The sequence below is a fragment of the Neolamprologus brichardi genome, chromosome 15, assembly GCF_056152115.1.
Source record: "Neolamprologus brichardi isolate AB-2024 chromosome 15, ASM5615211v1, whole genome shotgun sequence".
NCBI classification, from domain to species: Eukaryota; Metazoa; Chordata; class Actinopteri; order Cichliformes; family Cichlidae; genus Neolamprologus; species Neolamprologus brichardi.
Window position 1 is genome coordinate 3,402,759 of NC_142118.1, and position 279,821 is coordinate 3,682,579.

Here is a 279,821-nt window from a genome sequence, read left to right on the forward strand (position 1 = left end):
TACAAGTAATGCGTTACTGCCCATCTCTGGATGCGACACACAGAACAATTAAAAAAAAAGAAAACTCACCAATACACAAGTGCAGCACACTATCATACACTCACACTAATACAACTGAAAAACACAGGTGTGTCATACTCAAAGGATCCCACCACCAAAGCACCTCAGTCTCCTCCACATCAGGCTCTCTGCATCTGAGTAAAAGAAACAAACAAAGTTATAACGTGTTCAAAAAAACTAATATGCACACGCTGGGGTCAGCCCAACTGCAGAAACACACTGATGATCCGCAGCTAGAAAAAGGGCCTCCTACCAGTGGTGTGACAAAAACCAAATTACAAATCAAAACAACAGAGAGGCAGGCATACAAACTAAATTAAACCTTAAATCTAGAATAGCCGAGTCACTGTGTTATTCCAAATTGTCCCCGCCCCACTACTCCAATCTAATAATTAAGACAGTCACATGTACACCAGCCGGCTCCCGTGGCCAGCATGTATGTAGCCACTGTCCACACAGACGTCCACTCGAGGCTGGCAGCAGCAGGGAAAAAGAAACCTTGCAAACTGAAACTAAAGGAGAAAGACAAAGGAGCAGCACCTCTGTCAGGAAAAGACGCCCACGCTTCCTGCAAGGTGTCACACCATACATATTTACTAAAAGAAAAAAACAACATCAAGCATGGATTGTTACAAATCAAAATTACACACCGATCAACGGCGGCACTCAATTTACTAACGAGGTGGCTCGTAGGAGGCTCCGGCAGCTACAACCTATGAATGGCATTAGTTTACCACCGAGCAACATATACACATGTGCCAAATACACACCTACCAGCCACAATGGAGGCTTCAAGAAGGTGATATCTGTAACATGAGTAACACCAGTCAACACACGCACTACCAAGTCAGGCTGAGACAGCAGCGACATGCACGCAGCTCCTACCTGCAACACCGGGGGAAGTCAGGTGACCGAAAGGAGACAACAGGTACGCGGATTCGGGGATGTTCAGATGGCCGCTACTATTTATGCTAGCGCCCCTAATGCGCCTGACTCAAAGTGGGATCAACAACCTGTTCATCTGATAGATATTACTTTCATCAGTAGCTGAACTTGGTCACTAAACCCAGTTATTTTTGTGATATTACTCAAGATTTTCATCTTGTGAAAGTGCAGGTCTGGTCACTACAGGCCAAAGTTCAGCCACCATCTTTTTTCCCTACTTAAGTAATGGCTCAGTCACACTAGATGAGTAAAAACAGTTTGGAAAATTAGAGACAGGTTGCACAGGTTTCCTGGTGGGAGGCAATGTGTCTCTAAACAACCGCAGTCCAACTCTGAATGACTTCAATCACTGTCAGGCTACGTCCACACGTACCCGGGTATTTTTGAAAGAGTGTTTTAGATTTTTCTATGCATTTGCACCTTTCGTCCACACGTAAACGGCGTTTTCGGTCACTGAAAACGGAGATTTCTAAAAACTCCGGCCAGGGCGGATATTTTCTAAAACTCCCTTTTTGCATTTACGTGGACGAGAAAAACAGAAAAAGCAGCGTCAAAGATGTGCGCCTTTTTTGACGTCACACTGTGCGCCACGTTATTGTTTCGGTGAAATGAATTTCTACAATACTGTTAATTTTACTCTCTGCAGTGTTTAAATGCTTACATATACACACACAGTTACTGTCCCTCCACTCATACCACTCGTTCTGCTTTGATGCCCCAGCTTTGTTTACTTTTTCCCACCGAGGCTTCTAGACTTCTGGTTGGCCAACATTTCTACACGGTTAGGAATATAGCGCCACCTGCTGCTTTGGCATGTTCCTAGCAGCGTTTTCCTTCATTTCTGCCTTTACGTGTGGACGGGATTATTTTTTTAAACGAAAACGAAAAATCTCCGTTTTCAAAAATACCCGTGTACGTGTGGACGTAGCCTCAGACAGACAGGCGATGGTTTACAAGTACTTGCTGTCCAATTTATGGAGGCAAACAGATCGCCAACAGGTTGCAATCAATCTGAGTAAGTCATGATGGACAACTTTACACTATTCAAATGGAAACTGATCTACTGACTCTTTTTCTGTTTTCTTCAAAACCTTCTTGTGGTAACTTTTCTTTTAGGCCTTTGAAAGCAAAGGATACATTTTCAAGTTACAACCACGCAGGCTTTCATCCCTCCAATTTAATAATGGTCTTAAGTTGGTCACATCTATAAAAATAACCAGTTTCAGCCACTAAGGAGTCTTCTTGCTGTGAAGTCTTCCTTTTAGCGACTACAGAGGAATGAACATCTATATAACAGGAGATTTTTAGTCAAAAATAGTAAAGGAAATCATTTTAAAGGCAGACACGTAGGCTCTTTAAAGCATGAGTTGATGGTGAAATGACGCACAGCTTCCAACTAAACATTTAGTGTCTCAGGGTTTAATTATTTTTTCTACACGACCTCTATTTGAATGTTTCTCATTTAATATCCTTTTTTTAAAGCCACACGTGCTGAGGCCCAGAGAAGAAGAAGACAGCATTAATCAAAAGCCCCATTCACCTGTTTGAGGGTTTAGAGTTTCTGTGTTTAAAATAACCTAAAACAGAAAGATGAAGGAAGGCCACCGATGTGCGTATGTGCAAAGAGGCTTTGAGGTTAAGGGAAATTCTCACCATTTTACAGCAAGTGCCAAAAATCTGCATCCTGCCTGATGAATAGAGCTGGAGAATCACACAAAAACGTCCACACACAGACACCGGTACCCCCTGTCTGGCAGCCTCTTTGTAGCCTTGTTGTGATTGTATCAGATGTGGAGCGATAGAGGTTTGAAGTATGGGGGTGTTGGTAGGGGCATGTGTGAATTTGTAATGTGCTTATACTGGAACCGCAAAGACAGGAGATAGGGGCTCCAAAGCGGTGCTATACTCCCACGCGCTCACTCAAAGACACACACACTAATACACTGTGGGGAGTGGAACTCTAGCTCCCTGAACTCCTTTCATCTGAAGGTGGAAGTGAGTGCCAGGTTTCCTGGAGTCACACCGAGATACAGCACTCTATATCCTCTGCAAATCTACTGCCTGCTGCCCGTGTGTGTGTTTTTGTGCGTTTTGGTTCAAAGACTTAAAGTGTACATTGCTGAGGTGAGCTGCGTCTGATCTCTCGAGCTGCAGCGTATGTATAGCACCTCACAGTTTGAATTGTTGGACTAAACCATATAGCTTTTGTAAGAGGGCTCTGCAGATGTCAAAGTTAACAGAGAGGATTTCTTAAAACTTTGCTTTACTGTACCTGTGCTGCTGTGATGTGAAGGCTCAACATGCATAAGAGATCAGATGGCCTCCATGTGTGGTGGTGACTGAGGTCCTTGAAGGTCACCAGAAGCTAAAGGACAAGTAGCAAATGGTGTCACTTAGCTTAACGGCAGGTTAGGGGTCAAAGGAGAAATGCACGGGACTGTTGAACTGGACAGCAACAAAATACCTACAGCACGCTGCACTGTGACGTGAAAGAAAACATCCAGTGTGGTCCATAAGGGATTTTAAATCAAACAATCAATGTTTAACTGAAGTGCAGACTTTTAACTTTAATTCAAATTACTGCAAAAGGTATTTATGAATGGAGTTTTTTGTTTTTTTCTTTTTGTTCTCCATTTCCAGAGGCTCAAAAGTAATTGGACAAAAAAACTATTTTAAATGTAAGAATTGTTTTAACATTTGGATGAAAATTCTTTGAAGTCAGTGACTGCATATACATATAAATATGAGTGTGATGGGTCCTAACAAAGGGTCGATATCTAACAAGTAAGGTGTGAGAATATGTTTCAATAATGTAACTGTGCACAGAGAGTGTAACATACTGAATTCTTCAGGCAGATAGAGACAAGAACAACAAGCTCTCAGTCCCAGGATGTCGAATACTGACGTCTTATGCTACTCAAAGCTGTCAGCAATTATCTTACCTCTGTGCAACGGATCATTTCCTGTCTGCTACCCTTAATAAATCCCTGAGACAACAAGAGGTCGTTATATTAACTGTGGTAGTGTGGTTAGGCTCTTCTTGCTGTGTGTTTTTGCCTTGTCGTTTGGATCAGTGTTAGTGATTGGACTCACCTCCTCCTATGTGCAGGTGCTTCCAGTCTCAGAAGACTGTGAGACGGAGAGAAAGCTGTCTCCCTGTGCCGCGTTCCCAAACACTCCAAAACAGCTTCATCAACCTGTTTTCCTTCAGTTTCCACAATAAACATGTTGAACTTTTAATCTGTGGCCAGTGTTTGTCTCAGCTCGAACCGGACCACTATTATTCATTGATGATGTGGCTGCTGTGCACAGGGCTAAAGTCTCAGCTCACGTTCAGCCCAACGCTGAAGAAACTGATCACAGTGCAAATGGATGAGGCCTTTCAGTTTTTTGAGTGGTTCAACAAAGCATTTTAATCACAATTTCATTATCGTCACACAACAGCCAGCCTGTCCTGGGAGAAGGACGCTATGTAAATACGAGATGCTGACACAAACGCATACATGCACATAAACACACAGAAGACTTCCTCTTGCTCACTGTGGTCGTGGTATTGTGAGGGTAGCTGGTCTAGCTCCTGTTTCTGTTTCTTCATATAATATTATCAAAGCATCTCTCTGTGTCTGTGGATCTCAGAAAATCCGCCCTCACTTCCTGAGCTGACGTTCTCTCTTTATCTCTCTCTCAGGCTCTCGCTATCTCACCTTCTCTTTCACTCTTACACACATGCACACACCACGCATGGTGATGAAGGATGGTAACCCTCCTTTCCCCGGTCTCCTGCTGATTTACACACACCCTCTTTGACAAAGCACCTGGAATAACACCTCAACACACACTGGCACACATACCAGAAAGACAGAGCCGCTCTACTGTTGCTGTGCCAAGATAACCATGAAGCAAAAATCACACAACACGACTGTTGCATTAGACATGACTGTGGGATCATTATGCAAACAAAAGGGGGTAAAAACTGTTTCCTTGTTTCTCCTCATTAAGCCATTACCACATAAACTCTCAACATACTGCAGCTGCGGGTTTAAACTGCATATCTTTGACCAATACACCACATCAGCAACATTACTGTCATGGAACATTTCATGAGCTTACATGATTCATTTGACCTTTGTTTCACTTGCTCCTTAACTTCTTCCTCCGCCAAATGGCAGACGCAAGGCCCCACTGGGCAAGTCTGAGCTGGAGGACACAGTGGAACAAATGGAGCAAAGAGAACGAGAGAGAAGGCGAGAAACGGCGAGAAAGTGAAAGTGTTTTATCTAATGTGGAAGAAGGACATTGGCATGATGGAGAAAAGTGCTTAACTGCATCTAAATGTGCACTCTCTGGGTGTTTTTGCTATGTGGGCAGGAGAGTGAGTAAAGACACCAATCTATGAAGATAAAGCCCATCCTGGTCAGGAGGAGGAGGAGGAGGAGGAAGGGGAACTGGAGGAATAAAAAGATAAGAGAAAAAAAACAGTGAAGCCATTCATAGAGCTTCGGGGAACGTGTAGCTTTGTACTGGGAGGAACTGAGTGAAAGAGAAGGAATTAAAGTGATTTTTAGGAGCTACAAAAATAATAGGATAGCTACAAAAATCAAAGATATTAGCAAAGCAACGGGGCTGTTTGATCTATATGGAGATACATATACAGTGTACAGTGTGCCATGCGTGTGGTCTCATGCTCTCATCCTGTTTAGGAAAGAGAGACCCCTGCTTCCTTTGGCTCTGAACCCACTGTTGTGACTACATTACAGCTCCTCCACTGCCTCCCCAACTCCATATGTCTACCATACTAAAACCCAACAGCAGCCCATGCACACACGGCTACACCCTTTTCAACAGCACCCTTTCTAGCTTTTAATTAAACACAATTAAGGTAACAGTTAAGGTTTAAGAGAACACATGAGAAACGCTGTGCTCTTTGTTGTCATTTTAAAAGCAGATTATACTATATCTGCTTTTAAAATGATTATACTATAGCAGGTCACTGGAGGAACAAGTTCTGGATGCAGCGAGTCAGAAGAAGCTCTGACCACAGAAGCAGGAGAAGTGACAGTAAGTCCACAAATTTGCTAAACACTGCTCGGTAATTTGGATATTTCCCTGTTACCAGATTTAAATATGAATCCATTAAACTTTAGCAGCGTGTAATCAATTAGAGATACATAAGACTGCTTATGGTGTATGAAATAGTTCAATGCTTTGCAAATATTTGGGTTAACAGTCATATACCCTGTTTACAGCAGTGATATGCAACTACTTTCGGTCATTCCTGGTGTTTCTTTTTGACAGTACAGCAACTCATAACACAAACAAAGAGTCTATTATTTTCTTTCGCTTACTAGCTTGGATGAGAAGTACAATCTTCCTAAAAAGCACATTGCTATATTATGAAGGTTGTGTTTCTAATGTTGCTTAGAGCCTAAATTATGGCCAATGGGGACACATGTCTTATAGCAGGTCACGGGAGGAACAAGTTCTGGATGCAGCGAGTCAGAAGAAGCAGGAGAAGTGAACGCAGGTAACAAACTTTGCTTTTTGTGGTCAAATTTTACTCAGTAAGTTCCACCTGATCCTACCACCCAGTTAAACAAAGCAACAAAAGGAGCGGAGGAACCATTGTGCAATTTTTTGATTGAAACTAGGCTTAAGAGCAACTTGGCTCTTCCCAGCATTAACCGTGCATCACTGAAAAATGGTGCTAAAGAGTACCCAAGTTTCTTTAACCTGACATCAAGTGTTCCTCAACCATTGAAATATGTGACAAGTTGACGGTGAAACTCTTCTCACTAGTGTTATGTACAAACAGAAAGACAGCACATCACAGAAAATGTGCCAAAAGCCATCTTAGTCATATCTCTGGGATACTAGCTGCTTTGATTCCCAGGAATGTGAATGGATTGTTTTAGCTGATACTTAGACATCTTGATGGAAAGAAAAATCCTCTGCTTTACCATGACACTGGCTTCTTTCTACAAATAAACTGTGTTTCTCCCTTTCATTTTATTTTAAACCCATCATTCAGTTTCCCAAAGTAGGCGGATGAATTGTACAAAGGCACCGTCCCAGATGAAAATGAGCAAGAGATGGGGAAGAGCCATGAAAGAGACTTATAAAAGATTCATGGTCACATCCACACCTTCAGCCAATCTGGGATCACTAATTAACCTAAAGACTTACTAATAAACCACTCCAACCGTTGTTAAAATGTTGCACCAAACCAATTAACAGAAACTTAAACATGTTTTTGTTTACAAAATGCACAGCTGATTAGTAACGTTTCAAAATCTTTGTGGATGCATGACCGAATAGTAGATGAAGCCAGGGAAACAGTTTCCCTGTGGTTTCGGTCGTTATCCTAAGCTAACAGCATTAACAGAGTGGAGTCGCATTGATCTTTTCATTTTGTGCTCTCTTAGAAAGACAGCGAACTCGGGAATTCCCCCAAAATTTGGAAACATTGTTTTAAAGGACAAAGAAAAGCTTTTAGATACATAGTAACATCTTTGTCTTAGCAGACGAATAGGACATATACACTGGCAGTGAGGGAAAAAGAGGAAACCTGGAGCGAATTTCTTCATGTTTACCCAAAATATACAAAGCCCAATTCCCTCCTTCCCAGCTGAGCCCTCACAAATCCGCCAACCGCTTATCAAATTAAACCCCCATTAGCAGCATAAACATACAGGCTCACACACACTCGCACAAACAAGCCATTACCAATACAAACATGCTTGTGCCTCACACATGTTTAACTACCCTTCCTGCTCAGAGTGTGTTACAGGCTCTCCAAATAATCTTTCGCAGCAAACTTGACTCGTCTTCACATACAGGTAAACGGCTCCGTGCGTCACACACAGCACGGCTTCTTGACCTGCGTCTTAATTGCCAGCACTTGTCGCTCCGTGCGTCCTCAAGCATTTCAGATTTAGCCCCATATCGTCACACCTGATGAGACCCGGCACCCAGCATGGAGTCGGCAGTCTTAATTCTTTCCATGTGCACTTGTTAACATGTAGGATTTTCTTTGCAGCCACCATAAAGCAGAGTGCAGGTAACACAATCTCATGAAACTCGGCTCTGTCTGCCAGCTGCTAAAGGGATTTACCTCGTGATGTGGTAATGTAAGCCCCCAAAGTAAGACACCGACGTAAAAAGGACAATTTCATTTGTCCTTCTTCTTCTTCCTGTGTGGCCCCGAGGGGATGGCTGGCCAGCAGTCGAGGGTGAGAGATTGGGGAAAGCAGAGAGTAAATGGAACGCTTATATGCACTCCATCAGCATAAACCAATCAACAGATGATTTTCAGGTGGACGCCAGTGTTTGCGTGCGTTTATGGGGCACGTCCAGGGTACGGATATAGCGGGGGGTATTGGAAAACCCGGGGGCAGAGCTTTTGGTAAAAGGTAGCCAAGAATCCAAACTCTGTAAAGATTGTTTATGCATTAACTCAAGCAGCAGAAGCCGAAGCTCCCTCGGTATGTTTCAAACTATCTTATCTCGTCCATAAAGTTCGTCTCAATAACACCAACTTGAAATGAATCCCTCAAACGTAATAGAAAGTTCATCAGGAGTATCTTCCATTCTTCCCTCTTATTCAACTGATACGAGCAGGAAGGACCGTGTCTCAAGGTCTTTGTAAATGTATTAACAGTTTGCCAGAACTTCTTTCACACATCATCAGTAGCATGAGTTATTCTGGAGGCCTGCGGAAACAGAGGGAACTCGTGCTTCGCTCTTTTACTCTGCATTTGGTTTTGTTTGTGAGACGTTTATGGTCATTTGCTGAAACGTGCTGAAAGAGCCGTTTTGCTGCTGGCAATTTTTATTTTTCTGAAAGCAGACCCACATTTTAAGTGAAATTACATTACTGACGTTGCTTTATAGTCTGGAGACTTTCCATGATCATCCAATCACCTCTACTTAACTATGCACCCTCATAAAAGGTGGATTAGGAAGCCATTTTTATTGTTTATTTGCATGCTCCATAGAGATACACTCTGTGGCTCTTAAATGCTCGGAAAAGGCTCTAAACAAAAACCCTGTAGTCCTGCCTGCTTTCGTCCTCCTCTTCCCTCTTCTTCGTCTTTCTTCCTCCTCTCTGGAATTCTACTCTTTCTCTATTCTAATAAATCTGAAGGGGCCTCTTCCACTTTTACAGGAACAGCAACTCATTAAATGGTTGATTTCAGATGGCAGAGTGTGAATGTTTTGAGTTAACTTTATTGATCTGCGAGTGGGTCTGTGGGCCAGAGAGTAACGGACGTCCCCTCCAGCACATGGGCAGTAGATTTACACCTCTGCATTTAAAGACACCGCTAAACCCAGATGGCTGCAGGCCTGCTCTCGCCTGTGCCGTGCTGGCAGGGACACTGTGGTTGTCTCTGCTATACGCATACATAAACACGGCAAAATGGGGAAAAAACTATTTTACTCACTTACCTGCATGAATGCATCCTCCAAGAGCTGAAGTGACGTGTAACAGCCTGTGAGGCAACACCTGGTTTGCTTCTGCCACCTTGGAAATTCAGCTGCGGCTGTCTGCGGCACACAAAGAGGTCGTGTGGCAGTCATGCAAAACATTTAAATTACAGAATAATTTATTTTAGCTGATTTTCATTCACAGTGAGAATGAAGGAGAAGCTGCAGAGCCCGGGGTAAGTGGAAGAAACAGAAAACAGATGACATGAAATCCAACTGAATCAAGCCAAATTATTTTACTCTTCTGTGACATGTTTTTGAAATATGGCGGTTGCTCTTTGAGCGTGACCTAACAGTGACACTTAAGGGGGAAAAGGACCTGAAAGTGAAGTTTAATTAAGGATACAGAGGGATACAATTTGAGGGGGGAATTAAATTTAAAACATCCTCGTATCTGTACAACATTAAAAAGTTTTTGCATCTCTGTGTGTGGAGTGAAGCTGTGGAACAGACTAAGTAAAGATATAAAGCAATGTCCGAGCATGGCACAGTTTAAAAAGCGGTTTAAGGAGATGGTTTTTACAGGGTACAGGGAAGAGGTAGAGATTTGATAGGGTGTTCTTGTCTAATATTTTCATGTGTGTGCGGGTGCACGGGTATGTTGGTATGGGTATATATATATTTGTAGGTTGTGTATCCTTTGAGGTGTTAATGGGGTTATTGAAAATGTGTATATGTGCGTATGTGTATATACGTATGTATGGATAGATAGAAACATATATGTATATATATATAAAAAAAAAAGAATAATAATTAAAAAAAATAAAAAATACACATGACATATAATGTAATTGCAAGGAGGTATTTCTGTAGTCTATTGATTTCTTGATAGTGGAAAAGGGGTGGGATTAACTAAGCTTATGCTTCTTCCTGCTCCTTTTTGAACATGAAAGTTTTTTGTAGTTGTGGTTGCTCGTTTTCTTTTTGTTTTGCTTTGTTTATTTGTCTCTTTTAATTCTATGTTGTTGTACTTTTTTAACATGTTCAAAATAAAGTTTCAATCAAAAGGAGTGTTTTTTAGATCCTGCAACTTGTATTCGTCCTCCCTTCACTGTATCAGCCAGAGAGATTTTGGTCTGTCTCCTATATATATTACATCACTCGCTGAGCATGAGCCATTTCCCATAAACCTCTGTGGTCCCCAGGGTTTCCCACCCATGAGATCAGGGAAACGGGCAGGGTGATTACGAAGAACCAAGACTGCCTTTTACCAGTAGTGAGTTCAGTTTTTATCTTCTCTGTTTCTGTTCAGCCATCCAACAGGTTCCTGTGAGAGCCAACCACGCAGCACATTTGTTTTGCATCCGTTTCATGCTCATTTAGTCATGGAGTCTCCATCTCTGTGTGCCGGATTAATCTGTTTAGGCTGTCTCTTCCCTTTCTCTCTCCGTATCGCTGCCTCTCTCGCTTCCCCTCAGGGCGGAAAGCTGTGAGGCTGTAAGGTCCTTCTCTTCCCACAACTGCTCACAATCACCCCTGTGACTGTTCGCCTGTCAATCACTTCATCACATCAGACCCACACTGTGCAGATCGAGCCTGCTGGCATACAAACACATATAATACACCGGGACAAAAAAAAAAAAAAGAGACGGGGTTTACGGGGGGAGTGGAGAGATGAAGGGGGTCCTGTCAGCACCTGCTGCGCCTCACCGGAAAATGTGCACAGATGCACACACATATGCACACACCGCAGAGCACGACTCTGTGAAGGTACCTCTTTAATATTGGTCGTATTTACTCAACCTCCCTCTACGTTGCCTCCAACCATGCTGACCTACAGTGTCAGCGAAGCTACTCTGCTGAGAACCACGCTGCAAAGCGCATACATGCAGAAATGACACGGAGGCGCACAGAAGCATGTATGTGCAACGAGAAACAGGAAGGTCAAACAGCTTGAAAGACACACAAACATCTAAGCCACCCTAAAATCAGGTACTCTCTATGAGCTGCGCAATCACACCGAAATATAGACTTTACTGTTTCTCAGATTGCTTCTTATGAATGCTCAACCTCCCAATTAATTTCATCTGTTTCTGTCCAAACCACACACACACACACACTCAGATGAAACGCACACACACAAACACACACACCGAGTCCATTAGGCTCATGTGTTGGGCCCAAACCACGGCCCAGAGTGCTCTTTCATGGCTCCATCATTACATCAATAAGTCTTCACATTAATCTCAGCACAGCACACAGGCTATTACCAGACCAGCCCTGCACCACAGAGGCTCGCTCCGAAGCAGACACAGAAAAATAGTAGACAAATATATTCTGGATACTTGAAAAACACACTAAGGCGTGCTCGGTTTGTCTCGGTTTGTGTGTCCACTTCTGAAGCTGCTTAAACAGCAGAGGGTGAATTACGTATGCCTTAAGCAGTTCAAATGCATGAAACCGTATCTAGATATATTCATCTCCATCTGCTGTGAAAAGACCTCAAAAAGACTTAAAGAGTTGTGTTTTTTTAATGTAAATGCTGATTTAATACACAGCCCGAAATTATTTTTGAGGAGCTGGTTTCAATAGCGACTAATAAGAAGCTTTCGCCAGAGCCTTTTCGATTCTGTGTAACATAAGATCATGCCCTTTTAATAAAGCTCTCGAGAGTAGTGTGGGGAAAAAAAAGCATGGTAACTCTTGAGAGATTACCTTACATTGCTTATTATTAAATCAGTCTTCGGTCTGCAGTAAAGAGCACCTGTAAGAAAAAGCGGTTGCTTAATAATCAGTGGGATGAGCTGCTGAGGCAGCTAAGGCGAGGCGGCCGTCACAAACACGTCATCAATCGCATTTAAAATGAAAAGAAAATGACTCGAGACATTCAGAGAAAGGAAGAATGAAAGAAAGGGTAGAAGGAGAAAACATGGAAGAAAGGAACCGAGTGGGCTTGAGAGGAGGCCACTTCTGTCTGGACAGGAAAGGGGGTTTTTAACCCCTGACCCAGGTCACTTTTCGTCTGTGTGTGTCTGTGTGTGTGTGTTTCTCCCCTTAGAACAGGTTCTTTCTGACACTGGTACAGGGACAGATGGTGCTTGTTGTCATGGCAGTCCACGCAGGTGCGTATGTGTGGGGTTTCCTGTCCCAAGGTTCAGGAAGGCAGTGTGGAGGGGTGTTTATTATTCGCAGTGCCAACGGGTAGCAGATTCCTGTCGTTCCCAAGAGTCAGGAGGAACGATAGAGGATGGAGGGAAAGGAAAAAAGTGTGTGTGTGTTGGGGGGGTGATGGATAAATGAAGAAAGTCAAGGAGAGAGTGGTAAGCTGTAAAACTCTGGAAGAGCGTCCGCTTTTATCGCTCTGGATCCGTTCTTGGATGAGAAAAGCTGTGAAGTATGTTTTTCACTCGTCTCTCATTCTCCGCCGTAATAAAAGAATAAAAGAATATTGCCTCAGAAACCTCCACTCTTCCCCCGAATGGCGGCCTCAGCGCCGATGACCTCAGATATTGTTCCGCTGTATTCTTTTATTCTCTTTCAGCGTTTTGGGCCGCAAATGCGAGACGGGAGAACGAAGAGGGGGGAGGCGTGGCGGGAGCGGAGAAGCTGGGGCCAAGGGTCACTGCTGCAGAGTCTCCCCTGAAGGCAAGTCCGCTACAAACGGGGTAATAATAAACGTTTGTCGTTTTGAGTTTCCAAACCCCACCGCCCCATTACTCTGTCATGTTAGTCTGCAGGCTTCGACTCCTTCACCAAACACACTCGCCTCGACCCATCGAATTCAAAAACGCAATCTTAAACGCACGTTCTACAAACTGTAAATCAATAGTTGGGGTTTTGGTTAACTGGACAAATATGTTGTAATCGTTGTCCTCTGAACTCTCGCAGAAAAAATCTAACATTACTAACGCCGCTTATTTTATTTTTTTTGCAAGGATTAATTCAAAAATACTAAAAATCTGAAGTTACAAGAGCAAATTATTATTTTTAAATGACAATCATATCTACTAAAAACTCCCAAACCTACTAAAAAATAATAAGAAACCTATTTTCTTTTGTAAGAGTTAACCCCAAGCTCAATAAAAATTAAAACTGAAGCATAAAATTAAATAACCCGAACTGATTTGTCCCAACACACGTAAGAAACACATCGACATTTAAGAAATATGTCAGTGCTGTCCGTCTGATCCCAGCTTTGCTGTTTGACTTGTTTGTTTTAGTGTTTACTCAGGAATGTCAGACATCCGAGGACGCAGCAGAGAGGAAGGTCAAAACCGCAAACCTCCAAAGGCTCAACAAACATTATTAAATTCTAATTTGTTATAAAATGTTTGCGGAAAGTGGCGCAGTAAAACTATTAACGATTTCACTGGTTTATGCTCTGTGGGAGCGTGTTTCCTTTAAATCCAAACTACACAAGCCTGACGATTAAATCGGGCAGGTTTGTATATCGAGCTACAGTGCATCATGTAAAGAAACATCACCGCAAGAACTGAGTGCCATCAAAACATAAAACGTAACTGAGGAAAAATTTAAAGGTATAAAGGAACCTAGCAAGAAAAGCCACAGGGTGCAAAGTTTGAGCGGACAAAGACTAAAAACCATCTCCTCAGAGCACATGACCTAAGATGATTTCATTGATCGTAACTTTTTTCTTTGGATTCATTTTTCTCAGTAGAAGCGTGTGAGTCAATACCCTGATGAACGCAAACATTAATGACACATTCACCGAGCTTTAGAAACAAAAAGTTGATAATTAGAAAAAAGCTCCCGAGGAGCAGAGCTCTGGTTATTTGAGTGCATCATTTAGCAAGAATTCTGAGATCAGGCTTTCCACTTTTATCTGCAAAAAACAACCAAAAAAACGAGCCTGATCTATTGTGTGGAAGAGAGGAGAGGAACAGTGCTGAAAGGGCTGTTAAGTCAGATAGATCTTTTGGCACCCTAACAGACATAATTACTCTAATAATGACGGACTATACAATAGCCAATATCGCTGCAGCCTGCATGAGGGGAACATGTGTTGCTGCTATGTGTCCATTTGTGTGTACGCTGTGTACTCATTAGCGAAAAGCCTCAGTGCAGACTAGCTCCAGTTACAGTAGTAAACGCTGCCTTTGAACTTTTAATGGAGCCCTGAAACCCAACCAGGCCTTAAAAACACACAGATCTGCAGCAGAAGACAAAATGCAGAGAAAAAGGGGAGAAATGGTAACAATAAATAAATTCACATAAAATGCAAGCAATGTATGAACTAAGACAGCGAGCTAAAAACCCGCCGTGAGATTTAGATCCACAACACCGTGATAACATCCAGGCACAAATGCTATGGTTTGGTCCATGTTAACAAAGCAGCTGTTAATTAGCCAACTAATGAAGCACAACATGTTAAATAATCGCACAGCTGTTCACCTGCTGATGGACACGTATTGTAGCTTCATACTGGTATATCAGGTATCTTAAAATTCTCATTTACACACATCATTATCATCATTAGGGCCCCTGCTCTGTGCGGCACCTGTACCTGTGCCTGCATGCAGTGATTAAATCGCCAACCGGTGTGTGTGTGTGTGTGTGTGTGTGTGTGTGTGTGTGTGTGTGTGTGTGTCAGTCAGTGGGTATTTATCAGGGTGGGTGTTTGTGCTGCACAATCTCCTGGTATGCATTGCAATAAACAGATGTTGAGTCTTTATGAGGTCTTTACAACAGGTTCAGTGTGTGTGTGTGTGTGTGTGTGTGTGTGTGTGTGTGTGTGTGTGTGTGTGTGTGTGTGTGTGTGTGTGTGTGTGTGAGAGAGAGAGAAAGCCTACATGGGCCTAACATGGAAACCTCTCATCAGTGAGCCAAAAAAAGACAGACCACAAATGGAAATAAGCAGGAAATGTAAATGTTAAGAGAAATACTGCTCATTAAAACATGAGCAGCTGTGAGAAAACCGTCTACGTTAGCAAACAACAATGACAGCAATGCCACCTCTAATTGTTTTATATGTTGATTTGTCAGAGAAAAACCGGATTTCACTACAAAATCTGAATTTTAACTGCCTCAGTGCGTCTTCCCGGTGGGCAAGCATGCAGATTGCATTATCAGCATTAAACAATAAATTACACGTGTGCTTGCTCTGCTATCGCGTCTCCAAATCTCTACTGAAGGCTCGCTCGGCGATGAGAGCGGGGAAGGCTTGTGAACAGAACTGTTTATTTGACTATGAGCTGTTTACAGAGATGGACGCTGTGGGGCTGAGTGACAGCATGAGAAAATACCTCTGATAATATACTGACATGCAGAGAACTCGGCAGTGAACCTGACTCCTCGCTCAGCTCTCAGGACCTATGGGCATCCCTCCACAGCTAATCGGAAAAAAACATTTTTAATCACGTTCCTAATTCTATTAACTCTTAAAATACCACGATCTCGACTTATCCCAGCAGGAAAAGGCCAGGTGTTTAAATAATACTAGCCATGGCTTTGCAAGTGTAATGGCTATCTAATATTTGCTTTTATTATTAGCGTTAGTATTGCAGTATTTAAAGCCTTCGTCACACAGGCCTAGAGATCGGTCAGTGAACATCTGGCAACCACTGGAGGAAAATGTATATTCCACAACTGGTTGGCAAGTGGTTGCAGGAGTTGCTGGATGTCTGTTAAATCAGCTGCTAAAGTCCAATTCACACAAGCCTAGAGACAAGTCAGTGACCCCCTGGCAACCACTGGTCGCTAGGGAAAAGTGCGTACTCCACATCCGCTTGGCGAGCAGCTGCTGGAGATTCCTGGCAGTCAGTAGCATAAAACCAGTCACAAAGAGCTGAACGGTGCTCCACTAAAAACCTCTTAGTTGACTTCTACAGTCGCCAGTAGTTTCTTCCTTGATCTCTCGGCCTGTGTGACTGAGGCCTTATGCAGATGTTTGGAAAGGTAAAGAACCACCTACTGCTTTTCAGGTCTGACTGAAGGATTTATAGAATATCGTCAGTACTGAATATTTCCATAAAAGCAACTCGTTTGCATTTTACATTGTTAGATGAGTGCTAGAGAAACAAATTCATCTTCTAGATCTTCGTGGTCGTATGTAAGTCTTATAGCGTCGTACTAAAAATATCATATTACATGAGACCACTTTGTTTTCTGAGAATGAAAATGTTCCACATGGAAATGTTTACTTACTCACACTCTTGGACAAGCACGTGTAGCTAAGACTTCACCATCCTTTTTGCCGCTTGTTTTTCTCTCTGCCCTTCCTGTCGCACAACAACATAAAGATGATGATTTAGAAATGTTTCAATCCCAGTTATAATGACAGTGAAACATTGTAACAAGTCCATCTCATTTTAACAGCTGGGCCTTCAGGTACAGAGTACCTCCTGCTGACAAAACAATGATCACCACCTGAACCTATTGTTAAACAGAGCTGAATACTGCTGCTTTTATAACCAATAAAAGTGTTCATCGGAAGAGTCTGGAAACATAAACATTGAAAAATCTCCATTTATTGTGTTTTCTCATTCTATCAGCATCTGTTTTTAACAGGGAGAGAGATTTGTGCAGGGAAATAAAAAAGTGAAACTTTACTTCTTTTTTTTTCTCTCCCCACTTTCACAATAAAGTTCTAGACAGATGACAGCTGTGGACACACAGAGTGCAAGCTGCATGTTTTATCGCCTTCACCCATAAATAAAAAACGCAGAGTGGAAGAAATACAGTCAAAACATACGATTTATGGCAACGGGCACAGAAGGGAGTCTGGAGATTTCTTGGACAATATGAAAATAAAACTGCAATAAAACTGCACGGGCCTTGATTGTGGTCTATGGAGAGACATGGAGGGACTCCAGCGCAGCTAACTTTATTACTTCATCTAAGAGAGAGCAAGAGAAAAGGAGGCACACATCAACAGATTCAGACACTATTACAGTCAAATCCTTTACCCAAAGTGGCCACAGTCTCCATCCAAGGACCCCAGCCCCCTTTTCACCCAGCAAAAAGGGGCACAGTAGAGGACAAAACCTTCCCAATTGAGTTTACCCAGCTCTGTATTTACATAAACCTTTTACAACTTAACTTCATGGCAGACATCATCAAGTCTTAAACTGATGGTAGTTGTATAAACATTGTGGGGAAAGAAGAATTAATGTTTTAAATAGTAAAACGGACTGCTGTTTATGTAAGTGGTTGGTAACCTTACGGTGATTGCCAACTTAACAAATAATTTACCACCATTTTCATTTCCCACAACATCACACCACCCAACTCTGCTGCTCTAAGCATTTAAATTCGCTTTGAGGGAGCCATCTTTCTCATCTGGGAGGCGGAGAGGTGAAAGGGAGACGGGAAAGCGTGCATTTTTTAAGCGATTAGAGCAACAGATAACTGGGCGCTAGGCGAAAACAGCCTGATAGTCTGCAGGCCGCTGAAAGAAAATGCTCCAGACTTCCATGGAGATTTAGCAGTAAGAATCTTCTCCTTTTCCCTCTTCTCTGAAAATAGGCTATTATATGGTGTTGCATCTTTCTTGGCTGGAGCTTCGCAAAAGATGTAGGGTTTCAGGGAGCATACCGGGGGACCGGTGAAACTGGAGACAATATCAACAAATACGGCCTTGTATTTTTAGGTTGTGATTATAAAGCTCATTTCACAGTTTAATACTCCGGGGAAGCCAAACAAACATGGTTGTATAAAGAAACCAGCATCCAGTATTGGATCAAATCTCTACTTCTCCCAAATGTCCTGGACATACAAAAAAATATGCACATGCACTATATATACTTAGCACTGAGCCTATGATTTCAATACCACACACTGACGTACAACAGGTTCTCCTTTAGCAGAGGAGTGATTCCTGTTATTTACTTAATGCATGCTATTCTGAGGAAAACGAAGACACATAATTAATTACAGATAAACTAGATCCGTGAATTTTTTAATGGATAATTTTCTTTTCATATTTATACTTTTATTTGGTTTATTAAAAAGTCCTTTCAAATATCATGAAATACTCCTTTGAAAAAATCTAAATAAATACGAGAAAAATAAGTGTTGTACATATCCAGTTCCTTATTTAATACTGCCAGAAAACAATTATTAATACTTTTTTTACTCTTTTTATTGGGCTCTTCATTCATCTAATAGAAGCAATTCAGTTTGAAATTATAGTTTTACATCAACAAAAAACAAATAAACAAAAAAAAAAAAAAACTAGGCTATTTCTTTAAAACAAAAATGTTTTTTTTAGATCGGAAAACCGTGTATGGTGCGTTAAAAAGGCATGACCATTTGATGCATTTTTGTCTGTCTGATTATCGGTACTTTGCTGGCCCCTGCTGACCAAACAGAACAGAACATTTCCACTACTGATACCTTCAGTTAAAAAAACAAAAATGTGGAAGCAGCATAGCAGATATCATGTAAAATAGGCTGTCAAGTAATAAACTGTACTTTATTAGGCTATGATACACCTAAAGGAAAACTTCGCATGCCCTCTAATTTGTTTAAATTCATTTTGTTGTATATACTCTTGTCTGGCACATCTGGTGTGGAGCATGCACAGTTTTGTTATACATGTTCAAGATCAATAAAAAGCTATTTTATTTTTATTTAACATTTGCACATTTACCTTAGTTGGTTAATATTTTATTGACTAATTATTTCATTTTGCTTTTCAAAACTGTTACAAATAGCTAAAACACACATAAGAACATGAATTTTATGTTGTTTATGTTTTAACATGAATTAAGTTTTTTTGTGCTTTGACCAATGGCAGCTAGTAGCTTAGAATTAAAGTTAAAAAAAATTAAGTATTAAGACATTTAAATTGATTAAATTAATATTTTTAAAAAGTCTTAAATTACTTGAGATGTTGTATCCAGAATTGGAGAGCATTTGTTTCACTAATAGCAGTGCCCTTTTCAAACAAGCTAATTGGCTAACTTTTTGTCTTATCAGCTAGCAGTGCTAAACCAAGGTGTAAACACAATAATATTAGAGCAGTGCAATTCAAATGTTTTTATTTAAAAAATAAAAATAAGACTGTGCCACAAAGCAAAATTGAGCTATTTATGGTTTGCAGGTTTTTTTTCTTCTGCAGATATATCAAGAGGCCTGATTTATCAGCTAGCTTAATTAGAAGAACAAACAAAAGCCTGTTAACAAGAATTGAAAGCATATCATTGCAGGTTTAAATAAATTAGCACTTTATTGTTATTAAAGGAGATAGTGTTTCTTACCATGGCCTGGCCATCTACACATGGAGTGTAAATGTAGGTGTAATTGTAGTGTTGAGTTTGGTCAAAAGTTTCTGTTACCACTGTAAATTACTGCTGCCTTATACATACGGAGCTTGATTGTTGATTTGTATCCATTGTTGACATCAATGCATTCTCAAGCCTTTTATTTATAGGTTTAACAATCCCACCTAGATGCCAAACACCTGAAGCTAATACTAAGTTCAGTACAAAGTACAGTACAAAGTACAGTACAAAATCCAACTCTTCAGCCTCAAACAGCTCTTTGAAGGGCTAACAACAACAACAACAACAACAATAATAATAATTGATTATTGTCATTATAATAATAATAATAATAATAATAATAATAATAATAATAATAATAATAATAATAATAATAATTATTATTATTATTATTATTATAAAAGTGAAAATGATCGAATGCAATGCAGGTAACTATACTTACCTTTAACCTGTGTAGTTTAAGCAACCTAACAACTAAATTAGGTGGCTTAATAACTGCATCTGCCCCTAGTAGGGAAGCCTTTTATTTCCCTGACATGTGCATTTCACATCATCTTAAATTCTTTTTAATCCGTTGACAACTACCTTCTCTCCATGTACAAATGGGCTGGATTAAGCTCTCGCCGCACTATAACAGGTAGCCTACAAATCCCAAAGACCATTGCGGATATTGCTATAGCAGCGGGAAGCACAACGGCTGTCGTTTGTGCTTAACCCTCCATCATGGAAAGTCAGAGTCGCGTCTTCGCGGCGATAGTACCGGCCGGGCGGGAGCTCTCCGGTAACGAAAAAGAGCAGGGGCTGGAAGTAAGAGCGGTTAGTCGGCAGAGTCCCGGTAAGTGTCTACGGGAGGTCCAGGTGACAGGGACAGCGGAGGTTCGCTGCCAGGCGGACCGAGCATCGGTGCGGGTCAGCGTGGGCAACAGCAAGGAGTCCGTCAGCGAAGCAACCCACAGCGTTTCACGGCGACTTGGATACATTTTACAGGCTCTCAGGTGAGAAAAGAAGTTGGAGCGAAGCAGGAGCAAACTGTAAAGTTAGCTAGCTACTGTTAGCATTATGCTATTACCGGTTAAAGAGGCAGCAGTGAGAGTAGTGCGTCCGCAGATACAGCCAACTCGATGGAAAGTTTATTAATGGTATATTTAAAAACGAGAATACAACTAGAAGAGTTTCATTTCGAATTTTAAAATAACCCCTTAAGAGGACGAAAAATAACCGTACTTATCTGTGTATTTATTGGTCCTACTGCTGTTACAGCTGCATGCAGGGGCGGAACCTGAGGGTGGCCATCACAGACTAAACCCCTGCTACCCTCCATCCTTGTATATTTGAAGTCAGTGATTTTGGCAAACTAACTAACTTGGATTTCAGTGCTTGTAAAAACGTAAACTGCACAATTACTTCAAATTTGCAGAAGTAGCACATTAAATATGCTTGCAAAGCAATTGGTGTCCAGTAAAGCAGTGTTTTAAGTTGATACAGTTTTGATTTGTTTATATTTCTTTTAAGGGACAGTAGCTAATTTTTCAAAGTACACTGTAATTTTTGTGACCATGTGTTTATTTTTAATCCATTCTGCTTAGACAACATGACATCAGAGAAGAAGACACTTCAGTGAGGAGGTTTCTCCACCGAGACGCAGACATGTATCGGATGGATGCAGAGGTCGAGTATTTGGACAAACACCGATGAACGTGCAGCACAGACGTGTTGAGCATCATGTGACCGTGCTGTAATATATCTTATAGGTCATAGTGACTTTCTCAGACTTTGAGAAGATGGAGCGAATATGTTGCATCCTGCTGGAAAAGCTAGACAAGAGCGTTTCTGTGGGGACACCAGAGTTCTACCACAGTGCTGAATGCCTGAGTCAAATGAGGTATGAAGAAAAACAAAAACACACAATCGTACCTCTTTATTATTTTCATTAAATGGTGTGATTGTAACCAGCCTGTGTGTGCTGCAGGCTGCGTGCCTGTGTGTCTGCAGTCGAGAATGCTCAGATGAAGGCCAGCAAAGTCAGTCAGCTCCTGGGACAAAGTCTGGGACCCCCTCTGCTGGTTAGAGAGGACGAAACCAAAGAATGGAGGAACAACGAGGACAACGGTGGTGGGGGGCAGGGGTCTGCAGCCCCTTCTCACTTTCCCAGCTTACCTGCAGTCACTGCTTCCTCGCAGGTGTCCGTCTCCTTCAGCCTCAGAGACACGAGCAGGAAAATGAGATGACAGATGTAATGCTTAAAAAAAGTAGTTTTAATTCAGCCAACACGTTCTTGAAATAAAAAAATAATTTTATTTTGACTTTAAAAGCAATTTAAAGAATCTCAGTCTGTCAACGTTGTTTTTTTACATATTTGGTAGACACTTTAAATTATTTTGTATTTGTAAACTTCAGAGAAATAAATGTAGTAATTCAGAAGCGTAATTACATTTCTTCATCTTTGATCATTTATCTTCAACTCCGTTAAAGGCAGGGTTCGATGATCACTCTTAACTCTTATTTTTACTTGAGCGGGTCGATGACTCTTAAAGACGGCATTTTGTGTCCACTCGTTGGACTCCAGAAGACAAACAAAAAGAAGAACCAGGCTGAAGAAAACCACAGAAGCCAAAGGATGAAACTGTCTCTTGGCTAAGGCTTTCATACTCCAGAGTCAAAAGTCCTCGCCCTGATCATCCTCCTCGTCTTCTGGGTAGAGCTCTCTGAGCCAGGGCTGCATAACAAAGCGTTTCCCATTAAAGTGCGTGAAGTAGTTCTCCAGGGTGGGAATGTCCGGCTGGAAACATCCAACAGTAAGCCCAAGACCTATTTTAATATATATGATTGTATGCGCTGTGATTTTCAGGACTTACCCTCATCCCTGTGATGCGCTCCAGCTGTGTCTGGGGCAAGTATGCAACTATGACAGAGGAGGGTCCAGGTCCTCCAAAGATCACCTTGTAATGAGGAGTCTTTTCTGCTCTTGTGTCCTATATGAACACACGCTTCCGTTACTAACACTTAAATGATATATTACCAGTAAATGATCAGAGGAAGTGAAGGAGGCTACTGACGTCAGAGCCGGAGTACATTCTGTCAACCCATTCTGGAGGAGCTCGCAGTTCAGGGTCCCAGCTCACCACTACTCCAACCATGTGGCCTTTTGTCTCCAACACCACCTCTCCGACCCGCAGAAACACATACGGGGGACGAGGGCTGCGCGCCGTCTTGGATGCTGATGTGACAAAGACAGAGAAGAGATTACAGAACTGACATGACATGAATAAGATCTGTTTTTAATGAAAAACCACGATCAGATTTCCTTCTGTGTCTTTCTAGAAAGCTCTGATGTTGCCAGGCAATAAAACTAAAATCTAGAGGTGGGAATCACCATACATCCCACGATACGATATTATCACAATACTTAACGCACGATACGATATTATTGCAATTTTTTAAAATATTTTGCGATATTCAGATTCTGTACATAAAGGTAAACTTTATTAATATTCATTTTATCTAATATCAAAGTCTCACACTCAGTCTTTCTCTCATTTCAGTTTTATTGTTGACAAACTGAACGGTTTGTATTACAGTCTAGTCCAACTTAACTGAATCAACCATCTGGTACAATTATAGCTATTCTGAACTATGCAGTTTATGAAAACTATGCAGCCCCTTCAGCAACTGAAGAATCTGAAAGTAAATTAAAACAAAATATAATTTTACATTAAATAAAAAAGTTTTAAACTTAATTAAAATAAAACATGTCTTAAATTAAAATAAATAAACTGTCATGTTTATTGCTGCCAAAAACAAGTTAAACACATTTGGACAGTGAAGGAATGTCAGGATTCTTGCTCAGAAAAAGGATCAACATGCTCTGAAGTCAGAGCACAAAAACCTTTTTTGTAACAAAATATCGATTTCTGCTGTCCCTGTATCCATACATTATTAGCAAACAAAATATCACGATACTACACAGTATCGATTTTTCCCCCCACCCCTACTAAAATCCCATGATAATTTCAAATATGACCTCAGTAGGTTTTCTGAGTGCACAGGCTGTGATCAGCTGACCTGCTGCTCTTTGTGGATTTACACAACTGAATTCACCAAGACGTCAGCAGATGTTTCACAGCTATCCTGGCCGATATACATTCCCTACACTGTTTATAGTATCTTTGCATTAGACGGTTGGAATTCAGTGAATGAATCTAAGCATCATAGTCTTAAATGCAAATTCTCTGCTACACTTCATTCTTTTTTCTCTCCTTGCAAATACAGAAGCTGGACCCATAGATAGCAACACATCGTGAGACAAACTGCACACAAACAGTTTGTGTGTTTGCTGATGTTTGTCGAGCAAACAACATACGGATACGAGCACTCCTTCCAGCCGACTTTAAATCCTGAGCATAAATGCTATAAACGATACTGTTGAACCAAATGTAAGGAATAAAAAGTACAGATTTTTGGAGGTAAACGTTGTCAGAAAAACAAATACTAATAAGGTGATTGCCAAAGTGCTTAGCTAAAAACCTGTTATATCCCAACATGGTGTGGAGTGATTCTTAGGGCAAAAGAAACGACAGGCCTTAAAAAAATACCTACAGCAATCCAACGTCAAGAAACGGAAGAAAATGCTGCAAAAACCTGACACTGGGCCTGAGAGCTGCATCTTCAGCTGATCCATCTAACGCCATGGTTTGGGGCTGCATTTCATACAGTGATGATGGGGATCTTGTCAAAACCAATGGACTTACAAACAGCAATGTACCATCATCATCATTATATTCTGATCCACCACAGAGTAGCATCTGGAAAATGTGTGACTGGCAACATCTTTAATTCATCAGAATGACCCCAAACACACAGCCAATGCAGTGGATGGTGATGGTGGAACACCATCAGTCATGGATCGGCCTCCCCAGAGCCTGAACCTCAACATTACTGTGGGATCATCTTGACAGAGAATAGAACAAAAGGGCAGCCAACATCCAAAGAAGAGCTTTGAATGTCCTTCAAGAAGCCTGGAGAACTATTCCTGAAGACTACTTAAAGAAATAACAAGAAAGCTTGGCTGAAAGAGTTCAGGCTGTGTGTTGAAGAATAAAAGTATGCACACCAAATATTGATTTTCAAGCTTTTTAGGATCATACAAACTCTGCTCTCTGAAATGCTGTATTTCCATGTATGTTTCACTGCATCTATTTCCTATTTTCCTTGCAAAATATAAAGATATCAAGGATGGTTTGAGACTTTTGCACATTACTATAAATGTAGTGCTTTTCAAAGTGCAATAATTCAGGAGGACATGTAAAATTAGAATTAAATATCCATTAGTTTTTGGTAATTCATTGCACTCGATGGGGATGGTGAAATTTAACCTATGAGAATGAGGATATGGACAGACTGTATCACATGTGGCTGGTTAAAAATGCTTCAGTATAGCAGAGCTATAGACACAAACCTCCAAAGAATCCCAGGTCATTGTCAAAAAGCATGGTCTCCAGGGGAGGTGACCCTTGTCCCGCTTGATCTTCCTGTCCCAATCCAACCAGAGACCTTCAGGAAACAAATACATCACCAGTCTCTAAATACAACTCATGTGTTTCCATAAAAACACCAGAAATCACTTTTTGAATTTGGATTTGAATATGAAACAAGATTATGCAAATAACTGTAGCCTCAGATCCCGAGTGAGCGAGCGATGATTCAGGTTAAATTCAGTCCTCATTTGAATGCCATTCATCTCAAACACTCACATGGCTTTGGACATCTGCTGGCTTGTCCAGTCTGACCATGCAGTAACATTCATGTATGATTTTCTCCATTCTCTCCATATTCGAAGCAATCTGAAACCAAAAATGTTCTTTTTATTAGTAAAACAGAAAGAAAACGGCCACAACAGTCCTTAGTCTGCTAAGTCCCACTTTATCTAATAGTTCACATAAAAGGTTACTGTGGGTCATTCACATCCAGCCAACTAAAGGTGTTTTCCCCCTTTTTGCAAACTTCGATGCGGTAAATAAAAGCCGGTTTTTGGCGCACTGATCTCACCGCGTGGTCGCATGGTAGCGCTGCGCCGCCGAGGAGCCGCTCCACCGGGAGATGAAGTACTGCGCGGGCACGGCGGAGAGCAGCAGCGCGATCTGCAGCACCGCAGAGGCCCTGAGCACAGGCATGACCGCACAGCTGGCACCTGCCCGGAAACCAAAAGTACATGCACGAAAGTGAGCGCCAAAATTAACCTAGGCGATAGCTATATATGTATATTAAATAAAATAAATATAGGTTTAAGTTTGTTGAGCGTAGGCAACTACTTTCAGCTCAAACATATGTTTATGGCGGCTGTTAGATTATTATAAAGTTGTAGCAGGTAAAACTTTAAAGGACACGTGACCCCGCAGGTAGGTCGAACCAGGTAACCGCGAAAGCTCTTTACTAACTCTAATTGTGACACTTACCTCTTGTTAAGCTCTAAAGTCTTCCCTCCGACTGCGTGTCGAACATTGCGTTTGAGTGAGTCTGCTGCGCGTGGAAACCAGAACACAGCGGCGCGGTTTCACTTCTGTTTTATTTACATAAACCACACTCCGGCCCATGTCGCCTCCAGCCACCTGTGTATTTACATTTTGGGAAAAATTGCCAAACAGGTATTCTAACCAATAGCCGCAGCCCACGGAGTACCCAAGGACCTTTAGCGGCTCGCCACGTCAGGAAGAGCCGGAGGTGTGGGCTCCGAGGAGCGGGAGGTGATTTTTGTGCACTTACCGTTTCCAACGCTAGGTGGGAGTGTTGTTCATTCTTCTGCACCTCATTTCCCACCTACAGCTCGAGTGTTTGTTCATTATCATTATTATTTTATCTTCATACAACAAAGAAGCAACAAGCATTAAAAGTGAATATGGAAACACAACTTTTTATTCACTTAAAATATTGGTATGAACTAACAGGACAGCAGTACTCCCCTACACATACATTCTAGCCTTATGCTTCTTTTTTTGCATTAATTCCTTTATATATATATTTATATTTAAAAAAAAGTATCCAAACTAACAAAGACGACCTCATCAATTCACATGAAAAAGACCCCTTCCCCTCCTCTTCTGAAAACATACCCAAAATTCTTCCTGGTGGCTAACATGAAGCCCCTTCTCTCTCTCTCACTCACACACACACACACACACACAGTGACCATTAACCAAAGACTGTGATGCCAAACAGCACAGCTCTGCCACAGATTAGCACAGGCCAGTGTGAATGTTTACATGTAGCGTCAAGCTAGAGGTGCTGCTCTGAACCAGTAACACCACCATCCTACATTAGAATCTGAAAACCTAACAGCATATATACCTCCACCGTATAAAGAGCTGGATACAGATGTGTGTGATGTCTGTTTGAATGGCTTAACACCCAAAGTCTTGCTTATACACCAGTGAGTTCTTTTTAAGGCCCCTTTAAAATGATTAGGTTGCACACATTGATCTGCCACGGTTAAGGTAATATGACCAGCTACGCTATATCAGCGCATCTACTTTGACCCGCGATGAGTACAGGTAGTGTGAAGATCTGATGAACAGGGTGTCACAGCAGAAATAACCACATCTGATACCCACTGCATTCCCACTTTGACTGTATTTCAGTGAAGAAAAACAAATAGATGGAAAAAATATACAGTATCCTTACCATCACCTTATTGCATGGGGATTAAATGGCTATGTAGCACACCAGTAGTTCCTAATTTAATATGGCCGTGTAACCGATATCTCACAGTCCCATGTAGTTCTGGAGGACTGTTTATTTTTCAGCTGGCTCATGTAAACACATTAACGGGGATCTATTAAACTTCTTATTTTCTGATATATTTATATACTGTTATATTAATGACATCAGGATATGTTATGGTGGCCCATCTGAGCCACTAAACACTTTGTTTCCAAAAGTTTTTTTCATTTCTTGGCTCTGTATGATGTCAGTGAAAGCCGACACCTCCTTATACGGTCATTTGAGCACAGAAGCTCCGCCCACAGATTGTTTGTTTGCAGGAGACACACAATAAAAGGAAAGCTGGCATAACAGCAGAGGGAGAGCTTGTTTAAGACACTGGATCAACTAGAACTACACCAAGGTCCAGTAGAAGGTAAAAAGGATCATTCTGAACTGTGAATTAGGCAAAACTATTGTAATGGAGTACATTACAACAGATTACATGGACGTCAGAGTAAAAGGTCCCCTTTAAAAGTAAAGTCATACCTCAAATTTGAGAATCCTGGGTCAAAGCAAGCCCATCTCTGCTTTCATCACATGATAAAAATCTTTAAATCTTTGTGTTTCTGAAGAGTTTTTAGAGTGTTTTTTTTTTTATTAAAGCCATGAATTATTACAATAAAGTTTCTCCACAACATAAATATTATCATAGGCAAATATAACCTTGAAACCTCAAGAATAAAATTCATTTTCATGTCATTTGTGGAGGATAGTGTCAGTGTTTTTAGGCAATTTTTGAATGAAACTCTTCACAAACACAGCATAAACAAAGCAATTATGAACCACCAGAACATCTGAAATAGGTGTGGCAGAGGATAAAAAACCCATCTTCACATATGCGGCCACTTGTATATCGTCCTTTATGGCAGGGACACAAACAGAAAACAGCCAACGCGTCATATGTAAAACAGCTCAACACACTCACGATGGAGACAATAAAATCTCTTTAGAAAATAAAACACATTCAAAAGCCGTGTTCTACAACTTCAGTGCCCAAAGACAGAATTTGGCATTGACAAATCCATAACAACAACAAAAAAGACATCGACAATAAAGATGAACAGATGAGATATATGTTTAGTAATATGTGACGAGACCTATGAAAAGAACCAGGTGTATATTGATGCTACCATCCAGTTCCGTCCAGTCAGTCCTGCAACACGAGTGGAAACTCATGGATTCTGGCATTCACTCACTCCGTGCTGTGGGGAAAAAAACCCCAAACAAAACAGAAAACCCCCCACAAAAAAACAAAACCCATCTTTATAAACTCTCACCTGTGTGTACAAAGAGTGACATAATATGTTTGTCCCGTCAAAATGTTAATGTTTCGGTCTTTTCATTATTTTCCTCACGAGCCTGTCAGGTCTAATCCGCTCCCAGAAGTCCAGTTTCTCTGAACCCAGTGACGAGCGGGACCGGGAGATCCGAAACGATAACAAACACTAAAAAAATAAAGGCCCCGAAGAGGAGAAACCAAGGATTCAATATGCCAGAGTAGCAAAGGCACACAATCAGAAAGATGAAGGTAAGACTTTCTCCGGTTTGCTTTCAGTTCAAATTCAGTCCGATCCCAGTTTGATCCGTCTCCTTCCTGTTTGCAGCAGGCGTGAGAAAGTGCTAGAACATGCGAGACAGATTTGCGTGTGTCTATGTGTGCGCGTACAAGTTTGGAGTCACCGTGGAAACATATCGACACTTTAAAACTTTATATGTTTAAAGATTTTAAAATACACATGGTTACTCCCTAAGACTGCATTGATAACCGGTCTCTGGTAAGTGCATCTCAAAGCTAGTCACCCGAAGCTCCGCCCCTCTGTACCTTAGGTATAAACTGACAATAGGTTGGTTATAGGATAATATATCGACATGAGTAATGGTATGCTTACAACAACAGTAAATTTCTTTTCAGCTGCTATAAATACATTTCTTTGAGAGGTTTTCACAACGATCAAACTGTATGCCACTGTTTGCACGCTGAAATGACACGCTCAGTTGTGTTATTAAAAAAACAAACAAACGAAAAAAAACATACACGCATTCCTTCAATTACCCGCATAGTCACAACTAAGTTCGTACACAAACAGGCACATGTACTTTGCAGGGCAGAAGCCAAGCACGCATACACCTACATGCACGCACACACCCATACAAAAGACATAAAGGCACAAGGTATTGCTAATGTTGAGGACGCTTTGAAACATGAACTAGAGAGACATAAATGACCCTTTTCACCCATGCATCCTTTTTCTCCTCCTCGCCACAGTAAAAACAGCATCAGGAAAAGGAAAAAAACGTTGCTTCCTCTTTCTAATAACATGCAAAGAGAAAAGAAAGGAAAAGAAACACCCACACACATCAATAGTAAACAAAACCTACAGATCTACAGTACCTCCGAAAAGGTACACCATTTGGTATTTTAGCGCAGACAGATAGGTCAGCCAACGTGTAAGACTTCCAAAACAGAGAGCAGTGATCACGTACAAATCTTAGAAAAAGCAGAGAGCAGGTTGTATAAAAAAAGACTGGGAACAATGAGGAAGGGAGGGAGAGAGGGGGGAAGCGGGCAAAGGACGTTGTTAGGCCAGCGGTCCCGTCGTCCATTACCGCGATCAGCTCCGTGGGCATCTTCCATCTGTCCGGCGGAGACGCTTGAAAAGTCCTCAAAAATAGTAAAAGTTCGATAAGATACATCTGGCCTCCTCGTGATTTTTTTTTTTCAAGTACTAAAAGTCTCCAACTACCAACAACTTTATCTGACAGCAAACTGTGTACAAGGTCAGAAGGAGACAGAGTGGTTCACAAGAGAGGAGTCACAACACCGTCGACATGATGTGAGTCGCGCTCCTGCGGGATCCAACATGGATCAATAATGTAGGAGGAGCTGGAACACGCGAACATGCCATCGGATGTCGTACAGATGTGCTTACTGGGCAAGAGAGGAAGGTGAAGGGGGGGGCAGCGACAAGGAGTGGGCTGGTAACTCTTTGCTCTCCTCAGCTTCAAATAGCAGCAGCTGAACCAGCGACTCCACAGATGTACGCACACATATGCACACACAAATGCATACACCGCTAAGCGTGACTTCCTCCACTCCGCCCTCGCAGTCCTCCAACGCACGAGCGAACATGTCCCAGCCTGCGTGGCTCCTCTGTTACCAGCCTATCAGGTTGGCTTTGGCTTTCTCTGTCAGTTTGCGGACACGCCCTTTTGAGGAGGTGCCAAAGGTTATTGATGAGTCCTCAAACAGCAGCTGCCTCTGCTCCTCCTCGGAGTCCTCCTCCATGTACCAGGCTGACCGTCGACCTTGGTTACGTGTGCGCATGGACCCTCCTGCCTCGTCGCCTGCCTCCTCCTCCTCCTTAGGAGGTTCTTTCCGGCTGGGTCGTTGGGTCTGGAGCGGAGGCGTGCCCTCTTCGTTGGCCCTTCTGCTGCTCCTCCTCAGTGGCGAGGGCTCCGGTGACTCGGGAGGAGGAGCGGGTTCCTCGATTCTCACCACTCGGGGCCGGCCACGCCGTCTCGGCGTCGACGCCATGCCAGAGTCCGACAACACTTCCTGTGCAGAAGACATGCCGCCTTCGTCGCCTGTAGACGGGTCGACCTCGTCGTCGGGGGTGAAGCTCCTGCGGCTGCCGCTCTGTCTTGTGTCCTCCGCCTCCTGCTTGCTCTTCCTGCCTCTCTTCTTGCCAGGTGGGCGACCTCGCGGTCTTGAAGGGCTGGCCGGGGTTGAGACCTCTGGTGGACTCACTGGCGGCTCTATTCTCGACTTCCTCCCCCTTCTTCCCACACCTAGGGTCACATGACTACCGTGGCCATTCAGGTGGACTGTGCTATGAGATGAAGTGCTGCCAGGAGAGCCTGAGATGGAAAAGAACAGAAACGTAAATGTTTACGTCCTGATCGTAAACCTTTGCTCTACACGGTCACTTCACTGTGACGTGATCTCTTACCTGGTGTGTGTCGAACAGGTGTCCTGAGTTTCCGTCGAGTGCTGCCGCTGCTACTCTCTGTGGGTTGGGAAGGTGTCACCTTCTCAGGAGCTGGTGATGACGAAGCTGGCACAGAGTTATGAGCCCGCAACGAGCGAGTCGACTCTGTTAATGAGAAGGAGATGGAGGAGAAGGAGGTAACAGGCGAGGAGATGTAGTGTGCTTTCTTGTCCAGCATCAGATAAGAAAATCTACATCACTTTGGTTAGCATAGCTTAGCATAAAGGCTGAAAAACAGGCAGCGTATAGTTAGCCTAGCTTTGTCCAAAGGTAACAAAAGGTGACTGTCAGCGACTCGGACTCACAAACTTATGTTGTGTGTGTATAAAAACCAAAGTGTAACAGCAACATGCTGTGGCCGACTGCTCCTTTGCCTGCTGCAGTGACTTCCTGGAGCGTTATCGTATTTATTGAACACCTGTGATGATACCTGTTGTGCTCGGCGTGCTGTTCGTGACGTTATGTGATGAGGATGAGGAGGGTAGCGACTGTGTAGTATGGCGCGCAGCACTACGCGTGCGTCCTGGAGCTGGCGTTTCTGCTTTGCCGTTGACCATCTGAGGCGGCTGCTGCTTGACGGGGATGCTCTGCCTCAGAGAGGAGGGTCGTGAAGGGACGGGCGATGGCTCCTTCTTTGCGTTCACTCTGGACGATACGCGTCTCTTCCTCTCTGGGCTAGAAATGAAATCAAAAAGTAACCGAGTGTGACATCAGGTTAAAAAATATATTTAAAGCTGCAGAGAAAGTTAAATTTCATCTACCTGGACGCGGTGCTGCTTGCAGGAGATTCGCTTCTCCTCCTCCTCCTCTTCATTACGTGCCGTGTCTGTCTGTCTGTAGTGTGTCGCGTCTGTCTGTCGGTGCCTTGTTTGGTCAGTTTATCAGTCAGGCCGTGGATGGCTTTGTAGTCAGCCAGGATGGGGCTGATATGCTCCTCAAACAGGGCAGAAAGCCTTAGGCTCATACTATAAATCTGAAGAAGTTAAAAAAAATTAATTTGAGGATTTAATTTTATGGACCCATAAAATCTATATTATAGGCATAATGAGCTGTAAATGTGTGCGTTTGTGACCCTCACCCGAGACTTCTTACTGGGCGTGTAAGCTTTGGAGTTACTAAAAATGAGCCTGACATCCTTGCAGAGCTCGATGGGAGACTGGTACTTTCCTTCCGTCAGCGTGTTGAGAACAGTGCCGAAGTCCATCGGTGATTCAACTATTTGCAGGTAGTCCTTGAGGAAGCAGAGGGACAGTTGGGATATTTTATCTTTCATTGAATTGTTTTCAAAAGATGACAGAAAGGAGAGAGAGAGAAATGGGAAAGAAGCGAGAGAATAGAGAGGTTTGAGGTTTTTACTGTCAATGAGCTGAAAAGGAAAAAAAAACCTAAACCAGAAATTAAAGAACTGCATCCTCCTTCTTTTGAAAAGAACTCAAGGCCACTGAAGCTGTGAGTCAGATCACATCATCTCCTTCACAACCTGAATGAAGAGGCCTTTGCCTCAAACAGCACTCATCATAATTGAACTGGAGCCACTTGTGCTCCAGACTGTGCGATTCAAGGACCAAACAGGGGAACTGAAAACACAAATCAATGTGATTGTGATGGAAATTTACAAGGAGCTAAAAATTTAGATCAGCTCCAGAGAGTTGAGTTTGAGTCTGAGCTCGCAGGTATGCACCGCACATAACACAAAAAGCGAGAGGTTTGTTGCATAGTTACCGGGTACTCTTGTAGGTCTACAGGTTCTCTGAAGGGCTCAGAGTCTTCACATTGAAAGATGAGATCCAGCAGCTCTTTGCAGCGTCCCTTCCAAGCGTGAGGGTCGTACGAATGAGGTCGAGCTCGCAGCTGGCGCTGCATGGGTCGGCGGGCCTGTGGGAATTAGTAAAAAACCAGTAAACTGCCATTTCTGATACTGAACCTGCATCGACACTGACACTGTATCCGCTAGGGGTGCAACGATACACAAAATTCACGGTTCGGTTCGATACTTTGGTGTCAAGGTTCGATATTTTTTCGATACAAAAAAAATGTTCATGCTTTTTTAATTTGTCGTTTATTAAAATTATAAATATATATTTTAACTCAAAAGTACAGTTTTTAAATTTAATATTGCTGAAACAACAAATTAATAAAAAAATAAATCTATCTGATCACTCATGATCACTCAGAAATCACTCATCTTTGGAAAAGAGAGTTTATTACAGAGAAATGTCTCTTTCCAAAATAAAAGCTATACTATACGCTTCTTCTGGGCTATATTCTCAGCAGCATATTAAACATATCAGGTCCCCATAAGGAGAATCATGTGCTAACGGCTGTCTAAATGACTCGGGTAAAGTTTGTAGCATGCGTGCTTGTTGTTTTTGTCTGCTTCCACTTGTCTTTGCACGAGGATGATGTCGGAGTAAATGTGCAGTCATATTCGTTGTGTTCCCACTAGTGCTGTCAGCGTTAATCTCGTTGAAATGACGTTAACGCCACAACACGGCAAATCTCCGTTAACGAGCTACCACGGATCGCCCCGTGCGTGGGGCTGGACGGCCAACACGTTAACGAGCTAACTGCGCTAACGCAGTAGTTCCCACCCATGTAATTGAGCATTGCGTGGCACATCCGACATACTGTTTTACTTTTGTCCATGACGTGCTTACCTTCAGGGTCATACTTCACATGAAGACCAAAATAGTTCCAAACGCCAGATCTGAATGAGGGTGGGGGAGGTTCAATTTGCCATGTTGCAACGAGCTTAGCTTCTGTCTCGCTAGCTTGCCCAGCGCTCAGTGAATCTGCGTTCGACTACTCCGCCTAGGCTGCACTGTCGAGCGCAGATCCACTGAGCGCTCAACACAGACAGCATCGTCAGAAGGAAAGTTGATAAAATAAATTAAAAATTTTATATTGTTCATACATATGCGTACCCAACCGAAAGCACTGTATCGAACGGTTCAGTATCGATACGAGTATCGTTGCACCCCTAATATCCGCTCGTGTGAATCTGTTACATATGTTACCTTGTGGTTCCGTGTGGATGTTCCAGGAGTATTAGTATCTTCGTCCTCTTCCTCGTCATCCTAAATAGGATAAAAGAAAAATAATCTAACATGTTTCTCTGTCAGCTTAATTAATTATATTTTTTAGCTCAATAATTTAAAAAAAAGAAGGAGAAAAAGCGAGATCTGTGTTCAAAGCTTTACGCTTAACGTGCCCGGATCATCGTGTGAATGAATGCAGCGTAAGCATGCATACGGACAGTCACACACACCTCATCTTCAGAGTCAGAGAAGGTTGCCTTCTTCATAGTTTTATAGAGGGGCATGATGTCTGTCAGACTTTGGTCCCTGTGGAAGAAATCAGGAGTTACTCCTCTGTGATAGGACAGGGTCAATGATCTAAAAAATATTCATGTCAAATTATTAAACCCAAAAAGTCGATGAGTAAGGAAGACATTTCAGATGATTATTTTAACATCACGTAACTGTGATTTAGCAACGCTCGACATTAAATGTGCTCACTTAATGAACTGCAGCATGAGGTCAGAGACAAACTTGGCGGTGGTGACGATGAACGACCCCGGCTCGTTGAACGTCTGGGCGTTGTGTTCTATGTAGCGAACCTCCCACATCAGAGAGGAGAGCCGCCTGAAAGGGAAACGCAGCTGTTACGGTCGGTCTCTTTCACACGCGCTCCGTATCTGATAACCCGAGAGGACGCACCTGTAGAAGCGGTTCACCAGCCTTTGGCGTATAGTGCTGAGGTCAGTGACGTAGGCCACTACTGTGCAGTACGTGGGGTACGCCTGCAGGTCCACTGGGAAGGCAAACGGTGCTGCGACATCTGTGTTTGTTGAAGCAAATACGTGATAAGAGAAATACGCATGAGTTATATTAGTGGTGCACATGAGCCAATGGGATCCACATTTGGTGTTATGAGGAATTAAATCAGTTTAAACATAACAGAAAAACACAAACTGATTTATTTTTTATTTTCTATGGCAGGATGGTGTGCATGTGCTTCTTTAATCCATTTGCTGAAATTGATTTTGATTCGTTTCCAACAAAAGAAGCAACAGCAATGCAAACACTTTCATCCTGTTTTTCTTTCTGCAGCTATTCTGAACATCCCTGTCTTAATTTAAATGTTTCCAATGGAGGAAAATATTTGATAAAAATCCTGTGCTGCAAAAAACAGTCTGCTCTTCATTACGATTACTTATTTCTCTTCATTTCCTTTCGCTATCGGACCATCATGGAGGATGTTTCTGTCCCTCAAATGCACTTTGAAGATGGCTGGCTCCAGACCCACATATCATACCCGGAACCTTTTATCATTTATTACATATAAATACCACGTGTTAGCTCCATTTAACACTGTTAAGGAACAAAATCTCTCTCTTTTGGCATCTTTGCTTCCTGCACCCTTTCATCGCATCCTCATAACTCTGTTTAACTTTGTCACTGGATGGAGCTTTAGCATAACTGGAAAACATTCCTGATAGTGAACCATGGGCTAGATTTAGGACAAAACCCTTCCTTTACCTTAAAAATAGGAAACTTTAAGGGTTTGCTAAATAGGCAGGGTGTCAGTTTTGTGACTGAAAGGGGTGGATTTGGTTCTTTTTGCTTCTAACTTTATTATTCATATATTTGAAGAATTTTTTTTCACACAAAGTCAGTTGGAATTTGAATTATTTTATGTGTCTATGATAGTTTGCAGTAGGAGTGCTAATTTACTTGGGGAAGAGGTTATCAGCACAAACACATAAAAGGTTTGGGTGTGACGGCTCAAAGCTGCGAGGGCAGTGCCAAAGCTCTTCACTCAGTCCTAACACTGAATGTTGATACTGGTGTTTTTGATTAAATAGAGCAGAATTTGGGATAACTTAGTGTGGAGCATTGTAGCTAGGAGCAAAGGCAAAATACAACAGACAAACCTTGGATATATTACAGTCAGCACAGTTCGTTTTTACAGTGACTAGAGTGATGTGCAGTGTTTCAGGTTTTTAGGTACATTTCTACACAGAGATCGGTTCATAAGGAAAACTGCAGAGAGCACCAGAGCACCTGCAGCTTTGCTCATTTCACTCAGCGCGCACACGGAGCTCTGCAACAAGATACGTTATTTTTATGCATTTTACTTTTTTATCGCTCTACAATAGGATCAGTTATAGAAAACTTTGAAATGTCTAGTAGTACAACGATGTTTAGTGTTAGTATGTGTGTAGTAGTGAGGAGTAATGTGTGTATTCTTACAGAAAAAAAGAGCAACGTCACCATTTATAGATGTGGTGCAGCTGCAGCAAGTTCATTAACATGATTGGAACCTGATCCCTGCTGATCCTCATGTTAATGATTTGACTGCACAGGTTTGTATGGTGGAATCATTCTTTATAAAGCAGCCCTGCTCTGGATGAATCCTGAACACAACCCAAGCTCTTTGATTTACTCTGAGAACGACTCCCTCGACTTCCAAGACCCCTCGGAGCCCGCTCGTTTCTAACACAGTCCATTGCCCTCGTATCAAAACCCAGTTGACATGCAAATTTGCGCTGCTTTTGGTAGATTGCATTGGTCATTATTTAAAAGTGCCAAGTCTTTATTTCATATTTAGCAGAGTTGTACGTTGTACATACGTATATTGAATGTGACACGTGACACAAACACAAATGGAGAAGGTAACATAATGTTATATAATTGAAAATCAAAAGAATTGGGACAGCTTTAGATTTTTTTAAACATATAGATGTTAATAATCGTTGCTTGTGAAACGATGTTCGTGCAAAGTTTCGTTTAAATTGGCACACCGATTAACCCTTTAAAGCCGGTCGGAGCGGGCTTACCATCAGGGCCTTATGAGCCTATACTGGTGTTTTTAAAAGTTATGTTTGACTTTATGACTTTCTGTGTCATTTCTGGGATGCTTAGGACTCATATTGCACTGCTGGAAATAGTTTATTTTCATGCATATGCTGTTATTTTTGCAAATTTGCATTATAATATTTATTTTCGTTTTTCCTGCAGTATATAAAAATTGGTGTATTTCAAAAATAAAACTATGAAGACACTCAAAATAAATTTCCTGTGGTGGGAAACTATTTTGTGCAACTTTTTTGTATTTACAGTTTTGACGGATAAGCTTCTTAAATTTCTCTAACTAGAAATATATGTTAAAAAAACAAAAACGATTTTCAATTTTTTTGTAGTTTATTGCACTTTTTTGCAATTTATGTAATTACTATGCACTTAATGCATGCATATTATTAAAATTTAGGCTATAATGGTTGTATTGATGTATAGCAACTTGAAATGCTCCCAAAAATGGCTCCACAGCATGTAAAACTATAATATAAGCTCTGGCGCACTTGGTTCTATGGTAGGTCTTAAAGGGTTAAGGAAGACATGAATACAGACTTATATAGATATGTTATAATCAATATAGCAGGATGGGCTGGCTGACTGTGTGTTCATAAATTAGCCATATAACCTGCCACTCCCACATACTTGCAGCTTCAGCATCACACCAATTTGCCCTGCTAAGTAAATCTGAGGCCAAGCGTGCTGTGCAGTGAGAGCTCGTGTGTGAATCTGTGTCTAATCCCCAAACTGTCACTAGAGGGAGCCATCACACCATCTTTCTTCCACTAGCAGGCCTTCAGTCTGTTCCTAATGTGTCATTACATCACTTAACGGGAATTCATGAAAGCACCTTAACATTTAGCTCACTGTGTTAGCAGCTTACTCCTTTGACTATATGATCCAGGCCCCTGCCTGGTTCATCTGACTCATGGGCTAAGAGTGGTGACTCACACTGGGAAGAGTCATCCAGCTGCTACCTTACAAGAAATGCGCCCTCATGGCGGAACTTCATATCACCGCTTATGTGGCTAATGTTAACGGGCGCTTCGTGACATCATACCGAGCGTGCAGAGCTGGTCGATGGCTTTGATGATGCGTTCGCACTCCTCGGCGCGTGTGCGGCAGCCCCATTCACCGTCCAGGGGAACGTACAGCAGCTCCTTCTGCTCCTCCTCGATGAGCGGAACACTCTGGCCCAGCTCATCTGGAAACGTGGCTGCAAAGACATAAGAAACTGTCACAACTATAAGCTGTTAAAACTGAAGGAATGAGTTCTTTGTTGTTTTTCAGATGAGCACCGCATTTCAGATTCCTACCATCATCGGGGATGGGTTCCATATCCCAAGGACTCATCTTCTCTGTGTCTCCATTATCCCAGCTGGATGGGAAACAGGGTTGGATTATAATCATCATCATCATCACATTGTAATCTTAGTATTTTGTTAGTTCTTTTGTATTTTAAAAAGTCGGCATGTAGAATTGAGCATACCGCTTCATTCTTTAACAAGGTTTCAAATAATGTTTGATGGCGAAGCGCTCAGTAAACATACAATATATGTATCAGTGGTTCGAACTGTAAAGTCGCAGCAATGCAAAAGGTATTTTTAAAGTTTTTCCAAACCACGAGGTGTTTCGTGCAATAGCGAGGGTCCGTGAGATGCAGCATAATCACAAGCAGCTATCTGTCCGAGTTTAATGACAAATATTCTGTTGGTGTTTCAGGATGTAAGAACTTGAAATCGTTAAATAATAGTATTCACTATTATCTTTCTGTACCAGGAGACCAACTGGACAGTAGACAAAGTGGGAACTGATTTGAGGGTTTCACACTTTTGCAACAGCCAACATCAAAGAAAACAAAGAAGACCAAAAAAAAAAAATCCTGGTTGAAATTTCTCTGACTCATAGCGTGCAATTTTTAGGGGAAGTTTCATGGTGTCACTAAGAGGTGGCACTAGCTCTATCAAGTATGCCTCGTCTACGTTATCGTATGCCATTGTTGTACATGACTGTAGTGGAGTCTAGTAGAGAAGCAGAAACCGTCTGGTGGTGATTACGTCATCTATACTTTGGCTTTCTAACCTATTGTTTCAGCGTCTCAGAGATATTTCTGGCATTCAGAGGAAAAACACGTCAAGTATGTAGTGACTGTCATCATCACCTTTGAATCTGATAACAGTCAATGTGATACTTTGCTCCTCTTTACTTCCTCTTCCTCACCATCACCAGCGAGTTCTTTTGAATGTGATTCATGTTGGTCTTGTTTGCGTCATTCCTTTGATCTAATGTCTTTGTTTCTGTATGCATCTCTGCCTGTGCACTTTGTTCTTATATAGACTGTCTTGCAGTCTTGCCGATGCAAGACAGTCCTACCCAGTGTTGGTCAAGTTACTTGAAAAAAGTAATCAATAACTAATTACTGATTACTTCCCTCAAAAAGTAATCCCGTTACTTTACTGATTACTTATTTTCAAAAGTAATTAATTACTTAGTTGCTTATATACTTTTTAAAAACACGATTTACAACCTGAATAGGTGATAAAGTGATAGATCTTTCAGCCCAATTCTACTTTTTCTACATAATCCATCATACAAAATGTAATCAAATGGAAAAGTCTCTTTTTAAAACTTGTTTTATTAGTTTTAATCTTTTAACTTTAATCATCAAGCAAAAATGTAATTATATGCACCATTCTCTGACTTGAAGAAATTTGTTTAACATTTAAACCTATTTTCTGCACATTCCAGCACATAAAATATATATTTTTTGTGTTTACACTCAGTCTTTCAAACAGATGCAAGTAAAACACAGCAGAAAATAAATAAAGTCAAAGACTAGCGGTCCTTTTGCTCTATTTTCACCTGTAAAGCAGGAGTAGGGTAGGCGGAGGTTTACTCTGGTGCAGGTGTGCAGCGGTCAGTGGAAGAATCCGCGAGTTTCTCTGTGAGTTTCCCATTACGTCGTAGCTACTCGGAGCTTGTTTGGAAGTTTAGGGGTTTTTTTCGGTGTAAAAAGAAGTTTTCTTCCCACGCACAGCGGACACTAATGTTTTTGTCACTTTTTATGGAATCAAACTCAAAGTAAGGTCAGTACTTCCACGCTTTAAACGCTGCACGCTCATACTCTCTCCGCACTCGATATATGATCCATTGTTGATCTGCACACAGCTGTTGTCACGAACGTCGCACTCGCTTACGTCACTGTCATGAGACATTCTCGCAAAAAAATCACGGTTTTAGTAACGCAGCGTTCCTACGGGAAAGTAACGGTAATCTAATTACAGTTTTTGCAATAGTAATCCCTTACTTTACTCGTTACTTGAAAAAAGTAATCAGATTACAGCCCATCTCTGGTCCTACCTAATGCGAATGCAACAGATTTGCTGTTATGCCAAAAAGAAGTGCAACCCTGCTGAGAACAGAGCAAATCCAAGCTGTGGTCATACCAGACATTGTAGCACTGGAACAAGCTGTCAGGATACTGGGACTGGTAGGGCTCCTGGCTCTCAATGGTCCCAAACCACCAGGCATCATCGATCACTGACCGAAACCTGTCACCTATGGAGACATCACATTACTACAGAGAACTCTGCAAAAAAGAAAATGAATGTCATATACGATATCATTTATATTTGAGTGAAGTCGCACCGCAAAGGTAAAACTGACCTATGCGCCACTGCCTTTTTCTGGCGTTGTCAAACTGCTGCCGCAACACCAAGAAGTCGATTACATCAGGCATGTCGTGGTACCTGCAAGTAGTCGAGAGATTTGTAGTAGCAGTTCACTTCTGTATGCATAAAGTATATGCTATCTGCTGTCAGGAAATATTACTGGAGTCATTGTTTTTATGAATAACCTCATGTCTTGTGTAAAGATATGAAACCTGCTGAAATGTGAGTTTTATAACTGCCATGTTGCAAAGTTGAAGAGAGACCGTATAACATGATATAAGACACGAGTCCCGTAGTGTTTTAGAAAGATTAATGACGTCGGCTCATCTTAAAAGCTGATAAATGTTTGGCATATATTGCAGTCTTTTTACACCTATGCACAAACTCTTTTACAACAGCAGTTATTCAACAGATGATTTTAGCCACAGCCAAAGAAAAACGATCAGGATTTAAAAAGCAGCACACACATTTTTGTTTCTCAACTCAGAAATGAACTTTTCTACTTCTTAAAACTATCAACCAAATCGGTACTGCCAAGTACTGATTTGCATGCAATCGGTTGGTGCCAAATTCAGGTATTAGAACACATGTGGACGAAAGGAAGATGAAGAGCGAGTGAGGCCATGTGCCGTTAATTCATTTATGTGTCAAAGAGCAACAATCACACAGGCCAATGGCAGCAGCGGTGTGCAAAAAGCAGCCTTGGGTGGGCCTACGCTTTTCAAAACACAAAGCAGGCAACACAAAGCTGGCCGTGACAACACATCTAATCTGGGGAAGCATCTTGTCAGACTCAAGAATACATCTAAAAGCTGTGGAGTGTTTGACATCTTGAAAGCCAAATACAGCAGAGGTCTGTTGCCAACATATGAGCCACTGAACCCACGGATGATGGTCGGGACCCCTACATCTTCTTCAGGTAATTAGGTAGCTGGATAAAAATGTTTTATGTATTATTTTACAAAAAGCTGCACTGGAAAAAGGTATAATTGGGAAACAGTCTCAAATTCCCCAACTCTGGTACCAGCATTGTTTCAAACGTGAAAGGTACCAAACCCTACTGTTAGGGTAACTAAGTAAGGTAACAGAGCTGCATTCTGACTTGCAGTCAGAGGCCAGATATGAGTCAGGAAAAACCCTGTACTCTTATGTGGAGGCAGAGAGAGACACTTACTTCATAGAGAAAGATCCCCCGGTTAATTTTCCAGTGTCTGGGTCCAGAAACGCCAACTTCAGGCAGCACAGCGTGGGCAAACCCACCTCATACTTGATGCCAACTATCTTCATCAACTCCTGCTCCTAAATGCCACAAAAAAGACATAACGAGCATGTTTGAGTTCTCAAGACAAAAAAATAAAGAAAATCATCCTGAAAGTCGAATTCAATTCTCGGGTTTCGATTAATGATTCCTCTTTTAGTTATTTCTTGTTATTTCCTACAGGAAAGCCCCAAGTCAAGTGTTTTTTTTTGTTTGTGTGTAGGGTGTCGGTTTGTTTCCAGCTGAGAAAAAGTGAAACCTAAAGATAGAAATCTGGCTGTACAAAATACTAAGAGAAAATAAAAAGACGTCGTAGAAGAAAATGCTGCATTTCATACACTACGAGCAGCACATTCACAAGGAAGCACACTGTGCCCGCAATGCATTATGTTCTGCTGTCTGCACAGGAATTGCTATTTCAGCTTCCTCGCGCAGAAGGACAGAAAAAAAATGAAATGTATACCAAATATAAAATGCAATCCTATAAACTGTTGCTCTCAAGTGTTAAAGTGTCTGAAGGGGGTGGCTTTCTTTTCATTCTTCCGTAGACAGCTCCATATGCAGTTTCTTAACCTTTTTTTTATGCTCAGTAGACAAAAATAAGATTAAACTAGGAGTGTGAAACCAGACGTGGCGGAGATAAAGAAGCCACACCGGTGAAAGGTTTGCAGCAAAACTCCTGTGGATTTTGCATTGCAACAAAACAGCAGTTAATGATTACACTAACATGTGCGTGAATCCCTGGGTCCTGCTATGTATTCCTGGGAGGACAGTGTCATTTTTTATTTATTTATTTGCCTTATTTTGTTTTAATCGCGTCCCGTCTGGCAGCTTTTGCAATGACAAATAGGAGCTGAGTGACTGTTGTGCCAAACACATTTTGCTTTTCCAAGATCAGCTCTATAAAATCTCTATAGGATCATCTTGTTCAGGGTTTAACTGTTTATTTCTTCATTTCTATTCATGTTATTCCAGTTATTACATTCAATGGGGTATACAGCAGGACACGGGTAACAAATCAACACTCTTCTAGTGGTGTGTGTGTGTGAGAGTGTGAGAGAGAAAGAGAGAGAGTGTCAAGTGTGAGTGTGTTTGTGTGTCTTTGTCACCAAATGTACTTGAAAATGGGGGTGGAAAGCTGCAATGATGGCCCTCAAGAGCCCAGGCAGACAGAGATGGATCCGGGAAAACCGGGTAATCCCCATCCCTGCAGGACAAGGAGGGAGGGCCTAGATGGGGCGCCCAAAGCCAAGGGGCGCGAGTCCCAGATGACCAGAGGCAACGGGCAGCCAACTCCGCTAGAGGCCAGTCATACTGGTGTGAGCCGAGATCAGGGTCTCAGGGCTCCATGCGCCAAAGAACCACCTGTCAGGGTCCCTGTGCCTACCCGGTCGGCTCAGTATGGCTACATATGTTTTTATATTCTTTTTGTTCCTGCTCTCTCCCTTTCCCTCTTTCCCTCCTCCCTCTGCCTGGGCGGAGCTCACCTGTGGGCTCCTGCCCTTGGCCCACGCACCTGTGGCTCATCACGAGTGTTCCAGCTCCTTTATAAGATGGCAGCTCTGTGTTTCTCTTCGCTGGACCGTTGCCGACCCTCATCAGTGTAACCCCAGCTCAGTTACTTCTAGAGTGTTTTCACAGCAATTTGCCTTATAATCCTTTCGTGTCTCTGTGTACAGATTCCCTGGACCAACCCCTGTGTTACCTGAGTGCTTGGAGTGTGAAGAGGAGCGTGAGGAGTGGACGGAGTGTGTGTGTGACTTTCGGCGTCTTTCCCGTTCGTGTGTGGACCCCCGGAGCCCGGCTTTCCCCTCACTTTTGTAAATAATCACCTGGTGTATCATAATAAAGACTCTTGTGCTTTCAAGACCTAGAGCCTGCGCGTGAGTCCGTTCAGTCCCGTTGTGACACCACCCCGTACCCGGCAGATCGCAGACCACCAAGGAAGTGGGTCAACGACCACGCCAGAACATCCAGCCACGCACCTCGGAACCAACAAATAACCCACACGGACCAAAGCTCGGCAAGCCCACAGCGTCTTTTTTAAAATTTCTCATGGGCTCGCCTTTTTCCCTTTGGATGTCTACATTCTTAAAAGAGAAATGTCACTGAAAATATGACGCCTTCAAAATGTCAGTGAAGCCAGGATATAACTGCTGTTCACTGCATATTTAGGAGAGCGGCAGCGCTTTTCAGAGAAACGCTGCTTTGGTTCGGATTGTTTCTTACCCGGAGCTCCATCTTGTGCCACGGCTGCTTCTTAGGATTGATGCTGTAAATTTTTTTCTGTTTGGCCATCTCCACGTAAGCTTCATGGCCCTGTCTGAAGTAGTACACCTGCACACACACACACACACATATGCAAAAGAATTAACGGCATTAACTGAACTTGTAAATTCCTTCAGTGCGTGTTTGCAATGTAATTACAACTACATGGCATAACTGCTCGAGCTGCCCTTTTGTTTCCATGGGTGTAATGACCGTTAATGCCACATGAGGTCTCCGACTTGTGATGCAGACTTTAGTCCTTGTTGCCATGTAAAACATGACCCTGTGTTTTGGTGTGAGCAGACATGTGGTGAAGATGCGGTCGGCGTGTACCTCGTCGCCCATCTGGGGTATGTAAGGACATCTCCGGGGGACCGTGTCCGTGATCCAGGCAGAGGGAAGCCATTCCTCCAGAGTTAGCCCTTGCTCCTGAAACTGCGTCCTCTGCAAGACGCACAGCAGAATAAATATGACACATACAGTGCTTATAATCCGGCGTCAAGCAAAAGACCTGACTGAATTAAGTTCGTTCATTCGTCAGCTTCAAATAACTTAGGAGAAGGAAAACGCTCATTACTGATAACAAACCTTCCTCTTCTCCTTTGGCTTCTTCTTCTTTGGTAATGCGCCATCTTTATCTGCTTTGTCTTTCTTCCTTTCCTTCTTCCCCTCCCTCTTCTTCTCCCCATCCTCCTCTGAGCCGCTGCTTTTCTTCTTCACTTTAACGCTCTTCTTGGGCGGTTCAAGGTTGATCCCGGCGTCGGCTGTCCAGTCCGAATAATCGCTGGAGTAATCGCTGCAAATACATCACAGGGCCGAGATTAAACACACAGATGTGCGGCGTCTGCTCGTGATTTGCATTTAGTGCGCGAACACATCGTCGGGAGATGAGTGACGTGATAAATTGGAGATACGCTCGGTGCTTCTTACCTCGAACTACTATGCTCATCTGGCCAGGGCTCCTTCTCCTCTTCATCCTTCTCCTCCTCTGAGGAGTGCCCGTTGATTTGCCGTACCTCCACCTCTCCCTGAAAACACATAAAAAATTAGATTAGGACACAAAAGCAAACGGACAAAAAAGACAAAGAATGACAAAAATCATTATAATAAAACGTAAAATCCTCAGAACATCAAAACTTAAAACTATTCACTAAATCCGTAACAATGCAGTATGAATATGTACCTCTGAGGTGCTATCATCCTCATCTGCAGCCTCAGCACTCTGCCGGCTTGTCTCTTCCATGGCAGCGCGGGTTTGATAGCCGTGGTTACCTTGGCTCCTCCTCGCTTCGTCTACCACGCACTCTGATGTCGGATGAACCTGGAAAAGCAAAGAACGGCGCTGAGTGTAACCAAAGTCCTGCGTTTGAGACATTTCTGGTTAAGAAATTCAAAATTAAAAGAAAAAATCATCATCGAACAGCTATGCTCATGAACTCACCCTGCTCTCCTTGGGGAGAGAGTGGAGAGTACGTCTTCTCCTTTCTGACTGATAAATATTGATCTCTTCCTCTCCTTTAGCTTCACGCCAGTTCACCTGTCTCCTGCACACACACAGATCACGAGGTTCGTCATATTTAGGAGATCCTGTGCCCCAGAGAATGTGAGAACGTGTTTGTGTACATATCTGTTTCAGCAGTTACCTGACAGAGGCTTCTTCGAGCTCAGGGACCAGCACCCTGCGGCTCCAGGCTACCAGATCTCCCTCTGTGGCCATTTGGCTGCGAGGGGCGTTGCTGTGCATCTGGCGGACTCCCTCGATCTGCCCACTGCGCCGTAGACCCACGTTGGGCGGGGAGTGCACCTCAGTGGGAGATCCCACAGATCCTGAGGGGGTGGGGGAGGAGAGATAGGGTTTCACTTAAACTGTTGCACAGCACTAAATAAATGACGAGATCGCTAGCAAAATCTCAGAATTATTTCCAGTAGACCTTCTGTTAAGGCGTGACATATGGGACACTTCAGTGCATCACGGTAGAAAACTTTGATATAAAATGAAAAAATAATGAGAAATAAATTGGAAAAATCTGTAACTGGAAATTATTTGAATTATCAGTAATAATAATAATTAAATCTGAGCTTCTGAATTTTAAAAAATAAATGAAACTCATTGATTACATAAAACCCACAGAATTATCTGCAGTTTTCTTCCAAAACTGAACAAAAGTTAATGTTTTTCTTATTTAAATTATTTTCAAAAAAAGAACAATTTTCCATTTATTTTATCTCCCGTGATTAATCGACTAATCACCAAGGACTCAAACACAATTGGTTTGCATAGGTAAGAAATAGGAGTTTAAAAAATACTTTTTTAAAACGTGACTTCAAATAGTAGAGAGTCGGTTATTAAGTATTTTAGGAGCCCATCAGCTAATCTGCTGACTCTGGGGACATAACACAGGCTCAGGTGCAGCCAGTACATATACAGGCTGAGACTTCCTGTTTCATCGACCAGTCACTGCTTAAGAATGCAAATAAATTTAATGCAGCTAGTAAAAAGCTTAATTGTCTTCAGCTGATGGTTTTGAGGCTGAACATTGGCCTTTTTTGTCTCCACACTGGCCGTTTACCAGCATGTACCCATGTCTGATGTCACTGGTCAATAAAACCAACGCCACAAATGGAAGCTGGGAAGCTTCCGGTCCAAAAAATGTTTATCTTTGTCTACAGATGTCTTCATATTCACATGCAGATATCAGTTATTAAGCTACCAACTGATGGTCCCTATAAAGGGAGAAAAAGTGTTCTTTCATAATGCAGTTGGCTCACACTCTATTTTCATGTGCTACCACGGAGCACCAGAGCTGAGGACACAAATAGTTCTGATCTTCTGTACTCATCACTCTGAGAATTAATTGACCAAATAAAAAATCATATCCAACAAACACACATTACCTACTCTCAGTGTGCTCTGTGAAAACAGGTTCCCTGCTTTCACTAACTCTTTGAATCGGGGGGGGGTTATTAAATTTCCTGTTTAAAATCCCACTGAGACACTTATTTACATAATTGCAGTTGTTGCAAATTATGCATTATTTCATTGAATAATAATTTAAAAAAAAACTCTCTTCACGATCCACGAATCATGTTGTCAACCTAAAGGCTAGGCTAAACCCGGTTTTATCTCGCTCTGAACTCGAGATTGCTATACATGCTTTTATTTCGTCACGCTTGGATTATTGTAATTCGCTGTTTATGTGTCTAAGCAAAGGTTCTCTGGATCGTCTGCAGGTTGTGCAAAACGCTGCAGCGAGACTTTTGACAAAATCCTCCAAGTACTCACATGTGACACCGTTGTTATCTCAGTTACACTGGCTTCCTGTTAAATTTAGAGTCGATTTTAAGATCCTAGTCTTGACCTACAGAGCTGTGCACGGACTGGCACCTGCCTACATCTCTGATCTGCTACAGCCCGATGTCCCTAGCAGGTCTTTGAGGTCATCTGATCAGGGCTTACTTGCTATAAAAAATACTAAGATGAGAACTAAGGGTGACAGAGCTTTTGCCACTGTGGCCCCGAGACTGTGGAACTCTCTCCCCCAAGCATTAAGAACTGTGGACTCAGTCGCTATTTTTAAAAAACAACTCAAAACTCACCTTTTTAAAACTGCTTTTGGTTCATTTTATGCCTGTTTTATTTTCTCTTTTTAAATCTTTTTATGACTTGTAATCTTATGTGCAGCACTTTGTGATTCTGTCTTGAAAGGTGCCATATAAATAACAATTTATTTATTTATTTATTTATTTAAAGGTCTGAGAAAACTACAAATACATGTGCTGTTAATTCTACGAATTAATCGATCACAGCAAACACGTCTGCTTCAAGTGTAAGATGATGCTCCAACATATTAGTGCTGCTATGGATAGATGTGAATAATGACTGAAATCCAGGAAAATGAGAACAAAAGAAATTTGGGTGGGGAATGAATCAGATTAAACAGTCAGCATCGCTTTAATGTCATGACTCCTACCTCTGCTGGACCTGGTGTTTGAGGCAGCAGCAGAGATGTCATTGGTTCCCAGTCTTTGGTCCTGTTCCTGCTGCAGCCTCTGAATCATGGTGTCCAGAGGACTGGGACCATCCACCGCCTGTTCACTCACCACTTGATTCAGGCCTTCCAGGAATAGCGCAGAAGTGAGACAGAGAATTAAAAAAATGAGCTTAAATCCAACCATTGTTACAGCCATGACGAATACAACTGTGCCTAATAACTTAACTATCTCTGCTGTGCCTTACTAACACATTTCATTAACTGCTGATTGCTTCTGTTTATATCCCAGCCAACAGCCTTCTGAACTCTAATCTTAATTGCCATTGCTACTGTAGTTTCAATAAAAGCCTCACATTGAGCTCATTTAAAGACAGATAAGATTATTGTCAGGCTATGACAGCACAGATAGATGGCCTCTGATAAGACAGAAGACAGCATCACCTCCAGGCAAATATCTAAAGCGCATAAGCAGAACTCCAAAGAAAGAGGTCTTATTTCAGCCTGAATACCTGAGGAAGTGACCCCCATCTGAGGAATCAGCTGCTCATCCCTGCAGTCCTCCCTTCCGGGCACCAGCCGCTGGTATCTTGGTGGATGTGGATTCCCATCCACATCCACCAGGAAGGGAGGGGGCATTAGGTGTGGAGCTTGCTGAGTTTGTTCGTCCAGCACGTAGTTATTGGCATCCCGGATCAGTGGCCGGTAGTCGGTATGGAAGAACATCTGATCTGCTATCTGAAACAGTTTTGAGGTTGAGAGCGTGCGGCGCTGTTGTTATTACTAATAACATGCGATGAGTTGTCGTGTATGTGCATAAATATCGCAGGTCAGTTTACCTTGTCGTACTTGCTGCTGGAGCCGAAACCAAAGATGAGCAGGTGACCGTGGGAATCGGTGGCTGCAAAGTGCTGCCCATCTGGACTGCATTTGCAGTCAAACAGCGCTCCGTGCCCTTGGCCCTCAATCTATCAAGGGTGAGACAGAGTGGAGGGGAAATCTTAAAACTGCACTGTAGCTATTTGCGCTGCATGGGCACAACCCAGTATTAATGTCTTGTCAACAAGCCAGCAGAATTGTCCAGAAAGAAATATGCACACAAAGAACAAACATCAAACAGTTTGTAGCACAACAGTATCCTGTTTATGCAAACCGACATGAACTATTCCCCAAAAGGAGGACACCTGCAGAAAGCAAAATGTCTTCAACAGGAAACCAGCAAGAAACCCCTGACTGCTCTGACCGTCAGCCAGCTGCTGCTTTTGGTTTGATCTGCGGGTTTTCCTTCATTCTCACAAAGGCTCCATTCAACTACAAGATGGAAATATGCCTTTATAGTTTCTCACACTTCTCATTCATGCAAAAGTGCCAAACTCAAACAGCACATAGACTACTCAGTTTTATACAACCTTGCATGTGTTTTTGCCCAACTGGATGACAGAGTTGTTGGAAATTAGCACCATAATTTTGCTACAATAGAAATACCGATTCAAAAGAATTCAAGCTTAAAAGTGAAACCAGGGCATCCTGTAAACAGCCTCTGCCGTCCTGCACTAGTGACATCGTTCAGAGAGTCTGTGCAGCAGGTATGGGCCTCAACAGCAACTTTGAAGCCGTGCGGTTTAGAGAGGACCTTGTTTCTGTGGTCTATGAGTGGGCTGTGTCCTCTGTTGGTGCTGGTAGTGGTCAGTGAAATTTGTTTTATCGAGTCCAAAGTCACCACAGGTGTGCACCAGGAGATTTTAGACCATTTCATGCTTCCACCCACTCACAAGCTTTATGTAGAGGGAGCTCTCCCAAACGACTACCAAATGATTCGCTGACCATGTTATCACAATGTTATTACTGTGTGAAGGCCCCTATAACAGCAACCTGGGATTCAACAACACCTCAGCAGTGCCCGATCTGATCACCTCCATCCCAGCCCACAGTGATGCAGTGATATGCAGTAGGGCATGGCGATATGACCAAAAATATTTATCACGATATACATTTGAAAATTTGCGATAACGATATAACTGACGATATAATTGACACTAGACAAAATACTTTACAACTCCACAACTTTATTAGTGCAAAAAACCCCATCAATGTATTTTCACTTAAACAAGCAGCTGTTTTTTTATGTGCATTAAAGTTACATAAAAATGTAACAGTGCAAATTCCTTGCTGACAGTTTAACCAAAAGGCATTTCCAGTGGAAACCGGTCGACATATCCTCAGCATAACCATGTATAATATCCACAAAACTTAAAGGTTAAACACACACAATACCGTAATATTACGTTGAAGCACAGTACGTATCACTCCGCGAGGTGATACGTACTGTCGGAGCCGTAATGCTCCGACAATCCATCAAGCGGTGCAGCTTCGTAGCTTAGCAAAGTCGTACTAAAACATTTGACAGATTTTCGAGCGCCGTGTACATAAAATCGTTTCGAGGTCAGTAAACACAACCAGAATTCATACATAAGACACACGGGATTATAAGGGGTACTGTCGATTTTCAGAAAAATCAAAGGATTGATTTTAAGTGTGCCGTATTTTCCAAACAACACGGTAATAACGACGGCCCGCTAGCATGCTCTACCAAAAATAGTGCTTTGTTGTGTATCTGACGGACGAAAGCTAAACCAGTTCCACACCACTGAAGTTGCAGCATTTTAACAAACCAGTTCTGGTTCGTCCGGTTCATTTAACGATCCGCTTTCGCTCTTCTCGTTCTGCGTCGCCGCCAGGTGCGTATGTAAACATAGGCAGTGCGCATGCGCGTTTTACCCATATTCTATCGCGATATTTCATTTTCCTATCGTTGCCCAAAATTACACCGGTATTACCGTGAACGGTATGATATAGCCCAGCCCTAATATGCAGGCAGCGAGTTTAAAAATGAACATACTCTCTAGAGGGTGGACCGATCTTCGGGGTTCAGACAGCTTTAAAAGCTACGTTATTTACATCACTGTGTAAAGTCAATGAGAGCCGATCTCTCTAATAGGGTCATCTCAGGCACTCGGCTCTGACAGTAAGCCACACCCACCTGCTGTTCACATTTTCTGCTAAAGAGGGGCAGCCAATTAAGAGCAAGACGTCTTAAAAGAGGGAGGAGGGAGTTAACAGGGCTTGTTGCAGGCAGAGGATGAAGTGAGGGGGTGCACTAAGGCCCAGTGTAAGATAATTAAGGATTATGCAGTTCCCTGCCTGTGTGTCCTTTCTGCTTGTGCTAATCTTCCTCTACATTCACCTTTACTCTTCAACCCTCTTTTGTGTTTTTTCTGTCCACAGGGAGGTTTTCAAAGTTTGATCGGACCCAATGAAAAAACTGCTGTAGTAAAATTATTTTTCAAGGCATTGTTTTTTAGGTTACAGCTGGGCATTTTTGACTTACTACTTTACTTTCCATGCATCTATTGTCCCTATTGTTGTTCCTCCAACCAAAAGACCCATTCAAAGCAAGGAAAAACCCTGACAAGAGGACGCTTTTCAGGAGAAGTCTCACAGCAGGTTTCAGCCTGAAACTTGGGCCTTTTCACATGCACAAAGACTTTGTGTTGTTAAGCAACACTATTCACTGTCTATGACCAACACCAAGATTTGGCCAAATGACCAGCTCACTATGTGAGTCACATGTTCTGGGAATGTGGTTAATGCCGTCCTTGGTTACCATAGAAGCAGGAAGCAGGAAATACTACAATAATTAAAGCACTGGATAAATTTGTAGAGTGGCATATGTGATTCATTTTGATGAGAGAGCCACGAAGGCACCAAGGGAGGTGAGAACAGTAAAGAAAGCAGAGAGAGAAAGTGAAAGTATAGAGTTGGGAGAAGGTCAACAGCGGGTGAAAGTGAAATAAAGGGTGAGACGGGGAGGGGAATGGGAAAAGAATGTGTGTAAGAGAAGCAGAAATATACCTGATAAAACCACATATCTATGCAGATAAACAGAGAAAACACAGTTAATCGAGATCTGGACACTTGTGAATGAAACAGAAGCGAGTGAAAAGCGATGACACGCAGGCGAAGAGACGTTCTGTGGACGAGAAGCTCACCATGTTGAAATAGGAGCGGATCTTCACTCCTCTGGCTAGATCCCACACAATACAATTCCCATCATGCCCCGCTGAGAAAAGGATTCTTGGATCAAAAGGATGTGGCTCCAGAACAAATACTTCATCCTCGTGACCCTGTCGACCAACAACACGAACATCTAGGATTAGATTAAGAAATAAGAAAAGAGAAACAACAGCCAAACCTGACTTTTTATGCTTAAGCCCACACACAGCTGAGCATATTTTGCATTCCTCTCACTGTTAGTGTGCAAACCCACATGCTTTTTAAGTTAACAAGTAAAAAAATCATGTTCATCTGTTTTTTGTTTGCTTTTTTTATATACGCTGTTTTCATCAAATGTTCCAGTTTCATCACTGCGTCACCAAGGAGACTCTGACAGCGTGTTAGCAACTAGATTTCTGATCAAAAGATAAAGTAAAAATGATGAAAACAAGGCCAAGAGCCAAGTAGTGAAACAGCAGCAGCCTAAGATGACCCTAACAGCAACACTGTAATACAGAGAGAGATACATTTCGGTGCTTTTTTTTCCTGAGATGTCACACACTTTGGATTCCAGCCAATCATTTTACCTTTCCAAGGATAGTAGGCGGGCCCAGGTACGTACGTTCTTTTAGAGCAGAGCTACAGACTAAAAATGCCCAAGGCGAAGCGGTGATACTGTGCAAAGGAGGTAACTCCTTGAATCTGATGAAACACCTGGCGACGCATAGCGTTTCTTTAAAAGCTGAGAAATGCGCCGTATTTGAGAGCTTGCTGCGAGACCTCACACCGAGCACATCTACTGCGGGTGGGTTGCCTGTTATCTGACCCGGAGTTAGCAACATCCCCCAAAAACCCGAAGAGGAGAATCCTGGCCCCTAGCCCTGCCAGTGTAGCAGAAATGATGAGGATGATGATGCAGCAGCAGCCGTTCTTCTCTGCGTGAGTAGCTTCATGTTGTTCGTGTGTAAATTACGTTGAGTAGGCTAACCACGTTATTACATTAATGCATGTAAGGTGAACTAGCAAACACCATCATAGCTACATGCGGCTGTCTTCTTGTTTGATGGCAGATGCTCCCTTCACCCTGGCCAAAAAGGCTAAAATGATCAAAGAAAAATCAGAAAACAGCTAAACATGAGAAGTTTTTGGACAAAGTTTGTGTTTTTTGTATTGTTTAAGCTGCTTCCAGCCAAGAGTGATACCATATATGCCCCATAGCTGCAGAAAAGGCTAACATTGTTATCTTTTTACAAAAAAAACAGCTGAACATGAGAGGTTTTTGGACAAAGTTTGTGTTCTCCATTCTTTAAGGACCGGTTCGAGCATCGTTTAAGCACCGGCACCGTTTCAAAAGTACCGGTTTGGCTCCGGTATCAGATAAAACTTAAACGATACCCATACCTACTCATGTGCTAATAGGCTGTAAGTCTGCAGGTTTTTTAAGTCACAGCATCCGAAAAAGTGGAAATCTGTAATAACATCAACATGTGGATAAGTGAATAAGAGGGTTTAACCTCTGAGGGCCATGAATGTGCATACAGTGTGAACTGGCAATGTGTTGTGGTCCAGTCAACAGTGATCTGAGCTGTTACAGAATAACACACAACACTGAACTACGATATTATGATACACATCTTTGTTTGTGTCCGAGTGTCAAGTCACCACATACCATCAGGACATGGACCAGATTTCCAGTGATGGAGTTCCACACTTTCAATGTCAGATTGTTGGCCGCCGTTATCACTGTGCTGTCATGGCGATCCCATGCCACCATGGTAACCTTCAGCTTGGTCACCTTGTCTTCCAGCGGCGGAGGGTTGTACTTCCTGAGGGGGAGAGCAGTGATGCCGTTCAGGACTAAAATGTAAGCCCAACTAAGGTCTTTCTAGTTTAGTTTACACATAAAAATCAGACACAGAGTCGTTGCCAAAGGTATTAGCAGCAGCATCACTCCAAAATTCAATAAAAGTTCATCTTCACTATATCACAGAAACATGGAAGAAATCATCTAAATAAAAACTGAGCAGCATACTGCATGAAAAACAAACTCTGTGCTACTGTCAAATGTTTTGGCCATGACTGTGTATCAAATATGAAAATACTGTAAAAACAAAACAAAAAAAGTAGACGCAACAAAAAATTAAACGCATCTTTTTCTAACTTCATCAGTTATAAGTTTAAAAAACTCAACTGTCCTTTCCCTTTGAGGAATGTATTCTATTTTCCTCAGTCCCTTTTTACACCGTTAATGAGGAGCCAGACCAATCTGACAGTTAGACCTTATCTTTCTGCAGCTTCAGATAACTATTCACAACCCCAGCTGTTCCTGTTTACATAAGAATGATGTGAAAATCAACACATCCAAAACATCCCAATACTTTTTGCTGCAATTCCCAGACTTTCTTTATTTTACAGACCGATTGTAGGAGCAATGGTTATAGATTTAACTCTATTAAATACTTTAAGTAACTTGTATTATCCAAGTTGAGGGCATTTAGGATTTTTGTTTAGGTTTTGTTTTAGTTGACCTCGTTGCTGCATTAGGTTTGTTGCGTTGTTCAGGCAACAAAGACATAAAGAATCTGTCAGTGTACTCTACTCATGCACCGTCTGGGAATAAATCTATACTCTGTCTAGGAGCAGTCAGGTAATCAATCACCATGTCACACTTTATCCCACAGGTGTGAAAGAGATTTTTCTTTAACTTAACGATGCAGCTTCTCTATATTATGCAGTAGGTCATTGTACTTTAAATACATAAAAGCACGTGTAAAACACTTCAAAACTCTGCATTTTTCATGAGAAGAATTCATCACACACTGTAGCGTTCAATGCAGGTGATTGATTATTTGAAAATGTAAACTGACATCATCACCTCCAGGATGATCCCAGCTCACAAGGTTTATTCCAAGCACAAAAGCACTAATGGGAAGGCCAGGCCTTGACAGCAGTGCAGAGACACATACCCGGGTAATTTGGTCTGCATGTCCAGCAGAATGCTCTTCCAGCCCTGAGGGTGAAGCTGCCAGATCCGAGCTGTACCGTCCCTGCTGCCGCTCACAAACCTGCAACACAAGCGCGCGCACACACATTTATGTGACTGAAAATATAACACTTACTTTGAGATCAGCTTCCTGCAGTAAAATGGTTCCCTCCGTCTCCACACATCAACAGTAATTACATGTACCCCCGGATCTCCACCTCTACCACCCTGGCTCTTTGCATACACCGTCTACACCTTCCTCCCTGCTTAGATTACAGCAACCCAGGGGAATTACAGCTGAGCTTGTTTTTCTGCACTCCGTCTAGGTACACGCAGTTTAATATGTCGCGCACAAGCACAAGTGTGTGTCTGAATGTGTGTTTGTGAGAGAGAGACACACACAAAGAGTGTGTGTTAGACATTAAGTAAAGCTGCTGACATCATCAAGTTTTATCACAGCACCGCGAGGTTCACAACGCAACAGTGGTGCAGAAAAATTAACTGCAATAACTATGTACCTCACGCACACACAAGCACACACGTATCTGGTCGTTCAGTCTGACGTCACTAGCCGTGTCTGGGCCTAAACTCCGCTGCAGGTCCATATATCAAACGATCACTATGGCATTACTGAGAGTTGAAAAACTGTCTAAAGTCTTTCATCTTTAATAAAATGATCAGCGTTCTGCTCTACCAGGTGTAACGATTGAGTTTAGCATCCAGGCATCCATGAAAACGGAATTTATGACATTTAACGGAGTTAGAAGTTAGCAGGAAGTTAGCTCGCTAGCTTCTATCTAAATACAATATAGCATGTCCTGACTGCGGCGGTTTGGAAACAAATTCAAACGTACAGCTCTGTTATCACTTCCAACATAAATGAAGACATAAAACTAAACAGCAGTGACATTTGTAGGGTTACTGAAGTTTGGCTAGCTGGTGTATAATGATGTGCTACGTGACCGCTAGCAACACAGCTATGTTAGCATAATACAAACAAGCTAACTTTTTTTCCACTCGATAAAAGTTAACGTGAGTGTTCTCGGTGGTCAGGAACAAATGTAATCGCATGGCAAGATGCTGTAAAAGGACCAAACTTCAGCCAGGAGAACAACTGAGATAATCCATCCACAATACGAGGTTAGTCATTCATATACTGCTGCATGGGCTGGGCTGTAGTTACATGCTAAGGTTTTAAAAACTGAGCTTAAATAAATGATTAGCGGTAATAAAAGCCGAGGGAGGTCAACAGTGATCACTGACTGTTTTAGGAGCTTTTTTGAGATTAAATAGAAGAAAATACAAAACATTAAACATGTTAACAACACAAAAGCCATATTAAACGCAGACTACTTTAGGCCCGGAAGTAGGATTCGTCACGTCATCACGTAACGACCGGATAGAAATGCAATCTGTGTAAACTCACCTGTCACTGCAATGTGAAAACTGGATGCTGTCAACTTTGTCCTAAGTGGGAAAATATGAGAGAGAAACATCAGCGCAAGCCTATTTCTTATTTAGTTAGCGTTAAACTGTATTTTCAGCAAATTTAAAAAAGTCAAATAACGAGTTCATCTCAGACATTTTCAATTACAATTCCACATTTCATTGACAAGAACAATATTTGTGACAAATCATTTCAAATCCACCTTTAAAGTTGACTGCTATAAGAGCAGCTTTGTATTTTTCACATTTCCAAATAGATATTCCTATTTTTTATTTATCCTCTCAATTCCTCCTCTTTGGCTGTCTTCACAAACTGAAGGTCTGAACAGCAGCTGATGCTCATAAACAGAGCAGTATGTCTGGAATAACTATATCCACTCTTGTTGAGATCATACACAGGCAAGAGTGGAAAAAACTGTCTGAAAATGAGCACTGTTTGTGCACATGTTGTATTTGTTATTTGAAGCATCTGTGGTTAGAAGAGTATATACAGGACAGAAAATAAGGAAGATATTATAGGTCTGCTTCAGATGTTCCTGAGGAGGTTAATATATGGTTGAAAACTTCAGAAGCCAGAATGTTTTTTTGCTTTTATTGTTAAAATAAATCAAATGGAAAAATCAAGAGGAGCTTTCACTGAAAAAAATAAAATAAAACTATATCACAAACAGTAAGAAAACTACAGCTACAGATTTGATCATTTTTAGTAATATTATCAGAAAACTAGCTCAAATCTTAAACTTGTTCAATAAGCCAACACAGTGCGCTTGGATTAAAGCTGTTTTTGTAGTAACTAAATAATAAATAAATAAATAAATAAATAAAAAGGGCTCTACGCTGACTCACCGTATGGGACTCAAGCTCAGAGATCTTTTCTGGTTGGCCTGAGCCAAAGTAGTAAACCCTGATGATGTGGTCTGTGCTTCCTGTGGCGAGGAACATACCACCTGGATGCATATGTTTTTAAAAGAAAGAAAGAAAAAAATTAGGGTAATATTTGTTTCACATTCATTGGTTTACCTCGGGGACACTGGTATACATTAACTATTTGCAAATGTGCGTGCTTTTGCAAACCAGTCATTTCTCTAACCCTTAAAATAGAAATACCCACAAAAAACAGACCACAGTCATTCCACGTTTACTGATAAGGAGCAGCAGCCACACAAGCGGTGACGCACAATGTGTGCTGTTCTCCAGTTAGTCTGAGTGAGCATCGTGTTCTGTTTCTCTGTCAGTGCTCTGGAAGCAAGCATAAAAACACCACAGTGAGCTGTGTTCACCTGCGCTGAAGGAGGAGCAGATCATCTGGACGCCGGGTCGAGAGCGCTCTGTGAATTTACTGGGCCTCTGACTGGACACACACACAAACACACACACGAGAACAAAATCGTTTATAACACAATTTAACACAAAGAACTACCACCTTGTGTTTTTAATAGAAAATGTTTTACATTTTGGCGTCTTGGCTGAGTTTGGCGTGCTTTACATACTGCACCTAAACATTTCTAAAACTGCCCAGTTGGCCATTAAATACAGTGACAATTATAAATTCATGTGTACCTAAGATCAATACAATCTTATAGAAATCTACAGCATAGGATCAATCTTTTACACAAATAAGCCTCTTTCAGACATGCACTTCTTTCCATTCATCAAAATGTATCAACTTCATGTCTCTTTTTATAAAACAAAAAGACCGTGTGCGACGAGTAATTATTTCAGTGCAACACATGCCTAAACTGCAAGCAGTCGAATTTACGTAGTAAGATTACACCGCACTGACTTCCAAGGGCGTGCACGGGTTTCTAGCCAGTATATAGAGACCCATTAATGAAGCACAGGCTCTCTGCATCGAGTAGCAGAGACAATATGGGGACAAGGTTCACAGAGAGGTAATATGAGAGTCAGGAACAAGCCAGTGCAAGTAACAATAAGGAAGAAGATGCAGGAGGCTCAGATCAACTTCTAAAAATAAAAATAAGTCTTTTTACTCCACTGAAAACTGCGTGTCATCTCATGCCAAATATCGCATCCAAACCATGGCTTTCTACATCGCAGCTGCGCAATTCACTGAATGAGGCCGTGAGGAGCATGAGCTCAAAAAGTGACCTTTATCTGAATGACAGAACGCTGTCACTTACAGATTGATGAGGACAACTGTGTCATGTATGGCGCGTCTGAAAAGGAGCTGCAATGACGTGCTGACAAAATGCTTGATGCACAAAGTGTGAGAAATGTTTGTGCAGGTGAGACCGTGTGTTTTTCTCACCCGAACTTGAGTGTCCGTGCATCCCACTGCCAGAAGCAGATGGTGCCATCAGCTCCGGTGGAGGACAGGTAGCGCTTGGAGCCGCTACAGAGAGGAGAAAACTGCAAACACAACCAATCAGAGGTTAGCGGAATGAACAGAGGACAAAGACACAGACAAACACAGTCGCTCTCACTGGGCACTTCATTAAGTATACCTGTTTGGCTGCTTCTTAAAGCAAATATGGAATCAGCCAATCGCATTGACGGGCTACAGCAGCAGAAAGACTGAGTGCCACTCCTGTCAGCTACGAACAGCAAACTGAAGCTACAATTCTCATGGGTTCACCAAAACTGGAAGAATATTGTCTGGTCTGATGAGCATCAATTTCTGCTGTAACAACCAGATGCTGGGTCAGAATATGACGTCAACCCATATTCTGATGGCTGCTTTCAGCAGGACGATGACACAAAGCTCCAATCATCTCAAAGTGGTTTCTTTAACATCTCAGTGAGTTCACTGGCCTCAAGTCAGCCTCCACAGTTACCAGATCTCAATCCAGTAGAGCACCTTTAGGATGTGATTTTTAATACAATGCATGTGCAACAAATCTGCAGCAGCTGTGTGATGGTATCACATCAATATGGACCAAAATCTGTGAGGGATGCTTCCAGCATATTGTTGAATCTCTGCCATGAAGATTAAAAGCAGTTCTGAAGGCAAAAGAGCGTCCAACCAGGAGCTGATAAGGGTGACTAACAAAGCGTCCAGTAAACTAAAAGCAGTTGCACAGATAAAACTTGACACAAGTTAAACTGTGTGCTGTAAACACAAAAACATTTATATAGATATATATTGCCTGTTAAGTAAAAACTTAGCTTTCTACAGTAAAATACAATCACAGTTTGTGGTGGCTTCTCCCAGTCTGTAAAGAATATGAAATAAAAACAGCTTTAAAACAATACCTGCAGTGAGGTGATGGAGGCTGCGTGTCCCTCCAGGACAGCCAGAGGAGCGCAGGTTTGTAAGCACCACACTCTAATGGTCTTGTCACAGGAGCCGGCGGCAATCATTGTGTTCTCATAGCTGACGGCCATGTCGGAGATCTCGGCAGCGTGGCCGCGCAGGGTTGCCAGCAGACGCCCGTCATCTGTCCCCCAGATCTTCACGAGACAGTCGTCTGAGCCCTGGGACAGAAAGAAAACACCACCGCACATGAGTGACGATTCACATTTGAGATCAGCGCATCTGCTTCTGGGGAAACGGTTCCGGGAAGACAAATTAAAATGTGAAGTTGAAGAAGATTTCTAAAATCTATCTGGGCACGCTGCAGAGCAGGACTCAGCAGATTGGCAAATTTGGAATACAAACAGAGGAGAGAAGGAGACTCTTGAAATGTAAAAATAGATTAATGATTAATTTGCTTTTTGACAAAAAAGCTACAATGAACATCTCAAGGCACTGACGGTGCATTTGCATGCACTGTAACCAGCTTATTATTAACCGGTAAGGAGAAAAAGAGCGCAGCTGGCATGTAAACACATTCCCTGGCTAATGTTATCAATGCAAAACAACAGTGAGCACTGCCAAATGAACACGCACACTGTTACTGTGGTCTGAGAATATCTTAGGCTGATTACATTTGACTCAGTAGACTGAGACTGGATGTGATGACACAAAGTTGGTTTTATACACATGAGAACTCGACTGTTAGAACGGACGGACAGAAAATAGATCAGGCAGGAACCAACTCATATCCTCTTACTTTGTAACAGTTTTGTAGCAAAGTAGAAGCAAATAATAATTCTATTAATATTTATAAATAATTACCAAAATAAAGCTTTGTTAGTGAAGCATTTACAAGAATTGACACATCCTGAAGTTTGCTGACGACACAGTAATCGTCAGTCTTCTAGTGGGGACGAGTCAGGCCATGGACAGGTTGTAGATGATTTTGTGAATTGGTGTGATGAGTCCTTCCTTTCACTTAATGTGTCAAAAACTAAAGACATGATTATAGATTTTAGGAAGTCCTCTTATAGCTCATCACCTACTATCATTAAAACTGCCGATATTGGGATCGTTGAGAGTTATAAATATCTAGGTGTGGTACTTGACCATAAACTGTGTTTTGAATCTCATGCTGATGCCACTACTAAAAAAGTTCAACAAAGACTGTTCTTTTTAAGGAAAACTAGATCTTTTAATGTCTCATCTGAGATGTTGTCCTTGTTTGATGTCTTTTTGTATCGCTGCGTGGTTTGGTAACCTGATGGTGAAGAATAAGAATCGGTTGGGACTTCTGGTAAAAACTGCTAGCAAAATTTCAGGGCGCTGGCAAAATGGACTTTTGGCCATTTACAATAGAAATGTGCTTAGAAAGGCTCATTCTATTATTAACTGTGTGAACCATCCACTTCACAGTGAGTTTGAGTTGTTGCCTTCCGGCCGCCGTTTTAGAGTACCTGTGAGGAGGACTAAAAGACTCCAGGTCTCTTTTATCCCTACTGCGTCTTGTCTCCTTAATGGCAAATAATTGTCCTTGAACTTTCTATCATTATTATTGTTATTATTATTTTATAGTATTGTTCTGTTTATTTTTATCCTGCTGCTAAACTAATTTCCCCTTGTGGGACAATAAAGAAATTGAATTGAATTGAATTGAATTGTTAGCTCAGATTCTCCTTAAACACTCATAAGTCTGCAATCAAAGTGCACGATCGAGTCTTCAATCGTGAAACCACCTTTGTGGAGAGTGCCTGACTGCGATCCAACTCGCTGACGGTTAAAATGCTCATGATTCAACATGTTGCCAGATCCATCTGTTTTTTAGTTAAGAGCTCAAAATGATTTAAGTAACAGGTAACCGTGATGAAGACGCGAAAGACACACAAACACAAATCCACTTGTTTTAAAAAGCCAGCGATTTCAGGATGTAACGCTTCATAAAATTAAACTTCTTCACTTTAAAATAAATAATTTTGAGGATCAGACGCTGTTAATGACGGTGTTTCATTTTATGTGCTCCAACATGCACCTGAAACCTTTTTTTAAAAAAAATCATAACGCTTTATAAAATAACTAACACAGTGCTGTATGTTAAGTATCAGCTGACGTATTGGTTGCCCCAAAAGTCTTGACCTTTTATAACTACAAAGCATTTTGGGAGACCTGCCACGCCGTCTGCACCACCATAGATTTAAGAGCAAAGTGCAATCCTCCCTGTTTCCTCACAACTACAGATAAGATTTTAACCACAGTCACAAGGACAACCAGCACAAACCAACTGTTCTCGATTTGTCTTTTCAAGCGACCACAAGAATTGGCTGTTTTTAAAATTATGTTATGCAAATCGATATAACTGACTGCAAAGCTGTTGTTGGACCAAACTCGCGTGCACTTGTTCACCGAACACAACGATCCCCGCGAATCTTTAGGGCGCACAAAACAATCAATTAATATGCCTGAAACAGCATAAGAGCCTGAGCAAAAGGACTGACGAGATCTAAAAATAAGAACATATATAAATAAAAATGATCTCGTGATAAAAGGAGGGGAAAAAGTAGCGGAGAGAGAGAGAGGGGGGAAAAAAGAGAGAAAGAGAAAGTGAGGGAGAGCAAGAATGAATTTTAATTCTGGCACTTAGCCAGCGCCTCAGAGGAAACATTTTCTCCAGTTATGATGAGAAATAGCAAGATGAAGAGTGGGGGGGAGGGAGGAAGAGAAAGGAACAAAGGAGGGGCAGCATAGCATGAGGACGGGGGGAGAGAAAGAGAGATAACAGGAAAAAAGACACAGAGAGACTCAATCTAACCCCCTCCTCCTCCTCCTCCTCCTCCTCCTCTCAGCAGCCAGCCATTTTTAGAGATTTAAGAAGTGAAAGCTGAAAATGGTGTAGAACAGCAGGCAGTGTTTGACTCAAGATTCCAAACACAAGGACGGCGACATTAAATCAACATTGTCTCATTGTTCCTTCACCATTTAACACGTTACCAGAAGCTGTACCTCTCTCAAACTAGGTGGAAAAGGCATGCGGCAAATGTATACAACGGGCACCCAGGGGGCAAAGGTCAGCTTACTTCTTTTGAGATAAATGCTTTCACTTCATTACCCGTGACTATTATCATCGCACAGCTGTCTGAGTTTTTCCAACGTATAACCCAACAGGTTATAGCAGTGAGTCACTGAGTAAAAGCGTCCTACCACAGTTAGGTAAACAGTAATTACTGCCTGGCAGAACCGTTACAGCGTGAAACGCAGACGCTTGTGCGTCTTGGTGAGCGAGCGGCACCTTGTAACAATCTAACACAGAGTGCGAGACGTGACTCTAAACAAACACAGCAGCAGCCACGAGAAATTAGACTCGAACGGGCTCTCGTTCACAAGCTAATGTCGACGCAACGTCGAACAAAAACGCGCGTGGGAAAACTTACGGTGAAGATGCGTCGCCCCGTCCTGTCGAAGGTCACGCAGTACACGGACGACAAGTGTCCCAGGATCCTCTTGTGCATCTTCATGTGTGTGTACACGGCCGTGGGCACCAGCTGACGGAGACGGTAGGCGCCATTCAGTCGACGGCAGAAGCTCGTCTCCACTGGATGTCAAGAAAAACATGCACATTAGTACGGAAAGACACGAGTGTACAGAATGTGCAGATGTAAACGTCACTAAATATACATTAAATTGACAAAAGTCTCCAATCGTCTGCTTTCCCATGCACACTCCAATCTTAATGCAAAGAGTTTAATATCCTGTCAGTTTGGTACCATAACAGCTTTCCACAAAGTTTAGGAGTTTGTTTATGGGAATTTTTGAGCGTTCTTCAGGAAGCACCTTTGTGAGGTTAGGCACTGATGTTGGATGAGAAGGCCGGGCTCCCATTCTCTGCTCTGATTCATCCCAACGGTGTTTTATTAGGTTGAGGTCAGGACTCTGTGCAGGCCAGTCAAGTTCTCTTCCATACCACACTCGATCATCTGTGTCTTTATGGACCTTGCTTTGTGCAATGGTGTGCAATCATGTTGGAACAAAAAGAGGCCATCCCAGAAGTGTTCCCCCAAAGTTACGAGCATAAAATTGCCAAAAATGTTTTGATATCCTGAAGCATTAAGAGTTCCTTTCACTGGAACTAAGGGGCTCCCTCAAACCCCTCAAAAACAAACTTTATACTTTATACTTGGCACAAAGTAAACCCAAACACGACTCTGTTCCTCTAGAGTCCAGTGGCGCCGTGCTTTACACAACTGCATCCGACACTTTGCATTGCGCTTGGTGCTGTAAGACTTGGATGCAGCTACTTTCATGATGCATAACTATTTCCATCAAGCTCTCTACACACTGTTCTTCTGCTAATCTGAAGGACACAAGTTTTTACAATAGAGCATAAGAATGCTGAAATATTTTAAAGTAGGGCTGCACGATTTTTTTGTCTTAGAATTGAGATCACGATTCTCTTTTCCAGTATAAATATTTATTGCACTTATTAACTGCACATGAACTTTGTAACAGTTGAGACTGAACATAAAAACAATAAATAAACATAAAAACAACAAATGTCTCACGTTTTGTGGTTGCCGCAAAATGTTGCACTGCTTGAAGTTCCGTCTCCACCGTTGCTCGACACTGCGTGTATAGAGCAGGTAGTGCAACAATAGAAAAGACGGCACTGTGTAGCGTTTGTCTAGGGTGTTGATCATTTTCCTAAATCCCTCGTTTTGCACAGTGTTGATGGAGCCATATCTTTGGTCAGGTGATAAGTAATAGCCTCCATAATTTCTTTGTGCCTGCGGGAGTTCGACGGGTATAGGGAAGCGCTGTATAAGGTTCCCGTTATTGATGTTTGGGTGGTTGACCGGGACGGATTTTCTCCTGTCACTTTCTCGTCATCCGTGACGTGCTCTCCGTTGTTTTTTCCCGGCTAATTTTAGCATCACACGGCACAGCTTCTGTATCACGTGGTATAAGGCTCCGCCCTTGTCATTTGTTGAGCGGGAAGAGTGAGCGCTTGTTTTCATGCAGATTACGTCCCGGATCAAAATGCGGTACAATCGTTGTTGTCTTTTCTTTTCTTTTTTTTAAATCGTTGTAATTTGGAAATGAGATCGCAAATAAGTATGAATTGAGATCGCGATTTTCTAACGATTAATCGTGCAGCCCTATTTTAAAGTGAATTATTAAAAAAAAAAAAAGACCTCCATCTTTTCACTCTTGGACTTATTAAGATTGGCTTTGTATGATTCACCATTCAAAATAATCCTCATTTATCTTATTTATCCTCCGCAGCACAACCCTCTTCTGATTGGGTGTCCCTGACACACAGTAGGTTTGAGCCTTACACAGCCTTACCTGTGTAAGGCTCCTCTGCGCTGTATCTGATGCCGGTGGTCTGCTGCTAGTTTATAGAGGGTCTTTGGGTCCTTCACGTTTCATGAGATGCTCTGTAGAGAAGTGTCAATGTGACCTGCAGTTTTGTGCAACCAGTGTGCCAAAATTGGCATGAATGCTTCAGATGGATTTCAAAAGGACATGAAGGACTACTCATCCATGGTGTCCACAGCTGTCCATGTGCATCTCCACAAGCAAGTATAATCCTGGACTGAGATGGTCGTACTGAGCACATCCGCTCTCACTGACACTGACATCAGATCCAGGAGTTAAAAAAAACACTCCAAACAGAGCTCTTATACACATCTGGAGCCGGAGCTTTTGGATTATTTGTAGATGCATCCCCCTGATTTTTGGAAACTTTTGCCATCTTTATTAAGCGCGAGGTGAAGCACAACAAGTCCACTTTTTAAAAAAAGATCCACAAGTCTGTGTGCAAACATACAGACTTCTTTAGGCAAATCAATACTTGGCCCAGTCATTTTGGCCCAATTTACCAAAATGACTGTTTTCCTTACCAATATTCGGCGGGCTCCCGTAGATAACAGGTGGCTCCGGTGGACGTCCACAGTGCAGCGCAGCCAGCGCTGAGCCTTTCCACACAACATGTTTGCAACCTGGAATTTACACACACAGCACAGATGCATAAGCACAGCTATAGTTAAGTGGGTGTTGTGCATGTTGATCTGGATGTATGCAGTCATATTTGCATAACCACGCAAATGTATACATTCACCCTATGTCTTGGTAAGTCAGCACTTACACGCAGGAAGCCACAGACATTGAGCGAGTGGGTGTTTTTGCGCGTGTGTATATTTAAGTATGCAAATGCAAATGCACTGCACGTGAACTCACTCTTGGCGGTGCGGAGAAGATTCTGTCTGCCAGCTCCTAGAAGGCTGGTGAGTCCAGGCACACTGGCAGGGACCTCCCTCTCCAGCAGCGGACAAACTCTGGTGCAGACCTGCAGCAGGTGGTCTGGCGTGATGTGCCTGTAGAGCTTTACCTGAACACAAGCATACACTTGATTTAAATCCGTCTTCAGGCTGGTAAATGACCACAAAAAACAACTACTGCTAGTGGGGGGAGGGTGGTAGAGTTTAAAAAAAAATTAAAAAGGAAGCTGAGAGAAATGTGCTCAAAGAGCTTTCCTGCCCAAAGCTGCTGTGTCAAGACATCAAACCCCCACCAGCTGGATGATTTCTGCTGCTCGAACCCGACGACGGTGGTGTGAAAAAGAAAGCGTCTCAGTGGAGGTACAAATGGGTTCCACATCACTACGCCAATTTTCACACAAAAATCTACAAATCTATCGGACACATCAGGGGGTGAAAACATGTCAGAAGGCAGCGGCTGCAAAGTAAAGGGAAATTGAAACTTTAATTTCAAATTCAAGTATTTCCAGCAAACAGAAACACTGAAAAATCCAGGCCACTTCCACAAATGAGTGTTGAGAATCTTAAAGTGAAGGCCCCTCTGCTCTCTGAGTGTGTCAGAGGAAACCACACTAAACCGTTAACAGATAAATTAACAGATAAGATCCTCCTTTTTTTTAAAAAAAACTGCAAAAATAAAAATACAACCTGAGACATATTTATACACTAAAATGAAAAAGATGAAGGCTTTTAAATGGTGCGGCTCCCAGCAGCATACGCACTACAACAGCAGAGAATTGAGGGAGGGGGTGTGGCATGCAACATAAGGATGAAGCAGAAACCTACGCTGTTATAAACACACAGCTTCTCTGATTCCACTGACACATGGGGACCCTCCTGCGTGGCCTACTTCTAAAGAAACATGCACGCCTGAATGAGTGGAATGGCACGCACGAGCCGGGATGAAAGCGAGACACGGAGGGGAATAATGCAGCATGCAGCAGTGTGTTTACTTGGAGCGAGCCAGATCGCTTTAAATGTATTCACTCAAATCAGACGTGCAGTCATCGGCTTTGTTTCAGACACGTAAGCCTGAAATTAAACAATTATTCCACTCAGTCACACACACACACACACACACACTTTCTCCATTCCTTTATCTGTCTCTGTGACACACACACACACACACACAATTAATGACCCCTTAATTGCTTTCAACATCCTTGCTGGTTCACAGACGTGATCAGTGTTTCTAAGTACATATCAGCCCCTCTTAGGTACACGCAGACCCACAACTGACACACACACACTAAACTAAGTGATGTGCAATAACAATTTGCTCCATTTTCCTTCCTTCTGAAGGGTAATGGATAACACTCCCCCAGCCACGGCTGCACCATCACAAAGCACATGGCCCCACACCACTACAAGTTACCCTCTATATAATCATTATTAGTATTGCTATTATTATTATTATTATTATTATTATTATTATTACCATCCTGCTTTCCATTCATAGCCCTACAAACATCTTTCACCTCAAGCATCACTGCCTCTGACATAGATTTGCATTCATTAAAATGTATTATTACTGACAATTAATCCATTAATAAATGAGTCTAAACACATTTGTGCTGATAACGATGCAGGCTTCCACTTCCCCTCAAAAACACGGCCGTATTTCATTGCGCTTCGTCTTCCTGATCAGTTTGAAATGCGACACGAAAGCAATCGAACATCTAACGAATCCGCCTTCGTTAATTAGCCGCAATTAATATCGTTAATTATTACAATATCATTGTTGAGTCCTCATTGATGCCCAACCCCCTTCTTTAACAGCGTCCCCCCCATAGACATCTAACTACAAACGCCCACAAAAAAAATAATAAATAATCATAAATAAATAAATAAATCCAGCCGATATCCTGCCCTCCTGCCTCTAACCTCCCTGCTTCCGCTTGGTCTAATAATTAAAACCCCTCCGCAGTATTTTTTTTAATACGGGAAATTATGCACAATAGACTGGAGGCAGGCTGAAAGACTGGGGACGGGAGGAGGAGGAACGGAGAGCCCAGCGAGCCAAGCAGGAAGAGAAGAAAAAAACACACTCATACGAGCGGGCAGAACGACGCTGTCAATAATTTCTTAAACCTATACATTTACACGGCGATCAAGCTGCACTTTACGCCATCTAGTTCCGTGTGTGCTTTGGGACGTGAAGACGGAAATCGTCCCCCACAAACATTATCTCGTAGATTAACCAGGTCGCTGTTTTTTAAAATCAGTATTAAAATAAAACTTTTAAAATAACACAAAAAGGAAAAAAAAAAAGATAACAGGGAGTGCGCGCTTTTAGCAGGTCTGTCTCGGAAACAAATATGTAAGAGGATGGTGAATTCACTCCACGCCCCCATGCGTAAAAACGCCGCTTTCAGGCGAAAGCCCCGTTTGTTTACATGACAATTAAGCGCTCCAATTAATAGCGCGATTATAAGACATCAAGCTGAACGTTACCTCGCATCTTCACACCGACTGATCCTTCCTCTGCTTTTCCGTCCGAGCTCGCACCAAAACAACCCTCTCCCCCAAAAAATAAAAATAACCACTCCACAACAACCTCAAAGAACAGGGGGCGAGCCGTGACTCCGGCTATACTGACTATACTCTTTATATTCCCCACGAATAAAAAAAAAAAGTCCTGTTTTCTAACTCTTGTGCCCCCCTGTGTGTTTTCAACCCATGCACACAAATTATGGTTCTTGCAGGACAAGAGCGCCTCCATCTCTCTCTCTCTCCTAGAGGCTCGTGGCGCAGGGAGTCCCTCCTCCGGATCCTGGCGCTCCTACACCACAACACTCATGACGTATCAACATTTCACACACATTTTTCACCAACAACTCTCGCAACCTTTTGGACATGCATGGCCACCAAACTCGCACACCGTGGCGCACACAAGGTTGGGACCCGAGCCCCTTGTAAGTGCTCCAAAAAGAGCAGCTTCCCTCCCCCTAAAGCCTGCAGCCGACTCGCCCTGCAAAGTCCTTCTTCAGTTTGTGCTCCACCACCTGATTTAAAAATTGCGGGAAATTCAATTTTTATTTTGCTCTCTAAAAACTTTTTCCTCAGTTATACAGCACCCTTACCAAATTTTCGTACGTCCCGGGGTGTTCCTGCCCCGTCCAGTCCAGCCTTTTGGGCAGCAGCTGAGGTGGAAAAACAGTGTGGACCGTGATCATCCAGTTTATAGACGTTACAGGTGATGTTTTAAAACAGTAAATGGTAAATCAGAGTCAAAGCAACATCACAAAGTACAGTGCAGAGAGAAGCATCACTCTCGTGCTGCTGACTGCTTACCTCCTTCTCCTCCACCTCCCTTATCAGGGTCTGAAAATAGCATAAAAATACAGAATTACACCTCGTGACAATTGCCGACATATTATAAATTCTCCTAAAATGCGAAAACACCAACCTCGGCTGCTTTTTGACACGGTCCAGCTTCTAGAAATCGGGCTATTAGGAAGTACAGTTCTGGTATGGTTGGAGGGGGAGAAGAGGACGGGAGCTGCGTTAGAAGAGGGCACCGAGGAAATTGGGGGGATATTACAACGACCGTGACATAGTTTCCGATCTCCTTTACTCACCAGAAGTCAACTGCGCGATGTGTGTACTGTCTGAAGCCATTTTGGTGTTGTTTGCCAGGGCAGCGCCAGAGCCTGTGTGGTGGGTCTAGGTGGCTGCCCTGTAGCTGTCACTGTTTATCCACCAGGAAGAGGCTGCCTCCATTCAGCTTCGCTCGCACGAAGTCCCGGCTGCGGGAGTATACCTCCGCGGAGCGATAATTAGTGCGCGCTGAAGGCTTCACCCCGCCAAACACCGCCTTCCTTTAACAAAGACCGAATGGCTAAATTGTGGCTGTACTGAGCGCCGGCTGGGGCGAATTTCACTTACGACCGGTTTGCCGTGGAGGCATGTTTGTTTTAATCCCCCTCCCCCTCAAAGGAAAAAGCGCAAGCCCTCTGCGGAAGAATACAGGCGCTGTGTCTCACGTACGCCGCCGTCGAGGGGAGGTAGAAATGGCAGCCTGCTAAAGGAGAGGACACATTGCTGCAGAATGGCTGTTATTTTGTAACTAGACGGCATTTATCACATTTTTATTCATTAGAGTCCATTCCTCTGTCATTTAGTGTCTATTGCGGATTACCACAGCCTAATTCTTGCCATATTTTTTTTCTGTATATTCGTAGCTGGCGGGTTCAGAACATGGCTCCCGTGTTTGAGAGGGATTTACAGGCGAGCAAACGTTTCAGCTTAGTTTATCATTATTATTTTTTATTATCAAACACCACAGCTAGCCTGCTCTCTTATCAGCTCTCCGTGTTCTTGCTGCTGGTCTCGCTTGTCGTAACTTTGTCGCTATTGTGTAATAAGATGTCCTAGCTAACACACCCACTCTCTCAGGGAGCCGTTTGGTGGGGAAGTCGTCCATTTCTCTTCCAAATACTACCAGGCAATAAAATGGGGGAAGGGTTGGAGAAGGGGAATGCAGCTTAATGAATGAAACCCCGTGAGTTACAGCAATTTAATGGCAACCGAGACACTGAGACAAGGCACACACATCAAGGGGGATTATCAAGGAAATGCATGACAGGATGCCTCAGTGACAGCTGTGAATGAAAAAAAAGGAACAGCAACTCTTTGGTGTTAATTTTTACTTTTTTTAAAGTAAACTCAATAATATTTGTGCAAGGGACGTACATTATAGTTTTATTAAAAGCCACTTCACCAATGACAAACAACCCCTTCTGGTCTAATCTTACTTCCCACATTTAATGTTTACTGCTGCAAGTAAGACACAAATGAAAGTGAAGGTAAATACACACCACACGTGTTTCAGATCATTTTACAACAGTTTGGAGTTTTCTTTTTTGAAATATTTTGCCACATATCTTCTGGTTTTTTTTTTCTCTTTTCACTCATATCTATAGCCTACATGTGTGAAGATGCCTATGTGGTACAATTGAGCTAAATTGAAATATTCACACCCACTTACAGTTGCATATAATTCAGTCTACCTGCACAACTGATTAACACTAGTACAGAAACATTTCACCTCTACATTTTAATTTCTTCTTTATAAACTATTTCAAATCTAACACATCAACAGTGCATCTGGGAAGATGCTATAAGGCTTCGTGCTTCTAAGAGTCAACTTAATTTTTTTGTCTAATTTAAACAGAGTAATGCTAATTCTATTTGTAAAACTAACAAGGTGTAACTCAAATAAAATCAAGTGTAACGCACACAAATTCGGTCTGTATCGACACTTTCCACAACTTTGTCATTTATGTTGCATCGTTTGGCAATTACGGGTTCATTTTGTCAACGTTAAACACAAATAATACATTTATAGGCTGCCAGATGGACAGGAACTCAACAGAGAGTGTTCTCATCACCAGTGGCTACACCACCTACCATTATTCCATGTCAAAAGCGTTCTGGCAGATAGGTGGGTGGACGATTACTCTGAGAGGAACGAGCAATATTTGAGCTTTTCAGAAATCCACTTTAGTATTCTGACCCTCCACTGACAGTTTTCGATCTTCTCTTCCAAATGTGCGCATCGTATCAGGCCAGATTAAACTCGTCCATCCGTGGACTTCACTGATTGGGTGTAATTTGACCAACAAATTCTGTATATATTTTTTAAAGCACAAAAAAACCCCTCAAAATAATACTTAAAATATTTAGATGATCAGTTATGGGTTTTTCAGCCTAATCATTAACTTGTATTTTACCGGTTGACCTGAACCCTTATGACTAAGTTTATTGTGTGACACCACCACAAGGAGGCAACCTCACCATGTGTCACTTTACAGGCCAAAGAGGAGTCAAAGGTTATGAAAAGATGCAATCAGTTACAGATTTTCTTTTACTATAAATAGCTCACTGATAAATACTGATCACATTAAAAAAAGAGATCTGAAATGGTTTGAGGTTATCTTGACAACAGTCCACACAGAGATACTTGCAGATCCACACCCTTTACTAAACGTTGCCAGATAGCTTAAAAATCCTGTGAGGTGTGGAGAATTACTTGGCTTCAACACTCTTTCCCTGCTAGAGACAATCGTCAGACAATCAGGACTCTGATGTCTTCAGTAGTTAGAAAACAGAAGTTTCAGCTCATACTAAGTACTTTTGCAGCCACGTAACCTTTCTCATATCTTTAGTCTGGATTCAATGGTCTGCTCTGTGGGTTAATACAGTGGCTCTTTTTTAAGTGTCATGATCAAGGTTAAGTAAAACTAGGTGTGGTAAAACATTTTAGTTAACCCCAATGAAAATACTAAAAAATAATCAAAAAAACATGAAAATAAATATTATAGCGGTCAAATCTTTCACTACTTTTGTTGAGACTTGCCATGTTTACAATACTGTGACTCTGCTACGTTCACAGAGGGTTGTGTTTGCATTGCTACACTTATTCTGAATTTCTGAAATTGTCTCACTTTCAAATTCCCTGCATATTTGAGTAAGTAAAGATGCTACAGCTAATAAAAACAAATAAAACCACCTGAAACATGAGTCAAAAAAAGGTAAATAAAAAATTAAAAAGTAATAACAAAATATAAAACTATGTCGCTAACGGTGGTTCAGTGGTTTGCACCATAACCTTGCATCTAGAAGCTCCTGGGCTGATGTGCCCTGTGTTTGGTCCCATGACAGCTGGGATACATTGAAAATACAATTCTGGTCAAAATGCTTTAACTAATTTAATCACATGTAAATTATCCACATAATTTTATATAATGCAAAATGATAAATTTAATCAAATCTGCTCAAAAGAGATTTACTTGATTGGTGTACATTCAGCTTCTATAGCTCAGGGTTCTCTGTCCTGTGTTTGTCTTTTATGTTTGCGATTATTTTAGAGCACTTTGGTCGGCCCTGCTGTTTTTTAAAGCACTTTATAAATAAAGTGGTATGGTTAGGTAAGCATTTGAATAAATCAAACTTTTTATTGTATATATTTCAGTTTCATTTTACTCAAAATGATTGTTTCATGTTTACTGAAGGTGAAAAATCATTTTTTGGGAGTTGGCAGCACAACCCTAAACTGGTTAAGTAGTTAAGAAAATAGATACATTGTTGTTTAACAATGAATTAAATGAACTTGTAAATTAAACGTGACCAAAAAAGGACACTAGAAGGACATATTTGCACAGAGTTGGAACTTTCTGATACATTGTACTCATTGATTCTTTGTCTTAAGTAATTTTATGTATATTTTTTAAATGAACCTTTTGAAAACCCTGGAGGTCCCACAGCAGCACACCAAAGTACCTATAGGGGTGACACTGGATTAAAAGGTGTTTCCCACTTAAACACATTATAGCAATATTAGTGTTTTACAGCATCCAACAGCTGAATGGTGATAAAAAAAAGCATCATGTTGTTGACCGAGGCTCATCTCAGTACAGTTTTGTCTCCTCAGTATGTGGCAGTACCTGCACAGACATCATTTCACCTCTACATGCTAGAGGGGAAAGGAACTGGCTATAGGCCCACAAGTGTGAGTGACAGGTTGTCCTGCAATGGAGAGACCCAACACTTTCACTGGTCCCACCACTCTGGCAAATGCTGACCTTTCACTTCCTGACGCAGCAGTTGTATTTAACACAGCCACGTGCCCCTGGCGACCTCACACACATGCACACAAAAGTGCACACAGACACAGAGTGGCAGCTTTGTGTCGGTTAAAAAAAGTACTTGTAAAACCTGAACACAGAGAGGAAAAGCAGCCTGTGTGCAGGCATACAGTTAAAATACAGCCTACTAGTGTCTGGGGAAAAACAAAACAAAACATGGCACTGCTGTCCAAATGCAGAACCTATTTCACAATGTTTTTATTTACCAATGAGTGAAGAGACACTACAAAAAAAGAGTCCCACGAGACATCAACTTTTTCTTTTATTTCAAAATATTCTCCCAACAGGATGAAACTCAGAGAAGCCCAGAGGGTCCAAAGCCAATAGAGCCGTCTAGAACAGAAGCACCACTCATTATTGCTATGTCACTCTGCTGCAGGACAAGGCGTTCAGGGGAGAGAGAAAAAGAAAGAAACAAAGGAAAGGAAAGGGGGAGGAAACAAAGTCAAGCACAGAGACTCACAAACACATTCACTCCAGTATACACATACAAAAGGAGCTATGTGAAACACAGTGGTGGTGACTAAAAGGTAAGATTTTTAAAAAGCTGCAGATGTTCTCCATGGTGACTGTGGAACTGGTTTCTTGTGGCTCTGCAACCAAACTGTTGATGTGCTCACCTTAGCCGTAAGGGGGTTACATCATGGTGTGATTGCAGGCAAAGTGCCAGTAAGTGATGTATTATAGAGAAGCATAACTACGAACGAAGGTAGAGCCGGTTTATAGATTTAAAAAAAGTCTTGTTTACAGCTCCTCTCGGGCAAAACAAAGAACATCTACAGCTGTGTGATAAAAACCACTTCATTCTGCCTTTCTGCTTCTAAGAGGCATACAGTATAGCAATACAGAATGCTGGGGGGAGAATGGAGCAAAAACAGGAGGTGGGGGAAGGAGTGCGAAGATACGGGAGGTGGGGCTGCTGGTTGTCCATCTCTACTATCACAAGTCTAAAAAAAATTCAGCATGGTACAAAATCGTCAGTAAAAAAAGATGCTTTGCTGCCATGGAGTCAGAGGGGGCGAGTCGATGGACGTGCCCGTGCCTTTACGCCTTCTCCTCGGTCGCCTCTTCTGCTGCTTCAGTTACCTGGAGGTGAAAAACACACATGCAGGTGTAGCCATTATTTACCCCAGGAGACGTAAGAGGGCCAATGAGGTACACGGAGGGGAAAACACAACCAGTAAGTTGTAACCAACAGCGAGAGATTTATTACTTGAACAAGACTGTGGTCAGGGTCGTCCACAAAGCCGAAGGCTGAAACATGTTGGTCGAGTAATAAAGCTTCAGCCTTTTCAGACCCTTGTTTGTCTGCATGCAACTTGGAAAAAGTCAAAGTTGAGGTCTGTTGATGCTTTGCAGGCAACCCTTCAAACAGTAGATCCAATCTTATTTTGCATAAAGATCACTTAATGTTTTGGTTTATTGTCTGTAGAGTAAAAGGCTTTCCAAATGAGTTAAATGGATGGTTTTGCTAACAACTACAGGGAGTTATAGGGATGCTTGTCTGTGTAGAAATTCTGGGCTTATAAATATTGAAAAAGTTGAGCTAATGTGTTTTTTCACACCTTTATTAGATAGTTTTCACTGAAGAGAAGACAGAGAGCAGGTAGGACATGCACCAAAGCGGCTCGGGTCAAAAGCAAACCCGATGCCGCTTTGGCCTGGCAGCATTTGGTTGCCGCCCCAACCACTGAGCTAAATCAGCACCTGATTTATTTCACTTTTGTCGTATCGTTTCCTCGTTTTCTGCTGGGGATGCCAATAACTAGTTGCTATTTTAGTCTTCTTGCATTTTGTCATACTGTCTTTAAACATTGAGTGTAACAAAGGATAAACATCAGGTCACATCTTGGGTGTGAGACTGCGCTAAGTCTGTAAATTAAAAGCTATATAAATGTCATATTTTTAAACTCTTACCTAGAAGTCTTGTTTGATTCTTTACATTCAGGCTAGCGCATGTCTTTTTTAGGTCTTTACCAGTCTATTAGCATAAACATTTATGACAACCAACAAATGAAAATTATTCAAAAGTAAAGAACAGACGGCAGGAACACGGTTTGCCCAGCTATTAGCACTCTGCAACTGCCAAGTTGGCAACAAATGTTTGGAACCCCACAAACACAACAAACGGCAGAGTTGAGCAGAGTGTAAACGAGTAAATAAATAACTACAGATAAGGGGTGGGTGATATTTCCTCAAAATTTCAAGAAAATTTATAATGATGATATTTCTGACGATAGAGAAAAAACAACACTGAACTACATTTTATTGATGCTAGCAGACAGCTGCGTTTCTACATTTTCCATCCTTTGTATCCAATGAGCCGTTGGCACTGATGGCACACTTCCTAGTTTGAAGTATTTAAACAAGGTGCCTAAGTAGTTTCCTCACCGGACATTTTAAGTATAAAATAATTGCATAACGCTTTACTTTAACAATAACTAAAAATAAATTACATAATAAAAATGTTAAATATTTTCTCCATTGTATCTTGAACGAAGCCTTTTATTAGCTCCGTACAGTAATTTCCACCCATCGTTTCCTTTTCCTCTCATACGGAGTGCAGCTAGCACTAGCATGGAGTCATTTATGACAAGATAAGCAAGATATTGTGATATGACATTTTTCTACTACATAATAATAATACTACGGGATTATTGTGGATGTTGCTAAATGCCGCAGCCCTACTACTCATGACAAATTATATATTTCATGTATCCTAAAGAAAAAATATTTTGACTTATTTATCATGATTTTTATCTCAGACTTTTAAATGACCAAATATTGGTATCAGTATCGGTCTTAAAAATACTTTATTGGTCAAGCTGTAATGCTGTACCACTCATTTTTCTTAGACTGCACTTCTTAAATGTAGCCTATTATTGCTTATACTGACAAAAAGTTACAGATGGGAGGAACTAGGGATCAATCTACCAACCTCCCGATCAGTAAACAGCGCTTGAATCAAGGCCATCTATGAGCTCGACACCACTTTTATGACTATATGCTGAATATTAAGCCAGAAGTAGCAGGTGGTTGGCTAGAAATGAACTACAGTCAGGAGATAGCTTAGCTTAGCTTAGCATAAAAGCCACATACAGAAATAAAATTAGATGGCTCCATCCAAAGCTGTCAAGATTCACCTGAACACACCAACAAGCTACTTCTATGGGCATTCAGACTTTAAAGGGGTTTAAACACATCCACTTTGCAGCTTTGAACTTCTCATGACATCTCCCAATAAAGGTGCATACAAACTCACAAACTGCTCTATCCAGGCAGAACATCACCTTAAACCACATGGAGTATTTCTGGTAGGGTAGATGCATCTGAAGCTGACTGTTTCCTGCTGTGGTTTACATGTCAGAAAGAAGAACTGTCAGAAATATCCCAGCCTGATTCTTCCCATTGTTCATGTGTAAGAATGGCTTATGCTAAGCTAACCCTGGCTTAATTTGTATTGTACAGACACACAGAGAAAGTGCTATATTTTTTGTTTCATAAGGTAAAAGCAACCTATTTATCCAAATGTCAGGCTCTTTCTTTAATGGCTCAAATCATTTCCCCAACAAAACACCACATTTACTCACTTACTGCCAGCAGTGGCTGATTTCTATTTATGGTCCTCTCAAACCTCCAGTAAATAAAAGCAGAACTATCAGTACTGCGATTCGACCGAAGTCAACCTTCAATAAGAAATTTACAAAGTCAGGCAGGTCGGTGTTCATGAGTTTCAAGGTAATATATGACCTCATTTGCCAATGAGGAGCTTCAAGCTGTTAGCTGTTAGCTCAACTCATCACTCGTTTTTTTCAAGCTAAAATTTTGCAGCGGCACAATTATTTTATCTTACTTACTTTTTACATTCTCTCCTGACTTAGCAAAAATAAACTTAGCTCTCAGCTCCTCTGAGAGCTAAGTTCAGCACAGCCAGGTTTTCTTTGTGTTAGTTGGTTTGACCAAACCTAACACCCTCAGAGGCAACAGGTACCACAATAGTGGTTAACAACTTTTTTGTCAACTCAGGCACATCAGACAAGTCAGTTGACTGAGCACCGATTATAAAACAGTGCAATGCAACACTGTACCAAACAAGACGACAGTGGTGCTGAGAAAAAGGATCATTTTGGGAATCTGTGATCATCACAAGCGCACAGAGCAGAAACATAATCCTACCTGGCACTCTCGCTGTGCGGTTGTTGGTTAGAAACGTAACAACTGCACATCACAGCTCTGATGTTTTTAAATGAATACTTTTAAACAAAGGTCAGGGTACAGTCTGTGCCATAACCTAATGAAGAAGATATGAAAATCACTTTAGATTAAAATCAAATTTACTGTATTCGTCTAAAACTGTCAATAAACAACCTGCAAATGTACTGATTTGTTATAGTTTTGTATTTTGTATATTACTTTTTATTTTTATTTCATTTTGATGTTTAATTTAGCTGAAGTTTCCAGAGTGCATTCTTTTTTTGTTTCAGTTGAGTTTTTAATGCTTAGTTTTAGTTTAATTTTTGTTAATTAAGTTGGAGTGTCTTAAACTTTTATTATAATTATTTTATGTTTTGACTCACAGTCTTGTGGACATCCAGTAAACATGCTCATCAAAGCCTCGTCAGGTGAGTTTCAATAATATTTCTGCTAAAGAAACAAATACTACATTTAAGAATATTTTCTCTATATTTTTTTGTTAGTTTTCCAACTTTACAAAATTTAGTTTTCATTAGTTTTAATTTTTAAATTTTTTTGGTCAACTAAAATGTTTTTTTAACGTCTACATTAGTTTTAATTAGTTATAATCATTTTGGAAATGCAGTTGATCGGTTTTCTCACCTGGGTTCTAGTTGCAGCACAAAGAAGAATTAGCAGCAGGTTAGAGCCAAGCATAAAAACATTCATACATTTTATGCATCACCAGCTGAATGCATGCAAACTCCAGTGACACCGTGACGCCCAGTTTGGGCTGCTGAAGCTGAGCTTCACGGTGGTGTTAGTAAGATATTGCTCAACATGTTGCATACAAAATATACTCCTCAAGCAGATATTTGTACTGAGAAGTGTACCGAAAATCTGAACGTAAAGGTTATGAGTTTAGAAAAAGCAAACAAGGTAATGTTGCAGAGTAAAAAGAAAGTCACTAGTGACAGAAGTGACACAGAAAACTCTGCCTAAAAGCTAAACATAGCTCGGTAACCCGTTAATCTCACCTCCCACTACACTCCTCTGGTCAATAGTGGAGTCAGCTGTTCGTGAACCAGAGCACATTTCACATTGCAGCTCTGTGAGCAGCAGCTAACCTTCCTGCTAATGGAAAAAGTTGTGTCAGACCCACTTCACTGCACACAGAGAGCAAGCAGGACCTCCTTACTTCTTCATTGTGTTTCCCAAACACTCTAATAAACACAGCACTGCAAAGCACAGCGAGTAAATGTTTTCCCTGTTAGCGCAGACGCGACTATTAGCAGCACGTTAGTGTCCAAGCACACATACCAAAGACCAGTTAGAGACACTCGACCATACCCTTAACTCTGACTGTCTCACTCTGTCCTCTCACTGACATCATGGAGGGAGCCGTGCTTCTGATGGAAGACACACTGACAGACGGACGAGACACATAGATCTGTGTGTGTGTGTTTATGTGTGAGGGTATATCCATGTGAGCAAAAACAGACGTGTGGCGTATTTGTTCGTTTGTACACAAATTGACAGGATAAGGAAATAAAGATTATTATTTTTAGAACTGAATATAATTTTCCTGCATTTTATTTAAAAATTACATCATTTTATTTTCCCCTCCTCATACCTCATTGGCCTTGGTGTCTCCATTCTGGGCAGGACCGTCTTCCTTCTTCCCCTTGGCGCCACCTTTCTTTGCCTTTGCCCCCTTATCATCTACCACCTTCTGCACAGAACAAGTGAGAATAACATAATGTGCATATAATGATAATTATAGTAACATTTTCTAAATAAGCATTGCAAAAGCTTCACAAGGGCAGCAAAGAGTCAATACACAGTGGTTACAGTTAAAAAATCAAACTTGACTAAAACCAGGAAAGGACTTCTCTATTTTATACTGTATCATAAATGGTTCAGATAATGACCTATCCAGAGCTTTGGGGTGTTAATGCTCTATCCCCTTCAGGCTACAGCCAGGCCCCTGGAGCACACAAAGGATCTGCCAAAGGATCTCAAGGCAAGTGCTAAGATGTGAGCTCAGAGCAAGGCCGTGAAGTAACCAATATAATCTTCCAAAATATACTGGGAGTTAATATAAATAAGGTTAAAACTAGAGTGATGTGATTCTGTAAAAACTCAGTAACAGTACAGTAATGTACACAAGTCTTGAGCTACCCCCCATTTCTTTGTTTTCAAGTAAAAAATAGCCTGAGTTATTGCATACATACTCATCACAGTTAAGCCTGCTTTCAGTTTGTGTTTTGTTTGAACATTTCTTTCTTTGAACATTCATATAAACTAATACTAAAAGGCAGCCAATTTCCTCAGATTTTTGCAAATTATTACAAATAATTTCGTGTGTGTTTGTGTGTTCGTGTGTGTTATCTGTTTCACCTTGACGACAGTTTTCTTAGGCTTGGCCTCAGGCTTGGGTGGAGCAGGTCTCTGAAAATTACAATAAATAAATAAATCCTGTCAGACCTGATTCATGGTTCAGAGTTTATGAAGAAATGTTGCTCTTATCTATATTATCTAGAGTTCTCTTTTCTCTTTACACTTTGAAAGCAGTTTCAGCTACTTTGCTGTACAGAGTTATTCACTGAGATTAACCCAAAGCCTGCTGACTGAAATGTCTGCACTTGATCTTACTGTAGCCCAAATATTGATAATGATTAAGTACTTGCACCATATTTCATAACCCATGGGCTTTCATCATATTCCCATGCATTTTAAATATCAGATGTGGGCTGACCTAAGACCACTGTGCAATGATTATATCAGATGGGAGCAAAGATGGCTGCTGTGTGTGGACCATGTTACCCTAAAGCCACAAGCTACAGTAACGCTGCTGTGATGAAATGAAATCATGTGATTTACTCTCACAATATCTCTGTTTTGCTCAAGAAATGTCTGACACAGCACATGTGATCTAAAATAAAAAGGCTTGAATTAAGACAAACTGTGCTGAAGAGGGTCAATCCTGCTAGTAACAAATTGCCTAAAGATACAATTTAAAAAGTAAAGCTACAGCTAAGAAATTGTTTGCTAGGGTGACTTAGAGTTGAAAATAAAAGGATAAGAGGCACTTTAACTGTAGCTAAACCTCAGTCTACTTGGCGTTAGCTTGAATGAGGCACGCACAACTTGTAGTGTAGACAAACCAACCTTGTGGCTACACAGACATGGTCTCACATACCCTTTTTTTAAAAAAAAAAAAAAAAGAACTTACACCATACATTTTTTTGGTGCAAGTAGTTAATTTGTACCTTTGGACAAGCCTAGGTATAGCCTAGCATAAAGACTGGTAGCCAGTCTTTATGCTACCTAAGCTAAGCCAAGCTAAGCCAAGCTAACTGCTAGCATATCTAGCATACAGAAATGAGAGATGAAAGTGATAAAGATTTCCCATGAAACCCTTAGCAAGAATTACATAGGCTCAAAATGTCAAACTAATGTTTAAATCAAGGGTGTCAAACTTACAGAGAAGAACCAGCCCCTCAAAAGCTATTAAATGACTCTGTAAAGTGTGAAAGAGGCAAAGAATGCATTAATAACTCAGGTTTTTTTCTCTATTTTCTTGGTGCTGAGACAATTTTTCAAAGCCAAAAACTATGTCTAGATGTTGACAGGTTGCTTGAATCAGAAAGAATTAAATTGTGGCCTTTAACGAACAACTGCTATCTACAAATTGTGTTGCACATGTAATTAGAGGAGACTGGCTACATATGCCAAAAAGAGATTTTGTTCAAATGAAAGAATTAAAGAGAATTCAGGCTGTTCTTCGCCAGTTTGATACCCATGATTTCAATAGCACATGCAAATAGACGGGGTAAAAAGACCCAGCACCGGTGGATTTAACATGCAAAGTACGCACACACAAACACAATGACTGCACGGCAGGGCTGCTAGACCACATAAAAATAACACTATATTTCAGATGTTTTAAAATGCCATTCACAATCAATAGCTTAATACAAATTAGGCATAACGTCATCAAGGAAAATACTTATTTTCATCCACATAATTACAGAATTTATAACGCCACTGGTGGCAGTCATGCAGCCCTGAACATCAACAAGTTGTGCAACATACAACACTGAGAATGGGCAAAGACAACAGAGAGTAGACATGCATACCAAGCCAGGAGCCAGTCCTCTGGGAGCACATTTATGGAGCTCTTTTAAATGGCGATTGCCTTCTTGAAATCCATAAAGGTCGAGAGGACTTTACTCTGAGCCTTGGTAATGTGACATGTTTTAGCCCGGCGGGATGAGGGGTTGACACTGAGAGGAAAGAGTGGACAGTGACAGAGGTGAAGACAGAGAGAGGGGAGAGTGAAACTTACCGCTGACAATCTCTCTGACCTTCTGGTGGGCTACCGGAGCAACAAATGATCAACAAGAGAGAGAAAGCGAGGGAGAGACAGTGACAGAGAGAGAGAGAAAGAGATATCAGTTGTACCTTTGCCAACTGCTCTCGAGACGATCTACTTGGTGACTGTTACACGTGTCCTAATCATTAACTCCTCATGTGAGTATTCTTTCACTCATACACAGTCCACACAGCACGCGGAAACACCGCCACGCACACACACACGGCACACACACTCACAAAGTGTCTACCTGTTTTGTGACTTTGGGGGCCTCCTTGCCCTCAGGAGCCTCTGGGGACTACAGGAAATAAAATTAACATAGAAAAAAAGTTCAAATTTAATTTTTCTCATGCACAAGTGATTTATCTCTAAACCAAAACAGAGATTCCAGGATGTCTTCATGGAAATATCACTTACTACTCATGGTATAACACATCTGTAACAATAGATGAAACAATTAGCATGTTTTTGATTACTTACAAAAAAAATAATCCTCAGATATTATTTACATCATAATATTTGAGGATTTTATGATGGAGGAGGGCTTTTCTCATTCTGGCCGAATGACAAGAAGAATGTAATCGCAATTAAATTTAATCCTTCTTAAGAAAAGGATTCAAATAATTTCCCCTAGAAATCAATGGTCTTAAAAAAAATAAAACCACTGTTTAATGTTTCACATAATCAAAGCACAATTTCCATCACACGTGACCAAAATCACATTATGTGATGGTGATATATGATGATGCCACAATCTCTCTGGTTAATTCCATTTTTTTAATGGAGGCATCTTGCTTACGTGCAAAAAAAAGAAGAAGAAGAAGAAGAATGGACCATAAACATCGATTCACTCGGGGGAGGGCGCTTATTAACTAACAACACGGGCGTCATTTGTTGCTCCTAATGGACACTGTATTTCCCGGCTCCAGGTAGGCAGGGACGGCGCACGAGAGAAGCGCGCCCACTCCCACCATGAAAAAAAAAACGCGAAAAAAAAATATTGGTTTAGCTCGCAGGTTGACATTCACATTATTTGCATCATTTGCATGTGGGCGACCTCCGCCCCTAGAGGCCCCCCATTCTCTGTCCTCAAAGGCGAATCTGCGAGGACAATAGCCGTTTTTTTAGGTGACAGAAAAGCCAATTTCCATGTATGCGCTGATACAATGCACAGGAGCTTGTCGTGCAGTCCTGTTCAGTAAGAGCCACGGCCTCTTTTCACACAGCGGCGATTGTCCCCGATCCTTCCCCCCCTTTATTCCTTTCTCTTCATGGGGCTAAGGGTTTGTTCATTCTGCGTGGCGCCTGCCATATTCATCACCACCCGGAGAACCAAAATTAGACAGGGAGGTGGAGGGCTTTTATTTTATTTCTTTATTTAATATTACATATATCACGCATTATTAGCAATCTAAAAGTCTTCTATATGAGTGAAATGCGCCCAGAAGAATTATCACAGCGCACGTCTCCAACAGCATTTACGCGTCCATCCATCCAGCGGCTCTAACATTCACCGGTGCGCACTGTGGACAGGGAAGTGGCAGGAGGGAAAACGACCACAAGAACGGCCATTGGGATGAACACGAGGGCATTTATAATGAAAAAAGCCCCAAAATGTCGCATATAAAATATCCGTTATTAATAAGTGGGTGTTTAACGCCTACGCGTGAAAGGCTGCAGTCGAAAAGACGTTTCCTCAAACTTTGGCATCACCTCACCTGCCTCGACGTCGCCACAAAATATTATTCCCATTTTTCCTCGATTGCATGAGCTCGAAAAAACTACAGTGAAGTGTGCTGCACGCAGGGACGACACTCACCTTTCTCTTCGGCATTTTATGCGTCAATAATTCTCCACCGAGCAAAATAAAGGTCAAAGCCAAAGGGCCAAGATAGGTGAATTTGAACTACCTCGAAATACGGGATCAATATCTAAGCACCTTCGATAATATGTTGATTATATGCACTCCCCCAAAACTTACACCTTCCGCAGCCATTGGGCAGAGAAGTCAAAATCCACTCCTGTGCTGACTCCTGATTGGATCGTCTCGTCTCTATGTAAATAAGAGGGTCGCGGGCATTGGCCGAAATTTACCAGAGTCTCCCAACGATTGGCTACGCGCTCTTTGTGCGCAGATCCCTCCCGGTGAATCTGGGTAATGTAGGATGGGATAGAGAGAATGTTGTAAATAAAATACAAAGGACCAGAAAAAATGGGCACAATGGCACAATGTCAGCCACAGGCGAGATCCAGAAAAGCTGGAAGGTACTGTGTCTTGTAGGGGTTCCCCTGCTACAGAGAACTAGAGAAATCATACACAACGATTCTGCAAAAAGGTTGTCACATTCCCTTCAGGAACGTGATCGTCTGTAAAACGATGCAATACGGGGGGTGGGGGGTGTACTGTGTTAGATTTCAGCGTGTCAGACAGGGTTACGAATATTGTGCACAAGTGCTTTTTTTTGCATTTGTATTTGCATCCTAGAAATAAAGTCAGAATTAAATCAAGTTGTAGATCACAAAACAAAATCTGTCATTCGTGTGTACAGTACAATTTTTAACATAACATCATCGACCTTTGAATTTAATTACCTCTTGGGAAGTTTTAGGACCCCTGTAGTCAGGCAAAGGATTCACTTGTAATCCCAGCTTTCCATCTGGTCAGCCTTGGTTGCCCCAAGTGAACTCAGATGACCCAAAACTGCCCTCCCGATAAGCCAAATTGCGCACTCATCATGACCTGAAGGACAAAATGAACCCAAGGTAGATATCTGTGCTTAGGTATAACAGTGTGACAGTGGAGGGACCACCAAGAATACAACTGTGTTCAGAATTTCAATTTCATTTATATATTTATACATTTCTATAGCACCAAATCACAATGACAGTTTCCTTAAAATGCTTTATATTGTAAGATAAAGACAATAATACAGATAAATCCCCATAATAAGACGACCAAGAGCCTTGGTGACAGTGGGAAGGAAAAACCCCTTTTCAACAGGAAGAATCTCTTTTGCTTAATCAGGATGGATTGATGGATGAATGATCCTTATAAAAACTACACATTTTGTGCAACTACATGCAGATGTTTTGAACACAGAGAAAAACATTTGAACAATTCTGTAGAAATGATTTATTAATTGTCATTAGACTTTTTTACTAGCGGTGGCTTATAATAGATTTATTTATTCTAGGAGCCATGACACTTTGTTCTTTTGCCTGCTTTCTTCTTATGGACAAAATAAACCAGAAGAACAAACACCTATCGCCTGGAATGAACTTCTTTTTGATTGCATGCATCACATCCTCTTAGTACATCAGCAAGTACTGGAAAAAATGCCATTCACATTTTCTAAGAGGCCAAGGTGCTACCTTCAAGCAGCTCAAATAAAGAAGAAAAAACATTTCGTTCAGCCATCCAGTCAAAGAAGTCAACCAATACTCAGGATAGAAGGTGTCAATTCATTTATTTTCGCTAACTTTCTGTTTCTACTCTAAATCTGAGCTAAATCTCGTGATGTTCTCCACTACAAGGAGTTTAATTTTCTATTAAAGCTTTAAAACAGGTTTTTAACTGCTTAGTGTTCCCATGAGTAGATATAGTCAATTTTAAAAACAATAAACATCCAGAACTTACAAAGCAACTGTTTTCAGCATATTCTACAATATACAACTGCACATATTGCACTGTTTTGACACACAATCGCCATAAAAACAAACTGCACAGAAATCAACAAAAGGCACATTCTTGTTCAACATAACAACAGACAGAGAAACGCACAGAGAAACCAGTTTTACAATAGGCAGAGCTTTCCTGCCCTAAACAAGCCAACAAACAAAACCCCTGATTTCTACACAGGTATGAACGCACAACCGCTGTAGAAGCCAACCAACCCAGAACCAGCTTGATGGGAGCTGCAGTGTTCCCACATAGATTGACACAGTCAGCTCAACGGAAGAAAAGAAAATCACAATGGGGCGCATCTACAAGCTTATATATACAGACAGAGAGTTTTAAAAAAAATCAAGGAAAAACCTGAACCCACAAGGCCACGAGGTGAAAGATGACACAAGTGTGAATCATCAATATGCTGCACAGGCTTGTACGGGCACCATTTGAACTGTTTCCAATAATCTGCCACTGATGTGAACGCAAAAGATGCAAAGATGCAAAGCAAATACATCATCTAAAAGGTTAAATTAATAGAATTGAACCATATTTGTGTAAGTTAACGTAAAGAGAGAGAGTTATGTTCACAGCAGGCCAGTGAGATTTTGCAAATTTTGTGTTTGGTTGACTTCACCCAATACAAAATAGTTTAGGTTTTAAAGTTCACTGTATTTAATGAGTTTCACTTCTGCTTAAATATCCAGCCAGTGGGGCAAACATGGTTATTTTGTTTCTCTTTTTTATTCATTGAATCACTGATTTCTTATCGCCTTACTTCCTGGTGAATTCTTTCACCTCTGCTGGTCAAAACGAATCCATGTTCCACACCGAACTTTTGAAAATGCCCTATATACACTAAATCATGCGTATCATGGATGTTTTCTCCAGGTACTCCAGCTTCCTCGCAAAGACAGCCTGGAGACCTGTCCATGTTGTATCCTGCCTTTGACACTATGACAGCTGTGATAGGCTCCAGACCCTGAATTGGGTAAATGGAACAAAATGGATAGATAGGCTGTATTAGAAAGAAAGATTAGGCCTTTAGAGCATGCTAACATCTCTATAAGGCTGTTCAAAGAGATGAACAACTTATTAATGTATCAGGCTAAGTGCCTATAGTCTGATAAAATAATGCTCACATGCCGATGTTTAACAAATATAATGTTTATTCATAGTCTGTATCTAAAAGATGGAAATTGAAAACATGGCGTCACCCGTTGGTCTGAAAGTCTTGCTTTGGAAATCTGAAGCTGAGCATTTTGATATCGCCATCCCACCTTTTTTGAAACCAGACATTGTGAGTGAGGCGTTGATCTAACTGACAAACTGAGGACAGCTCACGTTTATAAGTTAGCGACATGCAATAAAAGCCTGACAGCCCCAGTTTGTCAGCCCTTCTTGTAATGATGGAGAGATAGTGTATAAAACCAGTATGATTGTTTTATTTTATAAGACTTTAAGCTTGAAACTGGGAACATAAACTTATTGCAAAATGTTTACCTGAGGTTAAACTATAAGTACAGCGCCTCTGGGTGACATAATGAACACTCAAAAGTTGGTATAAGTGATATTACTATTGCTCTGATAAATTTAAATCAAGCAGAACCAAGCTCATTCCTTTTAAGCTATATTAAGTCATAATAGATGACATGTTCAGCCTGATCTTTAGCTTGTTAGATGGGGGTGGAACAGTGGTTAACATTGTTTTCTCATAGCAAGAAGGCTCGAATGGCTTGAAAGGCTTAGTTACCGGCTGGGGCCTTTCTGTGTGAAGTTTGCATGTTCTTCCTGTGCCTGCGTGGGCTCCCTCCGGGTACTGTAGCTTCCTCACATAGTCCAAACCGGCCATAGGTGTGAATGTGGGCAGAAAAGATTGTATGTTTCTCCATTAGCCCTGTGATGGCTTCATGGGTCTAGATATTAAGACTGTTTGTCATTGTGACCGTAACATCTTTGTCTGCGCTCGCTGATAAAATATCTAAGATCTACAGCTGGATGACAAGTTCAAGTATAAATCAGCACAAATATTTAACCTCATATGGAACCGTTGTCCTTTCTTATAATGCAATTTGTCCCCTGCGTTTCCTCCTGCTTTAGCCCACTTTGAACGAGAACTAGAAAAGAAGGAGAATCCACGCCTGCACAGGGAAAACATGCAAACTCCCCACAGAAAGGCCTCGGCTTTTCCAAGAGCTGTCTTGCTGTGAGGCAGCCGTGTAAACAACTTCCCCACTATACAACCCCTGGGAACATTAGACAACAAAAGCTGAACTTTATGTACCCATGAAGCTTTTAATCATCCCACATGATGATAAAAGAAAAAAAGGAAGTCTTCCACTTTTTCTCAAATTCCAGTTTCTTTGGGCTGTGCTCAGGGCTAAATATCAAATTATGTCATCAGTTAAGAAGGTCAGTGTGTTCCTTTTATACAAATAAAGGCACAGTTTATCAAATTAATACAATATGGGTTAACGTTATCCCCCACACTCCACTGACAGATTAAACACACCGTGTCTGTGTCTGATTAAAATTTGGGTTCATTCATTGTACTATTCCAAATGAGAAGGGAAATCGAATGACTCGCTGAAGCAGTACACATCAGTAAAAGAGCCGAGGCTGCCTCTGCAGACACGGAAGTGCTCGTCAGCAAGTCAGAAATAGTCTCGCTCTCACCACGCAGTGACATTATTGAGATGCCATATTTCGTTGTAGAGAATGTGAAGAAAGCCAGACTCAGGCCCAAATACACCCGCGTGTAGCCAGGACGTGACTGACACCTTGTGGACAATCGTTTGCATGATTATTATAGATGAATACTGAATTACAGAGGATTGAAAGTCATTTTAATATGTGCACCGCATACAAGCCCAATTCCATCCACTGAAACCTTTTTCTAATAATCTCTGTAATAATAGCAAAGAAACGCTTCATATTTATTTTTCCCCACTTTCTTCTTCTGCAAGGAAATTTAATAAGCACATTCTGAAAACATTCACAATTAATTAGCTATCCGCTTTTAAAAATGATGATCAGGAACCTAAGATCTCATATCTGATATGTGTCACGGACTCTAGTGTAAGTCCAAGGACAGCAACACAGACTCCTTAAGCTTGAACTGTAACACATGAAGCCATAAAGAAAACACAATGAAAGCTGAACATGAAGCACTTTCATTAATTCATACAAAATTTGCAGTAAAAATAAAATAAAATAAAATAAAATAAAATAAAACAAAATTAAATTAAATTAAATTAAATTAAATTAAATTAAATTAAATTAAATTAAATTAAATTAAATTAAATTAAAAAAAAAAAAGGTGTTGTATGGCAGTATGGCATGCCAGGGTGCCTGTCAGGTAGAGAGGCTCTAAGATCGATGAAGATTCAGATCTCAGACTCTCAGATGAAAGTAAAACTTCAAGAGGTGACTCGTTTAAAACGACAAAGCTGAAGTGAGCAGTCCAACAGTTATGCCTCATCTCAAAGCCCTCCAGTGGGTCGAATTGGATCCTTTGTTCAGCCAAGTCTGGCTCCCTGGCCTTATGTTTAACATCTCTGCCCTATTACTCGTTTCAGCATTAGTATATTATTCAAGGGAACTGCTGAAGGGTTTAAAGCAGCAATACATTTTAATATAACTATTTCCAACGCAGCGTTTTATTATTTATGTGACACATTTAAACGTTCTCCTTTTTCCTCTTAAAACGAGACAAACTTAACCCGTCTGACACCCAGATGTCTATTTATAAAGCTGGATCCCCCCCCCCCCCCCCCATCACTCTTACCGGTCCGGCATTACGTCATTGGGACACACACAGTTTGTGTGCACACTGGGAAATTTGAGGCGAATCATGCGTCTGCAGGAAACACCGGTCAGACTGCCTTTTGTCTGCATATGATCCGCTTTTGGTTTATAGCCTCTAAACACATAAAAGCAGCAGAGGGGCAAAAACACACAGCAGGCTGATAGGCGGGACTTCCTCCTGGCATAACTCAGCTAGTCGGGCTGTTTATCTCGTCGTGCAGCGCGGGGATCGAGCCAGTGCAGGATCTGATAACAAGGTAAGCCCGTTGACAGCAGCGGGGTTTGGCGTGTTTCTCAGTTTGTGCATGTAGTTCGCCTCGTTGTCGCTCCATCCGCTGCACTCGTGTAAATTGCACTCGTTGCTGTGCGTGGTTATTGTTGCAATCAGAACTGCGCGTTTTTTTTTAGCCGTTAGCAATGCAGCACAAAGGCTAAAACACGGAATCTGTTATAATGTAGCGGACTGTCGGAAGGTTCACTTTAATTCGTCCTGATGTGAGTGTTTCTCTGATGTGTCGCCGTTGTGATATCCTCAGCTCGCCACATTTCCAATGACATCTTTGCTGCCATGAACTGAAATATCTAAATGTCGTTTTTATTATTATTTTATCATTTACGTTATTATTTAAATCAATTTTCTCAATTAATTTCTGCATTGTTTTCATAACCAGCTTAGTGTAATGTATACATATATATTTTTATAATTTGTTTAATTAAGCCATTAGTTTTATTATTATTATTAATTAGTGATGCAAGTTCCGAGGAGGCATTTTCAGCTGTTTGTTTGATTCGGCCAAAAGTTCAAAACCCTGTTATTATGTGGAACAGCCCTCACATGTGCAAATGTGCGTTTCTTTTGCGTGATTGATTTCCTAACTTTATATATTAAAATATTAGTAAAGTAAATGTGGCTAATCAGTAAATGTTGCCTTTGCATTCGTAAACTTTACGGGGCTCAGCCCCTTAAGGGTTAGTGTAATTATCATAATGTCATGCATAGAGTGCCTTGCAGTTAATATTAATGTCGCCGTTCAACCCATGTTCACTGACGTGAATCCTGTTAAATGCTGATATTTGTATCAATTAATATGTTCTATTTAGAATGTGAAATTGTGGACAAAGCAGAAGTTACCTCAGCTTTGTAACTTTTCTTGACTTTCCTTCATGCCCACTAGGGGTGGGGGGAAAAATCGATACTGTGTAGTATCCTGATATTTTGTTTGCTAATAATGTATCAATACAGGGACAGCAGAAATCGATATTTTGTTACAAAAAAGGTTTTTGTGCTCTGACTTCAGAGCATGTTGATCCTTTTTCTGAGCAAGAATCCTGACATTCCTTCACTGTCCAAATGTGTTTAACTTGTTTTTTGGCAGCAATAAACATGACAGTTTACTTATTTTAATTTAAGACATGTTTTATTTTAATTAAGTTTAAAACTTTTTTATTTAATGTAAAATTCTATTTTGTTTTAATTTACCTTCAAATTCTTCAGTTGCTGAAGGGGCTGCATAGTTTTCATAAACTGCATAGTTCAGAATAGCTATAATTGTACCAGATGGTTGATTCAGTTAAGTTGGACTAGACTGTAATACAAACCGTTCAGTTTGTCAACAATAAAACTGAAATGAGAGAAAGACTGAGTGTGAGACTTTGATATTAGATAAAACGAATATTGATAAAGTTTACCTTTATGTACAGAATCTGAATATCGCAAAATATTTTTTTAAAAATCGCAATAATATCGTATCGTGCGTTAAGTATTGTGATAATATTGTATCGTGGGATGTATGTATGTATTCCCACCTCTAATGTCCACTCTAACCTGTTTTATTTTGCTCTCTGTCCTTTTGCTGTCTTCATCCAACTCTTTCTCCTCCTCACCTTCCCCATCCACCTCTCAGTCTTTGTGTTGTCACCAAAAGGTAAATGGAACAGTGAAGCTGAATTTATCATCCAATAAAAAGCTGATTTACGTCACGTTGCAACAATATTCTAATTAAATACTTGCTGCCACTGGCTGTTGACAGTCAACACTCTTCTGACGAGCTCTCTGGAGCTCTGCTGTACTGTAAACAAACAATGAGACTCAATTCAACCAGAACAGGAAACTAATAAAGCAGATCAGCAACGTGGTTGGCAAATAGCGGCTTATTGCTTAGAAAGCTGAAATTAGTTAATAAATCAGGTGGTCTAGCCTCCATTAGCTAATGTTTTTGATGCTGTTTACAGAAGAAATATGCATAGGCAAACAATTTTCACATCACAGCAGTGACCCTTCATTACTGGAACAATTTGAACTTTCCCTTGTTAATGTTTCATTTGCATATGAAATTACATCTTTGGCTTCTTTCAGCTGCAGCAACGCAAAATCTTAATTGTTAACAAAAAGCGACGCTGCAGCACCTCTGTGTGCGAACACTGGACATTTAAACTGTTTTTAATGGTCACCTCTACTGTCTCCAATAGACAAGTTGAGAGGAAAAAATAAAATACATACAGTTATTAAGGAAGGTAAAATGATGCCCTCAATGTTTTTGAACATTTTCACAAACTAGCTCACAGCTTCTTGTAAAAAAACAAATGTCTGTGTAGGCTTGTATCAGAAAACATATAATGGAATATGGATGTGTCTGTGATTGGTTAGTATCCAATCTAATCTGTCAGGCTTTAGTTGAAACCACACGTAGTTCCTCCAAAACTAGATTAGCAGTTTTATATTGATGAGGAAGTGCACTAGATGAATAAAACAGTAAGTGCAGCTGATCAGATAATGTTGGAAGTTGGGTCTGTATTATCATACAGTTTTCTAACTTTGTATGGATTAAATAATTTATCTATGATTTCATTAAAACCATAGATAATCATAGATTAATAACGGGTTATAGACTTAGAGGGAGTAAATGCTAGCTGTAGTCATTAATGTGTTGTTTTTTTGTAGGCTGTTTCGTCACACTGCACACTATGCTCTGCTACTTGTTGCGAAGAGGCCGCAGTCCTCTGCTCTGCCTCTGGGCCCTGCTTCTGCCTCTGGCATCCCTCGATCGCCCAAGCCACCGTGGAAGTAGGGACTACCTCGTAACGGAGCGGCCCAAGCTGCTGCTCGTGTCCTTTGACGGCTTCCGTTGGGACTACATTGACCGCGTTCCGACGCCTAACTTCCGCAGCATCATGGACACAGGGGTGAAAGTGGAGTTTGTGGAGAATGCTTACATCACCAAAACCTTCCCTAATCATTACAGCTTAGTGACGGGGCTGTATGCTGAGACGCATGGCATTGTGGCTAATGAGATGTACGACCCTGTTCTGAACCGGTCCTTCTCCATGGAGACGGACAGCGTTTATGATTCACGGTGGTGGGAGGAGGCCGTGCCCCTCTGGGTGACCATCCAGAAAGCTGGAGGACGGAGCGGGGCGGCGATGTGGCCCGGGTCTGATGTCAAAATCCACAACATGTACCCTACCCAGTACCTCCCCTACAACGCCTCAGTCTCCTTCGAAACCAGAGTGGAACGGATTATTGAGTGGTTCTCTGCACCAGAAGCTGAGGCGGTGGATTTTGGAGTTCTGTACTGGGAGGAGCCTGACGAGAGCGGGCACAACCTAGGACCTCAGAGTTCCTTAATGGATGTAGTCATCGCGTGGATTGATGAGAAGCTCGGCTTCCTTATAAACAAGCTAAAGAAGGCAGGGCTGTATGACAGAGTGAACCTCATAGTGACCAGTGACCATGGGATGGCTCAGCTTTCTCCTGAGAAGATCATAGAACTGGATGAGTACGTGAGCAGAGACCTGTACACCTGGGTGGATAAGAGTCCAGTGGTGGGAATTCTGCCCAACGAAGGTATAAACAGTAATGTTTTTGGAAATTCATTCACTTTCCTCTTCACTACCATCATGCTTGTATATTAAAGGGAAAGTGGATGTGCAGGACTGACCTAAAGATTATCAGTTTAGTTAACAGTTCATACCACAGACAATCCTCCATGATGACCAAGGTTTACATCACAAACTTAATTTTTATTAAATTTGATCCAAAACCAGTGACTGAGCATTTTTCCCCATAGACTTCTACAGGACTGGAAGTGATCGCCATCTGGTGGCCTTCATATAGAATGCAGGCTTAAGGCATTTCTGCACTGGCTCAATTTTTTCTGACCTAGAAACTACAGTCATCTTATATTCATCCTGTCTGTAACTGCAGGCTATGTCCATCTTTTAGAGATTAACTGAAAAGCAGCAACTGTATATAAAGTATTGAACTTTTGTTTCTCATGAGCCGCCGTTCATAAATCAGAATTTGCAACCTCCATAAAGATTTTCTGCTACCGCTCGTTATGTATCCTCCAGGGAAACTCGACGAGGTGTATAATCTGCTGGTGGATGCAAACCCGAACATGGTGGTGTACAAGAAGGAGGAGATTCCCCAGCACTACCATTATCAGCACAACACAAGGATCATGCCCATCGTCATAGAGGCCAAAGAAGGCTGGACCATCATGCAGAACAGGACCGGACCCTTCATGCGTACGTTTTCGCACATCACAAGGCTCTGCTGAGTCGTTACTGTGCACATTAAACAGCTTTTGTCACTTTGTTTTAGCAGCAGCCTTTTTTCTGCTCTAATAATAGCTTCACAGAAGGTTTATTTCAGTCACTGAAGCAGCGCTTGGTTTAGAGCAGCTGTAATTAACAAAGAAAGCTGGATATGCTTTCCCTTAGGACCAACAAGAGTGTGTTTGAGTTACAAAGTGTCTGTGTGTATGTATTGATGTGTTTGGAGGCTTTTATTGCATTAACTCTAAGTGCAATCATTTTTTCCTAATACAAAACCTACTGAGCATCACGTCCTCAGATTAGAGCATTCAGACTCATGTGTCATGGAGGCAGAGTGTCTTTTCACCAGCTAATGTCGCTGCTTAATTCCTCCTCGCTGCTCGAAGGCTTGTTAATGAGTAAAATTTCCAGGTGGAGCCTGCAGCTGGAAAGAAAACTAGCAGACTTTCAGTCTTCAGGGACAAAGCGATGTAAGACTGCTTAGATACACATGTGTGTATTATGATGCTTTCCTGCAATAGCAAAATTTTTGAGAGGGAGCGATATGCATTCATGACTAAAACGTGCCTCTTCCCCTGCAGCAGTCGCCCCTTCTGTTTCTCAGTGCATCATGGAGCGCTGCGGAGTAATGCAATACAAATAACACTGCAGCTCCACAACCCCAGTCATTCTTCTTTGTTTACATCAATTGAAAGAAAATGTGCTCTGCGTTTCTTGGTTTTCCATTATATGCCTGTCTCTATTTATTTGGCATTTGCCTTTATTAGATACTGCAGTGGGAGACGTTTTATACATCCATATTTAGTTGCTAGCAGCATTCCTCTTCCCTGCCTCCGCCGGCTGATTGCCGCACTTCTGTGCTCATTCCTTGCGACATCGATCAGTGGAATGGGATTACAGCACTGGTAGAATTGCTAATGTTCTTGCATGCGCGCGCACGTGTGTGTAGTTGTGCATGTTTACAAAACAAAAATATAGAGGAAAGAAATGTCGACCAGGCAACGTTGGGGTTCGGAAATCTCCGCAGGGTGTCTTTAAGGTAAGATTTATGGCCTGGACCTGCTCGAATGGCCGTTAAACCCACTGAAGCTGCCACCGCAGCAGCGCTGATAGACTGTATTGATTTTTACTCAGAGAATCACGTCAGATCTTCTGGATGTAATGGCGCTGATAAATTTTCGGAGCGGCTGTTAGCCTGTCTAAGCTTTCATGTAAGGTCTTTGTGTTTTGCGATTTCATTTTCAGTTTTTGTTTGGGCTGTGCTGTGATTGATGTAGCCTTATCCCGTCTGCTGAGGCGAGTCGTTTTGGCAGTAAATCATCAGGTAGAGCTGCGGCGCCAGGTCCCATAAATCTGGAAACAAAACGAGCGGTCTGTGATTTATGGGACGTGGAAACCAGATATAGATGTATAAAAGGTCTATTAGCAACAGAATAATAATTTACATCAAAGATTTCCACCTTCTTATGCAAATGTTTTCTGTCTTTTTTTTCATCTCCAGTGGGAAACCATGGCTATAACAACAGCTTGCGTAGCATGCAGCCTGTGTTCGTGGCTCGTGGGCCGGCCTTCCGTGAGAACTACGTCAAATCCTCCATGCGCTCCGTTGACCTTTACCCTCTCATGTGCCACATCCTGTCCATCCGCCCTATGCCGAACAACGGCTCCCTCTCAAATGTTCAGGACCTCCTGTCCATAGAGCCCACTGTGACCACGCCAGTCCCACCTCACCCTCCCGTTCCCCCTCCGGGCACCGGGTACTCCTGCGCCCCCATCGTGGGCTCGTTCCTCGGTGTGGTTTTGGTGCTGGGCTTCCTTGTGGTCTACGTCATACTAGTGACACTCAAACAGCGGCCCTCGAGAAAACACAGGAGCTGGGAGATGTCGCAGCCTTTACTGCAAGAGGATTTGCACCTGTAGCTTGAGAGCGGAAAGAAAGGCGGACGTAAAAGAAGAGGAGGTATTCCTCCTCCCGAGGTACTCCCACATCCAGAAGCATCCCCTGAACGCCTCCCTTACAGCACTAAATGCCGTTGTGCTGCTCTTGTTATTCACTGAAGATCAAGGAAATGTACCCTCCCACTCGTGCGTAGGGGTACGTCTGGTGTAAGGGAAACGTCCTGGGCGTGCTTCTGGTTTGGGTTTATTCAGAATAATGGGTTTCTTAGTGGCTTTGCTTTGATTGTGAATTCTACCTAATAGCGTCTAACATTTTCATTGTCACTTTATGAGTAAAGATACAAAAGTATACGTGACGTTTGAGCCTGTGATTGTAAAAGGGTGAGCTTTTGGTGGCCAAGCCTGTGACACGGATGATATCGAGGTATCAGTAAAGCTGTCCTTTTCCAAGGTGGGGTGTAAAAACCTTGTAATGGTGCGTACCTTCAGACAATCTTACCTTGATGGAATTTATAATGTTACACTCATTAGCTCGTTGGGAAGCTGTGCCATGAGCACAGAAGGTCAAACGAGTAAGTTTTTGGAAAGCCTACTGACACCTTTTCCCATCCTGACAGTGAGTCGTCTTCAGTCCGTTTGCTTTGACATTTTCAAATCTATGCAAAACAGATTTGTATGTCATAAAGTGAAAAAAGTGAGTTTTTTTTCGCCACCACCTGTTCTTCTTGTGGTCTGAGCACTGAATAAGATGTTACTTTGAACTACAAATGCTGTGATTAATCTAAAGTATTCCAAACTGTTCGTTTTAAGCACTCGACTGTGGTCGGTGTTACTTCTGAATGTTAACTGGAACCACTAAAGTCTCACTCTTCGTGCCAAGCTACTGCTCATACGTGTAGGTCATTCCATGAGCTAATCACTTCAGTAGTCAGTTACCATTTGCCTTTGAACTTAACCGAGAACATCTCTCGAACGTGTGCAGTTGTTTGTGCGTCTTTCCTTTTTTTGTGTGTCAGGAGGGCTTTTTTTTTTTTGATTGTGTAGTGCCCTTCCATTCATATGTCCGCTGTCATTACCATGGTCATTTGTTGGTGAAATGTGAAGTGCAATTGCTATTGGTCAGTATTTGTGTTAGGAGTTTTAAGGGTTCTGTTTGGTTGAGAAGACTATTTCGAGCATGACTCGCGAGAGCTGTTCCCGTAATTTGCACTACAGGATTGAAATGAAACTGAATGACGGGGCAGTAGCTGGAAGCGCTTAGGTCATGTATAATTTGCACTTCTAGTTTGTAGTTGCTGTTTGAAATGACGAAAAAAAGATAGGTGCCTCTTGCTTAAAAGCTTTTTAAGTAGCATAATCTGAGAGAGAGGTAGAAGACTAGAATTATAATCTGCAGATTAAATACTATCTTTTTTTTCCAGCGTCTTTTAAGAAAGAATTGGTTCAATTTCAATTTTCTCCTTTTTGCTTTTCGATGCACTGACTTTACCCGTGCCCGAAAATGACAGACATCACTGTGATATATACTTTTTACAAAATTTAAATTCATAAATTGAGAGCATTTATATGAAATTGTTCATTTTCTGAGAATTGTATTGTTTTATGACGGAAAAGTGTTGTCTGATAATTTTCCCCTAACTTGTTGACAGAGAAGTGAAATGTATCCGTGCTATATTCCAAAAAACGATTTATTTGAAGTTTTTAAGAAAAGAAAGAATATTAGATGAAGCTGATCTCAGTTTGTTACTACCTTGGATTAAAATCGTGGATATTTAATATCATTTACAAATTAACTATCTTTGCCATATTGAAGCAAATAATGAGTCTTCTGGAAATAAAGGGACTAATGTGAAAATAACTGTGTTTGTTGATTATTAATATTTTAACCCTTGTGTTCGTACATTTTTTCTCTTCCACAAAAAGTAAAATTTTGTAGTAATCTGTCATTCTTCAGAAATGCAGCTAAATACTGTAAAGTGTGATGCATTTAAGGAACAAAAGAATAAATAAGAACAGCACGGTGGTTAGCACTGTTGCCGCACAGCAAGAGTTCAATTTCACCATCAGGCCGGGGTCTTTCTGTGTGGAGTTGACATGTTCTCCCCGTGGGTTCCCTCCGGGTATTCTGGCTTCCTCCCACCGTCCAAAGACATGCAGCTTGTGGGGATAGGTTAATTGATTAATCCAAATTGCCCATAGGTGTGAATGTGAGCGTGAATGGTTGTTTGTCCCTGCGACGGACTGGTGACCCGTCCAGGGTGTACCCCGCCTCTCACCCTATGACAGCTGGGATCGGCTCCAGCGTCCCCTGCAACCCTGAAAAGGATAAGAGGAAGCGAATGGATTGAAAAAAAAAATCAGTCACTTAGTTGAACCATAAGATTCCTCTTTTTCAGACTGGAGTATAACTGTGCATGCAATCATGCCTAGCTTTTCCATTTCTTTGAAAAAAATAGTGATGGGGACTGTTTTGTAATTTTAATAATTTGGAATTAAAAAAATATTCTCACCCTGCAAAGAACATCCACCAAAGGAAGCTCAGCAGTCTCGTGATACCATCTTTTAACCTTTTAAAGTTGGGTTTTATTGTTCATCAATAACACAGATTCACCTCAGTAAGTAACACAGACTCTTTGCCTTAAAACTTCCTTCCTGTATTTTCCAATGGGTGAAGATAACATCTAATAGATGTCAAGCTCATTTTATATCAAGGGGCACATACAGCACACTTTAATCCTAGGTGGGTGACCGGCAGTGTTGGTCAAGTTACTTGAAAAAAGTAATCAGTAACTAATTACTGATTACTTCCCCAAAAAAGTAATCCAGTTACTTTACTGATTACTTATTTTCAAAAGTAATTACTTAGTTACTTAGTTACTTTTTAAAAACACGATTTACAACCTGAATAGGTGATAAAGTGATAGATCTTTCAGCCCAATTCTACTTTTTCTGCATAATCATCATACAAAATGTAATCAAATGGAAAAGTATCTTTTTAAAACTTGTTTTATTAGTTTTAATCTTTTAACTTTATGCATCAAGCAAAAATTTAATTATGCAACATTCACTGACTGGAAGAAATTATTTTAACATTTAAACTTTTTTCTGCACATTCCAGCACATAAAATAAAATAATTTTTTTTTCTGTGTTTACACTCAGTCTTTCAAATAGATGCAAGTAAAACACAGCAGAAAATAAATAAAGTCAAAGACTAGCGGTCCTGTTGCTCTATTTTCACCTGTAAAGCAGGAGTGGGGTAGGCGGAGGTTTACCCTGGTGCAGGTGTGCAGCGGTCAGTGGAAGAATCCGCGAGTTTCTCTGTGAGTTTCCCATTACGTCGTAGCTACTCGGTGCTTGTTTGGAAGTTTAGGGGTTTTTTCGCTGTAAAAAGAAGTTTTCTTCCCACGCACAACGGACACTAATGTTTTTGTCACTTTTTATGGAATCAAACTCAAAGTAAGGTCAGTACTTCCACGCTTTAAACGCTGCACGCTCATACACTCTCTGCACTCGATATATGATCCATTGTTGATCTGCACACAGCTGTTGTCACGAACGTCGCACTCGCTTACGTCACTGTCATGAGACATTCTCGCAAAAAAATCACGGTTTTAGTAACGCAGCGTTCCTACGGGAAAGTAACGGTAATCTAATTACCGTTTTTGCAATAGTAATCCCTTACTTTACTCGTTACCTGAAAAAGTAATCGGATTACAGTAACACGTTACAAGTAAAGTAGCGTTACCGGTGGAACTCCCCTTTCTGTCAGTATAAAGAAGTTTAATTACACATTTAATCTCTGAATGTAATAAAAAGACGACAGTATGTCTCAGTCATTCCACGTGACAAAGAAATGCTGGTGCTGTAAATGAAAGACGTGTCAGCATCACCGTTTGAGCTGAAACTGAAAGAAATAAATATGTAACATTACAGAAAAACTGGAAAACTCATTAAAATACATTTGAATGTCTGAAATTTTAAGCCCTCTTTTCTGCACCCATCCAGTGGATGTGTGTTTCTAAGTTACTGGCCACAAACAAAGCTTGCACCTCTGTCATCTTATAATCATTACAGTACCCACTATCCCCCTCTTTTCTATCTTACTGCCAGCCGCAGGGTGGAGGAAACCTGGCAAAGTGCATTTACACAGATTTTACGTAAGCAAGCCTAGAAAATGCACAAGGGCTCTACAGCTTATCAACCTTGCAAAGGTCCCAGAAGATTAAGTCATCGTGTTCTGATTTAAAGTTCTGAACGGTTTTCGGTGTTTATGTGCTGCTCTTTGTCCTTGCAAGCCATCACATTTAAAACCGGAATATCCGTGAAGGGGCACAGTCCTCGGCTTTTACGCTATCCACTCGTTAACTTGCAGGATCAAAGGTCTTTTATAAGTTATCACTGGAATTTGCTCAGTGCGCTCAGTGAGTCAGAGGCAGGCACACGGTGTGAAAACACGGACCACTCCAGCACTACTCCTCTACTTTCAACTTCAAGGTCTGCTGCCAGACATGGACAACATCTACGAAACACTAGATCATGAAGATGAGCCCGCAGGACGCGATCGCGTTGAGCCCAAATATGAGAACTCGGGTGAGGCGAGGGAGCAGCTGTACAGCGAGGTGCTGGTCCACAGGGCGTCTCAGGAGGAAGACCGCAGCTCCCCGGATTACATGGAGATCAGGGAAGGCGGCGAACGCAGCGACTCCTCTTCTTCATCCAGCGACAACGAGGACGCTAAAGCGAGAAAGAAAAAAGTGGAGCCCCAGCCTGCGGTGGAAGTGGAGGCACAGGTGCAGGAGGTGAGCGGCGAGGCGCACAACGGATCCAGGCGCTCATCGTCCTCCTCAGATTCATCCGCCTCACCCGGAGATCCTTGCGACGACCCGCCGTTTCAGAGGAAGATCCAGGAAGAGGATAACGCCGAAGATGGGATGATGATGGCCTACAGCCACCCTAAAACTGACCCCGAGCCACAGGAGTCTGTCGACTACACGCTTAAAACTCTGGAAAGTGTCACTTTGGATGAAAGCAGCTCTGCGCCAGCTGATCCCAACCAGCCTAACATCGCCCTGTACATTAAGGTGAGACATATGCTATACTATTTAAAACGAGCTCTGCAGGGTTGATCCAGGCATCAACAATACACAGCCTCGGGGTTCAGCATTTCACTGAGGCCAATTAGCAAGGTTATTATCGTTAACGAAAACTAACGAAATAACGAAAACTAGAAGTGAAAAAACATTTTCGTTAACGGAAATAAAAATAAAAACAAAAAAAGGAAAACTAACTAAAACTGGAATGAGTGTTCACAAAACTAACTAAAATTAACTGAATTTATAGCAAAAATGTGTTTAGTTTTCATTGATGTGTGCGTGTCATACAAGAGTCAAGGGTGAAAATGAAGTTTAGTTTCCAGATTTTTTTCTTGCTGTGTCTCATTATGCCAGCAGGTGGCAGTACGTTAGTCGAGTCGTCTGTGTCGCTGCTCCGTCCACGCGCAGAATCATGTCAGGAAAAGTCGGAAGAAAGCGCCAGAGTCCAATTTTGGATTACTTTGAATATGACTGTGTTTTGGATAAAGCAAGTGTCTTGTAGTGGAAACAGACAAATTATGAGGGACATTTCTAAAGGGAAAAAAATCCCACAAACCTTAAAGTGCACTTGAAAAGCTCACACAAGAAGGCTAACCTAGCTTACCTTGAGAAGATAAGGGAGCACACTCAACCCTCATCCCCAGAAACAGAAGCTAACCCCAGGCAAGGCAGCGTGATGCATCCCGAGACAACAGGACGGGGATATCTACACAACTGTGTGAGTCAATTACCTTCAAAACGTTTATCAATTCACTTGAACCAAAATTACGAACACCCGGTGCTGCAAGAGTTAATAGTCTCATTGGGGCCAAGATATACATTTTATAGTTGCCTGGTATCAATGGTTGTTCATCTGCCTTTATTTATTTATTTAAAGAACCCATAGGTGGGAATGTGAGTTGTCTGTCTCTGCGTGTTAGCCCTGCGACAGACAGGCGACCTGTCCAGGGTGCAGTATGGTAGCTGGAATAGCAACATACCCAAGGATAAGCAGAAGAGAATGACTGATATGATGAAACTGGGATTTTGTTACACTTAATTATTGCAAACACAACTAAAACTATAACTGAAACTAATCAAAACTAAACTGAAACTAAGGATTTTCAAAAAAATAAAAACTAAACTAAACTAGCAAACAATTGGTAAAAACTAATTAAAACTGATATAAAATTGAAAATCTGAAGTCAAAACTAAATAAAAATAAAAACTAATGAAAATTGCAAAACTATTAAAACCCTGCCAATTAGCGCATCCTTTTGAAGAGACATCTTTGTGAAGCCAGTTCTATGGAAATAAACACTCTCATCATTTGCTCCTGTGCATATTATATTATATTATAGAAATGATAATTCACCTCATTAGGCTTCCATGTGGTTACTAGTTAAGTCTAAATAGTTATATTTAAATATAAGTGTTACTAAGCTGCGTATATTTAGAACAGTGGTTCTTAACCTTGTTGGAGGTACCGAACCCCACCAGTTTCATATGCACATTCACTGAACCCCTCTCTAGTGAAAAATAAAATATGATTTTTTTCAAATTCAAGACATAGATATGTTTTTTACTGGTGCACAAAATGAGCCGTGCATGTCACGGCGGAGGCTCTGCCAAACCCCTCAGACCGACATACCGAACCCCTAGGGTTCGATCGAACCCAGGTTAAGAACCACTGATTTAGAAGAACAATGCATGTTTAAAAAAAAATAGTGCATAAGCAGTGATTTCATTGTATCCAAATCTTTGTGTGTGACTTTAATCCAGAGGCACTTTGCTGTAATAATTAACTTGTTTGCTTTAAGGTCACAGGAACCAGGGGTGAACTCTACGCTTGAGCAAATCCGTCTGTGTGTTTTATTTTTGGTGATACCTGCTCTGGTGAGCGTACTATCAGTTAATGCAGGGGTCACTTTGCTGATTAGGCTGCTGGCATCAAGTCAGTGAAAGTCATGAAATGGGTAATGGCAACAGGCTGTTTTGTTTTGTTTTTTTATTTTAAAATTGCCTCGTCTCCCTGTAGCGTGAAGCATTGTTGGGTGAGACGGTGAATGAGTTTGATTCCAGCTGTGTTTGTCATAATCTTCCTCGCCCACACGTTTCCTGTTTCCCTGTTTCCTCCACCATAAAACCAAAAAGGTGATTATGACAAGGAGAATAGAAAACACCAGACAGCTTTTCAAGAATAACAATGTTTTGTCTTTGAAAAAACCCCCCACATATTTCAGAGTGCAGTTTTTGTCTGAGCTGCTCCTTCTTCCTCGGTGAGCTGGAACGACATTGGCAGGATCTGAAAGCTCATCGCAGTCTACACACTTAACACACTCAGCGTACAAAACTACATTATATCACAATTACGATAAATATGCAGCATAGTTCACCCCCGAAGACCGTAGGAGACAACAGACGTGATAACATCCCACCCTCTATCCTTTATGTGTCTTTCCGTCGATGCGTTTCCCAACAGTTTAATCATCAACAATGGCCATAAACTTAACACGAGCTCCACCATAAAAGTAGGAAGGTGAGTTATGAGGTCACGTCTCTGAGGGGAAAATTTAAAATGAAACCTCCACAGTCAGATAAAGTGGGCGGCCCTAGGCTATCAACAGTATCGCTAACGTGCACTTTTACTGGCTCTGTCACTGTTTTTGTGCGATAAGACCTTTTTCACATAACTGCAACTGTCCAAGACTCTTCAGCAGTTCTGGCTCGTGCGTATACGCCGTTCACACACTCCCCGTCACCTCAGTTCCGGAAAGAGACAATTCTCTGTAACCGTTTGATGTTTATGGTGAATGATTAGCCCAGCGAGTCGCTGATTTGAACTTCCCTTTGTTTCAAAGGGATCGAAACGCCAAGGCCATATCTTAGAAACCACTAATGGTCCCATTATTATTGATTTAAATGACTGATTTAGAAATCCATGACAAGAAAAGATACTTTTACTCACTGTTTTAACACGAGTTACAGTTTCTGTGACTGCACACTAAATGTAAGGCTGGAATAAAGGGGAAACCGTTAGTGTGATTCAGCACTAACCTCCTTTGTCCATGTTTAAGTCCATTTGTTGAAAGAATTACAAGCTACAGGTGATAAGAGTCTTGGTGGTGGAAATTTGAAACAATCTTCTCATCTAGACTTTATTATTATTATTATTCTTTTTCTAAATGAATATAAATCCAGTTGTGACATATTTTTGGTATCCTCAGCTCGTTATTATGGATAGTCTTCCCTCATTTTGGTGCTGTTCACTCAGTAACTTTGCAAATAAACTAACTAAGACCTAAAATAACACATTCAGACACTGTTCAAGATTTTCCATCCTGAACTCTGATAATGAGCACCTTCTTCCTCTGCAGCTCCCTTTTAATTGGTTTGTGCTGCAAGTTGGTACACCAGCCAGGAGAGGGAGCTGCTCTATAAATAGAAACAGTTAAAACGTTTCTCTCCAGCCGAGCCATCTGTCTCCTCTTTGCTGTTTTCATCAAACTTTCTTTCTCAGATCTATCTCTCATAAGCCACACACACACACACCTCTTTCCCTTGGCCTCTTTCTGCAAACAAATGCTAATTTTTGCCTTAAAACTGCAGCCGTGCATCAATAATTTATAGAGGAATCTTCTCTAGTCTGCTGCTGGTGATCAAATATAACCTGCCAGAGTCAAACACATGTGAACATGAATTAAATATAAATGCTGCTGCACAACTACTCGGTAACTGATGGACTGACAGCCTCGGAAACTCAAAGTGACGCAAATAGTGTCCCATTTTTGGCAATGTTGTCAGATGGGGAGAATATATTATTGATGGTTTGGGTGTTCAGGAAGTGTTTCATCAGTTTGGCAAAAAAAAAAATAATACAATAAAACATGTAATAGTGGAAAATATTGAAAAATAAGAATGTGTCAGCTGTGGGACAGAGAGATAAGGGAGTAAGTGCTGCCTGTGATGCGATTTTGATGTCAGGTTCGGTTGCAGTGGTGGGAAGAGAGACACGGGGCTCCACCCCCTCTGCTATAGACTGACACCTGTTTTCCACTTTGTGTCAGTGAGATCTAATGCTGCCCTCCATCTGTGTCTAAATCAGAGCACAGGGCTGTGACTATCACCTGGACCGACTTTCAGCCTCACCCAGGAGACACAAACGGAGCAGAAAACTGCCTTTACAGCTGCAAACGGTGGCGAAGGTGAAGGGAACAGAACTTCCTTAGGTGTGAGAGAGGATAACCTCAGAGAAGATAAAAATTTCTCCTCCATTTTTTTTGTCTTTCCAGAAGATGTAGAGCTCCAAGGATAAAAAAGGACACATAGTTTAAAAAAAAGTAAAAGAAAAAGGAATCATGTCTGATGAAGATAGAGACCCTGATATTGAACTTTTTGTAAAGGTAAGATAGACACAAAACTATGACTGCAGTGAGGTTTTGATAACATTTGAGGGACCAAGTATTGCCTGAATTTCTCAAATGAGCATCGCTGCGTGTTATGGAGCAGTTGCGTAACCCAATAGCGGAGGTAGAGTTACAGCAGCACCAGCAAGCACCCCGACCCAGGATGGTTGTGACAGTGATACCGAAGCTGCTTGTTGATGGTGAGAAGCTCACATCAGGCCATGCAGTGGTACTGTTACTTCAGTCCACACTTTTTCAGGCAGGACTGTGCTATGCAGTCAGCGGAGAATCTGTCTAATGTCTCAGATGTAAAACAGACATTGCATTCCTGAGTTGAAATCTGCAGTTTTCAGCAGCAGCAAAGATGTTGGTAGAAACATGACTTCCAGTGGATGAACAACTTTTAAGATCTTTGTTTTTTGGGGGCAAACTTTTAAAGTACCTTTTAAAGACTTGACTTATAATGCTATACCTGAAGTTTCTATGTTCCAGTAACAAATGAAAATGAACGTTAACGCAGACAACTACCCAAATAGATCTCTGGAAGAAATTCAAGATTGCTACCAAGTGGTGAGGCTTGCTTGTTCAAGGGCCTTTCAAAAAGATGTTTTATATAAGATAGCATGTAGGATGGAAACTTTGAAACAGGTAATAATAAAGTGAAAAAAAATTGATAACAGTTTGAAGGTGGTAGAATCAGTGGACACAGCAGTGGTGTTTTGTTCTCTATAAAAATCTTTACTTCAGGTCCCCTGAGGAATCACACAGGCAGATGGATACACCTGAGGCAGGTGGAAAAGCTAACCTGCTGCCTGGATGCACAGTTCTAATTAGCTGGTGAGAAGTCTGACTTTCTGCAGGCACTTCGGAGGTCAACTAATTAACTTTTAGGCCTTTATCTTTGATTTAGTTTGTAAACTGTCATTTTCTTTCAATAAATCTTAATGAAACAAATTGTATTAATATATAGAGAGAGTGACTACGATCCTAATATAATAATTTATTCATCGTGCTACGATCTACATGGATCTGATGGCTAGAGAACTATCATGCTCCACCCCACATGCAGGAATTAGCCTATAAACGGTGACTATCGGGGGTTTTGTGAATTGGTGTGATGAATCCTTCCTTTTACTTAATGTGTCTAAAACTAAAGACATGATTATTGATTTTAGGAAGTCCTCTTATAGCTCATCACCTACTATCATTAAAACTGCAGATATTGGGATGGTTGAGAGTTATAAATATCTAGGTGTGGTACTTGACCATAAACTGTGTTTTGAATCTCATGCTGATGCCACTACTAAAAAAGTTCAACAAAGACTGTTCTTTTTAAGGAAAATTAGATCTTTTAATGTCTCATCTGAGATGTTGTCCTTGTTTTATAGAAGTTTTATCGAATCTGTGATGTCTTTTTATATCGCTGCCTGGTTTGGTAACCTGACGGTGAAGAATAAGAATCGGTTGGGACTTCTGGTAAAAACTGCTAGCAAAATTTCAGGCCGCTGGCAAGATAGACTTTTGGCCATTTACAATAGAGATGTGCTTAGAAAGGCTCATTCTATTATTAATTGTGTGAACCATCCACTTCACAGTGAGTTTGAGTTGTTGCCTTCCGGCCGCCGTTTTAGAGTACCTCCGAGGAGGACTAAAAGACTCCAGGTCTCTTTTATCCCTACTGCGTCTTGTCTCCTTAATGGCAAATAATTGTCCTTGAACTTTCTATCATTATTATTGTTATTATTATTTTATAGTATTGTTCTGTTTATTTTTATCCTCCTGCTGCTAAACTAATTTCCCCTTGTTGGACAATAAAGAAATTGAATTGAATAGGAGTCTTATGTGCACTAGAGGGATCAATCTTAGCAGTTTTAATCTTTGTATGCCTTTAGAAATTACAGTATTATTCTGTGAATGATTGTAGTATCGATGTTTTCAGTTAATATGTCAGAACCCCATTTATGAATTCTTAGTTAAAATGCAGGCTTAGGCAAACTAAGGACACCAAAACCCAGTTATAGTTATAGCATAACACAGCACGTGATGGATCGTATGACGTGAGAGCCCCCAACAGTCATCATCTGATCACTCAGCAGCTCCGTGCTCCCACGTTCCTCGGGCCTAGCGGTCTAGCTGTGTGTGGCAGCTTTTGTGCTCTGTGTTCTAGATGTTGATTGGCGATTATTTGAGGCCAGTGTATTGTGTTACCACCATGCGACTGAGCCTGGCCATAACAATACACAGACAGCACTGAGAGCATCAATGGCTGGCGTCCATACAGTTGGCTCAGCTACTTTGAGCCTGACGGCCCTTTTATTTCTGGTCTTTGCTAGGAGCTGTTTACTGATGATGGACGTCTGTGGTGAATGTCAAAATATTTTTTTGAAGGGATTGTTTGTGTGTCCAATTATTTGTTATACTGGTCATTCAAAGGTTTTAGTGACATAAATAGTGAAATAGCATGCGATGAAGTTCATCTGCTGTTCTAATAACTTTAATGTGGTCAATGGTCAGACTTGTCACACTTGTCATGTAATGACCGGGACGTCATTGCACTCACATATTTGTTATGTGTTGTGTGCGACTGCAGGTCTGCAGGTCGAACGCTGCTCTCCGTGCCCCAGGGGCCAATGAACCAGCTTATCAGAATCACCATGTATAATTCAGACGGTTCACTGGATCAGATGTCACCGTTTGTGCTCCTCTGAGTATCCGTGCATGCCGACACATAATATCAGTGCATGTACACAAGCATATGATAGGAAGGAAGTGATTCTGTGCAGCTTTGTCTTCATCAGAAAATAAATAAATAAATAAAAATACAACGTTTAAAGAGAAAAGCAATGAACAGGTGAATCAAATCAAACCCGTTACCTGATTTAAATGTGGCTCATGTTCGACAGCACATCCTCTCCCATGTCAGGACAATGTGCCCTGCTACTTTTTAGATCTTTCGGTGGAAGTCCTCTTGCATTCGTGTCTCTACTATGCACGCTGGATCCCCCCCAATGGGTCAAAACAGAGACGCTTCCACCTGATTCTCATTTTCAGGATGTGCACGGGAGGCACAGGAAGGCCGATCTTGTGAATCAGGCATTAGGACCACATAAACCTCCTCCCATTTCTCTGTACGGGTAGATGATGGAACCCTGGCACATTATGCCCATTTTAACTTGTTCATTCAGTACCATCTTCTCATACACATCTGTGCTGCTGCAATCTGCATGGCTGCTATTTCTAGATTACTATGCAGAAGTTTTCGTCAGGCTCCACTTGCACTTGTGCCTCAGCACTCAACACATCGAATCTCCTCTAGTGTGTCGAAACATTGATTATTCAGCTTGATCTTTATTTACAGGAAGTGAGCAAAGCGGTAGGTATCTCAGTCTAGTGTGTCGTCCAGGTAGTGAAGAAAATTGTGTTGGAGCAGACAGAAAATTTCCTGTGCTTTCTGTGCACTTTGAGCAGGCACGAGACAACTTGCTGACAAGCACCACAGTTCATCCTCCAAACATGTTTTGTGCCAGTTTGAGACAGAAGTTGATTTGAGGTCTGTGGTGAAACTGCAGAGCACACAGTTTAAGTGGTCAGAAGGGGACTTCCAGGGAGCAAACTATAAATAGCACACGTGGCTGAGAACATGACCTTGAATGTGAGAATGGCCAAGAGTAAATGAGGCCAGGTTTTTAACTTTTAAGGACCTTCTCTCAGAGCTTTTTGATCAAAGCACAAGCGTACTGCCTAAAATCAACAACCTTGGGCACTGTTGATACACTGCTCACAGGCACTCGTATGGTCAGCATCTGCAAAATAACAGCTACTTTAAATTCATCCAGTTCGTGTGAAACAGCAATCCCCTGTGAGCAAACACCCACTGACAGTGGGGAGGAAGAAACCTCTGACTTAACCAGACTCAAGGAGGTGCCTGAAGCCACGCGGCACGAGTGGGTGGGTTACGGTTGGGAACAACAACAACAGACAATCCAGAGAGAAATACTAAGAGCAAAAATGCAGCTTCAGAAAACAGAGACGTGTGCAGAAAGCTACAAGGAGACAAAAACATAGACGACAGCACAGAGAAGACACAGTGTTAATGGCCTGTAATAAACGCATATACAGGAAGAGAGGAAAGGAGATCCAGTAAGTGTATACTGCACTGACTGTGTAAATACTGACGTTATTGAACCTACTGTAAAAGTTTAAGTATTGTTACTTAAACTTAAGTGCACTGGTAATAATTAGCCAGTCATGTCTTACATAATTATTGAAATTATCACTGGTTATTTTTCTTCTAAGTGTTCTAAGTGGTTATATCTGATAGTTTTTATGTACTAATATAATAAAAAAGAAACAGGATGTTTCCTTCACCGTACTGGTCCACTTGGGAAAGTAAATATGTTGGGCATTTTTTTGGCCTTCAGACAATAATTCTGATTGCTACAAGTATGCAGTTCACATCAGATAATAACACGTGCACAGACGGTAGGTTTAGTTTGACTCTGTCACAATGACCTATTTATGTGTGCTTATGTAATGTTATATGTTACTTATTGGAACAACTATATCAGGTAAAGAGTGAGTTAACACTTATCGCTTAAGATAACAGGTGCCTTATCCCTGTTAGTAGCAAGGTTGTTACATTGTTACCAAAGGGTCACGTACTTGCTTCCCACAGCTGAATTAGAGAAACAAGATGTAAGTCTTTTCATCCTTTGTCTGCTTCCAGGCGGGCAGCGATGGAGAAAGCATCGGCAACTGTCCCTTCTCTCAGCGCCTCTTCATGATCCTCTGGCTCAAAGGAGTCATGTTCAACGTCACGACCGTCGACCTCAAGAGGTGAGGTTACAAAAAGCCAAGTTTGCAAACATGAAAACAAAACGTGCTAACGTCGCCCGCTCACGACATTCTGCTTTCTCCGCGTGTGTCTTCTGCAGGAAGCCGGCAGATCTGCACAACCTGGCTCCAGGGACGCACCCTCCTTTCCTGACCTTCGAAGGAGAGGTCAAGACAGACGTCAACAAGATTGAAGAGTTTCTCGAGGAGACACTCTGTCCTCCAAAGTAATTCAACTAGAGGGTTTTCCATAACAGAGTATCAGATTATACCACCAACTACACACATCCTGGTTTGGCTGGATTTATTTCACTTCAGCAGCACTGCTGAAAGAACAGGAAACTCTTTAGTCCAGTAAAAGAGTGCTGGATCTGATGAAGGCTGACGTTAACAGAGATTACTGTTTATAGCTGCTGCAAATCTATTTTGAGTTGATATACAGTATAATGTAAGTGTCCCGGGTATGTTTTTTTGTACTTTTAATTCCTAAATGCAAAACCTTTAACACTCTACATCCAAAGCTTTATTAACAAATTCTGATTTGGGTAATTTTAGTAAAAGAGCCTAAGAGGGTTCTTGTTGTTGTTATTCCAGTAAAAATGACCAGAGTCAGCGTGTGAGCGTTTGCAGAGAAAAATGTCAGATTAACTAAATCTTTATTTTATTGCCTGTAAAGTTTTTTACATTATAAACCGACCTCGGTGTGAGAAGCTTAAGGGGCGAGTAGCCAGCTTGGTGAGAGTATGTAACATGTTTGGAGTGTGAGCTGAGTTTCAGCCCAGGTGTTAATGCTATCCAGATGGTTTGGTCTGACTGGGTCTCTGACTGCCTCTCCTGCCCCTGTCCCCCCATCCACTCAGGTATCCCAGACTGGCTGCCAAGCACAGAGAGTCCAATACAGCTGGAAACGACATCTTTGCCAAGTTCTCAGCCTACATCAAGAACACCAAACCAGAAGCCAACGCTGGTGGGCTGCTTATTTCATGCCATTTACATTCACACATGTACATGCGCAACGGAACAAGATGAAATCATGCGGGAGTGATTCCTAAAACCCTCCACTAGGTGGTAGCAGAGTCCACTTTTTATGCACGAGCTCATGCCGTTTGCTTTGCTGCCACCTAGTGAGGTTAGCGCCACACGTGCTCCGTCACCTTTTAAAGGTGTTGTATCTGTGCGTTTTAGCTCTAGAGAAAGGTTTAACCAAAGCCCTGAAGAAGCTGGATGACTACCTTAACAACCCATTGCCAGAGGAGATCGATGCAAACAGCATGGAGGAGGAGAAGGGCTCCAACCGATGCTTCCTGGATGGGAACGAGTTCACTCTGGCAGACTGCAACCTCCTGCCCAAACTCTACATAGTGAAGGTAAAGAAATATGGCATGAGAGGAAAATTATTGAGGGGCAGTAATTAGCGGTGGTGATTCTACAGCTGCGTTGCCCTTCAACAATCATTCTTTACAGGCCCCTTATTATTCTCAGATGAGATTTTCATATCGGTACCTTGAGCAATCCAGATCCTATTATCTGTTTAAGTTAGACGTGTGTTTTTCCAAGTAACCTTTAAAGCACACACCAGTTTGTCCAAGTTCAAACCACCTTATGAGGTCAGTTTCTGCAATATTGGACTTTGTTAAAAAGTTTCCTACATTTTCACGGGCCAAACAAGTTTTCCAGTCTACAGTAAGGTTCACAGAAGTTGTCATATCAAGCTGTTCCTCTATTAAAGCTGGTGATAAATAAACACTTTGATATATCAAAACCAGATTTAGTACACGGATTTTGAACTTTTTGATAATGAATTCAGTGTTTTGCTGAATTGAGTAATAAAGGCTGTGGTAATAAACCTAATATGTGCTTGATGATGATGATGATGATGTGTTTGCCTTAAATTGGTGTCTGGTAACACCCGGGGAGGTCCCAAGCAGTATTACAGTTAACTAAAACGAAATGTCAACATACGTTATAGTTTAAGTTATAACAGAAACTAGAGACTGTAAATAAATGAAAATTAACTGAAACAATGTGTATTTAAAAAGAAAGAAAGAATTGAAGTCAAATAAAAGTATACAGTCAAAAATCGTCAACAATATGGTCGAATCTGTCAACAGCCTGCCTGAGGAGCCTGCAGTCCAAATGAGACTCGGGGTGTCCACAAATGTTGCATTTGTATTCAATTTTGTGCCACAGGAATACATGAATGATTAAAAAAAAGACTAAAACTAACACTGGAACTAATAAAAACTAAACTAAAATAAGTAAATCTATTCTGGAAACCAGCAGGATCTGAAAAGAAAGTAAAAAGGAAAAAAGGAAAAGATTGAAAATGTCAAGCAACTCTGGCCCCAAGATGTGTTTAAGTTAGTTTTGCTCTTAACTTTGTTTTCCACAGCCACAATTTTTAAAAATCAGATTTTTAGACTTAAAAAAATAGTTTTCTCTTTTCCTAATTAAGGAAAAAAAACTATCTTGAATTTGTTATTTGGGGCATTTAGTGTCCATATGTCAAATTATTAGTAGCTAAAGGTTATACTGATAAATCCCATATTTAGTCCAGGAGGACACAACAAAATGTAAGAACACAAAGTCCCTTTAAAAGTTTTTGTTTTAAACTAAAACTACAATTTTTAACAAGAGCAGGTCCTTTCTACGGTGGGTTAATATATCAGGCAGATAAGCATTCACCACTGGAGGAAAGTATCTAACCAGCATGTCCTGTTCCTGCAGAGCTGACTTACTTAACTCTTTAAGACCAAGAACCAAGTCCGCCAGAGCTTATATTATATTTTTACATGCTGTGGAGCCATTTTTGGGAGCATTTCAAGTTGATATACATCAATACAACCATTATAGCCCAAATTTTAATAATATGTCTGCATTAAGTGCATAGTAATTACATAAATTGCAAAAAAGTGCAATAAACTACAAAAAAATTGAAAATCGTTTTTGTTTTTTTAACATATATTTCTAGTTAGAGAAATTTAAGAGGCTTATCCCTCAAAACTGTAAATACAAAAAAGTTGCACAAACTAGTTTCCCACCACAGGACATTTATTTTGAGTGTCTTCATAGTTTTATTTTTGAAATACACCAATTTTTATACACTGCAGGAAAAACGAAAATAAATATTATAATGCAAATTTGCAAAAAAGCAGCATATGCATCAAAATAAACTATTTCCAGCAGTGCAATATGAGTCCTAAGCATCCCAGAAACGACACAGAAAGTCATAAAGTCAAACATAACTTTTAAAAACACCAGTAAAGGCTCATGAGGCCCTGATGGTAAAAAAGTACATTTTGACGTCACTTCCGGTTTCGGGCAGGACATGGCGGACATGCGATAGTTCGCGCTGATGGACGTAGGAAGTGTTACAAACAGCTGATCGGATCGGCAAAGCGTGTTTCTGGAATATTATGTTTTTGTTGCGGCAAGTGCTTTTTATGCAGTTTTTGCAAAGCTTTATGTGGAAGGAAACTGTGACCGAGGACAAGCTGATGGCATAAGATGTAAGTACAACTCCTCCGGTTTCATATGCAAAAAAAATTATTGCGCTAGCTTATGTGGTTGCAGAGCTACCGGGATTTAAAAATAGTTATGCAAAACAGAGCGTGCCCGCTCTGACCGGCTTTAAAGGGTTAATGTTTCATTGGTTTTGCAGTGGAAGTATTTCTGACTTACCTTTTGGATGCAGAGCACAGACGATACACAGGGTAGTGCTGGAAGGCATTCATTCTTACATTCACGAGCTTAAAAAAAAAGCATAAATGTTATTAGTTTTGTTTCAAAATGGCAAACTGGAACACCTCATCCAAAAAACATACCTCCTGGAGGGTGCTGAAGATATCAGCTCGAGTCTGAATGAACGGGGTAGTTTAATTATCGCCTTGCATTCTCTCCTAGGTTGTTGCTAAGAAATACCGCAACTACGACATCCCAGCGGAAATGTCGGGGGTGTGGCGCTACCTGAACAACGCCTCCACGCGTGACGAGTTCACCAACACCTGTGCTGCCGACACTGAGATCGAGACCGCCTACAAAGACGTGGCGAGGAGACTGGCCAAGTAGCCCGACCTGAGCGCGAGGAAAAATAAACCGGCAACACACATCATAAAGAAAACATCCCCCATGAACGTAACACGCGACTGTCCTTTGTGAGATCCTTGTCTGTCATAATAAACAAGCCCGATGTCTTTGTTTCAGCTCCAGATGTGGATGGACTTGAGCTACTCGGTGCACAGTGTGTATGGTATTTCAATCACCTCAGCAGAGACACGGCAAAGCAGAAGTGGAGCAGAAGATAAATCAAACACATTTAACGTGATTCGCATTTCAAAGCCAGGTTCCAACGTTGCTGCTGTGAGACTTCTGACATAACTCTTTTTGCTCAAATGTGATTGTGTCTGTCTGTATTTATTCCTCATAACACAAAGCTCCCTTTCATACCTACTCTACCGCACGGCCAAACATTTTACTAGCTGCTGATGTCGAGGTCGTTCACTTTATTTATTCCCGAGCCCACATAAGTCTAGTCTGACTCCAGTGTTTATTATCGGGCTCTGGCTCCTGGGGAGACACCTTGATTCATCTATGATTGATGATTGATGCTAATTGTTTGCTGAATATGACTGTTCCACTCTGCAGTTTCATTTTCAGTTCATTACTGTGGGTGTTGCTGTAGTTTCTTTTTCTTTTTCTTTTCTAATGCTTCTGAAAATTTGATGTAAAGGCAAAAAATATATATATTATTCAAATATATGCTCGACAAAAAGAACAAATGTACCTAATAAGGGCATTAAAAGTTTAGAACGAGGCTTGTTTCTGAACTGCTTGCATGCGTGAATGTCTTTCAAACCAATTCGGAGCCTTCGGAAATATGAAAACTCCACAGATACGTGGCTGTATTTGGAAGTATGAGAAATCCATGCCAATGTCACTGATGGATTCATTCTGAAAAATGTATTGCAGCCAGAGCTGGGACGTTTGTTTTGCCTCAAGCTATTAGTGTTCAGTCTCGAGTATTGATTTTGTCTTAAGTTACGCATGATATTATAAATGGAGAGAGTATTTATTTAGCAGCCCCAATCAGGCCTGATTAGCCAGAGCCATTAGTGCTGCGATGAAAAGCGTCTTCCAGGCCAGGTCCGCGATGGTCAGGAGCCCTGCCCTCCAGCCCTTCATCAGAAAGACATTTCCTCCTCTCTGAGGACTTCATCAACATCCGCAGCCTAAAAGTTAAAGTTCAAAAGTTTCATTGTCTAGCAGAGGACAGAGAAATTTGTCTCGGGGCTTATCGTCTTTGGCTTGCTGTCGGGCTTGCAACTATAGCGCGACTTCCTTGAAGAACCATAAGGCTCTTGTGTGGTTTGGACAAACACATGATATGAAACTGGAGCATGATGACTGAAAGGCTTTCTCATTGCAAAGCTCTACAAATAAAATAATATTTTCACAGATCTGCTTCTGCCTTTTCTTTTCTTTTCCAGCTAAGGTAATCAATCAACATCCACGCTTGCAGGTTGTCAGGAAGGGGAAGGCTGAGCAAGTCTCTCTGGGTGATAGTGAAGGTGCTGGAGGGGAGACTGGATCCCGGTTCTGAAAAAGGGTTAAAGTGTGCAGTACTGAGTTGATCAAATCCAGTGGTGCAGGTCTGTTTCTCTATCCATAACAGAGAAAGAAAGAAGGGGGGAGAGAGAGTGATGACCGTTGACAGGCTTAAATAGAGGCTTCCATGCCAGGGATCAAACGCCATCCCTCTTCTCCACTCTCTCATTAAGACGGAAAACCCGAGCGCCGCCATCCGATCTGTCTCCATTTTTCCTCAAAGGAGTCTAACTTGAAAGATCTGCGCCTGTCGGATTTACAATGGTGGGCGAGTGGTGTTTACTGAGACGCGGCCTTGCCAGAAACAACAGTCAAAGAAAATAAATGGAGCCTGCCTAGTGTTTCCACAGGAGTAAGGAAATATGGAGCGAGACTTGTGCCTTGCTGTTTGGTAATTAGTACCTAAACATCCCTGTCCTTGGATCCCATCGCTCACATCCAACATTTCTGCAAGCTGGATAATATACAGTGGAGCATTAGCGTCAAACACGTCTGGTCATGGGGCCTGGCACGCCACATTAATCTGTTATTACATTCCCAGTGGATCTACCAGTCGCTGGCCTTGGCTTGGCCACCATAGCGCAGGGAGTCCATATAGGCTGACAGGGGACTCACACAGTGCACTTTTATAGCCAGGTTTAGTAAACCTTTTCAGCTCAGGCATAAATTTTGTAAATTGAGTCTTGCTTTGAGACCTGAGCTGATTAAAACAAACGGGTGTGCTTGACGTGTGAGGACCTACCAGAAACAGACCTGTGATCCAATTAAGGGCCAGACCCATAGTTTAAGAAATACTGCCATATAGGCCCCTGTGCAAGAACACGTCAAATTTAGCCGCTGCTAAAGACATTGCACCTGGGAGACAGACATATATGTTTCAGGCTGAGGTTTAGTTTAGTTTTTTCTTCTCCTGTCCTGTTTTTGTTGTTAAAGCACAATACATTTGTTGCACTTCATCTGCTGTGTTATCTTCAACAATTTTGCTTCTTCTTCTTATTTTTTTTAAGTTTAATATTTCCAGATTTGGTGGAATTGGTCAACTGCCATGTTATTGTTTGTTTTTTGAGACAAAAGTGGCATAGAGTGCACAATATCTTAAGTAACATTAGCTAGTTTCATTAGCAAGTTGGCTAATTAATGCTAAGTGACATAAAAATAAAATACCAGAATTTCACTCACCAAAACTGGCACGCAGGCTTCTGGAATGGTCTGTTAGAACAATCACACTGCACCGAGTAAAATTCACTGTCAAATAAATGTTTTAAAAAGGCTACAAAAGGGAAAATGCTCCAGCAGAGCTCCAGTTCAGAGACCGGAAATTAGCACAAGTGAAGAGGAAAAGCTAGCTAGCTAGGCTGTATCCGCCACATGCATTACAAAAGATAGACGTCGCCCATTTGTTTCTGAAATTCAGTTTTTAAGCCTCAAGATGAGTTTTGCAGTCATCTTGGCTACCCCCCCCCCCCCCCCCCCCAAAAAAAAACCCAAACAAACCCCAAAACATGATAATGAACATGCTAATAGTAATAGGCAGCTCAATAGCTAATTTCTTACCAGAGACAATACACGACTTTGAAACATGGCATGACCAAGATTTACAAAATAGACGTAGTTTTTAAAATTCAGTTTAACCCAAAACGAGTTACTGAGTCAATAAATTAAGAAGGAAGGTATTTAGATAGGGTAATGATTAAAGCAACCAAACCTGTAACAGCTGAGTCTATTTTTAAGCCTAAACATTTTCATTTTTGTTAAGTTGGGGATTTTAACCTGGGAGCCTGTGAGGATCGACTCATATTTGGAGCCTGCTGTAAGTAACTGTTTGAGGAACTGCTGTTTTTAAAAAAAAATTTTTATATTTGGCTCAAGGCACTATGGTTTGTTATTAAGTTCAAGCCACAGGGCTAAGCGTCCATGTTTCTGAAAAGTAAACTTCTAAAACTTGAAATAAAGCCACAAACCAAAGTTTGTCCAACAAACAAGTTTGCTCACATTTTCATTAAAAAATTGGTCCTTTAAATAAATAAATTAATTAATTAATTATATGAACTGTTTTAAAATTGAACTCTTGACTTGTGGTTGTGCCTTCAGACCAGAGTAGTGCTAAGTTTTGTTAAATGACTTTCGGATATTTATTTTTGAGGGATACGGATGCTGAGGTCTGTGATTGGAGTGATGACACAGAAAGGCATGAATTAAACAGTTTGTTTTTTCATAGCTAATTTTGCGAGGAACAGAATCCATGTTTTTTTGTTTGTTTTTTCCACCTTTGTTTTCTTACATTAAGTCGAATCGTAAAGGTCTGAAGTATGACGTCTGCATAGAAGGTGAGGGCTGAGAAGGAAGTTTCTAATCAGAGTGCAGGAACAAGTCATAACAGGAGACCCTGTTTTAAAAAAGAAAGAAAAAAAAGAGCAACATGGCTGCTGAAAACGACTCATCTCTTCCATCCACTCCGAGACAGGGAGCATCTTAGAGAGTATCAAATTCTCAGCAGGTCCCCCAAACCTCCTCTCCTGGCCTGCCCTCAGAGCTTTGACTGACTTGTGGTGAAGGTTGATGGGGATTATTGATCTGCCTGGCGCGCGCCTGTGGTTACGGCACAAGACTGACGACCTCACCAGAGGGTTTTTTTGGCGTTTACGGGCCCCTGCCTTACATCAGTTGCTGGGACAAGGCTGCCATGGCTTCCACTGTGGACTGTTTGAGCTTGGAGCCAGGTGATCAAGACATTTTTCTATGTATTTAAATAATCAGACCCAAATTTAGGCAGAAGATAACAATAAACATATCTGATTGGCTTTTTGGAGAGGAGCCGTCGAAGTGAGTAACCATGTCTGCAGACAGCAGAGCCTGGGGGTATTTATGATCTTGGTTAAATTCTCTGGTTAGGGTTTCTGTTCCAGTCGCGAACCACATGAAATAATCCTTGGTCACTGGAGAAGGATGTGGACACTGTGCTAATTATGTGAGATGATGATGTCAGGTAGCGATACCTACTACCGAGACACAACTTTTCCCTCTGCGCTGCGTTCCAACGTATATAACCACATTGCGGTGACCACACTCGCTATACGACCACACTCGCATCCACATGTCGGACATGTCTGGATCCTCAGCAGCCCTCACACATCCACACACTGTCAGACGGGCGCTCACTTTATCATTCATACTTATAAATCATCACTTCGCCTGCAGGAAGCGCGGAGCATTTTATTTTCCAGTCATAAACCATAAAACCCGCCTCTAACACGAGTTATGATCCTTGGAGACAGAGAGGATGAATGTCTAAAGCAGAACCAGACACGATGGCGGGCATCCTTCGTCCCCTACTTTTCCCCTGGCACGCCTCACGCGGCCATGGTCGTACGGAAGATTTTCCTTTTAAAAAAAGGCCTCCGCGTGATCTAAATGTCACCAGGGCTGTATGTCATTCAGCAGCGAGCTGGATTACCGTGACTGCTCCGAATTACCAGTCCATTAGCTCTCAATTAACACTTGCCTGATAAAGTTTTAACAACCCTTCATCTGACACAAAGAACGCACAGGGCTCCTTCATGCTTGGTTTCAGGCAATAGATGGGGCCCGGGCCCAAATTTTTAAAATTTTATTGCCTGGCTGAAACCTATGGAAAAACGCCTGTTTTACATGAATATTTGGCACAGAGTTTATCCTGTCTTATGTTCTGTGCATTCAGTTGTGCTGCACCACTTTGCCATTTTTCTGACAGTCGAGATGGTGTATAATTTGAAACACTGACATGAAGCAAAGGCATGGGACAAAGAGGGCTTTTGTTTGCATGTTTGGTCGCTCTCCATGGTACTGACACTCACATTTTCACAGTAATTCCCGCTTCTTCTTCTTTCTTTTTTTTTCAGGCAGTGTGGCCAGTATCAAATTGCATAATCTGAACTAGCAGTGCTCATTAAATGTAGGCATTTTAGGTTTCATAAGTGCACTCTCTTTGAGCTTCACTTAGCAGCAAATGGTTTCATGGAATCAAATGTTTCCAAAGCAAGCTAAAGACACAGGCATGCTTTAATCTAGTGATGAATGGATTCTGGTGCAGGATGTCAAGGCTGCCTTACAACCCTACCATGTCTGTGAGGTTCTGGGCTGCTGCCTGGATGCGGCTCGCCTGCCAGCTGATCATTTCTTTTATTACAGGTCAGAAGACAAGTTGTCTTTTACGGTCCCCTCTCTGTGAGGGTGAACAGCTTTTCAGATCTGGCATTCATTTATGGAGGAAAAGCTCTTGTGCAGGCTCGACTCCACAGAGGCAAGATGTGGGGCGTTTGGAGGCTGTGCAATAGTTCCACTAACATAATAAGTGCTCGTTTGGCTATATGGAACGCCGCATAGGTGGGCCCCCTCCCCGCGGTCCCCATGGTTAAATTAAGGAGCCACTAGAGTGCGCCAAAGTACACAGTTATGGTTGTCACAGTTTGAAAATCTCAAGGATCAAGCAGTGGGTGGGTGTCGGCGGAGAGGTGTCAGTTACCATCACACCGAATTACTGACAGTTTTTATATATTTTATGGTGGGAGTGGGCTGAAGTCGGGGAAGATGGGCATCCTCTGAGACGTGAAGGTGGTCGCTGCAAAACACTGAAGCCCAGATGACATCAGATAACAGCGGTTCAGGGAGGTCAAAGGCTTCATGCTGGTTCTACAGCCCACACCGGAGAGCCCGTCAGCCTCAGTTTATCTTGGGACTAAATGAGAAATCAAGATGCACGCACACACACACGCGCACACACATACAAACACACTCAACCCACAGCTCTGTTAGTGGAGACGGAAACATAGGAAGATATATACAGCTCTGTGAGTGGTATGAGGCCCTTGAGGATCACTTCCCGCCTGAGCTGCTCCTCTGAAACGTTTGTAGAGGTCACGTAAACAGTTTGTATTGGGCTGTCAGTTGTGTGTGTGTGTGTGTATCCGTGTGTGCACAGTCCTTTGAGTGGAGTGGTTTTGTCTCCTCATAAACTCTTGTTTGTATTCCTGTCAGTTGATTGCATAATATAAGGAAGAAAATACAGTCTGAGCCGTGCTGCTGCAAAACTACTTACAACCTGGTATAAAAATCAAGCGCACATCATCGCTGGCATCATGTTCAACCACCAAAATTTAACAGGGACAAAAAGGTCTATTCCAACCCCTCTTTAAACGAGTCTGCCTCGGCGCTGCTGTCTCTCCCGTGCATGGAGGACATTATGCTAATTTCCCTGGGTGTCTGGGTCCCGCTGCTCCTCCAGAGTTCATTATGATAATTGCTAGACATGGCTGAGAACGCTGAGAATGTGAACCTGAAACCAGCAGGAGCTTTTTCCACGCAATCTATATTCAGGGAAATCCCGAGAATGTTCCCCAATCTGGACCATAAAAAAAACACATGGGGATGCTGTAGATCTCCCTCTCCGTCTCTGTTTCTTGTGTACGTGCATGCTTGGATTGGCTCTATTATGTCTTGGAATAATATAAAACAGCTTCCCCTGGTTCTCTCTGTCTCCATCTCTCGGGGTTTTCGCTTCACCTTTGAAATGCAGCCATGTCAGTTGCAGTAGTGCGCCGGCTGAGCGTGCAGTTAGGGACGGAGGTTCGACACCGCCTCAGTCCCGCGTCCAAAGACAATGTTGGTGCAGACGGAGCGGCAGACAAGAGATGACACGACCAACACGCTGCAGAGATCGGCGTGTTTCAGGGAGAGATCGAACCAGCAACGACTGCTAAGTGTTCACAGGCGATTAAGAGTAGACCGAGTGAAGGCTTTTATTTTGAAATAGGTAGAGGAAACTGGATCCAATACCCAGAAAGTTAAGGCTCTTAAATTAAAGATCCTGTCTAAGGAAATGCAATTACCTGGCTATGTTTTCCCACTCCAAGTTTCCTCATTACACGGCTGTAATTTTGTAACAGCAGTGGTTTCTAAAGTAAATGTGTGTATCTCAGAGTCAGGTAAGCACAGGGAAGTCTTCTGGGGTCCCCATTGCACATAAACTGCATTATTATTATTACTATTAAGGTGAAAGAAAAACTGATTTTGGTGGAGAAACAAGATTCTGATGGGTGGGGGGGGGGAAAGTAAGTTACAAAATTCCTATTTTATTCTTAAAATAAACAAAAATGTACAATCACAATGCCAATTTCACTCACTGTTGTCAGGTCTGTGTTTCCCTTAAAAAACAAAACAAAACAAACAATCGAAAAACAAATTATAATCTTTATGAAACGTACCAGCAAAGTCTAACAGTCTCCATTAGATTGAGTTTCCTGACAAGTGTTCATGAGAAGGAGCATAACAATAGAAATAACGAGTAAACTTTACATAAGAGCAGGTACAATTCCTGGATATCATACATGTTGATCAATGAATAATACAAGATTTTTTTTAATGACAGTTTGTACGCAACATTAAAAAAAATAATAAAAAAAAATGAACCTTTGTATTTTGAGGAACAAGAAAAAAAAAAAAACCCAAACAGAAGCAGATGAGGACAGGTTAGGGTGTCAGTGCTGCGTTTAGGTGTAAACAGTTTTTAAAAGATTTGTGAAGCAGATTAAATAAATTCCAACAGATGTGCATAGTATTTGGGAAAATGCTGTAAAATCACAGCAATCTAAAAGGTTTTTGAATTTGTTTATTTATGTTACGCTCTAACAGGAAAAGTACTTTTCGTGCTGGGCTGAAGCTGCAGGAGAAATGCGTGCGTGTGTGTGAGTTGAGAAGATCCTCTGCAGAGTGTGCGTGCAAATCTTAAATGAAAAGCTTGAAGTCTGATCCTTGGACAGGGCCATGTTTTTCTCAGCTTTTAAAAATTGGGTTATTATATTACCTTCATGCACTCAGTATCATACTGTATGAAAGCAAGAAAAAAAATGCTTTTTTTTTTTTTTTTAAACAAATGCCAACTGCCTTGTGAAATCAGATTAAACTCCAATATAAATGGCTTGTTTGGCCAAGTGTTATCCATTCTGTGTGTGTGTGTGTGTGTGTGTGTGTGTGTGTGAGACTCCAGTGGCGTTACATCTCCACTGAGGACCAAAACCACGAGCCCTGCTGGCAGCCCGCCGCAAGTGCTGCTAGAAATAAAACAAGAAATAAGTGCTTTATGAAACAAACATACACAAGTCTCCCATATTTTTCGGTTACCAGTTTGCTGCCAGCAGCTGAATCCAATCACCACTCTGTTGTTTTGTGTTTTTTGGTTGTTGTTTTGCACTTTTTCCCCTTAAACTTTAACACATTTTTAAATCTCGCACGGTAATTTTTAAACCCAGACCTCCCCTCATATCAAGCCCACAGAGAGATTTTAGATTTAGACCCTTATTGTTGACATTAGCCAATAAAAAGGGTAAAAATCAATTCGATAAACTCAGAGTAAAAATTTGAAAATAAATAAAAGCTGAAAGGATCATCAGAGTCTCTTTTGTTTCTCTGCGATTTCCTTTTTAACCCAAAAGACAGAAAGCAAGAAAAACTACAAACCTGTGTGTGTGTGTGTGTGTGTGTCACACGCTAAGACAGACTTTTTCAAAGCTATCTTTTACATAGGATATGAAAGCTATAATAGACTTGGCATGTCAGAGCTATAATCTTGACCGTGCTTTCAGCCAGGCTGGGTATGAAAAAAAAGAAATGCAGATATAGCAAATCTGTGGGATCAACCAAGGATTCTTCCAGTCCTGAGGAGTTCATGTATCACAAAATAAGTGATCCTTAAAGTCTGACCTGCCTCTTTTAAAGTGGGCCATTAGGCACAGTACCCACTGCAATCATCTTTGGGCTGGACGTCAATTCGTGTCTAAATGCACCATTTCTTATTTGGAAGAGAAAATGCATAAGTATCTGTGTGCATGTCAGACTAGACAGAGCAAAGAAATCAAGCAGAATTTCCCCAAACGGATAATTATTTTCCCCCATTGAAACTCTCTTTAATGGTATGTTGCCAAGAGGCACAATACGAGTTATTGCTCAATAAATACCAAAGGTTTAATTCCGAGCCAAATGTGTGTCAACGCCTCGCGAGGATGTGGGGCTCTGGATGTGTAGAGCAGTTAAACTGAAAGTTACACCAGGAAAAAAAAAAAAAAATGTTGCAATACTCTTTGGAAATTACATTTCATATTCAACACGATTTTAAATCTTTGGGTGCTACCAGAAAAACAAAAACAAAACTTACTTTCTTAAATTACCTATCAAAAAAAAAAAATCATTTTAACTTAGTCATATAGATGCATCAAAAATATTCAGATTACCTTTCTTTGACTCAAGTTTCAAATACAATACATAATTTATGGCTTTATAAGTTAAAACGAAGAAAACGCCTCAATCTACATCGTTTCACCCACAATATACAAGTTAAATTAATCGGTTTAAAGCAAAATTTACTGTCCACACCACTTAAAGTAACATATGCGTTACTCTTATTACTTGCTACTCAGTGCTTAACTTGCATCTTGATATTGTCGTAGTACAAAAAAAAAAAAAACATGCTCTGCAAAAAAAGCCTTAAAGAAATACAAACACTGTACAAAAGAGGCAGTCTTTAACAAATATCGTCGAAGCATCCCTTTAGCTTTGTGGAATAGAATAAAACTGAAATAACGTCTCATCCACTTGGGCCTAGTAAACCAAAACTGTCTTTTTCATTATTGCTTTGAAACCGACTCCCTTTGTAGCGCCACGGTCTAAACACATTCCAGGAGGACGAGTCCACACACGTTTGGTCTCTCTTGCTCTCTCCCTCTTTTTTTAATCTCAACCTTAATTTCCAAAGGTAGAGACAGCTGATGTAAGCTCAAAAATCCCCTTTTTTATTTAAAAAAGAAAGAAAGAAAAGGTTTTGTGCTTTCAAACCATGACATCAGTTGACTTCTTATCTCTCTGCCTTCTTCAATATGGCCTCCAGACTGCTTCATCCATGCGGCCTCCAGGGTTGAGTACAGTTGGGGAGTTACTGTGGCTTCCGTCGCCGTCCACCCCTCCCTCTGTCTGGCTGGGCAGGTTAGGGTTCACCAGGGATGTGCCCGTGGAGGCGCTAGTGCAAGGCGGGATCATCCGGGACGGCGAGCGGTCCCCGCCGGGAACCATGGAGAACTGGTACGTGTTGGAGGACGTCCCGTAGTAGAGATAGGGCGTGCTGCTGGTCTGGAAGGGTCCGCTCTGACTCTGGGTGGAGCCCGGGTACGGAGGGGGAAGGTAGGTGTGGTAGTGGGCGCTGCCCAGCGACATGGCTGAGGTGACGGGCGGGGTGTAGGTGAAGGTTGCCGGGTAGTGCATCCGAGGGCTGGAGAAACGGCTCTCTGTGAGGGAGGAGAGGCTCGGGAACTGGCGCTCGAACTGACCGGGGAATGGGCTCAGGTCAGAGGAACCTGAGAGGAGAAAACACAAAACGCACAAACACGTGAATTTCGTCGGTGTTTTATGACGTCGACAGGAAGGATTTATTACAGAACCTAAATAATCACACATCAGCTTGTCAGTTGTGATTGCGCTGAATGTGGTTTGGACTATTAAACCATTTAGCACTTTGTCTTGTAGAGTAATTGAATTTAACGAATACGTCTCTTGAGAAATTAAACAGCAGTAAACTGAATTGTCTATGAACCAATCTGAAGAAGCTAATAGATTTTGCATCTATCAATATTAATAATGATATATTGATGAACTTCAGTCGGCTTTTTTTCCAGCTGCTGCGATTCGGTTTCCATGAAGTTCCCAAACGCACATCAGCAAAGTCGCGTGCAAGCATGTTTACACCTTTGCATATTTATGTTCCTGTGAGTGTGTTGGTGCATGTTTATGTGCATCTGTGCAACTGTTTATGCATGCAAATATATCTGTGCGTGCGTGTGGGGGCGGTGGGGGGGAGCTGTATGTGTGTGAATACTGTATGCACGTAAAAAAAAGAAGCAGTTGGGATGAATCAGGAGCTGCACATGTGGAAACACTTTGAGCAGAAACAGTTTCCATGAGATCCATAATGAGGCAGGGCTGAGCTCTGATGTGGCTCCTCTCCTCGCCTCCCATCGGCTCCAGCGTGTGTGTGTATGTATCCGTGTGAGTGTGCGTCCGTGCAAGCGCGCGCGGGAGGAGTGTGTGTGTGTGGGGAGGGGGGGGGATGAGAAGGAGCTGCTCCATCTCACCCTTCGTTCCTCTTTTCGCTTCATCCCTTTAAAAAATACCCAAAAAACCACTAACTGGCTGCGGCGAGCTTCGCGCTGGGCGAAGAGTTTAAGGAGAATAGGAGGTCCTCCCCTCCCCTCTCTCCCCGTCTCCCTCTCAGCGGTTTAGTCCAGCCATGGCGCTCTTATCATAAATCACCAGGCGTCTTCTGTGTCACCATGTCTGCTGCGAGAGGACAGGGGGTGGTGGGGAAGAGGAGGGGAGGTGGGCGCAGTGTTTATGTGCAGGGAGGGATTGCGAAGCCGGGTTTGTCGCTGCAGCGTCAGATAGCATATGCTGCTAATTAAGGCCTTTAAACTTCCTCTTTCCCCCCCGAGATCCGTTTGATTCTAATAGAAATAGTAGGCGATTGTCTCTCTGTTGCAGAGGGGCAGTGTGATCTCAGACGTGACCGGCGCTGTTCAATAAACCCCCTGCTTTTAACTTCAGGACCTATTTTTGTGCTCAAAGAGGCCCTGTGATGATGGGCCAGATCGAACTTTATCAGCTTAAATAAAACCAGAGTGTAAACGTCTGAATGTTTGGAAGGATGTTACAAAACTCGGGGGCGTTGCTTCCGAATGAGGTGTTTGACTTGACTGATGAACTTTTTTTGCAATCGCTTGTGAGCAAATGTAACATTTTGACACACGAGCCGGACCGCTTAATGGGCGGACCCCCGATACAGCATCCATATCAGCTTCTGCTCGTGGTCGTCGGTATGTTCTGCGGCTGGATACGGTTACAGAGCCGCCTGGCGAGGTGTCAACATGATCTCTGGAGATCTGAGAGCCTTAGTCACATCGCTTAGGAGGCATTAAGCGCTTGAGGTGTGCGACTGGGTAAAAGTGGGGAGGCGAGCTTTTGCCCCCGTGTTGGTGCACGCGCTTCGAGAACAAAGACCGACGCTCGCTAGATGAAAGCTGAAGTGAGCGACCAAACTAATCAAAGTTGACAAGGCAGCTGGCTGGATTTTAAACCCTTTCTAATGCAGAGTCACACGGCTGCATCGCTTAATCACTCACCCTCGCTCGGGGCACACACGCACACACATGCACACGGAGGAGGGTGTAGTATGTTAGCACAAGGAAACAGAAAGAAAAAGTAGTGCAGAAAAAAAACTGGTGGCAGTGAGTCAAACAGGTGTACGGGGCAGAAACTCGTCTGGCGGCGTGCAGGGATTTTAAAGGAGCTCTTACATTGGGGGAAAAACAGGGACAAATTGGAACACAGATGCTGCCGTTACTGCAAACAGACTGGCTAATGCAATTACCCAGAATGCCTTGAGAGAGTGGCACATCGCTGTAAAGACACTTTATTTGTCAGTCACGAGCCTGTTATTATCCCTGGGCCTGTTATTACCCATGCTCCTCTGGGATCAAAGGCTCTGAGCTTGGAAAAAAAAGAAAAAAAAAGAAAAAGGAAACAATAGTTGTTTTTTTTCCCTCGACTGTTTGAAAAACATCAAGCAAAGCGTTCTCTGGAGAGATGGTCGGACAATATGGCCTCGTTCCTCACGTTCGCCTGAGAATGAGCTCGCTCTGCTGAATTATTCTCTCTTAAATCGTAGCTCATAGTTCTTTCTCCTCTTTGTATACGTTTCTGCTTTTGACAGTGTGAAAGTGCGTGTGTGCCTGTCTCTCCACCCCTACACCCCCCCCTTTCTCGCTGTAAGAAAAATGCTGCAAACTTGTTGTAAAATGTTGTAAACTAAATTACTTGTAGCAGATTAAATGACCCTGACAGTACCTGGCAATCGTCTAGGCACGTCACTGATGGCAGGCAGACCTGTGGCTCGGCTGGAGGAGAGGGGGGTGGTGGAGTGGACCGAGGGGGACGCCATGGGACTCAGGTAGGACGGATACGTCTGTTCGTACGACCAGGGAGGAGAGGACTGGGACTGACGAGGGTCTGAAGGGGAGAAACGGAGGGAGAGAGGACAGAAATGGAAGTGGGAAAGAGGGGGGGACGATTACAGAAAGACGTATAAAGAAAACAAGACAGGAAAAGAAAGGAAGAAAGAAAGAATTACCACTGGCCCACAAGCTTGTTCAAATATTCAGATTTTTTTTTTGGGAGGGGGGGGCGGGACGGTTGGCAACAATAACACAACGAGCTGCGGGCTTGATCTGTCGCTATGCTTCTCCGCGCCTGTGTTTAGGGTTAAATATCACTCGGGCATGTTATGCAACATTTTTTAATAATAAGACTTCTAATGTTTACCTTTTAGAGAGAAGATCTTCCTGTTTGCCTTGTAAAACTGTGTGCTCACAGCTGAGGCACAGAGAGCCTCGCTGGCACTCAGCCACGGTGTAAACACACCGGCAGACAACCGCAACACTTTATCATTGTGTCTGTGCGGCAACAAGGACGCAGAATGGAAGCTGATTGGGACAGAAAGTATATGTGTGCGCGTGTTTATGTGTGCATGACAAAACTAAACTATTTGATTGTTCGCTTTCGAGTGATTTCTTTCACTGTTTTTGTCAGATCACGGATGGTGAGGAGGCATGCCAAAAAACCCAAAGAAACCAAACAATCTTATCAATCAAGCAGCACGTGTTGTCCAGTGTACAATCGTCACCCCGCGCTGCTTTGCTGCAAAACCGTGCCCTCAACGATCCGTCGAGTCGCAACACAAAACCGTGACAGAGATTAACTAAGAGCTAAATGACGACGTGTGACGTGCCTCCAGAGATTTGGGCGATCGGGTAGCAGCCATCCCAAACCGTGAGAGATTTTGTTACCTTCTAAGATTGATAGAGTGATGGAGCAGAGAAAGACAGATGATCTCAGAGGCACCGTGCTTGGTGTTTTGTGGCTCAGGACGTGTCTGAGGCTCCAATTGGGGTTTAATATTTCACCTTACATATAGTAAACGATGCTCAGTTTGTGACTCAGCCTGCCTGTCCAGGAAAAGCATTGCACGTATTGGACACGCGCCTATTCCATGCGTCAACTCGGTTATACTTTCTTGGAAGGGAAGCGATGTGAAAGACGTCAAATTTTTAAAAATAAAAATGCCCGCTAACTCCTTTAAAACCTTCCTTTCCTTGTGTGCATCCACAGTTCAAAGCATGTGTGTCTGTGTGAGGATTTCTTCACACGTGAAAATACGAAGACTTTTAAAATACAATATGGAATTTTGGCAACTCAATTTTGCAGGATGACAGCAGAGTATGATCATATCATGTTCAGCAAGGAGGGTTTTGGTATCCTAGAGCAGCGCTCCCCAACCTTTTTTGCGCCACGGACCGGTTTATGCCCGACAATATTTTCACGGACTGGCCTTTAAGGTGTTGCGGATAAATACAACAAAATAAAACTAGTACCGGTACCGAAAAAAAGAAGATTTATTCATAACACACGTGAAAAGACCCAGGAAAACAGAGTCAACGATAAAAACGATAACAAAATAACGCTGAAAACGATAAAAACCCTGAAAACCATACATTTCACACCTGAGCCTCAACTCTCGCGGCCCGGTACCAAACGACTCACGGACCGGTACCGGTCCGAGGCCCGGGGGTTGGGAACCCCTGTCCTAGATGACACATACACACACAAAGCTTGGGCAACAGCAAAATATTTGTATTTGAAACTTATAACAAGGAACTATAAAATCTCAGAGGTTTAAGATCAGATAAGGAACAGCATGCTAAGAGATCCTGTGCATGCACACTTCCTGGACTCTTCCAGCGCCTGGATTCTCCATCAACACCAGGAGGTTTGTATAAGCTGTCCTTGGCGGCTCACCTGTTATCTGCGTCTGTCCCTGTGGGTTGAAGGAGTTGGCCGCCGTGTTGAGAGCCGGCCGGGGAGCTTGTGTCGGAACTGCGACCCTCACCCTCATCCTCTCCAGCTCGCTGAGGCGGTCGGAGAACAGACCAGTTTTGGGAGGATCCTCGAGCTTCTGACGATGCCCTGCAGACACAGAAAAACAAAACGAAGCACTGTTATATTGACGGGACGCAGGCAGTAGCGGAACACCCATTTAAACACTGACTAAGTGCTCCGATGTTGCCTGCAAAGAATATTTTCATCATTGTGAAAGAAAAGTTCTGAGCAACGTTCAACTCTTAGGTGGTTTGCTGCTCCTGAACCTTAGAGGCTCACTTCCGATAAACACAGTTTGTACCCTAAACGAGGAAGAGGTGCAGGCGCATTTGGGAATGGTGTCCCAGACCCTGATAAGTAACAAAGTTGTAGGCAAATTCCTTGGATCTTTTTGCACGAGAATAAAAAGAGATGTTCTGATGTATGTTAATTTTTAACCTGAGGCTTCTTCCACTAGTAAACACAAGCTCTCACGCCATTGCCCCATTATCCCCACAGGAGTCATAACCTATGCCAAATATATTATGCATTTTCTCTTCCTGCATTCTTTTACCAATACTTTTACACCCTTTATATCCCCGATTCTATTCCACTCTCTCAGCCTGGTAACTCTACACTCCTCCAACATACAAACACATATGCACGCTGCTAACACATACAATTTAGGTTGTACACAAATGCAAGATGATGTCTGAGCCTGTCTTAGCAGTCCTTTTGGCCTTGTAGTGGGAACCAGTGCAAAACCTGCCCAGGGCCCACAGGTGTAGATTATAGTTTAGTAAAGGTGGGGTAGAAAGAGAGGCCTGGACGCACACACACACACACCCACACAGAGTTCTCTTTAACACCGACACAACCCTGTGTCAGTGTGTCTGTCTGGTCTTGCACTAGTTCTCCTGTAAAGGCGGTAAAGTAAATATCAAACAGAGGAGAAACTCCTGCTGTGCTTGGCAGGGCTCCAGCTGGCTCAGGCAGAAACAGCGCGCTACTTCAGAATCCTGTCTAACCTGACTGCTGCCTGAGCTGGGAACAAAGGCCTGCCAATACTCTTATAACACCGGGTGGGTGCACAGGAGAGGGCGAACAAAAAAGAGCTTTAAAAAGAATCATCACTAAGGCATCATTAGAGAGATCAAAGAAAAATAAGAGCTGCCCCGCAGCCTAACTATGTGTACTGATGACATCCCAGCTGAGGGGCTCCGCTGCACGTCGTATCCATCTTTCCTGTTTGTGCTGATTATCTAAGTTTGTCGTTTTGTGTTTATTCAACTAAGACAGAAATTCTTTTAGAAACCGCCCATAACAGTCGAACATTTTTCCACTACTGCAACAAAGCATTATTTCAGCCTCGGTTATGCTGCTACAAACCATGTGACTCTCTCACAACAAATTAATTTACTCTGGAACAACTGCTTGGAACTTTAATACCAAACAGTGGTGCAATGAAATTGAGACTCGAGAATGGCGGCAGAGAAAAAAAAGAAGGCAGCCAGTGACAGTCAGACAGACCATGATTTTTATTACAATGACGTTACCGGACTGGCATCATCCAGCTCAAAATAAATAGACAATCTCATCATCGGTCTCCTCTAGCTGCTCTGGAAAGGAGAATAATAGCGGCTACTAAAAGACCTCGGCTTATTGAAGACTTTATAACATAATTCAAGCCCATATTTCATTAATAATATTTCCCCATCGTTCCTGCAGATAATTTGTGCCTCTCGCTGGCATTCCTCGTCTCTCTGTGCAAGCTGCGCCCAGTCAATCATAGCGTTTCCATTTTCAACAGACCCAGTTTCTATTCTAAAAAAGCCTCGGGACACAGAGCAGGCTTTGTGCACAGCCTGTTTCCTAGTGATGGGAATAAATAGCAATGGGAGACCATAGGGGATTATGGGAGACAGAGGGGGACAGGCGCGAGCAGGGAGGCAACGCCGGCGAGGGAGAGACCCTGATGACCAGTAAATTAAGAGCTCTGGGCTGGTTAGGCGGCGCAGGCTCTGTGAGGAGTGCTGAATGGTGAAACAGTTAGGGAGACTTTAGGATTTCAACATATTTGTCGACGATCCCAAAATATAGACAGATGTTTAAGAAGATAAAAATGATACTGACACGACATACAACAAGCTAACTTCACTTCTGTTACAGTTTCATTCAGCTTCCATCCTCAGCCACCGTAAATGTCAACAAATCTATGGATGACACTCTGTTTTAAAGGAAGCCTTTGTATTTTTTCCTCCTATAGGAATGCTGCATGTCAACCACCACATTAAGGTCCAATTTACACTCCAACCAGCCAGACCTCAAGTCCATTAGTTTAGCAGGCCTTGACAGTAAATACAGTTTTTCATGAGTTAATTACACCTTTTAGAGGACAACTGTTGCCAAACACAAGATGTCTCAGCTGTTTTATCGGAACCCTAGCAGGGCGGAGGAATGAGCTGGGGGTATTTAAAGGAGCGGGAAAGGCGGATGATTTCACTGCCGTAGGGAAAGTCCCTGAGATTCCCATCATCCCTGTGAAAACAGCGGAGATTTTCGATAGCGCCTGCCACTTCCCTGCCCAGCCAGCGCCCGGAAACATGGACAGATTCAGACCAGATGTGAACAACTCGCACACACACGGAAACACCAGAAACGCAGAAAAAACAAAAGGATGTATGGATACACACTCCTACTGCATGCGCAATCATGCGTGTTTGCACTCAGCCACTACACACTTAGTCACACACACAAACTAAGATTTAGAATGATTAGATAACACCTCTATAGATAGTATCTCAACTCGCACGATTGCACGCTGATCCTAGGATAGTATTATTTCAGCCGTCCAAGAGAAATAAGTCTGGATCCAGCTCACCCCTGCTGATCTGATAACAGTTAGTAAGAGCAAGTAGGCAAACACAATATAAGTCTTCCATAATTAATGGCAGCATTAGATTGAATCTGAGCCTGAGCACAGAGATCTTTGACTAATGGTTGGCTGTTATGTCCTGGCTGGGAATATCCCTCAAATACCGTATACATTTCTTTTAGCCGGATAGTGGTTTGTGTAGGGATTTTGCATCGTGTAGTGTAACAATGTACTTTTAAAAAAGCTTCAGGAGCTTCAATAGTTAAAATATTAGAAATGTTTGAAGAATTTTGTGCCTTTTTTATGAATTGTTATAGCAAATATATGTACACGTGAAATTAGAGGCAGACAGCAAAGCTTATCAAACACAGGACACTGGTGAAACAGCTAGGCTAGGCTAGGCTATGCTAGGCTAAGCTAAGCTAAGCTAGGCTATGTGCAGTGTTAACAAATTTTGTACAGATTAAAAAACAAGATATAATATAATAATTAGTGCATGCAGGAGGTGGTGACAGGCAGATTTTTGTTCCTAATGGACAGTCACAGGTCTTTATGCTTATCTTAGATAATGTCTCCAAGCTAGAGACAGATTTTATTGACGTGCCAGTTCAGTCTCTGCTAATTAGCTCACCCCAGCTCTTCTCATATCTGGCTGGCGTTATGGCCGGGTTGCTATTATGACAGCCCCTCGATATGATTCAGCTACTCTTCATCGCATCCTCAGATGTGGGTGGCTCCGTCTGACAGGATGACAGGAGGCCCAATCTAAACAGTACCAGCAGATCTGCTCTGCTGCAATGGTAAACTCACCGACGCAGCAAAGCAGAACAAAGACTACCTACAGTAGCTGCAGTCTAAACAGGGGACCTGGTGTTTTCCCCCCCATAAATTAAAACATTGTACAGCAAAGAATCTTAACTAAATCTAATTTCATGGTGTAATCTGTAAAAAATAATAAGTGTGGAAGATGTTATTGTTTTCCCCCCATAAAAACAATCCAGTAACCATTGTGGTCCTATATACTTTAAAGCCTGTTAGAGCAGGCTGGTTATTGAGTTATTGCTTTCACTGTAATGTTTGCAGAATAATTATAAACCTTAGCCAAACAAGTTCAGAGCTTAGACATATTACCACAGCATTAACAAGAATACTCTAACAGATTACTGTTATGAACTTTTGCATTTGAGAGTTAATAAAAATGTGAAAATGACTTGACTTGAGCTTCAGGTTCTAACCTGTGAATGATGCAATGAATGACGGCCAGGTTAGGACCCCTGCTGAATAGTTAGTAGGCCACAACCGCTACACCAAAGCTATCAAATTGTGCGCTTAACATAACTGTCGCAGACCGCAGCTCCAGTACAGTTCAACAAGTCAAAAGAAGAAGCTGCACGACACACCTTTGTTGGGAATTCAGATGTCAGCAATCAGGCAAATATTTGACACGCAGTAGGAGTATTTCAAGGATGTTTCTGCGAGTCACCTGACTCTCTGAATCAAGTTCACTTCTCTTTTATTTAGCTAATCGTAGTTTTCACTCTGAAACAGTGGTGGTTTCTGGCTTTATGAAAAGAAACTGAACTGATCTGGGTCATCCTTCAACACTCATATCTGGATAAAATTCTTTCCCTAGCAGCGACAGGGTCATATAGACCAGAGGGGGGAGGATCCTCCCATCCTCCCAGCTTAAATCTGTTGGAAACACTGAGAAGAGTTGGAAAATAAGTCTACAAGTGAGTCAGGTGTGAGTCTGCAATGAGCTGATATTATTGCGTAATGCACAGCTGTCTGAAAAACTTGCTAGCACCATTTGAAGTAATTGATAAGCAAAGAAGCATGCAATTTCAATGGACTGGACAATTTGAACTGATCCCAGATTACCATCATTACTCCTGGCTATAGCCTACGCCCGAGGCTGGAATCGACTGTCATTGCCTATCAAGAAGTGTATTTTTAGAACGCTGATCTGTTCATTTAAAGCTCCTCCTCCTCCTCGAACTTATCAAGTTTCAAGTGTCACCACAGAAACATCAGTGGGAAATTCTCCTACCTCAAGCCTGACTAAGTAAAATCTGAGGAAAATGCAGAGCAACAGAAAATCCTGAATAAATGGAATAATTTATATATTTGGTGTCACATCGTGGCCTTTAAGCCCTTCAGTCTGGTTTATGATCACCGGGAGAGCCTGGATGAATGTATCACTGGGGCTGATTCAGACCCCCCACCTCTCCCCCAATACTCATGGAGCCTGGGTTGAATCAGCCCGTCTGTGTTTGTGTGTGTCAGTCATCTCACGGTGGAACAGTAAACTGGATGAATGAATACGCTGGTTCCATATTTCACTTTTTTATTTGGAGCTTTCACAGTGGCCATGTTGTTTTTGTGAGTGGTCAGAAACAATGAATTATTTCACGTTGCAATCTGAAGCTGGCAAAGCGTGGCTTAGCGGGTGACGGCCAAACGCACGTCTACCATGGAGGTCTGGTATAAAGGGAGACGAGGTGGGGAGAAGAGAAAAAGAAGAGAATAAAAACAGAACTGAAGGGGGGAAAAGAGGGAAACGATGATGAGGTGAAAAAAGAGAGAGGAGAGAGGAGGTGTAGGAGACGAGGCAGTGAGCAAAGGAGTGAAGGAGAAAGAGGGAAAGGGGGAGCCAGGCTGTCGTGGAGCGCTGCCAGCCGTCTGTGTGGTCCATGCGTTCCAGCCCGGAGGAAGCTAGCCAGGCAAGGGAAGGGCACACACACACACGCGCGCACAAAATTCCCAAAGGCGATACATTTATTGAATGCAAACACACTTTATACACATTTGTACAATACTGTACAAAGTTTAAAGAGCACCAGCGCGCGCACACACATACACACAGAGTTTAGCTCATGTGTGGCTTTCAGACAGGCTCCTTCTGCACCTCTCTGCTCGCATTAACGTGTTTTGATTCAGAACAGGGGAGAACAAATCCATGTGAGATGTTTTTGTCGCATCTCGGGGCCAAACAAATCCAGACTCTGTCTCGTTATCTTTATATCTCCTTATGATTCACTTCTGCCTCCCTTTCTCGCTCTCCATTCTTCTGTTGTCTTCTTTGTCTCTCCCTCCCACTGGATTATTTTGTTCTTTAGACGCCTTGGCACATCTTCAAGGGACTTCATAAGACATTCAAGTGACTGGCCGCCTCTAGAAAAGCCTGAAGTATTTCTTTTCTTTCTTCCCTCTGCCCTTTTCTCCACCTTCCTACTCTGTTCATCGTTCATTTCATTGCCTTTTTTTCCCCTCCTGATGTTTGGATGACTTTTATTTGTTCAGCTACTATTGTAAAAGCTGTTTCAAGTGTGGCTGTAGCCGATAGGTGAATCTTCTGAAATCCTCTTTAATTACTTGGATGATGAACAAAAGAACACTGCTTCAGTTACTGCTTAAGGCAGTAACTGAAAGGGTACAATAATCCAGACACGTAGAGGGCTTCATTCCTGAACATAACTCAAGGATATTAAATGGTATCTGTCTGACATCATTTGAATTTAACGGTTTAATGCAAATGGCACTTCAGCACTTACTGTACAAGCCCATGCAATGGCATTTGTAGGTGTGTAATATAAAAATGCTTGGAGGCATTTTTTTGTATCATTGTATCTAACAGTAGGCCCTACATGTTGCGTATTAACCCAGCTGAGAGTGTGCCAAACAAGAACCAATCACAGAGAAGCTCACAACACAGCAATATTGACACAAGCTGCCCACAGGAATCACAATAAGGTGATAAAGAAAAAAAAAGAAAAATGAAAGAGCAGCAAATCTGTGTCAGAGTGTGTCTGCGATCGCTTTATTTTCAGTTTTAATAAAGTGTCAGTTCATTTTATTACAAAATAGCAACTCTTTTGTTGGCTGTTATTTTCTCCTTGTTCTTTACTGTAAATTAAGTATCACTAATTCAGTTAGCTCCACAACAAAAGCTCACCAAGTAGTAACACTGCTAATTAAGTGACATGTTTTTGTTTCCCTATCAATCATGCACCACTCCTAATGCCAAAGTCCTGAGTCATCTTTTTCCAGCTAAACTGAAACATAAGAGGTTTGAATGAAGATGATCCTGTCCAAGAGAAATAATCAAATTATATATCAGAGTAAGCAGCTTTTTATTCTGGATATTCCTGATCCAGATTTGTGAAAAAAATGATGGAAATTTTGTCGTGAGGAGTCCCCAGCTTTGGAATTCCTGGTTAGGAAAGCCAGCGTTGATTTTCCTGTTTTGGGTTTTTATATATATATATATATATATATATATATATATATATATATATATATATATATATATATATATTTTTTTTTTTTTTTTTTTTAAATTAATTAATTAATTAATTTATTTTTTGTAAAAACGTTTTTTAAAATCATTTATTTCGTAATATTATTGAAAATATGCACACACTCTTGTCTTCAGTTTTACTCTGCAAAGCACCAAGTAGCTGCAAGTCAAGTTATTATCATCAAGTACATAGAGAAGCATAACTCCATATGGAAGTATTGTGCATCTAAGTGTGTGTGAGAGTGTGTGTGTGTTGCACGAGTTTGGCTTGGCAGACAGGTCTCCTGAACCACTAATATTGTCTGCAGGCTTGTAAGTACCATGGCTTCTTCACCAGACTTGTTAACACCCTGACCAAACCTGAACCAAAACACGACCCCGTCCCCATGCCCAGAACCCCCGAGACCATACGGCTTCAAACCCCATAGCGCAGAGACGGGCCTGACCGCTAACCTCCACTGCTGACACACAACATTCGCGCGCACACACCAAGTTATGAGAAATAACCACCGTGTTACGCCACAGCAAGACACAGTATGTGTAATGCCACAATGGTTTTTGTCACCCTCTGTGCTTGTCTGTCATCAATTAACTATAATGAGAATAGTGGGTTTGGACAGAAAGGCTTGTATATTGCGTTAATACGGCTCGGCTATTATCACTCAGGAAGTTTGTCTCAGCTGGCCACAGCCACCGTCAGGAGCAGCTGAAAGGAGACAGAACCACCTATAAAAGCATATTGGTTTAAACAACCACTCCCTGTCTATTAGCTCAAAATGACATTTAATGAGGCCTATTAGCTCTGCTCCAAATCAGCACTGTGGCTACACTAGACTAATGACACCAATAACACACATTCTGCAAACCATGTCATGTGGGGGCACGCCGGCAGACACAGGCGCTGCGAGAAACGCACGTGAGCAAACGGATACGCACATCTGCATGTGAGAGCACACACGGGCGCATGTATACACACAGTCGATGAGTCGTCTGTGCGGTGGCAAACCACAGGTTAACCGAGAGCTGTCAAGCGATTAAGCACAATACGAGCCACAAAAACCAAGTTAGCCTGCCGCTAATGACACAGTGGCCAGAGGGACCTGACTAACCACTTACCATACACACACACACACACACACACACACACACACACACACGCACGCACGCACGCGCACTGTAAACCTCTGAGGAAAATTATACCACAGATCTTTATACTTGGGCCTCGCTGATTTTCGTCACCGACCACGCAATTAATTAACGAAGGCTCGGGTCCACAGTTCAGAGATGTGCGCCTCACTGAGTCACAGGGGTGGTCCGACTGATATTAGACAAGGGAGCGCTGGGAAAATGACATCCCTCAGGAAGACTCATATGGCTACCATAAGGAGCATCAAACAAGTTAACACAAAATCTACTTCCTGAATGAGACACCCACAACCAGGCGAGCAATCATACGGTTAGAAAAATAGTTAACAGAAGCATAAAGAATATTTGGACATTTGAACTTTTATGTCAGAAACCAGCTGAAATCTTCTGCTATTGTCAACTTATTTTCCAGGAGGAAAACAAACAAAGTTTTCAAAGAGGAGGGCCACAAAGAGCTAGTGTATGTCAACTTTAAGATAGCCTACTGTTCCATCTCTGAGTGCAACCCTCCCTGGTGGGGCCTGGCTATACCACAGGCCTCCTAATTACCCACTCGTTTAACACAAAATAGAGCCGTAATGGCCAACAAAGCCCCCCCCCCCCCCCCCCCCCCCCCCCCCCACACCCCCTCCCAGCGTCTCAATGAAGCGTTCACAGATAGAATCACAGTTTTGGAGACAGTCACTGCTCTCAGCTCAGAGTCTCGGTGCTGAAAACCTGGAGGAGGGGGAGGCTCTGTGGAGAGGGCACATGTGTGTTTTGCCACCCTCCGACCTCGACTTAATGACCCCTGAGAGGGAGACGTGTTCTGGCTGTAGTTTCTGGGTAAATTACACCACCACTGTAATTCTGACCACTTAGCAGCAAAGGAAAGAAGTTCAGGGGTTATGCATGATGACATAGTCTTTATTGCTTAAATTACTGTCCTGAGACTGAAGTTGGAACATGCAAACTCTACTTTTATGTTTTTTTACTCAGGCTAAATAGAAGAAAAACACAATGCCTGTGAGAGTGAAGTCTTGTGCCAGTATACTCTCACCTGATCAGGTCTCCAGCTTAAAGACTCGCTTCTCATGTGTTCAGGCTTCTGGACGCAAATCTAAGACGGCAGCTCTGCTGAGGCCGCACCGAGCTTTTCTAAACAAATTCACTTCCGACTCCCATCTGCTCGCCACCAAATAACAGGACTTGTTTGAAAGTCATCTGGGGGGGGTGGGACAGCAGATGCACAGGAAATGCTTTTGATCAAACAAGATGGCTCGAGAGCGAGAACGGATGGTGGGGAAAAGTGGGCGTGAGCGTGAGTACATGTGCGTTTGAGGACAAGCATATGCCTTTGTTTCAGGGCGCATGTTGATGAGCGCTGAATGTCGAGTGCGTGAGGCATTTTTTGGCACCACAGGCAGGTTTCCTACAACGAGAGACTGATGGTGGTACTAATCCTAGTGTCTCCTGGCTCCTCTGTGTCTCTGTGTGTCCTGGTGCCATATGTGACAGGACAGGCGGGGCGAGTTGTTTGCGATGTGATATTGTTCATTGAGACGCCACGAGATGAGAATATGCTTTTTTTTTTATGAATAGGGAGGAGGGTTGTGGAAACAGCTGCATGCCAGACCAGTTGGCACTGTTGGCTATAGTAAAGTTTTTTTTTCCCTCCTCAGTTGTTTTTATATGGCCCATTAAAATGAGCTGATGCTAGCACTCTGCTACCCCGCGTACCCTCTGAGGAATACGTTGCCTCACATTTTATTTCTCTTCTGTCTCTCAAAGTGTCACATGGGAGGCTAGACTGCTTTGTGAGAAGTCTTTAAGTGATTGCTAATTAACACAATTTAGAACCTTTTCCTGTAAACCTTTTCTTTTTGGTTAATTTCCTCGTTTTATTAGTGTCATCGTTTAAGCCGGACGTTCGACTCTGTGCCTCTAAAGGGCACTCCACTGAGTTTACATATCAAGAATAGGTGAAGAACTATGTAAAAGTTGAGAAGTATTTTCCACAGTTAGCTCCCTGATATTATCATCATCACATATATGAGCTAGAATCTGATCCCACATAACACGGTGGAGGATTTATTCTAATGAAAAAGTAGATTCCCATATTTGAAAGCTTGCAAACTGGCAAATTGAAAGAAGACTTAGGATGCTTCCTTGTGTGTGTGCACTTATTTCCATACTGTACTGCTTGTGCGTGCATTGGTACTCACTCCTGGGCTCACGAGGTCCGTCCACGGTGACCTTTATGGCTCGGTGGTAAGTGGCCACTTGTGGCGGGTTGGTGAATACTGTGATTGTCAGAGTGAAGCTCTTGCCTGTAGTGACATCAAGCAACATCAAATGACAATTGAGACAATGGCTAGTATTCATCTCTACAACATCCCCAAGTCACAAGTGTGGTTGTGATCACATAATAGCCAATACAAACTGGGGAAGAAACGACTTAGAGAGGATTAACAACAGACAACATTGGCTGTTTGAGAGGGTCTATTTAGGTCCTTTGGCAGAGTCTAAATGGAAGACTGACTGCAGGAGCCAGTATCGTGTTATCCATAATTTCTAATGCTCTGTGAGTGGGCGAGAGGCATTTTAATAGTCACTTCCTTTCTCGATAATCCCCAGCAGTTGCTGCCTTGGGGTTGAGTGTTTGTCTGTGCAAGTGTATGCGTCCCTATGTGCATGGATGAGGAATGCTATGAATCAGAGTCCAACAGCCAAGTCAGCAGGAACAGTAATATCTGAGGTATGCAGACGCAATGAGTAACCATGGCTACACGTTGGAAACAGGAAGCCCCCTGTCTATTCATCCGTACACCTGTGTGTGCCATCCCCTCCTCCGTTCTGAGCCCCGACTAAGTGTAAACATGCTTTTCAAAGATCAGATAGCAGTCAGACAGAGGAGCAGATCCTAGATGCAACAGGCGTCCCTCATACCTGTTTCAAGGTGCATGTGGGTGTTCCCGACTGAGAACTAGGGGTGGGGGGAAAAATCGATACTGTGTAGCATGGTGATATTTTGTTTGCTAATAATGTATGGATACAGGGACAGCAGAAATCGATATTTTGTTACAAAAAAGGTTTTTGTGCTCTGACTTCAGAGCATGTTGATCCTTTTTCTGAGCAAGAATCCTGACATTCCTTCACTGTCCAAATGTGTTTAACTTGTTTGTTTTTTTTGCAGTAATAAACATGACAGTTTACTTATTTTAATTTAAGACATGTTTTATTTTATCAAGTTTAAAACTTTTTTATTTAATGTAAAATTATATTTTGTTTTAATTTACTTTCAAATTCTTCAGTTGCTGAAGGGGCTGCATAGTTTTCATAAACTGCATAGTTCAGAATAGCTATAATTGTACCAGATGGTTGATTCAGTTAAGTTGGACTAGACTGTAATACAAACCGTTCAGTTTGTCAACAATAAAACTGAAAGGAGAGAAAGACTGAGTGTGAGACTTTGATATTAGATCAAATGAATATTGATAAAGTTTACCTTTATGTACAGAATCTGAATATCGCAAAATATTTGAAAAAATTGCAATAATATCGTATCGTGCGTAAAGTATTGTGATAATATCGTATCGTGGGATGTATGGTGATTCCCACCTCTACCAAGAACCCCAGAGGGTTACTTCAACGATATCAGGTGTGGGATTTGGAGACATTAGCTCTATGGTTACAATCAATTAATGACTTAAGTGGTTGTGAACAAGTTTCAACATAAAAATTGACCACAATTCATGGATAAACTGTAGAAAATAGCAACTAAAAGGAATTTCTAAATAACTGGAACACATAAACTAATGCCAGCTGCAACTAGGGTTAAGAGTTGAAATTATTAGCTGACAGTAAGGATAAACAAATGATATTAGTAACCCAACACGGTGGATACTAAGGATGCACCCGTACATCACCAAAATACTGGTACGGACCTTTATTGACTTTGTTTTATTGTTACATATAAATAAAGTGACACATACTGATGATCTATGATACAGAGGGACATCTTGTGCATTGTGTTCCTGCTGCTGTCATCTCTTAATTGTGATCCTGTTCGTGCTTCCTGTCAAGGTAAGGCTGTACGCTATGACACTATTAATTTTAATGATGTTATCAGCGATATCCGAGACCTCTGAACTAGTCGTCCTGTGCATCTGTGCTATCATCATACAGAGGCACCATGTCAGCCCTGTAACCATCAATCCTTGTGCATCTTTGTTCTCTCTCTCTTATTCTCCCGTGCATGACTTTCAGCTATCTAACATCCTATCAGTTCACTTCGCTTGTACTTATCTGTCATTGCAGGGTATTCATTTCAGACACCTCGTAGTCTGATCTCCCCTGGCTCCTATGTCACTTCCTGTTACTAGATTCTTTGTTACAGCAAAAGGGACGCACGCAAGGTCTCTGTGGCAACAGGTCAAGCCCAAATGCCGCGTTGTCTCCTCTTAAAACTGTCACTCCTCGGCCCTCCTGACTGCTCTGCTCCCTCCCCTTTTTGACAGCTACAACAGAGAAGGAAACCGGGAGGAAAAGTTGCTGGTGGAGCTGCTGACAGCACTTATCACCATCAACTTACGACAGGCGACTGGTTTTCTGTGCGATTCGTACAAAAAATAAAATAGTTACAGAAAGCATGGCGAGTGCAAGAGCACATCAGGAGACCCAAACGCACATGATTTACCGACATGACAGTAAATGATGCAAATAGTCACTTTCGTGATGCCAAACATTTGAAGAATGCCATTGGACTTAATAGGCGCACTTCTCTGCCTGACAGCGTGAAGATATGTGCAGAGAGTGATCAGCCGTAGAGCTGCAGCACCACCCAACATGTTTATGAGCCTGAACTGAGCTGGGTCATATCAGGTGAAAAGGAAGAGAAAAAAACAGCCTGTGAGTTTGATAAGTAGTTCTTGTTATCAGATTCTCGCGTTTTAATGTGTCTGACGCTGGAGAGCTGCGCGTTTCTATCTTTGCACAGTTTGTTTCTCAATCTAAAAATCGCAAGTACGAAAAAGCAACTCGTCTCTCATCTGGATTAAAGGATAGAAAAACATATCGAGAAGTATCGTTTCAAGGGAAAGAAAGGGGGGGGAGCAACACGCTTCACCACTCGGGCTTTGCGAGATGGGTGGTGGGATTTGAGTCTGGAGTCAGAGAGATCATTATGTGGTTGCCACGTAGTGAATGTGGCCACTAATCCACACCACTGAACCTAATAGCTACCACTGTGTTGTAGTGAAAGGAGCACAGAGAAAGTTCCAGGCCTCACCTCTGCCGCTGCGGCCCACAAAACGGAGGTCGTTGAAACGTGCTACTTGGTTCTTCATCACACCCGAGGCGTTCCGCAGCTCAGCGGAGTAGTTCTCATCGTTGCCCGCCATTACGGTGACAACGGTCCCATCAGGTATATCTCCCAGGGCTACCACCTGTTAGAAGCACAAAAGTTCTCCTTTCAAATTTTCAATCTGACGTAAGCATTATATTCCACTGCTCCTGTGGGGGGGAAATTTTTAGTTTAAATATCAGAAGCTGTGGGAAAACAAAAACATCTTGTTCTCAGTTTTGATTATTCAAAGCTTGTCTAGACTCATCACTTTACATCCTGCCATCCTCCTACAAATTAGGTTGATAAATGGATTTAATTTTAATGCCTCGAAGCAGCCTGATATCATGATGAACGTCCTCAGTTGAATCATGTAAAATGCAGTCTTTCAAAACAAAAGCGCCAAGGCCTCGTGTTATCATTTAGATTCTTGGATGCAGATGAAAGAGGATAAGTAAGGCCACAGAAGTGGAATAATTACAGAGCTGTAGTTATAAGAACGGTTAAATAACACTTATATTTAAAAAGTGTCACATTTGATTTGGAGCCATGGGTGTAGCTACAAATTTCCACTTGAGAGTGTCTTTGATCTGCCGTTTAAATAATACCTGTCAAGTAATTAACAGAGGATTTTCTTTGCAATATCATGCAAGCCAAAAACAAAGAGAAAAAAAGGGAAAAAAAATGAGGCCAAATACACAAAAGCATTATTCTTTGGAGCATTAGAAATATATTTTTCTGATTCGGAGTATTAAAAGCTTGAGGAAAATGAAAATGTACAGACTAAATGTAGACAACATGCTGTGATGTTTATTAAATAATTTTCACATTTGATGCAAATTGTCAAAAAGAGAAATATCCAATACAATCAAGTCTTTGTTGCTTATTTCACTGGATGGGAAGCTGCTTTAAAAGGCTTTTATATTGTATTAAACTAATTCACAACATTTTCTGATTCTCGGAAATAAATATAATGATTTATTTTAAACGCAAGATGAAAACAATATGCACATGTGGCTCCTTTCTTCCAGACGCTGACTCATTTTCCTACAATTAAACCCGTCAGACTATTGCCCTTAAACTTCAATAATATTATTTTTTATGCATTTCCTGACTCTAATTTATTTTTAATGTCACAGTAATAACTTCCGGATTCTGAATGTTTACATTAATAACCATTAGGGCTTGGAAACTCAAAGAAAAACTTAAGAGATAAAGAGGTAAATAATCGAGTGAGAGAAGGTTTTTAAAAATCTGAACTTCTCGTCATCTAACGTTGTTAAAATGTCTTCAGAGAAAGATGACGCGTTTATTGTTGTTCAAAATCAGCTTTGGGCTTCATTTAGTAGTTTTTTTCTTGCAGTGAACGCCATGGTAGCCATCAAAAGTCGCTTTATTCGTTCAGCAGCGCAGCGCTGAGTCGGGACTCACCTTAAAAGCGACGGGTAGAGTCTTGTTGCACCGCCAGTGGGAGGGCAGGACCGAGCAGAGAAAGTTGGGGCTGTCGGTCCTCACTAGCTCGGCCGGGTGGTCCGCGATGATCTCGGCCATACTGCGGTTTTCGTGGGGGCGCAGTCTTGGCACCGCAGCCGCTGCGTCCGGCTGCCCGGCTGGAGAGCTCACATCGTTCATCTTTCCTGGGACCGGCTGGAGGCTACTGGACGGCGGACTGAACCTCCGACTGGCGCTGGGATCTACGGGAATTCGCATCACAACAGCGTGGATTATCAGAAAAGGCACCAAAGGCTCTCCGGCTGCTCTCTTTCTTTCTCTCTCTCACACAGGGAGAAACTCAGGAGCGTGCGCCGCTGCTCGCTGAACCTCAGCGCGCCTGCCAATGGAAAATGGGACTCGAGTGAGCGCACACCGCGTTTCAAAACCCTCTCCACTACAAACTTTAGTGGTCGCCTTCAAACGACATAAAATAGACTTCTCCAGCAAGAAAAACAACCCTTAAAAAAAGTTGATGATGCTTTAAATGACAAGTTCTTTTTTTTTCTTTCTTTCTTTTTCAAACTCCTCGGTGGAAGAGTCCATGTGCCATAACGCTGGCGTAGTTGCTCATGTGCGGATATAAATAACATCAAATAAATGTCCGAGCTCGTAATAGGCTATACAATTACAAAAAAAGCACGTCTAAAATGGAACAGCAGACCCAGATGCTCAAAAAAAGAAAAGTTTTTTGTCTGTCTCCCTTTAGTGAAAAGTCAAAGCGCAGCTCCAGGTGCGTCATTGAAGTCTTTGTGCCAAACTGAAAGGCTTTCTGAAAGTCCGCAGGCTATGTACACACAAAAAACCTTTCAAAGTCAAAGGGATAAGCTTTAACAATACTTTACAGGGCTATTTACAATCCCGCGACGCCTGCAAATTCAACATATTTTTCTGTTAAGTCTTCCGGACGTGCCGCTGATTTTGTGTAGGGTTAAAAAAAAAAAAAAAAAAGGTTTAAAGACGTTTGAAGAGAAAAAAAACTATCGCCGGTGAGATGAAGGAGGCGGAAAAACGAATCCCGGTTTTGTAGCCGTAAATGCGGTTAGTGTTTGGAGGCCGGGGTTTCCCGTGCTCAGGCTTTTTGTGGTTTATATAGCTCGAGCGCCCAGCAATTATTGCGCTGATGCGACTCCAACACGTGGTGTCTGGAGTCAGATGCATTCCCTGCGCCATAATCTATCACGCCTATATAGACTGCCGGACAGATCTCCCTGTAAATGGCCATAACTTCATGAAAGACACGTGGAGCTGCGTTTCACGCCTGTCTCTTACCCACATTTCAAAGTTTGCTCACAGCCTGTACCGTACGTACCGACATGTTACCGCTCCCCTGGACCATCAGCGCGCTCCTAACAGCGGAGGTGCTCATTTTCAGTCAGCAACGCGCACATCAGTCCATCAGACCGTGTAGTGTTACCGCCGTATCCTGACCGTAAACGGCTCACAGACGCGTTCAGAGAGAGCCGAGCCGCGGCGAGAAGCGAGTTACACTCCATAAGGTATAGGAGTGAGTGAGTCACCGGAGAGCGGTGAGTCAGGTAGAGGCGCAGGGGTAGAGTTTCACTCGGTCACAGGGGAGAGCTGTTGTGCAGGTGTACAGGTATTCTACTTTACAGGGGCTTTAATTTATGTTTATCCATCCACGTGGCCGCCCTGTGAACCGACTGCGCGTTTGGGAAAGGCATTTATGGAAAATCCAACTTCAACAGTTTCTGTGCCTCATACAACTTGTTAAATCTATTACACGGTCGTTTTATTACACATAGACCGAAAACAAACGATCTATCTATATAAGCAGCACCAAAATGAGACTCCTTGCGTAATTACGCACAACTTAAAATGTATTTGCATATTTCAAAACGAGATCACATACAGAGTAGTCCATTTAACGCAGCTTTTATTTCCTACTTTGACACACTTATTGTACTTTACTACAACAAAACATTATTTAACCCGTTTTCTTATTTAATTGCAGAATGTGTGAGACACAAAAACGCCGAACGGCTGTAAATTTAGCCAACAGTGTATCAAATTGTAAAAACCAGCTCAATCTCAGCCAACAGCAAAACACTGCTTACACATGTATGCATCCTTAAAGATAACCCGGTAATTTACAACAGAGGAGCTCTCACAGGAGCCACTTTTCAGCTTTAGAAATGCTGAAACCTTCAGTTGATTTTTCGGCACTTGCGGTTTTTATTTTCGCAGCTGCTGTTTACATTTAAACTCAAAAAACGAATGAAAATAATTCGCAAGAATATTTAACACAACAAAAATAGTAGATCTGCAACTCATGACATAAAAATCATGCATTTTTATTAAAGCCTTATTTTTTTTAAAGCAAAAGTGCTACATACATCCTTACACCACACCAAAACAGAACAAATAAATAATAATAATAATAAAAAAAAAATCACACTTTAACTTTTATGGCTGATATACTCTCTATGCCTGCTGCACTGAAAACAGTGAGAGGGCCTACTTAGCTTGTCCCTCTTGTGTCTACTGTAGAGGGCATCATTTACCCTCTGTGAGCCTCTATATCTCAGCCGGCACTCATCACCCACCCCACCCCACCCTCAGCCCTGATTACCCATCGGTCTCCCAATGAGACTTTTCTGGATGCCACATCACACATCAGCATGTGTACTGCCACTCTGTGTTCCATTTCCATTGCTCCCAAACAGGCTTTTATTGCAGTGAGTCTTTAAGACAAAGAGCTTTGATACTCCAGGCCTGTTTCAAAATAAATGGGACAAGTGGGAGGCACAGCTGTTGGGTTATTTGGATCCAGTCAGAGCCTTTGTAGCTTGTTTTTATGTTGTAAAGTTAGATGCAGTTTTATATACTTTGCTAAAGATTGCAGTGCTGTAAGAGAAATAATGTAATTCACCGTACACTACAGCCCGAGCGCTTGAAATAAGTCAAGTTCTTAAGTTTCACAAGCAAGTATGTGTGCACATATACATGTCTATTAAGTTGTGTGTGAGTGTGAGGATGTGGGAGGAATATATATATAATGTCTGAAAGCACTGACACGCATCTGGCACCTCGTCATGTGGACGGAGGAGGGGGGGGGGGGGGGGGGGGGGAGTGATTGAGTTACGCTTCCCTTCCGTGTGCCCCAAACACCAGAAATATGGTTCACATTGTCCAACATTCTCAAAGATCATCTAACAATTCATGGATGGATAAATGTGAATAGTAGTAATTAAATCTGTAATAGTGATAAACATGGACTTGCAGGAACCATGGAGCCGGTTATCCCAACAGAGTTAAGTTTCAGCTCTGATAATATCGCTTTTTTATCGTTGAGTAAATGTAGAGTAATGGGGAAAACACCCTTAATGTTGTAGTGGAATCTAGTTTAGGAAATTTAAAGGAGGCGGGGGCAATTTCATGCCATCAGCCAAATCAGCCTTATTACTTTAAATCCTGACTTAAATTTGAAGTGGAACTGTCAACGTGCACGTTCTGTGAATAAAAGACCCTTTAATGAGAACATTACACAAACTCACCAACTTTTCTAAGTCAAACTAATCACGCCTAAATTTAGATTTGCTGCACTCTGTTATTGTCCCATCAGAGGCAACGTAATTTTCCCGGCCCAACCCCAGGGCCCCAAACAGCCTCCCCCCCCCTCCCTACCTAGCCGTGCTTTAAACTCTGACAAGCTCAGCTCATCAAAGAGTGTTTGTCCCATCTGACTCCGCTTTGCTTCTCCGCTGCACATCCAGCATCTGTCTTCCAGCTCCCTACAGGATACGGTCCACACTCGTACAGCGCGAGGGCTTTTTACCGTCTGGCTCTCTGTCATTCAGAGGTATTGGGCAAACTGCACAAGTTTAAAACGTTTGATGTTCCAGAGATGTGACGGAAAGAAGGCGTTAATGTGCCAGAATAATCCGTTCAATAAAAAAAGAACATGCCATGCCTACCAAAATAACATTTTAGCAACCTGACAACTTTTGATTAAATGCGAATGCTGGAAGGTTTCGGGCAGAATTTGGCCTTTTAAGGATACTCCGCTGATCCTCCTCAGCATAAACTGATTTCATATGATGTAGTAATGAATCTAGCATAAAGCCGTTTAGCTTTTCAGTGGTTCTGCTGCTTGCCTGGTGCACAGCTGGATCGTCTCTCTCAGCTCTGGTATTATTCATCTACTGTGTTACACTGGCTTGGAGTCGCTGCACAGTAGGAGAAGTCACTAACAGCGAGGAACCACAGTATAGCACATCGAGCAGGATGTGCGTTTTTATGATTTATGGTAATATTGTATTTCGGCAGCTCAGTTTCAATTATTTGTTTTCAATAAAAATCAAACTTAGCTGACATTCTCTTGACTAATTTTCCTGTCGAGATATCAAGCGAGCAATAAAAGTTTCTGTTCTCGTTCCCACTTGGAATGACAAAGAGTCAAACCGCTAATATGTGCGCACATCCACCGCCTGTAATGTTGTCAGCAAACGAACTGCGCGAAAGCTTCTCCCGGCGCGTCTGTGACCTTCACATCTCCCTCGCTGTTCGACATTCAAAGGGACGCATTCAGACGCGTCCTTACGAGGCGCGCGTATCCTCGCTGTGAACAACACCTCATTAAGGAAGATGACAAGACACAGGGCTCAGTGTTTCAGCTAGAAATGTGTGTAAACTTTCCAGCTTAAGCAGGAAACAACCAACTATGAAAATACGCTCACTTTTAGCTTTCTTAGAAAAATAATTTGTAACATTACGGTCATATAGCCTCACTCTTTCGCTTCTTCATAAGCATATACTGTACTCTCATCCAAGAGGAAAAGCACAGCCACTTAAGACTCGGGATTAAGACTCCATTTCACAGTGCTGCATTTTTCAAGACACTTAATTATAGCCTTCTAGAGGAGCGCAGTGACGAGGCCCAGGCTTTTTCAGCTCTAACGGGATGTTTCCATGTTTGGCAGGCCACCAGCCAAATGGTCTGCCAGCAAGCCAATCAAGAGAGCCCACCAGGCTCTGCAACAGTTAGCCAGAGATCCAGCACACGATCCAATCGACCGAACCGACCCGGAGAACAGGCATGTAGCTGCAGAACCAACTAAACTAGTGGGCCGGTTAGTTAGCCAGCAGAGGAGGATGACGACGGACAGAAACTTTGTTCCTCGTGACCTCATCGACACGACCTCAGCGACTCACATCCCAGCGCTGATCCCAGATCATAGCTAAGCCCTTAATGACTGTTTGCGATCGAGGCCGTGACATCACTGTAAACTGTTAGGACGAGGACAGCACGTACTGTGGTGTGTGAGTGTGTGTTTGTGCGTGTCTCTATGCAACAGAGAGCAAACCCAAAATACATTAAACTCTGAGAAAGCCGGACCGGCGACTGCGCCCTCGGAGTTTTATGCATACATGTGCTTCGCTGAGGGGTACAGAAAGTTGTCTGATATTTTTGCTCAGTTTTTGAAATGGCACGGAGCAGCGTGGAAAGAGATGGAGACACGGAGGGGGCGGCTGCTCGCTGCTTGTGGCAGGAGGGTAAAGAGGGAGGGAGGGTGGGAGGGGTATCAAGACAATTTCCTCTCTGCTCTTATTGCTCTGACTGTCTGCCGCCTACTGCCTTCACGGAGGTCCCTAATTGAGATCACTTGTACTTAAAAATAGGAACAAAAAAGGAACTTCTGTGGGCTGGAAGATGGAGAGGAGAAAATAAAGCAGCAATATGTGACGAAGGCTGCCATTAAAGAGTCCCAATGATAGATCTGAGTGGGGCGCAGAGCTGAGAACTCTTTCTGCGTCTGCCAGGGAACCTTCAGATGTTGACGTGTCACACACCACCTGCTGTCACTTCGCTTAAACCGTGCATGTGGAAGAGTATGTGTGTGTGGGTGGGTGTTTGGCTCTTTGATGGGGTAGGGTGACAGTGCCTGCGGCTGAAGCCAAAAACATGCCAAAAAGGGGTACTTCAGTTTTTCCACTTTTACATGCAAGTGTTTGTAGGCATTTCACAGTTTGTCTTTACATTGCAAAAGAACTCTCAAAGCCATCAAGCATATCTGGGCAACTCCTCACCACGCAGCTTGTGTATCATTAGCTATGCTATTATTAGTCTTTCACTTTAATTCAGCCGTTTCACCAATCAAACTATAGCTGGAGCAGCTTTTCCCAGACTTGGTCCCAGAATGTCCTTAAAGCTGTGCTGGTTTCCCCTTTAAACCGTCTATCACTCAATCAGGTCTGATCCTGCTATTAATCAAACAATGAGCCCCTCTCCTTGGAGACCAGTTTGACGGATTGGCTTGAAGGCAACGCAGCGTATCCAGGAGGGGTACTGGACCACTGCTGGGAACAGGAACCCTGTAAAGAGCGTTTTTCTTGGACCGGGACCTTCTGTAGGTGCTAAAGACAATACAGACACTCGGGCTAGGCCAACATTCCACTTTACACTTTTCCCTTCCTCTGTGTATTTCACTGGTCTACTTCCCCTCTGCAAACTAGCCGGCTAGTATCAAAATATTTATAGTACATCTGCAAGACATGCTGTTCTCATGTATCCAGGCCGTTTAGCCCTGTGTTCATTATGCGAGGTAAAACTAATACCAGATTTACAGGGGGAGATTTCTCTCTGTTCTCCCCGTCCGTGTAGCACGATTGAGGATGATTTATGTGAGGTATGGACGCACAGGCGAGATAGATAGAGTGACTACATGGCGGCCCAGACTAGCACTCGCAGGGGGGGTATTGGCTATCACTTGCCCATTTCCACCCTTTCAGCTGAGTGTAGAGGAAGGTAAGGATGGAAAGGCAGTGGCTGGAAACAGGGGAGGAAAAGGAAGGAGACAGGAGGATGTATGCATGGATGTATATACACAGAGGTGGGGTGGAGGAATGTCCAAGGGAACTGGGTCCAAATTGAGGTACGGGGGTGTAGAAGAGGTCCAGATGGAGGGGGGGAAAATTCTGTCATGGATGCTCAATTGCACACAGACATAAACATCGAGCCATAGATCGAGCAAGCCCACGCCTGGATATGTCCCATATACATTTCTTGTTTGGGAGCTTTAGAATTTGTATTAAATATAGCGTTTATTTTGCTTGGCTGTCATGGATGGACTTTTAAAGCTCGTGTAGAAAAGCTTAGGACGAAGTTCTGGCATCAATTCGCTTCCTCGTTTTTGGGAGATAATCAACATCAAAACTGTCAGTCGAGCGAATATGTCCAGTGCCGAGACAATAGCCAATCAGATAAAGAGAAAATGAAAACAGCAGTAATGGGCAGGCAGCGCGAGCAAGTCGGTGTGCGTCGAGAGTGTTTGGATCGCGCTTTTTTTTTTCCTGATCTCTTCCTGATCGCAGTCCAGCTCGGAGCAGCTCCAAAACACTGAGTCTGAACTCCACAACCTGGAGCAGCACACACCAGTTTAAATTCCAAACCATTCAGATGTCAAAATGGCCCCGGGACGCCTCGGCTTTTGACGTGTAGGATGAGATGTTGCTAAACGATTTAAAGAGTTAAGTTGAATCTGTCACGGCTGATGCAGCTCACTCAGAGATTGGCTTTTGCCTAAAACCTTAGCCTATAATTACACCGAGACTATTAGGCTACTGGTCAGAAATGAGTCACAGAGAGGTGGGGGTGCGGAGAAAAAAGAGCCGGGTGGATGGAGTTCACTTTCATAGCTTCCAGCCTGAGATGTCCTTAGACAAAATCAATTCCAGTCATCTTCGGAAAAAAGGGTTCAGCGAAAGAAAGCATCATCAAAGCAAAGGGAAATTTACCAGAAGATAAACGACTATTGTCTGATTATTCGACCTATGACCCTGGATTTTCCACATACACTCAGAAACGTTGCCTGTTATTCCAGGACGAGGACTTCTCTTCCCCAAGCTGAGATGACGCCAGCCTTATAGAGCCTAACTCGAGTCCTAAACAGACTGCTGGGTCCCACAGGGAGCATCAATCACATTGTGAAACACTGTCCTTCAAACACAATCTATTCTGTGGTGTTGCATTATGGCAAAGCTGAGAATGTGAACGTCACACGCTTATAAAAAAAATCTCTCTCTGGCAACGGGGCTGCTGGGATGTGGTTTCGAACTGACAATTAAATTGTCCGCTCGGAATACGCTGTCACTCTGGAAACACGAGATTTACTGCGAATAATTTTGAGAGAACTGATCAGCTTAAATATTTGAACCGGATTTTATGGCGCCATAGATCACCCTGATACACTCTCGCATCCTCAAGAGGCTTAAAACTGTCCCCAGTAGTTGCAGAACTCATTTACAGGCAATTAAAGAAGCTCCTCTCACTCATACGTTTTATGGAAGCCACACAAATTAAACCCTGTTCTTGCACTGCTCCTACTAAGAAGGCAAACATATACATTCACATCTATCTACAAAACACAGGCCCTTATCATAAGGCTCCTCGATGCATACTTCAGGTTACACAAACTTGCAGAAGGAAAGAAAACCTTACAATCATAAAAGTGATACACAGGGTTAGAAGCTGTAAACATTAAGCCTGTGTTTACATTGCAAGGGATTCTTTTTCATCAGTAATAGCCTCACACTGTGAGCCTGATGATTGGGTAATATTTATTATGAGCCCTTAGGGTGTGCTTCCCTTTCAGCCTCTCTTATGTCTATAAAACCTTTTACCCTTAGCTCAACTGTAGCACAGACAAGCTCCCATTAGAACCTGATTGTATACGGGCTTTAAAGTGTGCTTCTATAATGCCTTTAGTGTGCATAGGTCATGTGCACATGTGTGCGTACCTTATGCGTGCATGTGTGCAGCAGTAAACGGGCTGGCTCGGAGACTCTGGTTAACCAGACTATAATTTGGAGGCCCAGTGAAGACTCCCAGCAGCCTCGCACTGTTTGTTTACCAGAGAGACCAACTCTACTGTTTCTGCTGCATCTGCAGGGTCCTGCAGGAAAAGGGCGTATCTGTCTGGCGGTGTGTGCATAAAAAAGTGCGGAGGTGTAATTCTGTGCGTAATGAAGAATTCATGAGAAAGTGACAAGAATAGGTCTGAACAGGTCGTGTGTGAGCGTTAGAAATGCTCTCTGAATGATCAGTTTCCTCAAAATTCCCACTGTGCTTATTTTTCAAACAGGGCCCCGACTAAGCTGAAGAACTTTCGACAACCCTCCCTGTCCTTTCTTCCTCATGCATCTTCAAGCTACAGTAAATCAATGCAAGAATATACATTGACTACTCCTCCTATTCTGAAATGGCAGCTTTGTCATGAATAAGAAAACAAAATAGAGCCAAACTTTGCTAAAAAAGCACCCTTGCATTAAAAAGGGTTTGTCAGCAAAAAATGACTGCTATTTTTGTTTGTGCTGAGGGTAATTCTCCTGAGACTAAACTGCTCGCTTTGTGTCCCATTTGGGCTTTTTTCACCCCCACCAACCCTCCTCCAAAGCAGGAATAAAAAGAAAACAATGCAATTCAAAAGACCAGAGCTCCCAGCCTGTCATTTAGCTGTAACTTTGAATTGTCTTTGCTCTCTGTGTGAGCTGTTTTCTTTCACACGCATGCACACGCACGCACACACACGCTGAGTTGTTGCAGCATCCTAAAATTTCATCATGAGAGAGGAAGAAAGACCGAGGAGAGCAACTTTCAAAATATCACTCTAATAAAATATTCCAGCTCCTCTGGGATCCTCCTTTGCTCGTTCAGCATCAGGAGAAGTGAAGTGGAAAAAGGCCTGTTATTGGTCTGTTTCCTTTGGGGAAAGACACCAAACGGGCTGAACAGAGCAACAGCTGAAGGAAAACTTTTAACTGCGACAACAAAATGAACTACAGACGACTGTAAGGGAGCAGCTGTCTGGGTGAGTGACGGGATTCGAGCCTGCTCCGGTGAGGATCAGACACCATGTATGTATATAGACTTTGATCAGACGCCGCTGCTTGTCAGAGCGCCGTGATCGGATTGAATGTGTGTAAACTGGAACAGCTCAGGGATCAACGTAAACACAGCAGCTATGTTCTCAAAAAGATGTCACAGGAAAGTCCTTTGAAACAACCTGAAATGTAACGTAGGGGATTTCTGCACTGCTGCTCCAGCAGAAATTGTTCCAAACTTTCCCACCTTTGCTTTTTTTCCACAAGCAAGAGTCACGCAGACTTTAGAAAGTCTGAGAAACTATTAGACAGAAAACCTGAGGAGTTCCACTTTATCATTTTTAGCATTTATGAGACAAAGATTAAGATGTAATAAGTGATCATACACTTATGATATATGATTATGAGATCCTGCACTTAGTAATAAATATCATTAGACAGAGACTTGGATCTGAGACTTAATTTATTTCTCTTATCTCTTACTTCTAAATACAACTGAGCTGAAGTGCAGCTGAACACACCATATACTTGATATGATTTTGGTTTGGACCTTTAAATCATTTAATTATTTATAAATCAAATATATACACACCGCGTACTTATACACAGGTCATCGCTGTTCCAAAGGGAAAACTGGTAATTGTGGACAAAAAAAAGTCACTTTTTGTTACTTGTAACCAGAACAAAAATGAAACAATTTGCAATCTCGATCTCACGCACAAAACAAGCGACGCCAGTGAGTTTCTAGCAACAGCCACCTGGTAACGTCGATTTCGAACGCCACGCTCGCTGCTCCTTGTGCAAGTTCGTGTACTGATGTAACTAAACGCTGTGCAAACTCTTTGAAAACTGGTTCGTTTAACGGAGGTGGAACCCGTGGGTTTTAACTTGGTAATCAGCAAATATTAGCAGAATGCAAAAAAAAATATGGGCAAAATTCAGTATTGTAACGTCTTAATCAGACATTAAACTGACTTTAAATGTAAATGTATTTACAAAAACTTTAATCCAATTGGAGCTTTTTGGTTTAAAAGCAGACGTATATATTTTGGCTTCATTTGTTCTAGTCAGTTGAGGACGCTCTCGTGAGCGGCCTCTAACTACGGTCAGTTTCTGCATAACGGTGCTGACGCTCCACGAGTACTGAAAGCAATCTGTTGCGATGCGGCGACCAAAGAACATCGAAAGTGAAGCGACTTTGGGCGAAAAAACCCCCGCAGGTGCTGGAAGGTGGGCAGGACCCAAGCTAAACCTTTCTCAACTTCCAGGTGACTACCAGTAAAAGTGAAGAATACCATTGAATAACTGGTAGTACATGCATTAAACGGTCACCTAGGCAACTGCCGCCTGCAATGTCCACGAGCGACCAGTCATCAGTTTCAAAGCAATGTGTGACGAGCAAATTGCTTCCAATGTGCACGCAGATTAACAGGAAGCGAACAGGTACTGCATAGGTTGACTTGGGTGTAAGTATATTATCTACACTCCTAATAAATCCTAGCAGGGGGGGGGGGGGGAGCTAAGGAGTATTTTTTTTCCTCTCTTTCTCTCTGGAGGCCACTTTACAAATGAGAGCTACCTTTTTCTAGCTTCCCTCGTCTCCCCCCAGAGACTTGTCAATATCAGCTACACACACTACTCGAAGTTCAAAGGCTTGCAGCCCACTGCGCACACCTACACACACTCTCCGGGCCTCCTTTTGTGTCTCGGGGGGATATTTAATTTCAGTGTCTCTGCACACATCTGAATAAGTCTCCATGCCAGCTTGTGTGTGCCACAGGTGGTACGGTGCTGGTGACTCTGATTACTGTGGTGACCAAAGCATCGCCGCCCATCACGTTTGTCATCAACCTTTTCCTGAAAGCGTGGGTGGGAGGGGAAGGATAAAGGGACGACTTAAGGAGAAGCAGAAGGAGGAAGGGATGAAGGGAGGCGAGGAAGGTAAATGATGGTAAATAGCCGCCCCCACGGTGCCATATGGGAGGTGGTTTGGACGAGTCAGTTTTGAACTTGCCTCGAGTGCAAACTGATCCTTCCTTTTGTATCATATCCCAGTCTCACTTACTCTTTTTCTTCCTCCGAATGTCTTCTTCTTTCTCTCTAATTTTCTCACTTTTTGCGCCCTTCTGAAACACGAATAAGTAAACATGTGACCCCTCTCTTCCACGCACAGGCACCGAGAGTTGTCAGGCCACCTTAAAAGCCTCGCGTGGGCGTCGCCGAGTGGGTGGGCTCTCTGATTTTCAGGTGTATTTGATCTGTTGTATTCACACCTCAGCACTGGCAGAGGGGGCCCACTGTGTGGGCAGGTAATTTGAGCAAATTAGGAGATGGGGCCTGTGCACTATTAATGACACCCTTACACCCTCCAATGCACGTCCGTCTATTGTTCCCTCCTCTGCACACCTTTCTTTTCTTCCGCTCCGAGTCCCCCGGTCCCATCTGCGCCTCCAGCTCAACGCCCACCCTCAGTCCCTCTAAAGTCCCACTGTGTGGAATGCACACACACGGTGCACATGGGGGCGGCAGAAGGGGGGGATTGGTTCCAGGTGCCAGTTTGAGCGAGAGCATTAATCAAGCAGACAGATCCTCCTGTCACACACACCTTTAATGTGCACGCACAATAGAAACGACAAAACCCACCTGTCATTATTCAGCGACTTTGCTACATGCCAAACGTCTGTTTAAGTTACCAAATTTGCCCCTAAATGTTTTTATAAGAGTGCTATGCGATAAAAGGAAAATACTTGGTGCTGATACTGATGTCTGGACACGTTGTAACAAGGTGCTCCACTGATGTCAGCTCAGCCCTGTTCGATGCTCCTTTGCTCATCTTCTCCTCAAAAACTGAGCACAATCCAGACTGTCTGTGTTGACACTCCTACGCGTTAGAGGTTACACCAACTAAATAATCAGAATTGCTATAGTGCATTAGTGCTGGAAAGTAAGGTTATATATTTAGGAGTCTGGCCTGAGTCGGAGGGGATACCGCATTCCTTTAAGATTAAACTAACAAGCCGAAAAACCTGCCCTTTTCTCCGAAGAACAGGTAAGGCCTTGTGTAGACGCTGTGGCCACGCTCTCACTCACATCGTTACACGCTGAACCCAAACATCCAGGAGGCTCAACACTCCATATTTCCCCGTTATAGAAACACGGGAGCGTGGAAGCGAGGCCGCCTCGGCCTATTTGAAGGCGGGCAACGGGGGAAACGCTGCTATTCAGCCTTTCCTGTGGTTTGCCGTATCAGCTCCGCTTTAAGCCATCTTCTGACTTAAACAACTAAAATAAAACATAAATGCCAAGAAGAAGAAAAAAAAATGGAGGATGTGAAAAGAAAGAGCAGACTGCTTTATAATACTGGTGTTACGTTTCATTAGGGTGAAGCCGTTCCAAGATAGACCAATTTTTCAAAGTGTTAGGTAGTTACTTCCTCTCTGAGGGCTTATATCGGATAACGGTAATTCACCCAGCTTGATGCTATTGAAATGGATGAGTGGCTGCAGGATCTTGTTAAGTGTGAAAATAGCACAGCGACGCTTTAAAAGCTTCACTGGTTAACGCAATGGCATTAAGCTACCCGGTAATTATGGTGCATTCAAAAATCATAGCTATGTGCAGAATGAGTTTGCAACGCTATCCAAAAATACGCACCAATTTGGCTCTCATCTCGCCAAAACACCAACGGGATATTGAACATTTGCATTGATTTAAAGCAAGCGAGGCGTTAGCACTTTTTTTTTTTTAAGCAAGCGTTCAAGTGTTTAATAAACAGGCTTTATTGGCCCTTTAAGGAGATTGTTTTTGAGTCTAATGTCAATGCTTTGAATAGGCAGAACCCTACGATAAGCACTCAGCTGGCAGGTTACCTTATCATAATAGTGTAATTAGCCCCAGAGCGACTGAATATTAGGACAGAACATGAGATAATATACAGTGCACTGCGAGTATTTACACTGAGTTCTACATTTGTTGTTGCAGTCTGCATATTACAGAGATGAGAGTAATCTCCCTCGTTTCACTGCTTTATTTTGAAAGTAGCGAAGCAGATATTGGACCACATCGAGACCACAAAGCACAGCGATTCACAGCATTTATAATTTCAGAAAGCAGCAGAGACTCTCTCAACGTTCATTCCCCTTTAGTAAAGTATATCAACCCTTTATTATTTTTTAAAATGACAAAAAACTCTCCACAACTCTCACATCACACTCAGACTGTAAAAATCGCAGCTTACGTTATTCCCACGACGCTTTCATTTAGACTTTAATAACAGCCTAAAGTCTATTTTTGGGCACAATCGGCCTCACATTCACAGTACATTTGAGTGAATTACACACCAATTAATCTATCTTTGATTAAACCCCGATCACATTAACGCTCCCTGATTACCCCGAGGAATCGTGTAGGCTAATGTAAACCACCAGCGCTAATAAGTTCTAATAGCTGGCGCAGCTCGCAAACACAAACAGCGCTATTTTACTCCATCAATATGACCCTGCTGGGATTAAATAACATGTTTGCCTCAGAGGTACAATTAAGCGATGCTAAATAGAGTTCCTTTGAGCCCGGAGTTAAGGGAAGAGTCTCCGCTGCACAGTAGCAGCCAGTGAAGCCCTCACATCGTCCTCCCCCCCGCTCCCCCGACCCATCCCCCGGCATTTTCAAATTACCTATTGATGAGTGGGCTACACGTCTCTCCCCGGGTGGATGGGGGGGTGGGAGGGGTGAGGCGAACGGGTGGGAGGTGGTGGTGGTGGTGCGGTGGGATGTCTGGTTCACTTTTAAGACGTCTCCAAGAAGCAGGCCTGTGGTTAGATCTAAGGCAACACTTATGCAACAGAAGCTCCCTTTCTCAAATACATATATACGGTTTCCCTGCAAATTATCCGAGATTTTCTTCGGGGGGGAAAGTTTTCCGCCTGGAGTTTTCAGATATTTACCCACATCGTCCCCGCTTTCTTTCTTTTGATGTTGTTGATTCGGGTCCGTCTGCGTGTAAGCACTTCTTTCCCCCCCTCCTCTCGACTGCGAACGATAATTGCTCCCATGACTTAATTGTCTATATGTAATTAAGTTTGTAATAGAGAAAAGAGGCACTTAAACGTTCCCCGGAGAGGCACGGTGGCTGAGTGGGTGCCACACATGTTGAAGATTATTCTGCCCTCTCCATCTGATCTGCCAGTATGAGGAGTTATAAAAAAAATGTATTCAAAGCAATTAAATTAAAATTGCCTCATGTAAATGCCAAGACAAATTTTAATGAGCCCCCTCTACTTTAATTTGGAATATTTGCCCGTTCCCTCAAGTCAGCTCAATTTATCGCTGCATGGGAATGTAGGCTCGACTCTAAATTAAAAATGTCCTTAATGAACACAAATATACAGACGGATGGAGTAATGTGGCTTTCTAACTACAAAAACAGTATTTTGTGCTCTCGGCAAACCGGCTGACGCTGGGCAAAATGATCCAGGAGAAACACTGGAGCGGGGGGGACTTGAAGAAAATATGTAAAATCAACAAAAGTCAACGCTCCAGCTCTCTTTATATCCACTTCATGCATTTTAAGTTCACAGGAACTGATAAGGATGCTTACAGATGTAAATATTTATGCCACAAAATCCACGTTTTAAGTTCTTATGTAAGTCAAACGAGTTCCACGTTACTTTTTCCCCCCTTCCTTTTTTTGTTTGGCTAAAGCAAAAAAATATCCAGGGTGCCATTCCTAATTTTTTGCCAGTTCAGACGCAGCGCAGTACACTACATTTATTTATTCAGAATTATAAATACAACAGAAAGAACTGGTGGTCTTGCAAAATCACACCGTGCCGTCAGGGGGGCTTTTTGTGGTTGCACTGACAGATTTACTACCCAGATGTTCATAAACAGGGGCAAAGTCAATGAGGCGTGGCGCGGCATCAATCAGCAAACCTTGATGTCTGAGAACTGATCAGGGATTATCATCCTTATGGGGTGTCTTCTCTACCTGAGCATCTGCACACATCTGCTCTTCTCTCTTCACCGTCTGCCTCTCCCACGGCGTGCTTTCAATTTCCTGCACTGCTGCTCCTCTCCTTCTCCTGCGCTCCGACCCCCTCCACCGCCCCCTCCCGAGACACGGCGAAAGGTCAGGGGGTTAACATGGTAATAGGTGGTGGTGATTGGTAGAAGACGCTCACTCTCTCCCAGCTTTCAGAGTGTATTAGGAGCCACCCTGCTTCTGTGCGGAGCGGGAGCCCAGAAGAACAGCTGTGTCTGACCACCGAGCGACTTCTTAAAAACATCTTTTAAACATTTGATTTGGACAAGACGAGCGGGAGGCTATGGACCGGAGCGGGAGGCAGGAGGGCGGCGGGTTGTGGAGGGGGAAGAGGAGGAGGAGGTCGTCTATTAAGCTGAGCCTGTCTATTTCTTGTGTCGCAAGGGAAGGAAAACGTTTGTTTAAATTTGAAAATTCATCTTGTAAACCATTTATTTTGCTGATTGAATTAGACTGTGTAAAGAAGCTGTCACAGTACAATAGAGCAAACCCAAAACACAGGCTGCAGCCTGGAGAACGCAAGCTGGCCTTCACAGGTAGTTGAAAATCATTAGGTTGTCACTGCTACCGTTCACAGGTCTTTGGATTTGTTTTGCTTCTACTTCCATATAGATCCACTTCAGGAAGGAGGCACAATCTTGTATTTATTTGGAAGATATGATATTAAGAGTATATATTATTAGATATTAGATCATCACATTAAAAATAACGTAATTATTTCTTTGGTTGTAAAAGTGCAAATTAAGAGCTTCTCACGCACACAAAAGACATTTCATCTTTTTATCCGTTTGTGTAGAAGTGAATCAAGTCGAACGCAATCACTGTGATACGTTTACATTCATCATTACAGACTTAAGCACCGAATTCATAGAAAGGAAGTCAGCGTGGATCAACTTCGTGTTCAATCTGGATTTATGTCTGTCGAGTAAATGCTCCCTGGAGCCTGCAGAAATCGACACCGATTAATTAACGACAGCAGCGCAACTAAACAATTTCAGGAAGCGATTACAGATCTTTCTTGGCAAACTAATCAATACTTCTTCTCTATGCGCAAGCACAGGCGCCCAACACACACAGCCCAGTAATCCCCCACATCTTGTTCCAATGCTCCACTGTAAACTCCCTTGTGCAGCGTCTGTTTACGTCTGTCAAAAATATCACCCGTGCCTTTGTTTTTGGTTCCGCAATGGCATCGCTTTGTAAATCTAAGGGTATGTTGCACAAACATATCATCTCCCTCTTTGGAAAATATTTATAAACATCACATAGAATAAATACTGGAATCTCTATGGGCAGATTTTCTTTTCTTGTTGGGTTTTTTTTGGGTGCACAAAGAAAAAAGAGAAAAAGCCTTGATGATAGTTGGGTGTTTCGTCCGCCACAAAAGCTTGGACCTTGATTGCGGGGTCCTCCATGACCTCAGCTGATCCCCTCCACTCGTCTGGACCCAAAACATCAGACCAGTTCCAACATCTCGAACCCCATTAATTCCACCACCCAAGCCTCACCACCTGACCCCGAGTCCTTCCTGTGACCCGAGCCCCCCAACCCAATCCAGACACAACAGGGAGCAGGAAAGTGGTACTCACCCCAGAAGAAGTTTTGCTGACATGGTGTCACTGTGCTGAAAAGGCTGTTAGATGCCATAGCTGCCTCTGGTTGCAGCAAGCCCCACTTTTGTTCTTCTGTGGTTTCCTTGACCCTTGACACGTCCTAAACCAAGAGCACGCAGCGTGTCATGAAGAAAAAAAAATGGAAAAGCCATCCACAAGACATGCTTTTACGTATCAACTATTCGGATGACCACAAGTAACAACCAGGTCTGGTTTTATAGCGGAAAAAAAAAAAAATTGCAGAGACAAATATCGCCTTTGCGGATAGATCAGATGGTGTCGGACTTGCTTGCTTGGCGAGTGTGGTTGGAACGTACTTACTCGCTTAGCGCCGTCCTTGTGACTGGTGCTGGCCCGCGACGATTAACCATTTACACTCCAGGTTGCCCTCAAACACCAACCCCGAGCCGCACGTCTGTGGTTCTGTGGTTGTTTGGGAGGCGAGCAGAGCCCTCACACAACCCAAAAGGCACCAGCTTTAAAACTCGTCTCTTTCCTGCCCTCCATGTGCCGTCACTGGAGAGCCTGGGTCACATGCCCTCTGACGTCATCACGGCACAGCAGTTGAGTTGGGACAGCCTACCGTTGTGGCTTTCTTCCCTCTCCTCTCCTTGGACTTTTTTTTTCCTCTACTCTCTGGCTCCCCTCCTTTCTTGCGCGTGGTTCGGCAGCATTTCCAGGCTCTCTGGGGATCGAGGTCTGACGCTCCCATGAGTCAGGAGGCTTCAGTGGGGGCAGCTTGTTCAACCGCCCATGCCTCCTCAGCATATGGGGAGCAGTGCTCTCTCTTGGGTTGGTCTCCCTTCACTCTTTCATCCCCCTCCCTCCTCACTCTCTCTCCTCAGACTCTCTCTCTCCCTGACACTGCTGCTCCTTCCCTCAACTCCTTTAGCAGGCTGCCGTGCTGCTCCTGTCTGCCTCTGAGCAGGGAGAGCTCAGCTTGGTAAGATTTGAGGGTGTGAGAGAGGAGTGAATGGCTGGCTGGCTGGTGTGAGACTGGGTGTGTACGCGCGTGTGTTTGTCTGCGACAGAAAGAATTGGGGAAGAGAGGAAAAAGCTGGACGAGCGCATGTGTGTGAAGGGAAAGCGGAGGTGGTGTGACACTCTGCTTATTTACCGAGCAGCGTTTCTGCAGAGTCGTCTCGGTGCAGCCTGAATTCGTTCTCTTTCTCACTCCTTGCACGTTGCCGTGTCACAAACAGTAGTTATGTCACCGCGTTATTACCGTAATAGCCGTGTTTGTGCATGTGCATGTATGCATCCAAGCTTATACCGAGCTTTCATTGGCTCTCACTGCAGCAGCAGTCAGGGGGGCGATTCCCGTAAGAGGCCGTAGATCATGGCCACCTGTCTTTTCTGTGAAAGAGATGTCTTCTAACAGGAGACACACACATACTATCACCCTGCCAAGAACGGCCTGTAAACCTGTAGCGCAGAGCAGGCAGGTCTCAACAATTAACAGTGAATCATCACACGCTACACACACACAGATTCCCACAACCTGGCACATCTCAGCACGGTTTGTCTTTTGATCCCTGATCACAGGTGTTTGTTACAACACATCACAAAAACGCAGACGGGGTGTTAGAGGAGAAGCAGAGGAATGTGTGGAATGAAGCTGGCAGTTCAGTCAGGTTTGAAAGTGTTAACAGTATCTTAATCATTCTTTCATTTGCCAGCAGGCATGTGTGACTAAGCAGCAAAGACTCGAGCACCTCCTCAGCCTTTTGTCTTTCTGTCTTAGGAGTTGTTTTTGCCAGTTGAAACTTTCTCCCCTTTAATTAGCCGTTAGAATAAACCTATCAAATGCTTATAATTTATGAGATGATAGCCATTCATGTAGCTAATTTTGCTTTTATGTGACAGTTTATTTTAATATTCTACCTAGGTATTGTTACCTGTGCCAATACACACTGGAGAACAGTCAACTTTTATTTGTGCGGCTCACCACATTCATTCATTAAACCTACAAAGAAACAAAAAGAAGCAATAAACATTAAGAGATACTACGTTCAGCTACTATGGAAAATACTCTTGTTGTGAGTGAAGATTATTGGAGATGTTTCTTAATAGAAATGATACAAAGAAGCTCCAATGAGCCAATGACACTGGGTTCTGTGGGTTGTTCATGCTACTTGTGATTTAAGAAAAATAATATATAATTCAGGCCCTGCTAATAATGTATGTGTCGATTGTAATGTATCCATACTGCTCCTGGTTTGGCAGGAGAAAATCACTCTATACACACAGATACACATTTTAGAAATAAATTAGAAGTGTTTTTATTTAACAGTCTACTTTTAAATACTATGTTAAAAATAGACAGCACATTAAAATGTGGGTGTTTTTTAAAAACATATAAAATAGCATTTAAATACCACGCTTAAGCAACAGTCTTGAACATTTTTAAATAAAAGCCAAAGTCCACAATAAACAAATGTATCACTGTATCTCAAAAAAAGACCGAAACACACAGTCAACAAATCAATTAACACTACTGTGTAAAAACTAAGCATACTGTCATATTCTAGCAATTGAGTCTGAGCCCTTTTTGTTTCAAATACTACTACTAATATGTCAAACATAAATTATAACACCACTCCCCCTCCCCGAGAGGCACAACAGCATTTCCACAAGTCTTTGCCACCGACCTTATTTTCGTACAGCGAAACATTTTCCTTGGCGCGGCGCTTTGTAAATATTTGCTGTCTAAAACAAGAACATGCCTCTTGAGTTGCAGCGCATGTTACAGTATCCTTAGGGAAGGGCCATTCACATCCTGCAAACACACCGACTATCACAGACAGTACCTGTTTCCATGGCGAAATTTAATCGATCGTGTCATCCGTGCAGTTTGCGTTCACTCGAAATAGAAAATATTTAAAACCCCCAGAAGCAGCCTTCTGCAGTTGTTAGACGCTCTAAGTTTTAGATCACAGCAGCAAAGACAGACGCTTGCAGATCTGGATCGGTTTAGCGCTCGATACTTTAAGTATTTCAAGAATAATATTTAAGGTCGTGTATAAACATTTTTAGGGTTACTGCAAATGGATGCTTTTCTGTCAGAAGTATTAAACTTTAGGACAGAGTCCAGCACCACCGAGTGCCGCTGAGCCACAGTAAATTGCACGCAGTTTGATGGGGATATAATTTGCACATCGTGATTGAATCTAAAACATGGAACGAAAAGTAAAGCAGAAATGTCAAGCCCCACTCACATGGCAGGAAACATAACTTCTTGGGTGGCACGGCATGTGATAAACAACCTTGATGGCGAAAATCTGAACTGCGATGATGCTGTAGTGTCAGATATCTCGCATGAATTCTGTCCGGGCTGCACAGATTTCAACTTTGCAGATGCGCCCCCCCACGATACAGCAGCAAAGTTTCGTTGAAGTCGGCCCATCTCGCTGTCAGGTCAGAGGTTCACACACCTTATGAAAAACCACTGTGCACTTTTAGCTGGTCTTCAAATCTGAAGATTTAACTCCCTCTAGATCAAATCCAGAAGACATCCAAATGAAAGGTTCTGACTTTGTTGGTATAAGAATTGTTTTTGGAACTTTGTGCAGTTCAGCAGAGCTCACTTGAAAAGCTATTCATCGGATTTAAGTCGGCTTGATTGGAAGAATTTTTCTCTGGAAATTATGTTGATGAGAGAAGAGCCAAACACGGCAAAACCCATCCATGCTGGTGTTTAGAGCTCATAAAAAACACTGTTTTTATATATATATTTATATATTTTGCACATCCAGGCCTATGTATAAATGTATGAATGCAGTAAAAGGAAATACTTAAGTGTACCTCGTCGCTTGGGGGTGTGCTAACAGTTTGAAGCTTTATTCTGTAACATTCGTACATCTTGCTGGCTTGTTTTATGTGCAGGTACTAATGTTAAAGGCTGAAATATAATGTGGAATATAATATTTCATTCATTACTGGTTCTCCACTGGTGGCCGTACACTAAGCTCGCTATACTTGTGTGCGGCGCTGAAGAGCTTGGCCATACTCTGAGCTCTGGCCAAGGTCTGCCCTGAGGACTGTGGTTGATGGCCCACCCTGCCAGACACTTTCCCTCTTCTACCACTCAGGACCACACACCTTCAAATGGACTCGCTTTGTTATCACAAGCTCTCGCAGACACATAATAGAGGTATCGTGTGTTGGAGCGCGCTTAAAAAACGACACATGCTATTAACGCAGCGTGTGTGTAACGCAGCGCTGCTGTTTCCTCGCTCTGTCGCAGCAGATGACCTTCGCAGATGACTGTTTTCAAAGAAAATTATTTCTGAAAAATATTGGGGGATAATGACACCTAAGATGGGTTAAAATGAACTCGGGCTGAGGCTGTCTGGATTCGTCTCGTCGCGAAAGCTAAAAATGACGTGACATAATTAGCCCGGAGCGAGACATTACACACACGGACAGATTACAGTATTAGAAAAGGAAGGGCTTATTAATAGCCCCGTTGGCTCGTGTTGTGTACTCTCTCTGGCGAGGCATCAGAACGGCCCGGTCGGGCAAACAGGCAGGTACAGTGATTCACTTTAACAGGCGACATCTGTAAAACGCCAAGGTAGTTTACACTGCGGCCGGGCCCGAATTAACGTGCTTTCGTTGGAAACAAACACCACTTGCAATCAGCTTCTGTTGGCCACCGCGCCACTGGTGTGAACGTAAATATCCCCTTACGCTGCTGCTGAGGCAGAACGGTGACCTGAAGCAACAGAATAAAGCGAGCGCCACGCAGAGGTTCGCTTCAACGGGATCCAAAACTCATGGAAGTGAAAAACTTAATCTATCGCGCCGTTTCGCCAAGAGGATGTTGATGTTCTTTGTGAATTGTTTGGTGAAGTACGGTACGGTATAATCTTAATGAAAAGTAGATATTTTTCTTTTGGAGTCCAGCAGCGGTATCTACATCTTCCAGTGACTTAAGGACCTTTCTTGTGGTGTCTGGACAGCTGTTTTTGGAGTCACAGCTATGAGGGAAAATAAAGTCGGCCTTTAAGTAATAAGGGGAAATGTTTAATATCGAATGGCGCGCGCACAACCTAAACACACATTAAAAATAGCTCTTGGAGTTGTGATTACATAAAATTGCAAAAAGGAGAAAGTCAGATCGCCGGTGGAGGCTGCGATGAGGAGGCTGTGGCTGACCACCGAGAGACTGAGCCATTTCTTCTTTTTTCCCCCCTTCTTCCATTCCTCATTTTAATCAAGGGCCAGTCCAGGATAAACAGTGCCTACCTACACTGCAGTTCAAACAGCGAGGCCCGCTGAGACCCAAGCGATGATTTCTAAATGTTCACTGACAAGTTGGTTTAATTTGTGTGCTAAGTAGATGGAGTTTGACTTATATATATCTTCCTTACTCTGGCGTGCATACCAGTCTCCCGCTATTTCTCCACCTCTGTGAAACTTCATGGTGCTTTTTGTATGAAAAGCATACTGGTCCTCCACAAATCCTGCTGTCTGGTTTATATATGCCATGCTGTGTTAAAGGTGAGGACAGGTCCCGCCGCTGAGGCCTGAAATGAAACTTACAGCAGCTTCTTCAGACCAAAGACCATGACTGAGGACTTTGGTGATGTTCCTGCTTCTACTCTATTCAGATTTCCTCTACAGTCCGCGTCCGCTGAGACCGGTACAGTATAGTTGCGGCCGCCTGAAACCCTGTCATTGTGTGGTCAGTTGTCAACAGCTGAGAGATTTTACTATTGCTGCTAAGGCCAAGGTTGACAGAGTTCAAGTGGCTGAACTGCTAAGTCAGCATTATAATTACAATGCACCGATGATACAACTGTACGGCAACAAGGCCCGGGAGTCGCATGACGCCCCCGGTCACATGATGTCGTCACTCCAGGCAAATGTCAATAACAGAAATGACTGTGTGTCATTCATCTCGCGCGCTAGGAAGAATAAATTAACTCTGCGCTGGCCGTGACTCAAATCTGGGGGTGACAACAGCCAATCCCAACCTGAATGAGCTTTCAGATGAGCTGCCGATTATGACTCTCACAAACTCGGTTTACTTGTTGAGGAGAACAAAGTGTGCCTGATAAAGGCAGACAGTGCTCTAGAGAAACAAGCTATTATGAGGAGGAGTTCGGTGCTGTGTCACTGACAATGCAGCAAACAAAAGGCTCTGTTGTCTTCTCCAGCCGGTGGGTTCTTTTTTTTTTCTTTTTTATTTTTGTGGGGCTTTTGTGATGGATAATTGCCCTCATCACATGATTTCATAACGCTGTGACTCGTCTTTCAGTCCCCGTGTAAGACAATAACAAGATAAAAAAAAAAAAAAAACGGGGGGGAGGCGTAGGGAGGTCTAAATCTGAATTTTTGACATTGTTAGAAGTGGCCGCTTTTCTTCCTTGTGGTGTATAATTTTAGAAAGCTGTACGAGCAGGACGCTGACTTGAACCAGTCATAATACAGCCTGGAGCACAGGCACACAGGCCAGCTCCCAGAGTTCACTGGCGGCATTGTCTTAGGATAATCACACAACTGTACCATAGTTTACAGCCTTACATCTTATTTATATCAGAAAATCAAATTCGAATCATATGGGGGTACTCCAAAGCCACGCTAACCTAGATTTATAACGACAAAAAGAACGCTGTCATGGCGTTTAGGATTGTACACATTTTCCTATTTTATTAACAATAAAACAGTAGAACAATGAGCACTGTTTCGGTTTCGGGATTTAAAAGGTGATGTTTATCACCCGCATCTCTTGTAAGATTAATGTTTCCGTCTTGCTGACAGTATTATGCTAAAGTCTGCTGAAACCCAGTACAAATGAGTGTCTGTGTTTCTACCCCAAGGACTGGGCTGAACTGTAAACATTGTTCTCCACACAAAGCCGACTGTACGTGCACAGCGGTAACCCCCGGGGCATTGTCTATTAGATGTTTGGTAGGTATGCAATCCTCCTTCTGAGTCAGCAGAGATCAATCCAGGACAAGCCAACTGAGGAATGTATTTACTCCTCGTGGAGAAAACACTTCACTTCAAACAGAAAGCACCTATCATGTTATGATTATAATACATGTAGGAATTTCACTTATTTAAGAGCGTAGTAGAACACACAGGAATGCATATATTACAGTATAGACAGCACGAAACACGTTCCGATATGCTTTGTTGTAACTTAAAGCAGGTTTCAAGCGACAGCAAGAAAGTTAGAAAGAGTCCATGCAACAAAGTGTGCGACAGGAAATCTTTATATTATATGTAAACAAATAAGATTTGCAAGTTAAATTATGTAGCAGTGTACCAAGAGTAAATACAGTTAAAAAGTTACAACTAGGATGTCTTGTTTGAAACAAATTTGCTACTATTAACACTACCTTATAAAGGTCATTAGTAATTCAGTGGCGTCAATCTAAAAATATACTGATATGGTTTGTCCAAATCTATGATTAAAAACCCAAAGTAAACATCTGCACGTGTTCAAACACAAACACACAAAGCAGTGCATGTTTTTGATGTTGATAGTTGGTGCCATCTGTGAATGGAGCCTTGTGGTAGCAACATATTTGCATGCAGCATGAAAAATCATTCATGAGATCTAAACTGGCAAAAAGAGCTTAATGCAGTTTCATTTTCCTCGTACGTTTCTGCCCGCTGCAAGAGCGCCGTCTTTATTTCCAAACGACGCACAAAGCTACAAACCCTTTTTATCCCCGCAGCCCTAAACTGATCCAAACTTTTGAAGGGTACAGCCACAGTTAAATGAGGTTTCTAATATGTGTGCTTTGAACTCGACACTCACATAATGTTGCCTCTACAGCCCTATTTTGCAGTTGGTGGTTTTGGGATGTGTAGCTGTGAATTACAATGACTCCCTTTTCTTACTCTCAAAACATTCCTGCAGCCTGCGAGATGAAATGCTGGAATCCGAGGCATGATGCTAATTTGAAGACAGAATAAATCTATAAATCTGACTTAGTCTCTTGCCTGGGGATATACCGCCATGATAATTACAGGTTGACTTTACAGACATGCAGACATCTCTCATCTGTGTTGCTAATAGTATAACCAGCAGGCTGCTACGTGCTCACTCAATGTCTAGCAGTAGGGGTGAGCGGAGGTAAGCTGTAACAATGATATCATTATAAGTAGAAATTGGTCGGCTCAAATTGCATGTTGTGATGGCAAAGATTTACGGCAGTTTAAAGAGAATTATCTGTTTGTCGTTACACCGTGTGTCGTTAATGAATAATTCTGGAATAACCAATTAAAAAGAAACACATTCACCAAATCCAGATGTTACGTTTACGGTCGGGCATTAACTGGCAGCCAGAATTAAAACATATTGGCGAATATGCTGCAGTGCTTCGATAGTCCCTGGCAAACAAACGCATGTCCCCTTCAACTGGCAGTGTGGCTATCTGAGGAAGATCTGACACAAAGCATAACAGATGATATGGGAGGACATTGCTGCATCTGGTTGCAGTTAAATCCTTGTTTTGCTGTGTCCTTCAGACTTGGTGCCATAGGCCCAACAGCTCAAGCGAGTAGAGTTCATATGAACACAAAACCAACATGTGGTGCCTGGAAGACTCCCCACAAAGGTCAGCTCCAGGACTCACCGGCCCAGGAGACAATGGATCAGGACAGGGTGGATTGGATCTGTAGTGCAGGCCGGGGAAGGGAAAACACTATAAAGGCTTAAGGCGTTAAAGGAGACCATTGGCCACTTGGGGAGGTTTACTGATCTAGAATTTTAGAGACGAGGCAAAAAGTAGACGCGCTCAGATTTAATCTACCCTTCTAAAAAAAATAAAAATGAAAAAAAAAGTATGCTTTTCCTGTTTCTCTTTTTCTGTGAAGATGAGGGTTTTCTCAGCTGACTGGGTGGGCTGGATGAGCTTCACATTGGTGACCAATCAGGACAGGTAAGCCTTTCGTCAAACCCATCAGACTCTCTGATTCTCTAATACGTGATGAATTTGTATGTGCAGCGCTAACATGCTCTGACAACAGTTCCACCCAGAGTCGGTCAGCCTTTCTGCCTCTCCCCCTGCATTTGTAGGAGTTCATCAGAGGCACTTATATTGTTTTTGCATGGTCAGACTTTTCCGGGTATTTTTGCGGCCTCTTGTTTGCACACCTGGCGGAATTGTGAAAGTTTGTCTTGGGTCATGTGTGTTTACACACCCCAGGCCCCAGAGGTGACCCCATCACGCCACCGTCAGGGAGGCCAGCACTTGCGTGTGGCGATTTCCAAAGTGGCCAGGCTTGGAGAAGTGCCACACTGCCTGTGCTGCCTTTCAGCAAACTGGCCCCGCTCTGGCTGCGCCGGGAATGGGAAGGGGGCGTGAGGGGGGGTTACTTGTTGGCAGGGCTCTGCAATGTTTTCAGAAGCACAGACTTCTGGCAGCATCGCTCAATATGATGGAGAAAAATGCCTGCTGCTAATGAAAGCCAGCAGTGTCTCTCCAATTGGACCTCAACCCAAAAGGCATTATGTAACTGAGATACCGTAAACATTTCAAAATTATCTCTCAACAAATTATCAGTGTTTATTTTTTCCACATTATATGTGATGTATTTGAAATAGTTTGTAATTGAAGGAAAAGCTCTGAATGTAGGCAACGTTTCTTTGGAGACCAAGGACATTTAGTCTGCAATTATTTTTCTTTTTCATTAGCAAACAGTGTTTCGGCGCGCAGATTTCAAGAAGGCAAACACCAGGAATATTTTCTAGATGTTATTTGTAAGGACCTAATTTGTATCAATAAGCAGTCAAAACACAAAGACCGACTTCATGGCTTTAGGTCAGTGCTGGCTGTTTTGTTCAGGGGGTAATTAGAGTTCTGCCACTCTAATAAAATCAATATCCTGCCTTATCGGAGACACAGCACCTGCAATAATCAGCGACTTGTGAATGCTTCTCTTTCACTCGTGTTTTGACAGTGGTGTTTTTGGCCCGAGCCCAGAGCTACACCTACAGTATATATTGGTCAAATATTTATCTTGTTCCAAAATACGTGGCTATATTGAGATGGGAATAGGGTTAGATGATTTAATGGGCACACCATAGGACTTTCTTGGGTGCCAAAGTTTTGCACTTTTGGTGGTCTTTTCAGACACTCCAAGGGTCGTTTAGGAGACCACGAGATGCCGTGATTCAAGACCCACTGAGGGGACATGAAAGTGTGCAAAAGATGGAAGGTCTGCACAGCAATTACTGCTCATCAAGGAAAATTTCAAAGGGTGACTAAACTGTTGAATGTCTTGCACATGAGAGATTTACAGTTTTTCCCCTTGCTGTCTTCCCTAAAGAGTCGGGGTGGGGAAGAAACATTTTTATGTCTGCACAGACATCACTGCCTCACAATTAACTATAAGCTTTTCTTTACTGGAGATCTTTTATAATTGTGAAGTTCACCAAAACCTACATTTGAAGAGGCATTCCAGCCTATCCAATGTACATATTTGCTGTAATGTTTACCGACTCCTGCTCTAGTGAAGTATTACCATTTGATCCCACTGAAATAACAGAAATGAGACATTAAAGACAAAATCCCCCTCAGTCTTTATTTGGAATTCTAAAGCTTCCTCTCTTTGACTTTTATGCTGCGGACCAGCATAGAAAATGTGATTTTCCAGCATATTAAATGAACCAACTTGCACTCAAAATAGATTGAAGGAACACTTCATCCTTAAAGCTGTTTCCTCTGGAAGACTCCTTGCTCTATTTGAGAAGTGAAGAGGTTTCTAACTCACACATCACACTTCATATATCACAGTTACTGTCAACTGTCATAACCTTAAAAATAATATTTGTCTTGTTGTATTTTTCTCCGTGTCATGAAATTTGATGAAATGATCTAAAGTGTCTTTTTGTGTTGTCTCTTGGATAACCAACCACAGGAATAGACATTTCCACGAGGCACGACTAAAGTTACAGCATGAGGGAAATGAATTAATATATTTGAGTTCTGCTTTTTCACTCTAAAATGTAGTACTCTTACCTACCACGTCAGGCTTGGTTTAAAAAGCATTAAAAGTAGTTTTTATTTTCAGGTGTTGATACGAGACAATCTGTGGGGGCCAAGTAAATGCACTTCTAAAAAGGGTTTTAACACATTCACACACTGGCTTTATCTCTACACTTTCTTTTTTTGATAGATATTAACACTATGTACACAGTGTGTGTGTGTGTATATTGAGTCTTTCATTCAAAAATGTAATGTTTACAGTGCTTGCAGTAGGATTGTGTTGAGGAAGACGAATTGGCCCATGAATATTTTTTTAGTGTAATTTCTCCATTAAGACGAACATTATGCAAAAGTATTAAAACAAGACATGTGTTCAGTGCTAGAAAATAGTCCCTGTCCATTTAATTAGGTTTACCTGTTCATTTTTAATATAATAAAATAAAACAAACCTATTTATTTAAACCATGCACACAGAACAATTAACACAATTAACCCACAAATAACCCCCCCTCCCCCGCTATACTGCATTGTTTGCTACACTTTGCACCATACTGTACTATACTGAACCACTTTAATCTCATATGAAATTTCATATGCTGTTTTCACGACACTCAATAAGGCATTTTAAATTCTGTTTTTGCTGAGCTGATTTAGAAATGTTTTACATTGTCATCGATATCTTTAATATTTTTATTCATGTTTATTCTATTTATTTATTCTTTTATTCAGTTCAAGTGTCACTGGAAAAAAACATGAGGTGTAGCCTGAACAGGCATTTAACAGTTACATCAAGATGAAATTACCAATTCATTATTCTCAAATAGTCATTGACATAAAAATCAGCATCATATTAAATGAGCTGTACGATACCATATAGTCCAGGATGGCACTGGTATAAAATCTATGTGATTCATCAAAAAGTACCATCATATGGTAAATGGCCTGTATTTGTATAGCGCTTTTACTAGTCCCCACTAGGGACCCCAAAGCGCTTTACACACCCAGTCATCCACCCATTCACACACTGGTGGAGGCAGCTACAATTGTAGCCACAGCTGCCCATATCGTGCCATCGGCCCAACACCAGTAGGCGGTAGGTGAAGTGTCTTGCCCAAGGACACAACGACCGAGACTGTCCGAGCCGGGGCTCAAACCGGCAACCTTCCGATTACAAGGCGAACTCCCAACTCTTGAGCCACGATCGGTGTCAGTGTTATAGCAACATGAAGTTTGCTAACACAAAATAACACAAGACCAAACATGTCTGAGAATGAGAGCGTCAGCCTGCTTTTTAGTGCCCAAAAAGGGAGTTACTTTAATATTATGGAAGTGCTTTGATTTAGCTTTAGTAGTAGCTCACTGAAAAAGAGGGATGGAAAACACCATTGATTCTGTTTGCTCTAATACATACTGGTGTCTGCAAGCTGAAAATAATGTTCACTGTTTTCTATTTTTATCTATATAACAAAAAACCCCAAATACTGGTCCTAATCCTATATTGGTTAGACTCTACCAGACAAAGCACTTTTTTGTTTTTGTAGCAAAGTCATGTTTCAGTTTAAAAGACACACCACCACTACCCCAGTTGTTGGTAATGCATTCCCTTTTTAAATTCTGCGACCATACTTCCACTCTTACCATTTCCGTGTGTGTAAAATGGAGAAAAGCACTGTGGGATTCTGATAATCCTCTGTGAACCTTCCTAAATGTTTCATAACATGCAGAAACTTGGGTGGCCATGAAAAATGACATTTGACATTCAGAACTGTTTGCATTCATAACATTTATTACATTAGAGTTCAGTAATGGTGGTTCTTATTTTAATGGGCAGGATTATATGGAAGGCCGTGACGTTTATATTGAATCTGTTGCACCCAATTAGAGAGGAATGGTGGACACAAGGGTCTGCTCATTCACACGAGCCCACCGCCCCATTCACAAATATCCATTGCTCTAATACAACCGCAATGTCTTTGTGTTGTTTCAGGCGCTGTATTGCTACGTTTCATTTATTTTGGGGCAAACTCAAAATGAATGATGTATGTTGTATGTTGTATTATTTAAGCATAAAACCTAATTCAGCAAGACATGATCTTGCACATTACTGCAAGGCTGCAGGGAGTTCAGGTTTCATAGTGTCAGGGCTCTAAAACTGACATTATCTTTTGGTGCGAGTACAAAAATGCCACGGGGGAGTCATCCGAGGCCAAGTGCGAACCGCTATTATAAAGTCTCGAAAGCAGCAGCAGCAGCGGCAGCAGGTATCTTCTCTGGCCAGGTTTCCCTAAAGCATCTCTGTGCAACAGTAAGTTCATCAGGTTTCACTGTAAGCTGATGTGCAAACATGATCTCAGTGTTAAGAAACTTAACAAGGCCCTTAAGTCACTGGAGCAATTACTTCAAACAAGAGTAATTTTTTCAACACAGAAAATGTACAAACCATAAACTACAGCTTTCACCAGATAGCTCAGTGAAAAAAAACAGGCCTCAAGGGAATAAGGATGTCCCACCCAGGCTCATTCTCAGCTGGAGGAGAGAAAGATGGACTACAGCAGATGCTCATTGTGTGTCACATAACTGCATGAATGTGCCCGTATGATATACAAGTGACTCATCTCTTTCTAACAAACGCCTTCATTTTAATTTCAATTTATTGTCATGACAGCTGCAAGATAAAATATCACCAGTGGAGATACAGAGCCGAGTCAGAAAGCACGATGACTACCCACCTATTGAAGGCATGACTGAATATCAGGGCTGCTGCCAAGGGAGGGAGATCCCCTACTAAACAATATGATATCACTTAATCCTGCTCCTATTCCCTGAGCAGTCAAGCTCACATAGGCTTTCCACTCAGTAGTGATGACTGGGCTCGCTGCTGATGAAAGCGAGCAGAGCCCCATTAAGCCTTAGGACTCATCGGTTCATCTGAGTAATTTGGAACAGGCACAGAATTAGGGGAGTGAGTGAGGGAGACATACGATAGAGAGAGACAAACAACTGACTAACATATGTAGGATTTCTTCCCTTTTGGTGACATGTATGTTAAGGAAACAATGTGCAGTACACAGAGGGGTATTTGGTTTGGACTGTTGGAAACTGTGTTTTGTGAAAAGAGCCAAGACCAAGTAATACATTTAAATTATTTAGAGTACAAACAAAGGAGAACAAGTTCCACAGACAAACAGTGTGGATTTATGACTAGTTACTGGGCGCACACATTCACAGCACATATAGTTAAGTCCATTTGTTTTTGGACAAATGGACTTTTTCTTATTTTGTACACAACCACGGTGGATTTTAGAAAAAACAATCATGATGTGATTGAAGGACAGGCTTTCAAAAGGTTTGACAAAATAACAGAATTAACTGGTTGGGAATTACAGCCATGCATACATTTCAGTGTTGGGGAGTAACGGAATACATGTACCGCCGTTACGTATTTAAACTACAAAATATGAGTAACTGTATTCCGTTACAGTTACCGTTTAAAAAGGTGGTATTTAGAATACAGTTACTTTGTTGAAATAAATGGATTACACGGCGGTACTTCCCTGTTTCATATTGTGGCGGGTCAGGACTGTTTGGGTTTTGTTTGACAGCTACGTTCTGTTGTTCCAGGCGGCAGCGTTACGGTTGCCATGGTTACAGGGTGACGCTCTCTCTCTGCATGTTTCCTGGGTGAGAGAGGCCTTTTTGTTGTTGTTGTGCTAAGCTAATAGGCAGAATGCTACAGGTATAGCTCTAAAGCATGTAGCATCATGGGCAGTGCAGTCCGTGCTGCAGGGAGAATGGACTGCCATACCCGTTATGTGTCTGTGAGCGAGGGAGGGAGAAAAAGGAAAAGTACGAGCTGTCATCGAGCAAAAACGGGAGCTGGAAGCATGTAAATATAATAATAACCACTGCAGCCAAGAAGAGAGCCTGACGAGCCCAGTTGTAAGTAAGCTATTAAGACTCGACTGTACACCGTGTTCGTGTTTTCCTCCAAAAACAATAAGTTCCGTTGGAGCAGCCTTTCAACGCCTCTCTCTGTCTCTCGCTAGCAAAGTTGACCCAGACAACAAAGTAAAGCTAGTTTTCAGCTACGAGCCCGACACGGAACCCACCGTATTAGTCAGAGGTCCCTTTACTACGGTTCAGAGCCGCGGACCTTCAGTAACAGTAATAAATCACAGCAATAGTACATTCATGTAGTTGTAAACAACATGATAATATATTAAGTAATCCAAAGTATTCAGAATACGTTACTCTCATTGAGTAACGTAACGGAATACGTTACAGAATACATTTTGGGGCATGTACTCTGTAATCTGTAATGGAATACATTTTAAAAGTAACCTTCCCAACACTGCATACATTGAAGCTCCATTTTCAGAGGCTCAAAAGTAATTGGACAACTGACTGACAAGCAGTATCATGGCCAGGTGAAATATTTTCTTTTGTTAATTCATGACAAATTAGGCAGACAAAAGATCTGGAGTTGATTCCAAGAGCTGAACCTGAATTTGGTAGTGGTTCACTATAAATCCCAACATGAGGTATGTCGATACAGGTGGTCAGAAAGATTACAAAAGAGCCTAAGGAGCATTCAAATCAAAATCATCTAACCAAGTCAAGGTCACTTTCCAGGAGGTAGGTATGAATTGTGAAGGTCTACAATCAATAGTCGCCTTCATGAATGTAAATGTAGGGGGTTTTACAACAAGGTGCAAACCACCGGTTACACTCCTGGTCAGGAAGGACAGATTAGACTTTGCTAGAAAACATTTAAAAAAAACCCTTTGTGGACACAGTTGTGGAAAAAAAAAATCTTCAGTCACATGAAACCAAGATTAACTTGTGCCAAAATGATGGGAGGAGAAAAGTATGGCGAACAAAAGGAACAGCTCACGATCTAAAGCATACCGAATTATCTTTCAACCATTGTGCAGGCAGCGTTATTGTATGGACATGTACGGTTGCCAGTGGAACCGGGCCACTAGCGTTTATTGATGATGTGACTGTTGATAGAAGTAGCAGGATGAAGTGTGCAGGGATACTCTCCCTGCTCAGACTCAGCCACATGCTGCATAACTGGACAGTACTCGCAGAGTAAATGGATAATGCTTAAAAGCATACTTGAAATGCAACCCAAGAGTTCGTCAAGGCAAATAAATCGGATATTCTTCAATGGTTAAGTCAGTCACCTGATCCCAGTTCAATAGAGCAGACTTTTCAGTTATCAAATACAAAACTGAATGCAGAAAGACCCACAAACAAGCAGCAACTGGAGGTGGCTGCAGTAAATGCCTGAAAGCATTCGGTGAGGTCCACGAGTTCTGGACTTCAGGACTATATGTATACAAAGAGGTGCAATCTTTATAGTTTTTTAAAGTCTTGGAATTATAGCTGAAATCACATCTTGATTCTGTGATGTAAAATCTACTGATTAAGGACCTGACTGTGCATGTTCGGTTAGGGATTAGCTGGTTGAACGTACTGCTGCCTCCTCTGTGAACACAGTCAGGGACACTGGTGAAAGCTAACTTAATATTCATTATGAATCTAATGGAATGTCTTCAAGCAAGAGATGTGAGACAAAAATCACTGGATTCGTTGCTGGATAAAACTTTTGAAAACAAGCCAGTGAGTCTCAAAGTCAATAAACTGAGTAAGAATATACTGATTAGCTGTAACTTAAGGGGAAATTATGGTTCAGAGGTGGTCAGCGTTCTGGCAGTCTGTTGGCAGCTAGGGATTGCCGTACAAAGAGCTGATGTGAAACTGGGTGTTAAAAGCAATGAAAAGTGTTCACTTCAGCTTTTTCATGCTGCATTCATGCTTTTTTGTTGATTTGTTTGTTTGTTTTTCACACTTCTCCCATTCCTGGTGAACTCAGCTGTTGATCCCGTCCCTGTTTCACCCCAATTTTCAACCAATCAGCATTAGATCGACACGCAATGTCATTCGCATTGAGAAACGTGGGTTTTTGGAGGACTGTACAGGAGTGCGTTTTTGTTAGTAAAAATCTCATCTCCGTAGTATTGTACATTAAGCATTAGATAATTGTGTTTCTGAGCCATCCCTGTTACCTTTGGTCTGCCATGATTTAGAGGAGGGATTCTCAAACTGTGCCTCCCTGCTGGGGCTGCAGTCAAAAACAGAAATTACATCATTATGTACAGTTACATAGTTATTTAAATGTATTTATTCAAAAGGGAATTAAAATGAGGTGGTTGATTTATTGGTTAGTGATATTACTTTTATTCTGACCTAAATGTACTGTTCTTGGGTCACGTATTGATCTTGGCAATTTATAGATAACTTGTAGCCAACAACCTGCGCTGTTTATGCTTTTTTGAATAAAAATTTCAAGGAACTACATCACTCCCTCTTGTATTTCGATTAGACTGAACATTTAAGACTAGGTGGGCTTTGTTTTTAAGTGGGCCGCAGCAGTCTTAACTTTGGGAATGCCTGATTTAGAATCTTTCCAGGTTGAACCACTGTAAGTGCTGGGAAGGATATTTCATTAAGGAGATGAGATGATTTTAGAAACAAAATAAAGTTGAAATTTCAGCACTTAAACCACTTTTGTGCAACAACATGGCAACCATACACAGCCTGGTAATAAGAGTTTGAGAAATCAACGCAAGACTGACCACAACCTGGAAAAAACAAACCAAAAAATAAACGCAGAAGCCCATCTCCCTGATGCTGTTGCACTCAGTTTAACAGTTTAATCACTCACATTGTCCTAATGTTCTGTAAAATAAGACAGCGGTCCCCAACGTTTTTTGCGCCACGGACCGGTTTATGCCCGACAATATTTTCACGGACCGGCCTTTAAAGTGTCGCGGATAAATAAAACAAAATAAAACTAGTACCGGTACTGAAAAAAAGAAGATTTATTCATAACACACGTGAAAAGACCCAGAAAAACCGAGTTAACGATAAAAACGATAACAAAATAACACTGAAAACTATACATTTCACACCTGAGCCTCAACTCTTGAGGCCCGGTACCAAACGACTCACGGACCGAGGCCCGGGGGTTGGGGACTGCTGAAATAAGCGATTACTGTACGATGAAAAGATGCAAATGATCAAATGTTACATAAAAGCTTTTTTATTGGAAAAATACTCAAGGCCAATCTCTTCAAAACTGCTGGTCTTGATTTTCTTTTTCTGCAAATGCAGCCGATTAAACTTTGTCACTGTCTGACCACAACCCTGAACTGATACACTAATAACTCCTAAATCCCACATTTTAAAGAGTAGGATGAACACAACACAGAAAATGGGACCATTCACTCTCTTTTTCAGGCTGTACCATCTCCAGTTAGTTGTGTACTATAAATAACTGGCGTCCCCTTACACGCTTGTCGCTCAAACACTTTTTCCACGTATGTGCCTGTTAACAGTCTAAACCTCATTTTGAATATAACGTGTGGCGCCCTGGAAGTAAATTTTCCTCTCTGGCCTAGGGGTTCGCTTCTGGGCCATGAACTACATCTGGCTGGGACCTTTGTTTCATATACTTTCCCCTCCTTCATTTCCTGTGTTCTGTCTTCTTCTGCATGAAATAAAAGGCAGAAAATAAATTGCTGCAGAATACTTTCACTTCAAACTTTTAACAATTATGAGAAAGTTACATTTCAGTGTAGTTTTAAATGAAATGTTAAACTAGTTAATAAATTTGGTGACTCCACCCCCTTAAAATAGCTTAAGAAATTAATCTGTTCTCTGTTCGGTTGTATCAGCTTTATTAAAATTCCAAATGTGCAGTACAGAGCACATCCACTGTGGCTCATTTAAAAGTTGAAAGACTTGTTTGAGCCCTGCAGTTTCTCTAACTTCCGGACTATATAGGTCAGGGAAACCTGCCAAAAGCCTTCCTGCATATTGGGCACATGTGTTATGCCACACATCAATGACTGACATTTGATGTTTTCTACCTCTCCACTTCCTCATCGCTCCCCCGTCTCTTCTGGCTCCTCTCACCTCTCTGTTCTGCTTTCCCCCCACTCTCTTGTTCTTTTCTCTTGTCTTCGTCTCCTCCTCCCTTGGGTAGTGATTGTGATGGAGAGGTTAATCCGGCCGGCATATGGTTGCCATCGGCGGCAGATCTACCCATAATGGTGGATGGACAGTGTAGGCTAATCACGATCTTTGATCCTTCGCGAAACCCTCAGCTCGCGTGGCTCTGATTTCCCCGCATCGCTGCCACACTGAAATGAGGAGGCCCCGCTGCTCTGGAAGTCATTTCGGGCTTATTACTTAAGCCTCAGCGTATCCCCATTGTCTTTGCAAGCATTGGAAATGACTAGAGGCTGTGCTTCTGTGCAGTCAGTGGTGTGGGTATTTCCTCCAACTGTGCTTCTTTGTTGGCCAACTTTGTGCCTTCTCGCCCTCTTTCCACGGCAGCCAACTTTTGATGGGAGCTTTAATTTGATGTTGTTAAGGTTGTATGGTTTCAACTTTGCCATTTCTTTGGCTTATAGTATAGTCAGGCTTTTTTTTTTTGCTTTTTTCCCATGTGAACTCAAAGCCAAACGTCCTAAAATGGCCTCCAGATTTATTGGTGAGCTTTTTCGCGATCCGAGCCAAAGCGAGAACATTACTCAGCAGCAATTACTACGGCAGTTGACAGGATTGCCGTTTGCCACAACCTACGCACATCCAAACGTCAAGGTGTGCAGTGACTGAGAAGCGCAGTGTTTTTGAAGCCTGCACAATTACAGCTTACGGACTTGGGTTTTGTGACAATGTCATCATGGCGGCTGTAACGACACAGCAGCCGAGCTCGGGATTGTCGCTGGGGCGATCGCAAACGCCTCACAGTAATTAGACTAAGACTCAGAGAAGGCATCAGTCATGCCCGTGTTCTAGTGACTCATGACCCTCTCAGCAGAGCTGGAGCATACACAACCGCACAGACACACGAGTCAGTGCTGCCTGCATACACGTGGAACCAGTCAGCGGACACGCAGAGCCTGGGCTGGTCTTAAGTAAAACGTAGAAGCTTTGAATAGATGATCTGTTTACAGGGAGAAGAAAAGCAGGCTATCAGGTTGCCAGATCTGGAATACATTGATGTTGATGCTACTCCCATTGTCAGATGAATCTGTGGATCTAGCTGAAAGACAACAGATGATTCACAGGATATATACAAACACGCCGACAGGGCACGGGGAGATTCGGATCTGTGTAATGTGAGCACAAGATTGCATCTCTTCCACTCAGTGACTGCATCCAAACGCTTGATTTCATTGCTTCTGCTTCTGTTTATTTCAGGCTGGTACGGTAATTAAAAGACCAATTTCAAGTCAATATTTAGACCATAAATTCTCTCACAAATAAGAGCCCGAGCGACATAAAAATCTGCAATACTTATTTGTTGCATGAGATGAAGTTTTCCATCAAGACTAAATTAAAACGTTTGACAGCTTTGGTCCAAGTCACTGCTCCTTTTCGTTGCCCAAAGAGTCAACAAGTACTGCCAGATACACTCACCCCTGAGAACTGGAAAGAGCGGGGATATCTGACACAGCTAGAGCGATGGCGTGTGTCAGCCTTTTTTTATTTTCAGCCCAGTTTCAGACACACCTTTGTGTGTTGCTGTGAAGTAAGTGGATATTTTCTTCAAGGATACCTCACAGCAGAGTTTGTGTGTTCACCAGGAGCTTTCAGTGCGTGGTTGGAAGACAGACTACGCTGCAGACAGATCTCTGGTTTAGCTCTGGGTTTCGCCTTCTCCCCCTGCTGCAGGCCAAAACTATGCAGATGAAAGTTTGGAGTGTAACAAAGTGATTAACAGCGGTAGCATGAACGGCTGAGGTTTGCCATATTTCTCCTGCTGGGTGGTAAGCTAATGGCCATATTAACATTAATTCAATTTTCTCCCGTCCTGTCTTTTCAGAGAGCTGCTTCATTATAGCAGCGACATTCCTGATTTTTACAACACAAGACTTTTTCCCACTCTGGTGTTAGAGTGGAGAAGACTTTTAAAAGGCTTCAGCGACACGCCAAAGTTTCCGAGAAAAAAAAAGAAAGAAAGGCAGCTGCTTTGCGACTCTTTGCTCTTTTTTGTTTTTTAAAATCAAACAGAAGCTGCGTTTGAGTTTAAAGGGCTGTTTGTGCACATTTTCAAAATGAGAAATGCGGACCATATCCTGTTATTGAAAGCCCGGGTATCTTTATGGTGGCCGTGAGGCACATGTCAGCGTCCCTCTCTGCGTATCAGGGGTAGCTGGGTGAAGGGGCAGCATGTTTAGTCATACATTAGGGCGAAGGACACTTAAGTGCTACCTGATGTTAGCGGGAGTGCATGTGGACACAGTGGGGTTTTTTAGGCGTGCCTCAGAAAGTATGCACAATAATTTTGCCATTTACTGCGGTCTTGTGATGGTGCAGTGCCGCTGTTATATTGGTTAGGAATGTACTATTCTATTTTCGACTGAGCCCACTCAGTGGGTTGTGGGCCACTACGGCCACTGGCCCACTCTTGACTTTTAAAGCAAAGACTGATGATTGGGTCTAAACCAGCCGACGAAGCTGCGAGTCTTGACGCAGGACATTTTTGAGGTGATTGTGTCAACATTTCTACAGTGCAACATCCTTTATAAAGAAATATGACAGAGAGCGGACGTTGAATTTCACCACAGTGTTTTCCCAAATTCTAGCCAACAAATTGCCCTCCTGGGAATTCCAAGGTTTCTAGTTTAAATCCTCAAAAACTAAGCAGAGATTGATACAAATAAGATGACTAATATAATGAGGAAAATTATTCGTCCCACCCCCCTTCTGATTGCAATTTGACCACAATTTGTTATAGATCTTAGGAACGAGAAGCCTCTCAAGAACAATCCTCATTCTGTGGCTGGCTGCCCCAATCAGCCTGTGTGAATGGAGCTTGTAATTACAGAGCACAGCAGTTGTGTTTAAATGGCAATCCGCTTTGCAGTTTTTTACATAAACTGTCAGAAGCTTGAATCTGAAATGAAGCAAAATAAGCAATATTTCCGTGGAGAGTCCCTGCCAATAGTCCGAACAAAATAACACTTCCCCATCCAGGCCAACTGCTGTGGCTGGCCTGTTTATTTTTCCGAACATACTTCATCGATGGAATTTCAGAATTAACTGACAGGCTTAAAAATATTTATTGAAAGGGCACCGTGGCAAAATGAACATCAGAAAAAGAGGAATCAAAAAGCATCCATCATCACTGTTAGGGGAGTACGTGAGCGCGGTGCAGCTGTCACTTCGTTTCCACTCGCGCTAGATTAAATAAAGATCGAGCTGCAAAAAGTCCCTCTGTACTCTGACGTCTGCAGGCCTCTGGCGCTCCGTTTGACTGACCACTTGTCAAACTGAGGGTGAAAAAAAAGGTACGGCGTAATCACGGCTCACCACAAGATGGAGTAGTTATTAATTAAAATAAAAATATATTAGCCCACATTAGAGCTTAGATGATTGGAAGGTAGTTATTTTGGAAACACAAAGACAGTGTTAATGTTAGAGGTATTAGTTGCTGTAGGATGACTGTCCCTATAGCTCCGTAGAGCTGGACACATGCATGTGTATTGATCCATCATGCCGTGCCGGTAATAGTAGCTGCAGTAGTTGCACTCGCGGTATAGTTAAGCTTTAAACCTCAAAAGCATTTCATATGTGAGCTGGCTTTGATTTGGAGCTTGAATGGGGGAATAATAGGGAGCAGACAAGCAGCCACACAAAGGCCCTGTGCCTCTCTAAGGGGTCTGGCTGCCTGGCTGTTGCAAGGCCCTGGGCTGAGGTTGAGTCTGAGGCTGGGGCTATAAGGTTGGGGTTTTGCTGAAGATGAAGCTGCACGGGGATTAGTAATGAAAGGCATGGATGAATGAGGAGAGTCAGAGGCGTGTCATCCTCTCCTGCAGCCTGACCCTCACCTCTGAGATTATTTTATCACAGAGAAGCATCAGCAGAGCTTCGGGAGTGCAGGGGAGGAGGGTGGGCAGGTTGAAGAGCAGGCGGACTTAGGTACTCTGGGGTAAGATGGGACACGGGCAGGGTGCGGTTACTTGGGGCTGTGGCGGCCCCTTTCTAAACAGTGCTCCTTAAAATAGATCCCTCCGCTATTTCAATGCTCAGTGACGGGTATGAAAGAGCTTTCTTTTTTAATCAACTCAAGCATCACATATCTTTAACCGGAGATTAAAGTTTGGTGAATGGATAAAGAAGAATCAAAGGGTGTACCTTTTTGGGTGTCTGTGTAGCGAAACAGGAGCCGTAACAAAGAAATAAAAGAATATCTACAGAGATGACGCAGCCTAATACAGCTGCAATAAAGTTAGAACATCAACTATGGCTGATTTATTTGAAGTGGAAGGGAAGTGTTTAATATGAGACACATGGTTTCAATAGATAGCTGAAGTTCCACGCTACAAATTGCAGAAAGATGTAAAACGGGCTCTAAAGGAATTGGTCAGTGATAAATACATGATATAAGACAGACACAGAGTGATGCCATATGAGCCCGTTCACTTTCATTTTAGTAGAGCAGTGCTGTATTTATAGCGAGGTTTTAAAACAATTCAGATTACACTCAGGAAAAGTTAAACTTTTCCTACTGTGACAAACTGTGGAAAAACACCCAGCTCTGGTCCCTGTCCCTCTCTACGCAGACAGACAGGTGCAAACAAATTTATCCCACAATGTGCTTCAGGCCTCTGCAAATATGCCACGTCCCAGTCTGAATCTCCTTGCATTGTCTTTGTTCTGAGTCTTGCACTGAAAAAATAAACACAGTCAATCAAGACAGGAGGACACATTCAAAATAGTTTCTGTCACTGAGAATAGGAGCATCAATGCCACCGTCCAAAAGAGCTGAGAAAAGAAACAGTCTTGAGTACAGAACAGCAACGTAGCTGTGGGTATCTGCAAAGTACTGAACTACTGAACAGATACTGAATTATTAATCAAATTAATTCCTAAATTAGTAATCTGTATTCCTCACTCTGAGGAAGATAATGGGAATCATTTTTTTTAATTTTAAGACAAAAATCAGGCTCAAATTGAACAAATTTCCTCATTTTGTAGCGTAAAATGCAACAATTAGACACATCCAGGAATATGAATTTACTGAATTTTTGGTACTTACAACCACATCCTCCAACCACACACACATATTTTGCTCCATTGCGGTTTATTTCACACCTCAAACATTTAGTAAACAATTAAGCAAATACAAGTAACCTGCAAGAAATTACAGGTAGTAAGAAAATAAACTACTAACTCTATTACGCTACGTCCGCACCTACACGGGTATTTTTGAAAACGCAGCTGTTTCGTCCACACGTAAACGGCGTTTCAAATCACTGAAAACTGAGATTTTTCAAAACTCCTTTTTTTGCGTTTACGTGTGGACGAGGAATACAGAGTTCGTCACGCAACGTCAAAGGTATGTGCCTTTTTTCACGTCACGCTGTGCGCCACGTTATTGTTTACATGAGATGAATTGCAGAATGGCAGATAGAGACGAAATACTGTTAATCTGACTGTCTGCAGGTTTTACACGCAGTTACTGTCCCTCCATTTAGAAAGGCAGAGGCGTCACGGTGTGATTATTTTACTGTATGTGCAATAATATTCAACATTGCTATCAATGCATTTTTCAAAAAATGCCTCTGTGCAAAATGGTTTTGGTTTAAAAACATAAACAGCTGTAGGATCCTGTTTGTCTGTGATTTGAAGAGCTCAGCGCTGCTCCAGACGCAGGGAAAACCAATTCTGCAGGGAGACCTACCTCGGCACTTGTGCAGGTGAAACCAAAGGGAAGATTTGCTTCACCATATTTTCTAGTCTTTGGCTTGGAAGGAAGTTGGTTTGGAAACATATTCAGCGATGCTTCATCTCCTGCTTTGCATTTCTGTGGGCGCCCCGTGCTAGCAGTGTCCAAGCGTTTTGTTTTTTCTTCCCCCGCTTTTCATACTGCGCCCCCCCTGCAATGGCTATGCGCCCCCCCCCTGGGGGGCGGGCCCCACACATTGGTAAGGTCTGAACTAATCAATGAAAAAAGGCCCACAACATAAAAATATAAAAACTTTCTGGTGTCATTCATCTCATTTATGTGGACCGGTCCCATTTCAGTTCAAACTGCTGTAATTTACAGTCACAGTAGTTTCTCCCTTTTCCTCCTCACACACAGGTGTAGAGCTAACAGGAGACAGCTGAGGTCAAATAATAGTTAATAGTGTTCACAGCAGCACTTTACAATACTGTGCAAAAGTCTTGAGGTATCTCTCATTTATTCATGTTTTGTTACCAAGGAGCCAGCCTTTCTTGTAATTTGTGGTCTCCAGCAAGAGTTTCTGAAAGTCTTTCAAAGTTTTTCTTTGGACATGAGCTCCTTTACACTCATTTTCAGGCCAGTCCTTGTACCTGACCATTTTCAGAGGAATGGTTTTTGTTTGGTAAGCTACTTAACGCTGACCCATGAATCATTTAAGCAGAAAAAAGTCAAAGGATGAATCAGTGTTGTGTCTACACATAACAAACAACTTAGCCAAGAACCAATTTTAAAATGTATCTTTAGGCACTTTGTTACTGGAAGCCTCTTGGAAAAAAAAGAACACACATAATTTGTCCCCATTTCTTTAGCTGAATGTATGAAAAACGCCAACGATCTGCTGTTCATTGAAGCATCATCAGAAATGTGGAAGTGCAGCTGTCAAGAAGCCATTTTTAAAGAAGGAGAAAAGACACAAGAACACAAGAACTGGGAGTGAAGTAAAGTGATGAATCTAAGTTTGATATTTTTGGTTGAAATTATTGTCAGTGTGTATTAGGGCTGCCACGATTAGTCGACTAGTCACGATTAGTCGACTATCAAAATCGTCGACGACTGATTTAATAGTCGACGCGTCGTTTGAAGCTTTGTAAGATCACAAAAGACGCAGGAATAAGTAGTAGGATTTAAGATTGTAATAACGGACTGAAACAGAAGATGGCAGCACTGCATGTACAAGGACGCCAGCTGCCGTTAAACCCCGAAGAAGAAGAAGCTGTGTCCCAGAATTCATAGCGCAGCCCAGCTCAGTTTCCAACAATGGCGGCAGCTAGTTAGTTTTAATATTACTCTTATTATTCTTTCTGGGTCACAAAATAAACGTTTAATATATTTTCAGGCGAGAATGTAGCTGTGTAAACCTCAAATATCTGCTCAGTTTATCAAGACACCACATATTTTCAAAAGCGCTCCGACGTTTTCGGAGACGTCTGTTACCCACTAGCTCGATAGCTAGCTGGGGGCAAGGCTCACTAGAGCCGTGAGAACACGACTTCCATCAAATGTTTTCAAACCCACCACGGTCTTTCGCTACTCAGGTTAGACATATATAAGTCACTTAGATAACTTAAAAATGTTATTGTTTGGCTTTTTTTAGTATTTTATTTGTTCCTGAGTAAATCGGTTTGGCTGAGATTAAAGTTCTAGTTTTTACACAGCTGAATAAACGTCAAGCAGACAGCTGATTATCAGAAGTGTGAGATGCTCCAGAATTTACTCCGGTGTCCTGTTATATTTTAGATAGCAAGGAGTTTATTAAATTTCACCAAAACAATCTGCAAATTTCATTAAAATTCAATAAACTATCATCTTGTCTTTATTTTTAGTTAGCACAGACCTTAAACACTTAAAGCTGTAAGCTAATGATAGTTATATAAGAGCAGATGCTGCTGGTGCAATAAGCTGTGCTTTTATGTCCAATGGATGATGATCTGATTAGTCGACTAATCGCAAAAATAATCTGTGACTAGTCGACTATCAAAATAATCGTTTGTGGCAGCCCTAGTGTGTACAGAGGAGGTCAGGAAAGAGGTACAACAGAGAGTATCTATACTCATCTGTGAAACACGGTGGAGGCTGCGTCATGGTCTGGGGATAAGGCAGCAACAAAATCCCCCATAGAGAACAAAGCAGTCATTAATTTCAACAGGTGCATTTTACAGAGTGGCTTGCAGAACTGCAAATGGGCCAACACAGATTGGTACTGGGATCTGGTAATTCATGTGGGCTTGAACACTGAGCTTCACTCCACTACCTGATCTGACACTACGCTTGATTTATTCTTGGCATAGAAAAGCTACCACTGGCTCCATATTGTTTATCATAGTCACAGGTGCTGTTCTCATTACATAACCTTTTTTAACACCTTTGTTCTTGAACACTGTATTTTTGCAGCTACCTGAGCTCAAGCTGCATTACTGCTTGTTTGCCAAAAAACACTAATCACAGTCTAGGTTATGGTTCAGACGGACAGCTAAAACTCTGGACAACATTAAATCCAAACTTTTAATTTAGAAAACATCTGGGAAAAGATTTAGAAGCTCGACAGTTGACAGCTGCTGCTTTTAACGTAACAACTAAAGCAGCTACATCAGCTGCTTGAGATATTCCTGGGTAGCGGTGGATACTGTTTTACCAATCATGGCTACATAATTGTACAAGCAGGCTTTTCAGTGAGATGTCGTGTTAAAGTATATTTTATGTTCCATCGGATCATATTAGCTGTTAACTGGTTAATCTGCACCGTCGGCCATCATCGACATTATAATTAGCGTTTATTAGCTAGCGCACCTTCTGTTCCGTTTTCCTTCATTGTCGCCGTTGACGGACTTTGTCTAATTTTTGAAAGTCAACACGGCACACGTGCGCTTTTCAGCAGCAGTTTCTCATTTATACAGTTACACACATTCACACCTAGTAGCTGCAAAAATATCCAAAGTCATCAACTGCTAGCCACAAAGCAGCTCTGCTGGATTGGTTGAGGGTTAAACACAAGGTACGAGACAGCCATTCCAGCCTTTCAGCAACTTTCTGGTCACAAATCAGCTTTTCTAACCTTTAGGCTACAGCCACCAGTTTCCTGCTGTACTGTCTGCATGCATGACTGCTAAATCAAACATGTCTTTCTTGCTGCTTAGCATATGTTGTGGTGTTGAGGTTTAATTTCACAGACTTTTTAGTGGATGTTTCTTTTCCAGCTTGTTTATGGGCATGTGTGAGTATTTTTTGAGAGTTGAGACAGAAGAATCCAAGAAGGAAGGAGCCACAGAAAGACGGAGAGTTGAGAGAAAAAGAGAGAGAGTGGGAGTCCTGAGATGAAATGCTGACATACAGTTTCCTCATGATGCAGAAATGGCCCGTGAGTTTGGAGGCGTTGTTGAGACTACAGAGAAACGTTTGCCTCGTTCTTGCTCCGGAGGAACTGACTGATCACCGGCCAGTCTGCTCGCTTTCGAAAGACAGTTGTCTCTGATCTTGACCAAAGCCCTTTGTGACTAAACAAATGGAATAAATTACCCAACTGGAGTGAATTATAGATTTTCCCCCTAGAAGTTGCTGGCATTTATTATATTACAAATGCCTTTAAGTTAGGAGCAGAAATTAAATGGGGAAGTCGTAAAAGTGCACTCCCAGACTTATGGCAACAGCCTCCATTATACTGTTAAAAAGAAACGCTCCTCTGGAAGGGTCAAGCATTTATACTTCTGTATATGTTTATATCATTTTGAAGATCCCAGTTATTAGTTCAACCTGGTGACCCAGCAGTCTCTTTTCCTTCTGTCAGAGACAACATTTCCTACAGCGTCAAATAGGCTCCAGGCGTGAGCCTTTGAGCTTGGCTGCTACATCTGCTCTACATATTCATCCCGGGGCCTCTTTAATTTCAGCCCCGCGCCCACACACACACTCTCTCACACAAACATACACATCTAACAACACATAGATGCACATTCACAGCTTTTTGCACATGCAAAGGGCTGAGCATACATATAAGCATGTACGCCAATTAAGGAAGCAAAAATATCAATCACGTTACTTCGGAAGTGTCATTTCATGCAGACATGAAGCTGTTCAACAACTGAACTTAGACATAAGCAGCATATACAAATAAAACAGACTAAAACTCTTCAAAAATGTTTGTGAAAAGTTGGGGCTTCTTTATTCAAGGACATGTTGAGTTCAAGGTTACTGATGATGAATTAATCCATATAAAACACAGTCAGTTCCCCCGGGACATGCTGTTTAAATAAACTGCAACTCGCTTTTATGACTTGATGCCACTCTCACTTAGACTTTAAGATTGTTGGACTTGCTGTGTGGCAGATTTTTTATTTGTCAAACAATCTTGATTTGACAAAAGCAGTTAACTCAAAAGTCGAATAATAATGATTTGACCTGAATGATTTAGCTTTACCAGAATTACCAGACAAGAGTTACGATATTTAAAAAAGAAGATTTGAAAAACTCATCGTACCCATGGAGGCTGATCAACAGTGTTGAGGTTGTTAACCCTTTAAAGCAGATTGGAGCGGGCACGCTCCATTTTGCATAACTATTTTTAAATCCCCGTAGAACCGGAACCACGTGAGCTAGCGCAATAATTTTTTTTGTGTATGAAACCGGAGGAGTTGTACTTACATCTTATGCCATCAGCTTGTCCTCGGTCACAGTTTCCTTCCACATATAGCTTTGCAAAAGCTGCATAAAAAGCGCTTGCAGGAACAAAAACATAATATTCCAGAAACACGCTTTGCCGATCCGATCAGCTGTTCATAACACTTCCCACATAGAAACAGACATCAGCGCGAACGATCGCATGTCCGCCATTACCTGCCCGAAACCGGAAGTGGCGTCATTTTTGCAGAAAATGTAGTTTTTTACTTGTAGGCCTTAGAAGCCTATACTGGTGTTTTTATATGTTTGACTTTATGCTTTTCTGAATAGTTGCTGGGATGCTTAGAACTCAAATTGCACTGCTTTAAATAGTTTATTTTGATGCACATGCTGTTTTCTTTGCAAATTTGCATCATAAGATTGTTTTTGGATTTTTCTGCAGTAGATAAAAATTGGTGTGTCTCAAAAATAAAACTATGAAGACACTTTTGCAGCTTTTTTGTATTTAAAGTTTTGAGGGATAAATCTCCTAAATTTCTCCAAGTAGAAATAGATGTAAAAAACAAAAACGTTTTTCAATTTTTTTGTAGTTTATTGCACTTTTTTGCAATTTATGTAATTACTATGGACGTAATGCATACATATTATTAAAATGTGAGCTATAACGGTTGTATTGATGTATAGCAACTTGAAATACTCCCCAAAATGGCTCTACAGCATGTAAAAATATAAAGTAAGCTCTGGCGGCCTTGGTTCTATGGTAGGTCTTAAAGGGTTAATCTAAAAACAGAATGCATTACACATTATATGTTACAGTAATTTGGAGAAACACCTTTCATTACATTACTTTTGCATTACTCTGTAACGTGGCCTGAAATACACTGTCACATTTCAGTGTAGCAATATAAACCTTTATGTTTGAACACAAAGCCGACAGTATGAAGCTGAAAACCAGCCCATGAGACTTCAAAGTGATCGCCACTGATTCTACTGTAAAACAAACAAAACAAAACAGGTGAAGGTAGAATTGGAGGCCACCAGCCTGACTGCTCATCAATGACTTTGCTACCTGTCAAAAATCAGGCCTCGTCTGCTCAGCCGTGGCTCAGCTTTAATGTCACTCTAGGATCCTCATTAGTTTTCCGTTAGCATTTTTCATTGCAGATGCTTGCAAAGAGCTGATTTTGTGTAACTAGAATAAAGCAGTTGTTTCTTTCCTTTCAGTTTGCACTTTACCATCACGCTCTTGTTCTTTTGTGCAATAAAAATAAAAGTAATGTCCAAATCCACACTCGTCAAATGTTGTCGACTGCTCCAGCATTGTCCTCCTCCCTGCACACAAACTGAAGCTAACTGCAGCACAAGTGGGCAGAAAGAAAAGGCTTTGAACCACAAGTAATGACATAATTGTAACTGTAATGTGATTACTGAATTTAGTACAATTGTGCATTTAAGTACTCTTTCACAGAGAAATGCAATGTGTTTATCAAACAATATAAACACTCAACACCCTTAAGAATTTTACAACTCTAGCAATTCATATTTTATCTTCTACTTGGAGCAGCTGCCAGATAAAACGTACAAATGTTCACACAATGAACGACTGCAAAACTGCAACCTCCAGTATCTGTCTGTTTTTCCTTTATGCTGCTTCAAAGGAGAACAGAAACCTTTTACCGAGGGCTGAAATCATGATATTACCTTCATTTTCCAACTTTTCCATCAATTTTAGCGTTTAAAGTGACGAAATGCTGACTTGTGTTTAGCAGAGCACAGCGAGCCCATGTTTCTGTTGAATCCCTACCTAGCTTATGGAGTCAGCTATCCAGCAGATAATTATTAACTTATGCATGTGAAATCTGCAAAACCTCATGGCTTGGAAGACACTCTTTCATCTCGTGTTGCTTCATGTCGCGTTGATACGCAGCAGATGACATCAGCGTGGGGATACAAGCTTTAGGTTGGCAGCGGGTGAGTGCAGCTGAGTATACTGGCGCGAAAGTGCACAGTAAACTGAAACAGGAGCTAGGCAGTTTAGATTAAACAACAGGCTGGAGAATAGTGCAGAGATCTGTCAAATAAATCCATTACTTTGTATTTAAATACTATCAAATGCTTGATCGAAATTTAGATGCAAAAAGTAGATCAGCAGCAGAACAATGACATAGCTGGCACCTTACACATACTGACAAGCACATAAACAACGCCACAAGACAGCAAAGACATTTACTCATAACATGTATGCTAGCTAATGAGGAAACGATACAATACAAGGTAGAAGCCACGGGCTGATTCGACTAGCTGGGCCACCGAATATCAACAAAAATATCATTACACAAAGCTGTGCTGTGAGCAAGCGGTCAAATTATGTCATTGGATTGTGTTGCCAGTCTGAACTACTTTGCATCCTTCAATTTGATAGAAAAAAGAAACAAAAAACAACAACAACATTTAAACCGCAGCATTAGTTTAGGCTGGTTGCACTGAGACGTCAAGTGGACTGCAACTTTAGAAAAAAAACAGCAAATAGAAAAATGCTGCAAAAGAACAAAAAACACAACGCAACAGAAGCGGGGGAACAGAAGACCAGAAACAGAAAAAAATAAAAGAAATTTTAAAAAATCCCAGTAAACAGACGTGTTTTTGGTGAGACGACAACTCAATGGAATGATTGCGGAAGTGACAAGCTAACAGTAAACAGCTAATAGCTAACATTATATGAAACTGCAATCGAAACACACATTTGCATATTTTTCTCCCTCACAATACTGATGACTACGCTGCTTCTTTTGAGCTCAGCACAATCCTTTGCATGACTTTGTTTCTGTCAGTTTTTGACTGTTTTTTACAGTCACTGGTTCTGTAGCTGGTCCCTCAACTTATCCGGTTTTTAAGTGATTACGTGACGAATTCTGCTTCCGGGCCCAAAGTAGTCTGTTGTGTTTTTAACATGTTTTAATGCTTTGTATCTTGTTCTATTTAATCTCAACAAGCCCCTAGTGATCACTGTCGGCTTTTCTCGGTTTTTATTACCGCTAACAATTTTAAAGTTCAGTTTTTAAACCCTTACGATGTAACTGTTTTCTGTTTTCATGGATGCCTGGACGTTGACGTTGACTTGGAGACCTGCAGCGGAGTTTGGGCCCAGACATGGTTAATGACGTCAGACTTAAAGACCGGATTATGTCGCCAGAAACACTTACATTTTACTTTGTGATTTTTTCCCCCCATTTCCGTCGTGTTTTATTCAACTTCTATTGCGTTTTGTGTGCTGTTGCAGCATTTTTCAACTTGCTGGGGTTTTTTAAGTTGCAGCCCATTTGATCTCTCATGACCGCTGCAGCATAGGCTTAAAAAAGATTTCACTGGGGTGAATTAGCTTCTTAAATGACAAAAAAAATCAATGTGATGAGGGGCATTGCTTGCAAAGTTGATGTAAATTTATGTAGTTTAACACACAAAATTGTGTCATTGACAAACTGAAGATATTAACCAAGTTCCCAGACTGGCAAGAATCTTCCAGAACTACCTATTTCAAGAGAAAAGTACACAGTCTGAATAATAATAACATCAAAGCATTTGGCCAGAAAGTTATGGCTATATGTCAGCATGGTAAACGCACCTTGATTGCACATTAAACACCACAGCTCCAAATTGCAGAATACATCAGCCCATGTTACTGTGTTTGGGTTAAAGATATAAATCTTTGTCCTGTAGCAGAGTACAAATCCATCTACAGTGTACATTTAGACCTGCTCGTGTTTTTTAAAGCACATAAACATTGTGTGCTTGTGTGCGTCTGTCAGAGCCAGAAGTCAGCTTTTTCCTTTTTACAGGTTATGAAAATTAACATGGGTCATGTGCCGTGTTTCTTCAGCCGAATGCTGCTTGGCCCTGAGCTACTGTTTGCCTTTGAGATGGAGAGATAGACTGCTGCTTGTTGTGGTTTGTTGACTACCTACATGCAAATATATAGGCCAGGGTCATGCCACATGGTTTTGTTATTCTTTCTTTTTTACTAGTTTTATATGAGAGGCAATAACTCACTCAACAGAGAGAGCCTGCTGGTTTAAATCCCCCACAATGCAATGTCTGGGTCGAAGAAAAATCAGCAAACTGCAGGACAAATTGCTCCTGAGGAATAATGAAAAAAACCCAACTTCACTTGAGTAATTTAGTTAGACAATAAAACTTGATAAAATCCCTCGTGCATTCAAACCAAGTCTCTTCCTCTCTCGTGCGTCTACCAATCTTGTTCTCTCGTCTGCAAATCTAGTCAGTGTAACACCCTACGTTCCCACTGAGTCATATTATTTCCATATTTATGTCGGCAGCAGCCCCTCTCTTTGATCTGCTGCCTTGTTCAGAGGCTGATCCTGTTATGGCTTGTTCCTGTAAATACTTTGAAGTGCTCCAGGATTAGAAGATTGCGGACCCAATGAAAAAACAAACAGCTCTTTACACACATTCATTTATAAGGCCCCTTAAAACACACACAAAAATCATTTGGTAACAGTAGATGGAAGTTTACTCTGTAATTGTTGGTAATTGTGGAGGCTCTGTTTGTGGGTTCTGACAGAGCGAGATTCTGAGACTGAACTCGGGTGTATTTAGCCTTTGAAACTTGACAGCAGTTGGGATTTGCTCACAGGAACCATCTTTCTGCTGACCATTTGCTTGATGTGGGAAATTTAAGTGAACACTAAGCATGCACAGTTGTCTGAATTTGACAACTGCATGATGGAATATACTGAATCACATCCTATATACAAAACATACAAACACGACTGCAGTCTAAAATATTACATCCACTTTTCCTAAACAGTTTCCCTGCCCTGACTTTTGTGACTATGGACGCTGGTATGAGGTCTCGGAAAGATGTAAGGAAGACTTTATAAAGATTTCGTAAGGATTTCCGTAGCAACGACTGGTTACCAGAGGGTCACTGGTGCCTGTGGCGTTAATCATCATCATTATCTCTTTTTCATTTAGAAGAGTGGTCAAATGCTAAAGCACACGAGAACAGAAATAGCAAAGCAGGGATCCTCTGAACTAAACGTCATCGTGTTGACACTGACAATGTTGGTAGTACAGTGTTTACCATCTCCATGAGATCAGTTTAGGCTGAGGGGTATAATGATGCCACTAGAGTGACAAATTGTCCCGGGAATGAAATTTAAATTCCACTCAAATTCCATCGCAGACTAACCCAACAGTGGTCACAATACTACAATTCTAATACGCTGACTAACTTTCAGTGTGCAGACTCTGAAAGTCACAACTATGTGAAAAAGACTGTTTAAAGATGAATGTGGACACCATCACATCAGCCACTGATTTGTGGACAGCTGTTTGGAGGCCTTAGGCTCACCATTTGACCATCTTAGCTCTTTTCAAACCAAACATGACGAGCAAGGGGCAAGGAGAGGATCTGCCAGAGACATTAAAAACACTACACAAGGCGATCCTCTGTTTTGTCACTTATTTTACTCTAAATGTGACCACGAGTTATCAAATAAAAATGATCCAATAAGAATAACTAATCAAAGCCATAAACAGATTGCCATCTGTAAATGTTTTGCTAAACATTATTTTTCTCATAGTGCTTTCAAAATTAACGCGTTAACGCAAAAATAATCCGCCATCACGGTCAACGCAATTAAAATTTTTTAATGCAATTAACACATCTGGAGTGCAGAATGACTCAAAATCCCTGAAATGTTTCTGTCAACGCATTTCGGGCAGTTTGTCCAAGTAGAGTTACCGCAGTTGATCTGGTAGTGACGGGCAGCCGAACCGATCAATTCAATATGGAGGATGATAAACGCACATTGGCCCTCTCGATGGGAAATTTGGTTCCTCGTTTCAAGGACTTGAAGTGCCAGAGTGACAGAGAGAGAGTGGATAAATAATTACAGTTTTTTCTTAGTATAAATGTTCAAGATGTTCAATAAACATGTTAAGTGCATATATTTTGCCTTTTTTCTCAAGTCTGTTTGCTCATGCAAAATGAAATGGGACTAATGTAGGATAAAAATGAATGATATTTAATCGTGATTAATTAAAATTAATCCACAGTAACAATGAATCTGATTACATTTTTTAAATGCTTGAAAGCACTAACATATATTATATATTAGTGTATACTTACCTATTATTATAAATGTTTTTTAAAAAGTTGTATTTCACAGGAGAGAGCCTGTGCTAAAAGACTGAAGAAAACTATTCAAATTCTCTTTGAATTTAAGCATTTAACATTCTTCGTGTTTATTCTGCATTTACTTCATTATATTGCATAAATGTCTGTTACAAGCTTAAATATAAAGTTGAAAAAATATAATTGCAACCAGACTATTGATCAAGTAATTGTGATTAATCGCGATTAACTAATTAATCTCACAATTTTCTGTAATTAATCTTTTTAATAATATATTGACAGCACTATTTCCCCTTTATGTTCCTCACAGACCTCTAGCCAGTTCAGCTTACTCTGGCAAGTCGCACGCCATTGGACACACTGCATCCTGCAGGCCGGAGTCACTCGTCAGGGACAACAATCATTAGTACCAAATCTATTGTTAATCTGTTCTTAAACAATCTGCTGATCTCTCACCCCAACCGTCACAGCAGATGGCCCCGCCCCTCCCTGAGCCTGGTTCTGCTGGAGGGTTCTTCCTGTTAAAAGGGAGTTTTTCCTTCCCACTGTCGCCAAAGTGCTTGCTCATAGGGGGTCATATGATTGTTGGGTTTTTCTCTATCCTCCTAGGACCTGGTGTCCACATATGTGGACATCACATTTTGGGTTATTTAGACCAAAACACAAAATTTTGCTCTACAAGGGCCTGATATCCACTTACGAGGACATTATACTGCTACTGTTCTATCAAAATTTTAAACGAATATCCTCATATGTGGCTCTCATTTTTCTTAAAAACAAAAATCAAGTTTAAAAAATAAAATCTGGTAATTCTTTGTTTTTACATTCATCAGGTCCCAATGAGCCCAAATATCAAAGAGAAATTAAAAATGCATGCCATGAAAGAGTTCAGGTCTTAGGAGGTTAAATGTGTTATTGTAGGGTTTACCTTACAATCTAAAGCGCCTTGAGGCGACTGTTGTTGTGATTTGGCGCTGTATAAATAAAACTGAATTGAAGTGAATTGAATCCGGTCCTTAAGTGATGACGTGATGAATTCAATTTAATAAGGCTGTTGTGATTTTAATGTTTTAATGCTTTGTATCTTGTTCTGTTTAATCTCAACAAAACCCTAAAAAACAGTCAGTGATCAGTGTCAGCTTCTCAGTTTTTAAACCCTTACGATGTAACTACAGCCCAGCACATGCAGCAGTATATTAATGACTAACTTCGTATTGTAGATGGATTATCTCGGTGGTTCTCCTGACTGACGTTTGGTCCGTTTACAGCATCCTGCCATGCGATTGCATTTGCCCCTAACCATCGGGAACCCTCACGTTAACTTTTATCGAGTGGAAAAAAAGTTGTCCGGTAGCCTTCGTCCTCCGGCTTCACTGTGTATATTACACTAACATAGCTGTGTCGCTAGCAATCGTGCAGCACATCATTATATACCAGCCAGCCCAACTGCAGTAACCCTACAAACGTCGCTGCTGTTTCCTGTCTTCATTTATGTTGGAAGTGATAGCAGAGCTGTACGCTTTTAATTTGTTTCATAAATCCCTCAGTCAGAACATGGTATATTATATTTAGCAGGAAGCTAGTGCTAACTCCCTGCTAACTGCCACACTGATCATTTTATTACAGATGAAAGAATTTAGACAGTTTTTCAACTCTCAGTAATGCTGCAGTGATCATCTGACTTGCAGCGGAGTTTGGGCCCAGACATGTCTAATGACGTCAGACTTAAAGACCGGATAGAAAATGTCAACGATTCCTAATCAGAGAACAGTAAATCTATAAATGTATGAACCAAAATTCATCTAATAATTGTTGAGATATTACTATCTAGACTAAAGAGGTGACAGACTAACATTGCTTTCCGTAAAGCCATACTACTATAAAAGCACACACACCAACTGCATTCATGAGGGGTGTGGATCCAGAGAGCAGACTTGAGTGAGCACAGGTGTACTCTGATCCTCTCTATCAGCCCTCTAAATCAACCGATCTGCACGTCTTACAGTAAAAGAAAAAACTTCAATTACATCAAACTACAGCTTTCCTCACTATTCTGAGAACAAAGACACCATCATCCTTTTAAGTGACAGAAAGACAAATATAAAAACAGAGAGTCAACAAAAAGAGGAATGTGCGGTGGTTCCAGCTCTGCATCCACTTGTACTTGTCAAGATACGCGACGATTTCTTCTCTTCTCTTTTATAAAAGCCCGTTAACTGTCGCGCAAATAGTGACCGCAGCTGTTTCGTGACATTCTTTCTCTTGTCGTTTCATTCCCATCGTTCTTTAATTGGCTTCTGTTTGTGTCCCCCTCTCATGTGGTCTCTCTGCACTCAGCTTAAATGAATGTACATGCAGGCTCGCTCAGAGAGGAGGAAGGAAAAAAAAAAGTCGAGCCTTGTATGAGTTTTTCAGTGGTGGCGGTTTAAATGTTATAGGTCAAAGAAATTATTATCTTTAATTCTGAGGCTGTTGGTCTCTTGATTTTCAGTTGCTGTGTGTGGGTGACCTCATCCACTTTACTGCACATTTCATCGCTTATTTCCTGTCCTTTTGCCACTTGATCTGTGGTCTATCACCCTTCATCGTGTGGTCTCCTTCTGACCAAATCACCAAGCTGTGTAAATTGCACACTGGGGTAGACAAAAGAGAAGGGTATCATTTTGACTACTGTATGCTGTGGCACAGTACTAAATGAATGAAATGCTTCTAGTGAATGAAATGTATTAAACTGTAGTAAACCAGATGAACTCTCCCTTTTTTTTAAATTTTTTTTATTAAAATAAAGAAGTTTTTTGATATTCTAGAGTAAATAAATATATAAATATATTTATCTTCGCTGTTCCTTATAAAGACAACCATAACCAAGAGGAAATTCCCTCCTTTTGGACAACTTATGAAATGTTTTATCCTACATTCAAGTTTATCATAAACTTGAATATAAGCATCCTAGTAAAAAGAACCCTAAGCAAATATTTAAGTTAGCAACAAAACAAGAATAAGAATAAAAAGTATCCAATTGTAACAGAACTCGACGTGGTAATGGCCAAAAGCAGAAAGACACATTGTAGCCATTTACCGCAACAGAGCCACAGAAGCAAACCGTTTTTATTATGTGAATAAGCCAAATAAATGGATACTGCATAGCAAAGAGAAGTGTAACCAGGAAGTGTAACCAGTAAGGCCTTATTGTGTTTTTTGGACATGTGTCACTTTACATTCCAACTCACAAACCAAGGGCTTGTAAAGATAGTATAACGACAAACACAGACGGCAACCGGAATAAAAACAAGTCTCCTTAAGGCACAGGCAAACACACAAACACATAGACGTTTACTGGAAGAGTGACAGAGGATTGCGATGAGAAAAAAAAGAAAGAAGAGAAAAACAAGTGGGCAAAAACCACTTTGGGAAAAAACACCCTATATTATCAGGGGTGGAGATCTGCCACAAGCACATTCCTGATTCAATACTCACTTCATCCCGAGCTATTTCAATATTGGTAAATACTGCAGTGTATTCAGGGACTGGGGATTGCGCTATACCCGGCAGACATAACACCTTACTGAGAGAGACATAATATTGCGGTTGTAGTGTAAAACAGGAGATGTTAATAAAAAAAAATGAAAGAAAAAAAACAAAACAGAAAACAAGTCATATACCCATATATGTATGTATGACCATATCAGGAATTTAAATTATACCTCATATTCACTTAAATAAGCTGTAAACAAGCTGCATCAGGCAGTTTCTATGAACTATAAGGCTGAGAAAAACAAAACATTACGCATAACTGATGAAGTGTGCGTCCAAATGTTGTGCCTCTGCGATTGCTCTGTGGAAATGCACACAGTAATTTTGTCAGGCTGTAGAATGCAGTTTGGAAGCCTGCCTGGCCAAAATAGAAGCTCAATACATTTTCATTACTCAGAAAAAGAAAGAAAACACGAGACTTTTGAAAGTGAAAATATAAGTACCAAACGTCTCTGGGTGTGTGATCCTTCCCACGGAATAAGACTGACTCTAATAGACGGGTTGCTTTACGCACACCTTTATAAACATACTTTGGCACGCTGCTTCTTCACTAATTTCCTAATCCTGAATGAATGAACCCTCCACTGTCTTAAACTGCAGCTGCAGCTGATGATGAAAGTCCTCTGCGGCTTGGGTGAGTCCAAACAAACTAGTTCTCCACCTGATGCAGTTTCTGGTTAGTGTCCAGACTGGCAGTGAAGAACAACAGCCAGGGTGGAGTCTGGAGCTTATCTGACTGCGGGACGGGAGAGTCTCTTGGGAAGCAGCGGAATGACAGAGGGGTGCCACAACAGCAGCTGAGGATTGTCCACGAGTAAAGAGACTGTGTCGTTCTCTCATACAGACGATGTGAAACACAGTTGTGCAGCCGTTAATATACGAGGACGCCCCACCCAAAATAAAATGTATAAGAAAGACCGATGAGTTTGTGTGCACGTTTTGGGGGGATAAATAAAGAGGAAGCGTGAAAAAAAGTGTCAGACTGACACGTTCAGGTGGTGAAAGGTCACAACTTTGACACGTATAGCAAGCTGAACCTTTCACTTTCCACTCGAGGTCGCCACTAGGAGGGCTGGAAAGGAAGTACTTTATTGTTCTGGGCTGTGAGCTCTTTGCCAGCACTGTTAGGAGCTCTAAATCTCTCGCTCTCCCTCACACACACACACACTGTGGGTCATTCAGGGCTGCCTGAGCCAGATACTGCATGCATGGCCTGAACAGATTTTTCCCCTGGTAAAGTCTTTATCCTAGACGCCTCACCAGTCTATTCCTAGAGGCTGCTGAAATGGAAAAGACGAGGTGGGTTTTATTTCAGACCATTTTATGATGCAAACTAATGTATATGAAAAGACATCACCTCATAAACCAATAGAGTTCCCTTGTTCATGCACCTACTTAGTGCACCACACAAGACATTTCACATGAAACATGAGAGCTGCAAAATCCATTGAGATAATGACAATGACCTGTGAATACCGAACAGCGAAGGTGTGATTACATTATTGGAGCAGAATCAATTAGTCGAATAACCGGTTATGCTGACAAAAATAGTATTAAAAAATAAAAATGAAATCAAATATAACAGTTATATCGAATATATATTTATTAGGTTTTGGTTTGGTTGTCATAAAACCAGCATTTTGTATAATTTAAAAAAATAACCAGGGGGATCAGCTGCAGTTTTACATTACATACTGCAACTTTCAGCTGCTCCCTTCTCACAAGTGGTTACTTCATATTATTTATATCATATTATTTTATTTTATTTTTTACACTGGATGTCCTTCCTGGACCGACCCCAAGAGATCTGTGTCCGCTCCTGGGACTGAACCACAGATCTTTGGCTTGTAAGTCTTACATTTAAACTCCTATAAGACATGTAACACATTTTAACTCTTCCAACAATAGTACTGTACTACACAACTCTGAGGTAGCTGCATTTTGTTCAAGCATTTTTACACTATTCTACTCTTAATTTGTAACTACTTTATTGATCAGATATTGGTATTTTTCTGATTTTGTAAAACAACTAAAATTACAATATAATCCATCAGGGGACTACTTACTTTTATTTTTCTTTACTTATTCTATTCTATTCTTAAACTTTTTTGAGTAACAGTTTTAACTGTTTTCAACTGTGGATATTAAATAAAAACTCGTAAAAACAGTAGATGTTCAAATCTACTCCACCACAATCAGCTATAAAAGAAAATGTAACGAAAGTGTCGTATTAGAACCGGCGTCTATCAGAGCAGTTATCAACAATTATTGTGGAGTTTTTACCTTAAGTCTAAATCTCCATGAAAGGACTGTTGATGCGATTTGGAGCAAATTCTCTTACACGTCTTATATATATTTGAGCTTACTTGCTTTTACTTATTTTTATTTTACTTTATTTTGAATGTGAAACTATTACTGATTCTACTTTAACTGTTTAAAAATTATTTTTTTGAGCCAAAAGTAAAACAGTGGATGATCAAATCAGCTTTGTCACAATCAGAGGAAAATTCTGCCCCAGCTCACATGTAAATCTCCAGTACTTCTAAACAACCCTCTTGAACTTTCAATAAACTTTGCAACGCATGTGTGTCTAATTCAAACCTTTAAAACCAGATTCAAATCTTATTTGACCACAATCTAGACCTGAACAGTAGGTGTTCCTCATTGATTCAATATAAACTCTGGTAAGTGTCAGTGTGAGAGGTAGCAGAGAGGAGTGTGATGATGATAACCTCAAATGAATTCTCCTCTCTCCACCCTCCTCCACAGTTTATTAGTTTAGGCCAGAGGCCACTTGTAGCCTTGCAGAGTGGACGGTAATTGTGTGCGTGCTCCTTAAGCACCGACCGCAGCAATAATAGACTGAATTATACAATAAATTCCCTCCAGATGTGCTCCCTCCACTCCCACCCACCCACTCCAATTTGACAGTTCGCACACCCACAATCTGCACAAGGAGGCCTCCGTCCACACACACACACGTGCACTCACTCACCCATACACACACACTTACAAATGTGCATACACACATGCAGCGGCTTAGTTGCAGTGTTTGCATTGTCAGATTGTTTCCATACTGGTGTTAGCTTGCTGTGTTTCCTCACTGCTGGTGTAATTACGAGTCGTATTAGCTGATAGTGTTTTGCTAACCCTCCTAATAAATGTCCTCCTGCCTCGGAAACCTCACAGAGAGTCCATTCAATAATAAGCAGCCTTTCTAATGCCCAATACTATCAGATCCTGACATATACACAGCCTGCTGTTTATAAGTATTCACATATCACTGACGTCTGCTGTTGAAAAGAAATGAAACTTTTTCCTGAACATTTTTCACTAGCATTATGAATGTAGCACTTGGAAGAAAATTATAGTGAAAGTACATCTTGCAGAAAAAACAGAGCCACCCTGCATGGGAATCTGCCCATCTATTTCTGTCTTACAGAGGAGGCAGGAAATGAGGAGGATAAGGACAAGAAGAAGAAAGAGAAGGAAAAGAGTGGTCAGAATAATTATTATGTACACTGCAGCTGAAATGTGAGTCAAGTGTGTGTGTGTGTGTGTTGGGGGGGTAACTCTGCCTACATAGAAACTGGGTTTCATATTTTCATATGGCTAAATATTGCCCAGCTCTCAGCCAGCGTTGTGCTGATGCAGGAGGATGGTGAGAGAGAGGACCACCAGCTAAACTGGCTGCAGTTACACTTTCTCTCCCGCTTTGCTGCTGTGAACATCCCAGTGCCAGCCTGCACAGTGCCACCCAGTGTTCACATGAACACATGGGTAAGTAATCATGGTCAAACTGCTGGTGAAATGTGAATATTTACTGGAATAAAAGTAGAGAAACATTACTATAAAAAGATAGTTATTGTGCAGAAGTATAAATATAAAACCGTATGAAATACTAAAATATATCAGGTGGTTTTTAATCTTGGAGCTGATTAAGTTGGCTGTTACTTTTCAGTTGTATACTTTTATTATACTTTTATTTTAAACTTTTTGCTTAAGGGCTTTATAATGTGTTAATTTTTTATGTATGTGCTATTAATAATAATAATGATAATAATGATAATAATAACTTAGTATGGGAGGAAATGTAGTTGAGTAGAACTATACATTACATTACAATTACAGTTAATGTATATATGTATGCGATACACTGAATTTATATTGTGTATATGAAGTGAATACATAACATATTTGCTTTTCCCACTGTTTTTCAAAGCAGAGGCACAGGGACCCTGAAATAAAACTTTTTGTGATAACTAGAATAGAATAGAATAGAATTAAACTTTATTGTCATTGCACATGCACAGGTACAGGGCAACAAAATGCAGTTTGCATCCATCCAGAAGTGCTTTTGCCATGATATAGATATATTACAATATATATTAGCAATAATATAGTTATTATTAAACTAATTTTTTTTAATCGCAAAAAAACAAAAAACAAAACCTATTACAGCTTAAAAACTGATTTATAACTTTAAATGCACATCAATTATTGTTATTATGTAATTAATGCCTTTTTAATTTTAATAGTTAATGTTATTAACTATTAAAATCTTTTTCTTTCTTGCAAAGTTAGGGTCAGCTGAGAATTACACGCACTGCAGATTGTTTTAATCATTTAAACACTTGGAGGTAATGATGTACAGAATAGAGAATATACAGGGTTTAGCCCTTACATATTTAAATTTTGATGGTTTTCATCAGATTCTGTACAATTTTTTCTTTGTGTCTGCATTTTTTTTTAAACATCCATTTTTATGAACGCCACCACCTCTAATAAATGTAATAAAAGTGAAACTTCTAATACTAAAACAATGAAATAATAATAATAAAATGTCACAGAAAGCCACCACTCTTCCCAGATCTTAACCGACGGTGTTAGCGTTGCTGCGCTGTCACATGGTGATATTGTGTTTGCCAGGTGAGAGCCTGGCCGGACTAATCAGTAAAGGCAGAGTAATTTGCCCGCAGACATGTTCCAGAGCAGAACTCCCCAGTGCTTTGCTCAACCTGCTGTCCCAGGTGGCTTTCATGCCTGAATGGCCCCTTTACCTGCTCCGAACTACAAGGAATTCAAAAAAAAAAAAAGAGACGTCATAACAGGAAACAGGAACAGGAAAGAGACTTGGCGCACTCTGAGGAGGCCAGGTGCAGAGTTTGGCTCAACTCTCAGCTGCTCTCTGGCTTGTGCAGGCAAGAGGGCGGCTGCTGGTAGCGGAGGTCTTTTCATCGCCAAGGTTCTTTATCAAACCCCTGGGTCTAGTTTGCTCTCCTGTTGCTCCTGCTTGGTGGGTTGCCGTTATAAATTAGGCTGCAGGAGATGTTGGGAGCTCCCTCGCGGATCCTTTCCCGATTACTGCGCACGCGAGTGTCAAATGAAATATCAGCTACACGGTGCACCAGTTTTCTTTAATTACCAGGAGGCAGCTCGTAAAAGCAGCATCGTGAGCAAGGGTGGTACGCTTTCCCTTTTCTGGTGTGTTTAAAGCTACATCTCGCTGCTCGCTTTCTTTCCTGAGCCGCATCGCTCGAGGATATTTAACCACTATGTTGAAGGAAAAAGATGGCCTACATAACAGCTACTTCAATTTATTTGAGTCCCTCACTAATGATCGCTTGTAAGATAGATTTCCTTCATCCTTTCCGAGCTTACTCTTGGAAATTTACTACCCCAGTTCACTGTCTGTACAGCGAAGGGAACAAATTAATTTACAGCCGTGCTGACCGGTTTAGAACATGATGACGTTGGGAGGAAAGAATTACTTTTAGCTTGCCCTTAAAAGCCACACCGTAAAAACGTGTGAAAGAGACGAAATCGGACACTAATATTGCAATTTTCTAAATTGCCAAGATTTACAACCCAGGCATCTTTTTCCACCTGAAGATGCATAAAGTGACAATATTAGCTCTACAGCATATGCACAATTAATTATTTGAAAGCCCACTAAGTTGGGGTTGTGTTTATTTTTGAGTGGTTGTAGCTAAGTTCGTCATTGTGGCCGCCTGGGTGGCCGCGGCCTCTGCCAAAGATGCCCTCGCTGTGTTTAATCTTTGACATTTATTTGTTTGTTTTGTGAATGAATATGCAAGCTGGAAAGACCTATTAGTTCCAGTGTATCCTCATCACAGGGGGCCGTTCATCCTGCTAGACTGTGGTTGGTCGAGCAGTCGTTCCTACAGACCAATGTCCAGACATCGCCTGGCAACCCTCGCTTTAGCCCACGACCATTCGCTGCTCTCTGCCAACCAGAATCCAGATCTGGCACAATGAGGCCCAACTCGAAGCCACGCTGGCATCGCAGCCGCAAGCTGGGCGTATAAGAGTTCACGTTTGTATCAATATTTTGAAAAATCAAAAAACTCAAACTCTCAGTGAACCACCTAAACAGGGAGGGCGTCGTGATGGTTTTAAATATTGACTTTTTTATTTGCACATTTGTTGTTGTCTCTCATAACAGTTCCGAGGGCTATGAGCTTGTTTGTATATGCGTGTGTGTGCGCGCGTGTGGTTTATTGGTTCCTTCTCTGTAGCATCCACGAGGCCTCTAAGAACTGGCCTCACCTCATCTGGCAGCCATTACCTGCACACATGCTCCTGTCTGAAGGTTGATCTGCTGGGTTAAACAAATCCAGGCAGTGCAGTGTGGCTCGCCAGGAGTCAGTTCCATACATCAGCTGTGGAACAGCCAACATGACAGGGTTAGAGCTGGCTACCGTTAGCCGCGTGCTATCACTGATCATCCAAATACGCTCCGAAATGACAAGCTCGCTTTAGTTCAGGCGCTGATTTCAGCCATCAAACTCACTGAAATGTGTGACTTCTGCTTACGAATTGGAGGAGGGAAACGGGCTCCCGAGTTTCCTACTGCAAAGATGTGACACAAATCATTTCTCATGTATGAAGCTCCAAACTAAACATTAACAGGCATATAGTCTTGGTATTGAACGTGGAATTCAGTAATTATCTGCAGCAATATGCTTTATCCAGCGTTTTGCTGCGAGACGGCGAATAAACGCAGCGCTCTCTCAGCGGGGATGGCACGGAATTGACAATTCGACCAAGTTCGTGGCGTCTGATTCGATTCCGCTCCCAATCAAAAGCGTGTGAGATTCCATTTATGTTTATTACATTTCCTGTTTCTCACTTCATCACGTTGGAATTGAAACTGACAGGGTAATTATCATTTCACCCTAAATTGATCCCAATCCATGTGGGCTGGCTCCAAACACGGAGACACGAGAGGGGGAAAAAAAAAGCGAGATGGAGGAGAAAAAAGAAGCAGCATTCTGGGAGAATTTGGCGATGGTTCAGTCATCTGTAATACGTATCGCTTGAAGGGTGGGGAGAGATGGAAGGAGAGAAGCGGGGAGGGGAAAAGGAAGGGGAGACGTTTGGAGATTGCGTTGCGGGTGTTCCCTTGATGTCCCCCTGACAGGAACCAGATTGGGAGCCGCGCGGCGTCGGCGCTTTGGCTTTTTATTCGTCTGGCTCCGCCGGGTTTTTCCTGGCCTGAGCAGGCCCGGTTCTGAGACGCTGCGGCCCACTCGTGGAGCCAGCCTGTAGTTTAAGTGAGAATAACAAATGCTAGAAAAAATAATAGGCCTACAAAGAGAAAAAGAGACAAGCAGCACAATCCTACTATTGTTCGCGGTAGCTAGGCAGAAAGCAGTCGAGCCACGTCTTCGGGACATTTTACTGGCTCTAATAAAGAGTGTGTGGTCCCTGTTTTGGAGAGGTCTGCCAGACTGACAGATATGCTCCACAGTAGTATTGGATGGTTCCGTATCATGTATTTTGACTTGTGTTACTTGGCACAGCTCAGGCGAGACCTGTCATTCATCATGCTTTTTCCGAGCCGAAAGTAGTGGGCCGAGTTGCTTATGATGGCATCGTGTGCAACACGTTGAATAAGTAATGGTAAAGGTGCTCGAGGATAGTGGCGGACTCAGCGAGCCATCACTCCAAAGAACTTGCACATAAAGTGACACAGTCGTCCAATCAGACACACGTTTAAACGTATGAGTGATGGTGTGTGTGATTTTATTAACAAGAAAATATTTATCCATGTCGGGGAGCAATAAATCTGTACATTACTTACTATAGGCCGACTGAATGTATTCTGAATCAGATGTTGCAGTTACACACATGCAGCAGGAGGTATGTTGCTTTACAGTGAGCATCTTTGTGTGGTCATAAGGTTACGGACTTTTAAAAAAATGCACAAGGATTAAACTTTCGGCCTGTGCTGAGGCAGCTCGTGTGAAGATTCAAACGCATTTTCTTTAATAAAATGCAAAAAACAGGGGAGGTGAGACACGATTCTTCCCTCAAAAATTATTCAGTGTTATTTGTAGCAGACTCACATTCGCGTCCCTGGCTTCTACTGTGTGTGCGGTACAGAAACACAGTTTGGTCTGTGCTTAATCAGCTCTGTTTTTAAGTGTTCGCTCCTCAGTTTTCCAGCACAGCCCCGTGAAAGAAAAACGTCTGGTTGTGGGTGGCTTCGCTGGGTCACTGAGCCCACAGAGTAGAGCATTTCATAAGAAAGAGCCCACTTAATTCTGAACCATACATCGCATTAGCTGATTTACATGTGGACAGCTATCATTTTGTGAAGGCTTTGACATTGATAAATGAGGTGTTTTACCTAATAGCTAATAAAAACAAATTACAGGTCTTAAGAGAAAGGATGTTCTTCATTTGGCTCTGTTTTCTGTCTCTTTGAGGGCAAGGGCCAGATTGTTTCCATATGATTGTACCCTTCATTTGTTAAGAATACAGACAGAGATTAATAACAGGATTTTCTGATGACCGATCCATACTTTGCCTCTGAGTTAATTAAAGAAAAATGGTGGAAACTACTGGACATTAAGGACAAACGACTGCTTCATCTGCAGACTTAGACATTTGTAAGCTACACAACTTTTATTATTATTATTAATACCCCGAATATTATAATTGTATAATATATAATGTGCAGTATTACAATATAATTATATATTAAATCATTTGACTCTTTAGTATTTTTTCTCTCCCTCCGATTCTCAGCATTTCCACTGTTTTCACACATTAAACTTCATTTATTACAGGAAACTAAAATCTCTCCACTATAAAAACATGACAAACACATAACTGATATTTATATCCTCTTAGCCGTACGCTAAGAGCAATAAACTTTTGTCAAAATTAGCAATACACAAATAATCTCATGGTTACTGTGAAAACTTGATGGTTTTCACAGTAAGACTGTTAATTATGCAGGGTATAAATGCCTCAGTGCTATGATTATGTGGCTGCTGCCCTTGTCCGCGATCCATCAAATACGCTAAAATCAAATTAGCGAAACTATAAACAATCTACTTATGGTCTGAGGGGATTCGCGTGGTTTTCTCAGAGGGTGCATTTTTGACACACAATGTTAAATGACAAATGGCAGTTCAGAGACAGAAACAAATCAGCGCTCTGACCAGAGGTTTTTTTTCCCAAAGAAAAAATATTAGCCCAAACACTACTTAGTAGGTGAGGGTGTGTTATTCTTAACTGGTTCGAATCACTACTGGACTCTGCAGGTCCCACAGAGCTCATATATAAGCTCTCTCAGGTTTCTTCAGTAAGGCGTGAAAAGGCTTCCCTTTTTGTGTCTGACTTAAGACAAGTCTCCCTCTATCCTCTGTTAAACATGCCGTAGCCCAAAAGAATAAGGCGGCCACATCCACAGCCCCACAGGCCATAATTTTCCACGAACTAAAGCAACTTTACATGTACGCTGTGAAAGCTGTGCAGTCAGGTGTGATTTCATACTTCACTGTACAGCTACAGGTGGTAGTAAATTAGCACGCTGCACTGAGGGAGCTGCAGTTAAATAAACTGAAATGTACATCTTTCCCTTCGCTCAGGTACATCAGGTAGGACACTTGCCAGAAACGCAGAAAATGAAAAGTCCTTCTGTGAATGTTTCATTTGAGAGATTAGAGACGTCACTTTTTAACCCTGAAATTAGAGAATTATGTTTTGTCAGAATCCTGCAATCGTCTCATAGAGAAACAAAAGCGATACTTTTCCTGCAAATTTAATTTCGCGGCTCCATCCTTGCTTGTAAATGATGCAGGCATACATAATGACTGTGTAGTCGGGCCCGAGGTAATTTCAAGTGCCACATCCAATCAGCAATGCGTCACAGCTTGGAGCGTAGTCACTCTTTCTGCACGGCCTTCAGCTGAGGTGATGCTCAACCGCTGAAACACAGTAAAAGTTACCAAGAAGAAAGAGTGAGGAAAGAGGAGGGGGCAGGGGGATTTCTGGGTAGAAGGTGCGGGGGGGTGAAAGAGCCTTGGATCCTGTGGTAAGTGCCAGAGGGACACGTTTTGTTGGAACACGGGTTGTGCTGAGTGATGGGAGAACGGCTACAGCAGTGTTTAGAAACACCAGTCGGCCAGTCTATTGCCTAGGAGCCTGGGTGTCTGCACAAAGCCCCCCCCCCCCTCTCCGCACACTGCTCTAAGTAGGATGGTACATGCAGCCTCACTGCATACCACTCCTGCACGCCGCTAAAATTAGCCCCCCTGGAACCAGATGGAATTCTAAACAGAATAAACTTTTCTTGACTTGATTATATTGAGCCTTTCCAAGCTCCGACATTAAAAAGAAAGGGAGAAGGAAAAGAACGAGGGGGAACCTTAGAAGCTAATTGCTTTGGGTCTGGCGTGCACATTGGGCATTGTGTTGAGTTGAGACGCTGCAGTAATGCCGGAGCCGTTCCTCGGGCCGTGTCTCCCAACTGTCACATCTTCCATGCGTTTGCGGTGGGCTTGCAGCTCCACATGGAGTGCATGTGAAGCCACTAATTAAAAGCAAGCGATCCGTAACTGTCTGGCTCACCAGCCCATGCTCATCCATGTGGTCCCCATCGGCTCTTGTAGACCCCCAGCCCTTCACAGGCCTCTGTTAGGCCTCTGCATGGGAGGGATTTGAAGAAAAAAATTAAATGACTCTCTTATAAAGAAAACACTGAGGGGGTAATTATGATTTTTAATTACAATTAATTTTTATTTGCTGACTTTGACACCGTCAGGGTGGCAAAATAATTAAATTATTTTAATCATCGTATGAAATACTGTAATGGAAGTATAGTGTGACTATCTCTCATAAGCAATTTTAACCGTGTATGACAAAATCTGTATTACTTGTAATGCTTTGGATTTTAATCCTGTTGATAAGTCAGTTGTGACATTTAGTGTGAGTGGCAAGTGTGGTTTAAAACTACTTGTAGGAAATACAACAGTAGAGCAGATGGTGTATCTGTTCGCAGATTAGCTAAAGCAGCTCAGATTGTTTTAATAAAGAAATCGGTCAATAATAATTGCAAACAGTCTATTTCCATGCCACACATGTTGTCAGTAGTATTCCCTAAAACAGCACCACAAACACAAGAAAGTTAATTGGTAAGAATTTAGGATATGTACATGCTAAAACTGTAACTGTCAAATAAGCCGTTTTTCTTTTAAGGTGGAAACAATTTTTTTGTTTTAGCAAATTTTGTTAATTCAACCTGGCAGTAAAAAGTAATAATAATAACTAAGTACTTGGTCTGAATATTTTACAATAAACCCCGATGTATGCGTTTGGAAAAAGAACTAAACACAATATGTACGTTTGGTTTGTAGTTACTTAAGTCCACTATTAACTTTTTTCTTCACTGAGAAGAAAAATTTATCTTAAAGATGGAAAAATTATGACACCTATTAATTAACGTTTTAAATGATCTAATATTTGGCACAATGATCTGCGTGTATCCTGCAGCTGTAATGTTTTACTTCTCTTTATATTTTAGCAAACACAGTTTTGGGGGGTAAAAATGGATTTCATTCATTTGAATTTGAGAGTACAACATAGAAGCTGTGTGAACATGCAACCAGGAGGTGACTTTAAAGTAAAGCAAATGTAATTTCATTCAGTGTTCTGTGTTTATGAACGACTCACACAGTAGTCGATTTACAGATATGTTTATGATTTTAACAATGATCAATTTAACAGTTGTAAATACGGCAATTCCCTGCAGACACTGGGACTCATCAGCAGCAAACAAACTACAATCCTGCACATGCTACTTCTCTTTTCACCTGCCCATGCTGCATGTGTTACACCGCTGAAATGATGGGCCAACTCATCTCCTGTGCAACATGTTTATTTTTACAGAAAACTGTAAAAACAGAAAAATGTGACATTAATCAGTTCTTTCGGCACGCGGGCCGTACACTGCCTCTTCACCATTGACAATACTTCTAGTGTAGCTAACATTACTTTTTCCAAACTTATACAGTTTAATATTTACCTGCACCACTTTTAGAAACTGTTTAAATCACAGAAATACATCTTACTGTATGCATGGATAACTTAGTGAACTCTCATGACAGTTTTATGTTGTTTTTTTTACTACTGTTTTAATCTACTTATGAACCTGTCTTCTTTATTAACATATTTCTACACCATTCACTCCTCCTGAACTAAACATACAGAGATTCACATTTTCTCTTATAATGCAAAACATATATTTAGCACAAAAATATACCTGTACGGAAATCACAGAATTTCGGTAAAGTCTAATAACTGGATTGGCACAGGCTAACAACTGGATCAACTTGGAAATTAGCTCTCTAGCTTAACATTCGCCACAAACAAGACATTTATCATCAATCGCATTGCTGTCTGTCACTTTTAGGACCTCTGTTTTATATTATCAACCACCCAGCTTACCTGTAAAAACAGAAAAATGTGACATTAATCAGTTATTTCGGCGCGCGGGCTGTGCGCTGCCTCTTGACCCCTGACACTACTTCTTCGAGTGTAGCGTCAGCTACCGATGCGTGCGAGACTGAGCGCCCTCTGCTGGCGGAACTTATATAACAGTAAAACTGACATTACAGTGGCCTTACTAAAAGAAAGTGTCTTTGAGCATAAAATAAAATGGGGGGCTACTATTTTCATGTCTCTATCTTTAACATAGTGCCACACATGCAAACTACTACTCTTTAAAAGCCACTGAAGCCAGCCCCAAGAGGAGAAGAAAGCTGCTGCTCTACCCAGACAGGCTTCTTTCACTGAGTCGTTTGGTAGTGGCAGGCGACGTCCAGGTACAGACAGACGGTGCACCTATCGTGTCAGTGTCAGTGATCTGTGCTCAATTAGGCTTCAGTTTGAGTGTTGTTGTTCCTAATAAAGCTAAAAGCTGTTTTAAATTTATATAAATTAACATGCCAACAAAATAAACAATGGAATGCCACAATAAACAGCTATGAAAAAATCAGGGCAGAGTTCAGCTTAGAGTGAGATTACATCGTTTTATTAAAATGACGCTGTATACTAGGATGACACTTACGTACTCTTTTTAGATGATTTACACTTTAAGCAGCAAACCTTGCCCAACTAAATGTTGGCCCATGAGCGACCAATGATGCTGAGTGACTCAGTCTCATTTGTTTTGACAGCAGACAATTATTGACTAATTCATATATTTTATGGCTTTTATTTACTTCGTTACATTTTCCACCAGCTGTGTTTTTATTTTTAATAACACAGCATTTTGTAGGAAATGGCCTCTCTCGCGGTGTACTTCAAAGAGCTTCAGCGCTGTTTAGTTTGACCAACTGGTTTGCCCCTCTGCATTTGTTGGTAGATGAGTGTGAACTCTCCTAAGGTATCTGGGATACCAGCCTGGGTTTTATTTGACGGTGGGTTGGAAAGGAAATCAGTGGTATCACACATCACTCACTTCCTTTTCCACTAACCTTGCCATAGATGACAACGCTTGTTACCATGGTAGCAATAGACAACAAAGACTGAAGCAGTTTTAGGCTCAATATGCTGAGAAGAGAGAAATAGAAAAGAGAAGCATGCAAAAAATAAAAGTCTCAAGCCATCCCTCATTTATTTATATTTTGCTTCCAAGGAGGCAGACTTGTGTTTTTTAAAACTGGACTTCGTGCTTTCTAAAAGGTCTTTCAAAGTTCTTCTTCAGACAGCGGCTGCTTTTTTGCTCACTTTCAGTCCAAATCTTGTACCTGATTATTTTCAGAGGAAGCTTTTGTATAAGCAACTCAATAAATTACTCAAAACATTTTAAAAAATGCACCTAACTCAAGGATGAACCAGTGTTATAACTACACATAATAGGCAAATGGCAACATTAACAGAGTTTAACAGGCATGCCAAAGGTCATTCTAGATGAACTAGCCAGAAACGTGGCTGTGTTGGCATGGTGTGCAGTGTGTCCTTAAAATGTTTGAGTAAACTGGACATGCAGAGGACAAAAGAATCAGTGGCAGGCCTAAAACAATATCTATGGCAGATGAACAGTATCTGAAAAGTCATGTGTTGTGGAAATTGGGAACATTTTCAGCATTATGTAATGCAGCAATACTGGAGTCTAAAAGCACAGTTCTACATCACGATTTCAAGTTTCTGTCAAATGCTGTAAAAATGTAAAAAAATCTGTACAAAAGAAACTTTAAGTGCACTTAGAATACAACACAAACTCCTTTAATGAAACAGCCCACGGTTGGTGGAGAAGAGGGAATGGGACTTTGACTTCCTCCAAACAGTGACTTTGATTACCAAGATTTGTTTGTTTCTACAAAATGACAGCTAAAACCCCAAGTCCTTCTCTAAACCAAAGACTCACTACACTCCAAACTCAGTTCAGTGGTTGGCCACCTACAGACCAGGAAAAAAAAAGAAACAGTGAGGGGAAAACCTCCTTTGTATCAAAGTCTATCTTCTTGTGACTCCCTGGCTCATGTTTATCGAACGCTGATTTTAATGCTCCATTTTTATCATGGCGATTAGCAATGTTTAGTAATCACTCAAACCAAGACTTCCCCTTGTCCGTGCCAGTGTAAACACTTGTCATTTCAAAACAGCTTCATTTGGACAAAGGGAGGACATAAATTTCCCTGTGAATGTCATGTATTTTTTCTATTGTTTGCTACATGATGCAATGGGTTAGTGTTTATGGGGAAAAAAGCAGTAATTGCAATATCAGTCATATGCGAGCCATGACACATGTGACCACCGTGAATCAGCCTTTTCTCTCTAAAATCCATCCCGTCACCGTTTTTCCGCCCGTCGCTGGCTCAGTTCTCTGCCACGCATTTTACAGGATCCCTTTTTTCCCCCCAATAACCTCAGTTTGCTTTGATTACTTTAATCACCTTTGAATCTAACCAATTTTCAGAGCTTGCGGTAGCTAAGTCCAGGCCTACTGTTCCTGGCGGTGTGTGTGTGTGACTGGGCGAGATGCTCGGAGGTGCTGCAGTAGCTTTGAGCAGGAGCTGAAGAGTTTCCTCGACAGTAGGAAGGAAGAGGTGGGGTGGGGGGTAATGGCGGTAATGTGAAGGGGAGAGTGAGAGAGCGACCCAGACGGTGACTTGGCTGGGGTCAGGTGTAAACACACGCACAGCTGGCAGACAGATGTTCTCAGACGAGAGCCAGTCACCGTGTCTTTGGTTCCTTCCTCTCTGCTCACCTGACGTTCCGCTAATTCAGCAACAAGGACAAAGCTTCAGAAATCACGCACGTGCACATGTACAACTGTGTGCCGACATGTTTAAAGTACACAATCAATGTGCACAAAGGCAAAAAGTCAGGGTGGTGAGGGGGTGGGGGCACAAAGAAACCAAAAGCTCTGGTTACTCCAGAAGTGGCCTCCACTCCTCCTTTGCTTAGCTGGTTGAGCAAGTGTGTGGTCGATGAGAGAGAAAGTATAACGTTTCCTATTCTCTACTTTACAGGAGTGGTCTGGGAGACTCATCGGATGGGATTTTAAAGGGATCTTTCAATGCACTGACATTCATGAACGCACTGTGATTACATTCCTTTCACCCTTCCTTCTTTTCCCCTCCTCCCTGTCTTTATTCAGTATTTACCAGCCCGACAGGATCGACAATTTTGTGCATTTTTGTGGATTTTCTGAGACCCCTAATCAAACTTTTAAACAAATGAGCTCATGATGTAATGGACTGGAGAGATGCAAGCAACAACAAAACAAACTTTGCTCTACTGCCAGAGCAATAAGCAAACGTTTACACCCCGGCAAACCCTTTAAATATTTACCAATCTCTGTAAAACAGTTGGGGATTATCCTGTATTGTTAGAACGCTGAGAAAAGAGTCTCATACTTTCCATATTTTCTACTGATTCCACGAGGCTGAAAACAAGAAGGGGGATCAGATTAAAATCTCTTTGTACATAAACTACCCATTGACTCACTGTCTTCCTGTCGGAAGGAGCAATTAGCTCTCCGAGACAAAGATCTCAGACATGTTAAATGGCTGAAAATAAATAAATGTGGGTATTGCTGTTAGACTTCGGGCCCTGTTTCAATTACAGCAGAGGCTGTGGTCTGTGTCTCTCACTGAGCTGCTGGCTCCTTCGAGCTTTGCTTCTATGGGGACTTTTTAATTGCTATGTTTTAGCTAAGAGGGAAACAGAGAGGGGAAATGTACTGTATTCATCTTGGCCTCCCACTATGCTTCACTCATGAAGGCCTGGGGTGATTTGTCTCTTTAGCGCTGAACGCCGTACAGTGAAGTACAGTGCTCCTCAGACAATGCATTCATTCTTCCAGTGGTGAATGGCGATTTTCTTCCACAGGTCTTTTTTCTCTCTCTCTGTTCAGCAGATTGATTTATGTGACATAATTTATTATGACCAGCTACCCGAGCTGCTTCAGTTTCAGGCGGTAAAACGATCTAGAGATTTGCTAAAATCACAACACCTTCGATATAAAAGCTTTTGACAAAGTCTGCACTTGATATTCATCATTAGATTAGTGGCTGGCATCTGCTAAGCCTTATATAACTGATAAAAGTAGTCTGTGGCTCTTATTTTAAGGATTGCATTCCTCTTCAAACATTCCACACAATCTGCTGAAGTCTGTTATACCTTCGATGGAGCGTACGGTTTCAAACTCCTCACTCAGTTTTCGCTCTTTCCACATGCAGCCGACGGCGGCCATGTCAACTATCAAAAAGCGGAGTCTGCCTGCAGCGATGACTGACGAGCGATGGTAGCCAGATCTGGGCGCGCACTCTCGTTCTCTGCATCCACACATGTGGATCATAGAGGGAGACCAGATATACACCTCCTGATCCCTCTGCTCTCAGATCAACACATTCTGTCAGCATCTCTCTATCTTTCCTGTCTATTCACCGTGTTTAGGCAGCTCCATCAATCATTCGCGTTCGGAGCTTCACGAGCCGCAAATGTTTAAAGGTCCCTTTGTCCCTTTGTCCCTGAGAGTGGGAGCGATGTGAATTTCCTCTCAGATGCGATAATCTGATGATGGTTACGTTTTTTTTGCTTTTTTACTTTTTTTCCCAGGGATTCTGCAGCCGTTTTGTGTCTTTCTAAACCCCTAATAAGCAGCGTGTGCCTTTTGCGGTGATGCTTATACCTTTCACCCTTCCCTGTCTCGGCGCATTGCGTGATTACACGCAGGCAGATGGTTTGAGTTTAGGCCCCTGCCGCCACTCGCTAATATCAGACATGCTTTTAATTTTTTCTCACATCTTAATGGACAACAGCACTTTGCACACTGCCAAGCCTTTCCTCTCACACTCTGTTTATTACCATATTTATTTAACTGGATTTAAGGAATGAGGCGATTTGCCCTGCGAGGAAGAGACATAACGTGAGCGGAGCACAAACTCCACAATGAATGGCCGTGTATTTGAGTGTGAAGACTGCGGTCGTGACATCTGTCGAAGGCTTTTCGTCAGATAATAAACGTCACTGCGCTGCGATCCCAAACAATAAACCCTTTTTCTGTCTTTCTTTTTGAAAAGTCAGGCCTCTCTCTCAGGTACCGAAGTGTCTTCCTGCCTCTGGCAACGCCGGATCAAAGGGCGTTTTCCTCAAACACCCAGCTAATTGGATGATTAATGATTTTCATCTCTCCGGGCTTCTATTAAAGAATGTCTTCACACATTGGCTTGACCCCAAAGGCCACAGGATTACATTACTTGTGGTATCTTTATTTTTATGTTATGCCTCCGCAGTAGTTGCAGTATCACATTTCACTACAGTGGCCCACTCGCTTACTGAAAGATAAACGCTTTTTGTTGACCTAAAGTGGTTTGCTTACGCTTCATCAATTGGTCGACCGGACAAGCAGACGTTGTGGGAGGAGAGACGAGGGCAAATAGCTCAGCAGAAGTGGCAGGAACAAAGACTGGTTTATGGCGTGTGGCCATCAGACACGGCTATATCAACACTGTTCGTCAGGGCCCAAGAATAGAGCGGAGGGCTGAGTCAGCCTAGCAGCAGCTAGCCACAGCGAGCTGAAAAGCGAGAAATGTACTTGCAAGAGGGCCAGATGCAGAGGAAAATGGGGGGGAGAGAAAACAACCCAAGGTTTTGTTAAAAGGAGCTTGTTAAAGATTCCTGCTGTGGGATTTACTTTTTTGCCATTCACCATTTGACTCCGCGATTCCACTCTTGACCCCACAGTACACAAACACAAATGGGGAACTTGGCCTTCACGAGGGCCCTGTTTACTGGAAATGCTGCTCACCAGGGACAATAAAGACTTATGATGCATACAAGGCTCCTAATGTAACTCCCATACCCACGCATGCATGTGCACGAACAGAAGGGGATGATAAACAACGTGCATATGTCGCCTTTACCTAAATAAAGACTGACTCATTTTAAGGTCAGCCACAAATAAAGATGCCAAACTTTACTGTTCTTTAATGAAGGCGGGAATAAAAATTTGTCTTTGTCTCGGATCAAGGTCTCCATAAAAACCCACATTAAACATTCAGGGGAATTAGATTAGGTGAGCACAAATGGAAAAAGGCAAACGTATTAAAGTGCAAACATATAATTTATGGAGCTCCTGTTTATAGCAACAGGACCCGGCACTGTCATCGAGCTAACACTTAGGGGTATTGTGCGGTGGAAGGACGAGCTGTTTATTTTGTTTATCGCTTCGCTCTATCGAGTGTATACGGAGAGCATGTGTGTGTCTGTGTGTGTGAGTGATGTGCACACACGTTTTCATTTGGAAATGATCTCCTGTGTTTTTCCTGTTGCAGAGCACAGAAGCGTGTGGTGTGGAAGCTCAAAGATTTCGCCCACATCAAGAGAAACCATCCGGCCTTACAGCCACAAGCCCTCCCTCTCCTCCCCCCTCTCAAGCGTAATAACAGAGCCATCAAATAGCCATATTTATAATCTTCGAGCGGGCCAATTTTAAAGTGGTCAACTCCAGAGGTATAGGAATTGTTGAGAGCAATTTGCGGTTTTCATTCTTAAAGAGGCACCATCCCAGTGGCAAATGAAATAAAGTCAGTTTCCTTTTTTTTTTCCATTTGTCTGTATGAAAGCTGTGTTCAATTACATCTTTGGCTTTTATGCTGATATTACTTCAAAATGATTTATTTAAATTGTGTTGGGCAACAATTATTTTATTATAATTCCACTCCTTGTTTGTGTGCCACGGAAATCAGAGCATTTATCAATTTCCAAAATGTAAGGGTGAGATTGTGCCAGACTGGTACAGCAGGCTTTGTGTTCACATGGAACTAATTACTGTTTATCTTCAGTAGCAAGTACTGTGTGTGTAGTATTTGTTATCTTTTGTCTTAACTTTATCGAGGTTAAATCAATCACTTTATCAAAAGAACTTTCTCCAGTGTTCATCAGAAACACCAGTTGTCAGATTTGGAAAAGGGAAACTGAACCCAAGCAAACAGCATCTGGTTTAGCAACACATTGTGTGCAGAACCAGCAGCAGATCAGCATACATGAATACATTTCATCTGGTCATTATTGTGCAGTTATGGAGCCAGGCGCTCCTGCCAGTTTCCAGCCTCCTGTCGCTTACCAATATCTGACACTGATGAAAAATGCAGTGTGTTTCGATCACCATAACATTACTACTCCACTTTCTCTATATGTTTAGATCAGATGACTTGCAAGTGTTGATCGAGTATGATAAATGTGCTGCTGTGGGTTTTTTTTGTGGACTGATTTGGCCTTGGTAATGATTATAGATGACTGGGATCAATCACTTGCACGTAGCATGTTCAGCCAATTACAGATAAAGTTACTTTTCATTTATCTAATAAACACAATGAAGCAACGGGGCATGAACATATAGTTTACATAAAGTGAATCTGACGGACAACAAAATCAAGGTCATGTAAAAATGTCCATGACAATGTTAGTGGTGCATATTTGTAAACAATCTGTAGCTAATTTAATCACCATAACTTAGAGAACCGCTGAGGCCTAGGGTCAAAATTTCACACTGCCTTGCTGCTTATAAGCCACGGAAATAAAAGTATTTTCAACATGCACACCTCTGTATAAAAATAAAACACGAAAGCTATTTGTTGCTGCAGTACAGAGGTCCGTGCCAAATAAACCTTAACATCAGCTTTCACAGGAAATATTCACAGTCATTCCAAGCAGCATGTGTCATCAATAAAGAGCTTTTAATTACAAAACATTGGCAACCAGTTTATTAAAAACAAATTACATGTTGCTTGCTTGAACCCATCCAATAGCTTTCTTAATACTTTAATAGTTATTGAAATATTTTCCATTTCTCTAATGACCTTCTGTGTTTAAAGACATGCACTCCAGAAAACTTTTGCTATTATTTTAACATGACCGTCAAGAGAAATGCAGCAAAGCTTCTTGCGCTCATACTGCTTGTGTAACTTAGAGACAAGCATATACACTGCATATGCCTGGATATCAGAAGAATGATAACAAAGCTGAACTGGAAGTGACAATATATGGTGCAATGCTATGTTACAGCTAGTTGGCTAACTACTCTGGCTATTAATATAAAAGTAAATGTTAATTATAATCTCTGCTCTGTGCCATTACATTTTTACTGTTATTTACCTTTGCCTCAATTCAACACCATATTACATAACACATGAGTCAGCAAATGAGCCAACTGCAATTTAGACTTTGAAATTATTTTGCTAGTAATAGCATTAGCAAGCAAAACAGAATTAGCCAGCTAGCTATAACTTTGCTAATGCGTAAATCTGTTGGTGGTTTGTTTATAAGGTTAACTAATAAAGTATTTTGAAAACGGTCAACAAAGTTTTCAGTATTCCAAGTTGCAAACAAAAATTCAATGCAGTAACAAGACAACCACCGATTATTCCTAGTCGTGATGATGTTTCTACGGTAACATGACTGAGCTACAAGTTAGCTTACAATGTTAGCAGGCAAACTAGCCTCCCTGACATTAGCCTTTAGATATTCACAGAGAATTTGTCGTTCACATAGAAGGCACTCCAAAGTATTCGAAGGCAAACAAGTATGGAGGCCCTGACAAGTCAAATACATTCCTAATCGTGATGATGTTTCTACGGTAACTACGGTAACATGACTGAGCTACAAGTTAGCTTCCAATGTTAGCAGGCAAACTAGCCTTACCTGACATTAGCCTTTGGATATTCACAGAGAATTTGTCGTTCACATAGAAGGCACTCCAAAGTATTCAAAGGCAAACAATGCAACTAAAGAAAACACCAGCAAATAGAAAAATGCTGCAAAAGAATATAAAACACAATAAATGTCAAAAAAAACAAATCTCACAATACACAACAGAAGTGTTTTGGGGTAGACACTAGTGTGACAAAATAGCTGCAGAAATAACAAGCTAACAGCAAACATGTATCTAAAGTATTATATGCATCATGTCATTAAAACACACATTAATCTGCATCTTCTTCTCCATCACAACACTGCATGTTTCAGTGTAGTTCACATGTCTTGGTTCCTGCCACTTCAGCACCTGGTCCATCACACTACTGTTTGTTTGATTTGCATCTCGTTGTGTTTTGTTTGCTTTTGCAGCACTTTTTAGTTAGCTGGTGTTTTCTTAAGTTGCATGCATTTGACCTCTCAGGGCCGCTGTAAATAATGGGCAATGGTCTCCCTTAAGTTATGTTTTCAGACATTGTCAATAAACAGCTACTGTTATATAACATACCTTCTGTTTTGAATTTAAATCCATCTGAAGGAAACTCGGGACATTTCTTGGTGCCCTGATCATTTTGCATATTTTAGCAACAAAAGACATCTGCATCTACAGTACAATCAAAAAAGCGATTATGCAGTGTCATCTGCAACAGTAACCCCTGGGGAAATTAGGGAGCTCCCAAAAATACCTTCACATTTTTATTAAATAAACTTCCAGTGACTTGATGGAATGATGGAATTACTTAATACTGTAACCCTCTTACGCCTAAGGATGCTAAATCCTTTAATCATCTGTACTGACTGTGAAATATTCAGTGCCAGGCACAGCCATTAACTTGACCTTTCATTCATCTTTCTGTCCCTTATTTTGTGCTCTCTACCACGGAAGGGTTGTGCTCATGCATGCCATAACGCTCATAAGGAGCTATTCTGATATTCAAATGAGAACAGAAAAGCATTATCCGCACATGTGTAGCTGATGACCAGAATACATCAAGGGACAGCTGGAACTAAAAACGCTTCTCGTTTTCTTAAATTTGTAACACTTGAAGATAAAAATTGGACACAAGTGATGCATAAAAAAGAAATAATGGGAAAAAAGGAGGCCAAGCAGAGGGAGCTGATAAAACACGGCCAAATTGCACTGCTGTCTGAACAGGAAGGAAACCGGGCTTTATACACTCCTCAATAACTTCCTGTTAAACATCCGCAAATCACAAACTCACAAAAGGATTACAAAAAGAGTATACCAGAGACCCTGTGTCATCTAAACGCTGCCTGTGTATTTATGTAACCCTATTTGTAGGAAGCTGACCAGCACCTGGTTCTCCTGAATAAGAGTGTGTGAGTGCATGTGCTGAATAGGATGTGTGTATTATACAGAGGAGGATGTTATCAACATGGCAGTGATGAGAGATGAATGGTATCCCACGGGGCCGGCTTAAGCCCCTACACATGTGCACAGCACTACCGCCCTCTAAAAATATGACTCCTGGATAGTTTTCCGACTTGTGGCCCTGTTCATAAATCAGCAGCCGGACACAGGGGCTTGGACTTGGCGGCGTATCAGACGTGCCTCCAGTGACTAGGCCTGTCCGTCATCCTGCCGCTGCTGCCTCGAGCTGCTTAATTAATGTGGCAATCGAACACTGCATATCATAATGAACACACAGCCCCCTCTATCTGAGCCTTCCTGGGCTTGTTATTCTTGGTCTCCGTTAAGGATGTGTCCCTGTGTATATTCGGATATTTATAGCTAATGGATCTATTAAAATGCATGAGAACGAATTAAAAAACAAATAAATGCAAAGGTGCTCAAACGAGGCTGGAATGTTTGGAAAAGGGATTTTCAGTTTGATGTGTTTTTACAGGGCGGCTGTCGAATTTATCACTTTCACTTTTGTTGGTGTTGCTCCATCGGCTCATTTCATCATTTGGAACACACAGGCTGCTTCGGCACCGCAGATTTTTCATTTTCATGAGGATTCGTCCTCACTGCTGTGTAAAATACACTCAGGGAGCTGACTTTTAAAGAGCTAAGTAACCTGCCCTTTTCAAAGAGGAGAAATAAAAGGCTCACTTTCTCCAACTAAGTGATGACAGAGGAACCCGCGTGCACCTTTTTCCACCACTCACTATACAAAATATCTAACATTTATGGAGGGTTATAACTCCTGCAGCTCCTTGCTCGGTCTCTGAGGGTAGTTTTTCTCTGTGCAACTGTATCAGTTTGACACAGCAGACAAAGGTTAATACCTCTCCATCTGTAATTCTTTGCTGTGCTTAATGCCACCTCTCTTGGTTATAAAGGTTTCATTTATCATGTGCGTCGATCCTCTGCGTCTCTACGTCTGGAGACAACCTGATTTACGGCTACAGCTTCCAGCAGACTTCTCATCCTTATTCTTCTTTACAGCCCCCCCATACTATACTATTCCCTTAACACTCTTTTTACTCTATCCCCTCCAGGTGTCTGCACTCTGACTTAGACCCACAGCAAGCCAAGCATCGCACACACAAATACAGAAAAAGGATCTACTCCTTACTGAGTGTTAATAGGATGTGACATCATTATAGCTGAGTGGAGGTATTGTAACATGTCAGCTCTCAGTGGTTGGATAGTTTTCAGTTACATTTTTCAAACCTGCCACAGTGCAGAGTTTGGAATACCGTAAAGCAATACAACAAATGCCTTTCAAGCAGGGAAATAGGCCAGAGCGTGCGCTCTCTGTAAGGCGTTTATCTCTTCCCGACTGTGGAGGAACTTCGTCTGTCTCAAATCATGCATATTGATCAGTTCGACCTTGGCCTTGGCTAGAGAAGAAGGTAAAAAGTTTGGTAATTTATTTTTGATTTATGACCCAAGGCTTTTGATGACATGCACACTGCATTCACATGATGGTCTTTCCAGACCTAGTCCAATACTGGACGTATTCATCTGGATTTAACCTGTAGATTTAAGCTACCAGCTGAAACTATATTTCTCGAATATCCAGACAGGTGACAAATTAAAGGAAATGCATAATAAAATGGTAGTAAGATGTTGGACCACCACATGCCCCCAGAATATCTTCAGCGTGACTTTGATTCTTCAAGTCTCTGAAAATCAGCGGCTTTAAAAAACCTTTTTTACAAAAGATTTTCTCTTATATTTGGTTAATGGTGCTGAAACAAGAGATCGTGGAATGTGAGTGATTTGAACTTTCGCATTTCAGAGTGTCTGTGCACCAAGTTACACTCAACCTTGAAGTGAGCGATTAAAGCGACTATCAGTGGTATCAAGAGAGTGAACTATCCCAGCGGTCCCCAACCCCCAGGCCACGGACCAGTACCAAGCTGCGAGAGTTGAGGCTCAGGTGTGAAATTCATGGTTTTCAGGGTTTAACTCAGTTTCCCTGGGTCTTTTCCTGTGTTTTACAAATAAATCTTTTTTGGGGGGGGGTACCAGTACTGGTTTTATTTTGTTGTATTTATCTGCGACACCCTAAATGCCGGTCCGTGAAAATACTGTCGAACATAAACAGGTCTGTGGCGCCAAAAACGTTGGGGACCGCTGTCCTATCCAACCAGGAGTGTCTGTGAGTGACAGCAACATTTGCTTACTAGCAAATTGCTATTTTTATTTGGCATACATTGATTGCCAGGAGCAAATGGTTCACATAATTTTTAGGGGTGGGGGAAAAAATTGATACTGTGTAGTATCGTGATATTTTGTTTGCTAATAATGTATCGATACAGGGACAGCAGAAATCGATATTTTGTTACAAAAAAAGTTTTTGTGCTCTGACTTCAGAGCATGTTGATCCTTTTTCTGAGCAAGAATCCTGACATTCCTTCACTGTCCAAATGTGTTTAACTTGTTTTTGGCAGCAATAAACATGAGTTTACTTATTTTAATTTAAGACATGTTTTATTTTAATTAAGTTTAAAACTTTTTTATTTAATGTAAAATTACATTTTGTTTTAATTTACTTTCAAATTCTTCAGTTGCTGAAGGGGCTGCATAGTTTTCATAAACTGCATCGTTCAGAATAGCTATAATTGTACCAGATGGTTGCGTTCAGTTAAATTGGACTAGACTGTAATACAAACCGTTCAGTTTGTCAACAATAAAACTGAAATGAGAGAAAGACTGAGTGTGAGACTTTGATATTAGATAAAATGAATATTGATAAAGTTTACCTTTATGTACAGAATCTGAATATCGCAAAATATTTTATAAAATTGCAATAATATCGTATCGTGAGTTAAGTATTGTGATAATATCGTATCGTGGGATGGATGGTGATTCCCACTAATAATTTTCATACTAAATGATTTCAATTAGGACTGAACAATTTCATTAAAGGATTAATCTAGAACCAGTCAACACAAACCATCCCACCAAGAGCCACTGGATCCTCTCACTGGTTCAGGTTTGTCCTTTAATTTGTCATCGGTGTCTTCAGAGCTCTACTCCAGTAACCAGTGTGACTCTTAGTATGCCGTCTTACCTCAGGGTATGTGCTGTTTCTTAAGTGTCGAGATTCTTGTTGTATTGGGAAGACCTTCAATGAGCTCACTTTGAACTCCAATCCAATTTCTCTGTGCAACTCAAAACCATAAAGACACATTTTTAAAGAGTCTTTGTTTCGGTCATTGAAGAAAGGAAACAGTCTTTCTTGTACATGTTTGGACTCAAAATAGTAGACCCTTTGTTTTAAGACACTTTCGTTTGTTTTGGCTTCGGGTCTTATTTTCTGCTGTGGTGCAAAGCTATGGCGTTGGGTAAATTCTCTGTCCTTGTTCTTTGTACTTTTCGGCATTTAGTAGTATTCAACCCAGAGCAGAAAAGAGGGCAACCCCAATAATCTTGTTTGACAGTTGGGAGCAGGGGCCGCTAGGCAATGGTGTCCCACAATGCAACTGTGAAAACAAACAGCGTGTAACTGTGTGAAGAGGGGTGGGAGGTGACGTTCACCACACCAACATATGTATACACTCACATACTACTCTACATACATGTGCAAACCCCTAACAGGCCTTGCATGTGTCAGACTTTAATCCAGTCCGTTTCACACGTGTATTATGACAACCACAACCTTTCTGTGTCACAGTTTCTTTCACTTTCCCTCTGTTGTTCTTGCAGTGCAGGCTGGGGTTCTAATCCTGTTAGGACCTGTCAGGACCAATACAGCGATAGGTCGAAGTGCCATTGCTAACCATCCACCACCACCTCAAGATCAAAGGTGTTGACACAGGAGAGGAGAGCGACTGTATTTGCTCCTGAGGTGGTTACTGTCAAACCGTCATGAGCTGTTAATGACTGTACAGAGAGTGGAATAACCTCATGAGACAGGGAGAGACCCATTTCTTCTGTATAAGGACAGCGTCCGGGAGCGTTGAAAACCCCTGTTTAACCTGTATTACTTTTATCTTTCTATTTATTATTTTCTGATGAATTGTTTAGACCATGAAACATCCATAAAGTGTGAGAAAAATGTGACATTAAAAACATCCCGGAGCCAGGTTGCTGTCGTCATATGCTCTTGTCTATCTGAAGTTCAAAAAATAGGGAAAAAGGAAAGTGCAAATATACACGGAAATGCAGTTTAAAGTCGAGTTAGAACAATTTTAACCAGCTTGAAAGTGAATATTTGGTATGACCATCTTTATTTTGCTCTTAGATGAGCTTTCTTCTTATTTCATTAGTCCTCAGGAATACTTCTCCAGGCTACCTTAAGGACATTCAAAACTCTTCTTTGGATGTTGGCTGCCTTTTGTTTTGTTCACCGTCAATATGATTCCACCCTGCATCAATAATTTGGAAGATCGGACTCTGGGGAGGCCAGTCCACGGCTGATTAGAGCACCACCGTGTGTTTTTCCATTCGGCTATGCTTTTACTGCATTGGCAGTGTGTTCGAGATCGTTGCCATACTGAAAAAGGAAGTTGTTGCCAATCAGACTCTTTCCAAATGGTACCGCACACTGGAACAACATCAGATGGTACTTTTCTGTGTTCAGAATTTCATCAATTTTGACACCACTGGTTGAGATGCAGCTCCAAACCATTAAAGAGGCTCCAGATGGCTGTAGACAAATATACCTTTCTCGTGACCATGATATATGATGATTTGAACGAAAAATGTTAAATTTAGATGAATCACTCCATAAGATTTGTTGCCACTGATTTTTAGTCCAGTTCTTTTTCCGCCGTTTCCCTTCATTAAGAATGGCTTCTTGAAAACCATCCTGCCACAGAGATAGTTTCTGATGAGGCTTTGGTAAAAAGCAGATGGATCAACTGAAGGTCCTGATATATCTCTAAGCTCCTTTGCCTGATTTTATGCTATTTTTCTAAGGACAAGACTTTCAGATACCGTTCATCTTTATTTAAGTAGCCTGCCACTTCTTTTGTTCTTCATTTGTCCACCATGCCAAGTTTTTGGCTCTTTGGGAAACACCTTGGTTTAGTATTTTATGCCTGTTAGAAGTTTTCTGTTTGTGCACACACAACACCGATTCATTATTGGAGTTAGGTGCTCTGTTTATGCTTGAATGATTCATAGGTAAATGTTAAGTGACTTAACAAAAAACATTCCTCTGGAAATGGTCAGGTACAGGGACTGGACGGAAAGTCAGTGAAAAAGTATCCAATGTCCAAAGGAAAACTTTGAAAGATGTTCAGAAAGCCTGATAAAAAACAACTATTGATCAAGATCGGTTTAACGACACCAGTGTACGATTGTGTCGGTTGTTGCCACCATTTTAATGATATATATATTAGACAGTTTGAGTTTTCTTGGGAAAAAGGTTTGAAAAACATTTGCAGTTTCTTGGCTTCTGGTTTTGACGTCTTCCTCCAGCAGCAGCAGCGTGTGGGGGGCTTTGTCTGAGTGGCGACACCTATCATTTATAAAGCTGCTGGGTGTACCTGCACCATAACGACAAGCATAAATGAATTCGGCTGTGTGATGACATCACCTGCGACGCACAAAGGGACCAATGTAGCGGTTATAATGGGAGGGGAGGCACTCATCTTTATAGCTCTCATGATTATTGCACACACAACGGATCAAATCCACACCTGACACCTGTGACTTTATTCTCAGTCGTCTCCCTCCTCAGCAGGAGAAATCTACAGTTGACAAAGGTAGGCCAGTGTGGAAGTTGGCGTGAAATTTAAAACTTGTTCATAGCAGAATCATCTGCAGCAAAACTTCAAATCATAACGAGAAAAATCTGACAGTACTGAGGCTTATGGTGTAAAAGGCTGAGAGCCTATTAATAACCGACACACACTTTTCAACACGTTATTATAGAGTTTATGTGGCTGCCTTCATGCACAATGTTCTTTCACATTTGTTTTAGCAAACAACACATTTTTCATGTTTAAATGTTTTTAACTTAACAAACATGTCAGATACCATATTTTTAAAATTACAAACATACCAATCACTGAATCATCTCCATTATTTTTTGCCCTTCCACACTTTCAAGCTGACCAGACAACAAAGGAAGTTTTGCACATGACAGAATTAATATGCTTCATTTGCAATTTATTTTTTTTATGTGTTTTCAGTCATCCAAACAGTCTACTGACTTCAAAGCTGTGCTGGGTTAAGAGGATGACTCATGCATTAATAACAAAGGCAGTTTTTTTTAACTTTGATTGCAACACCAGACTCTGTACTACTCAGCGGAGTGGTCAAGTTTTACTGCAATGTGAATGAGTGGCTGCTCTTACTTAACAAGTCATTATAAGACAATGGGATGTCTCTGTGATAGCGCCTTCCAAATAACAGGTCACTCTCCAGACAGGCCGGCAACCATGGTCAAATTAGACGTACTAGAACAAAAATAAAAAATAGACTTTTGTAAAATGTTAAAACTAGCTTACATGACTTTGAACTTAGAAATCTAAATATAATTTAAAAAATATATAGAAGTAATATACTAATAATTTGAATAATTTTCATGATGATGCTTTGATGGACATATTTTTTTGAGATTACACTATCAACAAAATTTTGGGTCAGCTGTTTTTATTTTAATACCTATCCGGTCGTTAAGTGATGAAGTGATGAATCCTACTTCCGGGCCTAAAGTAGTCTGCGTTTTGGCTTTTGTGTTGTTAACATGTTTAATGTTTTGTATTTTCTTCTATTTAATCTCAAAAAGCTCCTAAAACAGTCAGTGATCACTGTTGACCTCCCTCGGCTTTTATTACCACTAATAATTTATTTAAGCTCAGTTTTTAAAACCTTAGGATGTAACTACAGCCCAGCCCATGCAGCAGTATATGAATGACTAACCTCCTATTGTGGATGGATTATCTCAGTTGTTCTCCTGGCTGAAGTTTGGTCCTTTTACATCATCCTGCCATGCGATTACATTTGTTCCTGACCACCGAGAACACTCACGTTAACTTTTATCGAGTGGGAAAAAAAGTTAGCTTGTTTATATTATGCTAACATAGCTGTGTTGCTAGCGGTCACGTAGCACATCATTATATACCAGCTAGCCAAACTTCAGTAACCCTACAAACATTACTGCTGTTTAGTTTTCTGTCTTCATTTATGTTGGAAGTGATAACAGAGCTGTACGTTTTAATTTGTTTCCAAAACCCCGCAGTCAGGACATGCTATATTGTATTTAGATAGAAGCTAGCGAGCTAACTTCCTGCTAATTTCTAACTCCGTTAAATGTCATACATTCCGTTTTCATGGATGCCTGGATGTTAAACTCAGTTGTTACACCTGGTAGAGCAGAACGCTGATCATTATTAAAGATGAAAGACTTTAGACAGATTTTCAACTCTCGGTAATGCCATAGTGATCGTTTGATATATGGACCTGTAGCGGAGTTTAGGCCCAGACACGGCTAGTGACGTCAAACTTAACGAACGGATAATGATTTTTCCTAAATCTCACATCTGCCAAATGCCCTCCATAAAGGACTAAAATTAACACTGAAACTAATAAAAACTAAACTAAAACATGTTCACATAATACAAACTAAATTCAAAGATATTAACTTCTATGGAGACTAACTGCACCTAAACTAAATAAAATAGAAAACAGAAAATACAGAACTTTGATAACTCTGCTGGTAAAATAACATTTTCTACAGCTGTGAAGCAGCACTGCCTTTTCTTGTGCCTGTGAGCTGTTGAACAGACACACAATATGTGAGCCTGCATGTGTGATCATGTTTAAGGGCATGCTCTATTATTATCGGTTCTGCAGGACATTGCATGCTGACCCATGGGAGCGGAGTTCGCACCAACGCACGCGGCTCTACACACAAACACACGCTGCGGTTATGTGGTTTCTCCTGCGGCCGCTCAACTCATTCAGGCTCTGACCAATCCCCCCTCTCCGCTGCCCCCACCCTACTCCCACAATCCCACCGTAGCCCATCGGTTCCCCATCCCTGGGGATCGCACAGCGTCGCTGGGCACTCACTTCCTCAGCCGTGGGCAGAGAGCCAGCAGCTGGGGCTGAGGCAGGGGGGACGCGTGAGGGAGAAATCTGAGAGGAGGATTTATTAAGAAGGAGGGAAAAAAGGTGGCTGTGAAGAGGCAAAGGAGAGAGGAAAAGGTGGAGGGGAGGTCAGTGGGGGTTACCTATCACATAGTTTATCATATACAAAAGTCCCAAGGCTGGCTGTCATCCTGGAGACTGAGTCAGGTCTGAAAAGTAAACGTCTGTGTGCTGATGGAGATGAGGCGATGGTGACACAGGCTACACTATAGCCATTGTATGAAAGCTTCTTTAGGGTGGCCTCTCAATGTAAATTGAATATATTCATGTAAATGTTATTAAAAAATTTTAACGCAGACACGTTTTCAAGACAAGAAAACAAATCTATATGATGTGTTTATTTCTACTAAGTAATCTAGCCACGGAATACGACTGTTTTTCAAACTTCTGGGGGAAAAAATGAAAACTATTCCTTTACTGAAAATGTCTGCAATTCATCTTTGTCCACTATTGTTCTGGGCACTCATCAAGGAAAAGGGAAAAAAAGCTGTGTCATCAACAGGGAGGGAGAGAAAGGGTGGGAGGGTAGTAAAGTGGGAAATCTGGCTGGTTCCCAGGCTTGCCCTCTAGGCCTTCTTTCTTGGAGACAACTCAGCACATCAAAGATGTGAGAACAGTGGGAAAGGAGAAGGGACTGAAAAGGGAGGCAAAGAAAAGGGAAAGAGATGGACGGATAGCAATAGGGGAAGAAAGTGAGGAGATCAGAGAAAAAGAACCTCGCTCAGAAAAAAAAAGTTAAAACTTCTCCAGCATCCCTTCTTTGGTATAAAGCCTTACCAGCCCCACATAAACACAGCAAACCTGTGGAAAGTTTCACTCCTCTCTGGAGGGTCCCCCTCTCTCCTCACTCATTTTATTTCTGTCTAGCTGGCACTCCACTTTCTTGTCTTGTTTTAGGAAAATTCGGCTGCTGTGTGCCCATGCAGCCCAAGTCTTCCATGCAACCATCACAGACACACATTTCCAGTTTGTGTTTGTTTTATGCAAACACATCCATCTAGGTTACCTCTGTGTCCTGGAAGCTGATGTTCAACCGGATGCTTGTATGGGCGTATGAGCTGTGTAAGCTAGCCACACCTCAGCCCAAACCTCCCCATCCAAATGCATCACCTCCTCTCTGAGATGTCTTTTATCTTCAGCATCGTGTGAGGAGATAGAAAGAGGGAAATACATTTAACTATGCCTGTTAAAAGCCACCAATTAGGGGAAAAGGCCGCACACTGTGTTTTAGGCTTTGCCAGGGTATAGAATCTACTCAAATCAAAGCGACATCGCCATCTACAGGAGGGCTGAAGGATTTAACCCCCCCCAAACAAAAAATAATAATAATCTGCCACATCTCAGTGTTACCAAAACAATAATGTAACAAGTAACAACATATATTGGACATTTAGGCTGTAGGACAAGTCAAGAAAAAGTCATCATACATGTCATGCTGTTTGGCCTCCTCTGCTGCAGGTGGCGCTTTCACTACATTCTCTGTTCAAGATCACGGTAAGAGCTGGATAATGGCCCTGTTTGTTTAGCCAACAGTGTTGACGCCCACCCACAGGTGCCAAAGGTATAGTGAATACTGTGCCAGCTGTTTGCAAGCCACAGCAGCCCCTGCATGGCTTGGCTTCACCCTGCTTAACTGCCTGATCTCACAGGAAGGGAGGAAGTGGTTGAGTTACCAGCAGCAAATTTGAGGTTTATAAAAGGAGAAAGCTGTAAAAAAAAAAAAAAAAAATCAGAGTGCAGTTTCCTTAAACTCAGCGGCTAGCCGGGGTAAGGTGCTCTGTCCTAATATGTAATTCATTGTCATTCGTCAGTGTTACACACAGGAATGGGCGAAAGAAAAACAAAACAATAAAACAGTTTTAAGTGCTCTGATTCAGTGGCGTACTTAAGCACAGCGACAAAAGGCATGAGCTCCAATTTCATGGAAGCTTGATTGCCTCGTAAATCTGGATTCATTACGCTATTAATCCGTTGTTGTTATCTGTGTCACACCAGGAAGCCATCCGCAGCGACCACAAGCAGGTAACACATGCTCGCTCGGAAAATCTAGAGAATGTTGCTCATATAGAAGAGAAGCTCATGCAAAAGTCGACCTGCAGGGGGGAATACTTTTGCATGTCTTTTGAGAACATAAGGCTGCGTTTGACTTGAGATGTGAAATCAGTTAGGCATGTCTAGCATTTGGATTTGATGAAGGCCTACCTTAGCACGGTCCTGTCTTCGCCAAGAAGTAATGGGGAGAGGGGGGGTAAGGTACAGAGAGCTGGCAGCTTTGCCTGGCTCGCTATTGCCGGTACAACGAAGCTCAGTTCACACTCAGCTGTGGCATATTTGGAAAACTTCAAGCAAAGCGGCAAGAAGGAGAAAAAAAAAAAAAAAAAAGAGCTTTTAAATCAGTTCCACTCTCCAGTAAATTACAACCCTGCATTTTTAATTTCCTCTCTTCATACAATGTTATTCATTGGCATCCAAGCCAAACATGGGCCCCTGCAGCTCTGCGGGACAAACTGTCCTCTCATGCAGTCGCTACCTGTCAGGAGCACAGAGGCGTGACTGAAAAAATGCATTCCTTGATGTAGAGCTGAGAGGTGTGTGGGGTGGTAGGGAAAAAGTGGAGAGAGAAAAAAAGAACAAATAGCGAGCAGACCGCTGAGTGGAGATCTAATCTAGAAAAATGGTTACACGCCCGTGTTAACATCGTAAGTGGTTTAAGATAGACTAAATCTGATCAGTGATAGGAGTCGCCGGCAATTCTCTTATTGTAACACTGGCACTTGAAGTTCAAATTAAATAAAGTCCTATCCAGCATATTAAAGATGCAAACAGCTGCCATGTTAAATCCTGAATTCGTGGACTTTGCACACCGATGCTTCATGGCAATAATCGCCCAATTACACACTAAGAAAATGTGCATACCAAAACATGAATACTCCATGCTTCAGGAAACTGTCTAAGCTTCTCCAAACACAAGAAAGAGACAGACTTGGTTTCTGGAATAACAATAAGAGCTTGTTACTGTAACAGCAAAGCCTCATTTGTTAGCATTATGTATCTAAATACCATCTAAAAACCATGGCTCATTCCGATTAAGCAGGATCTTGTAACAGTGTAGCCTTTCAAATAGCTTGTATAGGTCCCGTTAACCTATATCTCCTGTTTGGACCCGAGCAAACCAAGCAGTAAAGTTTCATGCTGAACTGAGTTTAAAGAGCTTTCTTTGACTTTATCTGAGCCTGATCGAGAGACTCGTACGTTAGGATTACAGTGGAGCAATTTCATTTAAAAAGGTGTTTTCCTTTTCCCTCTGTTTTTGTCATCAGGTGTGGATACTGCAGGGCCATTTGACAGAGATGTTGAACAGGTTTCAAGCATGAAAGAGGATAAGAGAGCTCATTAAGAGCACAGACTAACTTTAACCGAGGTTCCGCTAATTCAGCTCTTTCTACAAAAGGCGATAGGATCAGGCACCTGGCTTTTGCTTAGACAGGCTTTGCATGTCTATGTAATCCAAAGAGACAGCATGGGCAGGACTCGGGCTTCTCGTTAGAATATCCCAGAACACAACAACATAATCGTGTCATTAGCCTCGGGCCATTCTGCCACATTGTTATTGCGGGTGGGAAACACTGGATTTGATTTCAGCAGACTTAGCTGACCTCTGCCTCACAGCCCACCAGAACAGGGGAACTACAGCATGCTGTCCTCCACTCTGGCACCAAGCCTAGCCAAACATTTTAACTTTCATAGACAAAAACAAAACGTTTCACCCTTCTTTCCCTCATTTCTTCCAGTTGTAAAATGTTTTTTTTTATAAAGCTTTATGGAGACATGTTTCTACTGACTTTTTGTGCTGCTGCTGCAAAATTCGAGCAAAATTCCCGCACCGTGATCCTGCGTTGATTATTTTGCTTTTTGTCTTTTTCTTTACTCCTTAATGTGTTATTCATCCTGTTCCGTGTGTCTCCAGGCACACTTCAGAAATGGATATAAAATAAACAGGCGTGTTTTCGCCCCATCACTAGCCCTTGACTGCATATACCTGTAACAATAAACAGCTGGGTTTCTGGGCTTGTTTATACTCATCTCTAAGCGTTTGAGGACAGAACCACAACAGGAACTAGACTGTGTATATGGATTTGCTAGGCAGACGCCCACTGTGAAGCGCAGGGTTGGTGGATGTTACTAGACCATGATAGAGCGGAGGCTGCTGGTAGGTAGTGTGCACTCTGTCTGGCAGGGCTGAGGTTTACCTTGGAGTGACACCAACCATCTGCATGCTATAAGGACTAAATTGCCAGCTTGATGTCCAGCACGCAAGACAAAAACTTTCTACATACATGAGGATGGTGTGTATTTGTGGGCGTAAGGGTGTAAAACAGAACCAGACAGAGACAAAGATGGAGAACAGCCAGCCAGTAATAGGTAAAAAGAAGCATTCAGTAGCAAGTGTGGAAGACTAAGGTAATTTCATTTTATTGCCTCATTTTCAATAAAGACGTGTCATCAAGATTTTATGTCAAGCACAATCACATAATTGGTTTGTTTTTTTAGGGACAACTTTTAACAGATGGCCAATATGCAGTCATATAAATGTGCACACGATCTTTAACTCTTTCGCTCTTACATGTATGTTTTTTCACGAGAAGATAGATATTTAAAATTATATTTGAAATATATAAATTTCAGAATAAAATCGTGAAAAAACTGGGGTGAATATTTGAGGTTTTTAGCTAGTTAATCCCCCAAACTGAGACCCTGCAGGGCCTATGCACAGGGTATTGTTTATAGCTTGCCTATGTATCTTATTAGCCGACTGTTCTTATTAATCGTTTTTGTAAATGTAAAATAATATATTTAATATCATTAAAAAAGAAGTGAAAATGGAATAATGGATCAGGTAAATACACAACTTAATACTGAAGGTAGTGTCATGTGGAAAATTAAGTGCACTCTCTTTGCTCTCATAGGATTTAAGAAGGGTACGTTTACCAGCTGTTGCTGTTGCTGCTGGTTTATCAGCAAGTGTGAGCACATCTATAAAAGCAGACGTTTTGGCAATTTGCTAGTCTGGAGCATTCATGGGTGTGTTAATACAATGACACAATCCTCCCAGGGGTGGACAGCTGCAAATCTCCCACAGAATGGCAGAAAAAGAAAAGAATCAATGTGTTATAATGCAGTCAAAGTCCAGCTACCTGACTGACACACCGTGATGGGACGTAAAGAGAGCTGTGCATAAAAGAATGCTCACAATCTTGGATGGACTGTAGTACTTTAAGATAAATCTTATACTTTTTTACATTTTAACTTTTTATCTCCTAAAATATAAATATTTTCCATGTGACTAAAACTGATTCTTAAGTATGATTTCAGTAACTCACCTACACAAGGTACTTTGTTAAGTGTAGAGCAGCTGTGGCAGATGTTCTAGTTTTAATCTCCACATTTCAACTTTTTCTCAAAATGTTATTTTGACTTTATGAAAAGAAAACGTGCTGATAGAGATGGCTCTACAAAGCTACTGAACTGTGGGCTTCTACCTAATTTTTCACAGGATTGCACAGAGTGAAAAGTTTATACGTAGTTATGTATGCATTTCTTTCTATTCATGCTGGAAGTGAGAAAACCACACCACACAACACATTTTGTTAGTAGGCAGATAGTACTACACAAATACGTGCAATGTTAAATTGTAACAGTTTCATGTGTCTATGGGAACTGTATTTGAAACTGGAAGAATTGTTAGTAGGAATAGTTCAACAGCAGCCAGGGCTTCATCCCCACATCTACAGCCATGTTTTGTTTTAAGCAAAACAAAACAAGTCTTTCAATTAAAAGGTGACACTCAGGGACAGCTCATTTAATCTCAGCAGCTTCCATGAAGTAACCCGAATATTTTAGTGTTTTTCAGTTCACTGCTTTAAATTTAAGCCCAACTCACTTCGCTGCCACTTCCAGATACAGCAGGCAGAGGTCTTTGTTGTTCTTAGTTAGAAGACTGTATGCTATCAGCTGAAACTCTAACTAAGCCACAGGCTGGTAAACTTAATGCAGCACTTACAAACTAAACAATCAGATGGTTTTCCTCGGAAGCCGTAGTCACAGTATGAGATTTTTTTCAGTGTTGATTGCTACTTTATTTCTCTGGAACTGATCAAAGAACTTAGTTTTCCAGTTCGTTTGTGTTCTTGTGTAACACTTCTGCTGCCAAGTCATAATTATGATTTTAGTTTATTATAAATGCCGATGTTAGTTATTATGAATACAGTTAGTACATTTATTATGTTTAACATCTCACAGAAAGCAAATTATATTGAAACTAAAATTAACTTTCTCATCTCACTTAAGCTTAAAGGTTCTTTTTTACTCCTAACAGAAATAGTGACTTAATTTATACTGTGATATAGATCAGTATTGACTGAAAAAAATGTTGTGATTAAGACTTTTTTTTTTTTTTTTCCCCATCGCCCAGCTGTAATTAATGGCACTGGAATCATTGGAAAAAATGGAGTTCCTCACTGGAAAATTCATATGAACCCTTCCCAAGTTGGAACACCAATTTGGAAAGCTGGCAAAAAGTTTTGTACATAACTTGCAGGATATTCAGTATGCAACATAAACAGAATAGTAGCACAGAAAAGAAACATGTCAGAGTAATACGCTTTTGATTCATGCTGGAAATTTGCTTCTTTCAGATTTTTGCTAACATTTTAAACATTTTTCGCCGTCTCTGCCGAGTGGACACACTAGATTACTTAGATAAGTTTTTTTACTGGCAGTAATCTGGTAACAAGCCAGTCAAAGCAATATTCATTTTGTATGTCCTGGAAACAGCTATCAATGTGTCGTTTAAATTCTCTGAGCTATAAAACAACACATCATCTTTTCAGCATCAATCTTTCCCACGTTCCGAATTAAAAGGACATGAATGCAGTGAAGTCGGAAGAACAACCTCCCAACTGAGGAAGTGGGACCATCCAAGGACCTTCAATTCACACTTAGGGTAACCTTGAGAATTGGCAGTTTGTGCTATAAAGTGTCTTGCTGTAGCAACTTCACTAAATCTAGTTGGGATTATGGGTTGGCCCACACACAATCATAATGGTTTGCTCAGATATGCAGAGAAAGTTTCATAAATAATATTCCCAGCGTCTCAAGACACAACATGCCGGACAGGCGTCTTTAATTCAACTGACAGGAAAATTAAAAGCCGTCATTACCCTAAAGTCATCTAGGGGAAACAAACTTTAACAGCTCAGATCAGCACACTATGAATGCGATGGTCTGAGCTGAGCCAATCCCCAGCCAGCTCTGGGCTTCTGATTCGTTTTCCAGAAGGATGTGGGACTCGCTAGTGTGGCAGCTGCTTAAAATAAAGTGACAATTTTTAATGGGGTTTCAAACCTCAGCGAGTCACTGCATCCTGCCAAGCCCCCAGAGATGGCAAACGTCCAAACCCTGGTTTTATCAGACAGGACACGGAGGAGTGAGCTTGTTCTCTCAGCTCAGTTCCATAAGGAGGCCCAAATGCAGTCAACCGTTTACTACTATTTCGTGGAAGTGCCTTTCCCATCAGCAGGGGCTTTTTATATGTGCCATACGTGCACACACGACTAACAGGCTCTAAGCTGGGCTTTGAGGTGAACGCTCGCCTAACAATCAATGGCATCAGAAAATCCTGTTAAGTTCAGTTAAACCTCTGGTCAGTTTGTGGGGTCTGAGTGAAGCTATTTTCATGGTAATGATAAAAACCTGATGAAAAACAGGTTTTCACTCAAATTGTGGCTTGAGTGTAATATGCACCGTATTGCCTGATCTCTTTTGACTCTCTCTGTTACAGTCAGTTGAGTCTACGCTCTGATCAGGGCCAGCTGAAAGAGGTGTTCAGTCACACACAGCGAGAAAGAGACACGAAGCCTGAGACTAACAGGAAATGCAATTACTGTCTGTCTGAACGCAGCTTTCCTCAACAGTGTGACCAATTTCACAGTAATTTTAGTGAGTCAACAAGTCGTAAGTAATTATTATAGGCACCTTCATGTTTTCACACGGCGCACAGCTCCCCTTTGTGGTTTTATCCCTTGGCCATTTGATCCTTCTAATCATCTACATGCTATTTAAACTGTACACAGGAGCAGCAGGCCCCTACAAATCCCTAGAGGCGGCCCACCACCTCTGTGTTTATGGAATACTGTCATTTAAACACTGTGTCAACAGGTATCAAGTTCCTGCTTTGGTTTCTTTCCTGTTTTAGGGCTGGTAGCGTACAGTAACAGTGGACACTTCGCTGACAGTGTGCTGTCAGAGCCTCGGGTGGTCACTAGATACGTTACGCTGCTGATCACTATGAAACCGCACTTTCCAAGTTGTGTCTGACAGGTTAATGTTTGACTTTTGAGGCGAGGGAAATGCTGCAAATAACGGCTTCGAAAAGAATGGCTGGAGGGCAGATATCTCAACTCTAAAGTGGCGCCTGCCCCATCACTTGATCAAACAGTCATCCAGGGAAGGTGAAATAAGATCTTGGATCAGTGACATCAGAAATCTGACAACTGCAGCGGTGTGATGCTCTCAAACTTTCCACGTTCGCTTCCCACACTCCGCAGATTCATTACTTCAAGTCCTATATTGTTTTCACCGAGGCTAGTGAGAGTCAGTAAGGCATGTAATGGCATGCTGCAAGTGCAGTTGGTTGGAAATTACAATAATTGGGACCGAACATATACACCTTCAAAGAAGTTCAGTCACAGTCAAACAGCCAGCTCATGTTTCCCTACCTGCATGCTGGCCAGGTTGCTGCTATAGCAGTTGTTGATGTTACTCGCCTGTCTCTCAATTAACTCTTTTGCCACACGAATGGACTCCAACTGCTTCATCTTGGGTTCTGCACCCTCAGTGAGTTTGGCCTAACGGCATATGAGCATATGTTATCCACCTGCTGCAATATCTTGCTAGAGGGGCTCTCCAAATCAATGCAGATCTTCTGAAAAGCAGAAAAAAATACAACCCTTAAAAAATAAAATACTTCAATACAAGCAGCATGATCCAAAATTTTAATTTCCACGTGAACTATGCAAAACTTGAACCTCTTTGAGACACAGTTTGTAAACAGAAGCAATTATAGTGCAGAGGTGGGTTAACCAACATCTCAAAATAAACATCAAAGCAGCAGAAATATAAATTTAACAGATGTGTTAGCTCGGCTTTAAATGTCAGTTTAAAAAGTGACAAAGTGACAGGCTCTGTATACAGCCAGCTGTATCCAAAGCTTCATTACATCTCTGGGAAGAACCATGAGATTAGATCAGGCAATGAAAAGGGATGATTTCAAAAAGAACATGACATCTTCAGATACCTCTCAGCCATGACTGCTGAATAAAAGCCCTGAGAGATGAAACACACCACACCATGAAACACGACTTTGTATGCAAACAGCCACTGAATGAGTTGGTGGATTATCCAAACAAATATTTTAGGGAATTCCCCATCATATCCCCACCATAAATCAACAAATTCAAGCTACTTTGCTAACAGTGCTGTTGAACTAGACCCAGAAAGACACATGCAGGGTTATTTGACTGACAATTTGTTTGTTTATGACTGTCATCTATATTCTCAACTCTAAAAGTATTTCTTCAAGCTCACCTTAACTTTGAGGTTATGACAGTGAATTTTATGCCATAAAATCAGCATGTTAGCATTGTCACTGCATGTTCATGTTAACATTAGAAGTTAGCACTACGGCACAGGGCTAGGAACTGTGCTGTAGTGCTACAACACCAAATTATACACTAAATCCTGCAACCTATAAGACTCAATCATCTTAACACATATGAAGACTAACAAGAGCTCATAGTGCCTCTCCAGTCTTATGATTCATCAGAGAGCTCTGCACGAGAAGCTCTTCCAGTCACACACATGTGGTGACTTTCACTGGACATGAAAAACCTATCAAGGTATCAAAACTGTCACTGGACTCTCAAAGATGTGCACAAGGTGTTCCTTTGGCTTCTGGGCTGTGGCATTATTTGACACTGAAAGCAAACAGGCTTGTTTGGAAGAGTGACAAAGTATACACGAGGAAAAAGTAGCGGCAACGGCTGCCTAAATTGCAAGAATGTCAACCAGAAGGTCATAGATCGCGTGCCACTTGGGAGCACTTAATTGTGCTTTGTTTTCACTCTCTGTTTGCTTAAGCACCACAACTGCCTGTAAAGGTTTACAAAAAGATCAGGATTTGGTTTAAAGTGCAGACTTTCGTGTTAAAAGAATTACCCTCAAGCATATCCACTGCATTTAAACATCACATCAAGGGGTCCTGAATCATCACGTATACATGTAGCAAGTTTGTAGCAAGACTGAACATACTCCTGCTGCGATCAGTGACTCAAGGCACAAATGTCAAAGAACACCTTGTGTGTATCTGCGTGACGCCAGCAGGTTTGACAAAATGTCAGTATTTGACTCCCTGGGAATGAAGACAGACGTCCATGTACACTGACACTGCACAAGTGATTGCTGTGAGTTCAGCCTGTCTGCGCATACCTCTGTCAGAGCCAAAATGATTAAACAAATACCCCCTTTGTGCACAGCAGCCTTGATTAGGCTGAGTTTCATGTACCTCTCTGAAAAAGAAATACAGGAAAGTGCCGTTGGTGGTGCCAGAATTTACTTGCCCTGTTCAAACACCGTTCCCATCAAAGTTGTTTTAACTCTCTCACATGGAAACTACATTTATCATGCCTCTCCTGAACATTCGGAGAACCAGTATGATTATCTGACTGAAAGATAAATATTGAAACTTTATCTGCATTAGTGGTCACAAAATGCTGGCATCAATAACTTTGAGCAGGAGATTGTTTTAACTGCAATGATACGAGTGGAAATAGGATTGTTGTGGTGCGCTTAATGGAGTGCGGGATCTTCTACCAGCCCAACATTAGTGATGACGCAGAGACAAACTACACAATATTTTGAAATGTTCAACAAGGGAGAATCACCGTTGGTTGCTCTATGCGTTTAAAATAACCATTATTATTATTTATACCATTTAAAAATTAAAATAACTGTGGTTCAAAATAACACCCAGTCAATAAGAGGTTTTTCGTAATATTTACCTTAGGTGCAGAGTAATGTGTCTGAAAGCTCACATCTAAACCTGGTATTTAAATTCTGTTTACTACAGGACAAAAGTATTACAAAAAACTCACACAAAAGAAAAGTGTTGCGATAAGCAATCCTGCCCTCTAGTGGTGACAATCTAAATTGCACTGGTGAGTGTTTCTCATCCTAAAAACAGTCACTGATTACTTAGGCTACGTTCACTCTGCAGGTCTTAATGCTCAATTCCGATTTTTTGATCAAATCCGATTTTTTTTGCCTGCTCGTTCACACTACAAATAAAATGTGACAGCAAACACGCTCTAGTGTGAACGCTCAAAGCGTCCCACATGCGCAAAAGAAGACTTCACACACAACGCACTCTGTTTAGACCCAGAGCAAACAGTATTGTTTGACTGATGGCCTTAAAATAAAGACTTGTTTCGGAATTTTGCTTTAAGTTATAAAGTTATTTTGTTATTTACATATGGCCTAATAATGATCCTTATTGCTGTTTTAGAGGAGCGGTGCTTCAAAGGATAGTTGCAGATTTCTGTCAGAATCTACAGATTATGCAGTACAAATAAAATGTTCAAGTTTCTCCAACGCTGTCTTCCCAACAGTTTCACTAACATCTACACTGGATGGTCAGGAAGCGTTCACGATGCCTTCTCGGCCGCTGATAATTGGCGTCTGTCTTGTTATACTGACGTAAAAGACGGATTTAATGCGACACGACCGTTCAAACAGCAGTCGCTTTCTAAAACATCGGATATGTATCGGATTCAGTACCACATACGAAAGTGGCCCAGGTTGGATTTGAAAATATTGGATTTGTGCCGTTCAAACTGTTATACCATGATCGGATATGGGTCACATAAGGTCAAAAAAGTCGGATTTGATGCGCTTTCGCCTGCAGTGTGAACGTAGCCCAAGTCAAGAAAAACTTAAATGGTGCATGTTTTGGTTATTGATTAATCCCGGGGTAAAACTATCTGCTTCCAGCTTTTCAGTCATTTAGTGAATTTATTTATTATTAATGACAATAAAGACAATATATTTTAGTTTGGGGCTTAAGAAAATAATACATTTAAAGTTGTCACCTTGAGTATTTTTGCATGTAATGCCTAAGTAAGGCTTGAGGAAATAAAGAAAAACGGTTAATCAAATACAGATAAATTAATATTGATAATTATTGCTGTCTCGCTGAATTTCTCTAAAAAGTGTTACAATTATATTAATACAGAAACAAACCAAAAATATTTTAAATATAAAGTTAAAGTTAGATAGCCTTTTATTGCCCTTTAATGATTCTTTAAAGTAGCCTACTACTATAAGAGCCGAAAAAAATCGGAGCTCATCTTTCTCATTATATCTCAAAAAGCTTATCGTCTCGCACTAATAATGATCTCGTGTAGGTTATATTATACAGACATCCTTCTAAGGAGCTGTTCGTCCCTGACACACTCAGACTTTGTCTTCCTTGAGCTTTCGGTCTCCGTGTGAGATGACACATCACTGAATAATAAATGATCCATCTTTAGGATTCTTTTCATTTAATATTCTTAGAATGACTTTTCCTCCACACAGCTACTGAATACATTACACTCAAATCCCTTAAAGAAAAAAAAATGCATTATTGAACTGAGGTGTTGTTCTTCTGCTGTTCTAGAAGTTTCAGTAGACACAAACGGGCACCACTGCTCTTATCAAGGCGCTGTAGCAAACACAACACGGCCTTACATGTATCATTCACGAGAAATGCTTGTAAGGGTAGATTTTATTGCTCTACCTGCCAGTTGACAAGCTTGGTTGTCTTATGGTCTTTTTTTTTTTTAAATAACTGGATACATGCAAATAATACATAAAGACCTATATTCCATTTAAAAAGGTTAAAAGGTCCACTCTGCTGAGGGAAAAATGGTGACAAACAAAATCAAAAAGTTAACTACATTACAATTTTAACTGTTTTAAATTGCTGCAAATCCCTCTATCAGTCCTTCACCCAACAAAGCCCCAGGTTTGACCTCCTCCCTGCAAGCTTTGTGATGATGTTTACTAGGGATGCACCGATACCGATACCAGTATCGGGTATCGAGGCCGATACCCGATACTGGTATCGGGGCCGATACTGTAAAATGTGTGTGTACTCATACTCGTAAAAGTTAACCGATACCATGAACCGATACTAACTTATTTCATTAATCAGAGGCTGGCTTGTCATTTCTGTTGTAGTTTTTTAGATTGGCCACTAGGGGGACATCCCACGCTAAACAGGCACAGGGTTAGGCGAGTGAGACTGGCGGCTCCAGATAAAAAAGAGAAACTGGAGGCTGCTGTAGCTAGGCTAAACAAAATGTCAGCAGTGTGGAACAGCCAACTTTAACTCAGGTTTTGGAAAAGCGAAGAAAAATGTCAAGAGAAAATCCACTGGCAGTTAAAATAACAGAGCCTCTGACTCATTTTATTTCTCTGGATGACCAGCCAATGCCGGTCGTGGAAAGCATAGGATTGAACCGTCTTCTCAGCATACTCGAGCCGTGATATGAAATTGGACACTCTGCAATAATTTAAACGTTTATTTTATTCTCAAACCTAATTTGTATTTATTTTATTCCAAACAGAAGTGTTTATTTATTATTCTGAAAGCTCGAGACAGTGCCAATAGTTCAGTGATATTTTGTTAAATTACAATGTGGATACTCCGCAATAATTTAACAGAAGTGCTTATTTTTCACTTGAAATTTTTTTTGTGGTCATTTTTATTACAATTTTATTTTTTATCGGCAGAGAATAAAATAAAACCTGTCTTCCAATTCATTGCATTTGTGTGTGTGTGTGTGTGTGTGTGTGGTAGAAGTATCGGTTTTTGTACTCAGTATCGGCAAGTACTCAGATCCAAGTATCGGTATCGTATCGGTTTGAAAAAATTGGTATCGCTGCATCCCTAATGTTTACAGTGTAAGTCTTGTGTTCAGCTCCTGCTCTGCCACATGTCTGACCCATGCACCTGTTAGGGATGCATCAGTTATGAAATTATGACATCTGATGGTATTGGGCCAGTCTTTTGATTTAGTTTTACAGGAAAGTATTTGTTTTTGAAGTCTTCATCACACAAAAAGCTCTTTTTAAAATAAAACTCACAAAAGGTACATTATACTGTGTATCACTGAAACTGTCCACTTAACAGCTGTCTTGATAATAACTGTGGACAAGCCACAGAAGATCATTGCTGAAAAGGCCTGCCGGTAAGCGTAAGAATGGAAAGTTGACTAGAAGAGCGGTAGAAAAGGTGAATGCAACATGGATGACAACACCACTGAGACGACTGTCAAGAAAAGTTGTTCCATGCATTGACCTTCTTTATGGAGATACAGATTTCCTTTAGCAGCAGGACTTAACATCTGCTCACACAGTGGAAACTACTGTGCTTGTTAGGCCATTCAACTCAGCTGACCTGAGCCCACACTCTATGGCAGGGGTAGGCAACTCCAGGCCTCGAGTGCCGGTGTCCTGCAGGTTTTAGATCGCACCCTGGGTTAACACACCTGAATCAAATGATTAGTTCATTACCAGGCCTCTGGAGAACTTCAAGAAATGCTGAGGAGTCATTTAGCCCTTTAAATCAGCTGTGATGGATCATGGACACATCTAAAACCTCTAGGACACCGGCACTCGAGGCCTGGAGTTGCCTACCCCTGCTCTATGGGGTCAAGAGGAAAATGAGAAACAACACAGCAACCTGGGCTTCAGTAACACCTCAGCAGTGCCACAAGATGAACATAACTACGCCATGCCACACTGAGGCAGTAATTCATAGTAAAGGAACCCCAAATACTGAGTATATAAATGATTGTAACTTTCAGAAGTTGGATATTTGTGCGTTGTAAATCCTTTGTTGATTGCTCTTATAAAATATTCTAATAATTTGAGGTATTTCAGATGTTCATCAACTATAAACCACAATCATCAAACTTAAAAAGGAAATATGAAGACTTTACTTGTAATATACACAGAGTATATCAAAGTGTAACTTTTTTTATTTAAATTCCAAAAAGTATCAATAAACAAATAAATAAAAACCTTTTTTGTAATATTTGTTTTACTTGCACTGGTACATGCGCAGGAGAGCACATCCCTGCAGCCCAGAGTGGTGAACCATCAGAGATAGACGCAGAGTCAATTATACCTCATCTGGTCTTTCATAATTGATCTTCCATCTATTAATTTAATATAATCCAACAGTAAGAATACACAGAAAGTAATGAGTAGTCTGCATGTCATTACTTTGCTTCCTGTTACTGATCGCTCTTCTTACAGCAAAAGACTGCCAGAACTGGCTGCTTCACACCCCGTCTAATATTACTTCATCTTGTTTCTCCCCTCTCTTCTTTATTAAAAATACTTGATTACCATCAAGGTTATGGACCATCACACAGTACTCTATAATACCTGCATAATTTTTCACATGATAAGAGCTACATATCAGCCTCCAATCACGATTTAGTAAATAGGGAGCCACTTCAACCTCCTCCAACAAACCACCAGGCTTATGTGCTACAGATGGAAAGAAGAAATTTGATTCCCCACTTGAGGAAAAAAAAAAAAAAAAAAAAAAAAAAAAAAAATCACAGGTACAACCAGGCTACAAAGATGAGGACAGAGTAGCAGATGCTGATGTGTGACCCAAAAGTAAACAAATGACTCCACTGAGCTTTGCAGGAGCACTCACTAGTTAAACTACATATGACAGGAAGAGCAAACGGATGGAAACTACTGATGCAGTTACATCGTCCGTTTATACTGTAGTTTCCTTTTGGAAATAGGGTAAATTATTGAAGTATAAGCTAAAACTGTGGAAGGGGGGAGAAGATTAATGTTCATGGAGTTAGATTTTTAACTTTGCTTGCAATGTCTTCAACAACAGCTAGGGGGCTCTGGCTATTAAGAATGATCTTTCCATTCCTATTACACAGACTAACTGTTTTATCATTTTATTTACGCAGTGTTGTCATAGTAACTGATATTGATCATTCAGTATGGAATAGCAGTGAGCTAAGGCCAGTCTCTTAGTAGTCAGTGGGTGCGTATTTTTAAGAAAACAAAACCACCATATAATGTTAATTCTGTGCACCTTAAAACTGAAGTACAGTTAATTAATACTGTGTTTGTCCTCCAATCACAGATGCCCAAAGTACCACACTGCACTTTGTTTCTACTCTTTAGGGGCAGCTATAGACCGACTGGTGTGAGCAGAGCCGTCTTTTTCACTACATCTGTGGATGGAAAACGTTTGTCTGTGCTTGTGATAATGACTGCCTGTCTTCATGTGATATACTATAACAACTGCACAGTCCTCACACTTGGGATCATTCAAAATAAATCGAATTAAATTAAATTAATAAAATCAAATATAATTCTCAAACTTTCCACAGCAGAAATTACAAACTAAACTCATCATACTTTGTTTTATATAACCCACATATCTGGACGCATAACCTGGTACATAGTTTGAACACACGGGGCTCCAACATTAATCCCACAGATTCCTTATTCAGCATAAAAAGAAATCAATACATGATTGATATAACAAAGTTATAGTAATCCTATAAGCCTGGTCAAGTAATTAGCATTTAGATATGAAAAATATTGATATTCAGTATACATCTGACATTCTTACACCACTCAGAGTAATTATGACATCTTGTAGTACAATGAAGCTATAGAAAAAATCTTGACATTATGGGGTTCTCTGTGCTAATGAAAATTTCCTTTACCGCCATAATAGTAATGGGTTTATTATTGTCCCGGATCATTTGCAAGCTTTTAAAAGCAGACACACAGTAACTATCTAAATGTGCTCCTACTTTATCAAGAAAAGGCTCTATTATGTTATTTCCTTTATTTGTGGAGAAAAGGAGCTCTGTGAGGCAGCACTTAGTCAAGCAGTGCTTGACATAATTTAGTATAAGGATGCTAAGACACAGTGCAATGGTACAAGAGCCAAATGCGGTTACATTTACCTATTTGTCACATTTAGAAATACTATATGAAACACCCTGAATTCCTTTTCTTTTAATTGTTAACATATAACTTATCATCTGTGAAGGACGGCTGTGAGGCAGACAGGATGTGGTCCCGAATGCAGAATCTAGAAGAAAACTAAAAAAAAAAAATCAACTCTAATGATGGGTTCTTTCACAAAACACAACCAGTAGCAGGACAGGAGAAAATAATCCAAAAAGTAGGACTCTTCCAGAACAAGAAAACACAACCATGAGAGAGTATTTAACAGAGGACAAGACAGTGAGGGGACAGCTGAAACGAATCACAGATGGTGAGACAAGGGAAGTAGAACTAAATAAAGGACTATCAAAATAAAACTGTAAATAACTAAAACTGAGACCAGGACTCAAACACAAGAACTTGACACAGAGACAGAAAGACATCATCAACTAAAGCAGTGGAGGAACTACTGCACAAGGAAAGAAAAACTGATATCATAAAAAGAAGACTAAGGAGCTCAAGCATAAATCCCATCTCAAAACCAAAAGGAAGTCACAAACCTACACAGCACATAATGAACTTTAGATAGTAAAGGCAGAGAAACTTGCATCAAGGAGAAGGAAAAACAAACAAGACATCTAAACACTAGGAAACAACAGAAAGCTAAACATCAACAATCCAGAATGCAGAGCCATATTACAAAAAGTGCAAAACTAGAGAAAACTCGAACATCCCAAAAACCCAAAACCGTGGGATCAAGACCCGGGCACCGTGACATCATCAGGCTTTGACTGTAACTTTATAAGAAATGAATTGGCAACAGATTAGCTGGATCTGTGTTACATGGAACAAATATGTCTCTGATAGCAGAGTAACTTAAACTTTACTGTACTATACGCATTACACCTTTATAATATGTGAGAAATTCCTGTTTGTGACTAACTTGTGGTATTTGTTATTTGTATTTATTGGGGAATATTTTTTGTTTGTATTTTCTGTATCTGTGGCACCTTTCTGTGTGGTAAACATGCTGCTTTTTTTTTTTTTACTGCAGCCTATTTGATTTAGATAAACACAGGTGTTAGCACTCACAGCAATTAAGACACATGTTTGAGCAAGGAACACATAAGCTTCAGGCCCCTGAGTTTCAGTCCACCCTGGACAATTCGCTGCTTTTTATTCCGTCTTGTGCTCTTCGTGTCTGCTCTGTATTACGTGATCAAAATAAAGGCTGGGAAAATTAAGCTGCAGTCCACTCCTAATAACTCTGTCTTCTATAAACAGGGATTAAAGTGGGATGTGACAGGTAGGGGAGCTTTAAGATCAGGTGTAGCAGTGTAGCGTGGGGAAAACAATTACTTACAAAATACATCAAGTAACAGCTCGTTTTGTGAGCCTCTACATTCAGATTCTTCTTCACATACAGGCTGTGATCAGCTGACGTGTGCTGATTTAGCTGACAAGATCCTTGGTCAACACACCTGAATCAAATGATTAGTTCATTACCAGGCATCTGGAGAACTGCAAGAAAGGAGGAGGTAATTTAGCCGTTTAAATCCGCTGTGATGGATCAAGGACATGTTTAAAACCTGCAGAACACCGGGTCTCGAGGCCTGGAGTTGACCACCCCTAAGCTATATGGTAATAACCAATGTTCCCTCTTAGCTGCGCGCGTGCGCAATTGCGCACTGCTGGCACGGTCTCTGCGCACAGAAAATCTGCGTTGCGCACAAAAAAAAAATCTAATCAGAATTGAAATTTAAATGAAAACTTTAACAATTCTGTTTTGCAGTGTTAGTCAGTGACTGGCTGCTCCCGTATGGGGTTAGAACAATGCCACCTTATCCAATAGTCCAGCCAATAATGTGATTCACATTCGTATATATGCAGCTAATCAAAGTCGTTGACAGGCTATGACAGCGTCCTTATGTGCCGACACCAGTGTTTTAGCGAGCAAAGCGGCTGATGTTCGAAAGGTCTGCAGGTATCAGGCTGTTGTTCTCCTTCATCTCATAGTGGACAGAAATTATTTTTGGAGTGGCACAAATAATTTGTGTGGCATCAGATTTGATGCAGAACAGCTGCATCAAAATAGTTTGAAATGCTTATTTAAAAAAAGAAAAACGCCTTGGCTGCATTTTTAGGTAAACAGCTGCAAAAAAAACTTTCTTGTTTGTATAACTCAGTTACGTTTTTGAAGATGTAACTATATAATTAATTGCCCAGCATTGGTCTTTATATACTGTATTTTGCAGACAGAGAGTTACAGGACTCTCTCCCAGACCACAGACTCATAATCATAATACAAGTCAGAGCTTGATAAAAATAAAAAAAAGAAAGTTGTTTCAAGTCGCTCAAGTTATTTTTACTTCCAATAGTGTTAACATACTGCACAGGTCATGAACAAGACTTTTTTAATTTCCATTATAAGTGGGCTAAAGCAGTTAATTAAAAGTAGTCTAACATAAATGTAAATGCTGTAATTTGATTATTTTAATAAACCATGTAACTTGGATGGATTCGATGCTGGCGTGATCACAGTGCACACGTCTGCTGTTGCTCACAGTGGTCCAAGGGACCGCTCAGGGAGTTCGTGTGTTTGCTCAGACACATGAAAAATTAGAGGGAACATTGGTAATAACCAAACCAAAACTTTGCATTTGCACCATGATGGTGTAAGCTGGCCGTAAGATTACATTAATCAATACTGAGCAAGTATCTCCATTCTGTCACTGGAAGCAATCCAAGGCTCCAACACATGATAATTAACTCATTTTTCAATAATGTGCAATAATTTACTTATCAGATTAAACTGCTCATTAATTAAAGCTGCTGGATCATCCCAGCCCACTTTAACCCCTGAATATAATAAATCAACAGACCATAATATAAAAAAATCAATATATAATTTGTCTATTTTTAAAAGCTTAAAAAAAAGAAGCCAACTGGATTTCTATGAGTTTGTAAATTCATTTCTCCTCTCATTCAAGAGGCTTGTTCAGATATCCTTTTAACACAATACAATTTCATCTCATAATACAAACCCAGTTTCACAAGACTATAACTGCTTTTAACACATTAATGGAAAAAGCCCTATTCCATGTGGATGAAATTAAAATTTACACCGACTGAATGCGCACAATTTTCTCCTCTGTAGTCAAGCAGTTCTACAAACTTAAATCAGTATTTTAATGCCCAAAACAAAGCGCTGCATATGACCATATAGGACAATGTGATAATTGTACACTCCCAGATCAAGTACACCCACAGTGTGCAGTAGGGCTGTTCGATATAACGATATATATCGGATGATGATATAAAAACATCTATCGTTTCATTTTACTCTATCGTTTGTTTTGTGGTGTCGCAAAATAAACTGTTTACAGCAATATTTTTTCATCATTTTGATGGTCACTGTAGTGGCTATATTCATTTAATAAAGTTCTCTCTTTCTCTTATATTTAATATAACCACACTATGGACAGACAAACTCCTGCTTTTATGCTTTGTGGTTAGCAACAAGACGGTAAAACCATCGCGTGTCCGCTTGTTTATCTTCCACATAACCCCTTCACAATAAAGCTCAAGATCCTGTTGAGACTTTTCAAAATAAACCGAATCACATAAAAGAGTATGCAGAGTTTTTAAGGATGAGAAGCAAAAAAAGAGCCGTCAGGTGCTAAAAGATAAACCTTAGACTGAAATGTTAGAACAGGCTTTTCCCCGCAGCACACCATGTAATAAATACTCACATGCTATAAATCCATTACTGTTTCATGTTAACCAGATTCTACACTTTGTTGAACACTCCAAAGAATAACATTGACATAAATAAATGAACTTAAAATAACCATGAAAAAGAATTATAGGTTAACCAATTACTTATTATAGGCATAAAGTACTTTTGCTGGACTAACCTAATTGGCATGGGTTGGATCAACTCAGTTGAGTTGGACTCAACTGCAGAAAATACGTTGACACATCATTAATTAAATAAGTTGGTCCAACTCAAGTACATTAAGTTGGAATAACAGAATTACATGATGCTAAAATAAAGCAATTTAATCAAGTGGAAATCCTTTCCAAGATTATTTTTAATGATCATTTAAGTAATTATTATTTTGAGTGGAGGACAACAAGTAAACAAGTCACATACTCTGTAGCCTTGCCTTCAGTGTCAGACTTCCTAACCATACTTGGTCATCACGCCAAGTAAAAGACAAACTTGTCACTTGCACAAGTGCATTGATTTAGAGCTGACACCCTGCATCAAAAGCCTGTGGCCTGTATTGAGTGGTGCATTACCTTCTCCCATTAAAAGCACTGGTACACAGTACAAGTACACATTTAGTACACTATATAGTATAATGAGAAAAAGAACGGTTATGTAAGCTAACTTTAAAAACACCAGATGGAAATGCCGACAAATATTTATCAAAACAAACTTATTAAACAGCATAAGAGTTAACATTATACGTTACAAGTTAATTAGGTCAAATAACCTCATCTATCTTATTTCAACATCCAAATATATACAAGACATCGCCAACTTTCAAGGTAAGCTGCCTGTTGATAGGTACTACTGCGGAAACGTATTTAGCTAATTAGTATGCTAGTATGAAAGCTAGCATGCAGCGTACCTTATAACGTCACAATAAATAAATAAAATAAAGCATGCTTAAAACAAATTATGTTTTAGTATTCTAGATATTAACACAATGTTTTTACAAATGTACAGTACAAGATACTCACCATTTTCCGTCATGTTATCCACGGGCTTTTTGAAGAAAGAGGAGTTCGGACTGTGTTTGTTCCCCACAAGGGAAGCTAAAATGTTATGCCCCCAAACAATGTACACTTCCGGAAATTAAATAAATGCAATAAAACAGAAATAGTAAAAAACTAGAGCATATGCTACACCAATTGTGTTCATGTAAAATACTGAAAATATTAACTTTTATATATTATCCAACAGGCCAAAAAATAAATTAATAAAAAAGTGCAGTTTAAAAAGAGGATAAAGTTAGGTGTCATACGTGGCTATTATGTAACATGGTGGACTAATGTGCCTGTATTAATTCATCTCAAGTTGTGTGTGTCACATTTGCAGTGAGCCAGTGGCTGTAATGAAGTTGGACTAATTGGAGGCAGGTGTAATTGATTGCACTGATACACTAGTCTACTTACAGCCAACACTACAAACACTGGTTACTTTGTCTTTCTGTGCAGGCCAGGGCCTATATGCCGCAACCTAAAGGCAGTTGAGTTGTAGAGGCCGGAGTGATCACTTACAGGACTGTGGGTCTTAGAGGACAACTGCTATTCCTGTTAAAGTGATCGATGTGTGGAGTGCAGCTGGCTTTGTGGCATAGCGGGCTCTGGCCTTGGACTGTGTGTTTTTACTCTGTACTCAAATGGGACACCGGACTGTTTTAACTTTTATTTTTGGATTTGTGTATGAATAAATTACCATTTCAAATTTTATAGACTGTCAGCTTTTTGCCCACGACTGTGACCTTTGGTCAGACATGGAAATGGAAACCTAAATGTGTTATAACTAAGCTTTGATCATGTCCCTAAAGTCTTTTTATTTAGAATTCCTCTTTCAGTGTACAGTTTGGTCACCTGCGCAATTTCACTTCAATATTTTGTATGAAATATGTCAAAATGCACCAGCACAAAATGCTGTCTGTTTAAAAAAAGAACTATGGAATATTCCACTAAGGAGACTAATAAATCAGACTAAGGAGATCTTTGGTACTTGGTTTTCTTCTGTGCATTGCTCTGTTTTTGGCCATATTTGCAAGTCCCCAGACAAGAAAGAAGTCCCCCGTCTTAACTAGAGTTCAAGAGTTAGTAAATATGTGAAATAGCACTGCTGTGTAATGTGTTTTACAGCACTGTGGACCATGTCCTATCTGCATGAGGGTTAATTTTTCCACACAGGGCTTCAGGAAGTAGCTGACCTTTTTGAGCTGGGTGGAGGTGTTAACCATCCAGATATGGTCTATTAAGACGTGGATGTCCAGACTTCACCAGCTCCATTGGAGCCAATTTAATCTTCATGAGGTCATCCAAAAACAAGGATGGACAACTTGAGCCATTTTTTGTTTTGTTTTTTTCCATCCATCAATATTCTTCCGCTTATCTGGGCTGTATTGTTTTTGGTGCATTTGTTTGTTTGGTTGCCTTTTTAATAGAGGCGGCTGATTTAGTTTATCATAACACCAAAGAAGAAAGTGTGGGGCTTTGGTGAGGCTGATCATTGTAAGGTAAAAAATATATATATATTGATTTAAACTGTACGGACAGCAGAATAAAAGAACATCACGATCTAAAGTTTAGACATGACCCAGTTTTGAAAGCCCTCTGCACAAAATGTAACCAGGCTTTAACAACAGGAATGTTCACTGACAAACAACTTGTGACTAAACATCCACATTTAGTTTGATTTTAATGTCAAACTGACTTTGGTCACATTGTCTCTCCTATTAACCCTTACCATCATTTTCCTTTGATCTTGTCCTATAGTTGCCTGTTAACTTTTAAATCTTGATGTAAAATAAAAAGAACACTGAAAGTGGTTCCTGCTGACTATGAAGGGTTTTTTTTCTTAATGCAGTTTCAAAGTAAGTGATGGTATACTATTCTCAGGACTCATGCCTGTACTTATATTTTAGTAGAGAAAAGAGTAGTTCAGCTTCATGGAGACTGTGAAATTATTAGCTATGAGACATATTTGCTCCTTTATAGATACATGTATATATGTGTGTTTGAATATCATGGTGAAGGACACTTCAGCACATCAGGAGGAGACATGCATAGAAACAAAAGCCTTTACATTTGTGGCATCTTTGCTTCTAGTTTTCCTTTTTGTTTTGCTTCATCTCATCACTGAAGATTCTCCTACTCCGAGTTATTCATAAACTATGTTACATTCAACTTTCAAGACAATGAGGAAGAAACATGATGTGTAAACACGGCATTACACACAGAGTCCTTGAACAAAGTCCTTGTTTGTGCAAAAGTACATGTGTTATGCTGCAAGAATCTATCAAAAAAAGAAACTAAAGAGCCAACTCTGAGTTCAATTTTTAGTTGATTTCACTTTATTTTATTGTACTGGCTACTGAGTTGGATTGCATGATTTAAGTTTTTGGGGCAAGACAGGACAAAATGTGCATTATGAGAGATCGAAGGATCAATGAATGACATGCAGTAGTGATATATACACAGTGGGAGTGGAAATACAAGACTGAAGAAAAGTGCAGAGTTCGTCAAGAAGAGTCCTCTAGCAAGTTGAACCTATAGCAGCAGCAGCATAACTATAGGATGCCTCAGGAAAGGAGAAGAGAGTGTTGATGGCGGAAAGGGAGGACGGAGATGAAAGGAAGAATGAGAGAAAGTAGGGAACAGCAATGAGGGAGGACAACAGGAAGGTCAGGGGGGGAAGTAGGAGGGTGATGGGAGTGGGATAAGGAGGAATATTTATATAAAAAAACAAATAAATAAATTTAATAGAAGAATAAAACAGAACAGATACATTGAAGCCATGGTCATTTTAAATATACAGCACTGCTGGTGATGAAAGATGACACTGTAAACATGTGAATTTAAGAACAATGATCCTTATATAGGACTGGTGGCTTTAGCTAATCAAATAGCTAATAAGAAAAATACATGGATTTGATATGGAGCAGTGGGGAATCGTTTATTTTTACTTCAATTTTAGAATTTAATTACTTGTTTTTCTTTTTAAATTGAATTTTTGAAAAGATTTTCTTTCATTCTGGGAAAAATGTTTTTTACTGAGTGTAGAATATTGTTTTTATGTAAATCCCTTTTTCTATTTGAACTTTTTAATAACAGATCAATCGTTCATGTAGAAATAATGATTCTAAATAATTATAGTATATAGTATGGTATATAATTACTCTTTTTGTTGACCATTAAAATATCAAATAATGAATCACTTCTTTAACTTCTAAATAAACAGAAGATATTAATAATTAATTTGAAGAATAATGTACTAATGTATATTTTAGTGCACAATTAGCTACCTTATTTACTTTATACACAAAATATCCCTAGCTTAAAACTGAATAATAATAATGGATTGCATTTATGTTGCGCTTTTCGGGGCCCTCAAAGCACTTTACAATGCCACTATTCATTCACTCTCACATTCACACACTGGTGGAGGCAGCTACAGTTGTAGCCACAGCTGCCCTGGGGCAGACTGACAGAGCCGAGGCTGCCATATCGCGCCATCGGCCCCTCTGGTCATCACCAGAAGGCGGTAGGTAAAGTGTCTTGCCCAGACTGTCCGAGCCGGGGCTCGAACCGGCAACCTTCCGATCACAAGACGAACACCCAGCTCTTGAGCCACGATCGCTTAGATACAAAAAAACATAACATCTGGTAAGTCAATAAATGGGAGGGTTACATCAGGAAGATGATCTGATGTTAAATTTATAATATTCCACGTTAGGATTTTTAATGTGGGAGCACTTTAGAGAATAAGGGAGGTGCTGAAAATGACTTTTATTGAAAGGATTTTCCTTTTCCGTTTTCTTTTTTTTTTCATTGCATAAGTGTCATTAATATTTTTTATTGTGCAGGAGACAGTTTAACCAAATTATGTCGTCCATTTATACCACTAAAATAATTATAAAATATAAATAGATGGTCCCAAAATAAATAAAGCTATCATTCATGGGTAAGTGTGGAGGATGACTTCACCAATCTTAAACTACATTTGAAATTATATTTTTCAATTTATTTTAATTAAATTAAAGTTAATATCTATTTTCAACCATCAGCATGTAATGTAATAAACTGGATCAGAGGTCTGTGTTTTGGCCAAAGTCTCTAGAATTAATTTCCTACACATGCCTCTTATTAAGGGTTTGACCTTTTGGTATTTATTGATTATTCTGTCCTTCAGCGCACTGTATAATTTTCTCAGTCTCTAATAAACCAAATGTTAATATATCAACAGCTTCCAAACAAGCTGACAAACAAACCTGACTTTCCTGATCCTGCAAGTGTTGTTTCCACAGTCTACTGTGACTGCGTCTCATATTGTTTCCTGCCCGGAGAGTTGTGCATTACTCTGTCACTCATGAAATAAATCAACCGTGAACTTATGTCCTTTTTTTCTGGTAGCACACTTGGATTTTATTTGGCTGCTTTTAGGTTATAAATGTCCCCAGAAAATGACGAGGCACGACTTGCACATCTAAATTTAACAAATCAAAATTGCTACCTAAATTTACATGCATCAGCCAGCAAAGGCATATCACATTAGCTCCCCAGTTACCTTGTCTTACTGAAAGTGTGACTCCATGATCAACGCTGAAATCTTGCTGTTGGGTGATGCTAGATTTAGCTTTATTAGACCCTGCAGGTATCAGGGATAAAAATCTGTCACAATTACTGTGAGTGAGCTTTCAAGTTTATACCCCTACAGGAGATTTTAATCATCAACTAATTAAAGTTAAAATGATATTTTAAGAGAATGTTTTGGAGTAAAGCCCCCCTGGGGAAAGCCTCTGAGGCCAACACAGTTGGTTATCATAACGGTTGACTGTTGCTAGTGAAAGAAATAAAATGAAAAGGCCTGACTGTGAGCTGGAAACTCATGTCACGATTGGATCGTGTAAGAAATTGGATAACAAAGAAGACAAGAAGATCATTTTTGCAGTATATGCAGATGAACACAAACTGAACAGTGTTCAGAAGTGAAAAGCAGAACACCTAAAACCTGTACTGAACTGTGATTGGTCAACAAGTTCCCCGCACTATCTGTGAAGAGATATAAAGCCTGAATCTCATAGAAACAAAAATAAAACAAAACATGAAATTCTGAACATAGGAACATCTCCTGAAGCAGACCATGTTATATGATTATCATGAACTTTCACCAACTTTACTAGGATTGCAGGATGTCTACTTTGCCTCTAGGAAGAGAGGCGAGAGGCACGTCATCATAAGCCAAACACAGACTTTCTTGTAATTTTTTCAAAGCGGTCTTGACTTCCTGTGAGTTTTTCTGAGTTTTCCTTTGGACATTGGCTCCTTTTCACTCATTCTCATCCAGTCCACATCCATCCATCTTCTTCCACTTATCCGGGGCTGGGTCCCTGGGGCAGCAGCCTAGGCAGAGAAGCCCAGACCTCCCTCTCCCCAGTTATCTCCTTCAGTTTGTCCAGTTGAACACCAAGGGGTCAGGCCAGCCAAGAGATATAATCTCCAGTGTGTCCTGGGTCTGCTCCCGGAGGGATATGCCCAAAACACCTCACCCAGAAGGCGCCCAGGAGGTATTCTAGTCAGATGCACTGACCACCTCAACTGATTCCTTTCGTTGTTAAGGAGCAGCGGCTCTACTATGGCTGAACTCTTTACCCTATTTCTAAGGGTGAGGCCATACCCTTCAGAAAAAAAATGTCCTCCGCTTGTTTCCATGTTGATCTTTCAGTCACTATCCAAAGCTCATGACCATAGGTGAGCGTAGGGATCGATCGACCGTAGATTGAGAGCTTTGCTCAGTCCAGTACAAAAAAAGAAGTGGTAGGCCTGAAAACTACAGCAGATAAAGAGTATCTGAAAGGCAGACTAGAAGTGTCTTATTTCCAGTGGCTTCAATGTTTAATATGTCAGTGTTCCCAAACACACTGCCAATGCACTAAAGCACAGTAGGTACTAAAACACACAATTGAACACTATCAGTCATGGATTGGCCTCCCCAGAGCTTGAATCTTAATATTACTGAAGCAGTGTGGGATTATTTTGATAGAGAACAGAACAAAAGCCAGGAAACATCCAAAGAAGAGCTTTGATGTCCTCCAAGAAGCCTGAAGAACTATTCCTGAAGACTACTTAAACAAATGAGAAGAAAGCTGGCTCAGAGAGTTCAGGCTGTGTTGAAGAATAAAGGTGGTCGTACCAAATGCACATTCTGTTTGCAATCTTTTTCTCCCTGTATCTGTATCTCCATGCATGTTTGCACATTTTAATGAAAAGCTGCACATATTTCTCATTTTCCTAACAACATTTAAATAAATGAGGGCCACAGCACCGTATGACAACAAGAGCAGCAGTTGTTATTGTCAGTCTGTAGATTAAAGTAATTAAAATGCAAATTACCAAGGTTACGATAACAGACAAATATGCACTAATATACAAATTAGGATCACTCAGGGGAAAACAAAGCTTTATTTAAAAGGATATTCTGAATATGCACAGAAACCAGCACAACTTCATTTGTATGTTGCATAAACATAAAAACAATCCTTCGCTGTAATGAAAGTACATTAACTGTAATTTTGTAATTATATTTTGATCAGCATTTGCCAATTCGTCTGCATCATAATGTGCTGTTTTTCTGATGATACAAAAGGACAAAAATCAAGATTCAGTCTGTTACTTTTTAGGTCCCTTCTTCATAGTTTGATTTTTGTCCAACCAGTAGTTTATATGTATCTACATTTCTTTGAAAAACATACTTCGTTGATACTTTTCAATTACAAACATAAAGATATATTAACCACACCCACCTCAAATTTCAAAAACGCATATAAAGAGGAGCTTTGTCCTTTATTCAGTGTCAGCTCGTGGCTATAACACAACACTGAAAAGTCAATTTAAAATGGGCTCAGCTTTTTACATTTTTCAGTGAAAAGCAACCAGGTCCCTCTGAATTCTTGCAGAGAGTGTGACCTCAAATTAAAAATATGTTTTCATACAGTATTTTTTTAAAAATATTAAAAATTGACAGTGCAAAAACATATGAGCTACAGTAGACATGCTTTCATGGCATTGTAAACATGTTGAGCTGCTATCAGGATATATTTCTGCATGATGGTGTATTTTAATCAGTCATCGTCTGATTCATAAAGCTGAAGTACGAATACATTCGAGTTAACATTGGTCAGGTCCTCTTCCAACGTCACTTTTGTTTTGTACCATGAGGGTAGATTCTATCATGACTACTAACAGCGAGTCACATGCACTGATTATTAGTGCTTGAGTAAAAGTTGCTGGAACTTTTTTATAGAAAGCTGATTATAATCAGCTTTTCAAATATGAATGAAAATACACCACATGATAAATACTGACGCACAAACTATAATAAAGTCATCCGGTCAGCCTTGTATCTATGTAATTCAGGGTCATTGAGGTGGACAGATGCCTATCCAGTCCATCACAGGACTAACACAAACAGATAACTAACATCCACCTACAGTCAATTTCCTTTTCATTTGTTTCTTTTTCCTAAGAGAAGGAAGTTACATAGTTACAACTTAAAACGTTTTTCGGGGGTACTGTACAAGATACTATACAGAGAGGAAGATGTTTGAAATTCCAGTCTCTGTTCAGTGTGATGTTACCTGATGCTCGGTCTGTTTTTGCAGTTAACATCAAAAACTGGAGATGTTTGATTTGAATGTTTGAATGTAAAGTTATGCAGCAAATAAAACAAGAAAATCTGATAATATTTTTAATTTACACGCATATATATTTACATTTATACGTGTGTGTATCTGTGTGTGTGTATATATAAATATATATCCATATTATCTGTGTAATTAAAAATATGTTTATTGTTTTTATTGATTGTTTGTGTCAATAACAAAGCTTTTGACTTATGGAGGAGGGGTGGGAATTGATATTGTGCTTTAGTTCTTATATTATTAATCTGATCATATTTCTCTTTTTTTCTACATGGGTTTCTGTATATTGTTTACATCCAATCCAATCCAATTTTATTTATAAAGCACTTTAAAATACCCAGCACAGGAACAAAGTGCTGTACAGAAAATAAGTTAAAACAATAGAATAACAGAAAACAGCAAAATAAATAAATAAAACACATAAAACATAAAATCAAAACAGCCCTATATTAAAACAAAAACAAGATAAAACAGCATCGAATCACCTAAAAACAACTAAAATAAAAAATAAAAAACCAACATCTCACGTGGTGTCAAAGGCCAGGGTAAAGAGGTGGGTTTTCAAGAGTGACTTAAAAACAGATAAAGAACTGGCCTTTTACATGATTAAAATAAATCAAACAAAAAAACCCAACAAACAAATAAATACTTATCTTATCTCTGACCACTTGTTTACGTTTCATATTCCATGTTGGTGTTATGAAAAACAAAGGAGGTAATTATTATTGCTATGATGTGCAAAACCCTCAAGTGTGAAATAGTACAAGTATATAAAGCAGCTGCATAATGTGTTGCTTGTTGCTTTGATTTACAGCAGATCGTTCATGTTCACTTAGCTGCAATATCTCCCAAACAGCCAGCTTTCACACATTATTGTGAGCTTTAAAGGGTTTGAAGTTAGCCGGGCATGTAAGAAACATCAAGTCTCTAAGCCTAAGGGATGAGTAAACCCCACAGTGACTGACATCAGACAAATACAGCAGCAACTGTTCTTTTTATTGGAGGGTGGTCACAGCAGTTTTGGTCAGAGCAAAAGTGCTTTGAAAGTTCACGTCTCAGAATAAACAAACAGAAGAATTTAAGCTACAGAGAATCCACTCATTGTTCTTATTGTGTAGAATACATATCGTCTGCACATGATGATCAGGGAAGATTTAAAATCTAAGTCTAATCCTGCCCGAGGTCATCAGCAGCCACTAAATGAAGGCGTTTTATTGAATCACATCCACTTTGAAATACTGTATTTGATGCTGTAGACGACTGGTTCAATCTTGATGAAGCTTACCATATAAACTACTCAATAAGCTAATGGTTTTTCTTCATTTTCATGATTATTTACATTGTGGATTCTCACTGAACACATCAAAACTATGAATGAACACATATGGAATTATGTAGTAAAGAAAAAAGTGTGAAATAACTGAAGACATGTTTTATATTTTAGATTCTTCCAAATAGCCACCCTTTGCTTTCCACACACTTGGCATTCTCTCGATGAGCTTCGTGAGGTCATCACCTGAAGGGTTTTCCAACAGTCTTGAAGGAGTTCTCAGAGAGGCTCTTTTGCCTTCACTCTGCGGTCCATCGCATCCCAAACCGACTGCGTTGAGGTCAGGTGATGAAGGCCAGACCATCTGGTGCAGCACTCCATCACTCTCCTTACACAGCCTGGAGGTGTGTTTGGGGTCATTGTCCTGTTGAAAAATAAATGACGGTCCAACTAAACACAAACTGGATGGGATGTCATGTCGCTGCAGGATGCTGTGGTAGTCGTGCTGGTTCAGTGTGCCTTCAATTTTGAATAAATCCCCTACAGCGTCAACAGGGTGGCTGCAGCTCAGGAGGTAGAGCTGGTCACCTACTGATCGGAAGGTTGGAGGTTTGATCCCTGGCTCCCCCAGTCTGCATGCCAAGTATCCTTGGGCAAGATACTAACCCCAAGTTGCTCTCCATCGGAGTATGAATGTTTGCGAATGTGGTTAGACAGCACTCAGTTTAGAGTCAGTGGTGTCAAAGGTGAAAGGACTCAAATGCAGGACGCCGAACAGCACGTAAGTAGTTTTAGAGACGATGTTTATTTACTCAGTAAGTGTTCATAAACTGGAAAGTGAGGTTAACAAGTGCGAAGTGCCACAACTGAATCAAAGGGGTCTTAAGCAGCCTGGGCTAAGTAAGCAATCTCGTCTTGGTCAGTGGAAACAGCAGTTCCGGGGATTGGGCTGGAGGGAGAGTCACACTGGGTCCAGGGAAAGGGTCAGAGTCATTGCCGTGGGTGGTCGGTGGTGACGTGGAGGGGTGAGTGGTCCGGGTGTGTGGTCCGAAATTCCTGGCGTGGAGGCAGGGAGGCAGGCAGGTGGTTCGGGTGAACAGCCTGTGGTACTGTCAGGTGGTCCAGCGTCCGGGTTGGAGCTCTTCGGCAGAGATTAGTGTTTGGCAGCTTGGTGTGGCTATGAGAGAAACACACGATGAGACAAGGTAATTCACAAAGCGAGGGCAAAATCACGGTGGTGGCCTGCACTAACTAGGGTTAGCTGAGAATCTGGCGAAGAGAGGTTGAGTGCGCTGGCCTTATGAGTCCCCGGCTAAATTACCCACAGGTGTGAGCAATCAGCAGAACACTGAGGCCCCTCCCAGGGGTGGAGATGCCGGCTCGGAGGGAGACACACTGGCACACACCCGGACCATGACACAGTGCTTGTAAGAATGGGTGTGACTGGGTGAATGTGGCATGTTGTATAGAGCGCTTTGAGTACTTTGGGAGAGTAGAAAAGCGCTATATAAGAATCAGTTTTAGCAAAGCCCTCCACACCATCACACCTCCTTCGTGCTTCATGGTGGGAACCATGCATGTAGAGACCATCCGGTTATGTTTTCTGCATCACACAAAGACACAACAGGTGGAACCAAAGATCTGAAATTTGGACTCATCAGACCAAAGCACAGATTTCCACTGGTCTAATGTCCATAACTTGTGTTTCTTAGTCCAAACAAATCTCTTCTGCTTGTTGCTTTACCTTAGTCATGGTTTCTTAGCAGCTATTTTACCATAAAGGCCTGATTCACACAGTCTCCTCTGAATGATGTAGAGATGTGTCTGCTACTGGAGCTCTATGTGACTCTAATCTGAGGTGCTGTTAACCTGTGATTTTTGACTGGGTGTATATATATCAAAGAAAAAATACTGTTGTTTTTTCTGTGTATTTGAATCTAAAAAAAAATTCTAATTTCCCACAGGAAGTAATCCACTCAGCAATAGATTTTTTTAACAGTAACTTTAAAGAGTTTCTTAAATCCAGCTACACAGACAGAGTTAAATCTATGACCGTTTTTTGGAGATGGCTCCATGGTGTGAATTAGCATACCCATCATGCATGTATTCATGAGTGGCATTAATTGGGTGACCTAACTCTAACCCTTCACCCTTCCACGCTGCCAAAAATTAAAAGTGCTTGAGATTTGCTTAGAAGCTATTATCACTGATTAAATTGTAAAACTTAGTAAAATGTTCTGGCATCCATTTTTAAATTTAGGTACATATATAAGACAGCATAGATACTGCTGGCAGATTACACTGGTGAATCTGGACATCATGTAAAAATAAAAGCTTTCCAGTGATCTGCCGTTTTTGCTTGACAGAGCACACAGTGTTATCGATCAGTCACCAGTCTGAGGTGTCACACATCTGAGTTTTTCTGAGAGCAACACTCTTATTTGTGTTGCACCATATGACCTGTGAGACAAATGTTAACTGTCTGCCGCAGAGGATGACAGCATGCAGTCTGAAGGCAGCTTTTTTTTTAAGTCAACACTTTGTATTAACAATTCCACTCAATTATAAATTGTCAGATAATAAATTTTTAGTCAGCAATTCTGTTGCTATTTACATTAAAATGAGCATTTCATAGGTCATTAACAGTCCAAAAAAGGATCGCTATCACCTCACCAATAGGGCTGATTTAACAAATTAAGTAACGCAGAGATGTTTGTTTATGGAAAAAACTTGGTTAAGTCTGGGTCTTTCATCTGTCACTGTCCACTTAGACCTCCTATTTTGAATATCTCATGTTTTCAGTAAAGCCTGGTGCAGGGTTGTGTCAGCCTGTGAGACAAGTCAAGCAATACCCTGTTGACCAATTAACAGTGTTGGGAAGGTTACTTTTAAAATGTATTCCATTACAGAATACAGAATACATGCCCCGAAATGTATTCTGTAACGTATTCCGTTACGTTACTCAATGAGAGTAACGTATTCTGAATACTTTGGATTACTTAATATATTATCATGCTGTTTACAACTACGTGAATGTACTATTGCTGTGATTTATTACTGTTACTGAAGGTCCGCGGCTCCGAACCGTAGTAAAGGGACCTCTGGCTAATACGGTGGGTTCTGTGTCAGGCTCGTAGCCGAAAACTAGCTTTACTTTGTTGTCTGGGTCAACCTTGCTTGCGAGAGACAGAGAGAGGCGTTGAAAGGCTCCTCCAACGGAACTTATTGTTTTTGGAGGAAAACACGAACACGGTGAGTCTTAATAGCTTACTTACAGCTGGGCTCGTCAGGCTCTCTTCTTGGCTGCAGTGGTTATTATTATATTTACATGCTTCCAGCTCCCGTTTCTGCTCGATGACAGCTCGTACTTTTCCTTTTTCTCCCTCCCTCGCTCACAGACACATAACGTGTATGGCAGTCCATTCTCCCTGCAGAACGGACTACACTGCCTATGATGCTACATTCTTTAGAGCTATACCGGTAGCAGTCTGCCTATTAGCTTAGCACAACAACAACAAAAAGGCCTCTCTCACCCGGGAAACAGGCAGAGAGAGCGTCACCCTGTAACCATGGCAACCGTAACGCTGCCGCCTGGAACAACAGAACGTAGCTGTCAAACAAAACCCAAACAGTCCTGACCCGCCACAATATGAAACAGGAAAGTACCGCCGTGTAATCCATTTATTTCAACAAAGTAACTGTATTCTAAATACCACCTTTTTAAACGGTAACTGTAACGAAACACAGTTACTCATATTTTGTATTTTAAATACGTAACGGCGGTACATGTATTCCGTTACTCCCCAACACTGCCAATTAATCTGTGCTTTTGCAGGGGGGTTATGTAGCTGACCTTACTCCTGAGTTTGTTTCTGACCGGTTAATGTTTCCTGATAAGAACATGAGTAAATTGATTGATGAAAAACTCATGTGCAATGGGGAACTGGACATTTTCAAAAGATGTTTTTAAAATAATTTTTTGAAATATGTTTTCTAAAGACTACCTGACTAGCCAGATAGCCTTTTTATCTTGCTTTAACACAAACCTTTGAAATAAGGAAAAGTGTCAGTTTATAGTGATTTCACAAGTGCCAGACTGAGAAAAGTGCAAAGTGCATATAACATGTTTAGTTTGTAACAGTACAAAGCTAACTAAGCTAACCTGGTTAGCTAGGTTACCTGAGTTTGCATAAGAACTCTATGTTTGGCATTCAAACAAGAGAGAGAATCATCTTCTGTCAGCTTTTGTCCGCTCCATTTATAGCTGCATGCTTCTTTGCTAAAAGCTCCACTGGATTACACTTCAGCTTCCAGCACACAATTGACACCATTTCTAGAGTCTCACGGGGCTGGAGCTAAGCTGGGGGGGGCAAGACCAAAAGCTGCCTTCCAAAGTAGCCAATGGTCATGTGGGTCCAGTGGGATTTCCTGTCAGACAGAGAGTGAGATGCTGAGTTTGGCTATTCCTATTTAACAAGTCTGGATTTTTATTTGACCTGTTTGTTTTTTAAATGGGAAATATTCTCTCATTTTAAATGTTGTTTTCTAAGAATTCGATGGCAAATTGAGACCGCTGTCATATCTATAGTGTAAACATCTAACTCAAACATACAGACAGACTAGCTTAGAATGCAGTCAGCCTGCTCAGTCCGAACATATGCATAAAACTGTAAAGATTAAGAGGCCATTTTTCAATCTAAAAACTGGGGGAAAGCATTTTAGTGTCAGCTTAGTGACATCTAAACATAAATGTGAAACTGGTCACAGACGGGATGAAATCTGAATAAGAGCCAGAACAAGAGAAGCTGAAATATTAATCTGCGTAAGTGTCTACTTTTATTGTGTCCTTGTGTGTTTTATGGCCTTTTTAGAGCCCTAATCTGTCTTTGGTATTCACAATATGTGCGATCAGTTCTTTTGTCAGGAGGCTGATGAGATAGTGAGCCTCTTATGGAGCTTCTATGTTGGAAGCATACTGCACTGGTACCAGTATAGTTTAGTGGATTCCATAATTAATTTTGTAATACTGAACAATTCCGGACAAAGAACCTTTCCAACATTATTTTGTTTGTATCCTTTGCAGTCGATGTCAGACCTCCACTCCAGTGAGAGCATGCTGGAACGTTTCACATCTAGATTTAAGAAGCTTTTGGGCTATTTTGAGGTATGTTAGTGTCACTGTGCAGAATTCATCCCCTCAGCAATCACATCAATATTATCAATAAATCCCACTGACCCAGGGCTGGTGGTAACCATGCACATCCATGCTCTAATGCTAACTCCACCATGTTTGACAAATGAATAGCACGCCTCTTGTCATGAGCTTTTTCTTTCTCCGCCTTGCTCTTTCTTTCACTTCCTTCTGGCACATTAATCTTTTCTTGCCTTTCTTTTCTTGACTGACTTATAGTTTGACATAATTTTTCTCTTTATTCATGAAAGTGTCTCTTATTTTCATGGTTTTTCTCCCCAAAGAGTGTTCCCTGACCTTGCTAGACGTTGTGAAGGCGTTATTCTTCCAGAGAAAGAATTCAACTTGGGTAGAACAAAGCTTATGTGTATAGTAAACTCTAAGCCTTTGTTCAGACTGGAGGAAAAATAAAATATGACCAGACTGGCGTTCTGTGTCCAGATATTCCCAACAGATCTGCAAAATACCAGCACACCATTTATTTTGGAGCTGTTCTTCTCCTCTTGCTCTCTCGGTGCTGTGCGAGCAGCAACATTAATTCTGCTCAGCACTGTCGTCACTGCGGTTGTAGAATCAACCACAGTCTGATGTGTTTTGGATCCAATTTGCAAAAAAATGAACTGTTTGTTTTGTTTTGTTTTTCTGCTGAGAAGATTCAAGGTCAACTCGAAACCAGAGATCAGTAAAAAGTCAGCTCTGAAGTACTGCTCTCCCGATTCTACTTTCATTTCATTCACTGAATTCTTTCATGCATGCCAGGATGTCCACACTCCAGATCTCTCTTGAACTACATTTTGACAAACACACACACACACACACACATACAGACAGACACACACACATACAGACAGACACCCACACTAGAGAAGTATTTTGCGGTGATTTTCTGGGTCGGAGTGACCCAGGATCCCTGAGCAGTTATGAATTATATTATTATTGTTTGTATATTTGGTGTTGCTGTCCTTCTCCCTGTTTGCACGTGTGTGTGTGTGTGTGTTTCTGCGGGCGCCTTCAGGCCCGGTGGGTGTGGCCCTGCTGGCGGACTGGCCACACCCAAAGCCACAGACAGCAGCCAGCACGGGGAGTGCTGAGACACGGACTCGTCAGGGAAGACACGACACGGGAGTCTGGGGAAAATACAGGAATTTATTGTTGTTTTGTACCATACACTGTAAATAAACGCACTGTTCGCACACAGAGCACCACGCCTGGGTCCTCCTACACCCCCCACGGTCTGCCAGCTAGACCGTGACAACAGGTTTGAAAAAAACTTTGTTTTAAAAGCGTGATTCTGATTTATCTGCTCAGATGTTCAGATATAAATGCATGTCCTTCCACACAGCTGCACTCTGTGGTACAGTTAAATCGTTTACATCCAGTCTTGCTTTGTATCATGAATCCAATTTTGCATCAAAATAATGAGAGAAACCGATCTAAGAGACATTGTGGTTGGTTTGGGGGCTCCAGATTGCTAGTATAGCAACTTGGGCTTCAGTCACATCTGTATTTGCCTGTAGATCGATGGGAAAGACATTGGAAAATAGGGGCAGAAATTATGGTTGACTACACACATTTGCTCGAGCAAAAGAAGAAAGAAAAAACTGATTCTTTGGGTGCCTTGAAAAGCGCTGTATAAATCCAATCCAATATTATTATTACCTCTATTGTGAGGAGATCTGGTGCCTTTGTTATGCTGTGTGAGGCGTTTTTCTTAAAAGGGTTGTGCCCACTTGGCCCCTCGCTGCAAATCAATACACAGCTGTTCAGAGCAACGGGAAAGCTCTTCCATTACAGTGCCCCCATCCATCATAGGGCATGAGGGGTCCTGAATGGACTAAGAGTATAAAAAATAAGATGTCCATCATGTTTTTCATCACAGTTAGTACATCAGAAACCTACTGAACACCTCTTTGATAAATCATGTTTGAAGTTTGTTACATAATTAGAATTCTTCAAACACCAAGATTATGTCTTAAATTACAAAGATTAAATTACTAAATGCTCTCTGTAAAGAGAACATTTATAGACCATATAGTTTCATATTATGAAATAAATGTACTTAAAGGGTACCTGAAGAGGAGTCAGAAAATTGCCTTTAAGCAGCAGAACATATAGGACCACATGAGACAGTGGAAAACAAACCTGATGCTTTATTTGGAGCTTCTTACTGTATGGCAGCCTCTGTTATGTGCAGTGTTGGGGAGTAACGGAATACATGTACCGCCGTTACGTATTTAAAATACAAAATATGAGTAACTGTATTCCGTTACAGTTACCGTTTAAAAAGGTGGTATTTAGAATACAGTTACTTTGTTGAAATAAATGGATTACACGGCGGTACTTCCCTGTTTCATATTGTGGCGGGTCAGGACTGTTTGGGTTTTGTTTGACAGCTACGTTCTGTTGTTCCAGGCGGCAGCGTTACGGTTGCCATGGTTACAGGGTGACGCTCTCTCTCTCTGCGTGTTGTTGTTGTGCTAAGCTAATAGGCAGAATGCTACCGGTATAGCTCTAAAGAATGTAGCATCATAGGCAGTGTAGTCCGTGCTGCAGGGAGAATGGACTGCCATACACGTTATGTGTCTGTGAGCGAGGGAGGGAGAAAAAGGAAAAGTACGAGCTGTCATCGAGCAAAAACGGGAGCTGGAAGCATGTAAATATAATAATAACCACTGCAGCCAAGAAGAGTGCCTGACGAGCCCAGTTGTAAGTAAGCTATTAAGACTCGACTGTACACAGTGTTCGTGTTTTCCTCCAAAAACAATAAGTTCCGTTGGAGCAGCCTTTCAACGCCTCTCTCTGTCTCTGCTAGCAAAGTTGACCCAGACAACAAAGTAAATCTAGTTTTCAGCTACGAGCCCGACACAGAACCCACCGTATTAGCCAGAGGTCCCTTTACTACGGTTCGGAGCTGCGGACCTTCAGTAACAGTAATAAATCACAGCAATAGTACATTCATGTAGTTGTAAACAGCATGATAATATATTAAGTAATCCAAAGTATTCAGAATACGTTACTCTCATTGAGTAACGTAACGGAATACGTTACAGAATACATTTTGGGGCATGTAATCTGTAATCTGTAATGGAATACATTTTAAAAGTAACCTTCCCAACACTGGTTATGTGCTGTAAAAACAAATTGCAGCGCTTGAATTAAGAGCAGAGTTCTTTCAAACTAATCTCAATATCTGACCACCATGAAGCTGTACGAATGGATGTCCCACCTCTAACAACTGAGAAAACCGATGACAACCTGTTACCCAGTTACATCATCATGCCATCCTTGAAAGCTTTTCTCTGTAAAGAAAGTGACAAATGCAAAAACACCAAAACACCTCAGCCTAGCCAGTCCACTTCCCACAGTACAAAGAAAACATTAAAAGTGACTTTGTTGGGTCTGGGGGTTGATCGCCTCCAATAAAAGACGTGATATTGATTATTGAGTGCATTCATCTCACTTTGCATGTGAGTTTAGGCTGTGAGTGAATGTGACGGACATGTAAGCGCTCAGCTTAACCAACAAAATGACTTTTTTATCTTAATTTTTATTCAGCTGTATTTATGAGCGCTACAGCAAAATAACTGGTCACCGCTGTGTGTAATTAAGAGATAAGTGGTATTACAGCTCTGTTAGGTTATAGCTTTATATTTGTCACTGTCTGCAGGCCTGTAGGTTAGGGCACTCTGCCAAGTGTTGTGCATTTCAACTCTGCCTGAACTAATAAGGCAAGATTAAATATTAAATAGTTGTGACTATTTGCATGATGTTGCTGCTGCTGCACTGGCTTAAAAGTTGCTTTTAACCTTTTGTTCTCTACATTCGCACTTTCATATCTCTCTTCATCTTTGGGTTTCTACATCTCACATTACCTCTGCAATGCAAAGCAAAGTGGGGCAATCAAATCATTTTTCATGGCAATTCGTCTTTTGTGAAACTAACTTGAAGAACCACAGATTCCACCAGCAGGATTGCCAGAGATCTGACTAATAACCCTCGATTACCTGCCAAGAAGCCACAACAAATTCATGGTTAATGTGTTGTGTTTTAGTGTGAATTGATGATATGCTTTCTAAGATTACAGTAACCAGCTTTAAAAGCAGTATTTTAGTCCTTAACCACCACTGTGACGACAAACCCAAAAGTGATTTGCTGATTTGCTGTGATGAAGAACACCTGGCCAAGTTTCAGCTCTGCCTGTCCATGGACCTCTCTTTGTGCCAAGTTTTGGAGTACAAATACTTTGTTGCTGTAATTGCTGAGAATTTTAAATATTTATTTTTACTTTTATTGTCACAGTATGCGGCAGCACACCGTGCGAATGTGTGAAGAGGACCCAAAATGCAGACACAAAGAATGTGGAAGAAAACTTAATATGGCTGATGAAAAAGGTACAAAAGCAAAAGGCGGAGGCACACAGGGAAGAACCTAACTAGAACTAAACTGGAAAAATTAAATGCTGAAGAATAAAAACAAAGAACAAAACCTTGAACGTAAAAATATCCAGAGACAAAGACACAAAGTCAGTCATCAGCAGCTCGTCTCTAAAGAAAAAAGAAGAAGAAGAAAATCAACACCACCGTCCAGCTGTCAGCACCTAATTGCACCTGACATTTAACTTCCACAAGACCTCTTAATGCCCTGGTCACCGTGATATAGCTCGGAGCTCTCAAAGTTGGGTCATTTCTCTTCCAACAGATGAGCCTGTATTTGTATTTGTCAAGAAAATTAACAATTACCTTGTTTTGTTTTGATGCAGTGTGAAAATAGAGATGACAGCTGAAGACCTGGGCATTGAAAGTGTTCCTCATTTTTCAGTATAACCTTAAGCATAATAACCATATTAAAAGCGGAATAGGTTACTCATTATGGTAGCTGATAGGAGAAGGTGACCGGTGAAATTAAAGCAGTTAAATTTATTTTCTGGAAAAAAAATTTCAATTCAATTCAGTTTTATTTATACAGCACATTTATACAACAACAGTTACCTCAGGGTGCTTTATATTGTAAGGCAGACCCTACAAGAATACATGCAGAGAAAACCCAACAATCATATGACCCCCTATGAGCAGCACTTTGGCGACAGCGGGAAGGAAAAACTCCCTTTTAACAGGAAGAAACCTCCGGCAGAACCAGGCTCAGGGAGGGGCGGGGCCATCTGCTGCGACCGGTTGGGGTGAGAGAAGGAAGACAGGATAAAGACATGCTGTGGAAGAGAGACATTGGCTGTATCCCAATTCAGGGTCTGCAGCATTAAAGTACGCAGCCTTAACGGTCCACAAGGGCCGCGTACTCAAAGACCGCTAAGGCCGGAAGTGCGAGGCTTGTGAAATGGGCCGGTCTAGCCTCCGTTGCGCTGCCCAGGTTGCCTAGCAACCATCATACTAACAGCTGGAAACGTTTCATACAGCTTTGTTTGACAGAAATGAAGGAGAAAATCTTTTGTTCATTTGTTTGTTTGTTTCTACAAGAGCTTTGATCATTCTCTAATTAAGCTCAGCTATTGAACGGCGTATATTTTACAGTAAAGGCTTTAAAACCAAGTTAGTACAAACGTCACTAATGTCACATAACTTTGCCGACATGTGGCCAACAGTAATGTTTTAATGTTCTTTGTTAGTAAACATTTGCACATAAATAAGTGACATCGTATTCAGTACTTACTTAAAGTTTACTCTTCGGGCGCCACTCATCCGCCGTTTTTTTCCGGCAAAATTATCCACACCCAGCGCCGCGCTATGCATTCTGGGATATGTTGGGCCACGAAGTCTACACCGCCACATCCTTAAAATTCAGGGAAATGAAGGACGCATTTGAGGGCCGCATTTCGACCAGCCCTTGAATTGGGACAACCTTCGTCGCGTCACAGTGACATAATCGGCCTTAAAATGTGGTCCATAAGGCTGCAGACCTGAATTGGGATACAGCCAGAGATTAATAACAGGTATGATTCAATGCAGAGAGGTCTGTTAACACACAATAAGTGAGAAAGGTGCCTGAAGAAGAAATACTCAATGCATCATGGGAATCCCCCAGCAGCCGACACCTATTGCAGCATAACTAAGGGAGGATTCAGGATAAAATATGAATAAATTATCCAAAATTGAAAAAATGCAGAAAAATAACCATGGATCTCACTAGATAACAAAACTTATGTCACTAAGATTATATTTAGGCATAACATTATTTTATTAGTAAGTCCTACTCTTTACCTCAAGCAACCCTTCCTTGAGCTGACACTGGTCACGAGACCCCTTTCTAAAGATGTTCATAGATTTATACTTTAAAGCTCAACGTCATCCACAAAAATGTGCCCACATGTGAGTCAAATGATGCTGAACTCAAAAAAGGAAGACGAGGTTGAGACAGCACACGAAAGGGTGCGTTAACAAAGCTGGGGCGTGTGTGCTGCAGTGAGCAGTGTGGCGAAGCAGAGCCTGATTCTTTAAATGCAGGTTTGCTTGGCCATTCTGGGCTTGTTGCAGAAGGAAGGGTTTAGTTATAGTGTCTCTGACTCCTCCAGTGACTGCCACTTTATTTCCCCCATTCATACGGTCAATATCAAGGCACATTGGAGCTCATTCATCTTCAGAGGTTTATATCTACCCAGAGGAATCTTGGTTTGTTATTCATTATATCCAACATGGTCACTATTTTCTAATCACTCTGTAATCAGTTTAAGCAGAGAAACAGACTTCGCTGAACATTGCAGATGTTATAATCAGAAGACTTGACAGGCTACATTTATATCATATACATCATACACATTTATAATCTATAATTCTGTTAAATAAGTGTTAAACTAGCAATCAGGATATCAGCCACTTCCTCTGTATTGAAACACGCTTATATTGAACATCCTTGTCCACTGCAAACTCACAAAAATCCCTTGCTGAATTTGACTCATATCACAGGTCCATTATATTTTTATCTTGTTGTTGCCTGCACACTACGCCCCATGGATTTTGCATGATACATAGATTTTGTTGTTGCTGTTTTTTAGATAAAAGTGCTGTTTGCATCACTAACCGCGCTTGGCTGTCTCTTAGCTTTGACATCTTTAAATCAAGTGGAAGACAGTTATGTTCCCACTGTCGCCTACAAATTTGCATTGTGCACAAATTGCAGCCAGGGTGTGAATAAAGGTTCAAATGTCTGCATTTAGTGCTGCTTAATGCTCTAGTTTTCACCAGCCACTGATTTCCATGCCATGTTGGGATGTATGGGTTTATTCGTTGTTTAGTGAAGTCCATAATGGCAGCTTCTTAAAGCTGGAGCAGTACTTATCTCTAGAAGCACTGAATCTTTCACACTGAATAATTGAATTCATTATTCATGCAAAGATGTACAGTGGATAAGAGCATCTTCAATTCTAAGGCAACAGAAAAGAAGTGCAAGAAGTTATCGACTGTTTGCTTTGTAGAAGCAGAGAGATTTGGGATCTCTGCTGTTACAGTTGTAGCTTTAATTGACTGTCAGCCTTATGAAACCTTGAAAGCTACCAAAAGGAAAGAGAGATGGGCACAAATGCACATACTTCCTACATTAACCTTAAGGGTAAACTGTTTTTTTAATGAAGGAATGCCAAAATTTAAAAAAAGAAAAAGTAAAAAAGGCCATGCTTTGAGAGATCCACAGGGTATCTTGGTGCAACAGATTCATGCTAAGCCTCTTATGATTGCCTCAGTAGTTTTGTAAACTGAAGGCTCTGATATGCACCAGTCCTGCAGTTGTTAAAATAATGTGATGCAACAAAATGAGGCAGCAGTGCTGGGAGAATCCCATTTGGTCTCTATGTATTAACTGTAACCACTTAAACATGGTTTTAAATATCTTCCCTGTAGCTATGGCAACTTATTTACATGACAACACTCAACACTGATTATTCAAATACACAAATACAAATACGAACAAGTCAATGACACAACAATAATTCGTTTGTAATGTCCTTTAGTCTCTACAGGACAAAAAGAAGAATATTTTCACACCCCCGAGCAGCACTAAAATATTACTTTTGCATGTTACCCTGCCATGGATGTCATGTGTGACAGGCTGTCTGAAGAGTGTCAGGGTCATTGAGTCTCCACAATAGATTTGCAGACAGTTATCTACTGCTGGTACCGACAGCAATGTAGGGACTGAAAAGATAAGAGAAAGCACAAAGAAACAGCAGTCAGAGGATAAAACCTCTTTTTGTCTTTTTTCGTCAAAATCCCATTTGAACTTTCTCCTCTTCTACCATTTCTCTTTAATTGTCCCAAAGAGCAACAAAATGTTCCAAAAAATGTTTCATGTTAATACATTATATGCTGAAGTCTCTACACGTGCATGCAGATTCAGATTTACACTGACACCTATGAGTTTTTCTCTACTGAAAAAAGGAGAAAGCAATTTCAATCTACCCCAGCTAATACTGCTGTGACCTTTTGATGCATTTTGTCACCTGAAAATGAACAGGAAAAAAGTATCCTGCCTCCTTGCCTTCCTTGAAGATTGAGAAATAAGTACTGCCACCCCACAAAATCCAAGACAACCCCCTGGTAATTATGTCATGCTACGGACTTGATACCATCTCCATCTCTATGCTTGTTTACCACTTACCACCTGTTCACCTTCTGGCTCTCGCCTGCAGGGTCGACACCCCGTCCTGATCTAGTTTCCCTGCCAACAGAGTAAGATTGAGTTAGACTGTTACCCTCTCCTCTTTAGAAGCTTGGCTAACCTCTATTCTCCCCTCTGAATCACTGTGATATTCTTTTTTGTGTGTGTGTCCTGTCTGGCACTGTAGCAATCAGAATTATTGTCTGAAGGCCAAGAAAAATGCCCAACAGATTTACTTTCCCAAGTGGGCTTTTTGCTATACTGGTCCACTTGATTGTCATAGTTTATTTGATCTTTATTAGTTATTTTTATTCTACGTTATTGTAATCAGGCCAGACTGGACTCGGGGACGGGAAAGAAAAACAAGAAGAAAAGTTCAGAAGAAAGTTAACAGAAGGAGAGGGAAAGAAAAAGGAGAAAAGACAATGAAAATCTGCTTCATCACCTTTGTCTTTGTGTCCTTTTTTTCCCTCTTTTTCTTTTCCTGCATCACCTGAGGAGAAAGAAAAAAGAAAACAAGCAGAAGGAGACTAGAGCAATAGAATAAACAACATCATGATGATATATGTGAATATAACAGTAAATACTAAATATTAAACATTATTGTGCAGCACGTAAGATCGACAGCGCACAGTGTGCTTTAAGGTAGGAGCCAAAAAGGGTGTAGTTTGTATGTGTGAGCACCCGTGTGTACACCTGTGAGCATAAACGCGCTTGTATTTAAAAGGTTCCTTCATGTAATGATCTGCTAGAGGGTGTGGGGGGGCCACTGCCCCGTCCACCAGGGCATGAAGCAGGTATGGAGGAGATCAAGACTCCAGACATCCAGAGGCCCTCAGAACACAAGAGACCAAGGAAGACCAACAGAGGGACACTATCCCAGAAAGAGCTGAGGAGAGTCCCAGATGAGGGGTCACTCAGCGGCCCGAGCGAGCCCCAGGCTCCAGGACCCGATAAGCAGCAACCAAGGAGTGAGACGGTGTGTACCTGGACGCCCATCCCCGGACACAAAGACCCACCAACGCACCGATGTCTGAGGGCGTCTGACACTGGCAGGGGAATCACTGTGATATTCACCAGGTTAAGATTCCCTCGTGCCAGCAGCACAAGATATTTATGTTGATGGAATTTTTTTTTTTCTTTTGGGGGTTGGGACATGTTAGTATATCAGTATTTTAAAGACTCCCCCAGAATTTGCCACCCTGGCTTTAGCTCAACAGACTCATGTTAGTTTACTTGACTATTAAAACAATTCTAATATTTAAAAAGATGGTATTTTGTCCAATTACTTTTCATCCCCTGAAAACTGTTTATACAAAAGTTTATTTGAAATGCATTATGTACAGAGGCAAAATTACTTTGGTAATTTTAACCACCACTTTAACGATGAGCATTTCAACGATTAAGCTATCAAATCTACTGTGCCAGTTTTTAATGGATCTCGTGCTACATATTTTAGCAGTTCATGTTGTGTAATTTTACATTGCAGTCTTACTCTGAGTAAGCAAAAGTTAACTGTAGGGCCGGATCTACAGTGGGGCAAGGGGGGCTGCTGCCCCCTCAACTTTTATGTCTATTAGCCTAAAAGTGATAGCTGAAATTAGTCCCTTTTCTGTATTTGTTTTCTGTATTTATTTTGTATTTATTTGTGTTTATTTTGGGGAACTTTTTCTTATCTTGTTTACACAGAAACAATTATCTTTGTTCTACCAGAAGAAGATACAATAAATATTTTGTTGACTCCATTTACATAAAGGGGATTTTCAAATACTTCACTGTAAACAACAAAGCAAAACTTGAGAACAGGATATTTTGTGTCTAATTGGTAAAATGTTGAGGGTTTTTTTTTACTTGTATATTTATTTATTTACTTTGTGGTCTCTGGCTAGCTCCCATACTCTCTCCACTCCCAC

At 41.4% G+C, this 279,821-nt stretch overlaps 7 protein-coding genes and 1 long non-coding RNA gene across 24 annotated transcripts; 3 read left to right on the top strand and 5 right to left on the bottom strand.

The window, feature by feature from the left end:
• Positions 1-20,350: 20,350 nt before the first annotated feature.
• Positions 20,351-22,117, top strand: irak1bp1 (interleukin-1 receptor-associated kinase 1 binding protein 1). Its single transcript, XM_006793117.3, has 4 exons — positions 20,351-20,668; positions 21,260-21,341; positions 21,425-21,555; positions 21,643-22,117. The coding sequence occupies exons 1-4, from the start codon at positions 20,397-20,399 to the stop codon at positions 21,899-21,901; spliced, it is 744 nt and encodes a 247-aa protein (XP_006793180.2). The 5' UTR covers positions 20,351-20,396; the 3' UTR covers positions 21,902-22,117.
• Positions 21,963-26,266, bottom strand: LOC118454350 (uncharacterized). Its single transcript, XM_087852041.1, has 7 exons — positions 26,126-26,266; positions 25,719-25,860; positions 25,424-25,513; positions 25,129-25,223; positions 22,730-22,890; positions 22,529-22,645; positions 21,963-22,452 (listed from the first exon to the last, which is right to left on the bottom strand). The coding sequence occupies exons 2-7, from the start codon at positions 25,841-25,843 to the stop codon at positions 22,330-22,332; spliced, it is 711 nt and encodes a 236-aa protein (XP_087708167.1). The 5' UTR covers positions 25,844-25,860; positions 26,126-26,266; the 3' UTR covers positions 21,963-22,329.
• Positions 26,267-26,608: 342 nt separating this feature from the next.
• phip (PHIP subunit of CUL4-Ring ligase complex) lies at positions 26,609-70,222 on the bottom strand. 2 transcript variants are annotated; one of them, XM_087852715.1, is made up of 40 exons: positions 70,092-70,222; positions 69,920-69,978; positions 69,805-69,834; positions 69,594-69,653; positions 66,431-66,581; positions 66,094-66,192; positions 63,625-63,785; positions 60,157-60,378; positions 59,213-59,313; positions 58,224-58,294; positions 57,790-57,890; positions 56,924-56,964; positions 55,481-55,579; positions 54,184-54,340; positions 52,511-52,645; positions 49,301-49,429; positions 48,974-49,199; positions 48,444-48,587; positions 46,116-46,299; positions 45,914-46,016; positions 45,656-45,793; positions 45,403-45,500; positions 45,061-45,268; positions 44,806-44,916; positions 44,434-44,541; positions 42,121-42,245; positions 40,942-41,024; positions 40,722-40,833; positions 38,592-38,653; positions 38,336-38,509; positions 35,137-35,257; positions 34,936-35,061; positions 34,686-34,761; positions 34,435-34,494; positions 33,140-33,292; positions 32,496-32,648; positions 32,179-32,390; positions 31,848-32,092; positions 31,379-31,522; positions 26,609-31,286 (listed from the first exon to the last, which is right to left on the bottom strand). In XM_087852715.1, the coding sequence occupies exons 1-40, from the start codon at positions 70,129-70,131 to the stop codon at positions 30,583-30,585; spliced, it is 5,526 nt and encodes a 1,841-aa protein (XP_087708841.1). In that variant the 5' UTR covers positions 70,132-70,222; the 3' UTR covers positions 26,609-30,582. The 2 variants fall into 2 exon arrangements, with proteins under 2 accessions (XP_087708841.1, XP_087708840.1); XM_087852714.1 differs by having other exon boundaries at positions 38,336-38,491; positions 70,092-70,185.
• A 4,181-nt stretch (positions 70,223-74,403) lies between these two features.
• Positions 74,404-84,705, bottom strand: hmgn3 (high mobility group nucleosomal binding domain 3). 7 transcript variants are annotated; one of them, XM_087852325.1, is made up of 7 exons: positions 84,530-84,705; positions 82,961-83,008; positions 82,684-82,713; positions 80,733-80,783; positions 79,966-80,061; positions 79,683-79,782; positions 74,404-75,245 (listed from the first exon to the last, which is right to left on the bottom strand). In XM_087852325.1, the coding sequence occupies exons 1-7, from the start codon at positions 84,542-84,544 to the stop codon at positions 75,238-75,240; spliced, it is 348 nt and encodes a 115-aa protein (XP_087708451.1). In that variant the 5' UTR covers positions 84,545-84,705; the 3' UTR covers positions 74,404-75,237. The 7 variants fall into 7 exon arrangements, with proteins under 7 accessions (XP_087708451.1, XP_087708454.1, XP_087708450.1 ...); XM_087852328.1 differs by having other exon boundaries at positions 79,683-79,756; positions 79,966-80,064; XM_087852324.1 differs by having other exon boundaries at positions 79,966-80,064.
• A 41-nt stretch (positions 84,706-84,746) lies between these two features.
• Positions 84,747-117,901, bottom strand: LOC102786270 (uncharacterized). Its single transcript, XR_015720752.1, has 4 exons — positions 117,736-117,901; positions 114,634-114,701; positions 85,303-85,450; positions 84,747-84,861 (listed from the first exon to the last, which is right to left on the bottom strand). It is a non-coding gene; the product is annotated as an uncharacterized LOC102786270 (long non-coding RNA).
• On the top strand, positions 90,216-98,498 carry enpp5 (ectonucleotide pyrophosphatase/phosphodiesterase 5). Of its 3 annotated transcripts, none has more exons than XM_087852734.1 (5): positions 90,216-90,441; positions 92,089-92,109; positions 93,126-94,028; positions 94,535-94,711; positions 96,243-98,498. In XM_087852734.1, exons 3-5 carry the CDS (start codon positions 93,149-93,151, stop codon positions 96,659-96,661), a joined length of 1,476 nt encoding a protein of 491 aa, XP_087708860.1. In that variant the 5' UTR covers positions 90,216-90,441; positions 92,089-92,109; positions 93,126-93,148; the 3' UTR covers positions 96,662-98,498. The 3 variants fall into 3 exon arrangements, with proteins under 3 accessions (XP_087708860.1, XP_006793063.1, XP_087708859.1); XM_087852733.1 differs by lacking the exon at positions 90,216-90,441 and adding an exon at positions 90,476-90,679; XM_006793000.3 differs by lacking the exon at positions 92,089-92,109.
• On the top strand, positions 101,046-116,404 carry clic5b (CLIC family member 5b). Of its 2 annotated transcripts, none has more exons than XM_035908702.2 (6): positions 101,046-101,722; positions 110,846-110,955; positions 111,054-111,179; positions 111,813-111,919; positions 112,138-112,319; positions 114,856-116,404. In XM_035908702.2, the coding sequence occupies exons 1-6, from the start codon at positions 101,150-101,152 to the stop codon at positions 115,018-115,020; spliced, it is 1,263 nt and encodes a 420-aa protein (XP_035764595.2). In that variant the 5' UTR covers positions 101,046-101,149; the 3' UTR covers positions 115,021-116,404. The 2 variants fall into 2 exon arrangements, with proteins under 2 accessions (XP_035764595.2, XP_087708861.1); XM_087852735.1 differs by lacking the exon at positions 101,046-101,722 and adding an exon at positions 105,771-106,116.
• Positions 117,902-123,554: 5,653 nt separating the features above from the next.
• Positions 123,555-242,118, bottom strand: runx2b (RUNX family transcription factor 2b). 7 transcript variants are annotated; one of them, XM_006793002.3, is made up of 8 exons: positions 163,495-163,743; positions 163,150-163,273; positions 145,618-145,880; positions 144,133-144,289; positions 141,068-141,172; positions 130,483-130,650; positions 128,476-128,637; positions 123,555-125,933 (listed from the first exon to the last, which is right to left on the bottom strand). In XM_006793002.3, the coding sequence occupies exons 2-8, from the start codon at positions 163,205-163,207 to the stop codon at positions 125,455-125,457; spliced, it is 1,392 nt and encodes a 463-aa protein (XP_006793065.1). In that variant the 5' UTR covers positions 163,208-163,273; positions 163,495-163,743; the 3' UTR covers positions 123,555-125,454. The 7 variants fall into 7 exon arrangements, with proteins under 7 accessions (XP_006793065.1, XP_087708182.1, XP_035764624.1 ...); XM_087852056.1 differs by lacking the exons at positions 163,150-163,273; positions 163,495-163,743 and adding an exon at positions 242,063-242,118; XM_035908731.2 differs by lacking the exon at positions 128,476-128,637.
• Between the last annotated feature and the right edge of the window lie 37,703 nt (positions 242,119-279,821).

Bases quoted from the DNA above. Each gene is read 5' to 3' on its own strand.
- irak1bp1 (XM_006793117.3), top strand. From the start codon at position 20,397: ATGGAAAGTCAGAGTCGCGTCTTCGCGGCGATAGTACCGGCCGGGCGG. The intron at 21,342-21,424 runs GTCGAGTATTTG...TATATCTTATAG, and splicing joins TGTATCGGATGGATGCAGAG to GTCATAGTGACTTTCTCAGA. The intron at 21,556-21,642 runs GTATGAAGAAAA...TGTGTGCTGCAG, and splicing joins GAATGCCTGAGTCAAATGAG to GCTGCGTGCCTGTGTGTCTG.
- LOC118454350 (XM_087852041.1), bottom strand. From the start codon at position 25,843: ATGCCTGTGCTCAGGGCCTCTGCGGTGCTGCAGATCGCGCTGCTGCTC. The intron at 25,224-25,423 runs GTGAGTGTTTGA...TGTTTCCTGAAG, and splicing joins CAGCAGATGTCCAAAGCCAT to GTCTCTGGTTGGATTGGGAC. The intron at 22,891-25,128 runs GTTTGTGTCTAT...TTGTCACATCAG, and splicing joins TGACCTGGGATTCTTTGGAG to CATCCAAGACGGCGCGCAGC.
- phip (XM_087852715.1), bottom strand. From the start codon at position 70,131: ATGGCTTCAGACAGTACACACATCGCGCAGTTGACTTCTG. The intron at 58,295-59,212 runs GTGAGAAAAACA...GTGTGTGTCCAG, and splicing joins GCACGGACACTCAAGTTCGG to TCAGAGGCCCAGTAAATTCA. The intron at 45,501-45,655 runs GTACATATTCAT...ATGTGTTTTCAG, and splicing joins AGGATGATAGCACCTCAGAG to GGAGAGGTGGAGGTACGGCA.
- hmgn3 (XM_087852324.1), bottom strand. The intron at 80,784-82,683 runs GTAAGTTTCACT...TGTAATTTTCAG, and splicing joins GGTCAGAGAGATTGTCAGCG to AGACCTGCTCCACCCAAGCC. The intron at 80,065-80,732 runs GTGAAACAGATA...TGTTCTGTGCAG, and splicing joins CTAAGAAAACTGTCGTCAAG to AAGGTGGTAGATGATAAGGG.
- enpp5 (XM_087852734.1), top strand. From the start codon at position 93,149: ATGCTCTGCTACTTGTTGCGAAGAGGCCGCAGTCCTCTGCTCTGCCTC. The intron at 94,029-94,534 runs GTATAAACAGTA...TGTATCCTCCAG, and splicing joins GGGAATTCTGCCCAACGAAG to GGAAACTCGACGAGGTGTAT. The intron at 94,712-96,242 runs GTACGTTTTCGC...TTTCATCTCCAG, and splicing joins CAGGACCGGACCCTTCATGC to TGGGAAACCATGGCTATAAC.
- clic5b (XM_035908702.2), top strand. From the start codon at position 101,150: ATGGACAACATCTACGAAACACTAGATCATGAAGATGAGCCCGCAGGA. The intron at 111,920-112,137 runs GTGGGCTGCTTA...TGTGCGTTTTAG, and splicing joins CAAACCAGAAGCCAACGCTG to CTCTAGAGAAAGGTTTAACC. The intron at 112,320-114,855 runs GTAAAGAAATAT...ATTCTCTCCTAG, and splicing joins CCAAACTCTACATAGTGAAG to GTTGTTGCTAAGAAATACCG.
- runx2b (XM_087852058.1), bottom strand. From the start codon at position 146,419: ATGACGCACCTGGAGCTGCGCTTTGACTTTTCACTAAAGGGAGACAGA. The intron at 144,290-145,617 runs GTGAGTCCCGAC...TGCTTCTAACAG, and splicing joins CTCTACCCGTCGCTTTTAAG to GTGGTAGCCCTGGGAGATAT. The intron at 125,934-128,475 runs GTACTGTCAGGG...TTCTCCTCTCAG, and splicing joins CGTGCCTAGACGATTGCCAG to GTTCCTCTGACCTGAGCCCA.